The sequence below is a fragment of the Leguminivora glycinivorella genome, chromosome 23 (genome assembly GCF_023078275.1).
Source record: "Leguminivora glycinivorella isolate SPB_JAAS2020 chromosome 23, LegGlyc_1.1, whole genome shotgun sequence".
Classification (NCBI taxonomy): domain Eukaryota; kingdom Metazoa; phylum Arthropoda; class Insecta; order Lepidoptera; family Tortricidae; genus Leguminivora; species Leguminivora glycinivorella.
In genome coordinates, this window is record NC_062993.1 from 9,585,912 (window position 1) to 9,829,704 (window position 243,793).

The window sequence follows — 243,793 nt, forward strand, 5'->3', positions numbered from 1 at the left end:
GTGGCAACGCGCATGTGACACTGTTTGCGTTGCATGCGTTCATAGGTTACGGTGACCGCTTTCCATCAGGCGGACCGTATGCTTGTTTGCCACCGACGTAGTATAAAAAATAAAAAAAATGCTTCCTTTTTGCTGTGCACTTATACTTAACACAGCAAGGGGGAGTGTACAAGTTTCTAATGGGGTGGCAACGCGCATGTGACACTCTTTGAGTTGCAGGCGTCCATAGGTTACGGTGACCGCTTTCCATCAGGCGGACCGTATGCTTGTTTGCCACTGACGTAGTATTAAAAAAATGGTTTATTTCGTGCATGGTATAAATTATTTTATTTTAACTACTTGACTGTAGTAGTAGACCCTATTATAAATGGGAAAGTGTCCCCCCCCCCCCATTTGGTAGGAAATATTTGCTGCGATTGTGGCGTTGACCAAATACTCAGTTTCGCTACATAGCTGTAGAATCATCATCCTCCTTGCGTTATCCCGGCAGTAGCAACAATTTTTAAAGTAAAAATGGAAAAATTTCAAAATATGTAGTACCTATCGTTCCCAGACGTTTCTGCACGATAAAAGAAAACAAACGTAGCCGTAGAATGTTGGTTAAGCGACCTTGGACAGTAACGATCACCTTATAAAGACTTTACGTCTCCGCTTATCTACAGATCCGAAAGTCCATTAATCATGGCGGCGGACATCAATCGTCGCCATCTTTAAGATGGCGGCTGCGGAAATTGGGCACCGTGTCAGATCCGTCCCGTTTGAAATGCTTTTGATTGCATCATTATAATAAAGTATTCTTCATATGGATCTTAAATGAATGTGACCGCGTTTACAGATTATGTTGTTTTGCGTCACTGACTATCACTTTGCCGGACGATGATGGTTTCTCAGTTACTCGGCGCTGTCACTTTCCTTCCGCATCGAATTGTGGAAAAAGGAACGTTTGTTTCAAACAACGACCTTTTTGCTACTGCAATATACGGTTCATATTTCATATCGTATTTAGATCTAATAGTTGTCGTATCTTTAAGTTCGCATCAGGCCGCATTTATTTATTTAGGTATTTATTTACAAGAACGGTTTACACCAATTATACTGTGTGATCTGTCCATTTACTACTGAAGCCAGAGTTTCCATTAACTGAAGGAATGGAAAAAAGATTGCTTGCTTTGATGGTCTGCTACATCCCGTACCATAACCATACAAAATGAATTACTTATTGAATAGATTTTCTTAACAATGAGAATCTATGAAGAAACTTTGATTTCGGTATTCACGTTATAGAGAAAACGATTTCATATTTTTAACCACCACCCACATCTCAAGGAAGAGGGTTCTCAACTCGTCTGTATGTTTTTTTCTTAATGTTTGTTCCTCGATATCTCCGTCGTTACTGAACCGATTTTGAATTTAATTTTTTTGATTGAATGTAGATTGGTCCCATTTAACTGTTGTGAAATAGGCCACTGAAATCCTCAAACGGCAAGCTTTGTTTTATTTTATGCAAAATTGTACAAAAAATAACTAAGAATAATAATATACATGTTACTGTTGGAAGGCGAAATATGTGACGCGCTGTTATGTCCGTACGTAAACGGTCGTATGAGATGTATTTGCGCCATATTATTGCATAACTGTACAAAACCCATGGTACCCGTCAAACTCTGTTAAATGTCAATTTCGAATTTTGCGCCTTGCGAATCCGTCTCGCGCTTGACGATAAATAAATAAATAAATATTGGGGACACCTTACACAGATCAACTTAGCCCCAAACTAATAAGCAAAGCTTGTACTATGGGTGCTAGGCGACGATATACATACTTAAATAGATAAATACATACTTATATACATAGAAAACATCCATAACTCAGGAACAAATATCTGTGCTCATCACACAAACAAATGCCCTTACCGGGATTCGAACCCAGGACCGCGGCTCAGCAGGCAGGGTCACTGCCGACTGAGCCAGACCGGTCGATCCTTACGTCAATGTCATGTCACTTCACTTGTTTTGGCGGCTACTCTGTGACACATGTATTATGAGTGTATTTTTTACAAATTAATTTAATAATTAAACGGTACCTATCTCTAGTAAATTCGCTCGTTTAATTCATCAAACTCTGGTGCATCATCAACTTCCAACGTGTTTCCAAGGACGTACCAAAAATAGAATAGAACCACATTAATGAGTACATTGCTCCTTAAATCGGCCAATATATTACGATTGCTCAACCAGACCTAAATCTATTTATCCCAGTCCGAAGAAGCCATTAAACCAGATTTATATCCTCGTCATAAACATTATTTACTATCATTCATTATTCTTAGGCCATTCGTAATTATAAATGGCGGCCATATTGTTTTTCAGGTGATTTAGATAATATATAGAGGTGACGAAATGTTTCAAGCGGAAAGTGTTGGAAGATGGGCTATCAGGTCGCCACCTGGCGGCTACGAAGCGCCCTTCCGGCATCTATAGAACATTAGAGGTTGAAATGTTTTGACGTGAAACGTTAGGTGAACGTCTTTAAAAACCCGTAGTATAGTGGCCGGACCTAAAACCTGCACGGGAAGCATGGTCGCGCGATAGACGATAAAATATCAGGCCGTCCCTTTCGCACTTACAAATAGTGCGATAGGGACGGCCTGCTATTTTATCGTCTATCGCGGGACCATGCTTCCCGTGCAGATGTAACGAAAAGTGTTATAGCTCAATGGCTTATATCTCCGTAACTATAATACCTACATATATTTTACTATGACTGTATAGAGGAAAGTAGCCATTACTTGGAAATACATAATTTGCTGACATGGATGACACCGCTTTTGCTCTAAAAGCGTTCCATTCGGGGCCAAAAATGACTCCTATTTGTTGTATTTGTTTAACAATTACAAAAATAGTAAGTAGGTACCTACTGAGCCGAACCATAAAAAGGTATTGTTAGATAGATCTTGTGCTGTTTTATTGAAATATTATGAAAAACTAACACTTTAATTTAAAACAAGCTTTGAAGCGGAAAGTGTTGGAAGATGGGCTATCGGGTAACGTTTCCGGCACCTAATGGAACATCAGAGAGGTGACGAATTGAAGTCGAAATATTTTTATATTCATTTATAGACGATCAACCAAATCTTGGAACTAAAAAAGGCGCCAAATTCTATTTTGCTATGGGAATTAGACATTTACTTATTACATTTTCAATAATGTTTTAAGTGGTAGTATGGCTCGTCGATGATTCTGCCAACGACAAAAGTTTAGGAAAACATGCGTTTTATATGAAGATTTTAGATTATTTTAGTGCCATTATTTGCTTTTACAGAACGTAGCCATGAAACGTACACCTTTTTCATGTAAGTATGCTTACTCTTGGCCACAGACTAGCCAAAGGCAAAGACGTGGCCTACGATGGAGTGAGCTTGCCCAGAAGATGCCTGTTCACTCTTGATTTGAAGGTTGCCGGGTTATATGAGCTCGGAAATATAGCCGCCGGCAAGGAATTCCACTCCATGTATGTACACTGAGTTAAGAAATTGCATGGAAAAATTATTCATTGACAAATTCGCCATATTCTTAAGCAATAAATACCATAACAAAATGTACGATATCATTTAATGGCATATAGGTAAACCAATATTTCAGTTGGACCAATAAATTAAATCAAAAGTGAGTTAAAACAAACATTTTTGTTATAATTGAATCCACAAACCGCGCACTGTGCACTTTGTAAATTGTGGGCACATTTTGCGCGTACTCGGCCATGCATATTTCCGAGTAAATTATGAACATACATGATACAATTTTTATAACAGGCAATTTCAAAAACTACTTCACGATTGCGTAGGTGTAGGTACCATGTAACATCCGTTGGCTCGTTGGGTGGACGACATTCGAAAAACTGCGGGGCACTTCTGGATGAGATTAGCCCAGGACCGGGATAAGTGGCGTACACGAAGGGAGGCCTATTGTCAGCAGTGGGCGATTAATAGCTGAAATGATGATGATGATGGTGTTGAAACTCTTGGTTCTTGGTGTGCTAGGTTGCACAAAATTTACATAAATCGTGAAACGTCTGGTTGAGGTAACTAATGAGAGCTGGTGACTTCCTCGCACGACGTGCAATACATCGAGGAAATGTCGCTAGCATCATTGGTAAATAAATGGGTTACGATAGATGTCTAGATCTAGTGTCTAGTTTACCCTTCGCGTTCCTTCGGTTGAAAGGTCAGATGGCAATCGCTTTCGTAAATTCTAGTGCCTACGCCAAATCTTGGGCCCCAGGCTCCCATGAGCCGTGGCAAATGCCGGGATAACGCAAGGAGGATGATGATAGATATCTAGATACAGTTCCATTCACAGAATATCAACTTGCCAAACAACTGTTATAGCTAACAATTGATACGATATTTATATCCATAACTGAGTAATCTATAAGACCTATCCGAATATTGCTACGCTATTTTCACTCTCAAGTTTCCAATATTTAGCAGGAAAATCGCAAATAAAATGAAATGGATTTATGACCGTCTGTGCCTGAGGTTCATAAACGGTCGTCCATCATATTCCTGAATTCAGCGTAACGTCGGTTTTATTTGCAGAAAGCTTAGCGTGACATAATGTGACATAAAGATATACCTACTGATAAAGAGTGCTTTTGGGAAAACGATAAATCGGTACAGCGAGGCAAATATCAACTTTGGGACAATTGTAACCCATTGTTTCCATTATTACACTATGATGTTGAGTTCTACATGTATCCACTGAACGCGCCTACCATATATAACCGGTGGACACTCTATTTAATAATGCAAACATTGTAAAACATGGAAAAAATGGACCAGTTACATTTGGGTAAACACAGATTTTCTGGTCTTGACTCAGGAACAAATATCTGTGCTCATCACACAAATAAATACCCTTCCTGGGATTCGAACCCAGAACCGCGGCTTAGCAGGCAGGGTCACTACCGACTGAGCCAGACCGGTCGTCAAATGAGATTGGATAATGTGAAAAGGGACTTAAGTCCCCATCTCAACACGAGGTTTCATATTATCAGAATCATAGAATAAATTTGAAAACTGAAATGCAACATTCCAGCAATTCATTGGCATTTTCACAACTATCACAAAAGAATTCCTATGTCATTCACAATTAAACTATAAAACATGTGAAAGTTTCACAAACTTAACTACTTGTAAATAAAGTCTGTGCCATTTTATCGTGTTGTACAATCGAGAGGAATTCGGGCGCTAGTGTCATGTTCATTTATTTGAAGCTTTTAATTTTATTTCTGATTCTTGTTTTCTGTTAGGGGTCGTCCATAAATTACGTAACACCTTATTGGCGGAGCAGGGGGGGCAGAATGTTACATAGAAGGCGCAGGGGGGTAAAATTCAATATATTCAAACGCGAAACTTATATATACAGTATATAAATATTTTACTTAAAATATTTCACTTAAACTTGATTTGAAAGATTGTTTCATAAATTTAATATAAGTATAAAACCAAAATATCTGATTTATTTTCATTATTTTTAAATACATTTTAAATGGGTGACGTCACGTGACATCAAACATCACCAAAAATATGACAAGGAAAGGATAGAGAGCTCCTCCCTAAAAATGTTCTGAAAAGTGTGTGTCGTGATTTACGGATGGCCCCATATACTTCCGATGGTTTAAAAAAACTCGCCACAGATCCATTTTAAAAGAGACAAAAGGAAAGAAGACAATAGATGTCACTTGCAGTTGCAGCTCTTTCGCTTTATGTCCAATGGCTATAGGTGGGGTCGAGGAATTTGATTTTTGTACTACTTTGTACCATAGATTCAGAAGATCATACCAACCCATACATTAAAATTCGACCGCTAAGAACGCGCATACACTACACCACACATAGATGGCGCCACAAAAAATGCCTTGTTGCCATCGATTATTTTATAGATTGGCGTTAAGTGTCACTTTGGAGCCATAAATCTATGTCAAAAGTCAGACTTCTTTGTTTTGTAAGTATTTATGTATTTGTGTATAAAAAAATAGCCGAATGGCATTTCTCCGACGCGAAACGAAAACGAAACTTGGTCTGTCGCGCCAATACGCAAGAGCGATAGAGATAGATATCTCATGCGCGGATCCAGGAGCCTAGGCTGGCCATACAAATAGACCACGTGACCCCCCCCCCCCGGGCACGAAGCTGGATCTGCTTTGATATCTACTAGCGTTTCGTTTCGTGAGCGTTTGTGCCATTCGGCTACGCACCCTGAGGAGACAGTCCACAGCCAACGTCGGTTGTGATGGCTGTACAAACAAACAGCTGATCGGCATTCCTGCCGCATATATGCCTTGACTCTTGGGGTGGCCCAGCAGCTATCTCACTACGGTCTCATCTCCGCACGCATCTGAGGAGAGAGAGGGACGAAAGCTATAGCTAATGCTATTTAATTTGCTATGTAATTGCTATAGCTATGTCCCTTTCTCTGGACCTAAACTGAACGTCTTTAGTACTTATGGTTAAGTTGGTAACCCCCAGGTCTAGGTCCAGGTCGCCAAACGCTTGCTAAAAGAACAATGCGTGGAGTCCCTCCGCTTGGTCTTCCGCTCGGGTTTCACTTCTTAGTCTAAAGGCCTCCTCCAGCTCTAGCCATCTGTCTCTGGTTTTTGCCACAGTTGGCCAATCGGTGGTCACGTTTACATTTAGTTACGTCTATCTAAATATAAAACACACACATTCCAACCAACCATTCCACCATTCAAAACCATTCTGGGCATTCTGTTCTGTCACTGACTGAGTGAATAAGTCCATGGAATGAATGAGTATCGTTGAGCTGAGCGCAACGATGCTGACAGAATGTTACGCGTTGAGTGAGCGACATTTCACGCAACGTAACAATGACTGAGTGTTACGCTTACGCGCTGTCATGTCAGTTGGAAGTCGCATTACTTAGAAGTTTCACTTCAATAACACATGTCTCACTTATGAGCTTGTTTTCATTCGTTTATGACTAATTATATGAATGAAATATTCCTGACGTGCCGCCATATTTATAGAATCGGAAAAACAAAAATAATTATATGTATGTCTTTAAGATTTGAGGTTCGATTTCTCCAGGATCCCATCATCAGAACTGGGTTCTTTGTCGCCCGACAGTGACACATCGCCGTTCATTGCCTCAACAAGGAAATATTGACGCTGAGGAACAATGTGACTTATCAACCCAGAAATAGGCACAAGATTATCAATATCACTGTGGTGAAATATCCCCCTGAGCTCCGTGTTCCAGCGGAGTTCCACAACTGCAGATAAAAGCGTTCATGAGCTACGATTTTAGTATAATAGCCGCACGAATGATGTAAAATAAGCTAAAACCACTAGATTTATCCACAAAACTGCCAGAATTCTACACTATGACACTTCTGACACCTGAGCTCACCTAAATAAAACACCAAAGTTGACGAGCACCCTTATTCGACATGAAAAACTGACATAGCTTACTAGCTTAGGTACCTAACGTGTTGATCTTTCGTGAAAAATCCTGATTTGTCTAACTCGCCTGTCAAACATTAACTGTAAAAAAACTAGAGATTAGCATTCCTTCCTTCTTCCTCGTTCCCTCAATGCTGAGGATCGCGACCACAAGTAGCGTGTCTCCATTGAACGCGGTCAGCATAAGCCATGTGGACTGCACGATATAGGCTGCCGCCAGTCGACTTCTTCACACAGTCAGACCATCTCTTACGAGCCCCACCCCAAGCGCGTTTACCATTCATTCGCCCCAAGATGATACACTTCTCCATATTATTTATTTTTATATTAGCATTACACGGGTGACGAATGTGATAACCAAATTAAACTATTTATAGTATTATATACTGTAAGTACGAATAGGCGAGTAACCTACCCATGTAACATGGGGTAAGACTGAAGGGTTTTTCTTGCGGGGTAATATATAACGCTGCCCGTAGTACCTACTGCGTTATACGGAACATTTTTAGAAAAACCCTTCAACCCTTACCCAATGTTACCTCATCAACAAAACAGATTAACTTGACTGTACAGTTGATTGAATCAAAAATTGAACCAACATGTGATAAAATCAATAGTTGATTTTAAAAGACGCGAAATTTGATGGATAATGCATGTCGAATAAGGCCCCAGGCTCCGCTGCATTTGCAATTCAAATTCCATCAACAGACCAACGAAAACTACCTCCGAAATAGAATATGTTTTCTCTCTCACTCTGTACTTGAAGACTGAGGAGTGAGTGAGATGGGTGTAAAGTTTAGAATTTCGTTTGCCTAGGTGGTTAGGATTCAGTTAACACTGGCAAATCTTTTTACCTCAACGGGGTTGTGTGCGTTAAAGTAGCTGGGTCTAGAATTTTAATAAAGTTTACATACATACATACATACAATCACGCCTGTATCCCATGAAGGGGTTGGCAGAGCACATGAAACTACTCAAGTTTCAGTGCCACTCTTGGCAAATGAGCGGTTGACAGAAAACGAAACTGTGACATTGCAGTGACAGGTCGCCAGCCTCTCGTCTAAAGTAGTAGTAGTTAATAATGTTTACCTACTTTTGATGGACTAAGCAGGTATGCAAGTAGTGCCTGAAGTGTATCAGCTTAACATTTTTACATCGTAACCGAGTTCTAATAAGGTTTTATGTTAAGACGATGCAAAACAATATGTGGGTATTTATTCAAAGCCAAATAACAATTTGCAAAACGAAACATCTGATATTATTGAGAACTAAGCTTCTACAGCCTATCAGAAATGCAACTATTTTGTCTTTTGAACCGTAGCTGGTCCAAAATGTGTACATTTAAAACATTGAAATTGATACATTGAAATGATTACAAAACACGGAAAAACTAAAAAGCAAAAAATAATAAACCTTTGAATTCAGATTTCTTATCGTATTGCAATAATCTAAACATCCAAATTATAAACAAATCAATTATTTTTGTGGTCGGTACCAGACCTGGGTGGCTAGCCGAATGGCACAAACGCTCACGAAACGCTCACGAAACGAAGCGCTAGTAGATATCTATCTCTATCGCGCTTGCGTATTGGCGCGACAGAGCCAGCGGCGTATCGCTTTCGTTTGGCGTCGGAGAAATGCCATTCGGCTACGGGGCCTGTTCGTCGCCTTGCTATTGCCTGTTTGCCCCACCCAACCATACACAGGCTGGTACCGACTCCAAAAATAATTGATTTGTTTATAATTTGGATGTTTAGATTATTGCAATACGATAAGAAATCTGAATTCAAAGGTTTATTATTTTTTGCTTTTTAGTTTTTTCGTGTTTTGTAATGCGCTTATTTTTGAAGGCGGTTTTATTTTTTGTTAAAAAGTTAATTTATTTGTTGATTTTTAGTGGTTCCTAGTGATATTATATGTATCAGTCCGAATATATATACAGTAGTGAAAGAATTATCCTTTAACTCCTAACCATTGAGGAGTTGACCTTCCATCATCAGCTCAGCCACATAAAATTACTACCGTCAGGCGTAAATACTGGTGTACCTTTGAAAAATACACTAAAAAAAAACATTACATGTGCCTATAACATTTGAAGAGTTCCCTCGATTTCTCCAAGATCCCATCATCAGACCCTGACTTGGTGCCAATGGGACCATCTCGGGGTTATACCCGTTCGATCAAAAAAAAAATTTGAAAATCGGTCCACGATTCTCGGAGATATCGAGTAACATACATACAAAAAAAAAAAAAAACATTCAGTCGAATTGAGAACCTCCTCCTTTTTTGAAGTCGGTTAAAAATAGTAGATTATGGCTAGGGAGCAAATAGTGCGTAGACAAAAAAAAACTAAAACTGTCGTACCCAAGCCATGAAGCCATGTAGTAATTTTATAAATTATAAGTATTAGAACTGCACCTGCCAGAAGATCAGATTCGACAAATTTCATTAGTGCACAATATGTCACACTACACCGCGGCAGGTGACAAAAGCTTTGCCTTATTCCTGCATTTTCACTTTTCATCTCCTACCTAGTATTTAATACTTTTCACAAACTAGACCTGCTAAGTGATCGGATGCCTCTGACTACTAGTGCGCAAGTGTCATACTACACAGCGGCAGGTGACAAAGCCTTTGCCTTATTATGTTACCGCATTTTCACCATTCATTTCCTACGTATTTAATACTTTTCACAAACTAGCCCTGCTAGGTGATCTGATTCGACAGACTTCACTAGTGCACAATATATCACACCACACTGCGGCAGGTGACCAAAGTTTTGCCTTATTATTATTATTATTTTATATGTAGTTTTAATTGTTTATAACTTGTAAATAGCTACAACTAGTTTTAAGGTAATTTGTAACGCCCTAACAGGGTACCATGTACCAACTTATTGTATCTTTACCTGTATATGTAATGAACATGAATGCAATCAGTGATATGAATATGAATATTCATGCATTTTCACCTTTCATCCCCTACCTAGTATTTAATACTCTTCACAAACTAGACTTGCTAGGAGATCGCATTCGGCAGACTACACTATAAATACTTGCCTCAAAACTAAGTGGCCACTGATGTTATAGTACTATCCCTTTCTATTTCACTGGATCTCCATTACCATGAAAGAGATAGCAATATGATTTCAGTCGCATGTTAGTTTTGCAGCGAGTATAACAGAGTATTGCGCAATATGTCACACCACACCGCGGCAGGTGACAAAAGCTTTGACTTATTCCTGCATTTTCACATTTCATTTATTTGCTTTGACGGCTGAAATACTCGTTTGCGAGACTGGATTAAATTTCGGAGTTTAATCCGTTCAGCTTGGTTTTTAGCCCGCGACATACGATAATTCCGCGTATAGCCCATCAGAATTCAAACTATTTACGTATTATAATCGTTAAATGAATCAAATAATGATCAGAGTTTTCACTTTGTTTTGACATAATCCCTGATAAAAATCGCTTAATTTACGCTGTATGGAAGTAAGTTTTTTATGAGATGCCCTAATCAACAGAGGTCAGACACGGTGAGCTACTACTAGTTTATTCACATAATTTATAATAGGCAAATAGACCTCTGTTAACCACCACTATTACTTTCATTAAGAGCGTAACAAAACCAGCCCGTAACCAAACCAGATTTTTAAATCAGAATTGCCAGTGTGAACCTTTTGAGGAGAGATATTTGTACTATGTTTCTTATGTATTTAACTGATGGTAAGTGAACACCGTAGCCTCGCGGAATGTACACGAGCACTTCGACAATTTCATTCTTTATTTAAAACATTTTTTTTTTTAATAAGGTTTTTGCCAGGAAAAAAATAGAATATTTATAAGAGGTGGCTACAGTGAAGTCGTAAGATAAATGCCTCCATGACGACATGCGTATCTTCGGAGTCCATTAGCTTGCATATGGAAAAACTTTGCGAGTGATAAGTCAAGTCAAGTAAGTAAGCAAGTAAGTTGACGAAAGTTCTCACAAAATAGTGAAGATGCTTTAAGAAGGCTGTCTCCCTGATGGGATGTCCCTGGGCAAATAAAGTTTTTAAATCTTTGAATCTGTTTTTTTTAAACAATAATTAAATATACGGATGTACTCACGTTAATATTATACACAATATGCGACATGTTTCTATTCATTTAAGAGACTCATCACCAGGCACGAATGCTCGCGGCGGAATAATAATAGGAATTATTTGTCAACAAAGATTATTATTACCAATACCTTTTTTTTTAAAGAAAATATACAACAAACAATAGCTTTTATCAAGACTGAAACGAAAAAGAATAAGAATAATTGTAGATCTAATTTTTAGTGGTTCGTCTGAGCATTAATATTCGTTAAGTGCTTGAAATTTCACCCGAATTTCGAAAGCGGGGTGACTTTTAATCTTTCATGCGCTAGTCTATACTTCGTTTCTTTTAAGATTAGAATTATCTGTCAAACGGGTAAACAAAGAAGCAGTGGTCGTAGACCTTCCTTCTTCGATTTCGGCCGATACCACTGATTTCTTGGAACTTATGTACATAGTATTATAAGTTCCAAGAAATCAGTGGTATCGGCCGAAATCGAAGAAGGAAGGTCTACGACCACTGCTTCTTTGTTTACCCGTTTGACAGATAATTCTAATCTTAAAAGAAACGAAGTATAAGAGTTGGAGCATAATCAATTTAACGTATGACACAGCTTATTCTCGTGATTTTGAGCTCCCGCCTACCACTTCACTTTAAACTACTGCTACGTAAGTAACAAAATTAAAATTTTGAAAAAACCCCTGACCGCGACCTAGTGGACCGATTTTCATGAAACATGGCTAAGAACACTCCCGACTAACTCAGCTTTCAGACAAAAAAAACTAAATCAAAATCGGTTCATCCGTTCGGGAGCTACGATGCCACAGACAGACACACACAGACAGACAGACAAACAGACAGGCAGACAGACAGACAGACGGACAGACAGACAGACAGACAGACATACACACAGACAGACACGTCAAACTTATAACACCCCTTAGTTTTTGCGTCGGGGGTTAAAATACTTTCATTTCATTTTACAATAATTCAAAGATTTTGGAGTCAATTGTAATAACAAAATAGTTATTACTGAATGTGGATGCGCAGCTTCACGGTATGAGGTATATTCAAATGATAGACACGAGTAGTAGGTAAAGTAATGAATCCAATCAATCCCATTTATTGTATAAAGGTGTGCCTATATATATGTCGCAGTAAGATAGATAAAGCCGTTATATAGTTATAACCCTAGGGATATAATTATATGTCGTAACATAGTTAAACGAAAGCGATTAATTGCTATCTTACTAGGAATATAACTATAATACGTTACTAGTTTAGTGATATAATTATATGACTGGATTCAGTTTAGTGAAATTATTGTAGCCAGGATTACGGCGGTGCGGCGGAGGTATAGTTATAACCCTAGTTATATAATTATATCACTGGATTAAACTTAGTCTAGGGATATAATTATAATACGTCTCTAGTTAAGTAATATAGTTATATTACGTCGGTGAGAATGCCAAATCCGTTATGATTATATATCCGCTACAATTATACTACTGAACTTAATCCAGTAAATTATTTACTACTGAACTTAATCCAGTAAATTATTTACTGGATTAAGCTTACCCGCTACCACAAGGCAGTCGTTCGGCATCAGTTGTCGTTCACGTCACGGTTGAGTTTTCGTGCATAATTATTTATTGAATTTTCGCCACTTTTTCTGTGATATCGTTATGTTACGGCATATAATTATATCCCTAGGGTTATAACTATACCTCCGCCGCACGGCCGCACTCCTGCCTACTATCATTTCACTAAACTGAATCCAGTCATATAATTATATCACTAAACTAGTAACGTATTATAGTTATATTCCTAGTAAGATAGCAATTAATCGCTTTCGTTTAACTATGTTACGACATATAATTATATCCCTATAGGGTTATAACTATATAACGGCTTTATCTATCTTACTGCGACATATGTTTGGGTTGTCGCTGACCAAGCAATATGCGTTATGTCGCAGTAAACCATTGTGTTACTGCTAAACACGGAAAGTGGCTAATATGCCATTACACAATCATTAAACCAGATAATTTAGGTGTAGGTGTAGGTAATTTAGGTGTGTATAAAAATAAAGGAACTTGCAAGTAAATTTTTTTTAAATTCCTATTTTGTTACCAGGTTTTTTTTGATGAATTGGGATTTTAATAAACTAGTTTTATTTCGTCATTAAGGTTCTCTAGTATCTATATTTTCTTAATTGATTATCCTGTATATATCGACTTACTGCTAAATGCGGTAACAAAATAGGTTCAATAAAAATTTCCTTTTTACAAACTTTTTGAGAACTGCTGAGGTAGGTACCTATGTGTGTAGAATATTTCAGCGTAATTTTGCCATTTTGCTAAGCCTTCTATACTACACTTTTATTCTCCAAATGGACGCAAACTGCAATGTTAAGTCCAAGGGTAATCTTTTCAGGTCCCGTAGCCGAATGGCACTTCTCCGACGCGAAACGAAAACGAAACGCCGCGAAAGGTAGTCTGGCTCTGTCGCGCTAATACGCAAGAGCGATAGAGATAGATATCTACGAGCGTTTCGTTTCGTGAGCGTTTCGTGAGCATTTGTGCCATTCGGCTACGTACCCAGGTCGAAACTTCAAAGGCCAACGTTTCAATTTCTGTACCTTGTCGCTTTTAATCGTTTGACAATTTCGTATGACATTCAAACAAGACGTTAATATGACAAGGTATAGAAATCATCACTTATTTATGCCGGTGACTGTACACGTGCGAAAGGAAATTCGTTACTCCCTCGGTAGTGTTTCAATTTATCGCCACTCGTTTGGAATTTCCTCTCTTCCGTACTTGTATCCTAATGTACTATTTTCTACTTCTTAGGGCCAGTTGCACCAATGAAAATGGAGGGTTAACCCACCTCTTTATATAGAATTTGACAGATGACAGCCCACTAACCCTGAGTTAAGTCACAGTATACTAAAGTGTACTATCGTACAGTATGGCCACTCCCGCTCCCCGCTGAAAGTGGCGCTGGCGCCTATCCCCGCTCGGTTACCTCACAGTTACCGCCTGTCAAAAACGCGAACAGTCGACCTGTCAATATCTCACTCATACAAGCATGGTACGCGTTCACCTACACGAGCTTAGACTGTGTGCTAGGAACGCGCCTCTTTCATATATGTATTTGATCGCCAGTGTCCGAGATGTGGTTAAGTCGTTGGTGCAAGTGGGACTTACTGATCTATATGGCGACCCCTAAGTATTTAAGAGGGCTTTCGTGTTAAAAATAGTGAAATCGCAACCGAGCGCTCGATCATACCGTGTGTGGTATCAAATTAAAGGGCTTTGCGAGTAGTTTATAAATATATATCACATTATAGGACTTTTTCTATTTGGTCTAACAAAATATGAGAAAATGTCTAAAAGTGGTAATAATTGTACCGGTGAAGGCTCGTTTTCAAAAAATTGGCAAAAATCTATAATAGCAATTTATAATCACTAAGGCATAACAGCAATTTAAGTAAACGTTGCAGATTAATTTAGTACAAAACTTACTTCGATGTGATATAGATTTTCAAAGAAATTGTCACTTAATTTTAGGTAATTTCTGAAAAAAATTGAATTCGCCTTAGGCTAGTTTATTCTTTTTCAAAAACTTAAAATAAAAATCTAGTCTGAAATGATTGTGGTACAGGATATACGAATTATAAATTTACCCGTTTTAATATTCAAAATTGTCCAAATTTTACAAATAAGATCGACTGATTCAGCTCTATACGTGCGTTTTCCTAAACGTGCATTAGAGAAAAATTCATAATTAATTTAGTGAGTTAGTTTTCAAAAATCCAGTCTTATAAAAATCAAGATAATATGATGCTCTAACTGGAACTTGAATTAAATAAATCTATTGGATAACGGAAAGTGTAGTATTTCACCGACTAAAACTATCAATTTTACATTCTTTTGACGTTTTTTTTGAAAGCAGCCTTGCGTTTTATTTAAAACCGAACAGCCCGGCGGATCCCAACTTTCAACAATCAGAACTTTTCGTTTGCTTGTACTGCCCAAACTCAAAGTTGAAGGCTGAACGCTTAAAAACCCAGACACGACCTAGCAGGCTTGCGGCATCAGTAATGAGGGTAAATGCGCAAAAATGAAATAGATGACGCTGTAAAATATCTCTTAGTTATTCTAATGTCAGCTAAAATAACAGCGACATTTTTTTAATGGGAGTTGGGAGAGGACACTTAAAAATAATATTGTTTGTTTAAATAGTATAAGAAAAATTGCCATACCCTACCAGGGTGCCATGTGATCCCTTGTACCTATACCTATGTAAACACCTTGGTATACCATGGTTTGCAATAAATGCCTGTTTGGACTTTGGACGTCCACCGTAGTAAAGCCTGCGATACACTCTTGCGTATTGGCGCGACAGAGCCAGACTATCTTTCGCGGCGTTTCGTTTTCGTTTCGCGTCGTAGAAATGCCATTCGACTACGGGGCCTGCCAGCCGCTTACAAAAATGCAAAATACTTAGGTATTTTCAAAATACTTTTATTCAAATTTATAACCACAAAATTAAAATTTTGAAAAAACCCCGACCGCGACATAGTGGACCAATTGTCATGAAAGAGGCTGAGAACACTCCCGACTTCCCCCCGCTTCCCGCTTCCCGCTTTCAAACAAAGAAAACTAAATCAAAATTGTTTCATCCGTTCGGGAGCTACGATGCCACAGACAGACACACACACAGACAGACAGACAAACAGACAGACGGACGGACAGACAGACAGACAGACACGTCAAACTTATAACACCCCGTCGTTTTTGCGTGCGTTTTGAGTACTAAGATTAGAGTGGTCAAATTCAATTTCAAGGCGGTCCTTTCATACAATTTCGAAATGTGGCTTTTAATCCGTTCACGCTACGCTGCAAACATATCCAATACAATCCATATTGTGGCAAAAATAGAACCTTCTAGATCCATAACAAAATAACACATCAGATCCCCATTTAACGCCGGCCGGCAATAACAAAGTTGGACAAATCGGGAGCCCTGAGCGAGAAATGGGCACGCCTACACAGTTTATTGTATCTTAGAAATATGGGACGGGAAATGTTGGTCTTGTGTTTATTAAAGGCTAGTAAGAACCTTTTACGAACAGACAGACAGATTTAAATGTGCGAATCGACGTTAGGTAATGAGCGAAAAAATAAAGTCAGTAAGAGAAAGATACAAAACTCCTTTGTTCAATGGGGTTTGCACTCTTTGCAACATTTTTTTTTGCCTCCTTTTTCTATTGAAAAGATAACTGTACCAGACTACAATGAAATTTGAGCAACAAGTTTGGGTTTTACATTCATATTGTGGCAAACATGGAACCTTCTAGATCCTTGATCGACAAATCGGGAGCACTGAGCGTGAAACGGACGCCTACACGTTTATTGGAGGGGAAGGTTTGTTACGCCGTGTCTTGTGTGGGCGACGGTCGCACAACCGTCGCGCGACCGTCGCCGTCGCGTCTCATTCTTCCATATCGATAAGGTTTGATTTCGTATGCGTCGCATCGCCGTCGCGCGACCGTCGCCCACGCAAGCCACGGCGTTAGTCTTCTCTTTAGTAAAGGTTAAAGTTGCGACAGCGATTGGACACTATATTGGCGATTCCAGCTCTGTCTAGCTCGTAATGCAACACAACAATTTTTAGGATCGGCAGCACGATGCACGACGACGTCTCTTTGCGTATGCTACCACAGATAAGCTTAACGTGATTTTTAACAAACGTAAATAATCGAAAGGGATGGAGCTATGCATTAGAAAGAGACACTATTCGATTCCGCTGCTCACTTCGTGCACTTTACACGGAGTCTAGCCGCCACGAGCACTCTTGCCATGATGACGGGTCTCCGAAATGACTCGAAACCAACGAACTTGATGTATTTACGTGATTCCCGTATATTTAAATAGATTTACTTACATAACATAAATCTTAGTTATACAACCCGCATGTGAAATGGGTACAACTACCCTGTCGCGTTTATTGAGCAAAATTATGGGACGGAAAGGTTTCTTGGTTTTATATTTATTAAAGGTCAAAAGTAGACCCTTGTTACAAAAAGCCGCGAGCAAATGAGAAGCAAATTAAAACAGAATGTTAAGAATAAGACCCTATAATATACTCGTCTCACCTCTGGAATACCAAAAGGGGATATGCACTTTAGGCAGAGCATATTATTTAAAATTGCTGAAGTTCCAATGTCAATATTAACTTACCCCCTTATTTATAAACGCTCACTAAAGTTAACAAGCCGATAATAATCGTTTGTCCCTTTCTGTCACACCAATACGTCGGAAAGGGACAAACGATTTTTATCGGCATGTTCACTTTAGTGAAAGTTAATGAATTAGGGGGTTAGCATTTAAGGATTTAAAAGAAAACGTACATCACACGCCACAATTGACAACGTTTCAAAATTTTCAATGTCCCTAAATCGAAAACCATTTCAAGATATACGCTTGTAGATCACATAAATATATTTTTAAATTTTTTTCCGTATTTTTAGTATAAAAAAATCTTAAAAATATTTTAAAGGGGAAGTGACGTCAAATAGCAGTTGGGATGTCACTTGAGTTTGACAGTGACACTTATCACAGTTCGTAGCAAAGATATTAAAAATTTCATGGCTTAGTCTATGGTTCGTAGTCATTCACTGTCAACCAGTACAATGACACTTGACAGTCAGACATACCGGACTGTTTAAGCTGACTGTTAAATCTTTTTTTTTAGAAATGATTTTGTCGTTTTCTTAGGTGTATGAAACAACACATGTGACGTCATAAAGCTGTGTCTTGACATTTGTAACTTACGCTCTTTCTGCTCGAAGTAGTAATAAGAAGGGATTTTCTCATTAAAATAGCAGTTTTTGGAAAAATAAAAAATACGTGTATCTTTTAGTATTGAGTTCTTTCAAACCTAACAATAAAAAGTAGTAGGTACTCAAAAATATGAAATCTTGTCAATTGGACCCATCCCATGTCTCATAATCGTCTTCTAAGACACCTTTATCTCAATATCTGTAATACACGTATAATTACGTATAATTTCATCCAGTAATACACGTAATATCTGTGAATAACTAAATACGGGAAAAGCCGCAGGATACAAGCTAGTTCGCGCAGAAATCCTTTAAGTCCCGTGGCGTAATGTCGGTAAGCCGCAATTGGTTTCTCTCTATCTGAAGGTCAAGGATTGAGCGAGCATGATATTTCATAGGCCTATTTAATGTACGGAAAACTGCTTGGCCTCCGACACGAGTGTACGCCAATCATCCCGATCCTTAGCGACGTCCCTCCAATGCTTGGAGAACGCAGATCCGCTTCAACGGCATCACCCCAACGATATCTAATGGCCTCCGTCCTACTGGAGACCTAGGTGATAAATCATCCTCCATTCTTAAAACCTATTTAATGTAGTATGTAATGTAAAATGTAATGTATATGATAAAAGTTACAAAAATAAAAACTGTTAAATATTGATTGCACCGGGCCGGCCACGTCTATCGCATGCATCCGGATAGGTGGGCCGTGGGCCTAACATAGCCACCAAGTGGATGCCGACGAAGAAGCGTGGGCGGGGCAGGCCCAGGCAAAGGTGGCGGGACGACCTTGACGACTTCCTAAACAACTGGCCGGAAGTAACGGAAATCGGCAGTGGAACACTCCAAAAGTGTTGGAATGATTTGCCACCACCAGTACGTAATTCAAAACCGTGTCCACATTCAAAATTCATCTTCGCAAATTCATACTGGCTAAGCAGAAAAGCAACACTTAGGCAACCGTGCACACTCACACACATTTACATGTACATACATTACACACAAACATTCTAAGACTTTATATGTTATTTAATTTCTTAGTGTCGTCTAAATTGTACATAGTCCATTTACTTAGTGCCACCTAGTCCATCTTCTAGGCCTTACAGAAAACCAGCGTTGCAGAGTGTGCCATGTGGCGCATACCGTGACATCTAGCTGAGTAAGGACCATTTAGCGCAACTTATAATTTTTTGGTTTGTTTGGTTTTAGTTTTAGATAGTTATTGATATGTATTTTGTGCTAATAAATGCTTTTTCTTTCTTTCTTTCTTTCTTTCAATATAGGCTAAGAAAAAACAAATTGATACGGGCACAGTGCTAAAATGATTATAGGCAGTTTCTAAAATAAAAATGTGGTTCTGATTTACTTCGCCATCTTTGATGATGATGAAGACTCAAATGTAAATAAGCCGTGAATCGGTTTGACTCTCATTGTAGATCAAGGAGCAAGCGAGCATGATATGCTGGTTAGGGAAAATGCGGGAGAAAACGTCAATAAAATACAGTCAAGACACAGTATAAAAAAGAGTACTATCGTATAGTATGAGTATGACCACTTCCGCTCCCCGCTGAAAGTGGCGCCCACTCCCTCTCGGTTACCTCACAGTTACCGCCTGTCAAAAACGCGAACAGTCGACCTGTCATATGCCACTCATACAAGCATAGTACGCGTTCACCTACACGAGCTTACACTGTGAGCTAGGAACGCGCCTCTTTCATATATTTGATCGCCAGTGAACGAGGTGTGGTCAAGATGTTGTATGGGTTTCTTCTGCTGATGTTGCACGACTTCTATTTTATTGTCTGTCTGTCATTGTAAGTTACATTTTTAAGGTCACTATTATAACACGAATTATTGTGGTGGCATAGTGCTTGGATGTTGCCTATCACTGTCAATTTCAAAAACTTAAGTAGGTAAATCTATCTTGGACACCCCCAAATTTTTAATGCGTAAAATACAATATAGATATAATGCAGGAATGCATTTCAGAACGTCACTTTTATAAATATTCCAAAAACAATTGCTAATGGAAGATCAAATTAAGGATAACATGCCATACTGACATGAACCCTACCAAGCCAAACTCTAAGAAACGGCCGACCGTTTTCCACCGGTCTTCTCCGCCCTGTCTTCACCCCGTGCCACCCTGCGTAACGTTGATAAACCATTTGCCATTTATCAGGAACTAATACCTAAAAACGGGGTAGAAATTGGTTTTCAGGGCTTCGATGTGTAAAGTGAAAATCCGGTTTCTGTCCCATCTGCCCTACTTTTTGTGAAAAGCTTGTTTATCGATGGCATGGCGATTAAAAAAAATGGTACATATTTACTCTTTAAGACGATACGATACAGGTCAATTCTCCATACAAATGCTCTCGACTATTTCTATGTATAATATAACCGGTGGACACTCTATTAAATAATGCAAACATTGTAAAACATGGAAAAATTGGACCAGTTACATTTGGCCCCCAGTCGAGATTTGCACCGCTTCACCTTATGTCACGGTGTCGATTAGGGAATAGGGACCTCACATACAACCGAGCTTATCTTGATTTCCTCGTGAATATCGTCCCAGTCGACCTTGACAACGAAACAAATAACCGCAATCCAAATACCTTAGAGACCCTAAACCGTAACCTTTTACCCTCTCCCTACACTTAGCTTCATTTGGCCCCCAGCCAACCAAATATCACTCTTATATTTCTTATGAAGTTTGGGTTGAAATTCCGTTGAAAGTAAGTATTATTAACGGGGTGCAGAATCTTCGAACCTCTATAAAAATGGAGATAGGCAGCTGTTTATGTGTATTCATAAAATAACCTGAAACGGTTATTTTTGCTAACAATTTTACAGCGTCCAGTTTAGGAGGCGTAAAGTTTTGTTGTGTAAAATAAAAGTTGATGGGAAATTGAAGTTTAACCGCTTCAATGCTAAGAACTTTTGCTTTTTCATTGGAAAAAAATGAAGGGTAAACGTTACGATAGATTAGTTACAATTGTCTCCCAGTCGAGATTTGCCCCGCTCTACCTTATACTAGATTTTTCCCGCGGCTTCGCTCGCGTTAAGTTGGAAAATTGCGGAATGCTCCATACAAACTTCCACTCCCCAATCTCCCCATTTTAGGGAAGCGGAGGGTTAGAAAGAGCCGAATATTAGCCTATGTCACTCTCAATCAAGCTAATCACGGTCTACATCCCCGTCAATATGTATAATAAGTCTAATGAAAATAACCGTGAATCATTAAAACTCTTAATAAAAACATAATTTAATCTTAACCCATTTCCTTGTATTTCTAAAGCTTAAGACGAAGTTCTGAACTCTTTGTTGCTTTAACTAAAATAGAATTAAAAGGGCCTAAGCGCCATTACGTTAACAAAGTCTTAATGCATTTTGACATTAAGGCAATTGCAGTAACAATATTTACAACAAACTCAGAGCGAAGGCCACGAAATTTCGAATCCTATCTGTATCAGGGTTATATAATATTATTATGAAGTTGCCACGCTTTGGGAGTTAAGAGGTTGCCAACACAGATGTCATATATACCATAGATCAAGCAAACGTATCTACTTAGCGTGTCAAATGAACTCAGTGAAATCCACTGAGTTGTCCGTCTTTACTCGCAGCTTGCAGCTTTCGGGCGTCAATTTTTGTAAGTTGAAGTCAACCAAAACATAAAAAATGCCTCGTTACGTGATATTCAATTGCAACAACACAAAAATTATGAACAATCAAGAGCCTGAGACATATTTAAAATTACAGGCAAGAATCAACTTCAGTACAAAATTTGACACTTCATTTTAGGTAGGACGATCGGGACATTTTGCGCATTTTTAGACCACACTGTGTGGTATTCAAGGCTTTCTGTATCACCTAAAGTTGTGTAGAAAATAAATAAATTAATAGTTTAAAAAACACTATAAAACACGCTTTTATAAATGCACGTAAAAGCCAAAAATAAATTATGGATCGTTCAAGTTGTCTCTATTTGTGAGCTGAAGTTTAAAAACTATGTGCTTTTAATTATAATATTTGATTGTAAAAGCGTGGGGCGCTGGAACAGGAAAGACTTTTTGTATAACTTGCTGATAAATCAAATTATGCTATGTTACGGGAAGGAGGTTACACAGATTGACGCGCTAACTGGAGTTGCAGCATCACTAGTAGGTTCTACATTAAACAGTCAAATCAATTAAAACTCAGTGTTCAAAGTAGGTACCAGTTTGTCGAACTAGACAAAATATGCGCTAGTAGCGAGGAGAGACGACAGTCACCGACACTTAGAACGCCGCTTTTTTCCGGTAATCAAAGTACAAATGGGGACAGTGTCTATACAGTGACAGGATGCAGAGTTCTTGTTCGTGGACGAGATATCTTTGGTTCTCTTTGGTAACCCTTAGGCGGCATATGTAAACGTTATGTTCTTATGCAACTTCATTCGCCAGGAAGATCGGATTAGTATTTGTTTTCAAGAAAGTCTTTCCTGTTCCAGCGCCCCACGCTTTTACAATCAAATATTATAATTAAAAGCACATAGTTTTTAAACTTCAGCTCACAAATAGAGACAACTTGAACGATCCATAATTTATTTTTGGCTTTTACGTGCATTTATAAAAGCGTGTTTTATAGTGTTTTTTAAACTATTAATTTATTTTATACTTTTTAGTCATTAATAATGAAATACTTTTAACATTTATACATAAATTTATTTCAAGTAGGCGGATTTTACATGCCATTTGTGGCTTAACGTGTACTTATTGCTAATTGCTACTTAATAATAACTAGCGGCTACCTTCTTATTACGGTATTATCATAAAAATGTTTATACCTAGTAAGTTATCCGTAAAAGATAGACAATCTAAATATATAAAAGAAGAAGCTGACTGACTGACTGACTGACTGACTGACTGACATATCAACGCACAGCCGAAACCGCTGGTCCTAGAGATTTCAAATTTGGCACGTAGGTTCCTTATATAGTGTAGAGGAGCACTAAGAAAGGATTTTCCAAAATTCACCTCCTAAGGGGGTCAAATGGGGGTTCAAAGTTTGTATGGGGAAACAAGATTAGTTTGACTATTTTATTCGAAACTTCACAGGAAGATTCCTTAAGACATATGACTGAATACGTGTTTCAGGTTTTTTGAAAATTTAACCCCTAAAAGGGTGAAAAGGGGGTGATAAAGTAAAAAAATCAATATGGGTATCGTTTTTATGGTTTATCGGGTCGCTGATCACGATAAATACAACGTTTTTAAAATCTAACGAGGCGGAAGTGAAATAACTTCTCCCCTGTTGTGGTGCAATGGGGTTTAAATATCAAAAAAATATAATTATAAAAGAAGATATTGACTGACTGACTGACATATCGACACACAGCCGAAACCGCTGGTCCTAGAGATTTCAAATTTGGCACGTAGGTTCCTTATATAGTGTAGAGGAGCACTAAGAAAGGATTTTCCAAAATTCACCTCCTAAGGAGGTCAAATGGGGGTTCAAAGTTTGTATGGGGAAACAAGATTAGTTTGACTATTTTATTCGAAACTTCACAGGAAGATTCCTTAAGACATATGACTGAATACGTGTTTCAGGTTTTTTGAAAATTAACCCCTAAAAGGGTGAAAAGGGGGTGATAAAGTCAAAAAATCAATATGGGTATCGTTTTTATGGTTTATCGGGTCGCTGATCACGATAAATACAACGTTTTTTAAAATCTAACGAGGCGGAAGTGAAATACCTTCTCCCCTGTTGTGGTGCAATGGGGTTTAAATATATAAAAGAAGATATTGACTGACTGATTGACATATCGACACACAGCCGAAACCGCTGGTCCTAGAGATTTCAAATTTGGCACATAGGTTCCTTATATGGCGTAGAGGAGCACTAAGAAAGAATTTTTCAAAATTCTCCTCTTAAAAGGGTGAAATGGGGGTTCAAAGTTTGTATGGGGAAACAAGATTAGTTTGACTATTTTATTCGAAACTTCACAGGAGGATTCCTAAAGACATATGACTAAATACATGTTTCAGTTTTTTTGAAAATTTGACCCCTAAAGGGGTGCAAAGGGGGTAAAGTCAAAAACACAATATAGGTATCGTTTTTATGGTTTATCGGGTCGCTGATCACGATAAATACAACGATTTTTAAATCTAATGAGGTGGAAAAGAAATTTTCTCCCCTGTTATTGTGCAATGGGGTTAAAATATCCAAAATAGCCATAAGTATAGCTTTAGTTTTTATCTTTACTTCTGGTTCAAGAGATTTCAAATTGACACGGAAGTTCCTTAGAGGAGCACTAAGAAAGGATTTTTCAAAGTTCACCTCCTAGCATGATAATTTGACAGGGGCAAGGACAGGGACAGGGCCAGGGACAGGGACAGGGACAGGGACAGGGACAGGGACACGGACACGGACACGGACACGGACACGGACACGGACACGGACAGGGACAGGGACAGGGACAGGGACAGGGACAGGGACAGGGACAGGGACAGGGACAGGGACAGGGACAGGGACAGGGACAGGGACAGGGACAGGGACAGGGACAGGGACAGGGACAGGGACAGGGACAGGGACAGGGTCAGGGTCAGGGACAGGGACAGGACAGGAACGGGATAGGGTTAGGGATAGGGATAGGGATAGGGATAGGGATAGGGATAGGGATAGGGATTGGGATAGGGATAGGGATAGGGATAGGGATAGGGATATGGATAGGGATAGGCATAGGCATTGGGATTGGGATTGGGATTGGGATAGGGATAGGGATAGGGTTAGGGATAGGGATAGGGATAGGGATAGGGATTGGGATTGGGATTGGGATTGGGATTAGGATAGGGATAGGGATAGGGATAGGGATAGGGATAGGGATAGGGATAGGGATATGGATAGGGATAGGGTTAGGGATAGGCATTGGGATAGGGATAGGGATAGGGATAGGGATAGGGATAGGGATTGGGATTGGGAGAGGGATAGGGATATGGATAGGGATAGGGATAGGGATAGGGATATGGATAGGGATAGGGATAGGGATAGGGATAGGGATATGGATAGGGATAGGGATAGGGATCGGGATCGGGATCGGGATCGGGATCGGGATCGGGATCGGGATCGGGATCGGGATAGGGATAGGGATAGAAATAGGGATAAAAATAGGGGACGGGGACGGGGATAGGGATAGGGATAGGGATAGGGGAGGGACGGGGACAGGGACGGGACGGGGACGGGGACAAAGATAGAGATAGGGACGGGGATAAGAATAGGGATTGGGGTCGGAATAATCGGTCGGCAATCGATATTTAGGCAGTGTAAAATGCAGGTGGCCCAGTGGGAAGGTATTAGTAAGTAGGCATCGGCGAGTATCCTGCATCCGTAAACTATTACATTCAATGTGCTGTAAGAAGATCGTTGTTTGCTTGCCTTTTATATGTTTACGTTTGCAATAAGTATAAGCAAAATGGAAAAAATTGTAAGCGATAATGCAAGGAAGTACTTTTTACCCTACCGACCATAGCGTCAAGATACTGGCTATGTGGGTTGTATGAAGTTTCCCCAGTATAAATATTTATATAGGTAAAATACATACATATTCGCACCTACGCTGTGGTCGCTGTGTAACAATTCTACAATCATTGCAAGAATTTCTTTTAAAACAATATTAATATGTGTAAAGTACAGTCAGCCAAAACCGGACCGTACAGCAAATAGATCAGTTACAATGGCCCTCCAGTCGAGAATTGCCCCGCTTTACCTTAATCGAAATAATCGCGGACAGATGTACCTACAAAGAAACCTACGGATCCAAATGAAAATCTTATTTTTTGTAAACGTTTCAATAAGAATACTTTTATTACGCGGGCGAAGCCGCGGGTAAAAGCTAGTATAGACATGTGCCATCGCGGAATTTTTGAAGACATTAGAGAGACATACTTTCGCCATACATTGTTTTGAAGCTCTCAGCTAGTGGGATTTTGTTTGACTCGATTAGAAAATATTGTCACATTTCAACTAATTCAAACAAAATTTAAGTATTTCTTTTTTGCCGAGCCCCCCTTTATTTGCTCTTAAGGGTCACAGGAAAACGCTAACCCAACTTATTCTAAATACTACGTTGATCTTTCTTTCATGCGGGGGGCTTGGCCCCCCGAGCCCCCCTTTGTTTGCTCTGAAAGGTCACAAGAAAACCCTAAACCAACTTATTTTAAATACAACGTTGATCTTTCTTTCATGCGGGGGGCTTCGCCCCCCGAGCCCCCCTTTGTTTGCTCTTAAAGATCACAAGAAAACGCTAACACAACTTATTCTAAATACTACGTTGATCTTTCTTTCATGCGGGGGGCTTCGCCCCCCGAGCCCCCCTTTTCTTTACCCTTAAGGATCACAAGAAAACCTTAACCCAACCTATTCTAAATACTACGTTGTTCTTTCTTTCATGGCTTCGCCCCCCGAGCCCCCCTTTGCTTGCTCTGAAAGGTCACAAGAAAACGCTAACCCAACTTATTTTAAATACTACGTTAATCTTTCTTTTATGCGGGGGGCTTCGCCCCCCGAGCCCCCCTTTTCGTTACTCTTAAGGGTAACAGGAAAACCCTAATCCAACTTATTTTAAATACAACGTTTATCTTTCTTTTATGCGGGGGGCTTCGCCCCCCGAGCCCCCCTTTGTTTGCTCTTAAAGGTCACAAGAAAACGCTAACCCAACTTATCTTAAATACTACGTTGATCTTTCTTTCATGCGGGGGCTTCGCCCCCCGAGCCCCCCTTTGTTTGCTCTTAAAGGTCACAAGAAAACGCTAACCCAACTTATCTTAAATACTACGTTGATCTTTCTTTCATGCGGGGGCTTCGCCCCCGAGCCCCCTTTGTTTGCTCTTAAAGGTCACAAGAAAACGCTAACCCAACTTATTCTAAATACTACGTTGATCTTTCTTTCATGCGGGGGGCTTGACCCCCCGAGTCCCCCTTTGTTTGCTCTGAAAGGTCACAAGAAAACCCTAAACCAACTTATTTTAAATACAACGTTGATCTTTCTTTCATGCGGGAGGCTTCGCCCCCGAGCCCCCCTTTGTTTGCTCTTAAAGGTCACAAGAAAACGCTAACCCAACTTATTTTAAATACAACGTTGATCTTTCTTTTATGCGGGGGCTTCGCCCCCGAGCCCCCCTTTCGTTACTCTTAAGGGTAACAAGAAAACCCTAACCCAACTTATTTTAAATACAACGTTTATCTTTCTTTTATGCGGGGGCTTCGCCCCCGAGCCCCCTTTCTTTACCCTTAAGGATCACAAGAAAACCTTAACCCAACTTATTCTAAATACTACGTTGTTCTTTCTTTCATGCGGGGGCTTCGCCCCCGAGCCCCCCTTTGTTTGCTCTGAAAGGTCACAAGAAAACGCTAACCCAACTTATTTTAAATACTACGTTTATCTTCCTTTTATGCCCCGCTTCGCCCCCGGGCCCCCTTTTCTTTACCCTTAAGGATCACAAGAAAACCTTAACCCAACTTATTCTAAATACTACGTTGTTCTTTCTTTCATGCGGGGGCTTCGCCCCCGAGCCCCCTTTGTTTGCTCTGAAAGGTCACAAGAAAACCCTAACCCAACTTATTTTAAATACAACGTTTATCTTTCTTTTATGCCCGGCTTCGCCCCCCGAGCCCTCCTTTGTTTGCTCTTAAAGGTCACAAGAAAACGCTAACCCAACTAATCTTAAATACTACGTTGATCTTTCTTTCATGCGGGGGGCTTCGCCCCCCGAGCCCCCCTTTGTTTGCTCTTAAAGGTCACAAGAAAACGCTAACCCAACTTATCTTAAATACTACGTTGATCTTTCTTTCATGCGGGGGCTTCGCCCCCGAGCCCCCCTTTGTTTGCTCTTAAAGGTCACAAGAAAACGCTAACCCAACTTATCTTAAATACTACGTTGATCTTTCTTTCATGCGGGGGGCTTCGCCCCCGAGCCCCCCTTTGTTTGCTCTTAAAGGTCACAAGAAAACGCTAACCCAACTTATTCTAAATACTACGTTGATCTTTCTTTCATGCGGGGGGCTTGACCCCCCGAGTCCCCCTTTGTTTGCTCTGAAAGGTCACAAGAAAACCCTAAACCAACTTATTTTAAATACAACGTTGATCTTTCTTTCATGCGGGAGGCTTCGCCCCCCGAGCCCCCCTTTGTTTGCTCTTAAAGGTCACAAGAAAACGCTAACCCAACTTATTTTAAATACAACGTTGATCTTTCTTTTATGCGGGGGCTTCGCCCCCGAGCCCCCTTTTCGTTACTCTTAAGGGTAACAAGAAAACCCTAACCCAACTTATTTTAAATACAACGTTTATCTTTCTTTTATGCGGGGGCTTCGCCCCCGAGCCCCCTTTTTCTTTACCCTTAAGGATCACAAGAAAACCTTAACCCAACTTATTCTAAATACTACGTTGTTCTTTCTTTCATGCGGGGGCTTCGCCCCCGAGCCCCCTTTGTTTGCTCTGAAAGGTCACAAGAAAACGCTAACCCAACTTATTTTAAATACTACGTTTATCTTCCTTTTATGCCCCGCTTCGCCCCCCGGGCCCCCCTTTTCTTTACCCTTAAGGATCACAAGAAAACCTTAACCCAACTTATTCTAAATACTACGTTGTTCTTTCTTTCATGCGGGGGGCTTCGCCCCCCGAGCCCCCCTTTGTTTCCTCTGAAAGGTCACAAGAAAACCCTAACCCAACTTATTTTAAATACAACGTTTATCTTTCTTTTATGCCCGGCTTCGCCCCCCGAGCCCTCCTTTGTTTGCTCTTAAAGGTCACAAGAAAACGCTAACCCAACTAATCTTAAATACTACGTTGATCTTTCTTTCATGCGGGGGCTTCGCCCCCGAGCCCCCTTTGTTTGCTCTTAAAGGTCACAAGAAAACGCTAACCCAACTTATCTTAAATACTACGTTGATCTTTCTTTCATGCGGGGGACTTCGCCCCCCGAGCCCCCCTTTGTTTGCTCTTAAAGGTCACAAGAAAACGCTAACCCAACTTATTCTAAATACTACGTTGATCTTTCTTTCATGCGGGGGGCTTCGCCCAACGAGCCCCCCTTTTCTTTACTCTTAAGGATCACAAGAAAACCTTAACCCAACCTATTCTAAATACTACGTTGTTCTTTCTTTCATGCGGGGGACTTCGCCCCCCGAGCCCCCCTTTGTTTGCTCTTAAAGGTCACAAGAAAACGCTAACCCAACTTATTCTAAATACTACGTTGATCTTTCTTTCATGCGGGGGGCTTGACCCCCCGAGCCCCCCTTTGTTTGCTCTGAAAGGTCACAAGAAAACCCTAAACCAACTTATTTTAAATACAACGTTGATACGTTGATCTTTCTTTCATGCGGGGGGCTTCGCCCCCCGAGCCCCTTTTGTTTGCTCTGAAAGGTCACAAGAAAACGCTAACCCAACTTATTTTAAATACTATGTTAATCTTTATTTTATGCGGGGGCTTCGCCCCCGAGCCCCCTTTTCGTTACTCTTAAGGGTAACAAGAAAACCCTAACCCAACTTATTTTAAATACAACGTTTATCTTTCTTTTATGCGGGGGCTTCGCCCCCGAGCCCCTTTGTTTGCTCTTAAAGGTCACAAGAAAACGCTAACCCAACTTATTCTAAATACTACGTTGATCTTTCTTTCATGCGGGGGCTTGACCCCCGAGCCCCCCTTGTTTGCTCTGAAAGGTCACAAGAAAACCCTAAACCAACTTATTTTAAATACAACGTTGATACGTTGATCTTTCTTTCGTGCGGGGGGCTTCGCCCCCCGAGCCCCCTTTTGTTTGCTCTGAAAGGTCACAAGAAAACGCTAACCCAACTTATTTTAAATACTATGTTAATCTTTATTTTATGCGGGGGGCTTCGCCCCCCGAGCCCCCCCCCCTCCCCCCGCCCCCTTTTTCTGTTCATATCGTCCGGCACCATCATCAGGCCTTGAAACCTAATCGTAGTCATAGTTCATTACAAGGATTTTCTAAGAAGCCCAAAAACAGCTATGATACGATGTTCCATCATGTAGTTCCAGTTCAGCCCCCCGAGTCCCCCTTTGTTTGCTCTTAAAGGTCACAAGAAAACGCTAACCCAACTTATTCTAAATACTACGTTGATCTTTCTTTCATGCTTCCCCCCTCGAGCCCCCCCTCCCCCCGCCCCCCCTTTTTCTGTTCATATCGTCCGGCACCATCATCAGGCCTTGAAACCTAATCGTAGTCATAGTTCATTACAAGGCTTTTCTAAGAAGCCCAAAAACAGCTATGATACGATGTTCCATCATGTAGTTCCAGTTCATATCTTCCGGCTCCATCATCAGACCTTGAAACCTAATAAAAAGGTAATTATGGTAGTAGAAATTTTTAGTAATTACATTGTCAGAAATATTTTTCTTACGCTTTGCCTACGCGCAATTGCACATTAAGGCACACTTGCACCAACCACTAAACTCAAGGTTAGTGGGCTGTCATCTGTCAAATTCCATATAAAATGGTAGGTTAACCCTCCATTTTCGTTGGTGCAAGTGGCCCTTACTGGGCAAGTGTGATTAAAATAATATTTATACCACTTTACTTTCCTAGAAGATTCTGCAGGGTTAGCACATGATTATGTCATTAAGTAATACTGTTATAACCTAACCACAAAATTAAAATTTTGAAAAAACCCTCGACCGCGACATAGAGTTCCGATTTTCATGAACGTGGCTAAGAACACTCCCGACTAACTCAGCTTTCAAACAAAAAAAAACTAAATCTAAATCGGTTCATCCGTTCGGGAGCTACGATGCAACAGACAGATACACACACAGAAAGACAGACAAACAGACAGACAGACGACAAACAGATAACAGACAGACACCTCGTCGTTTTTGCGTCGGGGGTTAAAAAGAAGACGTGTGATCTATCTCGCGGTAATCATGTGCTAGGCCTACTGTAAGTAGGTACTGATTTTAACTATAAAACTCCCGTGAGACTCATACATATTTAAAAATATTTGGATGTTGCGTCCATGATCCGTAAGTCCCACTTGCCAAAATCTAACATGCCGCAGGGGGAGTTGAGGGCGCTGCGCGAGCTCCGCGAGAACTTGGACGTCTTGGTGTTGCCAGCTGACAAGGGCAATGCAACGGTTATTGTTGACACTCAGGCGTATGATAATAAAATTGCCGAGCTGCTAAGTGATGCGACAACATATAAAAAGGTTAATTATAATCCTACGGCGAGAGTGACGGCCAAAGTTAATAAGCTATTGCAGAATTTACCAGATAAATGTATGGCAACACGACTGCGTCCACATAACCCTACGTCGCCTAAAATTTATGGTTTGCCTAAAATTCATAAGCCTGATTGGCCACTAAGGCCGATAGTGAGTCAGATTGACTCGCCCACTTATAAGCTTGCCCGTCATATGTCGTCGATATTACAGGACTTCACGGGCAAGACCGCGAGTTACATACGAGATTCGAGGCACTTCATTAATTTGCTGAGGGATATTCAACTGTGTGAAGACGAACTTATGGTGAGCTTTGACGTAACATCATTGTTCACGAACGTACCAGTGGATGAGACTATTAAGATAATATCAGACCTTTTGGCTGCTACTGATTTACCTACTGTGTACTTGAACGCTATTGAGTTGTGTCTGAAATCTGGATATCTGATGTGGCATGGTGACTATTATCTTCAGGTTGATGGAGTGGCCATGGGTTCGCCGATAGCTCCCGTTGCTGCCAACATTTTTATGGAATGGCTAGAGGAAAAGTTATTAAATAGCTCGCCAATAGCACCAAAATGTTGGTGGCGGTATGTAGATGACGTGTTTGCGATTGTCTCAAGGGATTGCCTACATGAGTTCACAGCATACATCAACACCTTGCACGCTAAAGTCGAGTTCACGGTGGAGAGGGAGTTAGATGGGAAGTTGCCCTTTCTGGATGTATTGGTCATGCGAGATCCCAGGGGACGGTTACATACTACAGTGTATCGAAAACCAACTCACACTGACAGATACCTAAGGGCAGATTCACACCACCACCCGTCTCACTTGTCGTCTGTACCGAGAACATTGATCAACCGCGCCTTGAGTTTGTGTGATCCTCAGCACGTAAACCGGGAATTGAGTCATGTTAGGGGTGTTTTGGAAAGTAACGGTTACAACTGGAGGCATAGTAATCGAATTGCGAATGCATCCGCGCGACCACGACCACCGGCGGTGGAAAGGCTGCCCTTATACTTGCCGTACATCAAGGGAGTGACGGATAAGATCGGACACTTGTTACGCCGAAGATATAGCATCAAGACGATTTTCCGTCCTCACACGCAGCTCAGGAAATGGATGCGTTCGCCAAAAGACAAGGAGCCCTTAAATGTTCCCGGGGTATACAGGATCCCGTGTTCCTGTGGGAAGTCATACATTGGAGAGACCGGCCGGAACATCTCGACAAGGCTTTCTGAACACATACGTAGTATGAAGGGCCGGGACACCCACAGCTCTGCGGTGACAGAACACGTATTGGATTCGGACACGACGCACTATGTAAGATTTGATAGGGTAACCGTACTGGCGCGAGAAAAGTTCTTCGTTCAGCGGAAAATACGGGAAGCTATAGAAATTAGTCGTCATCCTAATTTCAATCGTGACAGTGGTTGGTCGGTGCCACCAAGTTGGAAAACAGTTCTAGGCACTACGTCGGTCCCCAGTGTAAACGCACCCTTAACAAGTGACGTAATAAGTGTTGTGTGCAATCCTGCTTTTGACAAAAGTAACATAGTGGGTAGCTCCGATCTCGCCACGGTGACGTCGCCCGCGCCGCCGACCCCCCCTGCGCCTGTCCTCAGCAGCCGCGCGCACCGAGCAAGCGCCCGCAGTATGCGTCGCGCTCTCGACATGTAAAGGCGGGGTGTTGCTACTCTTGAGAAAGGCTCTCGAAATTGAGCCGAAACATGTCGAACGCTATATCGACTTAATACGTGAGTAACCCGCTTAAAATATTTTTAAATAGGTACTGATTGTTTTCGAATTGCAGATTTACATTTTATTCCTTGCATCAAATTGGAACGTGCCGTTTGGACGGATGGCGGACTTAAGGAATTTACTTAGGGTCTACGGTAACCCCACTGCCACGCCAACACACCAAACCCCGTTATCAAAGTAGAGCATTCAGTAGGCCTGGCACATGATTGCCGCGGGAGTATGTCGCTGCGAGATAGATCACACGTCTTCTTCTAACTGTATTAATGACATAAGGACAGGTAACCCAGCAGGCGGGAGGCGGGGCGGGAGTAGCCTTCAAAGGCTTATGGTGATAAGAGATAAAGACTGACGAAACATTTGACGTGTCTCGCCCTCTAATTGGTCTTCAATAGGGATGACGACTACATAAAAAATGGCATTCTGTTTAGTCCGACAGTTAGGTCGTCCAAAAATACTGAACACATATTTCGCTTTCGCTTTTTCTAATTAATGAAAAAATACAAAGATATAGAGCATCAAAGTTCCGGAGTGAGGGCTTGTGACGTCAAAGTAAAAATTGTACCTAGGCGTGACGTCACGCGAAACTTCAACACACTGTACCGTCGTCATTTTTCGTTTACGAGAAAAAAATAAAAAATATTCTTTGATAATCTAATTGACAGACTAATTAGTTTCTTAGTCGTCTCGCCTATTTTTAACCCCCGACGCAAAAACGACGGGGTGTTATAAGTTTGACGTGTCTGTCTGTATGTATGTCTGTCTGTCTGTCTGTCTGTTTGTCTGTTTGTCTGTATGTCTGTCTGTCTGTATGTGTGTGTGTCTGTCTGTGGCATCGTAGCTCTCGAACGGATGAACCGATTTTGATTTAGTTTTTGTGTCTGAAAGCTGAGTTAGTCGGGAGTGTTCTTAGCCATGTTTCATAAAAATTGGTCCACTATGTCGCGGTCGGGGGTTTTTTTTTTAAAATTTTTATTTTAGTGCATTTGCAGAGCACCCAAATGAACGTTCGAAGACCTCGGCCGTTATTATAAGCAGTATAAGTTTGATGTACAGATTCAGTGTCTTTACTGGCCGCTCGGGACTCGTTAGGTAACGCGTCGGATACTTTTTAAACGTCTGGAGGTCAATACTCTTATTATAATATAAACTTATGGATGATGAAATTTTCATATTAAAAATTACTGTTGTTAAAAGCTACTAAACATTTTTAATAGATAACTAAAATATTATAGAATCCGCTACTTCTCCAAGCCTTAGTCCGTTTTCACATTATTCGATACGATATCGAATGTCGGAAAGATTTAAATATAAAAAAATCCAAGATGGCGCCCGTAATGTATAGGATTTCGGTCAGTAAAATGTTGATAATCTTCAATGATAAGAATATCCAGAGAGGAAACTTGGGACTATGTATCCAGAAGATCCTATAGTTCTTTTTTTAACAAGCTAAAGCAAAAACGCCTAATATACATAGCTACCCGTAGGTAAACAAGGAAAACACGCCTGAGTTTAATTCAATCTGTTCCCGCACGTGTGCGGAATAAACAAATAGAGAGGTCAAGTTCGAGCGCCTGTTCACGGGCAACTCGAGTCTCGAGGATTCCACGCAAATAGAAAGTTAGAAAATAGTTACTTTTTATACAAGGGTGCAAAGTTGTATTTGAACGCTGAGTGCGGAATTGAAAAGCGAGCAAGTAAAAAGATTCTATAGTTGAACCACGAGCGAAGCGAGTGGTTAGGGGATAGAATCCTGAACTTGACGAGTTTTTCAACAAATAATCATGATGCATGCAACTGCGTCGAAATATCGGGAGCTCGACCAAAATCAAAAAGGTAATCACGGTCTACATCCCGGTCAATATAAGTCTAACCAATCCAATCCACGTTAAACTTCCGTGAGACATATTCAAATAATTAATTGAAATACGGCAGCAGACTGCTCTGCGCCCCCTTCCCCCGTCCTATCAGCGCGCGCGCAGCGGGCGGAGCGGCGAGCGGCGCGTTCAGTTTGCGGAGTCTAGCCGTCGCGTGAACTCCTATACGCCTGAAGAGGGGCCTCCGAATTGGCCCGAAACATGTCGCAGCAATAGCGATATAATAACGTGAGTACAACCGTATTTCAATTAATCCAATCCAGTCTAATATAATCCATTGTTAGGTAATCGTAACCATAAATTACATATAACAAGATCATACCATCCCATACATTAAAATGCGACCGCCTACGAACGCGCTTACACTCCACCACACATAGATGGCGCCACAAAAAAATGCCTTGTTGCCACCGATTATTTGTAGATTGGCATTAAGTGTCGATTCCGAGCCGTAAATCTATGTCAAAACTGACACTTAACGCCATCTACAAGTATAATCGAAAGCTACAAGACAATTTTTTTTGTGGCGCCATCTATGTGTGGTGGAGTGTAAGCGCGGTCTTAGGCGGTCGCATTTTAATGTATGGGATGGTATGATCTTGTTATATTTAATCTATGTCGTAACATACATCTAAAACTAGAACTACAAGTAGACTGCCCAGTTTCCGAATACTCCTAAAAAGCAAATCAGCGTCGAGTTTAACCGCTCACATGAACTTTCCTGGAACCTCCGCCCGGCTGGGCGGAGTTTCTAGAAAGTTTACCTACATTCACCTTTATCTAATGGAGTAGGTATTCGTAATAAAGAGAGATAATTTGCTAATAAACGAGAAGTTTTCCATGTCAACCATTTCATGCAGGTTTCTGGCTTTGGCTTCGCACCCTTAAAATGCAATTTCCTTTTTATAATGAACGTAATTATAAGCACTTGTATGAAGTTCACATTCACCTTTATTTAATGGAGTAATTAGATAGGTACTCGTGTAAAATTTATTTAATTTGATATTAATTTGATAATGATTAAGATATGTTTGTTAATAGGTAATTGATATTTAATAAAATGATGTAATTGGGTGAATCAACTTTTCTTTGCCAACCGTATACTTCGATTAAATATGACAAGATATTTGAATTTAGTGTAATTAAATTATACTTATTATATTAAAGACAGATATACAAGCTACGCAATACAACATGGTTTTTCAGGATTTGATATTTTATCCTCGTAAGTCCCAGGCCAATTTTCCGATTTTGAATTTGGAACTTTCTTTTATTTCTATAAGGCCCACTTGCACAACCACTTAACTCAGGGTTAGTGGGCTGTCACCTGTCAAATTCCATATAAAACGAGGGTTAACCCTCCACTTTCGTTGGTGCAAGTGGCCCTAAGAGTTCAAAACTCGAATTTAATTTGTATTTGTATAAGTACGCGGGGACTAACTAGGTTATAACTTGGTTTCAAGCAGTGACATAGCTGTCCCTCACTTTTGTATGAAAATTGAAAATAGTGGCTCTTCCGCTGGGTCACATATTTTTGTTTTTTAATTTCTGCCTGATCTGGTATGTAAAATAAGGATCTTTATCCACGATGGGAAGGTTAAAACTCACAAAAGTAAAACTAGTAATAAATAATAAGGGCAATTATTGCAAAAAGCAAGAAAAAGTTGATTCACCCAATTCATAATCGTTTATTTAATGTAGCCATGGTATTTTAAAAAGGTGTTTAACCCTTAATTTGGGCAGAAAACACGAAAGGTGAGTTTACGCATTATCTTGGACAAATCAAATGACGGGTTAAAAAGCTAAATGAATACAAACAAAGGGTCCACCCTAAAATGGTGTAGTAATAACTAATTATTAGGTATCGTATTATTTTAGATGTGTGGCTGTGGCCTAAGTAAAGACACCTACTCGTATTTGTTAAAGAGTTATTGTGATTTAGTATATTTATTTACAGTTATTCAAATACACGATATCTTCATTTAATTCCATTGCATTCTTCATGCAATTTTTAAACAAGGATTCAACTATTCATACATTTTGTATGGAAATATATGGGTCGCGGCAGTTACACCGCACATATTTTTTGAGAATGACCGACTAAAGGCATCTCTGCTCCCCGTCGTCAAGTCATTGTTCCAAGGCGTTTTCCCGTTCAGCACTTAGCGAGATTGCGGCGGAACTAGCAAGCACGGGCTTTCGTTAACGTGTCCGACCTTCGGTAAAATCGGAAGAATACTGCTCGTCCGCTAAATGGCATTAAACATCAATAAGATTAACGTATTCAAACATCATCATCATCCTCCTTGCGTTATCCCGGCATTTGCCACGGCTCATGGGAGTCTGGGGTCCGCTTTGATTACGTAATCCCAAGATTTAGCGTAGGCACTAGGTTTTACGAAACGACTGCCATCTGACTTTCCAACCCGAAGGGTAAACTGGACCTTATTGGAATTAGTCCGGTTTCCTCACGATGTTTTCCTTCACCGAAAAGCGACTGGCAAATATCAAATGACATTTCGCACATAAATTCCGAAAAACTCATTGGTTCCGAACCCGCGACCTCCGGAACGAAAGTCGCACGTACTTACCGCTAGGATACCAGCGCTTATTTAGCGTATTCAAACATAATTTTTAAGAAAAAAAAAACCGCCTTCCTTTGGGGTTCTGGTGATAAATACTTTCAAATGTTGGATTATGTTATCAATTCGTCTGTATATTTTTTAATATTTGTTATTCGATATCTCCGTCATTTCTGAACCAATTTTGAAATCTGGATGATTCTGAAGTACTTACAGATGAGAATGATTATCAGAATGGAACTCTAACCAGGGGCGGCTCACTCTTCATCAGCAGTTCCACTGCACCAAATGTCACTGTTCTGGACGTAAGTGCATGCTGTTCTTATAAAAATACCAAAGTCACTATAAGTGTGCCGTTCAGATTTGAGGAGTTCCGTTCTGACTATCATCAGCAATTCCACTGCACCAAATATCACTGTTCTGGACGTAAGTGCATGCTGTTCTTATAAAAATACCAAAGTCACTATAAGTGTGCCGTTCAGATTTGAGGAGTTCCATTCTAACCATCATCAGGAGTTCCACTGCACCAAATGTCACTGTTCCGTACGTAAATGCATGCTGTTCCTTTAAAAACACAAAAATCACCATATGTATGCCTTTCAGATTTGAGGAGTTCCCTCGATTTCTCCAGGATCCCATCATCAGAACTGGGTTCTGAGAAAAATGGGACCAATCTGTATGCATATACATTAAAAAAAAAATTTTCAAAATCGGTCTAGTAACGACGGAGATATCGAGGAACAAACATTAAAAAAGAAGAAAAAAAAAAAACATACAGACGACTTGATAACCCCTTCCTTTGAGATTTGGAAGGCGGTTAATAAATAAACAATTTCCGACTTTCCAACTGATGCTGAAAGTTACAATTGCATATCTTATAATTACATCTGTCTGAACACAGGTGTAAAATATTAAAATAAGCACGGATGAATCATTGCGACTTCGGAGTGGTTTATATCCGACATGCAAAATGGCCACTCCAACACGCAAATAAACACGGGAAACAGGTAATAAGAATGCAGATATAGGGTTAATTAAAAAAAAAGGGAAGTTGCTCTCGTTTCGATGTTTTAACTAAATAATAATAAATAGGTTAGGCTAATAGGGACGACGACTACATTAAAAAAAGGCATTCTGCATAGTCCATCGCCGCCAGTTAGATCGTCTAAAAATACTGAACACGTATTTTTCGCTTCATCTTATTAATGAAAAAATACAAAGATACAGGGCATCAAATTTCCGGAGTGGGGGCTTGTGACGTCACTTTTAGGTAAAATTTGTACTTAGGCGTGACGTTACGCGAAACTTCAACGCACTGTACCGTCGTCATTTTTCGTTTACGAGAAAAAAGAAAATATAATTATATGTCCAACATTTTTTGATGATCTGACGGACTAAATAGTTTTTTTAGTCATATGTACATACATACATACATACAATCACGCCTGTATCCCATGACTATCCCTGGGGTAGGCAGAGCACATGAAACCACTCAAGTTTCCGTGCCACTCTTGGCAAATAAGGGGTTGAAAGAAAACAAAACTGTGACATTGCAGTGACAGGTTGCCAGCCTCTCGCCTACGCCACAATTTAACCCATATCCCACAGTCGCCTTCTACGACACCCACGGGAAGAAAGGGGGTGGTGAAATTCTTAACCCGTCACCACACGGGATACAGGGCGTTTATTTTTTTAGTCGTCTCGCCCATTATCCAGTCCATTCCTGTTGAAAAACCACCTCCACGCCTACGCCTATGACCTTAGTTCCCATCACAACACTAAAGTGCTGCACTGCAATAATCTTTGCACAGTGGTGGGGACCATCTTCCGGTTGTATCATATTTTGCACTCAGGAGTGGTATCCGCCATGTGTATCCCTTGCTTTTAGATTAAAATGTCTTAAAGGGCCTCTGGTTGGCTTCGGTCCCACGCACGCCTTCCAAATGCCCGGGCACTAATAGAGAATTTGTAACAAACATACAAATAATTAAAAAAAAGGTTAGTTTCACTTACATTAATATATGACCTCAACAAGGTCAGAGGAACTTAAACAAGTAACGATTTGGAAAGTTACAGGTAACATTTTTCTAAGAAACTTTCCGAGCCCTTGAGTCCAATCAACCCGAATTCATTACAAAGAATAGTACTTTGTCAAACTTGAATAATGGCCGAATACTTGTAGGTAATTTGTAACTTTTGTAAGAAAGTAATTTTAATTTAGGTCCGTAATTTAGTATGCAGGACGTGTTTAGTCAACTTTTAATTACGGTTGACCTCTTTAATATCCATTGAGGAATATTTTACTTTAAGTTTTTAAAAATTAAATGCCCTCAGTCCATTGGTGGAACTATTTTGCCAGTGTCAAGGTGATGTTACCTAGCTAATTGTTATTGATTTTGGTACGGTAAGTACGACAGTGTTCGGTAGTTGGCACTTTTGTAAGTTGATAGATAGATTTTACAAGGGCACGTGGACTATCGGCTGTTGACGACAAAAAAGTGGTTAAACGCGTTTCGAGATTAATTCTTCATTAGCTTCTCACGATAACATTAGTTTACTGCATAATAAGCTATCGATATTACACTTTAAACAACATTAATGAGCAAAAGAAGGAGAAATTACTCGTATTCACTACACGATACCGCTAAGATGGCGCTCGAACCGTTAAGAGGAAATATGTTTTTGGAGCGCGTTTCGATGAGAAATCATCATCCTCCTTGGGTTATCTCGGCATTTCCCACAGCTCATGGGAATTAATCCCAAGATTTGGCGTAGGCACTAGTTTTACGAAAGCGACTGATATCTGACCTTCCAACCCGGAGGAGGAGGAATTTTAGTGATTTCAAACTCATACAACATTTTCTGTTATCCTATCTGGTGACAGAAACGCACAATAGGTATACGTTTTTCCTAGTGTTACTCGTACATCTTTATAAATATATACATACATATAACACATACATATAATCACGCCTGTATCCCATAAAGGGGTAAGCAGAGCACATGAACTACTAAGTTTCAGTGCCACTCTTGGCAAAAAGGAGTTGAAAGAAATCTAAATTGTGACATTGCAGTGGCAGGTTGCCAGCCTCTCGCCTACGCCACAATTTAACCCCTATCCCACAGTCGACTTTTACGACACCCACGGGAACAAAGGGGGTGGTGAAATTCTTAACCCGTCACCACACGGGTATAAATATATTTTTTTGTGAAATATTATTAGAACCGAAGAAAGTTAACAAATGACTAACTTTTTCCTTCTCCGTGACTAATTGTTATATTCGTGCAATAAAATAATTCACACGTCATTCCACTGACGGTTTTTATAATGACTAAATCATTCCTAATGTCTTGTAACATCGTTTCGTAATGACGGTCTAAGGAAATGGCATTTTATATTTGTGTTAGGTTAGCAGGTTAATACGGTATTTTATTTTTATCTTTTCACCTGTAATGATGTTTATTTAGTTAGCTAATATGGGACAATGGACCGTAAGCAAATATGGATCAATATTTGTTAAATTTTTGTCTGCCATGATGGGTGTCACTACTCACTAATATATGTATACAAAAATTCTTATACAGTTTTAAGAAATATAAAAACCGTACCTACAGTGTTTAATTGTTATTTCCTTGATAATCAACGTCAGCCCGAAATAATACAATTCAATTATGGCCCAATTGTTGTCTGAAATAATAAAATAAAGTAAGTAAGTAAGTAAGTAAATATTCTTTTCCCCTCACTAGCTCGGAAACACGTGTTTTGTCCTTTAATACCAGCGGGTAAAAACGCATTTTATCCACTAGTGGGTAAAGTAGTTTGACCTTGAATAAAGTCAAATTAACTGCTTTAAAATTGATAAAATTAGGTGAATCTAGTAATAAAGATGATTTACCACCTGTGGAACTACTGGAAGCAGTGATAAACGCATTTTTTGCGTTGTAGTTTCCTCGCTGTAGTGAGGGGAAAAGTTTTGTGTTACACTCGGGTGCAAATGAATTTTACTTCTCGTGTGTTAAAAAACTCGCAAGTTCAGGATTCTATTCTCGAACCACTCGCTTCGCTCGTGGTTCAACTATAGAATCCTTTCACTTGCTCGTTTTTCAATTCCACACTCGGCGTTAAAATACAACTTTGCCCCCTTGTATAACAAATAACTATTATTGCACCACAAAAATAACAGATTACAAATAGCAGAATAACATTAAACATATAGGTAGCAACAGGCGGTCTTATCGCAAAAATTAAATTGAATACTTAATATATTACTGAATTATTAGAGTTATTGGGATTCCGTAACCCTTAAAGTTTAATATCCCTTCAGAAACCGTTTGCTTTTGCGGTTCACAGTAAACAGTGAATTCATAATCTGAGACAGATTAAGTCACTCGATCCTGACTCAGTCAGCTCGATTCAAACTTTAATTTATATCAAAAATTTGCTCTGGATGCGATATGCATCGGACGTTCATTAATGACGTATTTCCAAACAAAAACGACGCTTTCGACACTGAGTATATCTGTTCCAGAGCGTTTATAGTGTCCATTTTTAGGGTTATGTGGTCAACTAGGAACCCTTATAGTTTCGCCATGTCTGTCCGTCCGTCCGTGCGTCTGTCCGCGGATGATCTCAGTAACCGTTAGCACTAAGCTGAAATTTGGTACCAATATGTATATCATTCACACCGACAAAGTAAAAGTAAACTAAAAAGTGGAAAAAAATGTTTTATTAGGGTACCCCCCCTATACGTAAAGTGGGGAGTGATTTTTTTTTCATTTCAACCCTAACGTGTGATATATTGTTGTGTAGGTATTCAAAAATGAATAGGGGTTTACTAAAGTCATTTTTTGATTATGTTCATATTTTCGCAAATAATCGCTCCTAAAGTTAAAAAAATGTGTCCCCCCCTCTAACTGTTGAACCATAAGTTTAAAAATATGAAAAAAAATCACAAAACTAGAACTTTACAAAGACTTTCTAGGAAAAATATTTTGAACTTGATAGTTTGAACAGTTTTTGAAAAAAATACGGGAAACTACGGAACCCTACACTGAGCGTGGCCGGACACGCTCTTAGCCGGTTATTTAGGATTCCGTACGCAAAGGGTAAAACGCGGCCCTATTACTAAGACTCCATTGTGCGTCCGTCTAATATCTGTCCGTCTGCCAGTCTGTCTTTGTGAACATTATGCCTCTTTCTTGGATTTTCCATTCCGTTATACATAATGCGGCGGTTCTCTGTCAGGTCGGTCCTGCCGTCTTTTTGATACCCTTAAAACAAGTTTAGCCGACATGAGTAGCAAATTTAAAGCTAGCTTTATTAGCTTTTTTTATGCTTTTATATTTTTAGTTACTCAGTGCTTTGGTTTTTACCGTCATACTGTGTAACGTATTTGAAATAAAATAAATAAATATCGTACCCTTACATGAGCGAGTCTGACTTGCACTTGATCTGTTTTAGGATTCCGTAGTCAACTAGCAACCCTTATAGTTTCGCCATGTCTGTCTGTCCGTCCGTCCGCGGATAATCTCAGTGACCGTTAGCACTATAAAGCTGAAATTTGGTATCAATATGTATATATCAATCACTCCGACAAAGTAGTAAAATAAAATTGGAAAAAAATGTTTTGTTAGGTTACCCCCCTTACATGTAAAGTGGGGACTGATTTTTTTTTCATTCCAACCCCAACGTGTTATATATTGTTGGATAGGTATTTAAAAATCAACAAGGGTTTACTAAAATCGTTTTTTGATAATATTAATATTTTCGGAAATAATCGCTCCTAAAGGAAAATAAAGTGTCCCCCCCCTCTAACTTTTGAACCATATGTTTAAAAAATATGAAAAAAATCACAAAAGTAGAACTTTATAGAGACTTTCTAGGAAAATTATTTTGAACTTAATAGGTTCAGTACTTCTTGAGAAAAATATAGAAAATTACGGAACCCTACACTGAGCGTGACCCGACACGCTCTTGGCCGGTTTTTGAAATAAGTTGTAGTTCGAATGAGGCCGCAAGTAGCTCGCTCCTGAGTCGGTGTCTGGATGCGAGATCACGGACGCCTTTAATTACAGTCTCCGTAGAGATCTCTCATTATTGCTGTCAAATCTTCGTTAAGAGTCACACGACGCTGTCAAAAACTCCGCTGTCTCATGATTTTAAATAAATAAATAATAAATAAAATAAATAATAAATATTGGGGGACACCTTACACAGATCCACTTAGCCCCAAACTAAGCAAAGCTTATACTATGGGAGCTAAGCGACGATATACATACTTAAATAGATAAATACATATACATACGTATATATACATATATATACATTTGACGACCGGTCTGGCTCAGCCGGTAGTGACCCTGTCTGCTAAGCCGCGGTCCTGGGTTCGAATCCCGGTAAGGGCATTTATTTGTGTGATGAGCACTGATATTTGTTCCTGAGTCATGGATGTTTTCTACGTATAATAAATACCGACGAGAAATACCGACTGAGCCAGACCGGTCGTCAGAACCGACCGGGTCATTAAAACTAATAAAATCCATAGCACTTGTATTTGAATATAATAAAATAACAACTTAGTTGCATGTCTTGCAAAAATTCCAAGTATTTCCATAGACAACAATAACATAAACAAAATACAGCTCCTCTTAAGCCGAGTTCACAAAGCATGGCTGCCAAACATAAGGTCATTTGTAGACAAATGTATCGGATGCTTACAAAACGATCAGTTTCTTTGTGCCTTTTGGGTCGGCCGCTTGTCTGGGACGCTACCTGTGTAGATACCCTAGCTCTTTCTCATATTCCAAGCATCAAATTTGGTGCTGGTGCGGCTGCTTCCTCGGCTGTAGACCTCAGAGCCCGGGTCACATCTAGCGCCTCGCGAGCGTAGCGTCGGGCCAACTGTATGGCGAAGCCTGACGCCGCGTCATTTTCCATACAGTTGGCCCGACGCTACGCTCGTGAGACGCTATATGTGAGGGGGCCCTCAAACGTCGCAAGTAAATATGTCACAATATAGTTACATATTGTGGCGTTTGGAGTTGCACCTTGAGGTTGTGCCTGTGGGGGTCTGGCTCGCGTCGCCCCGCATATTATGTGCTTTTGGCGACTAGAGGGCTGGCCAATAATTCGCTCAGATCAGCGCGCTATGGAAGCGGGCTCGAATGACTCTTAATATAACTAAGATCGTGCTGATCCGTTTAGTCTTACTTAATGCTTTACGACAAAATAAGCTAGAAAATAAATTAATAGTATGTTTATGAATCCGATCTAAATTAAGTAGGTAAAAGGTGTATATGTAGTGAATGCAATTTAACAATTTATCATAATATATAGGTACAGTACAAATGGTGTTGCTTAACCGCACTAGTGGCATACAAAGTGGGCTAGCAAAGCAACACATGTCATTACGTCAAAATTTCCTTGTCTTTCAACTCCTTGCTTGCTAAAAATGGCACTGAAACTTGAGTAATATACTTCTACCCACTTTGTAAATAGCTGATATTTTGTTATGATCATTTATTTATCACTGCCTGCACGTTAGTTGTAAGATATATTGAAACATTGTGTTCTCAAGTAAGCAAATTTATGCAAAATTCTTTTTTTTTGAAATTATTTTTGGTTTTTTAAACCAACCCTTGCGTAATTTTTCGTGCTCTGCCTATCTCTTTTGGTAAAGCCTGGCCAGAAATCTATGACTATTGTCAGGATGGCGCTGTTACGACTATTCTGATGTATGGGGTGACAGTTCAGTTTAAGTATGAAGAAAATGTTCTAATGAAATTCCGCAAGATGGCGCGTAGTCATATACTTCTGGTCAGGGTACGCAGCCGAATGGCACAAACGCTCACGAAACGAAACGCTCGTAGATATCTATCTCTATCGCTCTTGCGTATTGGCGCGATAGAGCCAGACTATTACGTTTCGAGGCGTTTCGTTTTCTTTCGCGTCGCAGAAATGCCATTCGCCTACGGCATCAGGGTGTGTACCCGAATAGCACAAACGCTCACGAAACGAAACGCTCGTAGATATCTATCTCTGCTTCTGTCGCGCCAATACGCAAGAGCGATAGAGGTAGAGGTAGATAGCTACGAAAGAGATATTATCGTGAGCGTTTAGTTTATTCCGTTACGCACAGAGGTTTAATACATTGTGAGTTAAAAGCATCTGTAATCAGTGACTTTTTTTTTCAATTTATTTATTGCATAAAATGACCAGTAACCATATTTAACCTTACGTGCTAATTGGCATTATATTGTCTCGTCTTGTCTTGGGTCGCTGGAGTCTCAATTTATATTTTAAACTCACTTCCCTGCCCTGTAAGTCCTGTAACCAAGCACGTACGTAATTAATTTGTAGGAGCTCGCTAATTTGCAACTCCTAGTCGTTTCGGCCGCGCTCCTTAATTGAAATTAAAGCAATGCAATTAACCGTTGATTAAGTCCACGATCGAACCGGGTAATGTAATGAATTATGGCTACGCTACGTGATTTATAACCGAGTATAGGTTAGGGTTTCTATTATTACATCCATGCTTAGGCGGTCATCTTATAATATGACATTTAAATGCTATACTGAGCAATTTCATGTGGTGTACAGTCACCGGCATAAATATGTGATGATAAATTTCGATGAAAAAAGACGTTAATATGACAGGTATAAAAATCATCACATATTTATGCCGGTGACTTTACATGTATATTATGTCTTTAAATTGGTGGCTTACCTACAGATGTAAAGAGCGCTTGGCATCCGTTGGCTTGGGTGGACGAAATCCGGAAAATTGCGGGCCGCAACTGGGCATTTTCGCGAAAAAAGATTCAAAACCTTTTTTCCAAAATATGTAAATTTAATGTTTTTCCTACTCAAAATCACGAGCCCTTTCGATCCTATTAGGTAAAAAAAAGCGTCCCAAATTTAATTTTTCCACTTCGTTACCATTTTTCAAACACTTTTTTGTCCCTTGTTTTTTGTCCTGGATCGAAAGGGCTCGTGATTCTAAGTAAGAAAAACATAAAATTTACCTACCGTAGAAAAACATTTTCTGGTGTTCTCGCGAACATGCCCAACTCGATGAGACTAGCTCAGGATCGGGACAAGTGCCGTACTAGAAGAGAGGCCTATGCTCAGCAGCATACGCCAGGCAATTTGCCAATTTTTGAAAATAATTTGATGAAATTTCACGCGAACACTTCGGATAATTATTACTATCTTAGCAAATTTACTGCATGATCTGCTACCAACTTAGAAATATCCGTGGACACAGTAAATAAAATACTAGATAGTTTTCCAATGTATATTTGTGCGGCCGGCCGACCGCACAGGCAAACAAACTGAACCAAACTGACATGTTTACATTATGTGACATTGTCTAGATATTCTATTCAACCAGTAGAGTATATAGTGGTATACATACGAACTTCATAGTTAATAAACTTATAAGCTTACGTAAGTTTCAACAGATAAAGGGCTGATAATATGATGTGATGTCTTTGAGGCTACGCTGGTTGAGTGATTACTCGGATAGCAGTACGAGTAGGTACAGTCAGGAGAAGGTAATTGGATGATTTGTATGACCGCTCCGGGACCTAATCTCGCCTTTCACAAAAGGTTTCAAAGGGTAATCATTAAGCTCAATGGCTTACTATCGGCAGGTGACAAAGGTCTATTATAATTATAGAATAACCGTAATATAAACTATGTGTACATAGGTACACATAGTTTATATTACGGTATGTTCGGGTATTATTACAGTAAGAGAGTAATTTTCCACTTGTTCTAAGCCTAGTGACATCGATTGCAGAATGCAGACGTTACTGCTTGTCAAAAAGTGAAATAATTTAAGTAGGTACTAAAATCGAATTTAGTAGCTAACAGCCTGGCACAAGTTGTAGGACATTCTCATAATTTCCGCATACTAATTAATTAAATTAAAATTAATGGAAATCAATTAATCCAATTATTCCAATTAATTTTATTGAGAAAACTCTCATGCATGTTGCCACTAAAAAAAAAATGTTTATTTCAATAATTACAAATTAGGTACATGTTTGTTCTTAACTACTAATCTTAACTAAATGAGTGATAATTTATTGAGTCAAATACGTAACATTATTGGTGTCAATGATATAAAATGTAACATAAAATTAAATCTATACAAAATAAATAAGGTAGGTCCTACACTAAAACTAAAATATTCCTCCCTGAATCGTACCCGGCTCAAAAGTCCCCATTATTCCCGCTGCATTACCCCGCTGGACGGCAATGGAGACCTGTTGGACCAGATGCGACCCAGAACGAGGATGAGGAATCTTAACTAAGTAATAAAGATTTTTTGAGTCAAGGAGTCCTGCCTTTTATGACTAAATAATTATTACATGCATTTTACATTTCTTGAGGGTAAACTATTCAATTAATTGTACTAAGAACATTCTTTAAGATTAGGAATGTATTACGTAATGTTCTCAGCAGTTGATGATCGCTTCATTTGATATTTGATTTGCACACTGGCGTTGGTTACCAACTCATCAAATGCCATAGAATTTGACCCCAAAAGGCAATAAATGTGCGACTTGTGCGAGGAACAAAACTGAGAACTTTTCGTGAAAACATACGCAATTAAAAAACTTCTCGTTGGTGTATTAATTGCTATTAGCCCGATAGCTGGACCGTTTCTTTGGAATCCAGATAATTATGTGAATCCTTCCTCAATACAGTACGAATTCTAAAGCTTCAATAGCTTTCTAATAAAGTATCGGATTAACTCAAAAGCATTCAGCATTCAGATCGAAAGATCTATCGCGCTCAGGATGCCGGCGGGGAAATGTTTTCAATTAATTGTTTTGTGTCGCTGTTGAGACTTCTATAGCGAACTTGTGCCGTGATATTGATATGGAAACGGATTTAACCAAAAAATTAAATTCAATTCAATTCAATTCAAAATATCTTTATTCATGTAGGCCTAGTTACAAGCTCTTATGAATAGTTCATTACATATATATTATGATCTTAATCTAACCTAATTATCAGAGCAATTTATTGTTGTTAATTATTGTTCATAATAATATTGAGTCTATAACATACAATTTCATATAAAAATAATCGTTAAACAAAAAATATATAATTAGGTATATGTATATATAAAAATACATGTCTAGAATATTTCTAGGAAAAATCCAATGTCCAAAAAAAATACAATATTAATTTCATCAACAATAATAATAATAATAAAAAAAAAAAAAAAAAAAAAAAAAACCGCTGACACTGACGGACGTGTCTTTGGATAAATTTTCACAATTTTATTTATTTTTATAGTATTTTTATCGCCGTTCTTGGTTTTTGTGGTTCAGTTTATGTGTATTTCTTACGCTACATTAAAATCATGTACAATGAAGAACATCCAACGAATTACTATACTATCTAAATACACGGATATCAGCATGAACTGTCAAACGGCGATAAGTGCATTGTGAAATTTGTGAAAATGTTAACGAGGTCACGCACCAAAGCGGCACAAAGAAACGCACGCCCACCATCCCCGCCCGCCTCGTCCAGCTCCCCGTCCGCATCGTCGTCGGGCGACGAGTTCGCCACGGCGCCCGACACCGACGGGTCCAGCGACGAGAGCGGGCCGCTGCCGCCGCCGCCGCCACGACCACCTGCGCGACGAGGGCGGCCACCGCTGCCGGCACGCTTGGGGCCTGCGGGACATCCTGCCCCGCCCACGGCTCCCGCTGCCGGTGGTGTAGTGCGTCGCATGACATGGACTCGAGAAATAAACGAGAATGTCATGCGCGCCTATTACGGGGCCACAGAGGGGGGAACCCGGCTATCCGCGTACCGTTCGAGAATGCTGCCTCTGTTTCAGGCACTCGAGCCATCCACCACCGTATCGGAGCAGCGGCTATCGGATCAGGTGCGCGTCATTCAGCGGTCAAAGCGGTTGGATGACGCCACACTTGATCGGCTCCGCCAGGAGGCTCTCGCTACTCGCGCGGACCCTGCCTCGGGGCGGGATTTGCCCGCCATGTCGCCGGACCCGGTGCCCGAACCCGACCTGGCACCGGAGGCGCCGCGGGTTGATTCCGGTAACGACGGCGGGGACTTCGCGAGTCAGAGCGAGAGTGAGCCTGCCAATGAGCAACTGAGGAGGTCTTTGGAAGAGGCGATTACGCAGTATCGCTCCACAAGCAATCCTAGGCCACGATTACCACGTCTGCCCATGAATAGACGCAATCTAGCGCTAATAGGAGCCTTAAATGCTTTACTAGATCCATATATGCGGACTAGTAAAGATCTAGATGATACACACTCGATCATGTACTGCGGGGCCATCGCGGCGTGCCGTGTTGCTCGAGTCAAGTTTCCGGACGCTGACCGTGCAACTAGGACCGCCGAAGGTGTCCCTGCATGGCAAGTACGGATCGAGCGTCGTATCAACTCGTTTAGGACTCTCATTGCAAAGCTGATCTGCTTCAGAGGGGGTAATAATCGCCCCCGAGTAATGCGCTTTGTGAACCAGGCGTTCGCGGGGACGGACATCAGGCCCCGCGACTATTTGGCCAATGTCACAGAGCGCATCGACTTCCTGAAGCAGAAAGTCTATGCATGGGCAAGCCGTATTCGTCGCTACAGAAAGCGTGTGGACCGATTCCAGCAGAATCGTCTTTTTCAAAGCGACCAAAGGAAAGTATACCGAAGGTGGGAGGAAACCGACCCTCGTGTGTCTGACGTGCGGCTGCCGGATGCTACTGCCATGTCTGATTTCTGGCGTAGCATCTGGTCGGTGCCCGTCGAACACACGGAGGGTGAGTGGATGACCGTTGTCGAACGCGAGTGCGAGAGCATCGAGCCTATGGGGGCTATCACCATCAGCCCCGACGACGTAAGTTGTGCTACCCGTACGGCCCAGAACTGGAAAAGTCCTGGACCGGACGGATTGCACAACTTCTGGCTAAAATGGTTTCGATGCTCGCACTCGCGTTTGGCAACGCAATTTCAACAAGCCCTCGATCTTGGTTCTCTCCCACCTTCCCTAACAACTGGTGTTACTTTCCTGCTCTATAAGTCCGGTAGTACCACGGAAGCAAAAAACTACAGACCCATCACGTGCTTGCCTACACTTTACAAGCTCCTTACATCCATTTTGAGAGCAAAAATTAACGCGCATATTGTCGCTAACAACATTCTGGCTCCCGCTCAAAATGGATGTAGGGTTGGGTCCCGTGGTACTAAAGAGCTCCTCCTCATAGACATGACCATCTGCCAACAAGTTCGGCGGAACAAGGGGGCCATTTCGGCCGCTTGGATTGACTATAAGAAGGCCTATGATTCGGTGCCTCATTCATGGCTGAGAAGGGTATTGGAGCTGTATAAACTTGATGCAGCTTTAATATCCTTCCTGGCTGCATGTATGAGGCAGTGGACCACAGTCCTTCGTCAACCAGGAGGCAGGGATGGCCCCCTGGCCCGCAGGACTTCATAAGGATTGAGCGAGGAATATTCCAGGGTGACAGTTTGAGTCCATTATGGTTCTGCCTAGCTCTGAATCCCCTCAGCACGCTGCTGAAGGATTCTGGGCTAGGTTGCCGGCTTCGGAGAGAGGGTGAAATCATCTCTCACCTTCTGTACATGGACGATCTCAAACTATTTGCACCGAACACCCAAGACCTGATGGTGCTATTGAAAACCACAGAAGTTTTCAGTACCGCCATCAGAATGGAGTTTGGTGTCGATAAGTGTGCGGTCATGCATGTGCAGCGGGGGAGGTTGTAAATTCAGAAAATTTACAACTTTCTGAGACGATGTCGTTCAGATCTATCTCTGAATCAGAAACCTATAAGTACCTTGGTATGTCACAGTCGTTGGGTATTGAGGATGTTGGCATTAGACGGTCGGTGAAGGAGCGCTTTTTCAGTCGGCTGACAAAAGTCCTTAACAGTCTTTTGTCAGGAGGCAACAAAGTGCGCGCCTTTAACGCCTGGGTAATGCCTCTACTCATATACTCCTTTGGCATACTACGGTGGACCCAGACTGAGCTGGACGCACTGGATCGGAGGGTCCGCTCACTACTTACCACACACCGTATGTTACACCCGCGCTCGTCTGTTATGAGATTGTACATCCCACGGAAGTGCGGAGGTCGAGGCTTCCTAAACGCCAAAGATCTCCACAACCGTGAGGTGTACAATCTCATGAATTACTTCCTTAACAACGAGTGCGGGATGCATCGTGATGTGGTGGCAGTGGACGGAAACCTCACGCCGCTCTCCTTGGCGAAACAGAACTGGCGCAAACCTGTGGTACTAAGTACTGCGGACCGCAAGGCGGTATGGGAGAGCAAGCAGCTACACGGGCGGTTCTACAAGGCCCTCACGGGACCCGATGTAGATCTGCTCGCATCGGTGAACTGGTTACGATTCGGGGACCTCTTCGGAGAAACCGAGGGTTTTGCCTGTGCAATTGCGGACGAAGTTATGATGACGAACAACTACCGGAAATATATCCTGAAGGACGGTACGGTCGACATTTGTCGGGCATGCCGCCGTCCCGGAGAGTCACTCAGGCATATTATTTCCGGTTGTTCTCATCTTGCTAACGGCGAGTACTTGCACAGACATAATCTCGTAGCCAGGATTATTCACCAGCAACTTGCTCTTCAATACGGCCTTGTGGACCGCGAAGTACCGTACTACAAGTACTTACCTGCGCCAGTTCTCGAAAATGGTCGTGCCACGCTCTATTGGGATCGATCTATTATCACTGACAGGACTATTGTAGCCAATAAACCTGACATTGTGATAATAGATCGACTGCAACGCCGGGCAGTGCTCGTTGACATCACCATCCCCCATGATGAGAATCTCGTGAAAGCCGAGAAGGACAAGTCCAGTAAGTACCTAGACTTGGCTCACGAGATAACCGCCATGTGGGATGTTGAATCAACGATCATTGTTCCGATAGTCGTTTCAGCGAACGGTCTCATAGCGAAGAGTCTCGACCAACATCTTAAGAGACTCTCGCTAGGTGGCTGGATCAAGGGCCAGATGCAGAAGGCGGTGATCTTGGACACAGCACGGATAGTTCGACGGTTCCTCTCTCTGCAGCCCTAACCACCGGCAGCTTGGGCCCTGCCCCGCTGCTGGCGGCACCCTAGGTTAGGTTTTTTATAATGTGTTTATATGTGTTTTATATTGTTTTGTATGTGTTTTTGTATTTTACTTTTATATTCATATTATAAACAGCCTAGCCTAAGAAAGAAAATAAATAAAGAGAATAATAATAAAAAAAAAAAAAAAAAAAAAAAAACCGCTGACACTGACGGACGTGTCTTTGGATAAATTTTCACAATTTTATTTATTTTTATAGTATTTTTATCGCCGTTCTTGGTTTTTGTGGTTCAGTTTTTGTGTATTTTCCTACGCTATATTAAATCATGTATACTAACGAACATGCAACGAATGCAATCTAAATACACGGATATCAACATGGACTGTCAAACGGCGATAAGTGCATTGTGAAAATGTTAACAAGGTCACGCACCAAAGCGGCACAAGGAAACGCACGCCCACCATCCTCGCCCGCCTCGTCCAGCTCCCCGTCCGCATCGTCGTCGGGCGACGAGTTCGCCACGGCGCCCGACACCGACGGGTCCAGCGACGAGAGCGGGCCGCCGCCGCCGCCGCCACCACCTGCGCGACGAGGGCGGCCACCGCTGCCGGCACGCTTGGGGCCTGCGGGACATCCTGCCCCGCCCACGGCTCCCGCTACCGGTGGTGTAGTGCGTCGCATGACATGGACTCGACAAATAAACGAGAATGTCATGCGCGCCTATTACGGGGCCACAGAGGGGGGAACCCGGCTATCCGCGTACCGTTCTAGAATGCTGCCTCTGTTTCAGGCACTCGAGCCATCCACCACCGTATCGGAGCAGCGTCTATCGGATCAGGTGCGCGTCATTCAGCGGTCAAAGCGGTTGGATGACGCCACACTTGATCGGCTTCGCCAGGAGGCTCTCGCTGCTCGCGCGGACCCCGCCTCGGGGCGGGATTTGCCCGCCATGTCGCCGGACCCGGTGCCCGAACCCGACCTGGCACCGGAGGCGCCGCGGGTTGATTCCGGTAACGACGGCGGGGACTTCGCGAGTCAGAGCGTGAGTGAGCCTGCTAATGAGCAACTGAGGAGGTCTTTGGAAGAGGCGATTACGCAGTATCGCTCCACAAACAATCCTAGGCCACGATTACCACGTCTGCCTATGAATAGACGCAATCTAGCGTTAATGGGAGCCTTAAACGCTTTACTAGATCCATTTATACGGACTAGTAAAGATCTAGATGATACACACTCGATCATGTACTGCGGAGCCATTGCGGCGTGCCGTGTTGCTCGAGTCAAGTTTCCGGACGCTGACCGTGCAACTAGGACCGTCGGAGGTGTCCCTGCATGGCAAGTACGGATCGAGCGTCGTATCAACTCGTTTAGGACTCTCATTGCAAAGCTGATCTGCTTCAGAGGGGGTAATAATCGCCCCCGAGTAATGCGCTTTGTGAACCAGGCGTTCGCGGGGACGGACATCAGGCCCCGCGACTATTTGGCCAATGTCACAGAGCGCATCGACTTCCTGAAGCAGAAAGTCTATGCATGGGCAAGCCGTATTCGCCGCTACAGAAAGCGTGTGGACCGATTCCAGCAGAATCGTCTTTTTCAAAGCGACCAAAGGAAAGTATACCGAAGGTGGGAGGAAACCGACCCTCGTGTGTCTGACGTGCGGCTGCCGGATGCTACTGCCATGTCTAATTTCTGGCGTAGCATCTGGTCGGTGCCCGTCGAACACACGGAGGGTGAGTGGATGACCGTTGTCGAACGCGAGTGCGAGAACATCGAACCTATGGAGGCTATCACCATCAGCCCCGACGACGTAAGTTGTGCTACCCGTACGGCCCAGAACTGGAAAAGTCCTGGACCGGACGGATTGCACAACTTCTGGCTAAAATGGTTTCGATGCTCGCACTCGCGTTTGGCAACGCAATTTCAACAAGCCCTCGATCTTGGTTCTCTTCCACCTTCCCTAACAACTGGTGTTACTTTCCTGCTCTATAAGTCCGGTAGTACCACGGAAGCAAAAAACTACAGACCCATTACGTGCTTGCCTACACTTTACAAGCTCCTTACATCCATTTTGAGAGCAAAAATTAACGCGCATATTGTCGCTAACAACATTCTGGCTCCCGCTCAAAATGGATGTAGGGTTGGGTCCCGTGGTACTAAAGAGCTCCTCCTCATAGACATGACCATCTGCCAACAAGTTCGGCGGAACAAGGGGGCCATCTCGGCCGCTTGGATTGACTATAAGAAGGCCTATGATTCGGTGCCTCATTCATGGCTGAGAAGGGTATTGGAGCTGTATAAACTCGATGCAGCTTTAGTATCCTTCCTGGCTGCATGTATGAGGCAGTGGACCACAGTCCTTCGTCAACCAGGAGGCAGGGATGACCCTCCTGGCCCGCAGGACTTCATAAGGATTGAGCGAGGAATATTCCAGGGTGACAGTTTGAGTCCATTATGGTTCTGCCTAGCTCTGAATCCCCTCAGCACGCTGCTGAAGGATTCTGGGCTAGGTTGCCGGCTTCGGAGAGAGGGTGAAGTCATCTCTCACCTTCTGTACATGGACGATCTCAAACTATTTGCACCGAACACCCAAGACCTGATGGTGCTATTGAAAACCACAGAAGTTTTCAGTACCGCCATCAGAATGGAGTTTGGTGTCGATAAGTGTGCGGTCATGCATGTACAGCGGGGGGAGGTTGTAAATTCAGAAAATTTACAACTTTCTGAGACGATGTCGTTCAGATCTATCTCTGAATCAGAAACCTATAAGTACCTTGGTATGTCACAGTCGTTGGGTATTGAGGATGTTGGCATTAGACGGTCGGTGAAGGAGCACTTTTTCAGTCGGCTCACAAAAGTCCTTAACAGTCTTTTGTCAGGAGGCAACAAAGTGCGCGCCTTTAACGCCTGGGTAATGCCTCTACTCACATACTCCTTTGGCATACTACGGTGGACCCAGACTGAACTGGACGCCCTGGATCGGAGGGTCCGCTCACTGCTTACCACACATCGTATGTTACACCCGCGCTCGTCTGTTATGAGATTGTACATCCCACGGAAGTGCGGAGGTCGAGGCTTCCTAAACGCCAAAGATCTTCACAACCGTGAGGTGTACAATCTCAGGAATTACTTCCTTAACAACGAGTGTGGGATACATCGTGATGTGGTGGCAGTGGACGGAAACCTCACGCCGCTCTCCTTGGCGAAACAGAACTGGCGCAAACCTGTGGTACTAAGTACTGCGGACCGCAAGGCGGTATGGGAGAGCAAGCAGCTACACGGGCGGTTCTACAAGGCCCTCACGGGACCCGATGTAGATCTGCTCGCATCGGTGAACTGGTTACGATTCGGGGACCTCTTCGGAGAAACCGAGGGTTTTGCCTGTGCAATTGCGGACGAAGTTATGATGACGAACAACTACCGGAAATATATCCTGAAGGACGGTACGGTCGACATTTGTCGGGCATGCCGCCGTCCCGGAGAGTCACTCAGGCATATCATTTCCGGTTGTTCTCACCTAGCTAACGGCGAGTACTTGCACAGACATAATCTCGTAGCCAGGATCATTCACCAGCAACTTGCTCTTCAATACGGCCTTGTGGACCGCGAAGTACCGTACTACAAGTACTTACCTGCGCCAGTTCTCGAAAATGGTCGTGCCACGCTCTATTGGGATCGATCTATTATCACTGACAGGACTATTGTAGCCAATAAGCCTGACATTGTGATAATAGATCGACTGCAACGCCGGGCAGTGCTCGTTGACATCACCATCCCCCATGATGAGAATCTCGTGAAAGCCGAGAAGGACAAGTCCAGTAAGTACCTAGACTTGGCTCACGAGATAACCGCCATGTGGGATGTTGAATCAACGATCATTGTTCCGATAGTCGTTTCAGCGAACGGTCTCATAGCGAAGAGTCTCGACCAACATCTTAAGAGACTCTCGCTAGGTGGCTGGATCAAGGGCCAGATGCAGAAGGCGGTGATCTTAGACACAGCGCGGATAGTCCGACGGTTCCTCTCTCTGCAGCCCTAACCACCGGCAGCTTGGGCCCTGCCCCGCTGCTGGCGGCACCCTAGGTTAGGTTTTTTATAATATGTTTATATGTTTTTATATTGTTTTGTAAGTGTTTTTTTATTTTACTTTTATACTCATATTGTAAAAAACCTAGCATAAGAAAAAAGATAAATAAAGGAATAATAAACGTAAAAATAAGAAACCATTTCGAATAACAATTAATCCCACGTTGTTTTATCATTCATGTAGTCTTGTGTTGTATAATAAGCTTTGGAAATGAGTACACGCTTTACATGATTCTTAAATTTATTAATTGACAAGTCAGTAATATGATTCGGAAGTTTATTATAGAATCGAACACAATTACCCATGAATGATTTTTTAATTTTACAGAGCCGTGTGAAGGGCACCGCGAGTTTATGTTTATTTCTAGTATTTATATTATGTACATCACAGTTTTTCTTAAAATTACAAATGTTTTTATGTACATACATAATATTCTCATAAATATATTGACAATGCACTGTCATTATATTAATGTCCTTAAATTTATCTCTAAGTGAGTCTCTATGGTTCATTTTATATATTGCTCGAATAGCCCTCTTCTGCAGAATAAATATGGTATTTATCTCTGAAGCACTGCCCCAAAGTAAAATACCATATGACATAATGCTGTGAAAGTAACTAAAATAAACTAATCGAGCTGTTTTCACGTCTGTTAACTGACGGATCTTGCTCACTGCAAAAGCTGCAGAACTAAGTCTATTCGAGAGGTTAACAATATGGGGACCCCACTGAAGTTTAGAATCTAAAGTTATACCAAGAAAAACTGTACTATCTACCAGTTCTAATTCCTCATCCTTCACAACGACACTTGTTTGCTCATTCCTTACGTTACTATTAGTGACAAACTTAATACATTTAGTCTTTTTTTCATTTAATAATAAATTATTAGCATTGAACCAGTTCACTACTTTAGAGATAGCATTGTTTACATCACTGTGAGCTTGTTGCTGTCGTTTGAGTTTGAAAATAAGTGAGGTGTCGTCTGCAAACAATACTATATCATGGTGGGTCTTTACAAGGAATGGCAAGTCATTTATGTAGATAAGGAACAGAAAAGGCCCCAATATTGATCCCTGTGGTACACCCATAGAGACCAATGACCCAGTTGATCTCTGTCCATTGACATCTACCCTTTGTATTCTACCATTTAAGTAGGACTTGAGTAAATCTAGTGCTGATCCTCTGACTCCATAATAATGTAGTTTCCTGATCAATGTTTCATGACAAACACAGTCGAAGGCCTTAGATAAATCACAAAAGATACCTAAAGCATCTTGTGACTCCTCCCAGGCATCGAAAATATGCTTAATTAGCTCAACACCAGCATCGGTTGTCGAGCGACCCCGTGTGAAGCCAAATTGCTTATTATGCATTAAATTATTAACGTTAAAATGTCGTACTAATTGAGAAAGAACTAATTTTTCAAATATTTTACTGAAAGTTGGCAGCACAGATATTGGTCTAAAGTTAGTGGGGTCAGAGTGGCTGCCGGATTTAAATAAAGGAGTTATTTTGCTATGTTTCATTAGATCAGGAAACTCGCCGCAGTCAACACTGTTGTTGAATATAACTGCTAAGTCAGGCGCTACAATCTCAACTAAGGATTTTACGGCATGGACGGAGACCCCCCAGAGGTCACTAGTTTTTTTGACATTAATTGATTTAAATGCCTTTACTATATCTGAGGTACAAACATGTTCAAAATAAAGGACTCTACAACACTCAGGAACGTTTTCCTCTAATAATGTGACGGCAGATAAGGGTGATGAATTTAAATCCTTAGTTGTGAAAATTTTGAAAAAACCCCCGACCGCGACATAGTTATAGACCGATTTTCATGAACCATGGCTAAGGACACTCACAACTAACTCAGCTTTCAGAGAAAAAACTAAATCTAAATCGGTTCATCCGTTCGGGAGCTATGATGCCACAGACAGACAGACAAACAGACAGACAGACACATGAAACTTATAACACCCCGTCGTTTTTGGGTCGAGGGTTAAAAATACAATATATTCCGACGTTTCAAACAGTTTAGAGCGTTCGTGGTCACCGCTGTGTTCGAAACGTCGGGATGTATTGTAAATTAATTATACGCGATATAATCCATTACTTCATGTTTTCCATACAATTGTATTCCCCAATTTTCCGCTGGATATTTTGTGATGTCGAAATCCTTGTCACAATGAGGACAAACCTAATAAAACAGGCAGTAAAAGACGAGACATCAGATCATAACTTCTCGCATAACTAGCAATTTACAAGAATTGCGTAGTTGGTTACGGCGTTCAGGTAATAATGTAACTTACTAAATAAAAACAAACACGAAAGAAAAATCGACCAAGTCCAGTGGTGGCCGAACTGGCATCGAACCCGGGTCTTTAGCTTCGGCTAACGTCAATACTACTAGACCACCCGAAACAAAAATAATTTGCTATTTTCCCGTCTTAAAAGTTTATCCAACCTAAATTTAATATTCAAACTTTCACGATTATTTCACATAATTATTTTTAAAATCGGGACTTAAGGGGCTGAATTGCAACACCCAATTGCGCAAAGTTGATGTTACTTGCGCAGTTTTTTAAGACAAACTATTAGTTTTAGTAAGGCAAGTAAATTATATGTTATTATTCATTATATTTCAACGATCATAGCCGAACTCGATACACGATTTAATGAAATCGAATCGATAGAAAAAAAAAATGCAAAGATTGGTCTCTTGAGTTCGTCATTAAACGGTTCTATGTCGTTCAATTATTCACTTAGTTGTCTTTAATTAAAATTACAATAACAAAAATATACATATCTAAAACACTAACGAAACATATTGCACAAATATTGCATCTTTCTATTTTATTTTAATATTTTTCCGTACTTTTCGTACCTAGCCGCCTTCTTTTAGTGACATCGCGCTCTCACTTACTCCCATACGAATAGACAGTGTACGCTAGCGTCAAGGTCATTGGGTGTTGTCAGCGTCTTAATCGCGTATGACTACACTACATATTAAACTGACCTTTAACGTTTCAGGAACGGCGTTGTCCCCGTGGTCTCGGAGAATATGTAGTCATACGCGATAAAATCCCGATTTTAAAATAGTTATTTGTTATACAAGGGGGCAAAGTTGTATTTTAACGCCGAGTGTGGAATTGAAAAATGAGCAAGTGAAAGGATTCTATAGTTGAACCACGAGCGAAGCGAGTGGTTCGAGAATAGAATCCTGAACTTGCGAGTTTTTTAACACACGAGAAGTAAAATACATTTGCACCCGAGTGTAACACAAAACTTTTCTCCTCACTATAGCGAGGAAACTACAACGCAAAAAATGCGTTTATCACTGCTTCCAGTAGTTCCACAGGTGGTAAATCATCTTTATTACTAGATTCACGTACTTTTATAAATTTTAAAGCAGTTAATTTGACTTTATTCAAGGTCAAATTACTTTACCCACTAGTGGATAAAATGCGTTTTTACCCGCTGGTATTAAAGGACAAAACACGTGTTTCCGAGCTAGTGAGGGGAAAATAATTATGTAATATATATTGTCATTGGGCTTAGGACATTCTCAATGTCTTCATTTCTCTCCGTTGTTGATATTGCACGGTTTAAAAAGCTTTAAATACCTACTTTCCAAAACATAATTATACACAAGACAATTTCAGTGTAGCTGAGATTTTGTCATGATCACTATTTCTTAAAACGTCCTATTTAAACCATCAAAATACCAAAATAAAGATAAAAACCAAAGTTGGCCACCCAATAAACCAATAATTTGCGTTGACTTTTTACATCTCTGGTGTTTCGGGTGTCCATGGGCGGCGGTGATCGCTTACTATCAGGCTACCTGTCTGCTCGTTTGCCTCCTATCCCATAAAAAAAAGCATACGCTCTGTACAGTTGCTGAGTGCCTTTGTCGAAATTTTAAAGGGCCATTATGTACTGAAAAATGTCGTACGATACACGTGTGACCGGGTAATTCGTAACTCGATTAATAATTTATCGCCACTCGTTTCGCTTTCGACCTTCCTCTTTTCCGAACTTGTACCGTAAAGTACTATTTTCTTCTTCTCTCTAAAGGTATATTTAGTTTACCCGAGTGACGTTACCAAAGACATACGAGTATGTAACTCCGTATAGACGGATAAAGTCTAAGAAAAAAACGTACCATAGAGAAAAAGGTATGGTGGCCAAGATGGCGTTACACCTTTGGGGAACGCTCGGCTAGATGGCGCTAATATTAATATTTGACATTTTAACACATAATTATCAAGCTAAGAATATGAGCCAAATTGTCAAAACTGAGGTTCAAAAGTTTTAAGGTTGTGTCGAGAGATGGCAGTCTGTGGACTGTGATACACATTTCACTTTGACAGTAACTCTCTATAATACTCGATCCTCTTTGCTTGTTACTAAGTCACGTACCTACATGTAACATGTTCTACATATCAGAAATTGCGGCTAGAATAAAGCAAGGAACATACTACGCGGACGTCCGTCGTAAATCGACCGCGACCGCGACCGAACAGTGTGCACGGAACAAAACATCCAGCGAGCCAGATTTCGATCGGACGTCCGTGCGCTCAAGGCCACGTCCGCGTCCGTCGACCGATAGTTTGCACAGTTATGTGTAATGTCATTGTCCAGATTCCCGTCCGCGGTCGATTCACGACGGACGTCCGCGTAGTGTGTTCCTAGCTTCAGCAGCCGATATCCCTCAGGACGTAGGGTGGAACGTAGCCGCGATCAAGGGCAGAACTACTCCGATAGCTACTACATTATTTTGAAAACCAGTTAAAATAAGACATACTGTTGTAGGAGACGAGGAGGAGGAGGAGGGCATAGCGAATGATATTCCGCTTTGTGTGGTAGGGCACAGCACAGCGCATATCATCTCGCTCGAATCTAGAGCAGAGCCCAACTGGGGAAGTACCTCCGCCTTACAGAAGACCGCAGCCAAATACCACTAGACCCTACTCATAGTGTTGTGTTCCTGCGTGAGTAAGGCTGCCAGAGCTCAACTAGGGTGCGGTGTGCTGGTGACGGAAGGAACTAATTTGTACAGTCTATTGTCCTTTGAGTTCAATTTGATAGATTTTACTTTGATGTTTTATAGTTCTTATTTTCCTCGTGTTGTTGAGGTAAAATTTTGTGTTTAACTCGGTGGCAAAGTTTGTTTAACCTGTGACTTGAAAGTTGAAACCCTCGCTACGCTCGTGGTACAATATTGAAATATGTCGCTTGCTCGGGTATCAATATTGGCACGTGCGGTTAAACAAAAACTTTGCCCCCTTGTAAAACAAATAACTAAAGGTCTTGGTCTTTGAGCCAAGTAGGGAAAAAGTGGCGGGCGGGTGGTCTAGTGGTCAGGACGTTAGCCGCGTAAGCTGAAGACCCGGGTTCGATTCCTGGCTCGGCCACCAGTGGGCTTTCTTCTTTTTTTTATTCGTGTATGATATTTATTTCAGTTTATAATAGGCGAGACGACTAAAAAAAACTAATTAGTCCGTCAGTTAGACTATTTATATCAAAGAATTTTAGACACGTACTTTTTCTTTTTTCTCATAAACGAAAAATTACGGTACAGTGCGTTGAAGTTTCGTGTGACTTCACGCCTAGGTACAATTTTTTACTTAGAAGTGACGTCACAAGCCCCCTCTCCGGAACTTTGACGCTCTATATCTTTGTATTTTTTTATTAATTAGAAAAAGCGAAAAATATTTGTTGAGTATTTTTGAACGATCTGATTGACGGACTAAACACAAACAGAATGCCATTTTTTTATGTAGTCGTCATCCCTATTGGTATTTGAGCTTTTCTACTGCCATTCAATCTTTCCAAGAGTTTGTAGTAACTTACACTGGTTCACTGAGGCAGTGTTCTTCGGTTACCTTTGGAATAAAAGCTAGGTCGTCGCCCGCGCTGTTAACGCTGTAATCCATCCTTAGCTCTGAATCGGGAAAATACCGACCTGCGGGCCGATTTTTGAGTCTCACGCGTTCGAATTCAGAAAATTGTCGCTGAAAATAATAGGCAAGTCACCGTTTTCAACCGGTATTTTAGTGATAGTGAGAGTAGTGAGACTCAAAAATCGGCCCCCTGGTCATTTGAAATACAAAGAACGGCTGTGTAAACCTAGTGCAATATTATACTAGCCCCGATGCATATGTTTTCGTCTAAGACCATTTTTTGAGGTTCTCCTGTTTGTACGAAAATAATGTCTTTGTTCAAAAATCATTAATGTTTAATGCTAATAGGTACTAATCTAGTTTACTTTTTATGTAGTATTGATGGAGAAATCATGAATGAATTCATTGATAAATGCGCCATCCACTTTTGCAGCTGATAGTACAATAACTAAATCTAAATACAAGAAATAAATATCATTGATACTGAAAGGAAAAAAAATGTCGATTTTTATTTTACCTTTTATAGATGGGTATTACAATACATGCCAGATGTAGGTAAGGGGGCCCAAAGGAAGTGACTAAGTTCTGCTAATAAACTAAAAAGAAATCTTCAAGCCTATGCATGCAGAACTGCTATAGGAGAGGAGAACGGGATTAAGATATTTTTTTCAAGTAATTTTTTTTTTACATTTTACAATCAAATTAAACTATATTACTTATAGTACTTTTACAATTCTCATTACTGTGACTTGATATACCTAAATTTTAACTTCTGATTAGCAGAAACGTCTGCAATCGATGCCACTAGGCTTAGAATAAATTTAAAAGTGGAAAATACCTATATGTGTAAACGTTATTAGGATAATCAAAATATTTCTGTATTACTAGACGAACTATTTTGCATCGGGGCTAGTATAGGTACAGTCTGCATCAAAAGCAGCGGATCAAATAACCTTTCAGAAGTAACTTAGACTATTGTGTAAACGCCAACCAAAAGAAGACGTGTGTCTATACCGTGGTATAGGTACAGTCTGCTTCGGAAGTAGATAACAGATAAAATAAAAAAAGGGGGGACACCGCTTACACAGATCAACTAAGCAAAGTCTGTAGGTAGGGTAACCTCGCCTCATTCGGACACGCCTAACACGCCGCGTCGGTGACACGCCTAATTCGGTGAAACAACCAAAAATCGTCTTTCGCAATAGTGCTTCAGAGCTTGTATCACCGAATTATACGTGTCACCGAATGAGGCGAGTTTACCCTAATCCATCTTTAGCTCTGAATCGGGAAAATACCGACTTGGTCATTTGAGACGCAAAGCTGGGCGCCGGGTATGTAAACCTAGTGCAGTATTATAGGTACAGTTTGACTTGAGCTTAGTCAAATAGTCAGTTTAGTTTGACTGCACCTAGCGCGTTATGTAAAGCAACTTGATATTACTATTTTGAAGGAGATGCACGACGCACTTTCAGCCCTTTTGATCTCTAGCCATACTTGATTACTTATCATTATCACGAACATTTAGCTAACCATGTCATCGAGATATTCAATCTTCACTACATAATATAAAACAAAGTCGCTTTGTCTGTCCCTATGCCCCTATGTATCCTTAAATCTTTAAAACTACGCAACGGATTTTGATGCGGTTTTTTAATAGATTCTAGATTTAATAGATTAGATTCTAGAGGAAGGTTTACATGTAGGTATAGTACCCGTGCGAAGCCGGGGCGGGTGGCTAGTATTCTAATAAGACTTACCGTTTGCGCAAGTAGGTACACAAGATATAGGATTACACATGCTGGGCCGTAAATCAGGCTAGTTACACTTATTTACGGCCTAGGCCGGTAAGCACACATTGCTGAACAAATGCGCCTTATATTTGTTAAGCTTTAATTAAAGAGCTCTGTGACGATGCAATGTCAAATGTATTATTTTGTTTGCTTAATTCAGTTAAATGAAATTTTGTGGTTTTGTTTGTAGAAAATTGTATATGTATGTAAAATGTAAATAATTCGTAACATTACGAGCAAATCCAATGTAGGTTTTTAAATCAAGTCCGGACAATTTCAAACAATCAATCTAGGACGCGTCCTAGACTTGATTGTTTGATATTTATATTTATTTATTTGGACCGAAAAGAATATGACATAAGTATATAAAAACAGTAGAACAGGAAGCCAATTACAGGAACTCACTGGTAGTGACATTTTGGGTACCTAAAGTGGCATCTATCGCAACCACATGAACAAAACTGACGTACATATCAAATTATACACTAGTCAACATAATAAAGTTTGAACTATAAAATGAGATCAAACTGTCGTCCAAATTAACTTATACACTAATAATAAAAATTTGACCTATATAGAATTACCTTTTGTGGTTTTGTTTGAGAAAATCAAAATGTATGTAATCACGTAAATAATTCGTAACATTACGAGTAAATTAATGTAAGATTTTTGTAAATCAAGTAAGTAATATAAGTACCTGTCTATATGTTCCGCTGGTTAATCAAGTTGTAGAAAATTTACTCCTACAGTTATTGAATAATTTTAGAGCCCTAGGTTTTTTTACAAAGGGTACCGTCGGTTTTAGGGTACAAGGGGTAAAGTCGTTGTTTAACCTCACGTCCAAAGAGAAAGATTCCGATATTGCACCGCGAGCGTAGCGAGTGAATGTAAAAGTGGACTCCTGTAATGGACACAAACACCAGGAAAATACAAACTCTAAAACATCTATATTCATATTCATTTATTCATAAAATTAACAATTTTTAACATGTCAAATTATAAACTGAAATAGATACCATATACTAAACAAGAAGCGATCAAGCCCACTGGTGGCGAAGCCGGGAATCGAACCCGGGTCTCCAGCTATCGCGGCTGACGTGCTAAACCACTACACCACCCCGACCGCCAATAAAATAATTTGATTTGTTCCCTATGTCTAAAACATCAAATTGAATCTAATCCATCAATTTATTAAACATTTTTGTTTCAAGATCATCATTAAAGGTCAATTCATCCAGCAAGCTAGGGACATCAAGTTAAAATAATTAAAAATTACTTAGCACTCTTGTGGATAAAATGCAACTTTCCCACCCGTTTTAGAAGAATCATGAAAGCCTTTACCAGTTAGTGTGGCGAAAAAACATTATATCCCCATTTTAAGCGCACTTCGTTGACCGGCCGCAAAATTAATATGAATGGTAATTTCAAAGGCCCAAGATATATTTTGGCATTGTCCAGGCCGGACTGATTGAGAAAAACTGCCCTTACGTACAGTCAATCACACAGCTGTGAATACAAAGTGGCAAAAATATGTATACACATCTAACGCCGTGGCTTGCGTGGGCGACGGTCGCGCGATGGTCGCGCGACGGCGATGCGACGCATACGGAATCAAACCTTATCGATATGGAAGTATGAGACGCGACGGCGACGGTCGCGCGACCGTCGCCCACGCAAGACACGGCGTTAATGTACAGGCAATAAAGTTCTGTAGCATGCAAGAAAAAACTTAAAAACTTTTTACAAAACGTCAATTATTATGAGACTGAGTTACTACTACTTGAATGAGCATGTTAAATATGATTCACTAATTATTCATAAATATTAAACTATTACTTCTTGAAAACGTAAAGCCGCAGTAATTAAAATTTTATTTAATGTTAATTATAACAATTACCACATGTTTGAACTAAGTAAACTTAAGTTTACTAAAATTCTAAACTGATGTGTCTATTAGATATGAGTAGAACATTAAATTCACTATGTTCCGAGGTGGGCGTGAGTAGCTGCGACACAATTTATACTAATGCAGCTGATTACGAACAATTTTGTTATTATTAAATGTGTGTTATTATGTTCAATAATAGTTATTTGTTATACAAGGGGGCAAAGTTGTATTTCAACGCCCAGTGTGGAATTAAAAAACGAGCAAGTGAAAGGATTCTATAGTTGAACCACGAGCGAAGCGAGTGGTTCGAGAATAGAATCCTGAACTTGCGAGTTTTTTAACACACGAGAAGTAAAATACATTTGCACCCGAGTGTAACACAAAACTTTTCCCCTCACTATAGCGAGGAAACTACAACGCAAAAAATGCGTTTATCACTGCTTCCAGTAGTTCCACAGGTTTAAATCATCTTTATTACTAGTTTCACCTGCTTATATCAATTTTAAAGCAGTTAATTTGACTTTATTCAAGGTCAAATTACTTTACCCACTAGTGGATAAAATGCGTTTTTACCCGCTGGTATTAAAGGACAAAACACGTGTTTCCGAGCTAGTGAGGGGAAAAAATCTTTAAATGTATACATATTTTGGCACTTTGTCATTCACAGCTGTGTTGTTGACTGTACTAGGCTTAGAAATACGGCCTAGACGTCTGGGACAATGCTCTTGGGGCATTTTTGTGAAAATTTTTGGCAATTTCTTTTGGTATAGGCAATAAGTAGTTTAATAAATGTTTGGCTTTACGAAATGAGAAAATATGGCTTTGTCTGGCTATGTTTTCACATTTTTACACTGATAGGGTACATTGGGGTAATTTCAAAAGTCGTCTAATTTCGGAAGTCACATAAAAATCACAATTATTTCCATCATATCAAGATTCTCTTTTCGAAATTACCCGAGGATTTCTGTGCTTCGAAATTACCAATGCACTCTACACTTTTTGGTTGAAATTCCTAAATTATCATGAATAACTAAAATATGTATACTACAAATAAATACTATGTAGTCCACAGTGTCACATACCGATAAGCTATATCGCACTTGTGCTAAGGTTGTTTTTTTTCTCCTTTATCAACTATGCTTGGTGAATATATGTGAGTGTGTTTAGTAAAATGTCCCACTTTGTCGGTTACCATTAAGGCGAGATTTACTTGTATCTTTATATGAATAAATTGACAAAGCGGCTTTATAGCAATCGACAAAGTGGGACGTTTTCCCGTGCACACTCACATATAGTGTCTACTACGTGTACTCGATAATGCAAGCTATCTCCACTCTGTCCAGTAATGTTACTCACCCGACTGAGCTCCCGTCAAACTGCTTACCGAGTAAACTTGAGACTGCTGAAAGATGACTACCTGCTGCTGACTAAAACGTAGTACTTTTTGCCACAAAAACTCGAGAAGGCTTTCTTGGTTGATCAATAACGGATGAGGAAGTTGCATTTTATAAACATTTGGGAAAATTAAGTGTGTACACATTTTGATTAGCCTTCTTAGTTGAATTACATACAGTACTTTCTTCGGGTGGTGTGATGAAAAGTTGTGCGTCTAGAAGAGTCTCACACGTATTATTATCGACATTATTTAATTCATCTTCCAATGGTATGTAAATTATGTATCTATGTTTGGTAACTGTAATGTCTTTATCGGGAGTTGAACCCAGCACCATCGGCGTAAAAGGCAGGATAGTAGGCTAGAAAGGACATCAATATATTTGCCTTCATATACTTTTCGTTTTGACCTACTTTCATACAAACTGAAACAACGATCCTAAAGCACACAGATTATAATAGTTGAAGGTTTGCAGCAAATCTAGGACAGGCAAATCCGCCGCGCGAGGCAAATGACACGCGCGAGCGAGCGATTGTTTACAATTTAATGCTGGATATATTTTAATGTGATAGTTAGCAATTTAAATGTGGGGTATTAAAGGGTCTCGCTTAATATTCTGTCGTTAACGTGCTCATTTTCAGGGTAAAATTATATGTTCGTTTTCAGGGTAAAATTTTAGGCCCGTCCCGTTCTAGCGTGAAATCTTTGAAAACATACTCTGAAATCGTAGTAAGATGATTAGACGACTAGGTATATATCTACAAGGGTTTGGCAAAAAAGGGTTGTATTGAAATGAAACACCCATATCGGTATAAACAATATGTTTAATATACCATCACATGAAATAGGCAGTGTCATTTGTGTAATATAACATGGTATTGATATTGATACATACATATGTTCGGTAACTATATTATATTTTGAATATATATTTACGTTAAAGATCTTTTGCAACCCACGTTTATTTTTATTTCTAATACATATTACTTTTGGTTAAGATATGCTAAACATTTTCCAAATAACTTTTTTTTATAAAGGATAACAAGTTTCCTAAAAACTATTCATCAGTAAATTAAAATAAACTTGGACTTTACCACTTACATCGAATATTTATTTCTTTGGATATAATTTAAAAAATAAATGTAACACGTTTTAGTGTATTGCTAAAATAAAAATAAATATATTTAAATTTTTAAATAAAATAATATCAAATAATTGCGTAGGTATATAAAAAATAATGTAAGCTACTCCATCTATGAACATAGGGACCATAATTCAATATTTAAGCTAAGCAAAATAAAATATTTAATATTGTTTGCACATATATTTTTAGATTACGGTTCCGTCTTTTGCTAAATTTCTCTATTTGCTAAAATTTCACAATCACAACAACTCATAAAAACATTTCAGAAAAAGCTTTTCAAGCCAAAACTGTAATAAAATACATACACTTTTTTCATTGTCTATAAGTCTGTATAAATGCATTGTTTTACTTGGCACACTGCCAACACACCCTCTACTTAGGAATAGTCTTACTATTCTAGAAGATCCTATTTGTATACAATATTACATGTACATAAGCCCTTCTAAAATAAGGAGACGTAAACTTAATTTGCTTGACCACAACTTTTAGGAAACATAATTATGTGACGTCGTCTTCTTAGTTTACTTATTAATTCCAAAGGAAAATAGAAAACACCAGCCTTTGTAACAATTGTTATGTTATGTACTAGCCCCGATGCATATGTTTTCGTCTAGTCAGACCATTTTTTGAGGTTCTCCTGTTTGTACAAAAATAATGTCCTAGTTCAAAAATCATTAATGTTTAATGGTAATATTAATCTACTTATTTTTTATGGCAGTATTGTACAATAACTAAATCTAAATACAAGAAATATCATTGATGCTAAAAGGAAAAAAAAAAACGATTTTTATTTTATCTTTTATGGATGGGTATTACACTGCATACCAGATGTAAGGGGGCCCAAAGGAAGTAACTAAGTTCTGCTAATAAACTAAAAACAAATCTTCAAGCCTATGCATGCAGAACTGCTATAGGAGAGGAGAACGTGATTAAGACAACATTTTTAAGTTATTTTTTGTACAATATAAGTCACATGCAATTTTATTTTACAATGAAATTAAACTATATTATAGCACTTTTACAATTCTCATTACTGTGATGTGATATACCTACATGTGTAAACGTTATTAGAATAAACAAAATATTTCTGTATTACTAGACGAACTCTTTTGCATCGGGACTAGTAATAAAACATATGTAACGTCATGGTTGTCTATTGTTTGCCCGACAGTCATTTAACATAATATTCATTTGCCCGAATCTAACTTGCCTGAATTTCATTTGCCCGAATGATTTGTTTACCATAAAAATCATATGACATACTCGTTGTTTATCCGAATATTACCTTCCATAATCATACAATGCCATACTATTTGTTAGCCATATTATTAAGTGCGATAATATGGTTTCATAGAATATTCAAACGCCATAAGCAATTATTGCCATATTAATTGTTGCCCATATTATTACCTAACCTAGCCTACTTTCTGATAGCAGTTTCATTTTCCAGGGGTCACAGTTCTAACCTAACCTAACCTACTTTTCCAGCAGTTTCATTCTCCAGGGGTCACAGTTCTAACCTAACCTAACCTACTTTCTGATAGCAGTTTCATTTTCCAGGGGTCGCAGTTCTAACCTAACCTAACCTACTGTCTGATAGTATTTTCATTTTCCGGGGGGTCACAGTTCTAACCTAACCTAACCTACCTTTCAAGCAGTTTCCTTTTCCAGAGGTTCACAGTTCTAACCTAACCTAACCTACTTTCTGATAGCAGTTTCATTTTCCAGGGGTCACAGTTCTAACCTAACCTAACCTACTTTCTGATAGCAGTTTCATTCTCTAGTCCTTCTAATACCTATTATAGTAGTTTTCGATTCTGCCAAAGCACATTATGGAAATTGACTTTTCTGGACGCTAATTTGTATGACAAATTATGGTATGGAATGTGGTAATTACGGATTTCGATGATTCTGACAAATGACATTATGGAAACTGACTTTATGGGAAACAAAGTTTCTGGCACTAGATTAATATAGTAAACAATGATTATGGCATAAGATGTTATGAGAAACAATATTATGATTGTTGAATAGGATGGCAAATAAAATTATGGCAAATGAAATTCTGGCAAATGGGGGTATCCCAACGTCATACCATAATAAAATATACAAAAGAATATACCACTAGCTAACAACTTGTTTCATTTCATACGCCTAAATACCTATATTAGTAGTAGTTTTATTCTACTTCCCAGAATTCTGTTGGTGAAACTCTTTTGACAAACCTTTTCCCGATCAAAGTTAACATTTATTTCTAAATCTCTTTGTAATATTTCTCCTAAAATTAAATTATCAAATACATAATATTATAAAAACACATTTCTTACTAAAAGTTGTGATCTCAACTATACAAAACTAATTCCATCCTTACACAAAACTTTCTTTACTTTTAAAGTCGTATACAAATATATTCTTGTTCTCCCTATCTTGGACCGGCACGCAGACAAACCTATTCTTTCCTTCGCTTTTTTCTGTTACATCTAAAGTTATAGAATACACGTTATTTGTCTTAACATCTAGGTTCAATATTTGTATCTGTTTATTGTTCTCAGTGGCAGTATCTTCGTCTTGGCAGTTATGTTCATGTACTTCTACTTCTATTTTATTATCATTAAGTTCGTTCATGGCTGATATGAATTGCATGCTATTACGCCTTGTGTTTACAACATTGATAATCTCCCCTACTTTCAACTGCTGGACATTAGGCTCTGGTTCTTTTTTCTTTTTGTCTTTAATGACATTCTTTTGCGAGCTTGTTCTATTGCTATATCGCCTCCAGAAAGAATCAGAATTGTGTTGGCTGCTTGAGAATCCAGTTGAAGTAGTCGTGTTAAATGTATCTCTCCTTTGCATATTCTCTCTCAAGCTCCTCCCACAATTCATCAACTTGTTTATCCTCAACAGTTTGACGAACCCCTCTCTAAACTTCGATGACATTAAATTGTACAATATCGGGTTTATCGCGGAATTTAAATACAGCATTATTCTACAAAAATATAAAAGTATATAATACCCATCTATACCTAACGACATTATTGTCTCGGGTGGGAATACAATGATCCACAATGTGAGAGCTTTGAAAGGGAGTAAGCAAAGGAAGAAGGATAGGACGACAGTCCCAAGCATGAGGATGACTTGTTTCCTGTATCTGAGGACGTTGTTGGTGTTGTTGTTGTTTTTGGAGTTCTGAGCGATGATGACGGGGTTCTCCATGAGGTTTTTGGCGATGACGCTGTAAAGGACTAGCAGCACGCCGAGAGGGACGATAAAGAAGACGGCGATGGTGAGGATGAAGAAGAGAGCGGACCAGAAGGTGTCGGCCTGCGTGAGGCACACGGGGTTCTCGGAGCCGTCCTCGTAAACCTCGTAGGTGAAGGTCGCCACGCCGAGGATGGGGCTGCGAACATACAGAATCGAGTTAATCACTCTTGGCAACTTTATTCTCGAGGGCTTTATGTTAATCAGGAAATTATTCATAAGTCGATTTAGATTACAAGGAATTCCCAAAGGTACTTCAAATGCTGGCAAATTGTTGTGCTTATAATTACAGACTGATATATTTTATGCGTAAATAATCTTGTTATATTTTTTATCTCTTGTGAGACACAAATTTTTAATAAATAAAGTAAGACAAGTTATATCAAGAAAGTATGTTTAATTATTTCCATTAAAACCTTAAACTACGCTAACATTTCTAATTTTACCCAAAGTGTCTCTAATAGGCTACTTTATTCACAAAATTAAGTCTAGCTATCGTAGCCTCCGCAAAAACAAAATTATGGTAATTTCCCAGGATTCTTACTAAAACAAAGTTGTATCTTGGATTAATAATAAAGGTAGTTACATCTTTGTCAAACTGATGTAGTATTTCATTTCCACAGAAAGAGGCCTTGGAGGCTCAAAATTACATTTCTTTGGAATTATCTTTGCTCTCAAGGGACTTTGGTATTACATACGCGTAGAAAGAAATAATACGTAAGTGATGTTACCTTATTACTTCAGGGACTTTTTATGTAAGGAATGATGTATATTCGATAACGTTCATATTCTTTGCGAACGGGAAATAAGGGAATGAAAAAGCTTGTTGAATTACCAGTTGCTTTCCCAGTTTCCACCTTTCCTTAAAGAATTTGGAGTTGAGAAATTGTACTGTTTGTTTTGTTTTCGGAAATATTTTCATGATGGTATTTGGCTGACAATGAATAGAATAAAATACATTTATCTTGAGTATACATTAAATTTTTTTATTGTACAAACGACCAACTTAATGTACAAAAAGTGATCTTAATGCCATGAGGCATTGTCTACCAGACAACCTAAAGTATTTATTTATAAACTTAAGCTAACATAATTTTGTCTTCGTAACTTGAATGCAGGATAAAACACAGGCATACGCCTAATAAGTAGAAATCAAGAATATTATTATTGAAAACTATGAGAAAATCTGTTCAATGCGAAATTTAAAAAATGAAGCGAGTAAAGTTTGAGTAGTTTTTTGAGAAAGTACCTTTACGCCTTTTATAGAAACAAACAGCCATACATCGCATCGGAATTCAGTTAAGTGGCAGCCGCCATTGTCCGCGATAATTTACTGATATGATAACGTCCATTGTCCTCGGTAAAGCGCCCCCTTAAGATTAGTGGCGTGAATTGCGACCGAAGCCGAATACATGGCAGATACAGGTAAATAATAGAGACGATCAAGACTCCACATTGATGGAGAAGGCAACTTATGTTATAGACTTGAGTTTTAATGAGTTTGTGTGAGGAGGGGTGGTTATGGAGGATGCGTCCTGATACGTCCTTGCCCTTATACGACTACCAAGTACCAACTATAATAGGAATTTAATTATCTACAACACAAAAGCTTTAAATATTTGTAAGTATAAAACATTCAAAATCTCTTAGCCTTAGCAACAGCAACTATTAAAAAACTCAACATAATAATTTGAATATAAAGACTGATATTCAGTCTTTATATAATATTTGTCTCTTTAAATAAACAATGGATCCTGTACAGGACTCCCACACTGTAAAAACAGTATAATTCACAGTTTTCGGCTTATCCAACCTGGAGTCTGTGTAAAACGAAATAAGACTTAAATTTGCATAGCTATATTCTGGACTTAAGACGTATAGATTTTGTTAGTAAGCTGTATTTGTTTAAGGAATTTACATATCTCACACTTTATTGCGGTTTATACGCAAAGGTATTTAGTTCAAGTGTTAAAGGGCAGAATAAAACTGCCCAATTAAAGATTAAAAGGTACAGGGGGAAGCAGTGGCCCATATAACACTCTTGCGCAGTAAAACTAATAAACATCGCCATTCGCTCCTGTCCTGTGAGATCTGCGTGCGTAGCCAAATACACAAACGCTCACGAAACAAAACGCTCGTAGATATTTATCTCTATCGCTCTTAAGTATTGGCGCGACAGAGCCAGGCTACCTTTGCGTTTTGTTTTCGTTTAGCGTCGTAGAAATACCATTCGGATACGGGGCCTGATGCCATTCAGTCGCTCAAAGGTCACATTTGGCACTCTACTTAGGTAATCTAATATCTATATATGGAAAATATTTAGATCAGTCGAAATAATCCCTCCGTCAGAATTGTCGCCCTGTAGTTTTCACTATTTCATCATTGGCCACTGCATCCCTGACGGATGATTTTTGCAACGTCGTATCAGGAGCGATTGAGCCGACCAACGCATTTCCGCCTATGACTGTACAAGCCTATCGCTGCTCAACACTTCCTTGCCGCACAAGTCGCATATGTGATCATGTTGAGTATCTGAAGACGAAACAAGGTTTTTGGCTCGATGACGCTTATTTCTCCTATGTTTTAGGTTCTCAAACCACCTTTTGTCATGCTTCTTCACTCCCAGGCATAGGTCTCTACGCCACACTTAATATTTCTTGGGTCTTGAGTGTTGACATAATATACATATAGCATGATGTGCATGTGATCTTCTAAAAGCTTCCTAAATACAGTAAAGACATATGTAACTCCGTATAGACAGATAAAGTCTAAGAAAAAAACGTACTTCAGAACCATATAGAAAAAGGTACGGTGGCCTACCTCTAGATGGCGTTATACCTTTGGGGAACGCTCGGCTTTTTTTACTGTTTCATTTATAATACTTTAGCAGTTACAATTCATAACAAAAATGTTTTAAAAATCTGGGTCTAAATTGCATTTATAACATTCTTGTTGATGCTTAAATTTAACGTTAAATTCTTATCTGCTTAGGAAAAAAATCGTTCATATCATAACCAACTTAGTGTATAAAGGCCTAGGTATCAAAATTGCAAATGGAACTGCGACACACTAAAAACTCTTTATCAAAATACCTTTTGTCATAATATGCTCAAATGACTTATATGTCAAAATGAATTGCGAACGAATATTGAATGAATGGAGCCGCTACCAATATATAATAAGTATGTATGTATTAGATATTTCCAATTTATTCCATAAATAGAAATACCGCAATTTTACTTCTTCATTACATAAACTTTAAAAATACCCTACTGTATCATCTTTATCTTGGTCACTTGTACTCCGTTTATTACAATAAATGTATGTAATGTTTGTATGTGTAAATTTCCTGAAATAAATGTCATATCTTGTTGTCACAAAGAAAAATTTACAGGGCTTCCAAGAATCTCGAGCTGGAAAGATACAAATTAAAATATTTTCTATGAAAATAATTAAATTCGACAGCAGACCACCCAAAGGGGTAATCGGATTTATTTATTATAGGCATTTGTTTTAAATTAAATACCAGTGGCTCTGATCTGATAGTGGGATATTCTTTAAAATTTATTTTCAAAAGGAGATTTAATGTTGGTAATGCCATTCAAATAATTTTAGAAGTGTCTACGCGAGTGTTCAAATTTAATTATAGGATAGCACATATTGAAAGTACTGTAATATGGGTACAAAAGCCTACCTATTGAAATATAAAATACATAGCAAAAAGTATAGAAAGGACCTACGACTTTTTGACTTTTTATTTACACTACATACCGACCATACAACTGACTCTAATTAATCTTGGTTTTAAATAGTGTAAAATGTAGACCTAAGTGCGTTTTCACATTATCCGATCCGATATCGGATGTCGGACCGATACATTACAGGCGGAATCTTGGATTCTTCTATTGATATCCTTCCGACATCCGTTATCGGATCGGATAATGTGAGAACGGTCTAATAGCGACTCAATAGTTTTTGTTCCTTGACGGTCATTAATTTGAACTAATAAAATTATTTATTTAAATCTATACAATTACAACGAGTATTATAATGTATAATACATTCATTTTGTAATGAAATCCAAAGAAATAACTTATAGAAATATATTCTACCCTTTTTGCTTGTTTTCTGATTACTATTTAGCCAATTTTTCATTGAGTCATACCATGGATTTTCAATAGGGACTGAGCTCACACTTTTTTTGCCATACTAAATTGAACTTTATCACCGGTGCAGAAAGGCGTTCTTATCAGACTAGTAAAAGTGTGTCCACATGAGAGGGTCAAAGTTGGGGCTGGTGTCCCTCTCGCACGTGTGACCAGTGTTAAAGAGATTACTATAGTAGTAGTATTTTTACCTGTATGATAACTAAGTTTATAAACTTCTTAAATTATTTTTGTATTATATCGAGGCAAGGATATTAATACATTGTAACGAATTGGTAAGTCAGATGGCGCTAATATTAATATTTGACATTTTAACACATATCAAGCTAAGAATATGGGCCAAATTGTCAAAACTGTGGTTCAAAAGTTTTAAGCTTTTGTCGACAGATGGCAGTCTATGCACTGCGATTACACATTTTACTTTGACGGTAACTCTCTATAATACTTTAGCAGTGACGCTTGTTAATTTTTTTGTCCAAAAATGTTAATAAATCTATATTCACGAGCAGCAAAACTGGCATGGCATCATATTATTGTTATATTGCAGCAATTATCTTCAGCGGTGCTCATTCAGTCGTAAACGCTGAACGATTATGTCGCTAAGTGCGCTCGTTAACTCAATGTGTGACTGTACTCAAATACTTGGTAAACGCTTTGATATTGTGATACAATTATTAATTAAGTCATTATATTTAAAGCAGCAATTTCAAAGTTTTTGGCCATTAAGTACAGTCGCGTTCGTTTAAAACCATACACTGACGCGAAAAATAATATCTGAACCGACTTTTATACTAACTGTATTCACTTGTTTTCGGATAATTTATTCTAGTAAGTATTTGGATGGAAACGAACTTGAGTGTATTCTATTATACATCATTAATTATGTATTTTAATAGGTCTACCTAACTATACTAATTGAAAAAGTTTACACTCTCCTGTGAATTTTTAAAGAAGTTATCAAATAAGGTACTTACCATTTTTCAAACAAAACTAAAATATCTAAAATGCTACAAAAGAAATCAAACAATGTTATTAGTTTCATCAAGTTTATAATTATAACCAAAAAATGCTTTCATTTTTAGCTCCATATATTATGTTTTATAACAAATACCTAAATCTAATAATACTTTTAAAACGCTCGTCGAAAACCAGACGAATCATAAATTTTAATAGATCAAAGGCATTTTCAGTAACGATAAATATGATACCAATTTTATCATTACACATTTTGAATAATATTAGTATAAAACTGATATCATTTTCGTGAGTCCTCAGTTCGCGGTGGACCTAATTTTAAGCTACATTAAAGGATTTTACATTTTAAGTACTAATGAGGTTGTTATACCTTACTAAATTTAGTTACTAGCGAGAGGGTCGATTCAATACATGAGACATGATGGTGTTTCCACATACAAGATATACTCCTATTCAAGCACAAATGAGCTTTTACTCCAGACTAAGCCTATAAAGATCAAACTATCATCTATCAATCACACAAAACTCTCAGGGGACTCATAATCGACACTCTTCGACTTCACCACGCAGTCTACTTTAATATGCTTTACTCTTGTACTCTCACGATCTACACTCTTAGATTTAGCACTGTTTATTAACACACTACGTCGTAATGAACCTCGATAATCTAATTCTATGTCCGGCCGACTCACACTAACATCATCCACATCGCAACGATCTACTGTAGCCACCTCGACTACACTCCCCTCACTCCGCATCCTGTTTATCTCAGCCACCTTTGAACCGCACACCGGCTCCGATTGCTGCCTAATAAATCTCTTATTCAATAACCTATCAAAGAAACTAGCTTTAACTTTAACCGTGTCAGTTTTGTCTAAACTTCCTCTATGGAACAACTTCTTCAAACTATTAGTAGTCCGCGTCAAACTACTGCTGGTAGTTGACCCGGTCGTCCTGTTTTCCACGCTCGGATTCCTAACAGCCACCTTTTTGTAACAGATGCACACTTTGCAGAAACCTATTCTAAATTTGGACGACATTAGATTGTACAATATAGGGTTTATGGCTGAATTGATGTATAACATTATTCTAGAGAAGTAAAGGACGCTATACCAGGTTTCTGGGTTCATGCTTTCCGTCCATTCTGAGGGGGTGACTATAATCCATAAGATAAGGATTCTATAGGGCATGAGGCATAAGAAGAAGCATAAGACGACAGTGCCTAGCATGAGGATGACTTGTTTCCTGGCTCTGGCGTTGTAGGGGTCGACGGTTTTGTTCATGACGACCTTGGAGGCGGCGGTGATGAGGTTCTTGGCGATGACGCTGTAAAGGACGACGAGGATGACGAGGGGGAGGAAGTAGAGGAAGAGTATGACCATGAGGAAGAAGCTGATCTGCCAGGGAGTGCGCGCCGGCGTGGCGCAGCGCGCGTGCGCACCCTCCGCGCTCCAGTCCTCAGTGTGCTCCGCGATGCCCAGGATTGGACTGAAAAAGAAAATATAAATAAAGACTTCCGTAATACATTAAGGTCTAGGAGTTACTGAACATTTGAGTCTGATTTAACAATGTTTACATTTCATGGAAACAAATAATATAGTTTTGATTTGTGATTAATGTTGGATACCTTCACCATTGAAGAGCTTTGTCAATTTTTGTCTGGTTTTACATCGGTTTGTGAATTTAGATTTTAATAACTGTTTTTTTTTTACTCAAACGTACAGTACTCGTAGTACATTGATTTAAACTTTCACGATTATTACACATCATTATTTTTAAAATCGGGACTTAATCGCGTATAACTACATATTAAACTGACCTCCAACGTTTCAAGGACGGCGTTGTCCCCGTGGTCTCGGAGAAGACTGGCTTGAAATGACATCAACACCTTCTGACAGCCGCGCGAGTTTTTCGAACTACCCGCACTTGGTTTTGATTATCAACTTGAACTGTTTGCGCACTAGGGATGTTACTCTGTCGACATACAACACTGACGATATTCGATTTAACGACTGTCGATATTATTTTCGGCTTACACTTATTAATGACAGGATTCCATGTGGATGAGATCCTAAAACCTTCGTCCCGATTGAAATTGCGATGTTTTTTGATTTCAATGGCTTCACGCACTTTTCTACTGTAGAAATGGCGTTCCGTGGAAAGGACTTTAGGGTCATGTAGTTCGATCCAGTGGTTTGGCCCTGACTCTAACAAATGTTCAGCCACGGCAGACTTGTTGACCTGACGATTTTTCACAGCCGCGATGTGCTCCTTTACCCTTTCTTCTATGGTGCGCTTAGTTTCTCCAATGTAGGAGCTACCACAACTGCAATCAATTTTATAAACGCCAGGTGATTGAAACGGTATAACGTCCTTAGGTGATCTTAGGCTTCCTGCAACTTTGGATAATGGCGTGTACACCGTCTTTATAGAGTACTTTCCAAGTACTGTACCAACCTTATCCGTCACACCTTTAACATACGGCAGAAATGCCGGTTGTCTGGACACCTCAGGACGTTTCCCCCTTGCCTTCCGTCTAGGTTGCCACTTTTTATTCTTGTACCCGTTCCTTCTAAGCACCTCCTGAATATGTGACAACTCATCCTTCAAATATTCAGGGTCACACAGATCATACGCTCTATTCACCAGCGATGAGACAACTGACTGCAGGTGGCGCGGGTGGTGGTGAGAAAGGGCATTCAAATACCTGTCAGTGTGCGTAGGCTTTCTGTAAACAGTGTGAGTTAGGGTTCCGTCCACTCGACCAATCACTTTCACGTCTAAGAATGGCAAACTGCGCTGTGATTCTAATTCGTACGTAAACTTAGTCCTTGGATGAATAGAATTAAGATATTGGAGAAGTTGCTCCACCTCCTGCTTACCACCCTTCATAATACAGAAAACATCATCCACATATCGCTTCCACAACTTCACTGCCCAAGGCTGCAGATCTACACTGGCCTCGATATGCTCCATCCAGATGTTTGCCAGAACCGGTGCCACAGGACTACCCATGGCAACCCCATCAATCTGGAGGTAATGTTTTCCGCGATACAAAAAGTAGCTCCCTTCCAAGCAGTTCCTCAGCAGCACCATTATTGTCTCCGACATGCCACTATCGCTCAGTTTCCTTCTGACAACTTCTAGACATTCTTTAACGGGAACATTGGTGAAAAGTGACTCCACATCAAAACTCACCATTATCTCATCTGGTTCCAGCGTTACTTCTTTGAGGATGTCTATAAAGTGACGAGAGTCCTTCACGAAAGACGACGTACCTGAGCGGCTGCAACACATCCAACATGCTTTGCAAACTGCTAATAAAAAAAATTATTCGGACTGGACAAAGTGCAGTGTGAGTTGTACGAAGTACATTGTATGTGTAGTTCAGTGTTGTCACGCGAGGATTTCGATTTACTCGATCGCATTACCTACGAGCAAGCGGGTCGTATTTTTGAGTCTAGTAGTGATGTGCATAACAGAAAATATGATAGACTGCTTTATCGATATAGGAGAAACGTGAGTACGGGGAATATTCGCGATGACAAAACTACCACCACAGTTGTTAATTTATCGAGTGCTACTTTGGATGATGCAACTGTCAGTGTACTGGAGAAGGGGTTAAATTTTGCTATAACCCCTAAACGTATTCCTTATGAGACCGTGATCTGCGGTGTTGAGGAGGCCATAACGCGCAATAAGGTACCGTCGTGTGACGCGGAAGCGTTAAGACAGGATGTTGCCGTTATCCTGAGGAGAGCCAAACTGCCAAAGAGTAACACCACTACAGAGGAGAGGATAGCCCTTAGAAATCTGAAGAATAATGAAGATATCTTAGTACTAAAGGCTGACAAGGGGAATGCCACAGTAGTGATGGACACAGCGGCTTATGATGGTAAAATACGACACTTGCTGGATGACGATCTTGTGTACAAACCTGTTTCGTACAACCCTACTGCTAGGGTTACTCGTCGCATTAGGGCTGTCATCAGAGACTGCAGAGAGATTTTCGAGGAAGACGTTTTCAATCGTTTGTACAAACCGAAGATTGTGCTACCGCCTAAGTTGTATGGTTTGCCTAAAGTACATAAGACAAACGTGCCGTTGCGGCCTATCGTGAGTCAGATTTCTTCTCCCACTTACGATCTTGCAAAGCATGTTGGATCGGTGTTGCAGCCGCTTGTGGGTGGTACGTCGTCTTTCGTGAAGGACTCTCGTCACTTTATAGACATCCTCAAAGAAGTAACGCTGGAACCAGATGAGATAATGGTGAGTTTTGATGTGGAGTCACTTTTCACCAATGTTCCCGTTAAAGAATGTCTAGAAGTTGTCAGAAGGAAACTGAGCGATAGTGGCATGTCGGAGACAATAATGGTGCTGCTGAGGAACTGCTTGGAAGGGAGCTACTTTTTGTATCGCGGAAAACATTACCTCCAGATTGATGGGGTTGCCATGGGTAGTCCTGTGGCACCGGTTCTGGCAAACATCTGGATGGAGCATATCGAGGCCAGTGTAGATCTGCAGCCTTGGGCAGTGAAGTTGTGGAAGCGATATGTGGATGATGTTTTCTGTATTATGAAGGGTGGTAAGCAGGAGGTGGAGCAACTTCTCCAATATCTTAATTCTATTCATCCAAGGACTAAGTTTACGTACGAATTGGAATCACAGCGCAGTTTGCCATTCTTAGACGTGAAAGTGATTGGTCGAGTGGACGGAACCCTAACTCACACTGTTTACAGAAAGCCTACGCACACTGACAGGTATTTGAATGCCCTTTCTCACCACCACCCGCGCCACCTGCAGTCAGTTGTCTCATCGCTGGTGAATAGAGCGTATGATCTGTGTGACCCTGAATATTTGAAGGATGAGTTGTCACATATTCAGGAGGTGCTTAGAAGGAACGGGTACAAGAATAAAAAGTGGCAACCTAGACGGAAGGCAAGGGGGAAACGTCCTGAGGTGTCCAGACAACCGGCATTTCTGCCGTATGTTAAAGGTGTGACGGATAAGGTTGGTACAGTACTTGGAAAGTACTCTATAAAGACGGTGTACACGCCATTATCCAAAGTTGCAGGAAGCCTAAGATCACCTAAGGACGTTATACCGTTTCAATCACCTGGCGTTTATAAAATTGATTGCAGTTGTGGTAGCTCCTACATTGGAGAAACTAAGCGCACCATAGAAGAAAGGGTAAAGGAGCACATCGCGGCTGTGAAAAATCGTCAGGTCAACAAGTCTGCCGTGGCTGAACATTTGTTAGAGTCAGGGCCAAACCACTGGATCGAACTACATGACCCTAAAGTCCTTTCCACGGAACGCCATTTCTACAGTAGAAAAGTGCGTGAAGCCATTGAAATCAAAAAACATCGCAATTTCAATCGGGACGAAGGTTTTAGGATCTCATCCACATGGAATCCTGTCATTAATAAGTGTAAGCCGAAAATAATATCGACAGTCGTTAAATCGAATATCGTCAGTGTTGTATGTCGACAGAGTAACATCCCTAGTGCGCAAACAGTTCAAGTTGATAATCAAAACCAAGTGCGGGTAGTTCGAAAAACTCGCGCGGCTGTCAGAAGGTGTTGATGTCATTTCAAGCCAGTCTTCTCCGAGACCACGGGGACAACGCCGTCCTTGAAACGTTGGAGGTCAGTTTAATATGTAGTTATACGCGATTAAGTCCCGATTTTAAAAATAATGATGTGTAATAATCGTGAAAGTTTAAATCAGTGTTTTGCAAACCGGTACGGGCCGGAATTAGCAAACAAAATAAAACGTCTAGGGTATTTGCGTAAGAAACGTGTGCGAATAGTGACGTCGTTGGCATTTTTAATTAAGTGTCGCGATTCGGACTTGCTACCTACGTGTGTTAGGATAAAACCGCGTAGGGATATACCGTTTTCGGCAAATATCCTGAGGGCTGCCAGCATCCGCCTCTTGAAACTGCTAATAAAAAACAATTATTCGGACTTGGACAAAGTGCAGTGTGAGTTGTACGAAGTACATTGTATGTGTAGTTCAGTGTTGTCACGCGAGGATTTCGATTTACTCGATCGCATTACCTACGAGCAAGCGGGTCGTATTTTTGAGTCTAGTAGTGATGTGCATAACAGAAAATATGATAGACTGCTTTATCGATATAGGAGAAACGTGAGTACGGGGAATATTCGCGATGACAAAACTACCACCACAGTTGTTAATTTATCGAGTGCTACTTTGGATGATGCAACTGTCAGTGTACTGGAGAAGGGGTTGAATTTTGCTATAACCCCTAAACGTATTCCTTATGAGACCGTGATCTGCGGTGTTGAGGAGGCCATAACGCGCAATAAGGTACCGTCGTGTGACGCGGAAGCGTTAAGACAGGATGTTGCCGTTATCCTGAGGAGAGCCAAACTGCCAAAGAGTAACACCACTACAGAGGAGAGGATAGCCCTTAGAAATCTGAAGAATAATGAAGATATCTTAGTACTAAAGGCTGACAAGGGGAATGCCACAGTAGTGATGGACACAGCGGCTTATGATGGTAAAATACGACACTTGCTGGATGACGATCTTGTGTACAAACCTGTTTCGTACAACCCTACTGCTAGGGTTACTCGTCGCATTAGGGCTGTCATCAGAGACTGCAGAGAGATTTTCGAGGAAGACGTTTTCAATCGTTTGTACAAACCGAAGATTGTGCTACCGCCTAAGTTGTATGGTTTGCCTAAAGTACATAAGACAAACGTGCCGTTGCGGCCTATCGTGAGTCAGATTTCTTCTCCCACTTACGATCTTGCAAAGCATGTTGGATCGGTGTTGCAGCCGCTTGTGGGTGGTACGTCGTCTTTCGTGAAGGACTCTCGTCACTTTATAGACATCCTCAAAGAAGTAACGCTGGAACCAGATGAGATAATGGTGAGTTTTGATGTGGAGTCACTTTTCACCAATGTTCCCGTTAAAGAATGTCTAGAAGTTGTCAGAAGGAAACTGAGCGATAGTGGCATGTCGGAGACAATAATGGTGCTGCTGAGGAACTGCTTGGAAGGGAGCTACTTTTTGTATCGCGGAAAACATTACCTCCAGATTGATGGGGTTGCCATGGGTAGTCCTGTGGCACCGGTTCTGGCAAACATCTGGATGGAGCATATCGAGGCCAGTGTAGATCTGCAGCCTTGGGCAGTGAAGTTGTGGAAGCGATATGTGGATGATGTTTTCTGTATTATGAAGGGTGGTAAGCAGGAGGTGGAGCAACTTCTCCAATATCTTAATTCTATTCATCCAAGGACTAAGTTTACGTACGAATTGGAATCACAGCGCAGTTTGCCATTCTTAGACGTGAAAGTGATTGGTCGAGTGGACGGAACCCTAACTCACACTGTTTACAGAAAGCCTACGCACACTGACAGGTATTTGAATGCCCTTTCTCACCACCACCCGCGCCACCTGCAGTCAGTTGTCTCATCGCTGGTGAATAGAGCGTATGATCTGTGTGACCCTGAATATTTGAAGGATGAGTTGTCACATATTCAGGAGGTGCTTAGAAGGAACGGGTACAAGAATAAAAAGTGGCAACCTAGACGGAAGGCAAGGGGGAAACGTCCTGAGGTGTCCAGACAACCGGCATTTCTGCCGTATGTTAAAGGTGTGACGGATAAGGTTGGTACAGTACTTGGAAAGTACTCTATAAAGACGGTGTACACGCCATTATCCAAAGTTGCAGGAAGCCTAAGATCACCTAAGGACGTTATACCGTTTCAATCACCTGGCGTTTATAAAATTGATTGCAGTTGTGGTAGCTCCTACATTGGAGAAACTAAGCGCACCATAGAAGAAAGGGTAAAGGAGCACATCGCGGCTGTGAAAAATCGTCAGGTCAACAAGTCTGCCGTGGCTGAACATTTGTTAGAGTCAGGGCCAAACCACTGGATCGAACTACATGACCCTAAAGTCCTTTCCACGGAACGCCATTTCTACAGTAGAAAAGTGCGTGAAGCCATTGAAATCAAAAAACATCGCAATTTCAATCGGGACGAAGGTTTTAGGATCTCATCCACATGGAATCCTGTCATTAATAAGTGTAAGCCGAAAATAATATCGACAGTCGTTAAATCGAATATCGTCAGTGTTGTATGTCGACAGAGTAACATCCCTAGTGCGCAAACAGTTCAAGTTGATAATCAAAACCAAGTGCGGGTAGTTCGAAAAACTCGCGCGGCTGTCAGAAGGTGTTGATGTCATTTCAAGCCAGTCTTCTCCGAGACCACGGGGACAACGCCGTCCTTGAAACGTTGGAGGTCAGTTTAATATGTAGTTATACGCGATTAAGTCCCGATTTTAAAAAAGTACTCGTAGTACTCCTATAGACCCAGAATGCTTGAAGGAAAGTGCCAGCATAAGAATTTGCTGATATCAGCAAATTGGTTACTTGCACTTCAGGATGTTGCAACCAAGATAGAACCAAGCTTTAAGAACCATGCTCCGTGGTACATAATAGAAGTACATATTCTTATCTTGTGCAAGTACATTTAATGATGTTTTTATTTTGCTATAAGAAATAGGAATGTGTTCAAAGCCAGTGCTATCTTGTGAAGATGGTGATCACTTGACAGTTTCTACTAGTACAGAGTGGTCAGCAAATTAAATACTTAAGTGATATGTACAAAAATCTACAGGATTGTAATAAAATGTAAGTGTGCACGGGAAAACGTCCCACTTTGACGATTGCTATAAAGCCGCTTTGTCAGTTTATTCATATAAGGATACAAGTAAATCTCGCCTTAATGGTAACCGACAAAGTGGAACGTTTCACTAAACACACAAATGAGCAGGAAAATTCTGAAAAGAAACACGTTTGACATGAAATATCTAAAGCATATTTTAAAGATATCAGCAGTTCTCGAAAAGTTTGTACAAAAATTAACGAAGAAGTTAAATTTGTTTTTATTAATTCCTATTTTGTTATCAAGATTTTGTTGATGAATTGAAATTTTATTAAGTCATTAGGGTTTTCTAGTATCTATATTTTCTTAATTATAACAATTAACCTGTATATATCTTACGAAAGTCGACTTATATGTATTACTAAATGTTGGTAACAAAATAGGATCAATTAAAATTTGCTGACGTGGCTACGTACAAAGTTGCCGGGAACTGCTCATATGCAAACTTTACATGTTTAATAGCTAAAAAGTAGTTAGTCTGGGCATTTTCAGAATTTGGGACTACACAATTAGCGTAAGTTGTTAACGAAAATTAACTCACTGCCAGTTTTGTACGAGTATTTTCAATAGTAATATTGTTTGTTTAACACACAAACAATATTACTTAAATACTCGTTACTTAAACTTTAAGCTATAATCTACATTCAAAATGTGAAACACATTTGATGCTTAATTGTCGTCACAAAACTGACAGCGAGTTAAATTTTGTTAACAACTTACGCTAATTGGGGGCCCCAAATTCTGAAAATATAATTTCTTATCATTAAGTATAATTTAATATCACGTCAAACGCTTGGATAGAATAATATACAAGAGTAAGTCACATCGAAATTCAACGGAAGAATAAAAACCAGTTTAGGTACAGATAAAAAGTATAACCATAAAGTTCCTAGAAAAGCACATTGGAAAAGAAACAAGCAATTTGGTCGATGTCGACGCATCTTATTTGGATCAACTGGATACCTAGCAACGTCACAATCACTTACGCTTCAAAAGCGTATCGTAGCTAGCTCTATCTCGCTCTTCTGTAGGGGCGCGACAGAGCCAGACTGCGTTTCGTTCGCCATGTAGCGTTAACGGTTGTCTCTTCGGCTAGGTCGGATGATACGATCGCTTCATTCGTTCATTGAATGAATGGAGAATGGGCAATATTGCGACTGTTATGTTTAGTTTGGATATCAACTGGGCGAGTTTTTGTAAGTAGTTTTTTTAATATACATTTTTCTTACCTGAAATAATTTAAAACATGGCAAAATAAATGTTTCATTAAACTATTGCCCGTCAACGTTAAGAGTATTAAGTATTTACGTACATTTTGGTATCCTATTGAGTTTACGACATTTTAACAGCTTTTAATAGTTTGGATATTGACTGTTGACTCTTGAGTGGCGATAAACAGCCATTATAGCTACATTAAATTGTTTCTTAAGTACTTTAGCATGTAAGGTTACTTTTATGTTTTTGAGGCAATAAATAAATTGTTTTTTTTTTTTTTTTTTTAATGGGATAGGCGGCAAACGAGCAGACAGGTCGCCTGATGGTAAGCGATCACCGCCGCCCATGGACACCCGAAACAAGTAATAAATTAATAAACTTTATTCAATATTATTTTATAAACTATATGACAGCTGTGTATAAAACAATTGAATTCAATTACAGTTCGCATCGTTCTGGTCTAGAACCATAGACCCTTATATAGTTATATAGATACTTATTTTGAAATGTGAAGTGTATCTAATATTTTTTTAACGCTTTCGTGCTATAATTCCAATTTAAATTTAATCGCTCTATAATTACTCACAACAAACATTACATTGATGGCATTGTAACTTTTTATTGGTATTTATTTGTTTACCCAAACAGAAATTAATTATAATAACAGTCAAATATTCCATTGCCAACATTGCCCATTCTCATAACTGCGAAGTGTTTATTGTTCGAAAATTATACGGAAAACACATTTAGAAGTATAAAAGGCATATGTAACTTTACTCTATGAGGCCTTACCCCTTTTTGTATAAGCTTGAGTACTAGCCAACGTCACAATCGCTGACGCTTCGTAAGCGTAGGTATCGTAGCTAGCTCTCTCTATCGCTCGTTAGGCCCCGTAGTCGAATGGCATTTCTGAGACGCGAAACGCCGCAGTAATGTAGTCTGGCTCTGTCGTGCCAATACGCAAGAGCGATAGAGATAGATAGCTACGAAAGAGATATTATTTTGAGCGTTTCGTGGGCGTTTCTGCATTCAGCTACGTACAGTCAACCAATTAGAATCTAGGCCACTCTTGAACCCTGTCGTATTGACACCGTGCTTTATTTGCTATAGCAGTCACTTTGACTTTTATTGTGAAAGGGTTCTACAATGGCCTAGTATTCAGATTGGTTGACTGTACACAGGTGTAGGTACACAACCACTCCCGCAGGTCAGTAGTGGCGCGACAGAGCCAGACAGCGTTTCGCCTCGTAGCGTCAACGATTGTCACTTTGGCTAGGCCGGCTGATAATGACAATAAAATGATAGTTACACAGCTGTAAAAATAAATAGCTACGAATAAAGCTTAACGAGTGTGATGTACGGACAAACAAAGCGATGTACACGATAGCTGTCACATGTATTTACATGGAACATAGATATGGGATTGCTAGTCTTTATAGGCCTATGTAGTGATGTGCCGTTCCCGGCGGGAATATGCCCGGAAACGTGCCCGGGAATATTCCCCCTCAACGGAAATATAGGGGAATATTGACATATAGTATTTATCGGCTCGTACCAATGAGTTTTTCTGAACTTATGTGCGAAATGTCATTTGATATTTGCCAGTCGCTTTTCGGTGAAGGAAAACATCGTGAGGAAACCGGACTAATTCCAGTACGGCCTAGTTACCCTTCGGGTTGTAAGGTCAGATGGCAGTTGCTTCCGTAAAAACTAGTGCCTACGCCAAATCTTGGGATTAGTTGTCAAAGCGGACCCCAGGCTCCCATGAGCCATGGCAAATGCCGGGATAACGCAAGGATGATGATGACATATTTTAGTTTCTAGGATTACGTCAAAAATAGCTTTTTACACCGTTTAACAAGATCAGAGTAGACCGTGTAACTTATACTGAACCGTAAATTCCCTATACTCCCGGGCATATTCCCATTCTTCCCGGGAATATTTCCAAAGTTGCTGGAAATATTCCCCTGATCAAAATAAAACAAATTATACAAATGTAGCTCATGCAAGTGTCCCCCGCCGAACGCTCCGCTACAAGCGTCCACTCAAGCCTCACACGTAGTGTCTACAAAGACTAGCAATCCTGAGACATAATATATCGAAGCATTTACGAACCTTGTTCACAAAGGTATTGTTTTAGATGGTTTCCATGGTAAGCACTTGCCGTATTGGCATCCTGGCACCTTGGGAAGTAAATACCTCATCTTTTAGGCATTATACACGATAAAGGCATAAATATGGCAAATAAGCGCAAATTGAGCGCACGTCGAATTGGTTTTGACACGTTGAGTTTGAATAATTAATAAATTTACGGTTTTACTCACGTTATTATATCGCTATTGCTGCGATATGTCCACGGAGTTTAGCCGCGTGTGAACTCCTATATTATGCCTGAAGAGGGGCCTCAAATTGGCCCGAAACATATCGCATCAATAGCGATATAATAACGTGAATACAACCGTAGATTCATTAATTATTTGAATATATCTCACGAAAGTTTAACATGTATACGTTGAGTTTGCGTATTAATATTCTGGTTTTCATTTCATTTTAAAGAATTTTGAAGTGCATAGGGGAAACGGCATAATCTCTTTTAAATAGTAATTTGATATTCAATGTATACGGTCTTGCGCGAGAATCTATACATCTTGTACGAATTTAAGTACATATTGACTCGTGCGCGAGAACGTAACAGGGCATTTTCAGAATTTTAGACCCCCAACGGAAAAATTAACTACCTAACTCTAAGTTTTGTGACGATAGTTAAGCATGAAATTTCAATAAAAATTGTTTTCGTTTTAATTACATAAACTTTAAGCAATAATCTATATTCAGAATGTGAAAAAAAGTAAATTTTTAGACAGATTTTATGCTTAATTTGTCGTCACAAATCTGACAGCGAGAAATTAACTACCTAACTCTAAGTTTTGTGACGATAGTTAAGCATGAAATTTCAATAAAAATTATTTTCGTTTTTATTACATAAACTTTAAGCCATAATCTATAATCCAGAATGTGAAAAAAAGTAAATTTTTAGACAGATTTTATGCATAATTTTTGTTAACAACTTTCGCTAATTGGGGCCCCAAATTCTGAAAATGCCCAACTTATACAGACCGAACGCCACGTCAGTAGTCTATGAACTGTCAAAGTGTAAAAAAGGTACACATATACATTACATTATGCTAGTAATATTCGTGGAAGGAGAATTTGTTCCTCTACTTTTATAACCTAGTAAGAGCTAGCTGGATTAAGGGGATAACTAATCTGTATCAAATTTTCTAAAAAAAATGTAAGGTGTTACAAGAAATCTTGTGACGGTCTTCCCAAGTTTTATATGCTTGTCTTTCCCGCATTGACCTTTATATTATTCATCACATGAATCTCGCACATTATTCACTCTTCAATACTAATGTGTCATTATTAATTACAAGTAAAATGCGCGGCAGGTGCTCGTTGGACTCAGACCAGAAACTTGCACGCTCGAACACACGCGCGAACAATGATTTAAGTAAATCATCTTGTAGAGTGAGCTGCAAAATTGAAAATTATGAATGAATTCATTGATAAATTCGTCATGCACTTTTGCAGCTGATAGTAGGTACATTAATCAGAATACCCAAGATCCTAATACACATTGAAATAAAACGATCGATCAAACTTTGCAAAGTGACTTTTGAGGTCATAATGAACAACTTTTATTATGGGACCAATGCTGAAATCGCAAAAAAATATTTGCCTTTGTAAGAGCTCTGTCGACTCGGCTGGTGGACACCACAAGGGACCCGAGGGCTGGCGCGTATTTCTCGCAACGCATTGCCCTAGCAATACAGCGAGGAAACGCTGCCAGTGTAATTGGCACCATGCCGCAGGCGGAACAGCTGGAGGGGGTGTTTTTTAACCGTCGCCTCATATCTTTAAATATATATATTTAAATAATTTAATTTAAGTTGTTCTAATAATTGTGATATTTTATTTTGATATTTTGTTTGTTAGATTACTTATTTATTTATCGATGTAATTAGTGTTTAATTTTAGTGTATTATTCGTTTTTGTGTGTCATGTCTCAATTATTTTGTTCTTTGTTGTTTAAGTGTATTATGGATTATTAATCTGAAATAAATGAATTATTATTATTATTATTATATCTCAAGAAGGACGGTTATCAAGTCGTCTGTATGTTTTTTATTTTTTTTTATTTTTTATTTTTTATGTTTGTTCCTCCTCGATATCTCCGTCGTTACTTGACCGATTTTGAAATTTTTTTTTTTGATTGAATTTATATGCATACAGATTGGTCCCATTTTTCTCAGAACCCAGTTCTGATGATGGGATCCTGGAGAAATCGAGGGAACTCCTCGAATCTGAAAGGCATACATATGGTGATTTTTGTGTTTTTAAAGGAACAGCATGCATTTAGGTACGGAACAGTGACATTTGGTGCAGTGGAACTGCTGATGATGGCCAGAACGGAACTCTTCAAATCTGAACGGCACGCTTACAGTGACTTTGGTATTTTTATACGAACAGCATGCACTTTCGTCCAGAACAGTGACATTTGGTGCAGTGGAATTTCTGATGATGGTCAGAACCGAACTCCTCAAATCTGAACGGCACGCTTATAGTGACTTTGGTATTTTTATAAGAACAGCATGCACTTTCGTCCAGAACAGTGACATTTGGTGCAGTGGAACTGCTGATGATGGCCAGAACCAAACTCCTCAAATCTGAAAGGCACGCTTATAATGACTTTGCCATTTTTATAAGAACAGCATGCACTTTCGTCCAGAACAGTGACATTTGGTGCAGTGGAATTTCTGATGATGGTCAGAACCGAACTCCTCAAATCTGAACGGCACGCTTATAGTGACTTTGGTATTTTTATAAGAACAGCATGCACTTTCGTCCAGAACAGTGACATTTGGTGCAGTGGAACTGCTGATGATGGCCAGAACCAAACTCCTCAAACCTGCACGGCACACTCATAGTGACTTTGGTATTTTTGTAAGAAAAGCATGCATTTAAGTTCAGAACAGTGACATTTATTTAGTTATGTTTGTTAAGCATAAGTCTTGAAGTCAAACTTTGTCAAGCTTCGATTTCTTATAATATAATCGGATTCATGAGGAATTGAGGAAACTCCTCAAACCTTAACGTTATACGTATATTCATTTGTGTTGCCATCTAATAATGAAAGCATTAAAAGCAGTTTTAAAAAATACTTACACATTTCTACATAATCCAACATTCGCAAGTAGCTTTTACCAGAACCCAAAAGGCGATGGTTTTTTTTTCTTAAAAATTATTTTATGATTGAGTTGTTGTATTTTTTTTATTGTATAAGTTTTTTTGATAATTATATTTATAGTTTAAGTTAGTTTTAGTTTAATATTTATTATGTTTTAGTGTACTTTGTGTAATATAATATAAAATAAAATTAATAATTTGACTGTTTCATATTTACATTTCGAGTATTTCGACGTCATTATGCCGCTCATTTCTATGGAACAGCCAAGATGGGTTTAAGCTTTGTTTAAAATGCTCTGAAAACATAAATTATTTTATTGAATGCAGGAATAAAACGCATTGTCTCCGGGAATGTCCAATAGTCGTCCATACGTCTCGCATTCTAGGTGTTATGGAAGGCGCAATAACTGTCCGCTTCTCGTTCGCAATAAGAGATGGTGCCACCGTTCCGTTTAAATTTTTCCGAGTTCGAATAACTGGACGAAGTGCCATAGTGAGAAAATCAGGCGGGCAAGCACGGTATCGTGATATATCTTATCGCGTCAGTGCGTCCCTCAGTGGGCGCGACAACTCAGTGGATTTGACTGAGTTCGTTTGACACGCGTTTGCTTGATCTAATCAGCAGTTCTCGAAAAGTTTGTACAAAAATTAAGGAAAAAGTTAAATTTGTTTTTATTATTCCTATTTTGTTACCAAGATTTTTTTGATGAATTGAGATTTTAGTATAAGTTTTATTTCGTCATTAAGGTTCTCTAGTGTCTATATTTTCTTAATTATAACAATTATCCTGTATATATTTTACGAAAGTCGACTTATATTATTAAATGTTGGTAACAAAATAGGATCAATTAAAATTTGCTGACGTGGCTATGTACAAAGTTACCGGGAACTGCTCTAATCTAAATAGTATTTTTGCCCAAGCTGAAAAGGAGACGCTTCGTGGTTCATATTAAAATAGTAAATCAATTATTCCTGGAATGTATAAAATAATACCTAAGATAAAATACAAATTCTTACCTATTTCAAATTTGATAGCTGTAGATAAGATTGTACCTACCTATTATATTTAATTTTATTGAAATTGAAACAGCGCTGACTTTGCCAATAAATGAACATTTGAAACTTCAAATCCCTAGATACAGCAATAAACCAGACTATTTATGAGTCTTTTCATCCATAATACATACACATATTATAAACGGGAAAGTGCGTCTGTCTGTTTGTACGTCTTTCACGGCAAAACGGAGAGACGAACTGACGTGATTTTTTACGTGGAGACGGATAAAGGTATGGAGTGTGACATAGCTATGTCTATCCCTTCCATGTCCCATAGCCTAGGTTACTTTTTGTCTCTTTCTAACTCCCCACTTCCCTAAAATGGGGGGTGGAAGTTTGTATGGACCATTCCGCAAATTTAACGCAAGCGAAGTCGCGAGAAAAAACTAATGTTTTTACGACTTTCATAAACATGAGGTCAAACTCTGTTCTATACCAAATTTTAAGCTTCCAAAACTGAGTTTTATTGGTGAAGTAATAAAAGCAAAGATTCGCTTAAAGTGTGAAATATCGTCTGACTTCGGCTTTGTCTATTACGAACTTGTTTTGGCTCGTGCCAAAAATCATAAAATACACCTGAGATAACGATCTTTGCGACCATGACTGGTTGTTTATACGATATTTATTCCACTATTTATGTGGCTGAATTTTTCGTATGGTTTTTATTTAAAATCTACATACCTACTAGAAAAAAATCATGTTAAAAGCAGTCTCTCCTATTTCCACTTCACGATGAAGTAATAAATAAGCAAAGGCCCAGCAGAAGGCCACTCCAGCTATTTCAACCTATGCAAAAGCTGAAAATGTCAAAGTCAAATGCATACCATATGGCTATAAAAATATTTAATCATGTACCTGATGAGTTCAAAACCCTGCCAACATGCCAATTTGAAAAAAAAATGTATAAGTGGCTACTGCAAAAATGTTTTTACTCGGTACAAGAACTTTTTGAATGACTTTGCTGATTATGTTAACTATATTATATTACCGCTGCACTATATACAATAATTTTGGAATGTTTATATTGTGTTGATTATGATTAATGTTAATTTTATGCCATATTATCTTATTGCTGTATTCAATAATTTCAGAATGATTATTATGTTATGTTAGGTACTTAATTGATTATGTTAATTTTATGTTACATTATTTTCCCCTTCAACTTCATGTAAATAATTCTACGCCGTTGCATGCCGGCAGAATATGCTGTTCTAACACCTATTTTACTAACCAAAACTGTACCATATTCTCAGAAATAAATGATTATGATTATGATTATGAAGTACATACCTACCTAATTGTATTGTTAACGTCCCATGTGTGTAGCCATTTCTGTATCTTTTTCTGAGCTTGAGCGAGAGCAGTTCGAATATTAATTAAAAAAAAAAGGAAATTGATCATAAATTAAATGGCATTTTAGAGACGTTGTAATTTCTGAGTTTTGTGAAAGATATTGTAAACTAATTTAATATTATCTGGTTGAAACAGTTGAACCCGTTGATCATATATCATTATAAATTAAATTTTATAAATATTTTGATTGCAAAAAACAGATGTTTTGACCATAAAGTTCTTGCCAAACCCCAGTGTGCGCAGCCGAATGCCCAAACGGTACCATGCCATGTTGAGTTAACTGTAGTTTAACTGTACTTTAATATACCGATTTGTGAGAAACAGACGACACAATTATATTCTTTCAGACTCCCAAATGCAATACGTGTCTTATAAGGAAGTTAAAATTCCCCAAAACAATTGTAACAACTTAGAGCCACTTTTAGGAACACTTTCTATTTCCATGTCTTACAAAAACATTACACCCAACTTTGTTATATGTGACAGAAGGATCAAAGTTTAGTGCGTAGAAAGAAAATATATTCTAAAAGTTGTTGGCAGAGTAAACTTTTTAACCGACTTCAAAAAAGGAGGAGGTTCTCAATTCGACTGAATGTTTTTTTTTTTTTTTTTGTATGTATGTTACTCGATATCTCCGAGAATCGTGGACCGATTTTCAAAATTTTTTTTTTGATCGAACCGGTATAACCCCGAGATGGTCCCATTGGCACCAAGTCAGGGTCTGATGATGGGATCCTGAAGAAATCGAGGGAACTCTTCAAATGTTATAGGCACATGTAATGTTTTTAGTCTATTTTTCAAAGGTACACCAGTATTTACGTCTGATGGTAATAATTTTATGTGGCTGAGCTGATGATGGAAGGTCAACTCCTCAATGGTTAGGAGTTTAAGGATAATTCTTTCACTACTGTACATGTATTCGGACTGATACATATAATATCACTAGGAACCACTAAAAATCAACTGGGCTGATGATGGAAGGTCAACTCCTCAATGGTTAGGAGTTAAAGGATAATTCTTTCACTACTGTACATGTATTCGGACTGATACATATAATATCACTAGGAACCACTAAAAATCAACAAATAAATAAACTTTTTAACAAAAAATAAAACCGCCTTCAAAAATAAGCGCGTTACAAAACACGGAGAAACTAAAAAGCCAAAAATAATAAACCTTTCAATTCAGATTTCTTATCGTATTGCAATAAGCTAAACATCCAAATTATAAACAAATCAATTATTTTTGGAGTCGGTACCAGCCTGTGTATGGTTGGGCGGGGCAAACAGGCAATAGCAAGGCGACGAACAGGTCTGGTACCGACTACAAAAATAATTGATTTGTTTATAATTTGGATGTTTAGCTTATTGCAATACGATAAGAAATCTGAATTGAAAGGTTTATTATTTTTGGCTTTTTAGTTTCTCCGTGTTTTGTAACGCGCTTATTTTTGAAGGCGGTTTTATTTTTTGTTAAAAAGTTTTTTTATTAAATAATCCGGGATGTTTTCTACAAGTGTTATTTACGTGACTGAAACTAGTCTTAACATTTGAACCGGAGGGTTCTTTTTCGCATAGCAATTGACATGGAGATTTTACGATCAATTGAAACTTTGTTTCGTCGCTTAAGGTCAGGTTTTTTTAACAATGTTTTGTTATAATACCATACTTTGTTAACGGAGACTTTTTTTGAAAAATATAAATACCATACCAAGAGTACCGAGACGTTCGTTAGGTCGTGTCAAAACCATATATCCATACATAGTGTCAAAACCAATTCAAAAGCATACAGATGTAGTGCGAAAAGATTTGCCTTCGTATTGTTAAGGACAGCACGTACGAACGCGTCATGCTATTAGGCCGTTTTCACATTATCCGATCCGATATCGGATGTAGGAAGGATGTAAAATGTAAGATTTATGCGCTTCCAGGTCTTTATTTATGTATTTGATAGATCATTATTACTAAAAAACGATATAAAACGCAAAAATTGCTGATTTAATCCAGATGGCACTATCCTACGACAGTTTTTGTCCGAGGCACCATCGAACTGCCGATATCGGCAGGATGCTTCCGACATTTTTGGCATGCCGGACCCCCCGCCAGCTGTCGGCCGATAATATTTGTATGTGTACGTATATAATGTAGGTATACGTTTGTAGTAGTGTGCGTGACAAAAATGGCGTCTATTAAACAGTTGTTAATGATGAATTTCTGTTGAAAAAAAAAAAGATTGGTAATCATCGGTCCGAATTGCGGATACTATTTTTTTCATCTTTTAGTAGATATAGTTAAATGTAAAATTATTTATTTTAGCTGCCACTCTTGAGTATTTTTATGATCGTTATTTAAATTTTACAATAAAATATTTGAAATGTAGTGCGTATAATTATTAAATATAAAAAAAATTATGTGTAGCATGCAAGTAATGTGTCCGAGTGAATTGTTCGACTGATGGATGAAGATTATTGAGTGGATTTCAAACTAGCCCGGTTTCGTACTGATTTACCGGATGCCAGCCAATGCAATGGTAAACATTTAAAACTGCGTACTAATAATAATACTCTAGCCATCTTGGATGTCGCTTTTTGTGGGGGCCCATCTTGTGGGGACGAGTCACCGTCTGCCGGAAATAAAATTGGATACCGTTTTATTAGGCAGGCGTCCGGTTTTTTATCCATAGCCCAGTATTTAGTCCATCACTTTCATCAAAATAGACCAGTTCATTTTAGATTCCATTAACTCTCACTTACTTACTATACTTATTAATATTATAAATGGGAAAGTGTGTGTCTCTTTGTTTGTCCGTCTTTCACGGTAAAACGGAGTGACGAATTGACGTGATTTTTTAGGTGGAGATGGTTAAAGGGATGGAGAGTGATATAGGCTACTTTTTGTCTCTTTCAAACGCGAGCGAAGCCGCAGGCAAAAGCTAGTTTCATCTATTTGTTTTGAACGAACATGTGTAAGTCTGTGGTATTAATTCGATTTCCATTTAAACACAGTAAGTAAATATGTAGTTCTGAAATATTTAAATGTAGAAAAATCGAACAGCACATGGCGATACGATAGTATTAATTATCACACTGTGACATCGCCCTATCCATAAATATTTTTTTAAAAGGAAAGATATCCATAAATATTTTTTTAAGGGCCAACTGTGTTTCACTGCTGAACAAAGGCAATATATATGTATATTAAAAATATATTATGTAGTGTGAGAGTGTGACGCAAAGAATGGTATGTATTATCAATCTATTTTTATAAAACAATATATTACCGTCAAGATATTTCGGGTTAACAAATGAAACATTTCACATTCCCGCCCTATTTTTAACATTCGCGGAACTCACCGAAAACAACCGATGTCTCATACTAATGACACGATGACAGCATTCAACCTGTCTCGTGACATGTCTCGCGATTCAAGTTCATGCCAACAACAACAGCGTGCTAATCGGTGACTCCACTTATTACATTATTTTTAAACTGGTTTTTGATATGTTTGTTTTGGAATATTGAGCATAGGAAATTTGGGTGAAATATAAACGAGTTTCCTATTAAAATACGAATTTTTTTGGTCTCTTTTGACGGGAATAAAATGCAAAGGTATGTAAAATCACATAAAATAAATTAAGTAGGCTAATATTTTTTTGGTCTTCTTCGTTAGCTTACCCGTTTTTTGTCTAATAACTATCTCATAGATGTATATTGTCCTCCAATATTTATTTATTTTATTGTGTAAGGTTTTTAAGTAAAATGTATAAGCAACAAAAGTCAGATTAAGAAAAATTAAACGTGTCGATTGAATTGCAAGAGAAGAGTAGACGAATGTATGCAGCCCTATACTACTTACATTCTTGTCTTTTCGGATAAACATTGCATGCTAGGATAGCTATTGCATTGTATTAGGAGGTGCAAGCACCTACTGCTTACCCTTACGCCGTGGCTTGCGTAGGCGACGGTCGCACGATGGTCGCGCGACGGCGATGCGACGCATACGAAATCAAACCTTATCGATATGGAAGTATGAGACGCGACGGCGACGACGGTCGCGCGACCGTCGCCCACGCAAGACACGGCGTTAGAGTTGGTCAAAGACGCCTAGGCTTACAAACATAGCTGGGCATTAACTCGTTAATCCGTTAATCGTTAATTAACGAAGTTAACATTTCGATTAACGGATTAACTTTTAAGTTAACTTTAAAAAATGTTAACGGATTCGTTAACTTCCGTTAAATTTCATAGAGTCCGTTAATCGTTAATCCAGCACCCCAAGCGGCTCGCTGCGCCGCGAAAACCACGTTCTTACTACTGCTACTGTAAAAGCTCGTAGTACGGCAAAACCTAGGATTTATCGGTAAAAGCAGATCCGTCCGTTATAAACAGTCTAAATACCAATTGGCGATTTTAACTATAAAACTCCCGTGAGACTCATACATATTTAAAAATATTTTAAGCGGGTTACTCACGTATTAAGTCGATATAGCGTTCGACATGTTTCGGTTCAATTTCGAGAACCTTTCTCAAGAGTAGCGACCCCGCCTTTACATGTCGAGAGCGCGACGCATACTGTCGAAATTGAACCGAAACATGTCGAACGCTATATCGACTTAATACGTGAGTAACCCGCTTAAAATATTTTTAAATACCAATTGGTGACTTTGGATCACTTATTCGAGATCTTCTAAATCTTATTAGGCGTGCTAGATCGATCACTAACCTAGGAATAGAGTGCAATCATCAGGCATGACAGACAAATCGCGCAACCGACGCATCGAGTTAGAGTCCGGCGCGGGCCTTCGATTACTCTACGAAGTTATCGTGAGTTGTCATCTCAAATCTCAATCTGAAGAACCGACGCACCACGATCGCGACCGCATGAATGACCCAATAATTACCAATCCGAAGTAAAACGTAGGATTTAGCCAACCAACGGCGGTAAAAGCCCGAGGAGACCGTAATTATTACATTTTGGTTTTTTACCGATTGGCGTCACAGGTTTTAATGTACTTAGTAAATAGAAATACATAATACCTACAGTGGAGTCCTATTTTTATGACGTGTTAACGGATTATCGATTAACTTTAACTTCCGTTAAATCTACCGAAATGTATCGCTTTAACGATTAACGAAGTTAACTTTTTAAGTAACGGATTAACGATTATCGAAGTTAACTATTTGATTAACGGTGCCCAGCTATGCTTACAAATATGGGATACAGAAGAGAAATTTCGACGGCTTCCGCTATGACGGTTTGAATCCGGCCTTCGCCACTGGTGGTGTCCGTCATTTTTTTTTTTTTTTTTTTTTTTTATTAACCCTAATGTAATATGATCATTACATGGTAAGTCAGCATTTTACAATATTTTATAACATTTTACTATGTCAGTAAGTAAGCTTAGTATTAATCATAATAAATAATAATCTATTTACAAATTTCGTCAATTACATTATCATTCAATGATAAATATTCATTTATCGAATAGAAGGCATGGTTTTGGAAAAAGATTTTTACTGTGTTTTTAAATAAATTGAAAGGTAAATCGGTGACATTTGTGGGCAATTTATTAAAAAGCTTTATTTTTATAAAAATTCCCTGTTTTTGGCATTTTTTCAATTTAAGAAAGGGAAGTATTAGCTTGCTATTGTTCCTCGTATTATAATTGTGACAATCCGAACGCTTAAGTAAAGTATTTGATTTGTTATGAATGTCTAACACAGAGTTGTATATGTACAGTGATATGACCGTCATTATTTTAAGCTTCAAAAAGTAAGACCTCGCAGATGTGCGCCAATTTACCCCACATATTATTCTAATTGAGCGTTTTTGTAGAATCAGTACCCGATTTATATCTACAGCATTTCCCCAGATTGTAATTGCATAAGCAAGTAAACTTTGTACATGAGCATAGTAGTAGTTTTTCTTTAATATATGACATCTTATTTCAATTTTTAATTGCAAGACTCTTAAGTTTTCTGTTAATGGACCTACAGAGTGAAAAATAAATAAAACCAAAACTTGTTTCTTAAAAACTGTGAATCATGTCACGTATGCCATAACATGTCGTAGATTTAGAAGCTCACAGGCTCTTGAGCATGTCTAGGAGACACAGATCACTTACCGCTAATAAATATTGTTCCGGTGCTATACCAGCGCTTTTAATACAATTCTTTAATTGTTAATAAAAAATGAAGGGGGAATAACAAGGTCTGAACCTAAGACTCGATCAAGTCATCAAATTTTATGCTCAACTGACAGAAAACCACTCATCCCATCCCTTCTCTGTATAAAATCCTAAAACCCTATATGAAATTGCGATAATTATTGTGCGCTCAAAACGCTCACGATAATATCTCTTTCGTAGCTATCTATCTCTATCGATCTTGAGTATTGGCGCGACAGAGCCAGACTATATTTTTGCGGCGTTTTGGTGGCGATTGGTGTCGCGGGCCAGGTAAGTACATTTTACTATTGAGTGATGCTGGTCATTGTTACTATTTCCGAAGTAAGTACGAGTAAAAAGAACACCTACGTAGTCACAAAGTAGGTAGAAAATTTCATGAAGCGTAGTCTAACGTGGGTGTCTATGTTCAGAAACAACCCTTTCAAACATATGAGTTTCTCGTGGTTTATGAGTAGACACGTTTCGTTCACCTCGAGATGTACTCGATATCGAATTATCTATATAAGTATCGTGGTGCCATCGTATTCAAAGACACGTCGAAGTGGTTTGTGTTTCATAGGATCGGAGCTATTTTCGGATTTTCAATAGGTACTACTATTCCTACTTAGACAGATAGATTCCTACAGTCTACAAATATATGGAATAATTTATGTTATTAAATAAAATTATGGAATATTTTATTGAATAAATTTGATTTGTGCCTTAATGAACAAAAAAAAACTCACTTTAAGTACCTGTACAAATATTTGGTATGTCATATTATAATTTAGTATCTTGATTGATATTTATAATTCTATAAGTATATATGATATTTATAATTATATAATTATAAAAGTATTTATAATTATTAAAAAAAAAGTTTTTCGATGTGTCATGCTACTCAGTTACTCATACTTTAATTATATCAAATAATTGCGTTTTCACATTATTCGATCCGATATCGGATGTCGGAAGGATTTCAAAGGCAAAAATCAAAGATGGCGGCTTGAATGTATGAGATATCGGTCCTACATCCGATTCTATAATGTGAAAACGCACTAACGTTGACTGAAAAAACACACCGCACTATTTTTTCCATGTCTGTCGAATAGAGACCCTGCTGTTGTTTCGATCGAGTTTTCAATGTATGAACTTTATACGTGACTTGTTATACAATAAAACTTTATTGCCCAGCTTTACGGCTCAAGGGGGGGAAATGGAAATAAACACACGCTGTTACTATTTCAAATTTCACATTAAACTATACTAGCTTTTGCCCGTGGCTTCGCTCGCATTAAATTCGAAAATTGCGGAATCCGAATGCTGCATATAAACATCCATCTCCTATTTTAGGGAAGTGGAGGGTTAGAAAGAGACAAAAAGTAGCCTATGTCACTTTCCATCCCTTCAACTATCTCCTTTTAAAAAATCACGTCAATTCGTCGCTCCGTTTTGCCCTGGAAGACGGACAAACAAACAGACACAGTCACTTTCCCATTTAGTGGTATAATATTAAAAATAAAATATAGAATGGATAAAACTTTAACGGTGTGGAATTGAATTAACTCATATATCAAGTTTACATTTCATTTGAAAGAAAATACTAAAACGCATACTTTGCTGAAATAAAATAATTTATTATTCAAATGTGGGTAGGTATCAATAAAATGGACTATTTCCAGCAAAGTTACATTTGCGCTTGTGAAAATTGAAATTGGAAAATGAAAAAGTTGCAATCTGTTGAAATAGGGTTTAAGAAACGGCTTATGGGAGGTAAAGTTATGTTTGCTGAAGCGTGTGAGGAGTCATGCAAGTAACAGAGTTCTGGAGATGTAGATGCAGGGTTGTCACTGCAAAGTTAATTAAAATATTTTAAATTCACACTGACACTGAAACTTAGTAGTTCATGTGCTCTGCCTAACCCTTTGTGATATAGGCGTGATTATATGTATGTATGTAAAGTAAAGGTCTACTATTTAATATGCCTCCATTTATTGTTTAAATACATTAAATAGGTAGGTGTATATCGGTAGGTATCCATAAATTATATTCAGGCAAAAAAATACTAATGAGCGGATTGATTTCTTCGTCACCTCATTTCGTGGCCGACAAATCTGACAATTGAGTGACGACTGCTCATTATTTTTCCCCTCACTAGCTCGGAAACACGTGTTTTGTCCTTTAATACCAGCGGGTAAAAACGCATTTTATCCACTAGTGGGTAAAGTAATTTGACCTTGAATAAAGTCAAATTAACTGCTTTAAAATTGATAAAAGTAGGTGAATCTAGTAATAAAGATGATTTACCACCTGTGGAACTACTATTATAAGCAGTGATAAACGCATTTTTTGCGTTGTAGTTTCCTCACTATAGTGAGGGCAAAAGTTTTGTGTTACACTCGGGTGCAAATGTATTTTACTTCTCGTGTGTTAAAAAACTCGCAAGTTCAGGATTCTATTCTCGAACCACTCGCTTCGCTCGTGGTTCAACTATAGAATCCTTTCACTTGCTCGTTTTTCAATTTCACACTCGGCGTTAAAATACAACTTTGCCCCCTTGTATAACAAATAACTATTAAAGTTTTTGGTTAAAATTGAAGTATCTGATTCTAATAATATATCAGTTTTTTATTAAAAATTTGGTACTTAATCAAACATTATTACCTACCAGCAGCGGCTGGTCCATACAAGCCGATTCCCACCGGCTTGCCTAAAATTGATTACTAGTAAAGTACCTAATGTTAAGGTAGGTTTCTTTTTGCTTTGGTGTTGCCTAGCAGAAATTTTCACCAGCCGCCACTGTTACCTACTTAATATTCTTATTAATTATACTTTCATGTTTTTTTTTAAATAGGTAGGGTAGGTACTTACTACTTAATCCTAACCTTCCCTTCCCTAAACCTTACCTTCAAATCAAGAGTGAACAGGCATCTTATCGATAAGTATAAGGACAAAACAAACAAATGCCGCCACTGTTTGGTACCTATTTGATATAAGAAAGTCTAATTTTTATTTTATATTCTTATTAATTATACTTTCATTTGAGAATTTTCAATGACTGTTTGCAAATAGGTAGAGTCCTCTTCATGGTTTTTCAATTGGTACTTGCAGAATAAATGCTTTATATAATTAAAAAAAACTTTTTGAGCAACGTTCCGGATTGTCGTAAATTTTTGATGCAAGCAGGATGAGAGAAACAGATAAAAAAATTAGCCACTTGCTTTACGTCGAGTTTCTAGGACAAAATGTGAACCTTATTATGTGCCTTATTAAGCCTATGTCTTGTTTTAAGAAAAAAATATAATAGCAAATAAATACGGCTACTCAAAGTTGTCCTCATACTTAACGATACAGTCTTTATTTGCGATTTTTGGAAAGAGCATGTTTAATTGATTACTATAAACATGATTATTTATCTGGTGGTGCGGCCAATAATCATGGGCTCAAATCTCCTAAGGGATTAAAACCCAGCTATACATGATCTGATAAATCTTTTAAATAAATGCGCATTTTTAGTGCGTTTTCACACATTATCCGATCCGATATCGGATGTCGGACCGATATCCCATACATTACAGGCGCCATCTTGGATTTTTTCTATTGAAATCTTTCCGACATCCGATATCGGATCGGATAATGTGAAAACGGACTTAAGCAGAGCTTTTCTGTAATAATTTGTACAATATTTGTGTAATAGTTTTACAACTAAATAATAGAAATCCATACTAATATTGTAAATGGGAAAGTGTGTGTGTCTGTTTTTGTTTGTCCGTCTTTCACGGCAAAACGGAGCGACAAATTGATTAATTGATTTTTTAATTGGAAATAGTTCGAGGGATGGAGGGTGACATAGGCTACTTTTTGTCTCTTCCTAACCTTCCACTTCCGTAAAATGGGGGATCGAAGTGTATAAAGAGCATTTCGCAATTTTCCCGGCAACCTTCAAATCAAGAGTGAACAGGCATCTTCTGGGCGAGCTCACTCCATCGTGAGCCACGTCTTTGCCTTTGGCTAGTCTGTGGTCAAGAGTAAGCCCATTTATAATAATAAAAAAAAAAATGCGAGCGACGCCGCGGGCAAAAGCTAGTAGTAAATAAAGTTACATTGTCTATGATTTTGAGCATCATGTCCGTTTAAACATAATTATGAGTGGCAACCCTAGCCGCTGTAAAGGCTGAATTGGAAATGAACCCGAGGAGCTGACGCCGCGGAGTCTGAGAATGACGCTTTGAAAGTTTAAGAGGCATCCCTCACACGTAGCGCACCTACTGGGGGGGCGATTTTTGAATCTCGCATACGGGATTTTGTCACTAAAATACCGGTTGAAAACGGTGACTTGCTTATTATTTTCAGTGACAATTTTCTGAATTCGAACGCGTGAGACTCTTAAATCGGCCCGCTGTTCCCAAACCGTAGTGATGAGGGAACTTTTTATAACCAGGGGCGGCCCACTCCGCGATTCTATCGCCGCGCTACAAGTACGTGCTGGCGCGTGGCGGCGAGTTCGTGGCCCGTTCACTGGTGACGACCTTCGCGCGGTGCAATAGAATTCAATGTCGGCTGCTCGCGTGCGGTCCGTTTGCTAATGTAGGTAAGAATTTTGAATGGCGGCATTTTGTGAACATCAAAGGAGTGACCCTTCTGTACTTGTACTAGTTATATATTCTGTGTTATAACTCTAAAAGCTCCGCCACAAATGCGCGTTTTGAGAGCGTTAGCAGAGCGCAATGATAGCGGTACGCCGGACGAACGCTGGCGTTGCGCCCAGCGGACGCCGGCGGGAACTAACGAGCGCGGATTGCAAGCGGAATGCACGCGGATTACGAGCGGAACGCCAGCCTTCGTCCGGCGCACCGCTATCATTGCGTTCCGCTGACGCTCCGCTGACGCTCCGCTGACGCTCCGCTGACGCTACGCTATCAAAACGCTTTATGTGTGGCGGAGGCTTAAAGCTCTCGTGAGATTTAAACATATTTACAATTTAAAAAAAAATATTTTAAGCGGGTTACTCACGTATTAAGTCGATATTTTTAAATATGTATGAGTCTCACGGGAGTTTTATAGTTAAAATATTTACAATATTTAAAGCGGGTTAAGTTTTTCATCAAGTCAAAATAACGCTGACATGTTTCGATCGAATTCGCGGCGCGTACTCTTCGGTAGGTTCGGGGGGTCGTTACTCTTTAAAAAAGATCCTCGGAAATGGATCGAAACATGTCGAGCGTTATTCCGACTTGAATAAAATAATAATAATAAAAAAACGTTTATTCGGATCGTAGCTTATTCGTAGCTTAACACTACTACATATCTTCTACCAAACCACATTGTGGTTTGTCGAAGCTCCCATACGCTTACCAAACTACCCGCTTAAAATATTGTAAAGAAGTTTTTACAGTACAGTCGCCGTCAGATTTATGTATCCAGATATTCTTGTGCGCCCCGATCGCTCAGACATATCTGATGGTTTTCGTTAGAACACAAGCCTATCCTTCTTTCTTACTCTAAGATATGTCATCTTTCACACACCTCTCCTTTAAGATGCATGTAAACTCAGAACAGAAAACTCTATAATACATATCGAAACTAGGGAAGAACGTTCAAAATTGAATACAGGTGTGTACATATTTATGTAGCTGACCGAACCAAGTCATGCCAAGCTAATCTGGCAATCTTGCCGGTACAAGTATTATTTTTGTGACAGCACGGCAGTGAAATTGTGACATTTAAAGAGGAACTAACTTGTTCCGTCTATTGTCCTTTGAGTCGTCGGCAACCCGAACCCCCTAGGAGCTTGTACACTCCTTTTTGCTGTGTACTTAACACAGCAAAAGGGAGTGTACAAGTTTCTAATGGGGTGGCAACGCGCATGTGACACTGTTTGAGTTGCAGGCGTCCATAGGTTACGGTGACTGCTTTACATCAGGCGGGCCGTATGCTTGTTTGCCACCGACGTAGTATTAAAAAAAACCACCTTTGTACCCATGATATTACTGTGACGTGGAACTCTTGGAACATCACTAGACGGTTTACCAAGATGAAAGGCGCTTGCTATGGTAAATTAAAAGCCTGGGCAAAGAAACGGAGCGTTTATTAGGGGTTTCACTTTTTGTACCAAATTGTGGAAGAATAGGGATGACGACTACATTTAAAAAATGGTATTCTGTTAATTCCGTCACTTAGATCGTCCAAAATACTGAACACATATTTTTCGCTTTTTCTAATTAATGAAAAAATACAAAGATATAGAGCATCAAAATTCCGGAGTGGGGGCTTGTGATGTCACTTCTAAGTAAAAATTGTACCTAGGCGTGACGACGCGAAACTTCAGCGCACTGTACCGTCGTCATTTTTCGTTTACGAGAAAAAAGAAAAAAATACGTGTCTAATATTCTTTGATAATCTAATTGACGGACTACTTAATTAGTTTTTTTTAGTCGTCTCGCCTATTGTTTAAGAAGTCTGTGTTACAGGAATTAAATACGATGGTTTGGTTTGGATGTTAAATATTATTCTTTAACCCTTTAACAGCCAGCAGTGTCAAAAATACTGTTAACTTGTACACTAACTTGTTTCAATGGGGTGGCAACGCGCATCACTGTTTGAGTTGCAGGCGTCCACTGACCGCTTTACATCAGGCGGGCCGTATACTTGTTTGCCACCGACGTAGTATAAAAAAAAAACTTGTTCAAAAATCGGATGCTACTTTGATACCTATCATCTGCATACGCCTCATGTGGTTTGCCGACGGTCTATCCCCATTCTTGTCACTAACACTCGCTGGCAGTGAGCTGGCACCCTTCCAAACCCAGTTAGGATAATAAAGGGAATATGTAGAAAACATCGGATTCTTTTTACATGCTTTCTAGAGAATTTACTAAGTTTTAAAACCATTATTGACACGAATCGTCAACGTTTCAGCTTGGGCACAAATAGTTTTCAATATCTTGAATTCTTTACTGTTCCTCTGGACTGAAGGACTAGCAAATGTGAGCCAAATTCTCATTTGTTAGTCCTTCGTGTGTCATACACTATTTTGCATTATGCCTGGACGTACGTGGTACGTACGTACTTGGACGCGAGTCACTCTTTTCCGGGAAGCGAGGCGCGACTGAGGTTACGGGGGGCCAAGCCGGGTCGCCCAAGGTCACCTTGTAGATTTTGAAATATTTAAGTGGTGCAATCAAGGCACCGGTCCAATGATCGCAACCTTCTCCTACGTTAGGAGAATTATCCATTGTTTAAGACGATACGGTAGGGATCAATTCTCCATACAAACGCTCTCGACTATTTCCTCCCTGGTTTTTGAAGATAGCAATGATTTATTCAACACAGATTGTTATTATTTTTATCTGTGTCGGACCGTTTTGATTTTTTTGATATTCTGCTTTTTAAAGATTCTAGAGCCAATCAAAAATTTCCAAAAACGGCCTTTATCATTGTGGCGCAAAAAAAGGTGTGATACTCAAGATCGGTAACAATTAACCAAAAAAGCTAAACGGTCCGACATAGATTATTTCATTAATATTCAGATTCTCAAATTTCGTTCCGATTGATTAAGTTTTGTATGAAGAAAGAGTCGAGAGAGGAACCTCGATTTTAAAGATTATATATTAATATTATTATATTAATATCTTTTGACTGAGTTGTTCTTAATGGACAATTTTTTTTCGATAAATCTAGTTAATAACACTTGTATATTTAACTAAAATTCCCAAGTTGAAAGGGGGGCTCCTTTCCATTTTAGTATTTTCGCTACCGTATCCTCTTAAGGGTTTTATTACATTGCGGTATTTGATGGCTGTGCAAAATTGTATATAACCTCAACGGCCCGCAATGTAACTAAAATCGCATGCGAGTTCGCACGCCGTCTAAATCAGGCCTAAAAGAGCGTTCGGAACACGAACGACTGTATATAAATTTTCATAAGCAGTTTAGAAAATTAATTAATGAGCGATATTTTTTTGACGATTCAGATTTTCATATGAATTGTTGTCACAAAATTCTTGTCAGAGATTTCTTGTAAAATTAAAATGATGCATACAGTTAGTTAGTGTAAGTATTAGGTATATGTTACTCAACGAAGGCCGCATATATATCTGACATGGACATGGTCTTATATGAAGAGTCATAAGAGCGTGATGTCATATATTTTAGAGTATAAAATAAGCATACGTTTCATTTATAAATTCATGCCTCCCACTACCTACTACGAGAATTTATTGAACAATAATGGCTAGATCCATCAACTAGCCAATGAAATTGCAATTCACAAACTATGTGGCTTTTTGTTGCTTTCATTGTGTGCGTTGAATTTGCATCGACGCGGACTATTTGATGCCCGTTTGTATGACTTATTGCAGTTTAAATGGCGCACATCGCCTGTGGTCTACTGCCATTAATAATAACACTGCTGTGTATTAATAACACTTCAGAGAAACATAATATTAGTTAAAGTGTTTCTAGTATGTAAAGCAATGAATGATATATTGTACTTTTTGGTGTTTTGTTGTATTTATTTACGTCCTTAGCGTATTTGCATGTAAACATACGCAAGTAAGTAATAGTACATTACGATACAAGTGCGTAAAAAAGGAAGTTCGAAAAGAGAGGCGATAAATTAAAACACGACCGAAGGGATTGTTTTAAATCGACACGAGTTACGAATTTCCTTTTCGCACGTGTATCGTACGACGTTTTTCATGCCTTATGATTTTTTTTCTCTGTATTCTCCTCTCAAATGTACTGATACTGAAAAGTACACAGTGGTAACACTAGTGCGACAAGTGGTGGTTGTGCTAGGTCGAAACTTCGGAGGGCCATCGTACTGATAAACGTCGTACGATACACGTGCAAAAAGGAAATTCGTAACTTGTGTCGATTTAAAACACGGTCGTGTTTTAATTTACTCGTCGACAAAAACCTCTTTTTTACGCACTTGTTGCACAATATTTAACTATTGTTGCGATGTTATTTTTTCGGTATAAACAATAAATATGCACATGCTATCTGACACGCTCTTATAACTCTTGAAATAGGATTGTGTCAGGTATTTTTGTGCGATGTTATTGCCGGTATGCAATGCTTCTAAAGGTGCTATTACATGGGCAACACAATTGCCAGCAATTCACATACCATTGCCGCGTTTGCTCCTGTTAGTTGGTTGAACAAACGCGGCAATGGTATGTGAATTGCTGGCAATTGTGTAGCCCGTGTAAGCGGCAACCCACACTCAGGCGACGCATGTCTTAAGACGCGGAACGGGCGGACGGACGCGCCGACGTCCGTTCCGCGTCTAAACATATGCTTCGCCTGTGTGTCGATAGTCCCTAATAGCACCGTAAGTAATTAGGTATGCGAAAACTAGAAGTATCTTCTCGCTTAGAGCAAATGGGTAAATGCCACAATAAACCCGCACGAATTATTTCCTAGGCTCATGATTCGACAGTTTACTGCCACGCCGCCGCGGACATTAGCTGACCAAATATTTACCCCAGTAGTTTTATACGCCTATCGTAAACTCTAGATAAATAGTCCACGGCAATAAAACATCCGAAAATATGAGATTCTTGCCGCTGTCAATAACCCGGGCAGAAAATAAACATTTGACAGTATCTTGACTACATTTTCTGCTAAAAAGAGAAGGTCAAGTGGGACTGTTACGCCGTGGCTTGCGTGGGCGACGGTCGCGCGATGGTCGCGCGACGGCGATGCGACGCATACGAAATTAAACCTTATCGACATGGAAGTATGAGACGCGACGGCGACGGTCGCGCGACCGTCGCCCACGCAAGACACGGCGGTAAACAAAAGCAGACAAATGCGAACTCGGGATAAATACTACTACATAGAACAAAGAGTTACCTACTGATAATTATTTTTTTACAAGAATATATTACGAAAGGTAGGTAAATTCGAAATGTAGTAAGTTTTATGGAGTTAAAAAATATAAATTATATTATACACTGTGACTGCGTTGCTGAGTTTCAGAACAAACAGTTAGAAGTTATTTTAGTAATTCTATTAGTTCAAGGTTCGAGTTTTTTGTTTAACATTGATCTTGAATCAAATGCATGTTTAAATAAACATTGGTATGTTTGTTCTAAATTAGCTTATCCTTTACATAAGTTAACTACAAATATTAATAGAGAAATAATCTAGTTTTCCTTAGATTTAATTATAATTTAGAATTATTTTAAGGTGTGTTATAATCAGATACCCATTGCTGTATCATGAGCAAAAATCATCTTCTTGAAAGCTTAATTAATATTTAACGATAAATTAGTCTATTTATAAAATCTTTTTGAACGCATGACATTTTAAATTAACCTAGTCCATTTAATCGTCTGTCATCTCCTAGTCAATTAAAATAAACAAATTAATTTTAAAACGTCATAACGTCATTAACGAAATAAAAAGCCTTTTACGTGGCCTGCGCGGAGCGGCTCACAGATGGCGTCACCTATAGCTTGTACTAGTATAGTCAGTATTGACTAGCCACTGTTATTTCAACTAGTCATGTAGTAATGATCAGATTGACCAGCATGGAAGGACGTCTCATCACCGTCGGAGCTAAAAAGGGTATAAATAATATTAGTAAACCTAGTAAAAAGAGCTACGAAGAACCAAACTAGAGCGCAAATGAAGGTAGTCCTGGTTTTCGTAGAGAAGTAGCCTGCCCGGAGCGGCTCACAGATGGCGTAGTAGCGCTCAAAGCTGATAGCTAGTATAGTCAGTATTGACTAGCTACTATTATTTCCACTAGGCCTGTAGTAATACCCAACATGGAAGGATGTCTCATCAGCGCCAGAACTAAGGGTATAATATTAATATACCTAGTAAACAGACCCGCGAAGAACCAAACCAGAGCGCACATGAAAGTAGTCCTGGTTTTTGTACAGAAGTAGCCTGCCCGGAGCGGCTCACACATGGCATAGTGGCGCTCAAAGCTGATATAGCTAGTATAGTCAGTATTGACTAGCCACTGTTATTTTCACTAGTAATGTTAATGGTCAGTATGGAAGGATGTTTCTTCACCGTCGGAGCTATACGGGGTAATACTAGTATACCTAGTAAACAGAGCCGCGAAAAACCAAGCCAAGGCGCGAATACACACGTAGCCTGCTCGAAGCGGCTCACAGATGGCATAGTAGCGCTCGAAACCGATAGCTAGTATGGCCAGTATTAGGCAGTTACTTCTAGCTCCAATAATCTAGTAATGGTCAGAGAGGATGTTACGCCAGCTCCAAGGCTGAAATTATTAATATTTGTATACCTAGTAAACAGAGCCGCGAAGAACCAAGCAAGAGCGCAGATCAGCGTGGCCCTAGTCTTGGTACACACGTAGCCTGCCCGGAGCGGCTCACAGATGGCGTAATAGCGCTCGAAGCTGATGGCCAGGATGGTCAGCACGGAGGCGTGAGCTACCGTCAACTCCACGAAGGGGACGGCTAGGCCTGTGGACAATATAACATAATTAATAATGAAAAGTAATAAACAGCTTAAAGGCATACATTTCTTAAGAGATGTGAATTTAAAGCAAAGACATATATAACTCCACCTAGACAAATAAAGTCTAAGAAAAAAACGTACCTCAGTACCATACAGAAAAAGGTACGGTGGCCTAGATGGCGTTACACCTTTGGGGGACGCTCAGCTAGATGGCGCTAATATTAATATTTGACATTTTAACACATCAAGCTAAGAATATGGGCCAAATTGTCAAAACTGAGGTTCAAAAGTTTTAAGCCTGTGTCAAGAGATGGAAGTCTATGCACACATTACACATTTAAACATTTTACTTCTTGACAGTAACTCTCTATGTATAATACTCGATCCTCTTTGATTTAAAGTTAATATTAGAATCTCTGCTAGACACTCTGCTTAACCTAACCACAAATTTAAAATTTTGAAAAAACCCCCGACCTCGACATAGTAGACCGATTTTCATGAAACATGGCTAAGAACACTCCCGACTAACTCAGCTTTCAGACAAAAAACACTGAATCTAAATCGGTTCATCCGTTCGGGAGCTACGATGCCACAGACAGACACACACACAAACAGACAGACAGACAGATAGACAAACACACAGACAGACACGTCAAACTTATAACATCGCTTCGTTTTTGCGTCGGGGGTTAAAAATATGACTTTTTGTAAACACTCATATTATTTTATTTTATATTTTTCCAGTTTTCTCATATCGAATAAAGCCCCAGTGCTTTCCTGAGGAAATGCAGGCAAAGGAAGTAAGCCGCAAAAATGGGGCATTGACAATTCGCCAAGTTATGCGAGATTACTGAATGTATGTGAATTAGGTTACCAGGCTAGCAGTTTTCAAACTTAAAATCTCTTATGATTTTATTTATGTGAATTCGCATTTTTAGGTTCCGTAGTCAACTAGGAACCCTTATAGTTTCGCCATGTCTGTCTGTCCGTCCGTCCGTCCGTCCGTCCGCGGATAATCTCAGTAACCGTTAGCACTAGAAAGCTGAAATTTGGTACCAATATGTATATCAATCACGCCGACAAAATGCAAAAATAAAAAATGGGAAAAAATGTTTTATTAGGGTACCCCCCATACATGTAAAGTGGGGGCTGATTTTTTTTTCATTCGAACCCCAACGTGTGATATATTGTTGGATAGGTATTTAAAAATGAATAAGGGTTTACTAAGATCGTTTTTTGATAATATTAATATTTTCGGAAATAATTGCTCCTAAAGGAAAAAAAAGGTGCGTCCCCCCCCTCTAACTTTTGAACCATATGTTCAAAAAATATGAAAAAAATCACAAAAGTAGAACTTTATAAAGACTTTCTAAGAAAATTGTTTTGAACTTGATAGGTTCAGTAGTTTTTGAGAAAAATACGGAAAACTACGGAACCCTACACTGAGCGTGGCCCGACACGCTCTTGGCCGGTTTTTAAGCGTACCTACACTGAGAGAAAAACAAACAGTTTTCATGTTCGTTCAACAAGTTTTTTGGTTCAAATAGCGTTTACGTGCTCTTTGATTCAAACAAAAAGTTAGATTTTGTTAAGTGTAAACTAGTACATTCTACAAGTTACTTGTCATTTGAATCAACAATATATTTGAATCAACCAGTCGATTTTATAAAAACAACATGACACATATTGTTTTAAACATAATTATGTTTGGCTGATTCAATCAAATATCTTTTAACAAGTTTGACCTTGTTGTTCGAACAAATTCGACTTGTACCATCAATATTGTGATTTCAGCAATTCCCGTTAAGTTTGTACATTTGGATCACGTCTCCGATTTGGATAAAAATTGGTAGGCTGATAGAGTCCATGATGCTGAGCAAGATCCATTAGGTTTCCCAAAATGTCCTAGGCTGATTGACTTTCCTTTTTTGTTACCGAAAATGTATAGAAATTTGGTAACAAAAAAGGAAGGTTTTATACAAACTACATAGGACATTTTGGGAAACCTAGTGGATCTTGCTCAGCATCATGGACTCTATCAGCCTACCAATTTTTATCAAAATCGGAGACGTGATCCAAATGTACAAACTAAACGGGAATTTCTCATTTAGTGCGTTTACTAATACTTTTGATTCAAACGGATAAACCCGCAACAAGTCGAACTAGTCAAATTCACAATGAAAATTTCTATCAGTGTATGTTTTAACTAGCTTTTTCCCGCGGCGTCGCCCGCGTACTAATCTAATCTTGTTTTTCCATACAAACTTTGGACCCCCATTCCAGGAGGTGAATTTTGAAAAATCTTTTCTTAGTGCTCCTCTATACCTTATAAAGAACCTACGTGTCAATTTTAGAATCTATAGGACCAGCGGTTTCAGCTGTGCGTTGATATGTCAGACAGTCAGTCAGTCTGTTTCTTCTTTTATTTTATATATTTAGATAGATAAGCATCTAGGAACAGATATCGATTTAATAAATGATAACGGTTTCGGTTTCATTTTGTCATGAGCTTGACGATCATTCACGATGATGAGTACACTAATGCCAAATGAAATGAAAACGAGTGAGATTCGCTCCAATAACCAACAGAACCGTCAAGTATCAAAACCAGTTCGATTCGAAACCATTCCTAATTGTTATAATAAGATTCGATAGTCGATTGGGACAACATTGTCGTGATTTTTATAACCTTTAAAAGGAATATTTTTCTGAATGTTATCGTTTTTCAATCCGAACCGCGACCGATATTTAAATTTATGCACGACCTTGTATTAATAGCCCAGTTTCTCTAATATTTCTCTATAGAGGTCTGTGTATAAATTATGGTTTGACTTTTATAATAATAATAAAGGCTTTTCAGCATAAGCAACTTCATTTTTAGAAAATAATAACTAGATCACAGTTAGCGACTTAGCGCAGATACATAGTTAATTTTTGTTAAAAGTGCATCTCTTTTTTTGAACGCTCATTGTAATAATTACTTACATTATATTCTTAACGTAGATAAAATGTAAAAATAATAGGTGACCGAAGAGCTGGCGACTTCCTCGCACAACGTATCAGCTTTGCGATACAGCGAGAAAATGTGGCCTGTATCCTTGGTATCCTGCCTCAAGGGCCTATTTTAGACATTAGCTAGCTTTTCAGTTTAGTTTTAGTTTCTTATATAATTATGTAAATATATTTAAAAAATAATAGTAGGTACCTAACCTTAAGACTTTTATTCTGTTACACCCTTATCATGGTCCATGTCATGTATGTGTAATATGGTATGCAAATAATTATCTTACCTTATCTTAAATTGAGTTTTCTTATATCAGATAAAATAGGTTTCACTCCCCGTAGCTATAAATGTATAAGGACAAAACCTAAAGTCCCTGATTAATTTCCCCCCGAATTTAAGCAAAAAGCAGGAAACTTTCTGGATCCTAAATTGGGCTGGCACCTCGAATAATGGCTGCCTGAATATTCATCTTACTTTCCTCTTATTCGCTTCTTAGATTTCTTTCAGTCAAATTTTGTTTTAGATAACTCTTTCATATAATATATTATACTTTTCGTTATGATGTTGCAAACATTTGTGACTTTCTTAAGCAAAAGGTGCCAATTTGTCGCTTGAAATAAGGATGCTTTGATAGGTTTTCCTATAAAGATATGAACACCATACATGGAAAGCATTAAAATATGAAAAAGAAGCAAAATGAAGGCTTAAATATCAGCCGTGCAGCCTTGGTTTAAAAACAATCCCTAGTCTGTTTATGGGGTTCGAACCCGCGACCTTCGAAACTAAAGTTACCGCTAGGCTACCAGGGCTTAGTAGATATCTATCTCTATCGCGCTTGCGTATTGGCGCGACAGAGCCAGCGGCGTATCGCTTTCGTTTGGCGTCGGAGAAATGCCATTCGGCTACGGGGCCTGGGCTTCTTTCTTGCACTGCATGGCGGGCGCTTGCTCGGTGCGCGCAGTATGCGTCGCGCTCTCGACATGTAAAGGCGGGGTCGCTACTCTTGAGAAAGGTTCTCGAAATTGAACCGAAACATGTCGAACGCTATATCGACTTAATACGTGAGTAACCCGCTTAAAATATTTTTAAATATGTATGAGTCTCACGGGAGTTTTATAGTTAAAACTGCATAAAATATTTTAAGTATAGGAAACTAGCCTATTAAAGTCCGTGAATGTACCTTATACATAGAGGCAGAGACCACATGAAGGTAGTTATTCATATCCAAACAGATCGTTATCTTGAACAAGGTACAAAATTTGCATTCCGTCAGCTGGTGACAAATTTAAACATCGAAACTAGTTAGAAACTAACAAAGTAATTAATATTACTTCAAACATACATAAACTCACGCCTGTATTCTAATTAACACAAGTCAAATTATATTCTATTGAAAACATTTTAACTTGTGCTATCTTACAGTAGTCACACCATTATATATATAAATTAAAACCGAAATAAATTACACATATGAAAGAAAAAGTGACCAAGGCCTCCAGTCCTTGCCCAGTCAGGGCGCTACGAGTCCTTGTATAGATTACTCATATGAGAGATAATTTCGACCTCAGCAGCTGTGACCTGGGTGGCCGAGCGGAAAATAGGCATCTGCCGCGATTGCAGGGTACGCTGGTTCGATTCCAGCCTCAGGCACTCCAGTGCCCAGGCCTTGGTCACTTTTTCTTTCATATGTGTAATTTATTTCGGTTTTAATTCACGCCTGTATTCCCAAAAGGGGTTGGTTTTCATACAATACTAAACTGTCACCCCATACATCAGAATGGCAGCGCCCTCTTGACAATAGTCATATGTGGGCAATTTTTTTCAAAGTTGTCTACCCCACTTTGGAACAAGGGTATTTTTTACGCGATTAATACTCAGAATCGCGAGCTCTTTCGATCCTGATAGGAGAAAAAAAATGTCCCAAGATTTCCATACATTTTTTCAAACCTTTCATTCCGTTACCGCCATACAAAATGTATGAAAAAATGGTAACGGAATGGGAAAAACCTTGGGACACTTCTTTTCTCCTATTAGAATTGAAAGAGCTCGCGATTCTGAGTGGAAACCACGTAAAAAAATCCAAATCCAAAAAAAGTGGGGTGGACAACTTTGAAAAAAATGGCCCATGTTTCTGGGCAGGCTTTACCACTCTTAGCAATGAAGGTTGTTGGTTGTGAGCGACCGGTTGTGGGATTAATTATAACCCAAAAATATTGGCATCATAGGTTGGGTTACCACCCTCTTGGTCGTCTATAAATCACTTACCTACCATGAGAACCTTTGTCTAATCCCACCCCATACGTTAGCCATATGATATGACTGACACACCACAACCTCAGGCTTGCCTGAAAGTTGGTAAGCAATATTCGAGACACGATAGTTGCTTGTTTTGACTCTGAGCCAACTCACAACTTGGATAAACATTTTAGTTGTCGTCGGTTTTACTGTTACAGACTATAGGAATGAGACAGAGTAACATCTTATCTTCTTCTTCTTAGCTTTTCCTGTCACTTGGACATGGTTCATGACAGCCTAGTGTCCACTTTGTCAAATAATCCCAGGATCTGGCGTAGATACTAGTTTTAAGGCCATCTGATCTGACCTTCCAACCCAGAGGGTAAACTAGTATTCGTGGACACGTGGGTGACATGTGGTTTATTTTTATATTGAATCTTTTCTAAAATACAATGTACAATAGGCGAACTTAATGCCATAAGGCATTCTCTACCAGTAAACTTTTGTGCAAAGCAGAAAAGATCAAAATATTGTAGCATGTACTTCCACTTGTTTTCTTGCTTCCTTACTTATGTTTGGTTTGCGAAAAAATACCTGATAATTACCTAATTATACTTAAACGTTAAAGAAATTATCGGTCAAAAATGTATGACGTTCAAAATGCGTTACCACTTCTATCACAGAATACATAATAGTACAAGACTACAAGTACAGAAGGCTCACTAGGTACCTTTGATATTCACACAATGCCGCCAATCTAAATTCATACCTACATAACAAACGGACCACACGCGAGTAGCCGACATTGAATTCTATTGCGCGGCGCGAAGGTCGTCACCAGTGAATGGGCCGCGAACTCGCGGACCAGGCATATACTTGTAGCGCGGCGATAGAATCGCGGAGAGAGCCGACCCTGCTTCTATTGAGAAAATCGAGTAAATTCCTATCTATTATTACTGCGGCTCGCCTAGAAGTTACATGATCCAGAGTTTCATAAAGCGGTTACTCTGACTTGTTTATTACTCATATGTCGTTGCTAGATTTTCAATAGCTAGTTTTAAAGTCAGACGGAAAAGCCAACAAAATGCAGTGCTTGGTTTTTATATTTTAAGGCCGAAGTATTTATTTCAAGTTTTGTATTCCACTGTTTTCTATTTGTTGTACAACTCAAAGGGTTTTAGTAAATAACAAATTTATTATGGAAAATTGCACACACACGCGGTTACTTATTACGCCGTGTCTTGCGTGGGCGACGGTCGCGCGACCGTCGCCATCGCATCGTGTGGCATCGTCTACTTCCATATCGATAAGGTTTGATTTCATATGCGTCGCATCGCCGTCGCGCGACCATCGCGCGACCGTCGCCCACGCAAGCCACGGCGTTACAGGGTGGCAAAAAATGCGTTGACAAACGTTTGTATAATTATTTTGCTGTTCTTACACGATTGTCCTACAAATTAAAATGTGAACTTTATATATCTTCCTTTGTATCTTCCTTTGGCTTTGAAGAAGAAGTAGGTACAAAAGCAAATATTAGTAAAAAAAATTAACGATATAACGCTGCACCTCTAATATGACTTTCGTCTAACTTATTAGACGTTAAAATATCCTGAGGAATAAATATCTCATCACACAAATAAATGCCCTGAGCCCGTTTATTGATTACTAAAATTAGGATATATTTTTTTTTAAAGGACCTTATATATATCGTTGTATTTGTATATTATAAATATCGTTGTCTGAGTACCCACAATACAAGCTTCTTGAGCTTACCGTGGGGCTCAGTCAGTCTGTGTAAGAATGTCCTATAATATTTATTTATTTATTTAATTTATAAGTACCTAGTTTTAAGTTAGTTGAATTTACGTAAGTAGGCTAAAACGTATCGAGCTTAAGAATCTGGAAAAAATGTCTTTACACAATTGGTCTACATTGCAAACCTTGCGAAATTGGCATGAATGCTGTACGTTCCTAACTTTACAGCTAAGGCGCTCTCTTTCTAACTGTATGAAGTCAATAGAACCAGAACTATTTGACAGTCTCTAGTGAAAACTCAATACTTTACGTGAGTAATCATTGACAGTCACTAGCGTAAAAGTAAACCACCAATTCACTGTGATGTGTCATTACTGTCAAATTATATAACAATCCCACAACATTTTCTCGATTATATTTGCAATTTTAAATACAATTATGACTAATATGTATTAATTTATAATATTACGTGAAATTCAAGAACAGCTTAAATGTAGCAGTTAGTCAGTAGTTCGATAAAAAGATAAACCAGTGATGAAACCAGTGTTTGATACTTTTACAAAGGTAATGAGTTATATTTATTCATCATTTTGTACTGTTTAGCTACAGTTGAGATGATTATATTGGTTGCTTTCAGAAAAAGAAGATATTATTGAAAACAATATTTCCATGCCAGCCGTATGGTGGTATTCAGCAAACCCAACGTAGAAGATTGTTCAAATTGATAATGATTGAGGCAGTTAAGAATCAACTGATTACCTACAGCAGCAGGCAGTACCAATTCATGGGCATGTTAGTTCCTCAATGCACAATACTTGTACCTGTTGTCACCATAACACCATATCTCGTGGGTATATATTAGAAGTGAACCAATGGAAAAAACTTCAAAAAAATCATTCTATTACTGAAATAAAGTATCTCATTCTGTGACTTTGTTTATTTTGTAATATTCTTGAGTAACAGGCTAAGTATTTAATAAATTGATGTGAAACGAAAACTAAAAACCTAAAATTCAGCGTTTTCGTACATATCAAACATCAATTACAACGATATCGACATAGGTAACGACAAAGTCTAAGGTAAGGTATAGAACTTTTGAAGGCGATAAGCCATTATGCGGTGTATATGAAGATTATAATTTGATACAAAAGTGAGTAGAAAAAGCATTTTGAAACAAGTAAAAATTGTATCTAATTTTTTGGCAGGGCACGTAGCCAAATGCACAAACGATTATGATTAACATCGTTATCGTAGCTTAGCTATCTCTATCACTTTTCCGTATTGACATGACAGAGCTAGACTGAATTTCGATCGGCGTTTAGCGCATAGATTTAAAGTCCATGGTTCAGCGTCAACGATTGATATTTCAGCTAAGTCCTAGTGTCAAAGTTGACAAAGCTAATTTTTTTTTTAATTTATTGGGAGCATTGGCAACTTGGCAATCAGCACAAACATATAATATTTAATACAACATACAACAGAAGAAACAATTACAGGAATAACAATTACTTTGTTAATCATAAAAGTAATATTGCACATATTGAAATGCTAAACTTATGACTATTTAGTAACTACACAATACAATGTTTTATGAATGAAAAGAAGTATTTTTGAACAATTACAAATTATTTACAAAGCGCCAATAGTGTGCATAATAAATTCATAAATTATAGGGTCTATGCCTACAGCCTTCAAGTTCATTTCCCGGTTCTTTGCTTGGCGGAAAATCCCAACAAACCCTAATAGGGATAGGGGTAGGGTTAGGGATAGGGATAGCGGTAATCGGTCGGCAATCGGTAATTGTAAGCGATAATGCGAGAAACTACTTTTTACCCACCGACAATAGTGCCCAGATACGGAGCTATGTGAGTTCTGTTGTACAATATGTAATTTCCTCAGTGTATATAGAATACATACCTACTCGTACCTACTACCTATGCTGTGGTTGCTGTGTAACATTTGTACAACCACTGCAAGCATTTCTTTTTTAAAAACAATAGTAATATGAGTAATTGAAAAAAACGCAGACAAACGTCTGCATAGAAACCTACGGATCCAAATGAAAATTTTATTATTTGTATATGTTTGAATAAGAATTATTTTAGTACGCGAGCGAAACCGCGGGCAAAAGCTAATTCTATATAAGATGCTATGTACCCTTTTTCTGTAAAAAATATTTGTATTTCTTTACTACTCAAGAACATCACAAATAAACAAAGTCAATTAATGAAATACTTTATTTTAGTAACAGTATTATTTTTTGGAGTTGAGGTTTTTTCCTTTATTGGAGCACTTCTATACATACACCTGTGATGATCATGGCCAATAATACCATTAAGTGCATCGCGGAACAAAAACACCTATAAATTGGTACTGCTCCCCTCTGCTGCCCTAAGGTTTTGAGTAGCTTAACTGCCAGAGTGCCACAGTATTAATATCAATTGAACCATCTTCCATGTTGACTGAATACCATACGGGTTTGTTCGGAAATATTGATTTCAATCATAGCTTCCGTCATCTTTCTGAAACCAAAAACTGCTTTGAGCATTATAATCATCTCAATTGTAAATAGTACAATATGATGGCCAAAAATAACTCATTACCTTATTTGATTTGTTCACTGGTTTATCTTTTTATTCAATTTTAGCTAATCTTGAATTTCACGTAATATTATAAATTAATGCAATATGTTAGTCTATCTGTGAGATCCTGTAATTGGCTTTCTGAATCATATCTTGTTGTATACTGCTAGTTTTATAGCTGTTGGTTCTCCATAACATAAATAAATAAATAATTTTATTTAAAACTGCAAATATAATTGTGAAAATTCCGTGTGATTTTTGTATAACTTGACAGAAATGTCACGTCAGAATGACTTTGCCTATGGTTTGAGGCGTACTACCGAATACCGAAGTTATCGACATGTGGACATGTGTCTCTTTTACTCTTATCAGTATAAAGTGAAAGAGGAAGAATCCCTCAGTGCGTATGTTTCGAAATTTGCAGTAGACCCTATATTGACAGATTTCGATAGGTAAATTACATTTACATATGATTTTAGTTCCATCGCGTAAACACCAGAGGCGTAGCATTCGCCTATAGTTCTTTCTCCGTTTATTGATAAACTTAGAAAGGGATAGAAGCAGCTTCTTTGGCGTGAAGTTAGGCACAATATATTGTAAACAAACGTAAACTCACTTACTTTCTGAGTAAAGTAATACGGCTCTCACTTGGGCAGCCCATGGTAACGGTACTGTTGAAATATCCATGGTGAATGTAGAATTATACAATATATATAGGCCCAAAAATATTTTCGCTAACTTCGATATTTTGGTTTATTTCAACATTTCACTACTTATTCTTTGTCAACGTAATTTTGGGCTACACTGTAGTACAAATAATCACATACATTTTACATAGGTTCATGACATTTTCGATTGGGTAAGAGCATTTTCACATTATCCGATCCGATATCGCCTCAGATGTAGGATAGATATCGGTTCTATATTCGATGTCGGATCGGATAATGTAAAAACGCACTAACTTTTTTTTATAAATGGCTTAAGTAGGTACTCTTAGCCACAGACAAAAGACGTGGCCTACGATTGAGTGAGCTCGCCCAGAAGATTTTTTTTTTTTACACAGATGATTTCAGAAGATGCCTGCGTGCGTTCCCGAATGTACAAACGCTCACGAAACGAACGAACGAAGCGCTCGTAGATATCTATCTGTTCTCTATCGCTCTTGCATATTCGCGCGAAAGAGCCAGACTACCTTTCGCTGCGTATCGTTTTCGTTTCGCGTCGTAAAAATGCCATTCGGCTACGGGACCTGTGCCGGGTTAAACGATTAAATATATCAGCGATTCTATAACATGAAAACTCATGGTAAATGTACTGTATTGTGTACAGCTAGACAATCGTAGGTAGATGCGGCATGCGGGTCTAATTTACGACCAAAATAATTATCTTGACTTCCATTGAAAGTGCGGTTTTTTCGTCAGCTGTGCCGAAACACCACAATTTATGGAAATGGGCTCGTTTACTACGAAACTGTGAATGTTAGAGATAATAACAGGTGTGTATATAAGTACATACCTACAGTCAGAAATAAATATATTGTAGCGCTTTTTGGGCATTTTCGCGAGAACAATCACCAAAAATATTTTTTCTAATGTAGGTAAATTTTATGTTTTTCGTACGCAGAATAACGAGCCCTTTCGATCAAGGACAAAAAACAAGGGACAAAAATATATGGTCCCAAAATGTTCTATTATTTTTCATACTTTCCACTTTGTAACCGCTGTACAAAGTGTTTGGAAAATAGTAACGAAGTGGAAAAAAATAATTTAGGACGCTTTTTTCTGCCTAGTAGGAACGAAAGGGCTCGTGATTCTGAGTAGGTAAAACATTAAATTTACCTATATTAGAAAAAAAAATTTTTTTGAATCTTTTTTCGTGAAAATGCCCTTTCGTACCTAATGAAATATGTTAGTATGGGTTATAGGTATTAGGGGTCAACTGAGGTCATTATTGTTAGTAAATAGTTACAAAATAAATAAATCCTACGTGGTTTGTTTTCTACACTTTAATAACCTAAGACTGTATCGTTAAATATGGAGACAACTTTGAGTAGCCGTATTTATTTGCTATTATATTTTTTTCTTATAAGAAGACATGGGCTTAATAAGGCACATAATAAGGTACGCATTTTGTCCTAGAAACTCGACGTAAAGCATGTGGTTTAGACAGCATTGACTTAATCCTCCCTAGTACCAATTACGATTTCGGACAAATGCTACTAGAAAATTCACAAAGTGCGTACAAGACGACACAATTGCGAAAAAAAATTGTACAGTGCGAACCTCATCGACACATAATCCACAAAGCAGAATATCTAGACATAGTCTAGCCACTGTTATTTAAAAAAAATAAAGTTCATGATCTGTGTATGGCGGCCATTTAGAGAATGTGGCATGGTGCTTACGCTAACTCCGACTTTGATGTCGAATTTAACTATCATACACTGTTTATATCGATCTGGTTTAGGCACTGTTCAAACACCATGAATGTCTATTAGACATTGGCCTATGCCTAATTTTTTTTATCTATTTCTCTCATCCTGCTTGTATCAAAAATTTACGGCAAACCGGAACGTTGCTCAAAAATGCGTTTTTTTAATTATATAAATTCACCGCATTTATTCTGCAAGTACCCAATTGAACAACCATGAAGAGGACTCTTAAAATAGTACATTACATCAGAGGCCGGGAAAATGAGGATTTCCGGCCAAGTGGGTATATACGGCCGAGCGAGCGTGCGAGCGAGGCCGGATAGGGATACGAGGCCGGGAATCCGTTTTCACGCCGAGGCATGTATAGTGCTTTTCTCAAACATACAATGAAATTAAAAAAAATGCTCTAAAGGACAATATTTTATAAAAAAAAGTTACTTTGCAGGCCTAGGCCTGAAAAATAATATGAAATCCCTTTACAGTCCTCTCTAGTTGTTGCGCCCAAAAAGCGATACTTCCCAGCCCATTTTAAGGAACGTAAAGACAATATTTCATTGCATGTTTGAGAAAAAAATATTTTGGCAGCATATTAACCTTTGTTTGTCGAAATCGTACAAAAAGTCTTTGAGATATTCTCAAATTAAGCCAGATTAGGGGTTGTCCGAAATGTATTTGCTAGACCTTAATGAAAGTACCATAAAGTCCCTAAAATAAAAAAAATATCAGACCTTCTTATATCAAATAGTACTTACCAATACCTTCAGATCATACTCTCGGACCATAATACTACAAAATTATGCACATGTCAACATTTAGACGAGGTTTGTTGTGTCCCTATAATTAACGATACAGTCCTTATAATGTATATCAATATCATTACACTAATACATAACTATAGGTACATTAATTAATTGAAGGAGCATAGGAGTGAAACTAAATAAATTAAATAATAAATGCTTTATGGCTGGCTATCATTTGGTAGTTCGAAAATCAGAGTTGATTGACCTGTCAGTCTAATAGTTCTACACAATCGTTACTTTGACTGTAGCTACTTTGAGTCAAAGGAATTCAAATAAGTGTTAAGGAACTTTATCAAAGACCTCTATCATTTTATATGGAAATTATGCTGCCCCGTGATTAGATGCAATGAGAGAGCGCACTAAATATCAGGCCCCGTAGCCGAATGGCATTTCTGCGACGCGAAACGAAATCTAAACGCCGCAGAAAGGTAGTCTGGCTTTGTCGCGCCAATACGCAAGAGCGATAGAGATAGATAGCTACGAAAGAGATATTATCGTGAGCGTTTCGTGAGCGTTTGTGCATTCGGCTACGCACACTGTTGATAGCACGGTGTGGCACGGTCCCGTGATAAACGATAAAACGTCAGGCCGTCCTATTCGAATCGTCAACAAATAGTGCGAAAAAGATGGCCTGACGTTTTATCGTTTATCACGCGACCACGCTAGCCTGTCTGAACAATTGAAGATCTTTGGTCTAGTATTAGTACTTGTTGACTTACATTCAATTTATAATAACGTACAGCGGGGCAAGTCTCGACTGGGGGGCAAATGTAACTGGTCCATTTTTCCATGTTTTACAATGTTTGCATTATTAAATAGTGTCCACCGGTTATACAGAGTGGGGCCTGTAACAAAGGCGAATAATTGAACTCTAGGCTATTCTCCTTATACTGATCAACATTTGTTCGGCGACTTTTAAAAATAACTTGTATTTTGATTTTTATCACCTTTGAAAGTTTTTTCTAAGAGGTAATGTATTGCGAATACTGTTAAGTCTAAAGTGTGACAAACAACGTCAATGACAACAATAATGGCGTACATTGAAGCTAATATTTATTTTGTATGAAAAATTAAAAATTTAAAGACTTTATAATTTTTAAAAGTCACTGAACAAATGTTGATCAGTATAAGGAGAATAGCCTACAGTTCAATTCTTCGCCTTTGTTACAGGCCCCCCTCTGGGTGTACCCTTGTTTCGCCGACAAACTTTTCATCGAATATCATTTCATCGACAACAAATCATCGAAAGTTTAGTTCGAGTAAAATTGTTTCGAGTAATTTTGTTTCAACTACTATTTATTTGAAATTTTCTTAGTTATTATAAATATTGGGTTGGTAAGAAAGTAATGAGCGATCGATTGAATTCCACATAAAATTTTTGAGAGAGTTCTAGAGATCTTCTATGGTCGAAAGTATATAAAGGGCGAGTCGCACAGTTTCTCGTCAGTCATTCACTAGCTGTCGCCGAGCTAATATAAGGAAGAAAATGGACGAATTAAAAGTGCATGTAAGGCATTGCTTACTATATGAATTTCAGTCTGGCCATTCAGCCGCCGAAGCAGTGCGTAATATATGTCAGCGTGTTGCTCCTGAAGTTGTGTCTGAGGCCACGGCGAAACGATGGTTCCAGCGGTTTCGTAGTGGCGACTTTTCATTATCAGATCAACCTAAGTCTGGTCGACCGGTGAAGATTGATGTAGCCAAATTAAAAACCTTAATTGAAGGAGATCCGAGGCTAACGAGTCGTACTCTTGCTACCGAGTTAGGCTGCTCTCATGTCACCATAGAAACACATTTACACGAGTTGGGAAAAACTACAAATACAGTGTTTGGATACCGCATGAACTTGATAGAGATCAACTAAACCGCCGTGCCGATATCTGCATACAACTTCTGTCTTTTCGCCGCACATTCAACTGGTTGGACCATATTATCACTGGAGATGAAAAATGGGTCTTATATATAAATCACACACGCAAACGTCAGTGGCTAGCTCCAAACGAAAAAGGAATAGAGGCACCAAAAACAGAGCCTCACCCGAAAAAAGTTATGCTGTCCGTTTGGTGGGATATTCATGGTATTATTCACTGGGAACTCCTACCAAGTGGAATGACTGTTACCGCATCAGTATACTGTAATCAGCTTGAAAATTTAAACCAAAAAATCTGTCAGAATCGTCCACAGCATGCTAAAGTTTTTTCTTACACGACAATGCTCGCCCACACATTGCAAAAGTGACTCGGCTAAAGCTATTGGAGCTAGGTTGGAAAGTGATACCTCATCCACCGTACTCTCCAGACTTGGCACCTACGGATTACGCATTGTTCAGATCGCTAAGCAATGCCTTGAATGAAAAAAAGTTCGATGATCAAGCCCATCTACGACAGTACATAGCTGAGTTTTTTGAATCTAAACCTAAGAACTTCTTCGCCGATGCTATTCATTCTTTACCAGAACGATGGAGACAAGTAGTAGATAACGAAGGCCGTTATATTTTTGATAAATGATTAAAATAATAAATTAAATAAAAATTACAATATTGGTTATGATTCGCTCATTACTTTCTTACCAACCCAATACTATTCAACGAATATTGTTTCATCGCTGATTCGTTTCAAAGTACTTCAAATAGCAGCACTACAAAACATCGCAATTCATTTATTCGACGTATTATTACAATACTTTCTCATTTGTCGTACTACACGTTAATAGATGTTTCTATTCTAGGAAACTTCAAATTGTCGATTTTATCGTGGCACATCACATATTTACGTCCATAATTAAACTATGACCATTGGCTTAAATCCTAGAGTAGGTTTAGGTTAGGTTATAACTGTGACCACACACAAAAACGACCAGCTTACAGAGTAGGTTTAGGTTAGGTTAGAACTGTGATCACACAGAAACAAACGGCTTACCGAGTAGGTTTAGGTTAGGTTAGAACTGCGACCTACACTACAACCAATGGCTTTTAAATTAGGTTTAGGTTAGGTTAGAACTGTGACCACACACAAAAACGACCAGCTTACAGAGTAGGTTTAGGTTAGGTTAGAACTGCGACACACTACAACCAATGGCTTTTAAATTAGGTTTAGGTTAGGTTAGAACTGTGACCACACACAAAAACGACCAGCTTACCGAGTAGGTTTGGGTTAGGTTAGAACTGTGACCAAACAAACAGTTTACAAATTGTATAATTTTAGAAAGAAACATAATTGAAATAATATTATGCGTGAATTGTATTTAATGTAAAACAAAATGAAATGAAAAAACACGAAATGAAATATCACGATATAAAGTATACTCGGAATAAGTTATCTACGAAATAAAAGTTTACGGTTTGATTTTACTTGTGTCGATTGTTCTATGATATGAACTGTCGATGAAATGAAATTATTTGAAACGTTGTCTTTGAAATAATATTCGAACAAGTGTCTGTCGGCGATTCAAGGGTAAACCCCCACTCTGTATATGGTAGGCGTGTTCAGTGGATACATGTAGAACTCAACATCATAGTGTAGGTAATAACGGAAAAAATGGATTAGTTACAATTGCCCCCCAGTCGAGATTTGCCCCGCTGTACCTTAATATGTTAGTTCATTTGAATAAATTAATATAAAACCCAGTATGCAAACACCGTTTTGTCGCAAGTATTTTAGTGAAAAACACCCCATGCTGCATGCACAGAATCAAATTTTTAAATCCACTCGGAAAACCTACATAAACAAGTCTATTTATGTAATTTATGATTTCAATCAAAATTTTATACCGAAATGTCAAAATGATGGAAACGTGGGTATCCAACGTGATTTAGCATCCCATAACACATTCGAATTTTGATTCGATTCCGACGGTATAATTACAAGAGATTCGTTAATAAATCAATCTCTAGCAAACGGTGCGTCCCGTTTTCTACACTTTGAAGTCACGGCTGTTAGAATTGTGCTGAACCATGTTGAATTAATAACATTAATTGGGGCTATTTTGGGATGATTTCGTAATGTGTGAAACGACAATGGTTGTTGTATTTCTTTGGCTTGTAAACTGTCTTTTTTTTCACTACAGAGGCAATGAAATATAACCTAACCACAAAATTAAAATTTTGAAAAAACCCCCGACCGCGACATAGTAGACCGATTTTCATGAAACATGGCTAAGAACACTCCCGACTAACTCAGCTTTCAAAAAAAAAACTAAATCGGTATCGGTTCATCCGTTCTGGAGCTACGATCCCACATAGACAGACAGACAGACAAACAGACAGACAGACGTCAAACTTATAACACCCCGTCGTTTTTGCGTCGGGGGTTAAAAATGGAACAAAGAATAGGATTTAGGTACTTATTTAATTTCTAATAAATCATAATACGAGCCAGTTTGAACGTGACTGGTTGATTTGCACAGATCATATTTCTGCAAATTTCCATTTTAGAGTTCCATATGAAAAATTACCATAAACATAACCCATGTAATTCGTCATAGTGGCCTGTCTGCACTAAGAAATTAGAGTCTCAATCAGTTATAAAATATCAGTTTTAAGGATCAGCTACTTAACTGGAAAAAAAAATATTTTCTGTAAAAAAAAAAAACCAAAGCGGTTTTTTACACTAAAGTACATATGAACATTCATACAATCACGCCTGTGTCCCATGAAGGGGTAGGAAGAGCACATGAAACTACTCAAGTTTCAGTGCCACTCTTGGCAAATAAGGGCTTGGCAAATAACACTAAAGTAGTCTACAGAAAAAAAAACCAAAGCGGTTTTTTCTATTCATAATTTTCTAAACTTTTAATTGATATTGTTCTGCGCAAAAATTCGCTAATTAATAATTGGTTAACTGAATTCTTTGCAAAATCAGTTTCTTAGAAATAATGTAGCAATAAAATTGTTCATCAACTACGTAAGCCTAAAACTTAAATTATACCTACTATAAATAATTTTAGGCAAATATTTAAACAATAATACTTCTCAGAACTGTGTAAATGGTAAATTACAGTCACCTACAATAGTTTAAGTATATACCAATCATTTTGAAAAAAAAATTGACACGATCTTATTTGTATAGTCATATCATATAGCCATAGAGCTTCGAAGTTTGCTAAATATGTAACACAATCTTTAAAAAAAAAAAAAATATTGACATAAAATAAATATAGACATTCTAAGACAGATTGACTGAGGCCTACGGTAAGCTCAAGAAGGCTTATGTTGTGGGTACTCAAACGACGATATATATAATATATAAATACTTATATACATAGAAAACATCCATGACTCAGGAACAAATATATGTGCCAAAAGGAGGGTGCAAGAAGTACAAATTGGTATGCCTTCTGGCATCAAATCGGCCATTTCTACTGTTGTATATTTTGTGCAAAAAGTTTAAATAAAAAGAAAAAAATAATAAGATTATGGTCCGACATTACAAAATCACTCTAACTATACAGGTTGAGCGTACAGTAAGTAGCATTAAATTAGCGGATATATATGTGAGCTAAGGAAGAACTTTGGAATCCGGTTACTTCAGAACTCGTTAAAGTAAAATGCTTCTTAAACTTTTAAACATGGCGGCGAGCCACTTACACTCTGAGCTTTCATGTCATGACATGAAATGTCTCAATGAAATGTCAATAAATAGCTTTATATACGACTAGCTTTTTCCCGCGGCTTCGCTCGCGTTAGAAAGAGACAAAAAGTAGCCTATGTCACTATCTATCCCTTCAACTATCTCCACTTAAAAATCACGACAATTCGTAGCTCCGTTTTGCCGTGAAGGACGGACAAACAAACAGACACACACACTTTCCCATTTATAATATGTATTAGTATGGATATGGATTGACATATGTCACTTATATCAGTGTAATCAAGGTGCATTGTTAATCCACGAATAGATGACGTGCTAGCGTTATACTTAGGTACTTGTGTATTTCATACATGCAATTAATTTTTCCCCTCACTAGCTCGGAAACACGTGTTTTGTCCTTTAATACCAGCGGGTAAAAACGCATTTTATCCACTAGTGGGTAAAGTAATTTGACCTTGAATATAATCAAATTAACTGCTTTAAAATTGATAAAAGTAGGTGAATCTAGTAATAAAGATGATTTACCACCTGTAGAACTACTGGAAGCAGTGATAAACGCATTTTTTGCGTTGTAGTTTCCTCGCTATAGTGAGGGGAAAAGTTTTGTGTTACACTCGGGTGCAAATGTATTTAACTTCTCGTGTGTTAAAAAACTCGCAAGTTCAGGATTCTATTCTCGAACCACTCGCTTCGCTCGTGGTTCAACTATAGACTCCTTTCACTTGCTCGTTTTTCAATTCCACACTCGGCGTTAAAATACAACTTTGCCCCCTTGTATAACAAATAACTATTCCCACTTCCCCCACCGCAAAATATAATAAAAACCAACCATCAAAAATACAAAATTCGACATGTACCTAATAAATTTCGCCTCTTTACGGGGCATTCTCAGATTGTCCGCAAAAAAACACCCGATTCTACCTCTATAGAAAATAGACCTCTTGTAGTGTCTAAAACAACAGTTAACTGTTTCAGTACGGATGATGTTTTTTTACGCACTAGTGCGAGAAGTGATTCATTTCTAGTCAGTTCGAAACTTCGGAGGGCTATCTGTACTGAAAAATTTCGTACGATACACGTGCGAAAAGGAAATTCGTTACTCATGTCGATTTAAAACACTCCCTTCGGTCGTGTTTTAATTTATGGCCACTCGTTTCCAACTTCCTTTTTTCCGCACTTGTATCGTAATGTACTATATTATTGTTTGAATAACGTAACAGCTGGCAAATAAAATAGATAGGTACATTATGTACTATATCTACTGCCATATTCAAACAATACTTCTAAGATTTGAGTAAGATCTAACTGCGATAATGATACCGATCTGACATTTCCAAAACGGAGATTATTACCACATTCGATACATTCTTACCTTATATCTGACGATTAAACAAAATGGTCCGGCATCCGTGCGTCATATAAACGCGTAATATTACACTTTTGAATCCGACTGTACTAAAATCCAGTGACTTCCTTCCATTCTGATTTATCTCTCGCTTTAACGCTAAGCTAGCTACAATTATGCCATCCACAGACGAACGGGGAAAGAGAACGCGTGTCTTTGGTTTAAAGTGCACTTTAGTTTGAAGCCAGTGAACAACATCATAAAAAAGTTCACAGAAGATTGTAATGGTCAGAGTAACAGCTTATTACAAGTGAAGGCAGTAATATTGTCAAGTGGTAACGATGACAATGTAAAAAAAGTACCTGTGGTAAGAAATAAGAGTATAATTACATTTTTCTTTTTTAGGCAGTCACACTGCTACATACAAATAATAAACAGAAGCAATTAGCAATCACCAAAGAAAACGTGATCTCGGCCTCGCCACCAATGGAACCACTAATTCAGTTTTTAAAATTATGATTTTTTTTATTTTAACGCCTATCTGTTCAAGACATTGCCGTCCAAACTAAGCATAAAATGATGAATTAAAATATTAATTAGATAATTTAAAGTAATATAATATGACGCTAGGAACCAGAACTAAGAGTAGTATGTATGTACTTTATTTAGCATATGTCGAAACTTAAAAAGGCCATATCTACTATAAAATGTTGTACGATACACGTGCAAAAAAGTAATTTGTAACTCATGACGATTTAAAATATTCCCCTCAGTCATGTGATCTTTGCAAAGTAAACTCAAACTGAGTCAAGCGAATCGAATATTTCAGTGTCAGACTCGTGTTATCTGTAAGTCCGTTTTCACATTATCCGATCCGATATCGGATGTCAGATGTATTGAAATCAATGGAAAAAATCCAAGATGGCGCCTGTAATGTATGGGATATCGGTCCTACATCCGATATTGGATCGGATAATATGAAAATGTATTAAAGTTAATAATTTAGTACAAAGCTGTTACTCTGTCCAATTTAATATCGGTAACTCTTCGCAGAATATTTATTTCAGTTCTTCAGCACATTATAGCGATTACTTGCTTTGACTTTTACGTCTCTCGTGCAGTAAAACTGACATTACTGCCGTCAAGCGAATATAGCGCTTAATTAATTGAATTAAAGTCTTTATTGCGTGCCAGCTTGTATTTACGGTGTATAATTAGGGCGAGTTGTGGTTTCCTTGTAGGGATTGGAATCCGGTCTGGGGGATCCGGTAATCCTACCGGGTTTATACCGGATCCGGTAAAATAAAAAGATACACATAATCCCAACAGGTTATGGGCTTAGACAATGTAAAGACGACGAATGGAAGGTGTGAGTTAGGCAAGGTACGAATGGAAAAATTGTAAATATGAATATACACAATATACCTACACATACATATACATGCAATCATGTCCACAGACATACAACCCATAAATGGGTAGGCAGAACACATAAAACTACTAAATTGGCCAAATAAGGGGTTGAAAGAAAACGAAACATACGAATATAAAAAACTTAGTTACATTTTCCAATTTGGTTTTGCAGATTGACGTTAAAATGTTAAAAAAAATCCGTAAGATGTATTTTATTATTAAAAAAATCATCATAAAAATATAAGAATAATGAGAAAAATCGGTAATTTATTTATATTTGATATCCCTACAGTAGGCTACAGGAACGCGGAGATAGACTACCCGTCCTTATGTCATTAATACAGTTAGAAGAAGACGTGGCATCTATCTCGCGGCGACATACTCCCGCGGCCATCATGTGCTAGGCCTACAGGAACCGGATACGGTCCGGCCGGATTCTGTCTGTAATCCGGTTTGCAATCCCTACTATGTTGTTAATGTGATTTGAGCTTTAATGGTGGGTAATAAGGTGTATTTTATTTGTAAGATGTATTTGTTTCGTGGGAGTCGACATGTGGCGCGAATGGTCACCTATTAAGCTTTGTAATTTGGGTGGCGTGAGTTACAGCGGTTTCATAAGCGGAGCGGATAGTTAAAAAAATGGCAAATAATGATAAAAATATTTAGCATTGTAATTTTACAAGACATTGATATAAATGATAGTTAAATCTATTAGCGAATTAACAGTTTTTCATATTTTCCTAAAAAGTTTCAAAGATGAAAATTAGATATTGCATTTTATTAAAATTCACGTTAAAATAATAACTCGGTGTCATCATGTCATAATGCAGTACATTGTCTAACGAGATAATACTTAAATGTAAGTAAAAATCAAGCATTGTATAGGAAAGGAAATTTGAACTTTAAAATTTCATGTCATGACTCACTTACTTCTCCCTCTTATTTACCCGAGATATGTGACTATTTTCCTAGTTCGGGCGCACGCAACACTGCACGTAATATAAGCGAAACGCATAAATGTAACATTACCAATAAGGTTTTTTTCAATAAATTATTCTATCTATTATTACTTTTCTTGATATATAAACAAACCGAAGAAAATGAACTTATTTTATCAAGACTTTAGAACAGGATGTTCCTAACTTGATAGGAATGCTAACGCGACACAGCTTCGCCTCTTGGCATAAGTAAAATTAATGAAAACTTTGTTAGATTCTGACTCTCTAGAAGATTGCTAGCCACAGTTTGAGAAATGCTGCATTGGAATATAAAGAAAATGTGCCACATTAAAAAAAAACTCAACGATTTGAAAAGCTTAAATATCGCTTAGAGTGAGGCCAAAACCTTTCCCTAGGCAGGCACATCAGTAACTGACAAATAAAATATAGGCTCGTTGAAAAGCGATTTGTCGCGTCGTTACAAACAGAACAATGCGCTATTAGCGTTTAGACGCTCCGCCGATCGCCGATCGCAGCTTTAGTTCCAAACTAGGTCTAATTTGTTGTTAGCGATAAAAAGTACCTTATTAGTCGGAACTGGATGAAATTAACTCTACATTTTAAAGATGTAAAATCGGGTAACTCACGTAATCGATGATCGCTGATCGCGAGCTGCGGGCCGCAGTCTGCGTCGGGATACCATCGTCATCGAAAATGCTCCTCATTACGGAGCGAAACGTGTCGAGCGATCTTCGACAATTTACATGACCCGACCCGACCTACCTACCTGCCTGATTTTACATGTTCAATAATCATGTCAGTGTCTCACGGTAGTTTTATTATTAAAATAATTGCGGGGAAATTTGATAATTAATGTTAAATGTAAATAAATTACGATACAGCAAGGAAATGTGGTACAAAGTGCAAAGCTTCATGAGCCTATCATAAGATATTAAAGAGTGGGCCTATCAAGAGTGAACAGGCATCTTCTGGGCGAGCTCAGTCCATCGTAGGCCACGTCTTTGCCTTCGGCTAGTCTGTGGTCAAGAGTAAGCCCATTTATAATAAATAAATAAAAAATATTAGCTAACTTTTAAGTTTAGTCTTAGTTTCTTATATAATTATGTAAATAGGTATGTTAATGTATAATATAATAAAGATTTAAGAAATAATAAATTCATCTCTCTCGCTATTCCGTAATCCTGCAAAGGATACATACATATAGGAGATGCAAGCACTAATTGTTCGCCCTTAGAGTTGGTCAAAAAGGCGCCTAACCTTATCAGAGATAACATACACTAAAGAAATTTCGGCGGGTACCACGGCGGGCGTGTGTTCTAGTGGTGAAGACGTTAGCCGCGTAAGCTGAAGACACGGGTCCGATTCCCGGCTCGGCCACCAGTGGGCCTTGCCGTTTTTTCTTTCATGTACGATATCTATTTCAATTTATAAATAACTAGCTTTTACCCGCGGCTTCGCCCGCGTAATAAAAGTATTCTTATTGAAACGTTTACAAAAAATAAGATTTTCATTTGGATCCGTAGGTTTCTTTGTAGGTACATCTGTCCGCGATTATTTAGATTAAGGTAAAGCGGGGCAATTCTCGACTGGGGGGCCATTGTAACTGATCTATTTGCTGTACGGTCAGCCAAGAAAGTGGTATCCCACTTTTCGACTCTATTGATCGAAAAGTGGTAAACCACTTTTTTGGCTGACTGTACCTTACACATATTACTATTGTTTTAAAAGAAATTCTTGCAATGATTGTAGAATTGTTACACAGCGACCACAGCGTAGGTAGTAGGTACGAATATGTATGTATTTTACCTATATGTATAAATATTTATACTGGGGAAACTTCATACAACCCACATAGCCAGTATCTCGACGCTATGGTCGGTAGGGTAAAAAGTACTTCCTTGCATTATCGCTTACAATTTTTTCCATTTTGCTTATACTTATTGCAAATGTAAACATATAAAAGGCAAGCAAACAACGATCTTCTTACAGCACATTGAATGTAATAGTTATTACGGATGCAGGATACTCGCCGATGCCTACTTACTAATCCCTTCCCACTGAGCCACCTGCATTTTACACTGCCTAGATATCGATTGCCGACCGATTATTCCGACCCCAATCCCTATTCTTATCCCCGTCCCTATCTCTATCCTTGTCCCCGTCCCCGTCCCCGTCCCCGTCCCCGTCCCCGTCCCCGTCCCCGTCCCTGTCCCCGTCCCTCCCCTATCCCTATCCCCGTCCCCGTCCCCTACTCCTATCCCTATTTCTATCCCTAACCCTATCTCTATCCCTATCCCTATCCCTATTATCCCTATCCCTATTATCCCTATCCCTATCCCTATCCCTATCCCTTGCCCTATCCCTATCCCTATCCCGATCCCTATCCCTATTATCCCTATCCCTATCCCTGTCCCTGTCCCTGTCCCTGTCCCTGTCCCTGTCCCTGTCCCTGTCCCTGTCCCTGTCCCTGTCCCTGTCCCTGTCCCTGTCCCTGTCCCTGTCCCTGTCCCTGTCCCTGTCCCTAACCCTATCCCGTTCCCGTCCCCGTCCCTGTCCCTGTCCCTGTCCCTGTCCTTGCCCCTGTCAAATTATCATGCTAGGAGGTGAACTTTGAAAAATCCTTTCTTAGTGCTCCTCTAAGGAACTTCCGTGTCAATTTGAAATCTCTTGAACCAGAAGTAAAGATGAAAACTAAAGCTATACTTATGGCTATTTTGGATATTTTAACCCCATTGCACAACAACATCAGGGGAGAAAATCTCTTTTCCACGTCATTAGATTTTAAAATCGTTGTATTTATTGTGATCAGCGACCTGATAAACCATAAAAACGATACCCATATTGTGTTTTAGACTTTACCCCCTTTGCACCCCTTTAGGGGTCAAATTTTCAAAAAACCTGAAACATGTATTTAGTCATATGTCTTTAGGAATCCTCCTGTGAAGTTTCGAATAAAATAGTCAAACTAATCTTGTTTCCCCATACAAACTTTGAACCCCCATTTCACCCTTTTAAGAGGAGAATTTTGTAAAATCCTTTCTTAGTGCTCCTCTACACCATATAAGGAACCTATGTGCCAAATTTGAAAGCTCTAGGACCAGCGGTTTCGGCTGTGTATTGATATATTATGTCAGTTAGTCAGTCAGTCAGTTTCTTCTTTTACATATTTTTTGATATTTAAACCCCATTGCACTACAACAGGGGAGAAGGTATTTCACTTTCGCCTCGTTAGATTTTAAAAACGTTGTATTTATCGTGATCAGCGACCCAATAAACCGTAAAAACGATACCCATATTAGTTTTTTGACTTTATCACCCCCTTTTCACCCTTTTAAGGGTTAAATTTTCAAAAAACCTGAAACACGTCTTTAGTCATATGTTTTAGGATCCCTTCTGTGAAGTTTCGAATAAAACAGTGAAACTAACATTGTTTCCCCATACAAACTTTGAACCCCCATTTGACCCCCTTGGGAGGCGAATTTTGAAAAATCCTTTCTTAGTGCTCCTCTACACTATATAAGGAACCTACGTGCCAAATTTGACATCTCTAGGACCAGCGGTTTCGGCTGTGCGTTGATATGTCAGTCAGTCAGTCAATATCTTCTTTTATATATTTTTTTGATATTTAAACCCCATTGCACCACAACAGGGGAGAAGGTATTTCACTTCCGCCTCGTTAGATTTTATAAACGTTGTATTTATCGTGATCAGCGACCCGATAAACCATAAAAACGATACCCATATTGATTTTTTGACTTTATCACCCCCTTTTCACCATTTTAGGAGTTAAATTTTCAAAAAACCTGAAACACGTATTCAGTCATATGTCTTAAGGAGCCTTCCTGTGAAGTTTCGAATAAAATAGGCAAACTAATCTTGTTTCCCCATACAAACTTTGAACCCCCATTTGACCCCCTTAGGAGGTGAATTTTGAAAATTCCTTTCTTAGTGCTCCTCTACACTATATAAGGAACCTACGTGCCAAATTTGAAATCTTTAGAACCAGCGGTTTCGGCTGTGCGTTGATATGTCAGTCAGTCAGTCAGTTAGTCAGTCAGTCAGCTTCTTCTTTTATATATTTAGATAGATTGCCCATTAGGTTTATTAAGACAGTCCTCAATTTGTCCTTATCAAGTCAGTGTAGAGTTTGACGTTTCTCGGATTATTTCTTCTTTTTCACAGCTAATCTTCTCCAAAATCACGTTTTAGTGAAAAACTTATGAAATTAGGACTTAATTTATGGCCTCCAAACATTGAACAGTTTGTTTGTAAACAGGTTTAGTTACTTATTAAGTTATTATAAACGTACGATAACATACTCATTATGTTCGAACCCATTAGGTAAACACACATTACCGTATAATTATCGCCAAAATACATGATATTGAATAATAATAATCTCAAAAAATCTTTTTTAGGGTTCCGTAGTCAACTAGGAACCCTTATAGTTTCGCCATGTCTGTCTGTCCGTCCGTCCGTCCGTCCGTCCGTCCGTCTGTCCGTCCGTCCGTCCGTCCGTCCGTCCGTCCGCGGATAATCTCAGTAACCGTTTGCACTAGAAAGCTGAAATTTGGTACCAATATGTATATTAATCACGCCAACAAAGTGCGAAAATAAAAAATGGAAAAAAATGTTTTTTTAGGGTACCACCCCTACATGTAAAGTGGGGGCTGATATTTTTTTTCATTCCAACCCCAACGTGTGATATATTGTTGGATAGGTATTTAAAAATGAGTAAGGGTTTACTAAGATCGTTTTTTGAAAATATTAATATTTTCGGAAATAATCGCTCCTAAAGGAAAAAAAAGTGCGTCCCCCCCCTCTAACTTTTGAACCATATGTTTAAAAAATCACAAAAGTAGAACTTTATAAACACTTTCTAGGAAAATTGTTATGAACTTGATAGGTTCAGTAGTTTTTGAGAAAAATACGGAAAACTACGGAACCCTACACTGAGCGTGGCACGACACGCTCTTGGCCGGTTTTTTATTATTATCTTATGAACAGTTAGGCACAACATTATTAAAATCAATCACCCTATACTTATCTTTTATCAATATAATCACTTATTACTTGTTATCAATATGTGGACATTAGTATGCGAAGTGCATTAAGATTTTGGTTACTTTCAATATTTTGATAATAATAACGGCTTCATATTTCTTACAATCAGGTCTTCCAACACAAAAATTCTTTGATTCAAAAACCGACTACCTACTTAAACGACTATACAATTAACTCAGTTACGGATCATACACAGTGAAATAACTAAAAAGGACCGTTCAAACTTTGCGTAATGACTTTTGAGGGCATACTGAACTAGATTTACTACGGGACTAATTTATTTATTTATTTATTTACGTAAGAAATGCTGAAAACGCAAAAAAAATTGGCTGTTTCATATATTTGGACTGTCACCGGCTTAGGACCGCGTGCGTCGGGCTTTGCCCGACAATTTAAGTTAGAGGGTTCAGTAGGCGCCCGGCTTAGTACCGCGTGCGTCGGGCTTCAGGCGCCCGGCTTAGGACCGCGTGCATCGGGCTTCGTCGGGCGAAGCCCGATGCACGCAGTCCTAAGCTGGGCGCCTACCGCCTACTAATGCTGAAAATGCAAAAAAAATTGGCTGTTTCATACATTTCGACTGTCATGATCATGATACAGCTAATTTATATGGAACATCCAATTTTTTTTCGTGATATCAGCATTGGTCCAATAACAAAAGTTATGACCCCATTATGACCTCAAAAGTCACCATGCAAAGTTTGAACGGTCCTTTAAAAGGCGATTCTCAGCGCGGTAACGGATTAGGAATTTCACCACCCCTTTCCTCCCATAAGGTATTGTAGAAGTCGACTGTGGGATATGGGTTCAATAGTGGTGTGGGCTAGCAACCTGTCACTGCAATATCATAATTTCGTTTTTTTCAACCCCTCAATTGCTAAGACTGGCATTGAACTCTGAGCAGTTCCATGTGCTCTGCCTACTACCAGTATATATAGGCGTGAGTTTGTGTATGTATAACGATCAAGGTCATTATCATTACACATAATTCTTCTGGATTTTGTTACTATCACATCTACCTACAGAATATGAAGAGCCAGTTGTCACAAAAAAATGCCAAAGGTGTAATTTAATTACTATGTATATGATAACGTGTTAAAAAATCACACGTTTATTCATACTTATTACATTTGAACCCACTACTTACTTAATCAATTTAATTTCACATAATCTTATACTTATGACATTTCGGGTGGTCACAACAAAATCATAAATACGTTTTAATCACGGTCACGCTACCAAACTAAAATCAACTTTACTCTTTCCAAATTAAAAGCTTTATCGTATAACATTCTCAAGCTTCGATTTGCAGAGAGGCCTAACGCGAAGACCGAAGTTAAAAAATCGCGGGTATCTTCTGAGTTACTCGAATAGGGCTAGTTTCCTAGTCAAATCAGCTACTTTTTAGGGTTCCGTATTCAACTAGGAACCCTTATAGTTTCGCAATGTCTGTCTGTCCGTCCGTCCGTCCGTCCGTCCGTCTGCGGATAATCTCAGTAACCGTTATCTCAGTCTCAGTAACAGTAATCAATCACGCCAACAAAGTGCAAAAATAAAAAATGGAAAAAAATGTTTTATTAGGGTACCCCCCGTACATGTAAAGTGGGGGCGGATTTTTTTTTTCATTCCAACCCGTGTTGTATATTGTTGGATAGGTATTTAAAAATTAATAAGGGTTTACTAAGATCGTTTTTTGATAATATTAAAAGTGGGTCCGCCCTCTAACTTTTGAACCATTTGACGACCGGTCTGGCGCAGTCGGTAGTGACCCTGCCTGCTACGCCGCGGTCCCGGGTTCGAATCCCGGTAAGGGCATTTATTTGTGTGATGAGCACAGATATTTGTTCCTGAGTCATGGATGTTTTCTATGTATATAAGTATGTATATATTATATATATCGTTGTCTGAGTACAACACAAGCCTTCTTGAGCTTACCGTGGGCCTCAGTCAATCTGTGTAAGAAAGAATGTCCTATAATATTTACATATTTATATATAAAAAAAATATGTTTAAAAAATATAAAAAAAATCACAAAAGTAGAACTTTATAAACACTTTCTAGGAAAATTGTTTTGAACTTGATATGTTTAGTAGTTTTTGAGAAAAATAAGGAAAACTACGGAACCCTACACTGAGCGTGGCCCGACACGCTCTTGGCCGGTTTTATGAACTGTCGAAACGATTTGCTAATATGGAATTACTTACTATGAAATACTGAGGAGTGACGTCACGGTCAATTCATTTACTTTATATCTTTCTCTTTGACTTATTAAATATAAATTATGTTTTCATCACACTCGCACATTAAATGTGCTATTGCACGCTGGCGGAGCGTGAGTTATAGAAAAATCGTTCTCCCTAGGGAGTTAGAAATTTCTAGTACTGTATTGAACTCTTTTTTACCTTTTTGCATATTTTTTATAATGCAAGTGTGATAAAAAACGTTGTGTGTAACTCGGGAAGTATGAATATTACTAACAATACCAACTCGAGTATTTAAATTAACTTACTCTCGTTAGTAATATTCAACTTCCTCCCCTTGTTGCACAATGTACTATTAAACATAACTACTGCCTATATTTTTCTTTGAATTAGGTTGTGCTTTATTTCTTGCACTCCATTAAATATTTTATTTTAAGTATAGGAAAGTAGCGCCTAAGATGATCGCCGATGATAATCGATTTTCCTCTTTTCTTCACTATGGGATTTTTTTTTGAAAATTTTAGGCATATATTTTAATCGATAAAAATAATATAAAATAAATGCCCCCTGCGCTATAAATTTATTTTATATTATTTTTATCGATTAGGAGAACAAACAGAGTTAAATGCACATAATTTTGTATAAAAACTAACTTAAGTATATGGTAAACATGCATTTACCTCCACAGCAGTTCTCACCGAAAATACATTGATACATTGAGTTTACGTAGAAAATTATACGCGTTAACTATTATGTTATAGTTAAACATTTTAAACAATTATGTTATTGTTTGGCAAGTAGCCGAATAGATTTGATAAATTTTCGAATTTTCACTTTAGTGAAAATTAGAAGCATTAAAGAGATTGATTTTGCGCTCATGTTTACAAAAAAATGCCTAAAAGGAGGTAAAACCAAGATGAAAATACACCGCATGTAACAATGCACCGTGTAAAAATACTTATCCAAATTAATATTATAAATGGGAAAGAGTGCGTTTCTGTTTGTTTGTCCGTCTTTCACGGCGAAACAGAGCGACTAATTGACGTGATATTTTAAGTGGAGATAGTTGAAGGGATGGAGAGTGACTGGCTACTTTTTGTCTCTTTCTAAACCCGCACTTCCCAAAAATGGGAGCAGGAAGTTTTTATGGAGCATTCCGGAATTTACGAATTTAACGCGAGCGAAGCCGCGGGCAAAAACTAGTATCCAATAAAGTCAAAAAATATAAAGAGGGAAATAAAAAGTACAGGTTGGCGAAAAGGAATAGAATATACTACGTAGGGGCGCCATTGTCTATGTAAACCGTTTCGCATGTGGCAACTAAATATTGTATGAGAAAAGGTCACTTGTATGAGAAAAGGTTACTTTTGTGTGAGAAAAGGTCACTTTTGTATGAGAAAAGGTCACTTTTGTATGAGAAAAGGTCACTGTATGAGAAAAGTACGTAAATGTCACTTGTATGCGAACTGTAATACGGTTTCAGTTCGGTCGTCACCTTTCATAATTCACCTTTCATCATGAACGGAGTAAAAGATAAAAATTCCCGATTTCAAATATTTCGATTCGATATACGCGGTAGGTCCCCTAACGTTTATTAAGACGGCGATGTGGGAGTCGCCATACATTTCATCCTAAATGAAGATTACTTTTTAATGATATGGCGGAACGCGGTTTGTCATTTGGGATTTTGTGCGAACGAATTATATTAAGAACTAGCTTTTACCCGCGGCTTCGCCCGCGTAATAAAAGTATTCATTAAGATTTTCATTTGGATCCGTAGGTTTCTCTGTAGGTATATTTATCTGCGATTATTTCGATTGCACATAATACTTTTGCTTGCAATGATTGTAGAAATATTACACATCGACCACAGCGTAGGTAATTCTATATACGCTGGGGAAACCTTTATAAACATCCCACATAGCCCGTATTTCGACACTATGATCGGTGGGTAAAAAGTACTTTTTTCTATTATCCTTTACAATTTTTTACATTTTGCTTATACTTATCGCAAACGTAATCTTCAAGCAAGCAAACAACGATCGTCTTAGAGCACATTGATTGTAAGAGACCGCCGACCGATTATCCGTATCCCTCTAAAGATACCCATATTATCCGTATCCGTATCCGTATCCCTATCTCTATCCCTATCCCTATCGCTATCGCTAACGCTATCGCTAACGCTATCGCTATCGCTATCGCTATCACTATCCCTATCGCTATCCCTATCGCTATCCCTATCGCTATCCCTATCGATATCCCTATCGATATCCCTATCGATATCCCTATCGCTATCCCTATCCCTATCCCTATCCCTATCCCTATCCATATCCCTTATCAAGATAACACTTTAAGTTCTCGCGCTTTGTACACATATTTAAAGTCACATACAGGTCGAACGCGATTAATTAACATTATTTTTACCTTTTTTCCCAACGTTTCGGCCAGGTTGCACTGGCCGTGGTCGCGGAAGACTGACGTCCCAGCAAAATGTCACCGGAGACGTAAACAACACAAAACTACCCGATATTAATTTATATAAATGTTCGGGGTAGACAAATAAATATAATCTACCCGCTTTTAGTTAATGTTTATTTCCCACCGCACGACACACAAAAAAAAAAAGAAAAAAGGTAAAAATAATGTTAATTAATCGCGTTCGACCTTATCAAGATGTTTAATGATTTCTTATCAAGTGCTAAAATATAAAGTTTCATGGTTTTATCTTTTAAAATTAAGAAATCCCATACAAACTTTCAACCTCTTTTTCAACCCCTTCATCCCTTTTTTTCGAAATAAAAAGTAGCCTATGTTCTGTCTCAGGGTCTAAAGATTGTCTGTTCCAAATTTCATCAAAATCGGTTGCGTGGTTTAAGCGGGAAAGCGTAACAGACAGACAGACAGACAGACAGACAGACAGACAGAGTTACTTTCGCATTTATAATATTAGTATGGATAGTATGGATTAGTATGGATAGTATGGATAGTATGGATGGATAGGTAGATGAGTGATTGGATAGATGCGTGATTTGGCATCAAACAGAATACTAGGTAGTTTTTCTATTGGGTATGGTCAATACCGATGTTAAAGAGAAAACTATTGTTAACATTTGTTTTACTGAAAGAAAACATTAATTCGATTTAATTTTAACTGCATTGCTAACTGATTGACCCTCACCAACTGCTACATTTAATTAGGGGCGGCTCACTCCGCGATTCTATCGTCGCGTTACAAGTACATGCCGGCGGCCGCGAGTTCGCGGCCCGATCACTAGTGCAATGCGCGGTGCAATAGAATTCAATGTCGGCTGCTCGCGTGCGGTCCGTTTGCTAATGTAGGTAATAATTTTGAATGGCGGCATTTTGTGAACATCAAAGGAGTGAGTGAGCCTTTAATTAAAAAAAAAAAACTGTAATGCGCTTACTTTTTTTGTAATTTTGATAATTACATATACTACTATACGACTGAAAATAGTGTTTGTGTGTGTGTGGGTGTGCGTATGTGTGATAGAGAGAGAGAGAGAGAGAGAGAGAGAGAGAGAGAGAGAGAGAGAGAGAGAGAGAGAGAGAGAGAGAGAGAGAGAGAGAGAGAGAGAGAGAGAGAGAGAGAGAGAGAGAGAGAGAGAGAGAGAGAGAGAGAGAGAGATAGTGGGTGAGTGAGTGTGTCTGTGTATAATACATTTATGACTTTTTATTTTATTTTGTGAGTGAGTGAGTGAGTGTGCGTGTGTGTCTGTGTCTACTCACACAGCTCGCGCCCCAGCACCCAGGACTCGGCTCGCGAGTTCACCTCCACCAGCACTGTAGGCGTGCACACCAGCAGCACCATCAGGTCAGCAATACTCAGGTTCACCAGAAAGATATTCGTCGAGTTCCTCATATCCTTCGTCTTCAGTATCACTATGGGCACCATGACATTCCCTATGACCCCCAGACACATGATCACTATGCAGAAGGTCATGGAGGTGACCTTTATGTAATAGGGTATTTCTGCATACTCGGTATAGTTCGATAGGTCTGTGAACGTGTCGTTGCCATGGTGTAGTGAAACCATGGAGATCACATTGTTGGGTTAGGTTATGAGGGCATGGTACCTGGAAAAGAAAAAAAGGCGTTAATTTAAAAATATAGGTATACATAATATTTATTTTGTAAAATTTATTAACAAACTTATAGACCCAAATGTGTGATTTTTTTTATAATTTTCTAATTAAAATTAAACCTTTAAAATTATCTTTTTAGTACAGATGGTGTTTTTTGCCCGCACTAGTGCACAAAGTGATTAATTTTTTTTTTGTCACGTCGAAATTTCAAAGGGCTAAAGTATTTGTACTAAAAAACGTCGCGTTCGAAACGGAAATTCGTAACTCGTGTCGATTTAGAACACTCCCTTCGATCGTGTTTCAAACTTCCTCTTTTTCTTTGTATTGTAATGTACAGGTACTAACACTAACACATAGCCCAACAGAAAACCTATTACTTGAATAAGTCCTTATTTATAAAATATACATAGCTTACATATGATTTCAAAATACCATTCTCCAAAGGTATTTTAACTTTAAATTCATATTATTAAATAAATCAAGATAAAGTGGAATCCATTCATCACACCTTTTGACATAATGATAAAAGCCTTTTATTTCGTTACTGTGAGTACAATACACAGTCCCATATTTGATATTTTAAACCTAAATTAAATTAACTCCGTAATCAGTTACAAGCCCGCGTCTAATAACCTTTTATTAGTATGACTTCCAACTCGTTTTGTTGCAAAATAAATGACACTGAATAACATTTCGCGAAGAAATAATACAATCGCTGTCTTAAAGAAGTAGATTACTTAATAACTACTTTCTTCGATACCACGTATTGAGTGTAACATCATCCGGATAATAACCGGTAATCCCTTGGTGATTGCACTTTACAAGCCAATACCGTTTCAATAAGCCTGCGTCTCCCGAGAGACACCGGTAACCCGGCTCGACCGGATTGACCGGACTCGTGGCGCCCCAATTTTGTGATAACCAACTTTTAATAACCGGATTAACCGGGTGTAATAGCCTCATCGGCCCGCGTATTAGTTTTATGACTTTCTTAATACGAACCTAATTGTGGACGAATAGATTACCTACACGACGACACATACGCGACGACATAATGTTAGATAACAGAGTGAAAGCAAAAACATCTGAGGGATTACCATGAAACTCAAAAAATACATACATAACGTCTGTATTAACAAAAGGGGTAGGCAGAGCATACGAATCCACTTATACTCCATTACGAATTGAACGGAATAAACGTAAACAAACTGCTGTCACTGTCAAAGTAACACGTGCAGCTCAAGTCAGGGGTTCTCAAAGTAAGGGCCGACGGAAAAACAAATAACTTGTAACCAGTTATTGACGATTAAGTGTGTCATTAATTTTAGTAACTAAGGGCACATATTAATAATAAGTTACTAACGTAACTAAGGGGTTCAATAAAACAAAATACTGATATTGAAGTGACGGGTTGCTAAACCCATCGCCCACACCAAAACTGAACCCATATCCCATACTTTTACGACACCTACAACACTACGTTTCTATGTAATGAAAAAGGGTAGTGAAGTTTTTAAGTTTCTTAGCCCGTTACCCACGCGGGCAAGCAAACAAAAATAAACATTTTGCTAATGGCCTCTAACTTTCTTTTTCTGAAAAGATGACTATTTTATCTTTTGGCCATTCTAAAGAAAATGCCATCCATTTTGTCGAATGGAATCTCTAAGTAATGTCGGCCATAAATCCTCCAGGCATTCTCTGCCAGTCAACCAAGGAGCCTTGATCTTATTCGCAAAGTAAATTCCGATAAGTCTGTTACAGACCGAGGTCAGCTCAATAACCCTTAGGAATGCTAATTAAAACTAGATCTAAGACTCAGATCTAGACACTAGAGTGTAGCTCATCGCGCTAGTCTTTTAGGGTTGAAGTTTTACAAGCTAAAAGGTCGTGAACTCAAAGCACTAGCATTTTTATATATTAACTTATTACTACTTTTATTTTATTTACTAACTATTATTTTATTTATTAACAAAAATTTATTTATTTATCAACAAAATTTTATTTGATATTTTATTTATTCTAAATATTCTTAATGTAATGTGTTTGATTCAATTAACTTGTAGTATCAATTTTAATTTAATTTGGATTTTAATGTAATAATTTTTAATGTATTTCAACCATTTTCTTGTTAGTTGTTTGTCTTTTTTAATGTTTGCATGTTAATATATAGAAATTTAATGTAATTGGTATCTGTATACCCAATTTCAAAATTGTACTTTGTATGCCTATCGGCGAAGCATAGCGCTCTGACTGAATTTTGTACCAACATTGTTACCTATGTTTACAAACAAATAAATCGTTTAAATCGTTTAAAGAATGTGCATCCGAGGCACACGCCACCGCTTCAAGGCCATCACCCGATGGCTCGGCTTTGACGACGGTGCTGCCCTCCCACATATAGACTAGATATTATAAACAAATATTTTATAGATACATATGTTATATAAGTTTTTCTGTGTACATTGGTCTTATAATAAATTACGGTTTTTATTTATAAAAAAAAAGTTACTTAACAAAAATCAATACAAAGGATCTATATTCTATACACCATGTATACTAAATAACTTAAAGCACTGTGTGCGTAGCCGAATGCACAAGTGCACGAGCGAATCGTGAACGAATCGTGAGCGAATCGTGAGCGAATCGTGAACGACTCGTGAACGAATCGTGAACGAATCGTGAGTGAATCGTGAACGAATCGTGAACAAATCGTGAGCGAATCGTGAACGGATCATGAGCGAATTGTGAACGAATCGTGAGCGAATCATGAAGCGTTTGGGCATTCGGCTACGCACACTGGTCCCACCAAAAGCGAGTAAGCTACTAGCTATCGGCTATAGAAACGAACAAAAGATAGACGCTCCCGTGTAAATGAAAGAGACGCAATGATAGCGCGAGCGAGGTATAGTTGGTATAGTGTGAATTTTCTGAGATGAAGTTTTCGGTTTAGCCGTAATCTGTTAAACAAAGGCCTTTGTTTTTATTATTCACGGTGGCTAGCTCCCGTTTAAACGGCACGTGCTATAGTTTCAGTGTAGTTAAAAAGCAACTATCATGATAGTAATAAGGTTCAAATCCATAAAAAGACCTTTCGGAGATAACACGTTTTGTCATCTTCAAAAAAGTTACCTGCATACTGCAAACTGTTTAATAAATTTGAACCTTATTGCTATCATGATAGTTGCTTTTTAACTACACTGAGACTTTAGCACGTGCTGTGGAAACGGGAGCTAGCCGCCGGGAATAATAGAAACAAAGGCCTTTGTTTAACAGATTACGGCTAAAGCGAAAAGTTCATCTCAGAAAATTCATACTATAGCCGAGCTATGAACTATAAAACGCTCGCCCTCTCTTTTATTTATAAGGAAGCGATTTTCTTTTGTTCATTTCTATAGCCAATAGCTCTAGCCTGCGTTAGTGTCCTGCATACTGCTGTTTAATAAATTTAATTTAGCCTCCCCTCTATCTTCCTCCACTCGACCCTATCACTCGCATTTCCCCACCAGTTGGGATAAAAATTTTCCAGGTCGTCGCACCATCTCCTTTTTGGTCTGCCTGTACCTCTACCTACACCATCTATCGCCCTCTCTTTTATTTACACGAAAGCGATTTTCTTTTGTTCATTTCTATAGCCAATAGCTCATAGCTTTTGGTGGGTCCATTGCCTAAAGCTGAAGCAATTATAGGGCTGACCAGAAATATATGTGTTAAGCGCCATCTTGCGGAATTTCATTAGAACTATTTTCTTCATACTAAACAACTGTCACCACATACATCAGAATAACAGCGCCCTCTAGACAGTAGTTATGTATGGTCAATTGGTCAGGCTTTACGAGCGAATCTATTTAAGTATCCACCTTTTTCCTGTGTGGTGACGGGTTAAATTTCATGTGCTCTGCCTACCCCTTTTGGGATACAGGCGTGATTGTACGTATGTACGTTTTTTCAAAAGTATATCAGTGATATTTTTGATAAATTTTATGTTATTTCCACTCAGAATCACTAGCTTTTTTAATACTAATAGGTAAAAATACTTTTTTACCTATTAGTATCTTATATGTTATTTTTCCTATTTTCCATTCGTTTATATGGGGCTAAAAGAGGAAAGTATCTAACAAAAATGTATGGACATTCTGGACAGATTTTTTTCCTATCGAAAGTGATAACGCATTCTGAGTAGAACTGACCTAAAAATATTAAAAAATACAAAAAACGGAAACGTTCTTATTAGGATAACAAACCACCAAGACGAGTTTTAGTGATTCAACCGCGCACCAAAAAACAGCTCACATTCAACCGAGAAATCAAGTTTCCACTATGATAAATTGATAATTTTATGGCAAAAAAATGAAACCAACTTTGATTTCAAAATTACACAGTAATCAAATAAAAAGGAACACTTTAAAATCTGCCCCGCCACAAAACATAATGTTCTCGTATAATTTGAGAAAATAGCACAAAAGGGTAGTTTTGTTTTTCACCCCTCTATCCCTCACGTGACCCAAATAGCAACAAGAAATGTAATTCTCGTGGCATCCAGTTGCAATTACAATCCCAATTAACTGCGGTCTCGTAAAACACAGGCATCATGTCACCCCCGTCACTGAGACGGGAACGCGAACGGTAGCCTTACCATGACTTTTTTGAGTTAAAAAATACGTTACGTTTTCAGTGAGAGTTACGGAAAATGTATGGAAAAACTGAACAGCGCTCCAAGCGGAAACGCTCACGTACTAAAATTTTCATCGGTACCATAAGTTATTAACGTGTTTACTCCGAGTTTTCAATACGTTCCTAACTTTACAGCTAAGGCGCTCTCTTTCTGATTGTATGAAGTCAATAGAACCAGAACTATTTGACAGTCTCTAGTGAAAACTCAATACTTTACGTGAGTAATCATTGACAGTCACTAGCGTAAAAGTAAACCACCAATTCACTGTGATGTGTCATTACTGTCAAATTATATAACAATCCCGCAACATTTTCTCGATTATATTTGCAATTTTAAATACAATTATGACTAATATGTATTAATTTATAATATTACGTGAAATTCAAGAACAGCTTAAATGTAGCAGTTAGTCAGTAGTTCGATAAAAAGATAAACCAGTGATGAAACGAGTGTTTGATACTTTTACAAAGGTAATGAGTTATATTTATTCATCATTTTGTACTGTTTAGCTACAGTTGAGATGATTATATTGGTTGCTTTCAGAAAAAGAAGATATTATTGAAAACAATATTTCCATGCCAGCCGTATGGTATTCAGCAAACCCAACGTAGAAGATTGTTCAAATTGATAATGATTGAGGCAGTTAAGAATCAACTGATTACCTACAGCAGCAGGCAGTACCAATTTTATTCATGGGCATGTTAGTTCCTCAATGCACAATACTTGTACCTGTAGTCACCATAACACCATATCTCGTGGGTATATATTAGAAGTGAACCAAAGGAAAAAACTTCAAAAAAATTATCCTATTACTGAAATAAAGTATCTCATTCTGTGACTTTGTTTATTTTGTAATATTCTTGAGTAACAGGCTAAGTATTTAATAAATTGATGTGAAACGAAAACTAAAAACCTAAAATTCAGCGTTTTCGTACAATACAAACATCAATTACAACGACATCGACATAGATAACGACAAAGTCTAAGGTAAGGTATAGAACTTTCGAAGGCGATAAGCCATTATGGGGTGTATATGAAGATTATAATTTGATACAAAAGTGAGTAGAAAAAGCATTTTGAAACAAGTAAAAATTGTATCTAATTTTTTGGCAGGGCACGTAGCCAAATGCACAAACGATTATGATTAACATCGTTATCGTAGCTTAGCTATCTCTATCACTTTTCCGTATTGACATGACAGAGCTAGACTGAATTTCGATCGGCGTTTAGCGCATAGATTGAAAGTCCATGGTTCAGCGTCAACGATTGACATTTCAGCTAAGTCCTAGTGTCAAAGTTGACAAAGCTAATTTTTTTTTTAAATTTATTGGGAGCATTGGCAACTTGGCAATCAGCACAAACATACAATATTTAATACAACATACAGCAGAAGAAACAATTACAGGAATAACAATTACTTTGTTAATCATAAAAGTAATATTGCACATATTGAAATGCTAAACTTATGACTATTTAGTAACTACACAATACAATGTTTTATGAATGAAAAGAAGTATTTTTGAACAATTACAAATTATTTACAAAGCGCCAATAGTGTGGTGTGCATAATAAATTCATAAATTATAGGGTTTATGCCTACAGCCTTCAAGTTCATTTCCCGGTTCTTTGCTTGGCGGAAAATCCCAACAAACCCTAATAGGGATAGGGATAGGGTTAGGGATAGGGATAGGGGTAATCGGTCGGCAATCTGTAATTGTAAGCAATAATGCGAGAAAGTACTTTTTACCTACCTACAATAGTGCCCAGATACGGAGCTATGTGAGTTCTGTTGTACAATATGTAATTTCCTCAGTGTATATAGAATACATACCTACTCGTACCTACTACCTACGCTGTGGTTGCTGTGTAACATTTGTATAATCACTGTAAGCATTTCTTTTTTAAAAACAATAGTAATATGAGTAATTGAAAAAAACGCAGACAAACGTCTGCATAGAAACCTACGGATCCAAATGAAAATTTTATTATTTGTATATGTTTGAATAAGAATTCTTTTAGTACGCGAGCGAAACCGCGGGCAAAAGCTAATTCTATATAAGATGCTATGTACCCTTTTTCTGTAAAAAATATTTCTATTTCTTTACTACTCAAGAACATCACAAATAAACAAAGTCAATTAATGAAATACTTTATTTTAGTAACAGGATTATTTTTTGGAGTTGAGGTTTTTTCCTTTATTGGAGCACTTCTATACATATACCTGTGATGATCATGGCCAATAATACCATTAAGTGCATCGCGGAACAAAAACACCTATAAATTGGTACTGCTCCCCTCTGCTGCCCTAAGGTTTTGAGTAGCGTAACTGCCAGAGTGCCACAGTATTAATATCAATTGAACCATCTTCCATGTTGACTGAATACCATACGGGTTTGTTCGGAAATATTGATTTCAATCATAGCTTCCGTCATCTTTCTGAAACCAAAAACTGCTTTGAGCATTATAATCATCTCAATTGTAAATAGTACAATATGATGGCCAAAAATAACTCATTACCTTATTTGATTTGTTCACTGGTTTATCTTTTTATTAAATTTTAGCTAATCTCGAATTTCACGTAATATTATAAATTAATGCAATATGTTAGTCATAATTTTATTTAAAACTGCAAATATAATTGTGAAAATTCCGTGTGATTTTTGTATAACTTGACAGAAATGTCACGTCAGAATGACTTTGCCTATGGTTTGAGGCATACTACCGAATACCGAAGTTATCGACATGTGGACATGAGTCTCTTTTACTCTTATCAGTATAAAGTGAAAGAGGAAGAATCCCTCAGTGCGTATGTTTCGAAATTTGCAGTAGACCCTATATTGACAGATTTCGATAGGTAAATTACATTTACTTATGATTTTAGTTCCATCGCGTAAACACCAGAGGCGTAGCATTCGCCTATAGTTCTTTCTCCGTTTATTGATAAACTTAGAAAGGGATAGAAGCAGCTTCTTTGGCGTGAAGTTAGGCACAATATATTGTAAACAAACGTAAACTCACTTACTTTCTGAGTAAAGTAATACGGCTCTCACTTGGGCAGCCCATGGTAACGGTACAGTCTACTATGGGTTTTATAGAGGTATGTAAATGTCAACTAGAAATAATCATAGAAGTCTTGGAAGAATGCCCGTTGATAATGAAATTATTTGGAAATAATGTACCTAAACGTCATTTCGAAAAGCATACAGCTTGAATATCTTCTTTTTTTATTTTATTTAATTTCAATTTATTTATTGCATAGAATTAACACTTTTCAATTATCTGATCCGATATCGTTTGGAAGGATTTTAAAGGCAAATGTATGGGATATCGGTCCTACATCCGATATCGGATCGGACGTGCTAAATTGCCATTATATTTCTTAATATCTAACATGCATTAAACAATAACAAGTGCAGTGAAATGATTATTATAAATAGGTAAAGGTATTAAATTTAATTCAATGGACATTGCAAGATAATAAAATAATAAAATCTGACACAGAGCATATTTAAACGTTGACTTGACATAGGTAAATAAATGTCTCTGTAGTACGGAACTACGGAACAGACTGTATTATTAGTAATATTTCACTTTTTGTGATAGATAGCAAACGAGCAGAGGTACCGCCTGATGGGAAGCAGTCATCGCCGCCTATGGACAAAGGAGCCACTAATGGCTTTAAGAACCCTAAATGCCTGCTTTTTAAAAAGCCCCGAATAACGCAAGGGAAACACCTCAGAAGGTATCTCATTTCACAACTTGCATGTTTTGGGAGCCAATTTTTGAATGTCCACCATTCGATTTGGTGAATTTGGTTTGATAATATCTCCACTACTAACGATTTAAATTCTACCAACGAGTAGTCATTACCACTTTTAAAATGATTTAAAATGATTACTCGTCCATTTTCAAGAATAGCATTTCGTCGATATCCACAGACTTTCAAACTCAATATTCAAAAAGCGGTCTCCTGGGCAAAAACGAGCGAGAGGCTTTCCTTTCATTTTAGAGGTACATAATTTAGTTTCTAAATAATCTAGAATGTCACAAACAAAAGTCAGGATAATGAATAATGCGATTGTTTTCTAGCGTGTAGTCAGAGAAGGCTAGGAAAATAAACATTTTACTTCTGAATCAAATATCATGTTCTACAAAAATATCTCTTTCCGCGCTACAAACGACCAAACAATTTATCGCGACATCGACAAATATCCAGTATACATTGGACTACAGATTCATTTTATAACCTACTACCTGATAGTGATGTAAAAGGCGCTGGTTTAATTTAGGTAGTTTATTCACAGAAAATCAGAAGCAGAATGAATATAAAATCAAAAGTCAAAAGTAAAAAAGAACATAGGTATAAAAAACAATAAAATTCAAATATATAAAAAAGTAAATCCTTCCAAAAAGGTGCGTCGTCGACATTTCCCCCTTTTTTTATTAAAGAGGGAGCTTCACCAGCTTCCGCAGGGGCCGCCGCAAAGTGCCTCCCGCAGTGTGTACATCCGCAACTCTAATGACCCCGTCAGGACCAGGGAAGACTGCTGTTACGCGCCCACGGGGCCAGGAACCTCTGGGAGTATTGCCGTCCGCAATGAGCACCAGGTCACCAACTGCCATCTGTGGAACTTCACCTCGACCACGTCTGGGTGTTAAGGTCGGAAGGTATTCCTTTAGCCAACGGCGCCAAAAATACTCCGATAATCTGACGGCCTTACGCCAGCTAGATCGCGACAGTAAATCCGTTTCAGTTGATGTCGTTGGTATTGGACGTCCCGATGAAGAACCCAGCAGGAAGTGCATGGGCGTCAGGGACTCTTCGCTTTGAGGGTCCACGGAAACGTGAGTGAGCGGCCGAGAATTTACCAGGGCCTCCGCCTCAGCCAGCAGGGTTCTCAGCACCTCATCCGTTGGAGCTCGTTCGGTCAGGGTAACCTTGAGTGCTGCCTTCACGCTCTTCACCAGCCTTTCCCAGCTTCCACCCATGAAAGGTGCCGACGGCGGGATGAATCTCCAGTTGATCTTCTGCGTAGCAGCGAACTGTGGCGTAGCATCGTCATATAAACGTCGAAGTTCACGGCTAGCGCCGACGAATGCAGTCCCATTATCTGACCACAGCTCTGATGGGGTACCTCTTCGAGCGATGAATCGGCGGAGGCTCATAATAGCAGAGTCAGTTGACAAACTGTCCACCACTTCCAGGTGGACCGCACGAACTACGAGGCAGGTGTAAAGGGCGACGTATCTTTTTTCACGCCTTCGACCAACGGAGACTTGTACTGGGCCGAAGTAATCCAGCCCTGTAAATGAGAATGGCCGTTTGTGATGCCCAAGGCGAGCTTCTGGAAGATCTCCCGTCACGGGTTGAAACTGCTTAGCCCGGCGTATTCGGCAAAATAGACAGTTGTAGGCAATGTTGCGGACGGTACTTCTCAAGGACAGAAGGTGATAATCTTGTCGCATCTCGTTAACTACGGTCTCTGTGTTCCCGTGGGCAGCCTTGCGATGATGATGCTCGACAAGCAGGCGCACAGCTGGATCTTTGCCATCTAGCACAATGGGGTTTTTCATTTCGTCACGGACGCACGACGCTGCTCCTATACGGCCGGACAAACGCATAAGTCCGTCGTCTCCCATTGTCACCGAAAGCTTCGATAAACGGCTGGTGCGTGGCAAGAGCTGGGCGGGATGGCTATCTAGGCTGGCCATCTCCTCAGGAAATGTGTTCAACTGCGACTGGCGTAGAATGTGAACCTCTGCAAGACGTAGGTCTGCGGCGGTCAGTGCCGTGACAGAGTCGCGCACAGAGCGCGGGGTGGGGGTGGCAAACTGTTGCCATTGGTTGGACGGCTGAAACACAAAGGTACACACACCCCCCTCCAAGTGGACTAAATTGTTGACATTAAGACCCCTTCTAGATAAGCAATGGATTCTAAGTAATGTCAGGTACTTATGAGCTATGGCTGTTGTCCGTACCAGTTTCAACCAAGAACTGAATCGCTTAGGATCGGCCGAAACTGGCTGGCGCCTTTGAACGTCACTAATGAGGTGAACTAAATCAGGGCGCGCTGCACGTTTGCTCTCTTCTTCCATGCCTGGATACTCTGGGGAGCTGGGCTCACTGGGCCATTCTGAAGAGAGCAAAAATTCAGGACCCGATATCCAACGCGATTCTGAGGATAACGTCACTCGTTTCATGCGGGTAGCATCATCCGCAACGTTAAGTTGACTTGGCACCCATCGCCATTCATTAACGTCCGTTATCTCCATAATCTCAGCAACTCTATGTGAAACGAAAGGCTTAAATAAGCGCGCCTCGCTTCTGAGCCATCCTAAAACAGTCATGGAATCGCACCAAAATATACGATTTACGGGCTTCAATCTGTGTGCTTCGCAAATCGTAGAAGCGAGACGAGCTGCAATCAAAGCGCCTTGTAGCTCTAAACGATTTATAGAAATTTGCTTCAAAGGAGCTACCCGAACCTTACTACAAATAAGCGCTAGCTTCACATGTCCGTTTTGTAAAATAAACCGCCAATATGCAACCGCAGCGTAAGCTGACTCGCTTGCGTCACAAAACAAATGAAGCTCGCACTTATCAATTGGACATTCGCTAAGGCAGTAACAGCGTGGGATCTGTAAACCAGAGATTGAAAACAAATCCTCAAACCAGAGTCTCCACGCTGCGCTGTCACTTTGCGATAACTCTTGATCCCAATCGATGCCCTGACGCCACGCATTTTGAAACATGATGCGACCCGTAATCACTACTGGTGCCAGAATACCGAGAGGGTCAAAAACCCGCATTACGTGTGCCAACACTTCTCGTTTGGTGAGCTTATTTGGCAACATACATTCTCCCTTAATTCCAATATTAAACCCGATTGTATCGGAAACTGGTTGCCAGATAAGCCCAAGTGTCCGCACAGGTGTAGTGAGTCGACCAAGATCAACATCTACGTCGTTGCTAGCTACAGGGACGTCGGCCAAGCTCTCTTTTGGCAGCAAACGTAGCGCAGAGGGATTGTTTGATGTCCAAGCACGCATCTCGAAGCCAGCATTTCTATGGATGTCGTTGATCTCGACGGCAAGTTTTGCGGCCTCGTCAACGTCATTTAAACTGATTATACAATCATCCATATAGTGATCAGCTATAATGGCTCGAGCTGCGTCTGGAAAACGCTCCTGCCATTCCACTGCGTTCTTATTTTTGATATAGATGGCAGTGAAAGGGCTGGAGGCGGCACCGAAAATCATCGATGACATACGATATGTCATGATGGGGTCTTTGGGCGAGTCGCGCCACAAAAACCTTTGTGCATCGCGATCCTCTGCTCGGATCTTCACCTGGGGAAACATTTCGCGGATGTCGCCAGTCAGGGCGACTTTCCCCTCTCTGAACCGGAGCAGGATTCCGAGCAGAGGCTGCAACAAATCGGGACCTTTCAGTAGGAGCGAATTTAGTGAAACACCGTGACTTTTAGCTGCAGCATCGTGTACGACTCTCAGCTTATTTGGTTTATTAGGATTAGTTACGCCGAAATGTGGTAACACCCAAACTGGCAACTTGGCGCTGGGCTCTGATGAACACAGTTCAGCGTAACCTTTCCGCAACATGTCGTGAATATTTTCTCGATAACGAGCGGCATACTGAAAGTCACGGGCCATTTTCTTTTCGAGACTAAGAAACCTAGACAAGGCTAGCTTGCTACTGTCAGGCACAGATAAATTGTCCGACTTCCAAAGTAAACCGACTTCAAAATGTCCGTTTGGCAGGCGATGCGCGGTACGGTCTAGAATTTGGACAGCGCGTTCGTCATCGGTGCTGCGTGCTTCTCGTTTCGAAATGCCAATTGAGTCTAAATTATACTGCTCCCGAATCAATTGCTCTAAAACAGCACGATCGCTGACATCTGCGACAGCGGGCTCGCTGACAAGTGCGTGATTGACAGATTCGACTGAAGCGGTTTTGCTGCAACCGAAGGCAAATAAGACCCACCCTAATTCGGTTTTGATAGCGACCGGTTCTGTCTTAGTACCCTCGCGTATAGCCCTAGGAATGCTAAGATACCAATGATCGAGACCGACAATGATCGATGGTTGTATGTTGCCATAACAGAACTCATCCGCGATATCTGAGAGATAAGGATATTTAAGCACGCTAGACCTATAGGGAGTTTGAGACGCGAGACCTAAACCCTTCATCGCGCGCGCTTTACTGATAATGTGCGTATCCTTACCATGGCGGCCTTTAATTTCGAAGTCGACATATTGCACAGACGGGATACCCCCATTTGCCAGAATTTCATTTGCCATAATTTTAATTGCCATCCTATTCAACAATCATAATATTGTTTCTCATAACATCTTATGCCATAATCATTGTTTACTATATTAATCTAGTGCCAGAAACTTTGTTTCCCATAAAGTCAGTTTCCATAATGTCATTTGTCAGAATCATCGAAATCCGTAATTACCACATTCCATACCATCATTTGTCATACAAATTAGCATCCAGAAAAGTCAATTTCCATAATGTGCTTTGGCAGAATCGAAAACTACTATAATAGGTACTAGAAGGACTAGAGAATGAAACTGCTATCAGAAAGTAGGTTAGGTTAGGTTAGAACTGTGACCCCCTGGAAAATGAAACTGCTATCAGAAAGTAGGTTAGGTTAGGTTAGAACTGTGAACCTCTGGAAAAGGAAACTGCTTGAAAAGTAGTTTAGGTTAGGTTAGAACTGTGACCCCCCGGAAAATGAAAATACTATCAGACAGTAGGTTAGGTTAGGTTAGAACTGCGACCCCCTGGAAATTTGAAAGGTCGCTCACACGCGAAATTGTCCAAACTCTAGGGAACATTTTATCGTATTGACATAGTTGTTAGAGCTATTTTCCTTTATCAGAACTATTTGTCTTAAAATAGAACATCTAATATATCGGAGCATATTGCAGTTACAGTAAAACAGAGACACAGTTTCTCATAACTTATAAATCAGTCGAATTTTAAATAATATTTGTTGTGCATTTTATGTTACCGCGGGGGACGTTCTAATAATAGTTCCTGTTGCACAGATATTACTTTTCGATATAGTGGTAATATATCATTTAGTAAATATGTATGTTACAAATGTTACAATGGACCAATATGATATTTTTTTTGTTTAGTTCTGTTATTTCGAAGTATGTAAGTGAATATAATATTTCTATAGTACCTATATTATTATGTATTATAATTTTAAGATGCCTAAACAGGCTAATCGAATTATTTAGATACAAAGGTCGACATCTCTAGAAGAATCCTCAAAACTGGTACCTATAATTATAATTGAGTCAAATAAATAAAGATTCGGATCTAGCGGCTCTGGCGCCATCTCGGAAAATCTTGGAAAAAGTACATCGTTTAAAAAAATAATATTCTCTATAATAATAAATGATCCAGGTCAAAGTTAAAGCTTATTAAATTCCTCACGATCACAATTTCATACGAGAATGCATGTAGAATTGTAGATATCAGAAAAGCGATTGAGGATAAATAATAAGTACCTAAAAACCTACTTATGCTCGAAATAACTGAATAACCCAACTTGGAGACAAAGTCGGCTCTTGTACATATGACAGACTCACCCTACACTGAGAGAAAATACAACCAGTTTTCATGTTCGTTCAACAAGTTTTTTGGTTAAAATAGCGCCTACGTGCTCTTTGGTTCAAACAACAAGCTACTTGTCATTTGAATCGGCAATGTATTTGAATCAACAAGTCGATTTTATAAAAACAACCTGACACATATTGTTTTAAACATACGTTTGGCTGATTCAAACGGATAAACCGCAACAAGTCGAACTTGTTAAATTCACAATGCAAATTTCTCTCAGTGTAGAAGTATAATCCTCTTTATTTCTTTGAAGTCTTAAGCTAGCTAGGCTATTTATAATACGAATTTAAGAGTAAGTATATCTTTCCCATCACGTAACAATGGTCTTCCGGACCTTTGGCCCCTTTGGGAGGCGTGCGCGGGGCTGAAGCCAACGCGTAGAGGCCCTTTTGACACTTTAATGAAATGTAAGGGGAGAGCGGATGTTGCCCGTAATCACGGGACACACGCTGAGGCAACACCCGCCAAGCCCAAGGGTGTAAAGAACTATTTTATGTGAGAGTTGGGTAATGGCATCTAAAATGAACTAGGCTATTGGATGAAAGTGATGGACTAAATAAAGTAGGTATGTATTATTAAGATGTACGCTCATAAACTACATACCTAATACGTACAGTCGTGGACTTTAATTGCTGATACTACTGTGAGATGTCCAGTATAAAATGAGCTAGAAGTGGATCAACAATTAAAGTCCGTGACTGTACGTACATGTTTTGAATCATTCACGGTTGTTTTTTTAGACTTGTAATAATGAGTGATTAACTTTTTTATATTCGAGCTCCCAATGTTTCGACACAGTTAAGCAGCAGAACATTGTAGAAATAATATCTGCGTTGAGCTTAATCTATCATCCTAGCATACATAACAGAACTATTGTTTAATAGTTAAACTAATCAGAAGCGGTTAGAACTTGTCAATTCGTGATAAACACGCAAACATTGCAGTTAATCAGAAGTTCGTGATAACGATCAGGGTACGTAGCCAAATGCACAAACGCTCACGATTATATCGTTTTCGTAGCTATCTATCTCTATCGCTCTTCAGTATTCGCGCGACAGAGCCAGACTGCGTTCCGATCGGCATCTAGCGTCAACGATTGTCAGTCGGTTAGGCCGGTAGGAGTAGCCAAGTGGCCAATCGCTAACGCTGCCGAACGGTATTATGCCACTGTCTGACCAACTAAGGGTGTAACTACATCTAGCCCGATCACATCAATTCGCATCTTATGTGTAAGAAATCGCTTACGCGTCGGAAAGCCGAACGCATGCAAAATAATTTTGTAATTATTACGATTGCATGTTCCATCTAACGAGCTTGTTCATACTAACGAGGGATTTCCCTTACATAATATGCGATGGATGTGGTTACACCCTAACTGTAGGTACAAAACCGCCTTCAAAAATAAGCGCGTTACAAAACACGGAGAAACTAAAAAGCCAAAAATAATAAACCTTTCAATTCAGATTTCTTATCGTATTGCAATAAGCTAAACATCCAAATTATAAACAAATCAATTATTTTTGTAGTCGGTACCAGACCTGTTCGTCGCCTTGCTATTGCCTGTTTGCCCCACCCAACCATACACAGGCTGTTAAAATTTTTGAAAATCGGTCCACGATTTTCGGAGATATCGAATAACATACATACATACAAAAAAAAAAAAAAAAAAAAAAAAAAAAAAAAAAACATTCAGTCGAATTGAGAACCTCCTCCTTTTTTGAAGTCGGTTAAAAAGTAACGAAGTATCGTTAGCGGATGGTCTAATGATTGTGCACGTTCAAATCGATCTGTGTAATCTAATAACTAATCTGGACGAGGGATAGGTTGCGTGACATAGAGGAGGTAGGGCATAGCGAATGATTTTCCGCTTTGTGTGGTAGGGCACAGCATAGCGGATATCGTCTCGCTCGAATCTAGAGCAGAGCCCAACCGGGGAAGTACCTCCGCCTTACAGAAGACCGCAGCCAAATAGCACTAGACCCTACTCATAGTGTTGTGTTCCTGCCGGTGAGTAAGGCTGCCAGAGCTCAACGAGGGTGCGGGGTGCTGACGACGGGAGGACTTACGGAACTAATTTGTTCCGTCTATTGTCCTTTGAGTCTTGGGCAACCCGGACCCTCCTTTGAACTTGTACACTCCTTTTTGCTGTGTACTTATACTTAACACAGCAAAAGGGATTGTACAATTTTCTAATGGGGTAGCAACGCGCATGTGACACTTTTTGAGTAGCAGGCGTCCATAGGTTACGATGACCACTTTCCATCAGGCGGACCGTATGCTTGTTTGCCACCGACGTAGTATATAAAAAAAAATATCGCTCGTCAGTGTTAGCGAACGTTTATACACCTTGTTTATGCGCCCTAGGCTTTAGTCGACTGGTCTCGCAGAATAACAGAATTAATAGTGTTTAGTCAACAATGTTCATTGAACAATTAGTTTGCAACTATAGCGCTGTCATTTATCCTCGGAAGTTGGTACCTAAGTTATTATTGGTCAGCTTCGGACAGTTTGTCGACTTAAATTTAAAAGTGGAAAATCTCTGCCTTGGATGAGACTTGAACTCACGGCCTCTGGATCGATACTCCAGCGCTCTGCCAACTGAGCCACCAAGACTTCAACCAAGCCAGCGAAATTTTCCTCTGCTAAGGTCAATGGGATCCATAGCGACATCTACCGTAAGAGTGTTAAACTTCTTAAACGGCAACCGGAGTTCCAAGTCATATTGGAAATTCACCAGTTAACTTTTGCAGTTAAGCTAACTTTTGAACCATACGTTTTAAAAATCTGAAAAAAATCACAAAAGTAGAACTTTATAAACACTTTCTAGGAAAATTGTTTTGAACTTGATAGGTTCAGTAGTTTTCGAGAAAAATACGAAAAACTACGAAACCCTACACTGACGCTCTTGGCCGTTTTAAAAAAAAAATTGAGGTACCTACGGATGAAAAAGATACATTTTTCAAAACGCACTAGAGGGTATTTCTCAGGAATCAAAAATATGTTGTTGTGTGTGAGTTATGGATTATATTGAGCTTTTTTTAAATGCCTAGGTATCTAAAGTAGATAGGTATTTTAACAGCTTATGTTTCGTTGGGTATAACAGATACGTTTTTTCCTTAGGTATTCCATCTGGGTCTTCCCTATAGACTAATACGAACGATACAGAATATAATTTACCAACTCAATCAACACATCTAGAGTAATCTGACAAGTTTTCGACGGGATACATTTGGTTTCTCCAGTTATTTCCCTCGGGTTTAACGAGGTAACTTTAAAATTACTAGATCATCGCAATTTCTCCCGGTCATCAAATTAATGGTTTCATCACTCTGCATTGATTTATAGTCATCTTAAACTATTAAGTTTAAAAGAAGTGGCCCGCCGAGTTTCTTGCCGGTCCCATAGTGGATACCCCCTCCAACTGAGGGGGGACTGAAATCTTCTCGAGGCTGAGGCGTAGGGTTAGAGCCGGCGTACCTTTATTTGACATTCATATGCGCATTGTAATATGTCTACTTGAAAAATAAACAATAGTTCATTTTAATTTTAATTATGTTAGTTATTTCATTGAATGAAGGCCATATCCAGCATCAATATCCTGATCATAGGGAAGTTCAATGGTTAGGTACCTATTACTTAACACCTTCGCTACGGCAATAAGTTAACTACGCAATCAACCGTACGTGCATCGGGTCGAATAGATCCAAAGTCGAATCGAACGTATTCTCTATATTTTTTTTCTCCCTCTTCGTCTGAGGTCTTTCGATCTCGGTCATATTAGTCATATCACAGAATATATAATAGTACAAGTACAGAATACTCACTCCTTTGATGATCACAAAATGCCGCCATTCAAAATTCTTACCTACATTAGCAAACGGACCGCACGCGAGCAGCCGACATTGAATTCTATTGCACCGCGCGAACGTCGTCACCAGTGAACGGGCCGCGAACTCGCGGCCGCCGGCATGTACTTGTAGCGCGGTGATAGAATCGCGGAGTGAGCCGCTTTTTTTCCAGAGGCAAATATTTTTTGTAAAAGTAACATGTTTATCTGAAAATTATGTTATTTATGTTAATATCACTTAGATAAATGTACCCAGGACCTTGTAAAAAACTACATTTAAACTTATCTAAGGACTTCAATTTTGTAAGCATTTAAAAAAAAGTTAGAGGGGGGGGACGCACTTTTTTTCCTTTAGGGGCGATTATTTAATACTAATTATCAAAGGTTTAAATTATATGGTTTAGTGGAGCACGGGGGCCATTTAAACGCAGTTTCGGTCGCAGACATCCAATTTGCATTTAGATAAACTCTTAACTATGTGCTTCCTCTGGACGAGAAAGATTCCTTAAACTTTTTTATACTTGTCTTAAAGCTTGTGTTTTATCTACAATAGAAAAAATAATGAACACATGTTGTATGCTTAAGATAGATTTATAACCAAACCAACTTCCACTCATCATTCATCCACAACATCCATTTAATGTCCGGTGATGTATTATTTTTTAACCTTACTTACCGCAACGCAACGGTAATGTAGTTGCTATACCTCAAAAGTAGGATTTAGTATCACCTATTTTAGTACCTACCTCCATAACGTTGAATTTAAGCACTATAAAATCTACCTAAAATTGGTGAAATAATTCATTCACAGTTTAGAATCTTGGTTATTTACGCCGCCACAACACGGCATTACTTACTACGTAAAAGGGAAGTCGATTCTGCTTTAAGATTTAGACTTGGTTTAATACTTAAGCCGTGTCACAAGACATCTCACGCAGAGTCGCAGACCAATAATGGCCAAAAAGATCTGCGTACGTAGCCGAATGGCACAAACGCTCACGAAACGCTCACGTAACGAAACGCTCGTAGATATCTATCTCTATTGCTCTTGCGTATTGGCGCGACGGAGCCAGACTATCTTTCGTGGCGTTTCGTTTCGCGTCGGAGAAATGCCATTCAGCTACGGCACCAGGCACCGTAGCCGAATGGCATTTCTGCGTCGCGAAACGCCACCGAAACGCCGCCGCAGAAAGGTAGTCTGGCTCTGTCGCGCCAATACGCAAGAGCGATAGAGATAGATAGCTACGAAAGAGATATTTGTGCATTCGGCTACGCACACTGATGTCAATCATGCTTTTATGGTAGGTACGGTGGATGATATATGATATCCTGATTTACCTATCTGATTTCATTTCTTCGATACCAATCATCATCGAGTATGATGGCGGTAAAATCGGTCAGTAAATTAGTCTGATTACCGTTTTGGCCACCGGTTCCGGTTTTTTCCAAACAAATTTGTGTTCCGGACAATGAGAGGCGTGCGCGGAGCCAAAGACAACTCGTAGACGACCTTTGGACACTAATGAAATGTGGTACTAAAGTGTAACAGCATAGTTGGTGTTAAAGAGGCACAGTGTGCAGGCAGATTAAAATGGTGACGAATTGAACTCGGTCTACCATATTGCACGCCTGCATGCAAGTTGAATATGAATGAAAAACTTAGACCTACCTTGTTACCATATTCAAGCAAATAAAGATATTTCATATTTCCGAGCGAATAAATATGACAAATGACATGGCGAGTTAGATAAAACGAGCAGATGTCTTATTACAGGAATAAAGACAAAAACTACATCAAATTGTATAAACGGAATCGACTACATAGATGTTTTCAACTTAGCATTATAATGGAATTGCTATTTAATCAGATTAAAATTACCCTTAAATTAGAAACACGAGGCATTAAGATTATTCTATGTTTATTATAGAAATATTCTACCTTTAGCGACGCTAATTATGTGTCATATCTCATAACTAGATATTTGCGTGTTATGTCTCAATTTCTTTCGTTTGAACGCAGGTGTTTTGACAAAAATTCGAAAGATAATGATGTCTTTTAAAATTTGACTACACGTTGATCGACAAAACATAATAAAAAAAATATGATAATTTTACGGTCTTGCGATATAAATATGGTGGTTACTTTTAACGATTTTAGCCATAGAATGCTCTTGCTGTGAATGTTGTTACATGAAATAACTCTATGACATTTTTTGTGGCAAGTGTAGTGTAGTGTATGCGCGTTATTAGGCGGTCGCATTTGTAATGTATGGGATGGTATGATCTCTTATACTGAATCTATGATATCAGTCACAAATGTCACAATACATGTCATAGCACGCCTAACGAAGACATTTAACTGTCCGTCGGCGGAAATAATTCGTGTATAGGCGAATTTTGGCATAGTTGTAGGGAATGGTGTTCTAATCCACATACTCAAAGTACTGATGGGTAGGGGAGGAGCTAACGGGTGGAGGGGGGTGTAAAGGTCCCTTTTTTTAGTTTTTCGCGAATAACTCTTAAACTGTGGCACATAGAAAGAAATGTTCTGAAACACAAGTAATCTTCATAAAATTCTCTACAAAAAAGTCTTATACACTTTTTATCTGGGACCAATCGTTCACGAGATATGGAAGGGAAAAGATGGACAATAAAGGAATAAACTCATTTGTTTATGAACAATACGTTTATTCTTATAGAGACGCGGTAGCGTTTCAAGTAACAAAAGTAGCAAGCAGCACCGTGTGTAATATTACACGAACCGTTTGGAGCCACATTTGACCCCCTTCTAACTCAAAAACTATATCACATAAACGTGTTATAATGCAACGTAAAAAGAAACCAACGCGCGTAGTAAAAGTATGAGCTATAAGCGCTCCTCAATAAGCCCGGTACTAGCAGCCCGCATTAGTGCGTTTTCACATTATCCGATCCGATATCGGATGTCGGAAGGATTTCAAAGGCAAAAATCCAAGACGGCGCCTTAAATGTACGGGATATCGGTCCTACTTCCGATATCGGATAGGATAATGTGAAAACGCACTTACCCCCCGCGCGCGCGCAGCCCTTTATAAGCCACCGCGCGGCCGGCGCTCGCTCATCCCAGTCGTCCTCAAAACGTCGACGTAAGACCGCCCCACAAGGATGGGGCGCGACCAGATATAGCCCTCACAGCGCCCAGCGCGGAAGGGGCTACTCACACCCCAGCAGGGGTGTTGAACGACGTTACAGCAGCGCTCGCTCAGTTTGTCTCGCTCAGCGATCCGATTACATTGTAGCTGACTTGACAAGCAAAGCATCACGACCGCCCAGTTTTGCTTTGATGGGATAAATTCATAAATAAAATTCCTAACTATCTTCCGTCTCTACTTCGATGGGAGCTCCGTTAGTGCATGCTCCCGAGCATACACCACAGACACTGGAGTAGGTAATTCCTGCTTTTCGGCAGCCGCATCGCACCTCACACCCAGTCTTGCATCGGCAAAATATAGTTTTGAGAATGGAGTCAGGTGCCACTGGGTCGTTGGTTGTCACTGGCTTTAATATGCCATCGCCTCTTCTAGTTCATACCCATTCAGTAGGTGGTAAATAAATTGGACGTTAAATACAAAAATATTTGTACGCCTTTTTTTTCGGATTCAATAAGTAAAATTTTCCTAAAATAGAAGTAAGTTTAGCACGTGCATTCAATATTCAAGCAGGCGTACAAATATTTTGTATTGAAGAATGAATAAAAATATTTTGTAAATAGGTGTGAGTAGCCCTTTCCGCGCTGGGCGCTGTGAGGGCTGTATCTGGTCGCGCCCCATCCTTGTGGGGCGGTCTTACGTCGACGTTTTGAGGACGACTGGGATGAGCGAGCGCTGGCCGCGCGGTGGCTTATAAAGGGCTGCGCGCGCGCGCGGAGTAAGTGCGTTTTCACATTACCCGATCCGATATCGGAAGTAGGACCGATATCCCGTACATTTAAGGCGCCGTCTTGGATTTTTGCCTTTGAAATCCTTCCGACATCCGATATCGGATCGGATAATGTGAAAACGCACTAAAGCGGGCTGCTAGTACCGGGCTTATTGAGGAGCGCTTATAGCTCATACTTTTACTACGCGCGTTGGTTTCTTTTTACGTTGCATTATAACACGTTTATGTGATATAGTTTTTGAGTTAGAAGGGGGTCAAATGTGGCTCCAAACGGTTCGTGTAATATTACACACGGTGCTGCTTGCTACTTTTGTTACTTGAACCTGGCTTGACACGCTACCGCGTCTCTATAAGAATAAACGTATTGTTCATAAACAAATGAGTTTATTCCTTTATTGTCCATCTTTTCCCTTCCGTATCTCATGAACGATTGGTCCCAGATAAAAAGTGTATAAGACTTTTTTGTAGAGAATTTTATGAAGATTACTTGTGTTTCAGAACATTTCTTGCTATGTGCCACAGTTTAAGAGTTATTCGCGAAAAACTAAAAAAAGGGACCTTTACACCCCCCTCCACCCATTAGCTCCTCCCCTACCCATCAGTACTTTGAGTATGTGGATTAGAACACCATTCCCTACAACTATGCCAAAATTTGCCTATACACGAATTATTTCCCGCGAGATAGGCTTCATTGAGTGTGCTATCATACCAATATCAATGTAAGTTCGAACCGTCCTGTAGAATGAAAACATTAAGCCGACTACACTCAAGAAGCAAAGAAAAAAGCAGATTAAGAATGAAAAGAAATCCCTTGCAGCACAATTACAGTCAGTTACTTTTCATTAAATAAACTGCTGACCTAGCCAAAGTGATAATCGTTGACGCTAGATGGCGGTCGAAACGCAGGCTGGCTCAGTCGCGCCACTACAGAGGAGCGATAGAGAGATAGCTACGATACGATTACGAAGCGAAAGGTAAGGTACCTTGCTATAATATCCCAAGTGTCCGAGGGACGTGTTTATGTAACAAGTAACAAGTTTGAAAATTAAAATGAAATTGAATCATCTCTGCGCCTTCGCTAAAATTAAGGCAAAAGGCATTAAATGAAGGCTTTAGATACAAAAATACGTCAAAAAAACAAAAATGTTTGAATGTGGAGTAATGCCATCCACCTGAAGGTTATCGATTTTAGATATAGTTTTAAGTCTTCATGTTATAATATAGATCGTAACAGAAAATATGTATTAAATGCCATCCACCTGAAGGTGATCGATTTTATATATAGTTTTAAGTCTTCATGTTATAGATTGTATTATTTGTGGTCATGGTTCGTTAATATTTCTTGTATGTGGGTAGTTTGACCACGAACGCTGTAAAGAGTTCGAAATGTCGGGATGAATTATAAATTCATTATACGCGATTTAATCCGTTTCCATAGTTTTATTTCATGTGTAACTATCGCGGTAACCGAAGACAATATTATATTTTTCTATTCTTTCTCTTTTATAAAATGACGGTCAAATTTTCACTAATTCTAAAGTTGATTTTTAACATATAAACAGTAACACAGATGGTTCTGCGAAGTAAAACTTGATTAAATTAGCGTCAGTTTTGCACTTTCGATACGATTAAGACGTCACCCTCCATTATCTGACGTCATTCGTTATAATAAGCACGTCAAACCCGTGAAGTAGTAAATCGTCAAAACTGTCAACATGTGCTGGGTTTTTATTGAATGACGTCATCCACATAACGGTTTACTTTTCAGGAACTTTGATGTGTAACATAAAATGTGATCCTTAATTGATTAGGAAATAATATTCATAGCTAATTAATAATAATAACGATATAAATGTTTTTCAGTACAGATGGTGCTTTTTTTACGCACTAGTGCGAGAAGTGGTTCATTATATACCAGTTAGAAACTTCGGAGAGCCATCTGTACTGAAAACATATAAATCGTCGACGATACACGTGCCTGAAAAAGGCGAGTGTGTGCCGTTCGTATTAGTATCGCTGGTAAATCATTTATAGTGTGTAGCGTGTACATGCCGACGGACAAAGTGGCTAACTTAGTGGATTTCACAGACTGCCTATCACTGGTGAGTGCAATTATAAATAACGAGGACGTTGAATTAGCGTATATTTTGGGTGATCTTAACGCGCACCCTAATGAACTTTTCTATACGGAGATGATGGACTTTTGTTGCGAGCAGGACTGGGCGTGTGCGGATATTGACTTGTTGGGATTAACCTCGGGAACCTATACTTTTATTAGTGAGGCAAATGGGTCTAAAAGGTGGTTAGACCACGTCCTAACTACAAAGCGCGCTATGAGAACTGTTAGTAATATTAGCATTCAATATGACGTTCTGTGGTCTGATCATTTTCCTCTTTGTATAGACTGTAACCTAGATATAGGAAAAGTTAGCACGTATAGTTGTAACGACAAACCGATGACTGACAGAGTGAGATGGGGAGAGAGGAAGCCTGAACAAATTAGGTTATATACTCAGATTTGTCAGAAGAGTCTTTCTAGCATTGATTTTCCGTGTGAGTTTAGGAAATGTTGTAATAGTCACTGTTATGAGGCTGGACATAAAAAACTGATTGATGAGTTATATGTAGGTATAACTAGTATTTTATGCGATGCCGCCACCAAGACATATTCGCAAAAACGATCGCATAAAAGGAAAACTGTTATTGGTTGGAATGTTCATGTAAGCGAGGCTCACAGGGACGCCCGGGAGAAGTTCAGGTTGTGGAATTGGTATGGGAGACCAGAGTCAGGATATTATTATGATGAGATGCAGAGAAGCCGTGGTATTTTTAAAGCAAAGCTAAAATGGTGTCAAAAACATGCTGACCAGATTAAGATGGACATTCTTGCATCTCATCATTCTAAGCGTGACTTTCGAGGGTTCTGGAAAGCCACGAGGAATCTGAACAGTAAACCGGGCCTTCCTGCGAGTATTGAGGGCATTAGTGACCATAGTCGTATAGCCAGTCTTTTTAAAAAACATTTTACTGTATCATCACCCTTAAAATTGATGTGTTCAGTACCGAAGGATGAGCTGAGTGATCAGGAGATTGAAATTAGATTTACAGCGAAAGATGTTGCAGCGGTTTTAAAATCTATGTCGCGTGGGAAATCTCCTGGACACGATGGCCTAAGTATTGAACACCTCAGGAATGCAGGCCCTCACTTGCCGAGAGTACTCGCTTTGTTGTATAACCTCTGCGTTAGTCACGCGTATTTACCTGAGGCAATGATGAGGACTGTGGTAGTACCAATTGTCAAGGATAAGGGTGGTGATGTAAGTGACGTAAGTAACTATAGGCCGATCTCGCTAGCGACAGTGATAGCGAAAGTGCTGGACAGTCTTCTTGGTATACAATTAGACAAGTACCTTGACATACATCAAAACCAATTTGGCTTCAGGCCTGGACTCTCTACAGAAACTGTCATATTGTGTCTTAAGGAGACTGTCAAGCATTATACGGCGAGAGGCACTAACATTTATGCATGTTTCCTCGACTTATCGAAGGCGTTTGACCTCGTCAACTACGACATTCTCTGGCGGAAGTTAGAAAACACTAAAATGCCGACTGAACTTTGTAGAGTGTTTAAATATTGGTACCTTAACCAGAGGAACGTAGTACGGTGGTCGAGCGCCTATTCGGAGTCTTACAGGTTGGAGTGCGGGGTTAGGCAGGGCGGGGTGACATCGCCTAAGCTCTTTAACCTGTATGTCAACGCACTTATAGAGGAGCTCAGCAGCACTAATATCGGATGCCACATTGGCGATACCTGTCTGAATAACATAAGCTATGCAGATGATATGGTGCTGCTGAGCGCCTCTCCTTGTGGTCTGGCGAAGCTGATAAATCTGTGTGAGAAATACCACTTAGCCACGGTTTGTCATATAACGTTAAGAAAAGTGAGTGCATGGTCTTTCAAGTCAGAGGAAAAGAACTACCACCAGTACCGCCTATTAAGTTAAACGGAGTTTCTCTTAATAGAGTGGATCGTTTTAAATATCTTGGGCACATAGTAACCTCTGACTTGAAGGACGATGCTGACATTGAGAGAGAACGGAGAGCGTTGTGTGTTAGAGCGAATATGGTGGCCCGCAGATTTGTTAGTTGCTCCATTGAGGTTAAAAAGACTCTTTTTAGAGCATTTTGCACTACCTTTTACACTGCTAGTCTGTGGGCGTGCTATACGCAGAAACAATACAACGCTCTTCGTATTCAGTATAACAACGCCTTTAGGGTGTTGATGGGACTACCTCGTTTTTGTAGTGCATCGGGGATGTTCGCGGACGCCAGGGTAGATTGTTTCTACACTACAATGAGGAAACGCTGTACATCCCTGGTGCGCAGAGTGCGGGCTAGTTCCAGCAGCATCTTAAGGGCGTTGGCGGAGAGATTTGACTGCCAGTATCTGAACCATTGTCACATGATTCACATGCTGGTAGCAAAGTCCACCGGACTGTTGTAAATTTAATTAAGATAATTAAGTTAATTATTAAGTATGATAATTATAATTTAGCTCTTAGTGTATTTTAATTTAATTAATTTAATGTATTTTAATTTTAATAATATAATTATGATCCTATGTTGGTCGCAAAATAAATAAATGAAATGAAATGAAAAAATAACTCGTGTCGATTTAAAACACTCCATCCAAACTTCTTTTTTTCGCACTTGTATCGTAATGTACTATAATTATATACATAATTACATACATACCGATTACACACATATCCCCTTATTCATAAACGTACTCTAAAGTTATCAAGCCGATAAAGTTCGTTTGTCCTTTTCCATCACACCAATACATCGGAAAGGGACAAATGATTTTTATCGGTTTGATAACTTTAGAGTACGTTTATGAATACGGGGATAGTGACTAAAGGATTCTGTCACTATAAATAAGTAGGTACCCATGTTTTCTTGCGGTCAAACTTAAAGTAATTCTTAAAAGTGACATTTTAAAACTGTACTTTAATAGATCGCGTGCAGTCCAGGGGGCTACCATGACGTGCTAAAGACGTTCAGTTTAGGTTGAGAGAGAGGGACACAGCTATAGCAGTTACATAGCTCCGTCCCTCTCTCTCAACCTAAACTGAACGGCTTTAGCACGTCATGGTAACCCCCCAGGTCCCGTAGCCGAATGGCATTTCTGCGACGCGAAACGAAAACGAAACGCCGCGAAAGGTAGTCTGGCTCTGTCGCGCAAATACGCAAGAGCGATAGAGATAGATATCTACGAGCGTTTCGTTTCGTGAGCGTTTCCATTCGTGAGCGTTTTGCCATTCGGCTAATAAATAACATATTTAAATAAATAAATAAATAAATAAATAAATATTGGGGACACCTTACACAGATCAACTTAGCCCCAAACTAAGCAAAGCTTGTACTATGGGTGCTAAGCGACGATATAACATACCTAAATAGATAAATACATACTTATATACATAGAAAACATCCATAACTCAGGAACAAATATCTGTCTTCATCACACAAATAAATGCCCTTACCAGGATTCGAACCCAGGACCGCGGCTTAGCAGGCAGGGCCACTACCGACTGAGCCAGACCGGACATCGTACTGTTTATGTACGAGTTAACGAGTCTGCGAATTAAAATGAAATTGAATCAACTCGCGCCGGCGACGCCGTTCAAATTAAGAGGACGCTTCTTTAGACTTTATGGCTGATGACGTAGTTGCTATTGTTTTTATAACAAGGAAATATAGAGGAAGTTTTCTAGTTGACTGTTTATTTATTAATATGGACGGCGTACAAGTAAAAAATAATTACTCTTAATTAATAACAATAACAGAATATATAATAGTTAGATACTATAACTAAATTATTCGCCCGTATGATTAATTTTAAAGTAAAAGATTACTTTTAAAGCGAACGTTGTTTAAAATTACTGCCTTGGGTGAGACCTGGGTAAGCCGCAGGATCATATTATTAAATACCAACAGTGGCTCTTCTACCTGATTGCGATTATATAACTAGCCCATTTTGAAAAAAACTGAAAACAAATAAAGCTTATCAAGCGAGAATTGGTTGAAAAATGCAACCCGTAAGTCCTGTAACCTAGATAACGTGAACATAATCTTTTATTTCTAAGTTGAAAGGTAGAGGAACGAAAAAGTTTTTGCTTCCAATCAAGTCAAAAATACACTCAATACTTGTAACAAAATAGCGAATATAATGTATAACCTAAACATACATACAACATACATATCCCATAAAGGGGTTGGCAGAACACATGAAACTACTAAAGCTTCAGTGCCACTCTTGGCAAATAAGGGGTTGAAAGAAAACGAAACTGTGACATTGCAGTGACAGGTTGCCAGCCTCTCGCCTACGCCACAATTTAACACATACCTACCTGTGTGGTGGCGGGTTAAGAATTTCACCACCCCCTTTCTTCCCGTGGGTGTCGTAGAAGGCGACTATGGTATAACCTAAATTACTTTAATAAACTTTATTTATATAAATAAACGTAGCAAAAGCTAAATAATTAATGTCTCGGCAGTCCCTTAACGCCAAATAAGTACAAGATTCATTTTATTGTATTCGTGACATGATATACAAAAACAATGGTCTCTGCATCGAGATAGTCATCTAGATTGTTTTGTCTGTCCGTACAGGTCTTAGATTTACGCATATGTTACTCATAAAATGATATGATGTTATCCCATACAAGGGACAATAATTCTCAAATCGCCCGCCCTTTTGAGATAAAATTTGACTACGTCCTAAGCAATGCCCAACGCACCGTGACAAGGCTTCCCCACAAAATGGGCCGATGACAAAACAAATTTTGAAGCTGATTGCGATAGACATTGGATTCAATCAGTATGGTAAATACTCAGGGTGAGACGTCTTATCATCATCCTCCTTGCCTTGCCATATCACGGCATTTGCCACGGCACATGGGAGCCTGGAGTCCGCATTGACAACTAATGGTGAGACGTCTATTGGCTGATAATCATGATGATAACTATCATGTGGTGTACCTGCCAGCAGCGGCTGGTCCATACAAGCCGATTCCCACCGGCTTGCCTAAAATTGATTACTAGTAAAGTACCTAATGTTAAGGTAGGTGTATTTTTGCTCAGTGTTGCCTAGCAAAAATTTTCACCAGCCGCCACTGCTACCTGCCTAGATGACAGGCACCCGTGAACTGTGGCACGGAATAAAGCACGAAATATAGATGAGCTCCAAAAAAAGTTTTGAAATGCATATCGGACCACGCATAATGAAGGGTTCCGTAAATAACTCAAAATATTCTCAACCGATAACAGACAAATTATTTTTTGGAAGAAGTATTCTTTAAAAGATGTATCTTCTCTTTTTCATATTTCTAAATTGGTCATTCAAAAGATACAATGGAGCGAGGGCAACATAATTCTACAAACTTTCAGCATTTTGTCTGAAAACATTAAGTTTATGAAAATGTATAAATAAACCCGAATTTAATTGTATTTTTCGTATCGATTGCTGTATAACCTAGACACACAATAAAAATTTTGAAAAAAAAAACCCGACATACTGGATCGATTATCATGAAACATGGCTAAGAACACTCCTGAATAATTCAGCTTTCAAAGAAAAAAAATTAAATGTAAATCGGTTCATCCGTTTGGGAGCTATGGCCAAACACATAAACATACAGACACGTCAAACTTATAACACCCCGTCGTTTTTGCGTCGGGGGTTAAAAATGGACTCTCTTGACTGAGGGGGTAACTACATAGTTAGGTGCACAATAGTGCACGTAACCATACCTATGTATCCTTGCAACTCGCGTTTACAGCCAGAAACGGTGTAACGTCTCATTAAATATGAAACTGCGTCTAAGCCTTCAAAGGAATGCATGCGGAAAATACTTACTTAATACCTACACAGGAATATCACAGCTAGTGATGGGAAGTTATCAGAAATTTCACGGAAATATTCAACGTAAAAGTAACAGCTCAAAAAGGAAAACCGAAAAAAGGTGGATAGACTATGTGAGAGATGACATAACTACCTATAACAAAAACGTCAGATAAAAAAGATATCGAAGCGCTGGTGGCCTAGCGGTAAGAGCGTGCGACTTTCGACCCGGAGGTCGAGGGTCTGAGCCCGGCTCGTACCAATGAGTTTTTCTGAACTTATGTATGAAATGTCATTTGATATTTGCCAGTCGCTTCTCGGTGAAGGAAAACATCGTGAGGAAACCGAACTAATTCCAGTAATTCCAAAAACTAGTGCCTATGCCAAATCTTGGCAAAGCTAGTTACCGTGGCAAATTCGCAAGGTTGATGAAGGTCAGATGGCATAACTTTATTTACATCATATTTACATAATTATATAAGCTTTCTAGCTAAAAAATAGGCTTGAGTGCTTTATTGCACCATATGCCAAATCTTGGGATTGATTGTCAAAGCGGACCCCAGGCTCCCGACTTGAGCCGTGGCAAATGCCGTTTCAAAATTTCGGCATAACGCATCTTGGTCCGTTGGAGGTGAGGAATGATGATCCCACACTAACATTCGTCCCATACTCCAAGGGACCAAGAACTCCATCAGGATATCGAAGAAAAGAGATTCTAATGCATTAAGCGACCCTCGAAAAACGTAAATTCACCTAACAACTCAATTCATATCTAAATTAGTACCTCATCATCATCATTTCAACCGTATTCGCCCACTGCTGAGCATAGGCCTGCCTTCGTGTACGTCACTTAACCCGGTCCTGGCTAGTCTCATCCAGAGGTGCCCCGCAGTTTTTCGAACGTCCTCCACTCAACTTCTAACATCCGAAAGTAGTACTAGCAGTACTTAAATACTACTTACTACTACTGAGTGCTGTCAAAACTTTCGCAACTAATTACTCATTTGCCATACAGAAAAAAGAAAGATAGGACCTTCAAATGATCTTCTCAAAGACTGGCATCTATTAGCGGTAAGAATTATATGAAATTTCCGGGAACTTTCCAAATATTATAAAATATGTGGAGATTGAACATCACTATTTTCAGCCCACGTCTTTGCTTCGCGACTTTCATACGAGTTTTCCAATTTGTAACGAGTTGTATGTAAGTTTAGTTGGTCATTAGTTAAACAGTTAAAAAAATGTTTCAAAGAAAGATCTTCATAAATTTTTTTTTCTGTATTTGGGAAACAAAAATAATACAAAAAGTTAAACATAGTTAATAAGTCATGAGCCAAAACAGTTTCCACTTATAAACTAACACATAATTCCTTTGCTCTGAAAATACCTATTTAGAAAGTTGTACTTACTTATAATTATTTTTTCAAAAGAAAATTAGGATTGCATGTTTGCACAACCTGTAAGTAAACATTTTAAGACCTTCGATTTGAATCCATTGATATTATGATAGTTTTGAAGCCTATTATATTAACAGCTTCGTCTTTAAACAAAATATTAGCTAATAATTCCTTCACAGCTCATTGTTTCTGTGATATTTGGCATCAAAGTTGACAATTTAGGGTTAAAAACTTTTTTTGGTCATAACTTTTTTTTAATTACTTTAAAATTATAAGCTCTTTTGAATTTTTAGAAAAGTCGAAGGTTTCAATTTTATGTATGTAACACCTTTCAGTAAAATAAATTTTCGATGTAAGTGTTTTTTTAGACCATGTAATAAAAAAATCATAAAAAATAATAACATATTTTTAAATTAAAGGAAAAATGGATTCTTACGGTTAGATGTTTGCTATAACGCCACCCTAAGGCGGTTGAGAATTGAGGGAAGGCATGGATAAATTCGCACACATCCAGCAGGCCTCCGTGGCGCAGTTGGTAAGCGCGATGGCCCCGGCAAGTCCAAAGGTCGCAGGTTCGAGTCCTGCCGGAGGTGTGAATTTTTCCATTTTTCCTTTAATTTAAAAATATGTAATATCGCTCGCAGACGTTTCTGCATGATAAAAAACAAAAAATAATAATTTATTTTTTCAAAATATGGCTCTTACGAATAGAGATAAAAGATTGAAGAACCGATGGCCGTTGGTCTTATAATTCTATCTGTAGTTCAAACTTATGAGTTTCAACTCAAAACTTGTCAAAAATCGATGAAAACCGTGTGGAGCCCCTTAACTAGATCTGTTACTCGGCCTGCATGAAACGATGTGGATGATTGATAAAAACCTTATGTCCCATTACGGACCTCAAAGAACCTATATCAATAAGTACTTTTCCTTGTAATCTTCAGCGCTATGTGCCTGAAGAAGTAAACAGAGGGACAGCATATCTTTCATATTTATAGTTACTTATTGGCAATATCAATCAATCAAAATATTTCAACAGAAGTTAGCATTACTATTATTCAATATTAACTTGGCTAATATTTTCCATGCTATCACATTAGATACCTGTAACGAAAACAGTCACTTTTTTAACGCCCGACGCAAAAACGACGGGGTGTTATAAGTTTGACGCGTCTGCCTGTGTGTGTGTATGTGTCTGTCTGTCTGTCTGTCTGTCTGTCTATCTGTGTGTGTGTCTGTCTGTGGCATGGTAGCTCTCGAATAGATGAACCGATTTTGATTTAGTTTATTCTGTCTGAAAGCTGAGTTAGTCGGGAGTGTTCTTAGCCATGTTTCATGAAAATCGGTCCACTATGTCGCGGTCGGTCTAAAAGCTGAGTTAGTCGGGAGTATTCTTAGCCATGTTTCATGAAAATCGGTCCACTATGTCGCGGTCGGAAGTTTTTCAACATTTTAATTTTGTGGGTGTTTTGGAAATAACACAGTCTAAGTCCCCCTTTAATACGCTCTTAACGTCAAACACGAAGTCACAAACTGCCCTCAAGTCAATCTCAGGTCTTGTAAGTACAAATTTCAACGACCAGATTTAAAATTCTAAGACACACAGGGTTCACCCGGAAACTTTTTAATATCGTCACAGAGACGCAAGATGTCGAGTAATTGCCATGCCCGGGACTAGCGGGGACTTATTAGATTCTATCGAATTTTGCGGAAAAATGTGGAGCAAAATGTATTTTAATTTCCCTTGTTGACTTTAGTATCGAATGAATAAGATTATTAAATGCACTGATGATATTGTTGAAAGGATTTTGCGGTATGAAAGTTTTTTGTTTTCTGATATCGATTTTCTGAGCTAACATCATTGCTGCTCGGAGCTGCATTTATTTTATTTTTTTATAAGATGTAGCTATTAGGAAATTTGATTACCAGACATAAATTTGTTATGCATGCCAGCTGCTGTAAAATATGCATGTCTTAAAAAGTCCACCTTGTGTACCATATTTTATACAAATTTATAGATATTTGATATACCTAATTACCTACTTACTTCAAAGGTCAACAAGACGAAGTGTTAAATTCAACATTCATAACTTCATATTAATGATTTAATTTCATTTAATAGCTAATTTTCATGCAGCGTTATAAACAACTTAAGTAACGATTCTACATTATTGCGAACAAACGCACATACATACAAACAGACGCGGCGAGGGACCTAAATTAATAAGGTGTAGAAAATCGAGGAACACGCGCCAATATGTTCGTTGTCCTATAGATGAACATACATACATACATACAATCACGCCTGTATCCCATAAACGGGTAGGCAGAGCACATGAAACCACTAAAGCTTCAGTACCACTCCCGGCAAACAATGGGTTGAAAGAAAACGAAACTGTGACATTGCTGTGATAGATTGCCTCTCACCTACGCCACAATATAACCCATGAACATAAGTTTTGTAAAATAAAAAGGAGTCGTTTTACTAACTCCGTCGGAGTCAAACTAGAGCAATCGGATTATCTGATGAAAATTGTTTTCCGTTCAGTTTTACTAGCAGCTAGCCTCATCAATTTGGCTCAGGAGTTTGGAGATTATGCTACTATTTGGTTTAGAGTATGTTCTACATTGTAGACTATGTGGCGGGACGCTGGTTGCAAACTTGTCGTGTCTTTCAGAGAAGTCAGTATACTGAGAGAAAATACAACCAGTTTTCATGTTCGTTCAACAAGTTTTTTGGTTAAAATAGCGCCTACGTGCTCTTTGGTTCAAACAACAAGCTACTTGTCATTTGAATCGGCAATATATTTGAATCAACAAGTCGATTTTATAAAAACAACCTGACACATATTGTTTTAAACATACGTTTGGTTGATTCAAACGGATAAACCGCAACAAGTCGAACTTGTTAAATTCACAATGCAAATTTCTCTCAGTGATATTTCAAGAGGAGTACGTACTAGCCTTTACTTATAGGGTACGCGAGCCACGTAAAGGCACACCAGAGAGTGGAACAGCTCCACACACTCTTTCTTGAAATTGTCTGTTCCAGAACACGCAGTCACTGTGGCCGAAATCGGCCATGACAGCATCATCATCAGTCTTTATTTAAAATGTTTATTACCTACTACTGAAGTATTCGTAGTACTTACATGATTTTTAATGGCCTGTTTTACGGTGAAATTTTCTTGCGAAATTTTGTGTTCCACGGCGTATTTCTGTTTTGTTAGTATGTCCTGTTAGTATGTCCTACTGCTGGGCAAACTAACTAACTTATGACTCTGCGATCCAAAGAGAATTCTGGCCTCCAAAACGAGACCACGCCACTTATCCCAATCCTGCCTAATAGTGCCAATTAATTATCAATGCCTGGGCAAAGGCCTATCTTATTTAATATCCCTATACTGAGCAAGGTCCTGTAATCCTTTTTTGGAACACAAGCGTGAAATTTTTTTTTTTTTATACTACGTCGGTGGCAAACAAGTATACGGCCCGCCTGATGTAAAGCGGTCACCGTAACCTATGGACGCCTGCAACTCAAACAGTGTCACATGCGCGTTGCCACCCCATTAGAAACTTGTACATTCCCTTTTGCTGTGTTAAGTACACAGCAAAAAGAGTGTACAAGTTCCAAGGAGGGTTCGGGTTGCCGACGACTCAAAGAACAATAAACGGAACAAGTTAGTTCCGTAAGTCCTCCCGTCATCAGCACACCGCACCCTCGTTGAGCTCTGGCAACCTTACTCACCGACAGGAACACAACACTATGAGTAGGGTCTAGTGCTATTTGGCTGCGGTCTTCTGTAAGGCGGAGGTACTACCCCAGTTAGGCTCTGCTCTAGATTCGAGCGAGACGATATCCGCTGTGCTGTGCCCTACCACACAAAGCGGAATATCATTCGCTATGCCCTACCTCCTATTTGATGAACTTAGGCAACTATGAAAACGGAAGTGACGTTTCTTAAATATTTCAACATGGAAAGTGGCACATCAGTAGGCATATGCACTTATCTTCATTGGCACGATCTCATCAAACACTCGAAAATTCGTGTCATTCAACAACACAGAAGAGTCGAAAACTAACCTTACTAACTATATACGATTTCTACTAATTTAGCATTTCGACAATGATGAGGCACACTCAAAGGTTATGGCAGATGGCGCAACCTCATTAGTCCATTGCATAGATAAAGAATTTCATACGTGAGAGTGAGAAGAAGATATTTTTCTCTCTCACAGTATATGAATGACAGTGACATGCCTAGACCACGCCTAGACACTTGCACAGGCGCCGCCTGGCGGATAAAATGTCAGTGTGCCTCCTCACTGGATTCAAATGACGAGTAACTTGTAGAATGCACTAGTTACACTTAACAAAATCTAACTGTTGTTTGAACCAAAGAGCACATATGTGCTATTTTAACCAAAAAAATTGTTGAAAGAACATGAAAACTGGTTGTTTTTTCTCTCAGTGTAGTAGCTCTCCTCTAAAAAGCGGGAAACCAGCAGCAGAAGTTAACACTGGTTACCCCGCAAACTAGACTCGCCGCCACCTTGCAATACGCGTAGATAGCCAAATACTCCAAATTCAATATGGCGTCAATATATCGAGCGTGGACAGTAATGGGTTGCTGACGCCATAAAGTCTTATCGTAATATATATGCGGGCGTTATTGCTACATTTTTCACATTAACAGCTAGGAGGAAAATTAAAATAAATAGAGAACCCTGAACTAGCCAGGGTGGCTAGCCGAATGGCACAATCGCTCACGAAACGCTCACGAAACGAAGCGCTAGTAGATATAGATCTATCTCTATCGCGCTTGCGTATTGGCGCGACAGAGCCAGCGGCGTATCGCTTTCGTTTGGCGTCGGAGAAATGCCATTCGGCTACGGGGCCTGGTGTATTTATATTTTAGAAGAGTTTAGCACGTCTAAGAAACTTTTTGACATTTTAATATACCTTAAGTGATGGAAATCATTTTACGATTTCTATTTTAACATTTTAATATACGATACGAGCGAGTTACGTAACTTATTAAAAAAAATCAAAAATAGAAAGGCTTTTTTCTATATAAGTAATAATAATAGGCCTTTGCATCTATAACAGATGATTCAAGCAGCATCCTTGCGACACTTACGTTCGTGGCTGTATAACCCAATTCGAGAGAAATAATATGACGTATGTATATCAGCTATTTACAGCTGCAGTCGCGTCACTTCAGTTCGTTCGTAGTGCGCGTGCCGCGGCCGCTGCAGGACACCATATCGCGAGATTCGCGAGCGCAGACTTCTGGCCGAAAGGTGTGGTTTTTCGGCGGTTCCGGGGCAACCTGCCGAACTCTACACCAGGGCAAACGACGCAACGGAGCCACGCTGTTACGTCATCGCCCAAATAATTGTTTTTCAGTACAGATGGTGTTTTTTTTACGCACTAGTGCGAGAAGTGGTTCATTATAAACTTCGGAGGGCCATCTGTACTGAAAAACGTCGTACGATACACGTGCGAAAAGGAAATTCGTAACTAAAACAAACTAATAGTTATTTGTTATACAAGGGGGCAAAATTGTATTTTAACGCCAAGTGTGGAATTGAAAACGAGCAAGTGAAAGGATTCTATAGTTGAACCACGAGCGAAGCGAGTGGTTCGAGAATAGAGTCCTGAACTTGCGAGTTTTTTAACACACGAGAAGTAAAATACATTTGCACCCGAGTGTAACACAAAACTTTTCCCCTCACTATAGCCAGGACAGGAAACTACAACGCAAAAAATGCGTTTATCACTGCTTCCAGTAGTTCCACGGGTGGTAAATAATCTTTATTACTAGATTCACCTACTTTTATCAATTTTAAAGCAATTAATTTGACTTTATTCAAGGTCAAATTACTTTACCCACTAGTGGATAAAATGCGTTTTTACCCGCTGGTATTAAAGGACAAAACACGTGTTTCCAAGCTAGTGAGGGGAAAAGTAAATAAAACATCAAATCTATCAATCTAATCAATATTTATGATTCAAAATCATCATTTCCACGTAAATTATACCAGTCAGCTCAAGACATCAAGTTAAAATTTGTATGAAATTAGTTTGCACTCTTGTGGATAAAATGCAATTTTTCTAACTGTTTTCGAATAGCAAAGTACCTGAGCCTTTGCCAGTTGGTGTGGTGAAAATGTGTTTTACTAATGAATAATATCGTTAGTGTCCACGGACGTGTATCTAGTACTTTTTGCTTTATACTTTAAAAAAATCTTATACCTATTACCTATAATAATAAAGACAAGCGAGCAATTTGGAGGAAACGTCTGGCAAGTCGGTAACAAGGGTCGGCGCGGCCACAAATTACTCTCGGGCATTAAGCCCGCACCGCACTGTTGCTAACTATAACTAAACGTTATCATAAACTATTCTACCACGATATCAAGACATATATTGAGGATTAGACAAAGCAATTTCAGTAAATTAAGTGACCTAAGAATTTATTAAGAAAGTGAATCACATTGTATGTCGTTAGTAATTGAAAAACCTGTCAAACTCAGTTGAACCAGGGGCGGCTCACTCCGCGATCCTATCGCCGCGCTACAAGTACATCCTGGCGGCCGCGAGTTCGCGGCCTACTCAGGAGTGGCGCGCATTCTCACGGAATGCACGTTCGCACTTTCTATTGTTACTTTACGTCGCGAGGTTTTTTAAGCGATGTCCGCGGGTGGAATGGCTAATAATACTTAGTTAAATAGACATATTGAATAAAATAAATACCAAAAGACATTCTTAATTAAGTCCCACGGAAAAGTTCAATAAGGCTTGTGATGTTGGAACCTTGAACAAAAATATATAAATACAGCGTATATACCTTGAAAGTACTCAAGACTTGAATATAATAGTATAACATTTAATGTGAGTATTAATTAGTTTGGATCCATTGGTAACCCTATCACCGGACGCCGCGCACGTGCGGCTCGTTTCTTTGTAAGAATGTTGTAGGTATTTAAAAAGGCGGCATTTCGGAAACATCAAAGCAGTGGGCCTTCTGTACTTGTACTGTTCCGTTCTTAACGTTTAGTTTTACAATAATAATTCATATTCCGCGCGCTTCCAACCATTTATCGATGCACTGCCAAACCGTAGTTCGCAGGGATGCGAATTTTGAAATGCTAGCCAATGAGGATCGCCTAAACTGTACTTAGGCGCATGCGCGTGGATACCGTCTGCAGCGCCTCTGTCGGCGTTTGAGAGAACACCGCGACGCCGCGAGCGATCACATCGACCGCCATTGAATAAAATCGAAATATTATGTTTTAATCGTTGAATTTCCATATTTGTGTGTTTATATCGTGATTATTGTGCGTGACAAGGCCTGAGACTGTTTATCGTACCACCGGCCGGTGTGTGAAGGAGAAGGGGTGAACGTGAAAGAACCAGCCACGCTGAGGAGCCATATTGCAGCTGAAGGTTAGTCCAGTGCATGATATCCTTGTTGGCCAGGTTTCTCAATTAGTATCGTTTGTTACCGGCGAGTATACATATTTATGCTCGATCCAGACAGTTACGAATTGGCATTGCATCATATTTTCGAAAACCGCGTCAATTTGTAACATCTTTTTGGTGCCGAAACCAGGGAACGCCCTTTGATCCTCATTCACAATCGTCCAACCAACTACCAATTTTACTTCGTAATATTTCTTCCATTGTCGTTAATCCTCGTTTAATATCCTTTTCTACCGTGTAAACGAATTGCAACGTCAATTTATCGCGTAATTACGAAGTTAAAATCAGAGTCTTTGTGCCATCTTTGTCTCGACCTACCGCATACCGTACCGATAGATAATATTATATTCGCAAATTCATTCATTCAAACTTTACCGAAATAATACCTATTCGTTTCAATCCATTTGACAAAATTAGTTACCGTTTTTATTATAAATAACTGAATTTCTAAGAAATCGAACCATATTTCTTAAAAACCTACAAGTTGCAACGGGTACTTCGCACAGCTGTTCGAGGTAACCACGTAAGCTGATCCCTCGCCCGCTGAATAGTGTACGGCGGCACGGGTTATATTCGCGTTTTCCTATACGCAGGTGTTCACGTAGGCATAACATTTGTAACTCGTTCATTTATTTTGACCGCTCGACTTATCGTATTAAAAAATTGTCATTGTTTTATAATTTGCAAACCTTACGCCATCGTATACCTATTTCGAATCGGAATAAATAGAACCTTTCAATTTTTTAATTTTAGAAAATTCAAATCGTTCGAATTAATTACCGTGGTATTAAAGTTAAATTTTATACTGAACCTTCCTTCATTTTATTTTCTATTGACTATTCCGAATATCCCTGACCGTATCGAGTGCTACTTGAGTTCTATTTTGTATAAATTGACTAAGTTGATATATTTCACCACATTAATTCCGCGAACTTGGGGTGCCCATTTTAATAGTTGCCGCGTTATAAAAACATCGAAGTTGGTTTTATTTGTGCTATCACTTTTAACGTATAGTGTTTTTAAATACAAGCTTGTTGTTCAAGTAGGCATTACTTACGTATTAGTAAACATTGTTTTATAACTTTAACAATGTCTTACCTAACAAGGCGTAAATCAAAATCGAACGTAGGTAAAAAATGTACTGATGAGACTTACACTGTTAAAAACTTACCAAGTTTGCGGCGTAAACGAACTATGGCGTATAATCGTATAGCGAAGGCTTTAGAGATAGGTATTTTAGCCAATACCGACGATTCACAAGTCGAGTTATTTCTTTCGTATTGTCAGGAAATAAAAAATATTTCTGACAGTTTTCAAGAATCTCACCTTATCATTTCGGATCTATTGGGGGATGATGCCGACGAAGGTGAGAATGAGATTCAAGAACGTTTTGATGAAGCGTACTTTAAGGTGGTTGCCATGCAGCGTAAATTTTTACCGTGCTCGTCTCAACAACCGGATATTTCGAGACAGGACACAACAACGGGTTCGCATAGTAGTAACATGCGACTACCAAAGATTTCGCTACCGACCTTTTCGGGTACTATTAAGGAGTGGCCCGAGTTCATCGCCACTTATAATGCGCTTATTCATGAATCTACTCTTTTGAGTGAAATTGAGAAATTTCATTATTTAGTGTCCGTTTTACGCGGTGACGCTTTATCGTTAATTAAGACGTTTCCGGTTTCAAATGAACATTATTTGAGTGCATACAATGCGCTTAAAGCTCGTTATGAGGATAAACGCGACTTAGCTTTTACGTGTTGGCGGGACATTTTAGATGTCAGTTTTAAAATAGGTAACGCTCAAGATTTTCGACACGCGCTAGATACTATCGATGAAAATCTAACTATTTTAAAACAGTTGAAATTACCGACGGAACATTGGGACTTTGTCCTATGTTATAACATTCTTGCGAAGTTAGATACTAAGTTGCGACGCGAGTTTGAGGAAAAACACGCCGACGTGGAAATGCCTCAATATAAACAAATAAGGGCATTTTTACACTCGAAATGCGAAGCTATGTGGCACGATACGCATTTTACCGCCGTTACTTCTAAAACCGCGAGTTCTTCTAAAGAGGCAACGGGAACCGTTCAGAAACCGAAGCGACATAACGTCACGCATACCCTGCTCTCACCTACCGTTAATGCAACCCCCCATGCGAAGGGTGAGAAACAAGAGGTGAAACCGAAAGTTTCGGGAACTCCGAAAGTTGTCCGAAAATGTTCCTTCTGTGATGAGGATCATCACATATCAGCCTGTAAGGCTTTTTTAGCTAAATCGGTAGATGAACGCATGGCTGTCACTACAGAGAGAAAGTGGTGCTACAACTGTCTTAACGCATCTCATTCAGTCAGACAGTGCACATCGATTTTCTCTTGTCAGAAATGCAAGCGGAAGCATCACACTCTGTTACACCGAGAGGAAGTTGCCAGCCATCTTGAACCTTCGGGTGGAAAACCTAGCCCAGTCGTGTTACTGGCTAAGGAACCGCGGACTTCGTCGAACTCACTTTTAAACACGACCGTGCTACTGGCAACCGCGCTTGTCCAAATTCGTGATGCTTCGGGCAAGTTTCATACCTTCCGGGCGTTATTCGATACCGGAAGTCAAAACAATTTCCTTACTACGCACGCAGCTCAACGGCTACAGCTGGAGCCTACCGTGACTAGTGAGGGGCCAAGCGTCCTTGGTGGAGCACCCGCATCGGTGACTGGCCAGGTCACCTGTGATATAGGCTCCAAGGACACCGTACATTTCCGTCTGGATATGTTTGTCGCACCGCACATTTGTGCAGATCAGCCAATTGGAAGACTCAATACGAGTGGATTGGGCAACGTCAAAACATTACCGTTAGCAGATCCTGGTTTTGACATTCCTGGTCCAATTGATGTCTTGCTCGCTGCCGACGTCTTTGCTGAGGCACTTCTCGACCAACGTGTGAAACGCTGCGTCAATAAACCGCGTGCTCTCAACTCAGTCTTCGGATGGCTGATTGTCGGAAGAACCCGACTAGCTTCGTCATCCTTATTGAGTGTGCCACCACCCAATATGGATGAAAACCTGAACAATATCGTTCAACGCTTCTGGGAAATCGATACCGTTCCACATTCTTCCCGATTAACCCCAGATGAACGGCTCTGTGAAGACAGCTTCACAAATGAGCATTACCGTGACGAGACTGGTAGGTACGTCGTCTCCCTCCCTTTCAAAGATAACGCTGAGCCTTTGTTTGAAGGCTCTCGGGAGATAGCGTTACGACGCTTCCATGCTATCGAAAAGCGCCTGTCTCGTGATCCAGACTTGAAACAACAATATGTTGATTTCATGACCGACTACATCGAGAGTGGTCACATGACTTTGGTGCCTGCTAAGCACATGGGTCAAGGGAAGTATTACGTGCCGCATCATTGCATTTTGCGCCCTGAGAGCGCCGCAACGAAGCTGCGCGTCGTTTTTGACGCGTCAGCTAAAGATGCGCATTCCAAATCCCTGAACGACACGCAATTAACAGGTCCAAAGTTACAATCCAACATTGCGGAGATTCTTCTTCATTACCGGGAGCACGAAGTGGTCTTTATGGCTGACGTGCGCCAAATGTACCGTCAAATTAACGTTGCTCCGCAACACCGGGATTACCAGCGTATTCTCTGGCGAGCTCACCCAGATGAGCCTCTTCAGGAATATATTTTAAACACCGTAACGTACGGGGTCTCCTCGGCTCCGTTTCTTGCTTGCCGAACGATCCAGCAATTGGCCAACGATGAAGGGCACAAGTACCCAAAGGCCAAAACCGTTCTAGCTTCCGATATTTATGTCGACGACGTTGTTACCGGAAGTTCTTCGCTGGATGATGCTCGTGACATCAAGTCACAAGTTATCGATCTTTTCAAGCTCGGCTGTTTTGAGCTTAGAAAATGGGTAAGCAATCAACCCGAACTTCTAAGGGACTTGCCCTCAGAAATGTGTCTTTCGGAAGCCATCGCATTTACCGAAGCCGAAGACACTACCGTTAAGGTTCTTGGCCTTAAATGGGAACCCGCTTCAGATTCGTTCGTTTTTAACGTTCAACCTTCCAATCAACAGTGTACCAAACGAACGATTCTAAGCGAGGTCGCCAGAATCTTTGACCCTTTGGGTTTCTTGTCTCCTCTGACAATCCAAGCCAAAGCCTTAATCCAAAAACTTTGGATTCTTGGCACATCATGGGATGAAACTCCACCTCCGGAAATTGTCTCCCAGTGGAACAACTTCTCCCAGCAGCTCCCTCAAATTAGGGACCTGAAAATTCCTCGCAAGCTCACCATAAAAGGTGCTCAAACGTATCAGCTGCACGGGTTTTGCGACAGTTCGGAGGTAGCGTATGGCGCCGTCATATATCTCCGTGTCACCGATTCGGACGGTTCCGTTCACGTCTATCTCGTGTGCGCAAAGGCGAAGGTTTGTCCACTCCGTAAACAATCTTTGCCTCGGTTGGAACTGTGCGCAGCAGTGCTGCTTGCTGACCTCATCAAGTTCGTCAAGGACACGCTACGGTTGCCTATTGACGAAACTTACCTTTGGTGTGATTCAACCGTTACCTTGGCTTGGTTGCGTGCTCCGTCCTCGCGTTGCGTGACATTCGTCGCCAATCGTGTTAGCCACGTGCAGGACATCGTTCCTACCGCCTGCTGGAGACACGTTCCCTCTGGAACGAATCCCGCAGATATCTGTTCACGTGGGCAGCTGCCACATGAACTTTTGACCAATACGCTATGGTGGGCGGGTCCAGAGTGGCTTTCCCAACCACCGTCTGAATGGCCAACAGATCTATCGAAGGATCGTAACAACGACAACGTTGTACTTTCCGAGCAGCGTCGAGTAACTCTGGTAACAAGCCAAACCGAACCTATCAAGCAACCGTCAATCATCGATCAGCTGTTAGAGAGGTACTCGTCCTTGGACAAAGTCTGTCGCATTCTGGCTTGCGTTCGTAGGTTTTGCACCAACGCGCGTGGCAACGCTTCTCGATCTGAAAGCCTGTTCATAACAGACACCGAGCGCCATCGGGCGCTACTCGAAATCGTTAAGCATTTCCAAAATCGTCATTTTTCCGATGAGATATCGAAACTTAAATTGCGGAAACAGTTACCTCGTAGTCTTCGCAAACTGAATCCGTTTCTCGACGACCAAGGTATACTCAGGGTGGGCGGACGACTTGCGCGCTCCGGATTAGAATTTGAGCATAAGCATCCCGCTCTATTGCCTAGAAAATGTGTACTTACGACACGCGTAATCGAATCGGTGCATCGGAAATGCTTCCATCCGGGTTTAAATACGACTCACTACTTGGTCCTGCAGCAATTCTGGAAACGATGGAAAAATGAGTACCTACATGCTTTAACTCAGCGGGAAAAATGGACCAAAGACTCGACACCGTTAACCGTAAACTCACTCGTACTTATTAAAGACGACAACCGACCTCCTCTTCATTGGCCGTTGGGACGAGTTGTGTCTCTCCATAACGGACCTGACGGAGTAGTTCGGGTGGCTACCGTTAGAACCGCGAAGGATAACTTAGTTAAAAGGCCCCTGGTCAAACTATGTCCTCTTCCATCCGAATAATCACTCCCAACAACGCTCCTAGTTTTAAGATTAGCTTAATAAATCGTAGTCTAATAGTAATGTAACGTCCCTTTTTTATTCGGGAAAATCCCATTGGTATTTTGGTGGGCGGAATGTTCCGTTCTTAACGTTTAGTTTTACAATAATAATTCATATTCCGCGCGCTTCCAACCATTTATCGATGCACTGCCAAACCGTAGTTCGCAGGGATGCGAATTTTGAAATGCTAGCCAATGAGGATCGCCTAAACTGTACTTAGGCGCATGCGCGTGGATACCGTCTGCAGCGCCTCTGTCGGCGTTTGAGAGAACACCGCGACGCCGCGAGCGATCACATCGACCGCCATTGAATAAAATCGAAATATTATGTTTTAATCGTTGAATTTCCATATTTGTGTGTTTATATCGTGATTATTGTGCGTGACAAGGCCTGAGACTGTTTATCGTACCACCGGCCGGTGTGTGAAGGAGAAGGGGTGAACGTGAAAGAACCAGCCACGCTGAGGAGCCATATTGCAGCTGAAGGTTAGTCCAGTGCATGATATCCTTGTTGGCCAGGTTTCTCAATTAGTATCGTTTGTTACCGGCGAGTATACATATTTATGCTCGATCCAGACAGTTACGAATTGGCATTGCATCATATTTTCGAAAACCGCGTCAATTTGTAACATGTACTATTATATATTCTGTGGTTGAACGCATGAAAGTTACGTGTGCAATTTTTATTGTGTCCCGAACATGCCTATGTACAAAGTTAGGGATACCTAGGGACAAATGTCACGACACGACACGTGTCACCAGCTACAGTCGGTTCATCTTTACTTGTCCTATCATGTAAACAAACGAAACGTCAAATATGATCGATGATTAATATTGATCATTCCTAACGATAAGTTGTCATCCCAACATTGCGACTCATAGACAATCTAGACTTCGTAATGTCAGGAGTTTTTGATGTCATCCGTTCGTAATTACAACTATTGATGAAAATCGTTTTAGAAATGATATTTTTCAGTGGTTTTTTGATTGATTTCAATACTGTGTGAGTTTATTTAAGTGTATAATAACATTTTTAGTGATGGTTAATGTGCAATTCCAGAGAAAAGTGAGATAATGTTTTCCAGCAGTGTTTGTTTACATGATTGGACAAGTAAGGTTGAACTGAGTGTATTTAAGACAATACAGGAGGGTCAATTCTCCATACAAACGCTCTCGACTATTTCCTCCCTGGTTTTTGAAGATAGAGCAATGATTTTTTCAACCCAGATTATTATAATTTTTATCTGTGTCGCACCGTTTTGATTTTTTGATATTCTTATTTTTAAAGACGCTAGAGCCCATCAAAAATTTCCAAAAATGGTGTTATTGATTATGGCGTAAAAAAAGGTGTGGTATTCAGAATTTGTGACAATTAGCCAAGAAACCAAACTGTCCAACACAGATTATTACATTGTTATTCAGATTCTCAAATTTCGTTACGATTGATTAAGTTTTGAAGGAGGAAACAGTCGAGAGCGGAACCTCGATTTTAAAGATTTTTTCGCAATATCTTTTAACTGAATTGTTCTTAATGGACAATTTTTTTTCGATAAATCTAGTTAATAACACTAGTATATTAAACTAGAATTCCCAAATTGAAAGGGGGGCTCCTTTCGATTTTAGCATTTTCGCTCCTGTAGCGTCTTAAGCAGTCTTCTTTTATACGATGGAGGCAAACGAGGAGACAACTCGCCTGATGGTAAGCGATCAGTATGGTGAGGGCAAAGGGAAAGTTCGTTGCCGGCCTTTAAGATGGGTACGCTCTTTTCTTGAAGGTTTGAAAGTCGTATCGGTCGCATGAACTGCATTTTGAAAATTCATTTCTTATGAGACCGTACGAGTAATTTGAAGCTAAGTATTTCACTTCGTTTACTAACCCTTAAAAGTAACAGAAAGTATCGATCTAGTTATAAAGCGGTGTTCACACGCCAGACTCGGTTAATAGCTCCGCTAAGTGCGTTCTCATGTTGTGTTGCCCTACGGACAAAAAACTTGCGTTATGACTTCTGTATTATTTGTGATTGTTTATTTGGCAAATGTATTAAATGTTTGTTGTTTCTGAAAATATGATGGGAGATGAATCGATTTAGCTTATGTAGACGACATAAAATCGCATTTTATGCTCTAGAGCATAAAGTAAAATTTTCTTCTAAGACTAAAGGTAATCGGTCTCATCACTCTCATCAGCTAAACAGTTAAAACATTTGCAAAATTCTACAGAAATAAAATTGTGTAGATGACATAACTTGTTATATTATTTTATTTTTGATACAATATATTGATTTTTAAAATTCCGTATTTTCTGTCATTAAATTTAGTAAATCACATAAAATAGGAGTCTATTATCATTCAAAAATATTTGACTGGCAGGAAACCAAGCATCTGAAACTCTAACCATATTATATTAAAAATTAAAAAATAAAATAAAAAGTTAGTTGGCGGGTATTGGTTATGTACACTTATTATGTTCTTTCGCTTCACTACAATTTCGTGGTGTAAATTGCCGTGAAAAACATAATTATTTCCTCGCAATCGAAATGAAAAGCAGAGTGCACAGTCAACCAATTGGAATCCTAGGTCACTCTACAACCATGTCAAAATGACAATCATTAAGAGATTTCTTACAATCTGATTTATAACGTCACTATGACATAGTTCTACAGTGGCATAGGGTTCAAATTGGTTAACTGTACAAGGGCATAAATGTCCAAATGGGTCACCCTTGTACAATCTACTAATTATGCAATACTGCACCCAAATTGCTAAAAAAATTACGACGATGTCTAGTTATAAGAACACGGTACCAGCTTGTCAGTGTCCAAATTGATGTTTAAAAAAAGTATTCAGTAAACATATTGTTCGGGATGTTTGGGATGTAGACCGCGTGATCTCTATACATACAACTTCGAAGCAAAACTATTTATGTCGATATCTAGTATTAGTTATGGTTACCAACTGATCTAGGCTAGACCATAATTAATTAAAGGTATCGAACAAGGGTCTATTGTGCGCGCTAATTACTGTTAGCCAATCAATGGTCAGTTTGTACGTATGTATGTAGGTACGGATGGCTTGGACACTGACGATCAAATATATGAAAGAGGCGCGTTCCTACCACACAGTCTAAGCTCGTGTAGGTGAACACGTGCTATGCTTGTATGAATGAGATATGACAGGTCGACTGGTCGCGTTTTTGACAGGCGGTAACTGTGAGGTAACCGAGACTTTCAGCGAGGATCGGGAATGGCCATACCGTACGATAGTACTCTTTATTATACTGTGCTCATAGTCAACATTTTCAGTCTTGTTGAACAGGAAATGAACTGCGAAGTATCACTGTCAGGCGAAAATAACTGTCACTATTGTGAAATAGGCCACAGAAGTACGGGATCTTTCAAATGTCCTTGTAGTCGAAATTGCTCGCCTGAAGTTTACGCGTCAATTACTAAAGGCACAAATACCAAAACAACTTGGCTAAACGAGTTTCACGAAGAATGTAACTTAGATAAATCGAGTTTGCTCTGTGTTTTTGTTTTGGAGGTCATTTTTAACCCCCGACGCAAAAACGACGGGGTGTTATAAGTTTGACGTGTCTGTCTGTCTGTCTGTTTGTCTGTCTGTGTGTGTGTGTCTGTCTGTGGCATCGTAGCTCCCGAACGGATGAACCGATTTAGATTTAGTTTTTTTTTTGTCTGAAAGCTGAGTTAATCGGGAGTGTTCTTAGCCATGTTTCATGAAAATCGGTCTACTATGTCGCGGTCGGGGGTTTAATCAAAATTTTAATTTTTTATTTTAACTGTGGGAGATTATACACGGTGTATATTTTACTATTCAGACCAAATGAAAGGTTGATCGGAAGTTAATAGTTATGGTAACTACTTCAATGATTTTCTAAATTCTTACTAGTAAATACAGACACCATCAATAGCCAAAACACCAAAAGTATAATATAACATATTGAATACATACCTACATACAATCACGCCTGTATCCCATAAGGGGTAGGTAAACTATTCTCACTGCCACTCTTGAAGGCGTTGCAAGAAAACGGCAATTGTGACATTGCAGTGATATTTAGGCTGCCAACATCTCGTCTAACGCCGCAATTTATATATCTTGCCAAATACCCTAAGTGCGTTCCGATATCGGATGTCGGACTGATATCCCATACATTACAGGCGCCATCTTGGATTTTCTCCACATCCGATATCGGGATTTGAAATCCTTCCGATATCGTGTAAGAGTAATTATTTATTAATGCCTTATATTTTGATTTATCTTACTGTTATTTATGATGAAAGTATTAAAGAATATCAATTGACTCATACTAGTCACTGGTTTCCGCCATGTTGCATTGTTATAAAAATGGCGGACATACAGTGACGGTGCCCAGTTCGAGTACAGACGAGTTGTAGTAAAGAAGTCTTGAATTATTTATTGTAAATTGGTTGTTAATATGTTTGTTATAAGCGAATAAAGTAAAGTGATGGTACAAGTAATAGTTTTCATCATCAACCCGGTAATGTCCCCAACAGGTCAGAAATGGGACGAAACAAGAATCGGTAAAGATTTTTGCCACGCCACACGAACGTAAGGTTTTCTTTCCTTTGTTTTTTTTTTTTTTGTGGAAGTACCATTATCTTACTTTACCAAACGTGCACTGAAATTGTTATGGTAAGTGAGACATTTATTTTTCTTTCTTTGGCGTTGAAGAACTGGTTTGATAATCTACCGTCATGACTATATTGCAAAATCTGATGGAATAAAATAATTGTGGTAAATTATATCAATAGATCAATAATACGCATAAAACAAAAGTATAATTATTGATAAAACGTGCAGTAGTCAATCACTTCTCATTATTTCTTAACATTATTGTTTTAAAAAAAAAGAAGGTGTCATCATTACATTTACTTACCCTCAGTACTGTGTATGATTAAAAGTTATAACGATTTCTTATTTTTATGAATCCAAAATGGAACACAACTTGTTCAGAAAATTGCATATTATTTTACACATTAAGCGCTACGATATGCTGCACCGGTCAATTTGTGACAGTATGTCTTTAAGAAATCGTGGAGTTATGAGTAAACTGGCACTTTGTCAATAGGAATAAACTCTTGATTAAACGATTTTTCCTTTGTATTAGCAATGCCTCGAGTTGTTAAAAACGGCTAACAAAATTTTGCTTCAAATTCACATCTCGGTTTTTGAAAAGTGGTGACATTTATTATACCAGTAAGAAAATAATCATGGGTCAAATACTTGTTACTTAATTATGATACATATTCGAACTTATCAGATTATACAGATCTGGAATACAATTTAAAATAAATATTTAATTATATAAGCTGTGTAAAAATATGTAATCATAAAATATTCTAATATTGCAATTTCTTGAGTCACGGGACACAATATTGGTAAAAAAAATATGTATACATATGACATGTTGATTTTAGTTCAAATTGAAAATTATAATACAGGGTTACTTGATATTTGATGCGTTAAGTACGATATTGATCATAGTATTTTTAATGTATACAAAAGTCATTTCCTTCTGACACGTGGCATAATGCCGGACCGTGCCCAAATCCTGGACTAAGTTTTTAAATACTTTGTGTGAATCGAATCCATTCCATTAATCGTTAAATCGAAGTTGTGTCACTGTCATTCAATTCTGTCACTGAATTTAAAATTTAATGAAATTAACTTTATTGTATTAAAATGCCGGATTGTATATCCATCTGTTTTAATAATGTGACTTCTTATTGTAAAAAGGAAGTCTTAAGCTTAACCGTAACTAGAAAATTAAAGTTTTGCTATGTTTAATCTGATTGGCAAGAACATGATTGAATGTTACCATATAACGTTTATTTCCAATCAAACTAAGTTCTAAATCTTCATCTGTGAAGCATATGTTGTACGTCAAGTCGTTTTAAAAAACATGTTTATCGTTATAGCAGTGGTATCGTTACAGCAGTTGTCAATCTATAACAACAATCTAATAATATGATCGTTATCATTTTTTTTTTAAAGTTTGGTCACCTCTGGTTGTTCGTGAAATAATTTTCGGATATACGAGTAGTAACTTGTTATAAAACAAAAATGTTTTTCCTTATATGATCAATCATCATTAGTATAAATCTCAAATATTTTAACTGTGTTATAGATTTTACAAAGTTTAATTCCATGAAAATTGAAGTGCTTGGTCTCCTCTTGCTTGTTGACGGCAGGCAAAAGGTTACATTTATTATTACTATTCTACAATGGCCAGTGATGGCGCAAGTATCTGATCAATGTATATCAAATCATTCTTCGTATATTACCATGATGATCATGGGTATGTATTCGATGGGAAATCGACAACTAATGTATAATGCTGTGAATTTAATCAATGATATCATTGTTTGTTTCTGAAATAACACTAATTCAATATTAATTGCAATGATGATTTATATATTGCAATGGTGATAATTCAGGCAAATGAGATGACATCACTTCACAATTGTAGTCAGATGTCGAGTCAGATGTCGAGTCAGATGTAGAGTCAGATGTAGAGTCAGATGTAGAGTCAGATGTAGAGTCAGATGTAGAGTCAGATGTAGAGTCAGATGTAGAGTCAGATGTAGAGTCAGATGTAGAGTCAGATGTAGAGTCAGATGTAGAGTCAGATGTAGAGTCAGATGTAGAGTCAGATGTAGAGTCAGATGTAGAGTCAGATGTAGAGTCAGATGTAGAGTCAGATGTAGAGTCAGATGTAGAGTCAGATGTAGAGTCAGATGTAGAGTCAGATGTAGAGTCAGATGTAGAGTCAGATGTAGAGTCAGATGTAGAGTCAGATGTAGAGTCAGATGTAGAGTCAGATGTAGAGTCAGATGTAGAGTCAGATGTAGAGTCAGATGTAGAGTCAGATGTAGAGTCAGATGTAGAGTCAGATGTAGAGTCAGTCATTATCAAGAGTTATATTAATAGGTGTATTAATCATGTCGGTCAATATGTAGAGTTGGTCAAAATCATGTAAAAGAACGGTCAATATGTAGAGTTGGTAATACTCATGTAACAGAACGGTCAATATGTCGAGTTGGTCATAATCATGTAACAGAACGGTCAATATGTCGAGTTGGTCATAATCATGTAAAAGAACGGTCAATATGTAAGTTGGTCATAATCATGTAAAAGAACGGTTAATATGTAGAGTTGGTCATGATCATGTAATAAGTAATAACGCGTGAATAATAAAATTCGTCCGTAGTTACAGTACACTTTTTGTACGTTTGACTATTTTGATCACAGTACAAGGTATAATATGTAGATTTGGTCATAACTCATAATCATGTAATAAGTAGTAACGCGTGAATAATAAAATATTTTGATCGTAGTACAAGGTATACAATTAAGGCTACTATGGTACTTATTGGTAGATATCAACAAGGAGGATACCTATGGCACAATGTAACATGTATCTTATGGAATCAATGTTTGATGTACGTGGACGGACGTGTTAGTGTAAAGCACGTGGATGAACGTGCGAGTCTTTTAAGCGCGTGGATGGACGTGCGAGTATTTTAAGCGCGTGGATGAACGTGCGACTTTTGAAGCGTGTAGATGTACGTGCGAAGCTTTTAATTTTAATACACGTTGGTGAACGTGCTAACGTTTAATTTTAATCTTAATAAATAATACATTAAACAATAATATAAGTAGTAGAATTCATACTGATATAAGCAATCGATTCAAAATAATCAACCAAAAATAATATTCTAATATTTCATTACACGCCTTACGTTAACAATCGGGATATGTAGTTGGGAAAGCTTAAATAAAATGTTAGTCAATTACAGATAATTTGAGGCGCAATGCCATGTTCATGAGTGCTTTTATTATTTGAGTTAAAAAATTTACTATGTTCATAAATACCTACAAAAGCATCTTAAAAAAAAAATTGTTTTATCAATGACATTATGAGAGTATATGCGTTATGTGATTTTAGTAACACGGAAAACCAACCTATTGTTAGACGGACACGTAATCTCGCTTGCCCGTATTATATAAAAATGATTACCTTAATGATATGATAGATCATTTTGTCGACTTCCAATGAAAAAAAGATCTTCGTAAATTCGATATTATTCAAGGCGATATCATGTAATATTTAATTAAAAAAATAAAGGGTAACTATATATAATATTAATTGAACACAAGTACATCGCTATAATGCATGCATAAATTCTGGTCTCATGGCTTATAATATATATGCAGTTCTTGGTTTTTCTTCAGAAAGCTTAAATCGCTCAAACTACATTGCGATGATGTTTCATAAAGCGGTTATTAATTAGTTTTATTCACATTATACCGCGAATATCGCTGCATTAGATAAGTTTTGATTTATTTATTTCATTAATATAAAAGTACACTTCAATCTTTAATAATTTATATTATGATCGACAATGTCAAACATTACAATTATGGCGACTTTTTGATTGGTTAAGTAGTACAGTAATTACATTTTTCTCTTTTGGCTACCCGTATCTAGTTCTTTATGTGTAATATAACCTTGGGTGCTCATTCTCAAAAATAAAGTAACAAAGAACATTATGTTTTAAATTATTATGCTCGAATCAGAAGTAACAATAAATTTGAATAACACACGCAACTTATACTTATTACTTAGCATAATTTGTTGGTGATATATTTGGTACATACTAAAAGTCAAGTACATATACCTCGTATCGGTTATGAAGAGACCTATCCAAGTATCTGTTATGACTCTTTGCAAGACAAATATTCTGCGATATACTTACATTCGTTAAGAATAATATAAAAGGTTCAATGTATAAACCCATTTCATAGATATCAGGAATAAAACTAAAATGTAGAAACCCAACATAATATTCATTGTCTAAATTCGCAATAGCCTTTCATGGAAAATAAAGTTATATTCATATTCATATTTATTTATATTGCACATATACATTACACGTCAGAAACATAAACATTCATTATAACTAAGTAATTCTTATTACTCTAAGAATTAAATTATAAAATTTATAAATGTGTTCTATATAATTTAAATACATTATCGCGCTAAATATTACATTTCAAGGAATTCATTGATGTCATAGAAGGCATTATCAATAAGCCATTTTTTTAATATACTTGATGTATATGTGGATAGACCTCTTGATAATTATATGAAAACCCCACAGCTTGTAAGCAGTACGAATAATGATTATTCATATACCTTATCTATGTCATTGCAGCCACATTGCTTGTGTATATAATATCTAACGGCTGTCGCTATAATAAATAGCAATTCGAATAGCAATAGAAACATGTGACAATCATATTAACTTGTTGACAAAAATGAATCTCAAAAGTTCTTTGACAAAACCTTATTTTTACTATAATCAGAAATACAGATCAATTTAATTCCACTTATATGGGCCTATAACCTAAATAAAATAACTTGGAATTAACTTACATTAATTATATCCCCAATATATAAAGAAGTTTTCTATTTCGACATACTATTGCATCAATCTTAACTAGAACCTAAAAAAAGTAATAATGATAACAGAATAAAAAAAAATAAAGACTTACACCGTGCACCATAGTCGTGTATTTGCGATGGTGCTTAAATAGTTGTTTAATATAATATGTATAATACGTTACAAATGGTAAATAAATAATTAGGCACGATATTTCATTAATGACGGGTTATTTGAGTATTTAAAGATTCTGCAGATGTGCATACTGCATAAATCAGAAAAATCTTAAATATAATTACTCAGTATAGCGATATATTAATAAGTGACGACAATAATTTATTTAATCATAACGACTATCAATACATTGTGACTTATTAAATTGATTACCGAACCATAATAATTTTACCATAATTTCGAAGACAGTCGAAATTTTATGTTTCTAAAGAAAGTGTTGCAAGTTTCAGATCAAGGACCCAGGAGCGTCCAGGTGAAAGGGCCAGGGTCTGGTATTCATTTACCACCCAGGAGTGCCCAGGTGAGAGGGTCGGGGTGTAGATTCACTTCCGACCCAGGAGTGCCCAGGAGAGAGGGTCAGGGTATATTCATATTCATATTCTTTATTCAGTATTGATTATACATTGTCAGGTTTTACATTCACATATTTATATACAATTTACAAAAATATTTATCTAGTTTAAGTATAATTTAATTTATTGTACATTTTCTCATTGGAATTAAAGATTATAATTATTATTTACAAAAAGTGACATATAATTCTATTTTATTCGTATTATATTATGATAATTTATGATATTGATTGCATAGTAGGTATATAAAGATACCTCTGTTTCGATCGTCGACTGAGTCCTTAAATGCTGGCATGGTATGCGAGCTTGCGTCTGGCGGCGCAATATCCGGCGTCCGTGATGAGCAGCTGCGGCAGCAGGCTGACAGAGCTTGGGTGGCCCATGATGCTATTGCCCCGTAGCGGCACGGGAATTCCGTTCAATCATGTGATGAGGTGGTGATATCATAAAATCGTGTAAATATGTTCTTTTTGCTTATGTTTCGCGAGTGAAGTGTGCAGTGAAGTGTTGCATTGTTTACTGAAATATGTTTATAACTTGTGAATGCCTTCTAATTAATTTAATCATCATAATTTAATTGGATGTAATGAATTCAATTGGATGTAATGAATTTAATTAAATGTAATGAATTTAATTGGATCTCAATAATTTAATTGTATCGAAGTAAATCTTATTCATATATTTATTTTTCACAGGCCTATGTCTGATTAATGCTCTTTCTTTACACTTGATAAGGTTTATAGAAATATTTAAAAATCCATTTTTAGTATACATAAGTTATAGTTTTATTATAATTGAGAATTACTCTTCCATAAATAAATAATATTTTGCTAATATCAGTCTTACAGCATATCGTAATTATGTGGTAAAGGTATCGGTATGAAGTGTTATATGTTTTGTATTTCTATTGTTTAAGAATTATTTCAAATGTCTTGTATTGGCTGGTATTGTCTTTCTTTTGAATTATTTCACATTAAGCTTTGGCGAAGGGTCTCGCCTCGAACAGGATGGCCGAGCTGTAAGAGTAATTATTTATTAATGCCTTATATTTTGATTTATCTTACTGTTATTTATGATGAAAGTATTAAAGAATATCAATTGACTCATACTAGTCACTGGTTTCCGCCATGTTGCATTGTTATAAAAATGGCGGACATACAGTGACGGTGCCCAGTTCGAGTACAGACGAGTTGTAGTAAAGAAGTCTTGAATTATTTATTGTAAATTGGTTGTTAATATGTTTGTTATAAGCGAATAAAGTAAAGTGATGGTACAAGTAATAGTTTTCATCATCAACCCGGTAATGTCCCCAACACTCTTATTTATTAAGTATGAAGTTGGTTTTTTGTACGGAATAGGATAGATATGGGGAAAACGCGTTTTTCTTGTTGGTGCAAGATAATCGGTAGTGTGTTGGTAATATCGGATAAGAAAGTGCGATTCGGTGTTCAGTGTGTAGGGTTTATTGCAAGTGCATTTTTTGCTATTGTGCAATGAAGTATATCTAGTTGCAGTTAAGCTTGGGTACGTAGCCGAATGGCGAGTGTATAGGCTTTTTCCCCGAAATCGTTAATTCCGCGTAGCAAAATTTGCATTCGCGTTTTTCCCCATTTTTTTATTCTTCTATGCGCAGGTGCCACTATTCGTATAAATCTTCAACGCATTAATTTCTAATCCTTTTTTTGGCTAGTCGTATTTTTATCCGTGCGTTTTATTTTCTAATGCGCATAGTTTCTATACGTATATTTTGCCTATAGAATAAGTTCTCAATTTTATTTTTTCACATGCTGCCACCATGCCATCTTCATAATCTCACCGTCACAACCGTCAAAACCACCATATATCGTTACCAGATACTAGGATAAAATCAATTCAAGTATCACTTTTATTAGTAGGGTAAATGCACCAGTGCCCATCCATGCAGCAGTGGTCAGCCATTTTTGCATATTTCAGGCTGTAATTATTAATTTTTTTGGCTGATCAAGTCAAAATTAGATAAAATCATAGATTGATTAAATGGTAATTGTAAAATATCTCAATATTTAAAATTGTTCAAACATTAAGCACAAACGAAATTCAAAGAGGTACTTACTGTCTTCTGACATGAAACATTATGTGAACGCCATTTTTATTACAATGTCAGGGTAGTTGCACCATTAGATGACCGACACCCAGAAGAGGACCGATGGGTCTAAAAATATAAATAATTAATTCACGAATTATTTTACGCACCCGGGAGTATTTTTCTTAAACGCAGCAACTGATCGCCGAAGCTGAAATTTAAATTCCCAGACAAATGAGCCATGCACACGTCTGTGAGCGGTCGTCGAGTTTGTTCTTCACGCTGTCATATTTTGTATGGATTTCTTATTAAGAAAAGACCTTCAAAATTTAAGCTTTTTAATTCGTAAAAAATCGAATATTACATTTATTGACACAGTTTACTTCCGTATATATTCTTGACTAATGTCTCTATTGTTAACATTATTAATAATAAGGTTGGAGTCTCCACTCCCGTGCAAATAAAAGAAACACGGCTATTTTTAACCGACTTCAAAAAAGGAGGAGGTTCTCAATTCGACTGAATGAACTCGATATCTCCGAGAATCGTGGATCGATTTTCAAAATTTTTTTTTTTGATCGAACGGGTATAATCCCGAGATGGTCCCATTGGGACCAAGTCAGGGTCTGATGATGGGATCTTGGAGAAATCGAGGGAACTCTTCAAATGTTATAGGCACATGTAAGGTTTTTAGTGTATTTTTCAAAGGTACACCAGTATTTACGCCTGACGGTAGTAATTTTATGTGGCTGAGCTGATGATGGAAGGTCAACTCCTCAATGGTTAGGAGTTAAAGGATAATTCTTTCACTACTGTACATATATTCAGACTGATACATATAATATCACTGGGAACCACTAAAAATCAACAAATAAATAAACTTTTTAACAAAAAATAAAACCGCCTTCAAAAATAAGCGCGTTACAAAACACGGAGAAACTAAAAAGCCAAAAATAATAAACCTTTGAATTCAGATTTCTTATCGTATTGCAATAATCTAAACATCCAAATTATAAACAAATCAATTATTTTTGAAGGCGGGGCCAGCCTGCGTATGGTTGGGAGGGGCAAACAGGTCTGGTACCGACTTCAAAAATAATTGATTTGTTTATAATTTGAATGTTTAGATTATTGCTATACGATAAGAAATCTGAATTCAAAGGTTTATTATTTTTGGCTTTTTAGTTTCTCCGTGTTTTGTAACGCGCTTATTTTTGAAGGCGGTTTTATTTTGATAGCTCACCGCTGGGCGAGTAACTATGAACATCGCCGTGTCTCTTTTATTTACACGGGAGTGATTATCTTTTGTTTGTTCTTATAGCCCGATAGCTCATAGCTTACTAGCTCGTGGTGGGACCAGTGCCTGAACCAAGAAATTATAATTTGGCAGATAACATTTTAGCAAAAATCATGTGCGGTGAAATCACCAAAAGATAAACAGGTAAGCGAATTTCCTAATTTTTCTAATTTTTTTCTACATGATATAACTCATTCTTAACAATTTTTTTTTATGTGATACCGCATTGAATTGAATTTAGGATAAGCTACTTTCGGGTCTCGTGTTATGATTCAGTAATTTTATAAAAATGATTATATCTAAAAAGGGGTCAAAATTCCCAGTAGTTGAACAACGTGCCCTATCTCTGAACGGTTTGACCCCGATAGATAAACCAGGATAAAGTCAGAATAATGTGCCCAATACTTGAACGATGTAACTCCAATAGATGAACAGACGGGGACAAAAGTAGCATTTGTGGGAAACAGTTCAACTTTTCGCCTATTGTAAATGCATTGGTATTAATATAAAATGGTCTTACATTATTTAAAAACAGCACGCGTTAATTAAAAAATATATAAATATTCTAAAAATTAAAGAGTTCATTTTTGCAGCCACTACCTAAAACTTGAACGAATTAATTTAGTTGGTTCATGTTCTGGACACAACACTAATGAATTGAACGAACTAATTTGACGCAAAATTCATTTACTGGAATCCTAAAAGAACGCAACCCAAAAGATGAACCAGAAAATTTTCCTAGTTCACATTTTGGGTATAGATTGTTTAGTTGAACAATCCCGTTTTCATACAAATTAAAACTTAAATAAATCCTTACCATATAAAAAAAGTTCCGTTCATCTTATGGTTAAAAAATCAACGACTAACAAACAATCAATTTGATGTAAAAATAGTACATCTATCTATTTTATTCAATTTTATAATACCATTTTAAAAAACGAGCCTTTGTCCAAAAGTTGACCGTCGTTCATCTTTTGGCACGAACGTACAATATTGGTAAACCTTAAGTATTATTAATAATGTTAACAATAGAGACATTAGTCAAGAATATATACGGAAGGAAACTGTGTCAATAAATGTAATATTCGATTTTTTACGAATTAAAAAGCTTAAATTTTGAAGGTCTTTTCTTAATAAGAAATCCATACAAAATATGACAGCGTGAAGAACAAACTCGACGACCGCTCACAGACGTGTGCATGGCTCATTTGTCTGGGAATTTAAATTTCAGCTTCGGCGATCAGTTGCTGCGTTTAACCCTTAGAGTCGCAACATTTTTTTTTAATGTAAAGCAGTTTTTAAATGTTTTTTTAGATTTATTATAGTGACAAAGTAAGTGTAAAAAATACAAAAAAAAATCTATAACTTGTAAATACCTAAATAATCTACGTATAGAATAATATACGTTGTCAACAACTCAACAAAAAACCATCCTGGGTATATGTATACTATTCTAAGCAATACTATACTTCCTATGCAATGCGATGGTAAGTAACAAAGCAGTTTCTTGTCTTCGCGTAGCACAAATGCACATCACATTTCGTGCATTTTCTACTTGCCTGACCGTTCATAACGGATTTTTTCAGGCGGTCATTTTGTTTCTTTATATTAGCCAGTTTATAAGTGACGTCGTCTCAGAAGCCATGCGTTATTGATACACGTAACTATATCAATAATTTGAGAAAAATATTTAAGGTTGTACTTAAATATTTTTTCTCAAATTATTGATAACGCATGGAAATTAATTTCGGTACTATACAATGCTATCAGCTTAGCTGTGAGATCCACCCCTCCCGTGGCGATTGTAATGAATGACGAACAGTTTGTCCTTTAGTACCGTTTCGTGACTAAAACTTGGTAACCGGGAAACGGGAAAAAAATCCCACTTCGTAACTGGCTTCAAATTAGGACTTTCCCGTTACCGATTTGTAACCACGTTTGGTAACCAGCTTCGAAACGGGAAAAAGCATCCCGTGTTGAAACTGGTTACAAAATGAGACTAAATCATTACCGATTCTTATAGCCATGGTTGGTAACGAGCTTCCAAACGGGAAAAAAATGGTTACAAAATGAGACTTTATTACCGTCATGAATACCTACATGATTTATTAAAATAATGCTGACATTGAGTAATTTTTTAGGGTTTCTTAGTCAACTAGGTTGACTAAGGAACCCTTATAGTTCGCTCTGTTCGTCTGTCCGTATCTACACCGTCTTAGCTTTTATTTGGTAGAAATTCCGATCAGTACCTAACTCGGGCCCAATACGTAACCAGCTACAAATAGGGAATTCTATATTCCCGTTCTGTAGCCAGTTAGAAAACTTAGTAACCAAACGGTACCACGCTGGCCCAGTTCGTAACCGGCTACAAACCGGGAATCTTGATTTCCATTTTGTAGCCTACGCGAATAGGCAAATTCCCATAAAATGATGGGCTCTTTGTATTGAGGACATTAAAATGCAGTTTTGCCTAGATTTGCAATTAAACATAGGTATTAATAAGTCTAATAACACTATAAACAGTTTTAAAGTTATTTAGAGTGGTAGTCGCAACGTATAGTATGCCATACGGAACAAATCAGACTTCATTCACAGGAGTGTTGGCAACGTATAGTATACTAAACCGTGTTGGAAATATGACAATAAAACGTAACTACAATATATCCGACACAAAAATATTGCATTGAAAGATAGGTTATTATCATTCCCATAAAGGGCACTGCTTTCTTTGGTTGAATTCTAAGAAATTTTATTAAATTATGTTAATTTACCTTATGACTCCGCAAAGATTTTCTCATGGTCGCACAATTCGTCCAATTGTGTTATTATCGAGCACTAATACACGTCAAGGTATTTTAATGCAAATTCTACCCACCTTTATAAATTGTACTACAAAAGTCATTCCTCTTTAAACATTGGCGCAGTACCCTATTTATTTTTTTATTTGTTTTGTATAGCATGATATACAAAGTGACTCTAAGGGTTAAGAAAAATACTCCCGGGTGCGTAAAATAATTCGTGAATTAATTATTTATATTTTTAGACCCATCGGTCCTCTTCTGGGTGTCGGTCATCTAATGGTGCAACTACCCTGACATTGTAATAAAAATGGCGTTCACATAATGTTTCATGTCAGAAGACAGTAAGTACCTCTTTGAATTTCGTTTGTGCTTAATGTTTGAACAATTTTAAATATTGAGATATTTTACAATTACCATTTAATCAATCTATGATTTTATCTAATTTTGACTTGATCAGCCAAAAAAATTAATAATTACAGCCTGAAATATGCAAAAATGGCTGACCACTGCTGCATGGATGGGCACTGGTGCATTTACCCTACTAATAAAAGTGATACTTGAATTGATTTTATCCTAGTATCTGGTTACGATATATGGTGGTTTTGACGGTTGTGACGGTGAGATTATGAAGATGGCATGGTGGCAGCATGTGAAAAAATAAAATTGAGAACTTATTCTATAGGCAAAATATACGTATAGAAACTATGCGCATTAGAAAATAAAACGCACGGATAAAAATACGACTAGCCAAAAAAAAGGATTAGAAATTAATGCGTTGAAGATTTATACGAATAGTGGCACCTGCGCATAGAAGAATAAAAAAATGGGGAAAAACGCGAATGCAAATTTTGCTACGCGGAATTAACGATTTCGGGGAAAAAGCCTATACACTCCGAATGGCACAAACGCTCACGAAACAAAACGCTCGTAGATATATACCTTTATCGCTCTTGCGTATTGGCGCGACAGAGCCAGACTACCTTTCGCGGCGTTTCGTTTTCGTTTCGCGTCGAAGAAATGCCATTCGGCTACGGCACCCGGCCAGAAATATGACGTAGGGGAAGATTGTGATCATTGGACCAGCGCTTTGATTGGACCACTTAAATATTTCTAAATCTAATCGTGCTAGATGGAATCCACTAAGGTATAAGGTGACCTTAGGCCTCACCTTGGGCCACCCCATAACCTCAGTCGCGCCTCGCTTCCCGGAAAAGAGTGACGCGTCCAAATGTGTTTCGAGCGCTGTTGAAGTTAAATTACGCGAAAGAATAAAATCACGAAAGTATAAATACATTGACAATTGAATTTGATGATGATGAAATTTAAAACAACAGTCTCCAGGCATACTACGCTACGCGCCATGTTGCGGAATTTCATTAGAACTATTTTTTTCATACTGTACCTGACGTACCTGTACCTACTGATCTGTCACCTATACATCATCAGAATTAGAGCCCATTTAGACGGTACGGGAACTCGCATACGAGTTTTATTACATTGCAGCATTTGATGACTGTGCTGAATTATAATTATGTAGGGTAAACTCGCATCATTCGGTGACACGCCTAATTCGGTGATACAAGCTTTGAAGCACTATTCCGAAAGACGATTTTTGGTTGTTTCACCGAATTAGGCGTGTCACCCTAACCTCAACAGCCCGAAATGTGACTAAAATCGCGTGCGAGTTCGCACGCCGTCTACATCAGGCGTAACAGAGCCCTCTTGACAATATCCATGTATTTCTGGTCAGGCTTTAGGTACAGTCAGACAAAAAAGTAGTTTATCACTTTTCAACGTAACGTGTTTCAATAGAGTCGAAAAGCGGTAAACCACTTTCTTGGCTGACTGTACATAGTTTTAAAAATATGAAGTGGTTAGTTACTGATAGATTGATAAATGATAAGCTACAGTCGTAGCGCTACGGCGTAGTAAATAATATGTGACGGACTTGGTCGAAGATATCTCTTGACTGCCAGAACCGCGTCGTATCGCTATCTCATTCGCATTTTTCGAATTGGGCTGGGACCACAGAACACCGGGACACGAAGTCATAAAATTTAAGTAGGTATGTTTACTATGTTTATTTAATATTGGAAATTTTATTTAAAGCTGCATTTTGCATATATATTTTGACTTTGACTAAATAAGGGCACTGTGAAGTTAGGTTAAATAAGTGATACCTACGTGCGTAGCTGAAAACACAAACGCTCACGAAACGAAACGCTCGTAGATATCTATCTCTATCGCTCTTGCGTATTGGCGCGACAGAGCCAGACTACCTTTCGCGGCGTTTCGTTTTCGTTTCGCGTCGTAGAAATGCCATTCGTATATACGTGCTTATACCTAGTGACAGGTCATGACGTCGATCTCGATGGATGGGTAAAGTTAAATCGACTCATTTATACCGTCGTCGGAAGCTATTAGGGTTGCCAGATAGAAAGCATACAATTAAAGACATATCGTCACTACTTTGAATAAATCTCGTATCTCATGCTGCTCCTCAAAGTTAAAACGCCGTAAGTTTATATGCATTCCATACATACTTACTACAATTTTCTTTTCATTGGCAGACGAAGATACAAGTTTTTTAGGGTTCCGTGTAGTCAACTAGTTAGGGTTCCGTAGTCAACTAGGAACCCTTATAGTTTCGCCATGTCTGTCTGTCTGTCCGTCCGTCCGTCCGTCCGTCCGTCCGTCCGTCCGTCCGTCCGTCCGCGGATAATCTCAGCAACCGTTAGCACTAGAAAGCTGAAATTTGGTACCAATATGTATATCAATTACGCTGACAAAGTGCAAAAATAAAAAATGGAAAAAAATGTTTTATTAGGGAACCCCCCATACATGTAAGGTGGGGGCTGATATTTTTTTTTATTCGAACCCCAACGTGTGATATATTGTTGGATAGGTATTTAAAAATGAATAAGGGTGGTTTACTAAGATCGTTTTTTGATAATACGAGTATTAATATATTCGGAAATAATCGCTCCTAAAGGAAAAATAAGTGCGTCCCCCCCCCCCCTCTAACTTTTGAACCACATGTTAAAAAATATGAAAAAAATCACAAAAGTAGAACTTTATAAAAAATTTCTAGGAAAATTATTTTGAACTTGATAGGTTCAGTAGTTTTTGAGAAAAATACGGAAAACTACGGAACTCTACACTGAGCGTGGCCCGACACGCTCTTGGCCGGTTTTTTAAAAGTAGTGATGATATACAATAACTGCGTATAGACGGATACAGTCTAAGAAAAAAACGTAGCTCCGAACTATCTACAAAATGTACCCGGTTTTCCCACAATGTTTTTCTTCACCCAAAATCGATTGGCAATTGACTAATAATGGTTCGAACATTTAGGACCTAACTTCCTTAAAATTCATTGGTAGGCTACATAGAATTAACAAAATTTAAAAATTCATTCAAAGGTCTAATGTAAAGGTATAAGGTAGGTATGATTTTTTTTTTTCAAATTACATTCTTACTCGCGACTCATGCTTACACATAGGTATACATATATATTATGTAGGTACCTACTAGTAATGTTTCATTCTCTTCTAAGTTGCTGTGTATAGTCACCATATTGTTTCCTGAATTGAGGTGTGCAATTAAGATTATTTAACTGTATTGTATAATTATGTATTACGTTTCGGCATAGATTAAAATATAAGAAGATCATACCACTCCATGCATTAAAATGCGACCGCCTGAGAACGCGCATACACTACACCACACATAGATGGCGCCACAAAAATGTTAAGACTTAAGTGTCACTTTCGAACCATAAATATATGTCAAAAGTGACACTTAACGCCATCTACAAGTATAATCGAAAGCTACAAGACATTTTTTGTGGCGCCATCTATGTATCGTGTAGTGTATGCGCATGAGCGTTCTTAGGCGGTCGCATTTTAATTTTTAATGTATGGGATGGTATGATCTCCTTATATTTAATGAATAAATTTTTTTATTGAAACTTACATCACATGACAATTATATTATAATAAAATAAAAATAAAAATTAAATTAAACTAAATAAATCTAAAATTAAACTAAAGTAAATCTAAACACGGCCCCTGTGGCATAGTACCGAAGACGCTGGCAGCATTTCCTCGCTGGATTGTCAAGCTAATACGCTGAGCGAGGAAGCTGCCAGCTCTTCGGTCGCCGGTGGCGTCTCTTAGTCTCTTCGATAAGTCCTTGAAGAGACTCAGAGCGCCAGGGTGGCCAGCCGAATGGCACAAACGCTCACGAAACGAAGCGCTAGTAGATATCTATCTCTATCGCGCTTGCGTATTGGCGCGACAGAGCCAGCGGCGTATCGCTTTCGTTTGGCGTCGGAGAAATGCCATTCGGCTACGGGGCCTGGGTCCCACGGACCAAGGGTCTCGACGCCGATATTTAATCTATGGTGTCGGTGACAACCCTATGGGTGCGACGCGTTACTATTTCTCGCTATAAATATGCGACTGTTTCTTATTCTGCTCGGGTGCTATCAAAGGGTTCGTGCTATTTTCATCTACATACTCGTATAAACACAAGTATTGTATAATATGTCTGTATAATAAGGAACCTATAAGTACTAATAAAAATAGCATAACAATTTTTTTGAATTTGCAATTTCCAATTTATACATTTAGTAATGTATACCGATCTAAGGAAGTTATTAGTTTTACAAGGGAGCAAAGTTGTTGTTTAACCGCACGTGCTAATTTGATACCCGAGCAAGCGAAATATTCCAATGTTCAAAAAGTGGAATCTTGAGCGTTGCGAGGATTTCAAGGCGCGAAGGTTAAACAAACTTTGCCACCGAGTGAAACACAACATTTTTCACCCCACCAACACGAACAAAATACTGGCTATAAAACATCAAACTAAATGGTGTGGCCTAGGGGTTCATGGCGTTAGCCCGGATTGCTAAAGACGCCGGTTCGAATACGGCCTTCGCCACTGGTGGTGTCCGTCATTTTTTTTTAAATATATGACATCTTATTACGATTTTTAAATCAAATCCATTAATTTATTAGATAATATGTATGATTCAAAATAGGTAATCATTTTTAAGTAAATTCTTGTATATGAATTTACTTTGCACTCTTGTGGATACAATGCGATTTTGCTATCTGTTTTCGAAGAACAAAGAGAGCATTTACCAGTTGGTGTGGTGAAAAACAAATTTATCTCTATCGCTATAAAAACAATCTCTCATCGCTCCAGATACGACACCATAAATCTACACAATTTTAGTTTCTTTCCTATTGACTCCTACGTACTCTTCTTTGTCCTACCCTTATCCCAGTCTATCTGGGGTCGGGTTTTCCCGTACATTTGCGCCAAAGAATTCTATTTCGGGTGGTCTGTGGGCTAATGTTTTGTCTATGGATCTCTCTCTGCACGTTAGACCACCAAGTAGAAGGCGGTCTACCACTTCCCTTCGGTTGTTCTGGGAGATTAAGGACCCTCTTTATGGGATGGGTTTGATCACTCCTATTGACTCCTACGTACGCAGTGAAACAATTCACTAAACACTGTTTTTTTTATGAAATAGGCAGCAAACGAGCAGACGAGCCGCCTGATGGGAAGCAGTCATCGCCGCCCATGGACATAAGCAACATCAGGGGAGCCACTTATGCGTTGCCGACCTTTGAGAACCCTAAATACCTGCTTCTTGAAGAACCCCATGTCATAGCGCAAGGGGAACACCTCAGAAGGTAAGCTCATTCCACAACTTGCATGTTCTAGGCAAAAACGTGCGAGAGGCCCGTTTGTTGTTGTAATTATGCATAGTAAATGACTAAATAAATATTTGTACCCTTACCGGATTTAAACGGGACCAGCGTCTTCAGAGGCGCGATCACTACACATAAGGCCAAACTGGTATTTATATCAATTGAATGAAACCATCACATGATCATTATCAACTGTATTCTTTAGTATGTAATGCCTGAACATTCGGTTAATATAATAATTATGGTGATGACAAGAGTTTTTGAAACATTTACGCACAGTGTGCGAGAAATCAGCAAACAGGAAAAACAGCGAATAAATGATACAGTGGGAGTAGCAAAAGAAATAAATTACGAATGAATGGCGCGTCACACAAGCCAAAAGTCATCTCTACACAACTCTAAACAGACTTACGGCGTTTTGACTATACAATAGCTACTGCAATGTTTTTCACTAGTCAGTTATCGCTGTACATTAACGCTCTTTGAAGATCCACATCTAAGACTTTTGAGGTTATAAATATGTGAACATTTTATATTGAACAGATATTAGTGGGTTGATGATTTTTACATGATAACATGCGTTCTGGTCGCGGAGAAAATTATGCTATTGAAGAATTTATGGGTTTTATGTGAATGTAAAATTAGGTTGATGTTTATGATTTAGTATCTCACTATTTGAAAATGTTTTCATTGCATGTATCATACATTATTAAATTCGCTAAATATGACAAGTCGTTATACATACAGACTACAGTTAAATATATAGGTACTGTGAAATAGTGACAAACAAAACAATCGTGTACATAATCATTTTTCAAAGACCTTTTGCTGCAAGTTTCAAGTTAACTTCTCTTTTTTACATAATGCAGTAAAAAGCTATTGGTTTAGAAGTTTTAGGCCACTTGAATACATACTAAAGCAAAACTAAACACCATCTGCTATGTTTAATATCCAAACTAATCTCGGCTCCTTCGAGCCACAACTTCGCTTCGACATGTTTTATTATAACGGGACGGAACGGAACAACCTCACATGAAGAATGTAATAAACGTATGATGTCAGATAAGACGTAGGTATTATATAAGAATGAGGAAATCTGTGAAAAGAAAAGTGTGGGTAAGGTACGGACCCAATCATGGACAGTTTAAGATAAAATTTTGCCTATTTTTGATATTTCACTGACACGTGTAAAAATTCTACCGCTAAGCGTGTTAACATTTGAATGTCCTATCCTTCTTTTACATTTCAAGCATATTGCTGAATAGATACTTCTATTGGTTTCTTCATAGTTAACCAAAGACATATATAACTCCGTATAGACAGATAAAGTCTAAGAAAAAAACGTACCTCAGTACCAAACAGAAAAAAGTATGGTGGCCTAGATGTCATTACACCTTTGGGGTACGCTCAGCTAGATGGCGAGTGACAGTGTACTGTAAGAGAGTCGGCCTATCAGTGGAGAGCATCCAAACATTTAAACAACGCTTTGAATCAATATTTTTTTATATTTTAGGAGCTAAGTACAACCGTTCACTCTCAATCGCTGCTTCTATATGAATGCCCCATTGAAGTGTCTGTTTTCCTTGACGTTCTTATACTGTTCCAATTTTAAATCAGGGACTGCCAGTCAGCGACCATGACTGCTGTAAAAGGTTTCATTCTGAATGCGAAACCTCTTACATATCCCTCCCCCTTATGTTAGAAGCAGCCATTGTTCACAATACTACACCCTATCCTATCCTATTCTACCCTAACTACCGGTTGGCCCTACCTAAGCCAGGCCCCCCTACACACAAAAAAAAAAAAAAAATCTCCTAACACCCAATAGTGACAGCCTCATTCAAGGTAGCCAACATCTAACGCTCTTTGCGTGGTTGCCTAGTCCACGGTTGAGACCGCCATAATTTGGATAGTTGGACTATAGCCAAGGTCCTCGCAAATTAGTCAGATATGGACTATGGTTAGGAAAACCAATGGCAAAAACCTAACCCCTGCCCATCGACTAAACCCTTTTATTTTGAACTTTCTGACAGCTAATTGTCTGTGGCCATGACTAGATGACATTGACATGACAGCTGTTAGCAAATTCACCTAACTTCAAGTAAAAAAACAAGGCAAAACGTTTATTTCACATGAAAAAACATAATAAATTTTGAAGATGCCGATTCTTGTTGGCGGTGGCGTTGAAGTGGGGGCTTCTCATGGCCGCCAATCTTCCCGCCGCGCCGGTTGCGAAGTGAAGTGGAGCCCGAACGGCTCATGAAGATTGCTGCAGCTGCAGTGCGCTGCACGTTGGTGATGACGACGAAGTGGGGGTTGCATATGACCGCCAGCCATCTCGCCACACCGTGAACAGCTGGATCAACTGGTCATCTAGTCGGCCTTGTCTTGATACATGTAAAAGAAATGTGTATGAACATTGTTCTTTGTAGTCAGGAAATTATAAGGGTGTTGTGACGTATTACTCTATAACTTTAAACAATTATATCTATTTATTAAATATTTACAGTTTGGGGTGTGTTTTATTCCACAGTTTACATATTTTCATATAACTTAACCTTATTGGTAGCTATAGGAAAACATTATGGAATAAATAAGCCTATCAAATAGTTTTTATTCTAATATAAACATTGCATAAATAATATGTATAGTATTCTACATGTTATATATTGCGCCAAAATAATTAGTTCTATGTGGTTTTTTACAAATAATTATCCTTTTTAACATTAGGGATAGGCAAATGACATTTTCTGTCACAAGTCGTTTTTCCTTTGAAATAATGTACATTTTAGTTCACTAATCACAATTATTCCGTAAGTTCTACAATATAATGTATAATTAAAAGATTGAAACTAAATTTACATTGCCTATCTAATGTAACCTACATATCTAGGAAGATTTACTGCATATGTGTATGATTAAGTATATAGGTATGATGGAGCTGATGTTCACGCAATTTGCGTCGACGCCCATGGTCACCGAAGAGGAGTCGTAGAGTTTCTTGAACAACACAATCTTGATCGCCCGTTGCTCTGTTGAATGTCTCGCATTCCATTTTTACGTCACTTCTGCACAGCTATATTCTAACTATGGAATGGGTGATAATGAGTATTAAATAATAAGAAGTATATCACCCGGGATAGCTCTATGTAGTGGCGACGATGGTCACTTTGTTTTCCTTCTTCTTAAAGCGCGTTTGGCTTATCGCTTGGCATGCGCTTCTTCGCGCTATGAGGTCGGGGTTCGTTGTCTGAAAACTCTGAAACCGAAACTAGGGGAAACTTTCAGACGTTAGTGCCTCCACCATGTAAGAGAGTCGGCCTATCAGTGGAGAGCATCCAAACATTTAAACAACGCTTTGAATCAATATTTTTTTATATTTTAGGAGCTAAGTACAACCGTTCACTCTCAATCGCTGCTTCTATATGAATGCCCCATTGAAGTGTCTGTTTTCCTTGACGTTCTTATACTGTTCCAATTTTAAATCAGGGACTGCCAGTCAGCGACCATGACTGCTGTAAAAGGTTTCATTCTGAATGCGAAACCTCTTACAGTACACGTAATAAGGGCGATAAATGAAACCAGGTATATAATTCAATATTGTTATCATTAATTAAGAGGTGTTTTTGAGTTACTCGTAAGTTTCAGCCCATAATTAATTTTTAAAAAAATTCCCAGCAGCAATGTACTGTAAACGTGGTTGCGATGACAATCAATGACAACTGTCAACGAGCGTTTAACGCGAGTGTGTTTGCATTACGTTGCGGGCCGAATTAATTTGTATGGTTAAAAAAAATATTTCAATTTTAAGTAAAAGTTATCTAATTCCATTTTTAGGGTTCCGTACCTCAAAGAGGAGAAACGGAACCCTTATAGGATCACTCGTGTGTCTGTCTGTCCCTCTGTTACAGCCGATTTCTCCGAAACTACTGGACCGATTTACTTGAAATTTGGTACACATATGTAAACCTGTGGCCCAAAGACGGACATGTAATTTAATTAAATGAAATTTAATCATAGGGGTCACTTTTGGGGGGTAAACTTGAAAATTAAAAATCAAAGTTATTAAAACTATATTATGTTATATATGAAATAAAAGAGCATTTTATGAGCATTTGAAATATATTTTTTTTTAATTTTTAATTTTGGTACTTTAGAAGTAATTTAAGAAAATAGACAAAAAATGACCATTCCCCCCCCCTTATCTCCGAAACTACTTAGCGTAAAATTTTCAAAAAAATACACGAGATAGCCCTCTACCTGTAGATTACAGGAAAACCTATTAGAAATCTACAGTCAAGCGTAAGTCGGACTTACGAGAAAAAAACTCAAATTAAGATTTTCACTCACTGACGCTGCAAGCAGTTAAACGTCTTAAAATTTTGTAAGCGTGATGGACAGGTAGAAAGAAATTCATTTCTGTCTTTTTCTTTTTAGAAATTTTTCAATTTTTTTTTTTCATTTGCCAAAATGACTTAAGTTCCTACTAAAAAGGAGGCGCTTAAGACCGTTTGTAAGTGGACTGAGCAAAATTTTGTTCAAATCGGTCCAAAAAAAGGTCTCTGTTGACGAAAACATAGAATTTGTGGCAACGACAGCCCAAATCTGAAGTCCATTTTGCTCTATCTCTTATCGTTTCCGAGATATATACGTAAAGTCTTGAAAGTGCGAAAAGTAACTTTGCCATCACAGTCGTTCAGGCGCTCATGAGTTCTTTGTATGGAAAAGTCGAAAACCGACTCGCACTTGACCAATGTTCATAGAACGTGTTGTGGTTTTTTACGCGGGTCCGCGACTGACGACGTTCGAATGTTTTGTTCGGAAATGTTTGAGGGTGGTTTCTTTGAAACGTCCCCGGTGGCGGGTGGTTCGACGGGCGAAGGTCACACGCCGCACGCGACGGTCTGTATTCGTTTTGTACAATAGCAACGGACGGCGGGTGGCGTCTTGATATGGAAAATGACTGACTTCACTAAAGATAATGATGAACTCATTGAGGTAATACTAGAGAGGACACTGCGAGCAAAACGTTTGCGCTGCAAAAATAAGTCCATTGGACTTATGTTTCTGCCTGCACACAAATAAAATTTAAAAATGCCTTCCTGCGCAACAAGATGCTGTTTAAGCCATACGAGAAAATCGAATAAAACTGACGTGTCACATTTCATCGGTTAGTATACACGCTATGTTAATCGATCTTTATTTAAGTAATTATTTCAATGAAGGGACGCGCTCCTCAAACGCGAAGCTATCGCTGCCATTTTGTTGAACGAAATCATAGATTAATCGCATCATAATCGCACAGACTTGACATATAGGTAATGAAGTATAGTAATTGTGATTATATTCTGTTTGTAATATACGAGTATAAAAGAGAAATGTTAAATTTATTTCACGTTATACTTATGAATACTACACAGTTCTAACACGAGTTGTAATCGATATTTTCATACAATAATAACCTATGATTTTCTTCAAGGGCAATTAAAGTAGGTATATGAAAAAAATCAATAATGTATTTTTGTTTCACTTAGTAGAACTTAAACATAGCACAATGTATGATAGTGCTAAAATTAAACTGCTTACCCCCTTATTCATAAACGTTCACTAAAGTTATCAAGCCGATAAAGTTCGTTTGTCCCTTTCTATCACACCAATACGCCGAAAAGGGACAAACGAACTTTATCGGCTTGATAACTTTAGTGTGCGTTTATGAATAAGGGGGTTAGTATTTTACAAAAAATATAAAAAAAGGTCTACACTAAGAGTGTCGCGTCTAGGTGGTCATTGGTCAAGTCTTAGGCCGTTTTCACATTATCCGATCCGATATCGGATGTCGGAAGGATTTCAATAGAAAAAATCCAAGATGGCGCCTGTAATGTATGGGATATCAGTCCGACATCCGATATCGGATCGGATAATGTGAAAACGCACTTACTCTATGACACGGTACCTCCCCACGCATGCGCCGCGCGCTGCCGGCCGGAGCACAGACTTTGTTTGGGGTGTGATTTCTAGTATGTTAGTAATAGTACATAGTAATTCAATGGATGAATTGTACTTCTGTGAACTGTTTTCGATATACTTAATCGAATATATGATGTAAATTTTTATTTACTACAATGAAAGTGTTTGAGTACCAAGTTAAAAATTTCACTTTCTTTTTGCCGGTTTCATACAAAAATATCGTTTGACTGTCTCTTTTTTTGGGTAATATCAATATTTATATGGAAACGGATTAAGTCGCGTATAATCTTCTTCCTCTAAGAATTACAATGTAAGTATTTTTGCATTCATTTTGATCAGAGCACAACACAACAGTTCAAAAATCAGTCTACCAGAGCTTCTGAGTTCCGTCGCCGACGACGGGTGACCAAGGGTCAGAAAACCCACGCACCCGCGACCGACAGCGTGTGGCACAGCGGCACATGCGGCTCACATCCAAACATTCCAAACGCCGCCGGGCGCGTGTGACGGGCCAGAGAAACCAGGGCCTTAGGGCTAGGTGATTATCGCCGCGCCGCAGAGGACGCGCTGAGGGGGGGGGGGGGGCGGTGCCTACAGCAGTTGTAGTTGTATGCATACCTAGCTCACGCACACAGACGCGCCCGCTGGCGCCGCCAGGGGCGGCTCACTCCGCTATCCTATCGCCGCGCTACATACAAGTATATCCCGGCGGCCGCGAGCTGTGGCCGCGAGTTCGCGGCCTACTCAGGGGTGGCGCACATTCTCACGGAATGCACGTTCGCACTTTCTATTGTTACTTTACGTCGCGAGGTTTTTTAAGCGATGTCCGCGGGTGGAATGGCTAATAATACTTAATTAAATAGACATATTGAATAAAATAAATACCAAAAGATATTCTTATACAGATCTACTACTGATTAAGTCCCACGGAAAAGTTCAATAAGGCTTGTGATGTTGGAACCTTGAACAAAAATATATAAATACAGCGTATATACCTAGAAAGTACTCAAGACTTGAATATAATAATATAACATTTAATGTGAGTATTAATTCGTTTGGATCCATTGGTAACCCTATCACCGGACGCCGCGCACGTGCGGCTCGTTTCTTTGTAAGAATGTTGTAGGTATTTAAAAAGGCGACATTTCGGAAACATCAAAGCAGTGGGCCTTCTTTACTTGTGCTATTATATATTCTGTGGCGCCGCGCCGGTGTCCACGTGCGCTCTCTGCAGTGTGCGCTGCCGCTGCCACGAAACGTTTACCTACTCCGTGTAATACTGATAAAAGAAAGTATTGACATGAATTCACACGTTTCGGAAATGACTGTAGGTATTTTAAATATTTTAGCACAATATGTTTTTTGCCTCTTATTGCCTATTATACAATATAGGTATACATATAATACCTACTATGGCAACTCTATCACAGCGCAGAATATGCAGAAGCCACATGGTGGTCTGCGACAGAAACTCAATAGACATTTTCAGAGTTTTTAAAATAAGTACCTAAGTAGGTACGTGAAGTAACATGGTAAATTAAAAAAATATCATTAGATACTTATTGCGAAGGTGTAAACAATTTCCTTCGTTTTGCCACATATCAATAATTACCTATCTATATTAAATTAATTAATCCGTATACATTACATTTTTACAGTACGGTAATACTCACCCCGTTATTCATAAACGTACACTAAGTTATCAAGCCGATAAAGTTCGGTTGTCCCTTTCCGACGTATTGGTGTGATAGAAAGGGACAAACGAACTTTATCGGCTGGATAACTTTAGTGTACGAAATTTTACATAAAACACCTACTTTAAAATAAAATAAAAAATGTTGAATTTGGTTAACATTATAATAAAAGACCTCACGCAAGCTGTGCTAATTAGTTCGCGAATTCGTCGAGAGGTGGCGCTAAACACAATTATGCTCATTAGAGAACCTATACTTCTAGCCTAGCCCAGTCTTTAGACTTATGTGAGTAACGTAAAAGTACCTAATAGTTTTGTAGGTACGGAACCCTCGGTGGGCGAGTCCGACTCGCACTTGGCCGGTTTTTTTATGTCCTATACTCACCACCGTTAAGAGGTTCGCCCGTATTAGGTTTACACCCTGTACATTAAGTTGACTTGACCATTACGCTCCGACAGAAAAAGAAATAAAATGCAATGCCGCAAAAAGTTTAGATAAGGAACTAAACAAACTCTCTAGTGCCCAAACTGTGGCTTAGCCAAAGTTTCTCAAACGCAGACGAAGACAAGTGTTCGGGCACATCAAAGCGCTGGATCACCGCCAAATGTCGCATTCATAATGTGGTGCAAGTAGTAAGCGGAGAGCGATGTGCTTTTTTCAACTAAAGATTTTATTGATAAAAGAAAAACAGGTAAGTAAAAGGCCTTGAATAATTCTCTGTCAGTAAACATTTACAAAAAACGTAAACAGAGTTTGCCGCAAACACCTTTTAAATCTAAAAAAAAAGCAAATATAGGTTATAAGTGTCCTGCATTCATTTGCTGCTATGCTCAATTTGATAAGTATTTGAAAGGCAACTTACAATACTTACATGTTTTAAAAGTAACTACTTATACAAAGATTCCTTGAAAAGCCAACAATATTATAGTCCAACAATTGTTGTTATTGTGGCGAACGTCCAAAATATGTACATAAGCGTTTTCCTGTAAGGATTTCTAATTTTTATAGCAACTTACATTTTAAGTTTACTTTTTACCACTCATTTTACCAAGACACGTCCTTTCAGTCTTATTCAAAATCCGATATAAGATTGGACGCTATTTATTAAGGTCTTAGGCCTAATTTAGACGGCGTGCGAACTCGCAGGCGATTTTATTTACATTGCGGGCTGTTGAGGTCACACAAAATTTTGCACAGTCATCAAATACCGCAATGTAATAAAACACGTATGCGAGTTCTCGTACCGTCTAAATGGGCCCTTAGTCTTCCGCGACGGGTCACAATGACCAAGGTCTAATATTCCGCTTCCTCTCTTGAATTGCATCACCACAGTAAACTAGCGACCACACGCGATCTAATCTCTGTCCAACGAACCGTACTCCTCAATGAAAACATATTTAGCCAACAATGACTGAAACCTTGATTAGCTGGAGACACTTCTTAAAACAGATTTTGTTATTAATAGGTTTCATTTTACGCGTCCTAATTTTTGACAGTTGGCTATTGAAAAGAAATTTGGTTTGTGGAACAGCCGGCCGGAATTGAGAGGCAGAAATCTGTATCTGTCGCGCCACTACAGAAAAGCGAAAAGAGAACTAGCTAAGATAACGATATAATCGTAAGTTTTTCTTTTGTGCATTTGGCTACGTACCCTGATGAAGAAAGACATCACACGTCGGTGGCAAACAGGTATACGGCCGGCCTGATGGAAAGCGGTCACCGCAACCTATGCCTGCAACTCAAGAGGTTTACCATTAAGGTAACAACAGGTATTGGTAGGAAGTAAAAGGAGAGGAAAACCAGAGGAAAGGTGGATGGATCGTGTGTGAGATGGTATGAATCGAAAGCAAGATAATGATGAGATGAGGGATTATAGATATATATTACCTATGGTTATGTTAAGGTGGTTCGGGCATGTAGAGAGGATGAATGAGAGGAGATTAACGAAGAAAGTACATGAAAAAAGAGTGGAAGGGTCAGTTGGAAATGGAAGACCTAGGCGAACTTTTCTCGACCAAATCGGGGAAATATTGCAAAAAGGCCAGGTCAGAAGTACTCGAAACCGACGAGCGTGTACGAGGAACGGTATAAAAGTGTGTGAAGCGAAAGTGGTTTGTCAGGATCGTAGTAAATGGAAATCCGTGATCTCTGCCTACCCCTCTGGGAAACAGGCGTGATTTTATGTATGTATTATAGAAGAGGAAGATAGGCGTGATTGTATGTAAGTATTAGAGAAGATAGCTCGGTCAACTCGGACTCCTGATTCGCTGTGATTGCTGTGAAACTTCGGTTTTGTAGGAAGTAATTCTGGCCCTGTAGTCGAATGGCATTTCTGTGTCGCGAAACGCCACCGAAACGCTGCAGAAAGGTAATCTGGCTCTGTCGTGCCAATACGCAAGAGCGATAGAGATAGATAGCTACGAAAGAGATAGTTGCTGCGTTTAGTTTTATCTTTGCGCTGCGTTCACTATGTCACAGGTCCGCGTCGTACAGCTGCGTTCGTGACCAACAAAATGGTCCCGACGGAAGACCAGCGCTGACCCTCGGGTTAGCATTTTATGCTGAGTCGGGACCATTTCGTGGTAACTTATATGTTTAATTTCTTTTATTTGCTGTTTCTGTTTTCTTACTTGTGTATTTTGTAGTTATCACGAATTGATTGATTGATTGATATTATCGTGAGCGTTTGTGCAGGCTACGCACACTGGTGCAGTCTGAATTTGAATTCTACCTTTAGTTATAAACTGTCGTTTTATACAGGATTTATCATGCACTTATTTATGAACATAAATCCTGTATACATGAATAATAAGTACCGAGACAATAAATTCAGTATTTGCAAGCTTCTGTTTATTACAACAGGTAAAATAAATATCAAAACTAGATTGAAATCTTTAAATTAAAGTGACTGTGTATGAATAAATATACTCGTAGGAAAAACTTGCGAAAATAGGTGTACTTACAAATAAAATAGGACGTTTCGTGAACCAACGATCAGAAGTTTTAAAGAATATCCTTGATTTAGAGCACACCTTGGACAATGGCGATCAAATATATGAAAGGGGCGCGTCCCTACGCAGACAGTCTAAGCACGTGTAGGCTAACGCGTGCCATGCTTGTATGAGTGAGATAAGACAGGTCGACTGGTCGTATTTTTGACAGGCAGTAACTGTGAAGTAACCGAGAGCGGGTGGACGGCACTTTCAGCGGGGAGCGGGAGTGGCCATACTGTACGATAGTACTCTTTATTATAGGTACCTACATCGGGACAAATCTCGACTGGGAGGCAAATGTAACTGGTCCATTTTTTCCATGTTTTACAATGTTTACATTATTAAATAGAGTGTCCACCGGTTATATATGGCAAGCGTGTTCAGTGGATACATGTAGAACTCGACATCATAGTGTAATAATGGAAAAAATGGATTAGTTACAATGGCCCCCCAGACGAGACTTGCCCCGCTATATCTGGTATATGTACCTACTTACTGTGGTTTAAAGGGTGGAAATAGGTCAAATTTAATATACTAAGCCCATTACCTAAGCCCCAAGTCTCTGCTTCAATAGCTAGTAATTACAAAGCAAAGATATTATGACTTGAAAGGGAGTTATTTTAGGAGTCAATCATCTAGGCAAATTTAGAACAATAGTTATTTGTATTTAGCATAGATTAATTCAATAGTGTTGAATTTCAATTTAAAAAATTTAAATTTTCAATTTATAAAGTTATATTTTTAGAACACTATTTTTAGTAATAGGATTATATAGACTAAGACTAATAATAAACCCTAGTGTTTTCGTAGACGTGGGTTTATTTCAAATAGAGGTCGTGGGTTCGAATCTTGCCTTTTAAAATAACAAATTAATTACGTTGATTACGTGGAGCTTTTGTCAATGAATGAATGATAATCCCGTATTCCTTAAAATTATACTCATAGTGTTTTTTTATATAAGTCTATATCTAAGATCAATACATGAATACACTACGGAAAATAGTATTAAGCGACTCGATTTGAACATTTTAAGAAGTATAAAAGGGATGATTTTAGTTGCGGAATATAATTTTTGACATTTATCGATCGGTATTGCAAAGTAATGTTCTTTCAGAAGCATTATCCGAATAGTACCGAAAGGTCTAGTCATCGCTTGCAGTATTCGATCAGCGATCAGTAAACTGTCACTCGGTTTAATCCATTTCATTCATTCAATCACTTATTCGTTCATTCGTTCAATCACTCATTAATTCATTCAAGCACTCATTCATTAATTTAATCATTCATTCATTCAATTACTCATTCCTTAAATTAAGCACACATTCATTCATTCGTTCATTCATTCCTTCCTTCAATAATTAATTCATTAATTCATTGGGTATTTTAGGATGCAACGGTAAACCTATTTCTATTATCCCCGAATACATTTCCTAGTGCTATTAACAGCATAATATGCTACTTAAATCCATAAATATTACTTGTAGGTCGTCTAGACAGTCTCAATGGAGCGACTGGCGTCTTCCAGAACGGTGTATCGGTAATTTGGCAGTTATATCGGCGATCCATCATCTATATTAGCTGTATGATCAATTCCATTCCACCTGTTTGTGGAGCCTGATTATCGTGGATAAAGCGATATCGGTTACAGGAATGGCATATATATTCAAAGTATTTAAAGTGAATTAGGTAGGTACAGTCAACCAATTGGAAGCCTAGGCCACTCTACAACTATGTCAAAATGACAAGCAGTAAGAGATTTCTTACAATCTGATTTATAACGTCAGTATGACATAGTTCTACAGTGGCCTAGGGTTGACTGTACCTAATAAATGAGCCAAAAATAAAATCGATAGGTACTTATACAGAGTGTAACAAAAATGGTGGTGATCCGTTTAAGGGCGTACTCAGTATCGTATTCTTATCAAAAAATTTTTTTGCGAAAAAAAATTTTAATCCTGCTTTTTCCTGATGAGAATACGATACTGAACTTAGTGAAATAATAAAAAAATACTTTGAAAAATCATCTTAAACAATAGACTACTTGACCCTTTTTTTAAAGTCTGTCGAAACGAAATAAAATATTACCATATTTTATTATGACTTGAAACCAGCAAAAAAATATTTTTAAAGTATACTTTTACGTAATCAGGCGAAAACATTACAGTCATGTTAATCTATACGAAAACAACATTTTCTGACTTTTTAAGTAGGAAAGCATAAAGTTCAATATGTCAGTGATTGTTTTGACATGCAGTAAGGTTCCAATTCAATAACGTCACTACATCGCTGACAGCGTTTTCGGTGGCCAAAATAAATAAAAAATTACACACAATTGTAATCGAAAATAAGCAGTCATCATACACTTTTAATACCCAAAATCTATAAATATTGTTTTTTTTTTATGTCAAATACTACAGAAGACAATCATTTATTGTGCCAAATTCGATATGAGTTTTAGGGGTCTATATTAATTCGCATAACTGAATACTCCTAATATGAATTGGCATACCGTTTATTACGCATAACGTTTAATACGCATATCATTATTTCGCATAACAGATTTCGTATAATGCTAATGCGCATAATGTAAATTGTTATAACGATAAATTGGTATAAGTATAATAAGCATAACTTTGTTTCGTAGAATGTTTAAATGGCATACAAGAAAATTATATTTTCACCACACTAACGGGTAACGGCTTACTTTTCTGTTCGAAAACAGATAGGAAAATTGCATTTTATCCACAAGAGTGCAAAATAATTTCATACAAATTTTAACTTGATGTCTTAGCTAGCTGATAGAATTTTACCTATAAATGATGATTTTGAATCATAAATATTGAAGTAATCGATGGATTTGATTTAGTTTGATGTTTTATAGCCAGTATTTTGTTCATGTTGGGGTGGTGAAAATTTTGGTTTTCAAACTCGGTGGCAATGTTTAACGTGCCGTACGAAGGTTAATGTGCCTTGAAACCCTCGCAACGTTCAAGATTCCACTTTTTGAACCACTCGCTACGCTCGCGGTTCAATATTGGAATCTTCCGCTTGCTCGTGTATCAGTATTGGCACGTGCGATCTGCGAAAATCTGAACGATGAAATAATATTACCTATTTAAATACTATCCATTTTCAATTTCTTTAGTAAGGTACAGTGGGGCAAATCTAGACTAAAAGGCAATTGTAACTAATCCATTTTTTAAATTATTACACTATTTCCATTATTCCATGTACCCACTGAACACGCATACAACATAACTGGTAGACACTCTATTTTCTGAAAAACACTTAGTAATGTATAAATAAAATAAACACTCCTTAACTCAAATAATCTTTTTAATTTAAGATTAGCACATAAGTTCGTAAATGCATGTATGTTTCTTAAAAATAAACAGTTTTTTTTAATAATGCAAACATTGTAAAACATGGAAGAAATTGACCAGTTACATTTGCCCCCCACTCGAGATTTGCCCCGCTGTACCTTACTTACCCCTATTTTTTTCATGCTTAATAAGTGAGACAGTATAAAATTAAACACTCAAAATCGAGCGCTCGAAATTTAAAAATCAGCCCCTGATTGATCCAATCGCTTGCTCCATACAGTTAGTAAGTATGGCAATTCATTTTAGAATAATTTAAGTTATACGAAATAATAGTATGCAAATTTCAATTATGCAGATTCATTGTTATGCGAAATAAGAATTATGCATTTTTAATATTATGCTTATTCAATGTTATGAACAATTATGTTATGCCAAATCTGTTATGCGAATTCTAATTATGCGAATTAATGATAGGCGAAATAGAGGGCACCCGAGTTTTAGCCTATTTAAATCTGAGACTGTAAGTTCCTACAAACATGCATTGAATAACTACAGAACAAAAGCTAAAACTATTTAACAAAGTGATTAAAGCAAAGTTGGAGTGAATATATTACCGCCAGAAACGGTGGAGAGGCCGATTCAAATAAAAAAAAATATATTTTCACTCATCCTTGAAGTTACATATGTCGCATCTCATGCAACAATATTACCATAAGCGTTTGCCCATTTGGCTACATACCAGTGGCGGATGGTGAGTATTTCTGCTATAGGCAACACCAAAGCAAAAAGAAACCTATCTTAACGTTAGGTACTTTACTATCATCATTCATTCTCTTGCCCTTATTCCAGTCACTTGGGGTCGGCGCAGCATGTCTTTCTCTTCCATACATCTCTGTCACTCGTCATCTCATCATTAACTTGTTTTAGTTCCATATCATGTCTCACACAGTCCATCCACCTCTTCTTCGGTTTTCCCCTCCCGATACTTCCACCACCTTCCACCACGTTAGGTACTTTACTAGTAATCAATTTTAGGCAAGCCGGTGGGAATCGGCTTGTATAGACCAGCCGCAGCTGCTACGTACCCAGAGAAGCCTATCGCGAAATGAAATTGTGATAGAAAGGCAGATAATAAAATCGCGTTCCATGGTCAGAAACCGTTTGGCAGCTCTTTGGAAGTCTTCAATAGCTAAAGAAAGACTTACATTTTTTTTAATGAGGGTCCACACTTATAAAATATTTAAGTCGAAGGACCAGGGGGGTTACCACGTACTAAAGACGTTCAGTTTAGGTTGAGAGAAAGGGACACAGCTATAGCAGTTACATAGCTCCGTCCCCGTCTCTCAGCCTAAACTGAACGACTTTAGCACGTCATGGTAACCCCCCAGGAACAACTAAAACATATTGCAGTTCTTTGAGATTTATAAAACAAGGACTTGTCATAACTATTCATTAAACACAACATTTATCTACCCCCGTTTCCTGGCCAAGGCGATAGACTAGGTAACATCGAAACCCTGACATATTTTTGAATCGGAATTGGAGTTTTGAATGAACTCTAGCTGTAATTTACAATTCTTACGGCTGCGTTGTAGTCAAACTAGCACCATTTTAGTATTTACTTAAGTACATTTCAATTTCATATTACAAGCAGTGGCAGTGGGTGAAAATTGTTTTAGTAATAGGGTTAAGCGAGGTCAAAACCCGACATCATGTTTTTGAATACATCGCTTGGCTATAGTAGAAGCGCTGGTGGCCTAGCGGTAAGAGCGTGCGACTTTCGATCCGGAGGTCGCGGGTTCGAACCCGGCTCGTACCAATGAGTTTCTCTGAACTTATATACGAAATGTCATTTGATATTTGCCTGTTGCTTTTCGGTGAAGGAAAACATCGTGAGGAAACCGGACTAATTCTAATAAGGCCTAGTTACCCTTCGGGTTGGAAGGTCAGATGGCAGTCGCTTTCGTAAAAAACTAGTGCCTACGCCAAATCTTGGGATTACTTGTCAAAGCGGACCCCAGGCTAACATGAGCCGTGGCAAATGCCAGGATAACGCAAGGAGGATGTTGCTTGGCTATAGTTTAAATCGCTGGACACGATGGGTTGCGGGTTCGACTCCCGATTGGTGAACTTGGTCGTCTTTACACTTGGATGCTGATACGCAATAATGTTTTATTTCACATGAGTTTTGCAATAAAATGTCAACTTAGGGTCAATTATTAGGGTATATATTTTTTTGGTTTGTTCTTTTTCAAGTTGTCACTCTACTATATAATTATATACCTACTACTAATACTGCTATAAATGTCCTTTTTCTTTGGTGCATGAAATCTAAATATTTATCTTTATAGTAATTATAGACGGTGTTAATGTTATTTTTAAATGTAGATGAATTTAAATTTTAGTCAAGATAAAATCGTTGTTTATTGACTTTCTCAGAAGAGTTATAAAATTTGCCTATATTTATTAAATTAATAAAATACAATACGAAATAAATCTGAAACATTCCTCTTTCCACGACTCTAAATTAGTAACTACCCGCTGAAAACCATTGACATCTCCACTGATTGGTATTTTGGCAGCACTGGCACATTTTCCCACCATTACAATAACAATCTTAAACGGTTCATAATACGTTTCAAAATTTGTACGCAAATTATCCGCATCGCCTGTTCGCAAAACAAACCAAAAACAACTTTAATACACAATATAATACTGTTCTTATTTGATTTTTAAAACAATTTGTTGAATAATTACACATGTCAACAAGTTGACATAACCGTCCGAATTAAAAAGGCACTATGCGAGTTTAAATTTCGAATGTGTTTAAGACTTTTCGATTTATCCGGGTAAATGAACAGTCAGAAAGTCGGAAGTGGCGGCAGAACTAATTAGTAACGTTTCTTATCGGATTACAAGTATTTTTATTCTGTTCCTGCTCGATTTCTTGCCTGACAACGTTGACACCTCTGTGCGTCACTGAACTGACATCCCTTCATGATACAATCGTATTCTGAATTCTTTTTTTATTTCTGTCAGTTTAAAAAGTGAATCCCTGTATGATGAGCATTAAATGAATGAATATTATTTGAACGAGGAAAACTTCATTATTATTATTTTTTCGAAAAAATATTTGTTGTGCGTACATTTTATTTTATAGTGGATGCCGACGAAAAAGCATGGGCGGGGCAGGCCCAGGCAAAGATGGCGGGACGACCTTGACGACTTCCTAAATAACTGGCCGGAAGTAACGGAGAATCGTTTTTGCGGTGGGACACCTGTTAAGAAAAAAAAACATTTTATACAGGATGCTTAGCCAAAATAATAATCGTTTGCGGTGTACCTGTTGAACGAAACTTTGCCGTCTGTTGTCGCACTAATATTGAGCAGTAAAGGTATTTAGAGAGATTAACACTTGCTTTGCTACAGAGATATTTTTTTAAAACACCTTGGCTAGCTCTGAACCATGTCATGTGTTCTGCCTACCCTTGCGATTTATGGGATACAGACGTGATTGTCTGTATGTATGTATGTATAACGATCTTTTCATGTGTTCTGCCTACCCCTTTATGGGATACAGACGTGATAGTCTGTATGTATGTATGTATTAAAGCCTATACACATCAGTATTCCTAGACAACTCTAACAGCTTGTATAAAACAGTTAAACGGCGCAACATGTCTGAAACACTTCGTTCTAGAATCTAGATTTAAAAATAGCAAGAAAGAAACGTCAAATTTACAATCAAAAGGGTCTATCTCCAACAACGAGGTAATGCAAAAATCAACTACATATAAGGTTCGATAAGATTCAAATTCCTAGAAAAACAAGTGAAAGCTATTTGTGGTTAGGTCTTGAATAGTGTTCAGGATCGTTCACTTGTTATAGTTACTGAACTACTGTCAATTTGTTGTTCTTGTAGTTTGAACTTCGAACTTTAATTGAATGGACAACCTGAACAAAGATTTCATAAGGCATGCATATTCAAATATTTAAAAATTTTTTTTTAGTTGTATTGATTAATCCAAACTATATACAAAAAAAAAACACTCTGTAAAAAACCTTGTTTAAGGAACCTAAAAATACTAACAGCGTTTCGCTTTCAGAAAACAAAATAAAGGTAAAGCGAAGATAATAACATTAGCATATAATCTCCATTACAGAATCAACGCAAAAACTCCAAATACTAAATATCTTTATATCCGAGTCTGATTATAATAATTTAATAAGGTTTTTGTGACTTTAAGAGATTTCAGGCATTGTATTTAGGTATAGGTTCACGACTTTCACGAGATCAGCCTAACGCGAGCCGACAACGGAGTATAGTTTGCATAAAGATCTGATTTCTAAGTGTCAGTGACACCTAGTCAACAAAAGAATTCACTATTCAAGTATTTAAATCAAAGACATATGTACGGTGACCTAGATGGTGATACACCTTTGGGGGACGCTCGGCTAGATGGTGCTAATTAATATTTGACATTTTAACACATATCAAACTAAGAATATGGGCCAAATTGTCAAAACTGAGGTTCAAAAGTTTTAAGCTTGTGTCGAGAGATGGCAGTCTATGCACTGTGATTAGTGTGATTACATATTTTACTTTCACAGTAACTCTCTATAATACTCGATCCTCTTTGATTTAAATATACGGATGCACTCACGTTAATCATTTACATTAAATATTTGAATATGTCTCACGAAATTTTAACATCAACAACTTTAGTATTGTCCATGAAATGGTATCGGAAACAGACTAAGGTACAGCGGGACTAATCTCGACTGGGGGCCAAATGTAACTGGTCTATTTTTTCCATGTTTTACAATGTTTGCATTATTAAATAGAGTTTTCACCGGTTATAATATATATATATAATATATGGTAGGCCCCCAGTCGAGATTGGCCCCGCTGTACCTTACATGAATTTTAATACGTTTACTCAATATCCAGAATGGAAGACGACAATCATTGTATGGAGAAGTGAACAGCGCTCCATTAAGGTATGACAGAACAATGGCATCCGACGGTGAGCGTCAGGACCCCTGGACCACTACAGATATTTGATGTTTAGTATATACTAAAATTTAGTACCTATTTGATACTATTTGGTACCTGAGTACATATATTTGGTACCTTCACTGATATCGAAAAATCGAGCGAATAAAGTGGCCAGACATTCTGACGTCAGGATGTCTGGACCATTTTTGGTTTACATAGTTCTAGACAACACTACTAATTGATATCTTAGTCAATATTTACTACCTATTCGGTACCTGTCAATATATTTTTTTCAAATTTTTTTGGCGTACCAGAAAAAAGTTATGATGGAATTTTTTCGATATCAGTGGAGGTACCAAATATATGTACTCAGGTACCAAATAGTATCAAATAGGTACTAAATTTTAGTATGTACTAAACATCAAATATCTGTAGTGGTCCAGGGGTCCTGACGCTCACATCCGACGCATCCGACCGTCTTCATTCGCCAGCCCTTATCCCAGTCAAGCGCGGATCTAGCTTCGTGCCGGGGGGGCGTCACGTGGTAAAGGCCCGGGGCCCCAGGGGGAGGTCACGTGGTCTATTTGTATGGCCAACTTAGGCTCCAGGGGGGGGTTCATGACCCCCATGACCCCCCCCCCTGGATCCGCGCATGATCCCAGTAATTTAGGATCGACAGTATCGGCACAGCATGTCCTTCTGTTCCATACCTCTCTATCGACCGTCATCTCATGATTCACTTGTTTCTTATCGGTTTGTGCCAAGAGTGATACAAAAACTTGAGTAACTAGTTTACTACCCACCCCTTTATGAGATACAGGCGTAATTGTATGTTGACTTTGGCTACACGAAAGTGCGTACGTTCATCAATCCGCTCCGTCACCGAATTCTTTTCCGATCAATCCGCGAATTCTTTTCCGAAAGTTATTTCAAGATCGGAATTGACTTACTTTTCTATATTTACGCCCCTACCGGTCTTGAGAGGGGGCACTGACACACATTGTACGACATTCCGACTTTTAATATCGTATGATGATTTGATATCAATTCAACAATTTCCTATGTCCTAACAAAATTAATTAACAATTATTAATTAATTAGTTAACAAAATTAATTAACTAAATAATTAGTTTTTTTATTAATTAATATTTCTATGTCCTAACTTGTCTTATGTACAGTAAAGTGTTTACATACATACATATATACAATCAATCAATTTCGGCCGTATACTGACATCAGAATGTCAGGTAGGTACAATGTGAATCCAAGGTCACTGTAGAACCTGTTTTTTTTTATATACCACGTCGGTGGCAAACAGGTGTACGGTCCGCCCGATGGAAAGCGGTCACCGTAACCTACCCAATTACCCATCCCATTTCATAACCAGGTAAGCAAAGAAGAAAAAATATTCTTCGTAGAAAACTGCAAAAAATAATGGTTTAAGTACTACGAAGAAATAAGAATCTTATTTCATAACCCAGTTAGCTAAGAAGAATTATTTTTCCTCATACAAAACAAGTTATCAAACTTGGCTATCTACCTACGAGGAACAAGGGTAAATTCAATGTCGGCTGCTCGCGTGCGATCCGTTTGTTAATGTAATATTTAATGTAGCAGTTAATGTAGTATTGTAGTAATTCTTACAATTATGAAAGGCGGCATTTTGTGAACATCAAAGCAGTAAGCCTTCTGTACTTGTACTATTATATATTCTGTGGCTAAATGCAAAAATGCTTACGGTAATATCTGTCTCTGTCTCTACCGCTCTTCCATAATTATTGGCTCGACAGACTGCATCGGTGTCTAGCGTCAACAATTGTCATTTCGGCTAGACCTGCCTAGGTCAAGTAAATCTACAAATATCAGATCAATATAAAAAGTTTATATTTCGAATGCCGCTCTAAGACAGTGGTCAATGGCCATGCGCTGTGACAGCGATTAGTATCAATTCTCACAATTGGGCAGATTTACGGTGCATCACCATGTGAGGCAACTTCCTAAGGACAAGATTGGATAAACGGGACCGTTTTAGAGTTGTGGAGCCTTTAATTGGTCTAAAAACAAGTAAAATTTAAGTAGACGGGCTTTTTTTTTCAAAGTTGTCTCCCACTTCTTTTGGATTTCGAAATTTTGATGTGGCTTCCACTAATAGTCATATTCCCTGATATCAAAGGTTGTAGTTTCTTCAATGCAAATAACAACACCGATAGCCCATGGGGTGACAGTTCAGTTTAGTATGACGAAAATAGTTCTAATGAAATTCCGCAACATGGCGCCTAGTCATATATTTGTGGTCAGGCTTTATATTCCCTGCTGAAACTAACTTTGATATTCATTTCGCAAACGTGCTTTGAATGTCTGTATAACTGTAATCTTTGTTTTCAATAAATTAAAAAAATATATATATATTCAAAGAAAATTTGAAAAAAGGCTCCAGTGTCCAGAGCTGGAATCGAACCAGCGTCCACTGTTTACCTACACAGCTCGCCCATGCCGTCACGGAGACAATGGTCGAATTTTCCAAGTAAGCAAGTATTCAAGATTGAATAGACTTTTTTGGTTTTTGAAGATAGAGCAATAAACATTGTTATTATTTTTATCTGTCATCCTAAAGACTGCATCGGCACTTTCCATCAGGTGAGATTGCGGTCAAATGGTTTACCTGTTCCTCTTAAAAAAAAAAAAGCGATATCATCGCGAGCGCTTAAAGATTTGACGTCTCAATCCCTTCTGTCTTTGCGTCCCGTCTTGAGCCTCTAAATTTGAGAACCTTTGATAAATTCAAAGGTTGCAATTTATTTGAATTTATGTACTTCCCAAAAGCTAGTGCTTAGTAACCGTCACGTTCCTTTATAGATCTAAAGAGACTTCGGCTCGATTCGAACTTTAATACATTCACCGCTGAGGTAAGGTCGTAGCCAATAACATGGATTTCCCCGTATGTAGCGAAAATAGGTCGTAGAGGCAAAGTAACAGCGTGTTGTGAACGCACTGAATGGATTAAGATGCGTCAAAAATTAGCTTAAGATTCCATGATGAAAATTTCTTCAAACAAAAATAGTATTTTATGGATGGGATAATATGTCTGCCATATCCTACGTATACAGAGCTAATATTTGAGGTTTAAAGTTCGAATCGGGCCAACAGATTGAAGCACATTAGGTCCCGCGATATCTTGGAGCAATAAGTCCCAAAGCTCCCACATTTGTCACTTTCCGATAAAGTCGTCTACAGACGACATAACTACGTGACTTAACGCCGAAAATACGTGGGACGAATAATATATTTTAAATATTCACAAAACATAAAATATCGTGTGAATGTACAGTAATAATAAATTAAGCATATGAGAGATAATTTCAGTCACGTGTTAAAAGTTCTAATTGTAAGCCTATTTGAATAAAGAATATTTTGATTGATTTTTGATTTCGATTAATTGGTTGCTTACAACTTACAACTGTGACCTGGGTGACCGGGAGGATACAGGCACTTGCCGCGATTGCAGAGTACGCTGGTTCGATTCCAGCCTCAGGCACTGGAGGCCTTGGTTTTTTCTTTCATGTATAATTTATTTCAGTTTTAATTAAGTATTAATAGGAAAACAGGAAAAAAACTTCTTCCTGTTTTATTTCGCATAGCTTTGTCTTATCAATAATAGCGCATAAAAAGGCTGCAAAATATACACGCTCTTTTGGCTCTAGAAATATGATTACGTCAGTTATTTTTCCGTCCTTCTTTTTGTGCGATGTTATTGCCGACGACTATACACTTATACATATAATGTCAAAGTTAATACATACATACATACAATCACGCCATCCTGTATCCCATAAAGGCGTAGGCAGAGCACATGAACTACGCAAGTTTCAGTGCCACTCTTGGCAAAAAGGGGCTGACAAAAAACGAAATTGTGACATGCAGTGACAGGTGGCCAGCCTCTCGCCTACGCCACAATTTAACCCATATCCCACAGTTGACTTCTAAGACACCTACACACTTAATATAAAAGTTAATATACACTTTTAATCCTTTATTTATATAATTATTATCCTTTTCGCACATAATCCACAAACTATCTTTTAAATAAGTAATACGAGTAAATCCTCGTAATTTTGCGCCCTTTCTAAGCCCGATTATGCTCGTTGAGATAATCTACGCCTTACTGGCTCATTTAGGGTCGCCATTCCAGGTCCTTTCATTTAAAGACTGTACCTTTACCTAGAGGGCCTACCACGAACTCCACAATATAAATAATGGAATGCGCTAGACTTATATTGACCGAGATATCGACCGTGATTACCTTTTTGATTTTTGTCGAGCTCCCGATATTTCGACGCAGTTGCACGCATCATGATCACGGAAAACTGACGAAGGCGGGAGGATATCAAAGTTGCGTAGACAGCGCGCGATCTACCCTCCAAATCAAAAAGGTAATCACGTGTGTATATCCCGGTCAATATAAATCTATAGAAAATAACCGTGAATCATTCAAAACTCTTAATGGAATGCGCTCCCACCATCGGTGTTCCCAGAAAAATACGACCTCGATCTTTTTAAAGCAAGAGTGTATAGGATTCCTGAATCAAGAGTGAACAGGCATCTTCTGGGCGAGCTCACTCCATCGTAGGCCACGTCTTTGCCTTTGGCTAGTCTGTGGCCAAGAGTACGCCCATTTATAATTAAAAAAAAAAAAATCGGCGAGCTCCATCTTAGACTCTGTCTTCATTTTTCACCAGCCCTTCCACCCAGCACAACTTGCGTTGTCGCGCGCGAGTCTGTACATCAAGCGCGACTTCAAGTATGGACTCGCGCGCGAGAAGGTAAGTTGTGCTAGAGGTGCAGGTACGACTATTAGGGTCAATTGCCGATCAGTCCATAATAAAAAAAAACCTAACGAAAAAATATTGTCTTCGGTTACCGTGACAATATAATTATTTAAATTTTGTAAAAATCCCCGACATAATGAACCGATTTCCATCAAACATGGCTAAAGAACACTCCAGAGGAATTCCGATTTGAAACAAAAAAGCTAAATCAGTTCGGGAGCTACGATGCCACAGACAGATATACGCGTCAAATTTATAAGTTATAACACCCCGTCGTTTTGCGTCGGGGGTTAAAAATAGTTAGATTACATACCTAGGCCAGTAAAGTAAGAAATCTCTCAGCACACATGTAAAAATGATGGCCGAGGCGGAGTCGAGGTCAACAAACATATTTATTGACTATGGTGTTTATACTATCTTCTATCTATGTCATTTGATATTTGCCAGTCGCTTTTCGGTGAAGGAAAACATCTTGAGGAAACCGGAATAATTCCAATAAGGCCTAGTTACCCTTCGGGTTGGAAGATCAGATGGCAGTCGCTTTCGTAAAAACTAGTGCCTACGCCAAATCTTGGGATTAGTTGTCAAAGCGGACCCCAGGCTCCCATGAGCCGTGGCAAATGCCGGGATAACGCGAGGAGGATGATGGTGTGTATACTATCTTGTGTTAAAACGGAATTTTTTGACACAAGTATAGTATCATTCAGATTGACATTGTGCGATGTGTAAATGGCCTTATGTAGAGCTTTTAAGATGAACATAATAACTATCAAAAATACTGAAATACAGTGTCATCTTATTGTCATTTCTGCCCTTTAACAAAAAACCCGAAACGAAATACTTTTACAAGCGAATCTTAAAGATAAGTAACAAACTAGAACATTATCTAAGTAATAATACTACGTTTAGGAATTATTTAAGCAAATCCACGGCAAAGAAAATTCTCGAAAGATAGAACTGAATTGAGTACGATAATAGTTTTGGATAAGCACACCATTTTGTTAAGTGAACTTACAACTTTAAGACAGGGGTTCTCAACCTTTTTTGTAGTATAGTTCCCGTTACAATTTTATGGGACTTGGTAAATTCAAAGGATAGTGGTCGTCCCTTTTCATACAAAGTCCTCACATTATAATGTGGATTTTAAATATAAAATTTCTACACAAGTATCATGGAGAAAAATTTAAATTTACTCTTGCATAAAAACACATTTTTTCGACAAATTTCAAGACACTCGTTGGTCGTTTAGTATGAGCATTTTTGTGACATTCTAATGGTAAAGGTACCACATTATCTCTTAAGCGCAAGGACGCTCTAACAGTTGATCCTATACCTTTATTATGAAAAAAATGTCACATTTATTACCATACAACGTTTTTTATTATTAGTCATAAGAAAAAATCCGAATCAACCCACACTTTAGTATTTCCTAGTTAAAGCTAACACTTCCGTCGGCTAATTGCAAAACTTTGACAGCGATGTCGATTCGATTAATTAAAAACTAAACTATTTTACGTAAAGTATGCTAGACTGTTGATAAACGGGAAAGCGCCTCTTTCTGCCGAGGTATTTTTGCCAGGAATCTTAACCGATTTTTTAAACCTCCGAAACTGACCAATATTTTGGATAATTTGGGGCGTTTTAAGTAGGACTTATTAAATTGTCCCATTAAGAGAAAAAAAAAACAACAAACATAACGAAAAATATACCGGTATTTTAGTATGGAGTAAAGTAAAAACCGATTTCCGATCCCTGTTTTGAAGATATCTTCAAAAAGCAACATTACACAACATTACAGGGGTCTATATTAAAAGTAAGAAGGGAAATAAATAAAGTAAGACCATAATTAAAACATACACACAATTCGCAACGATATTGTAATGTCCTATTGAAAAAAAATCCTGAAAAGATTTACGCAAAGTTACGCATTTACCTCAGTCGACCTGAGGTAAAATGAGTTAACTTAAGGTTTTAAGGCAACTTCATTTCAGAGGCAATTACTTTTTCCACACTGTATAACAATATAAGCCAATAACGAAGACACACGGCGTACCGACCGGACATATGGGGTGAAACAATAGAAATACGTGCCTAATCGTGATAAATTACGGGTATTTTTATCCGAGTATTTATTACCTTGTAAGGGGATGAAAATCCGTAGAGGGGTGGGGCGTGCGCGAGAGCGTAGTGAAAGGCGGCGTGTAGCAGACTTAGGCGTTTATTCCCAGTCGGCACTATGCTAAGTACTTAAACTAGGTATCAAAGGCCGTACAGCGTCCTTGAGGACAACAGTCGAGCGCTAAGGGAGCGACGATAGATTTAGTCAAATGGTCCACCAAAGTCCCGATACGGTACATGAGGTGTGCACGAATTGACTCCTAACTATTTCTCAAATTAAACATTGTTCAGTGGATGAGGTCGTTATCCCAGGAAAAAACTTAATAGCGACAACTAACTTTGAAATGCGCCACAGCACAGCGACATCTATTGAGCTTTGTGTGTAACAGACAAGTTGATCTTAGTACCAACATTGGTGTTTGTTTTTTACATGTTTGACTACTTATTTACAATCTTTACATTTACTAGTTACTTCAGCAAAATATACAAGTTACGGGAACGGTGTTCCATGATTTAAATATTTAAACATCGAAGTTCAATATCACAATATTGATACCCGTGGCGCCATCTGTTGACGGACGGCCAAACTAACAATTTGACGAATTTTATCTAAGAGTTACGTATTGACTTGATTACTATAAAATTCTAGGCACCCGTTAACACATGTTGCACTAGGTTTTAGAATTTTAAGTCTACGGGAACACTTAAATATTTGCTAAGTTCACTCGGAAAACCAGTACCGGTGGCGCCATCTAGTAGCGGCCGGTTAAACTAAGCTTGTTTGCACTGAGTTTATACGTTTTTGGTAAATGTTCGCGTTACAACCTGTTATTTTGGTCTGATTGGGTAGAATAGGCGCGACTATAGCTGCACCGACGGCATGGCCGCGCGATAAACGTTAAAACATCAACACGGGAAGCATGGTCGCGCGATAGACGATAAAATATCAGGCCGTCCCTATCGCACTTACAGATAGTGCGATAAAAAAAAATAATTTAAAATTTAATCTGTTTATTTCTAAGAAACGTGCATGCATTTATAATATACTTAACTGCTAATCTTAAATTGAAAAGATTATTTGAGTTAAGGAGTCTAGTTACATATGAATTGTTCTTTATTGATAGGGACGGCCTGCTATTTTATCGTCTATCGCGCGACCATGCTTCCCGTGCAGGCCGTACCTATCGCACTTACAAACAGGGTGGAAGGGACGGCCTGTACGGGAAGCATGGTCGCGCGATAGACGATAAAATAGCAGGCCGTCCCTATCGCACTATTTGTAAGTGCGATAGAGACGGCCTGATATTTTATCGTCTATCGCGCGACCATGTTCCCGTGCTGATGTTATACTCGTAGCACATCAGGCCGCGAGTCCGCGACCATTAGGGCATGCAGAACCGAGGCGGTTCCAAGAATTTAAATTTTATATTTAGGTTCTAAGTGGGACTAGAACCGGGAGTCCCGGTTCTTTCCTGGTTCTTAGTATTTTTATTGTTCCATAACAAAAAGTGAGAAAAGGAACACTTATAGCGCGATCCTCTGATTCTTTTAAAATATTGTTATGATTTATTATTTTCTTAATCATTGGTATTATAAATAGATTCAAAGAATACCTTTTGGAAAACCAAACTTTTAATTTATTAATGGAAATCTTAATATAGGTAGCACATATAAAAAACCGGCTTCCATCGGGGAGTCTGGTGATAAATGCGAATTGCGAAAGTTTGATTATGTAGAAATGTATTTTTCGTTGAATAAAACAATCACGTACTTAGGAATAGTAAAAATGTTTAGTTAAATAGACGAAGATACATAGATGGCATACCGACCGGAAATTTGGGGCGAATCAATAGAAATACGCGCGTAATCGTGATAAATTACAGGTATTTTTATCCGAGTATTTATTATCTGTTATTTTGGTCTGATTGAAAGTAGGATAGATAGGCGCGACATTCAGCTGATTTATTTTGACATTGTTATGACTTATTGATCTTATTATTTGCTAATTCATTCGTAGTATTAAAAGATTATAAAAAATAAATCTCTTTCAATGGATTATACCCCTTTTCTCCGCCTACGCTAAAGGTTACGTCTAAATTAAGTTTTTCTTTAGTACCTAATTACCTATTCTGTTAAATAAAATGCATGTTAAAATTATAAAACGACCTAATAATAAAATTAACAATATTTACAATTTTTGCCCAAGAAAGTAGCTATTATTTATTTGTGTGATGAGTACAGATATTTGTTCCCGAGTCATGGATGTTTTCTATGTACATAAGTATGTATTTATATATTTAAGTATGTAATATCTGGGCGACCGAGCTTCGCTTGGTTCTATTTTATTATATCACGATAGCGTTAGATAAAAAAAAAACTTTATAAATACAAAAAAAACTTAATTACTCGCCGGGATTTGAAACCCTGACACCTGCGATCTGTCTGTGAACATTAGACCGACCTCGTACGACTGAGCTACGCGGAGCCGATGCGCGGTCGGCGAAATTAACGACCATATTTTACGTTTACTAACGCGAAATAAAACGCATGAAAACTCGAAAATTCGCGTTTTCCGGGATCTAAGGCTACGCTAGATCGATTTTTCACCCCCGAAAAACCCCACATAACAACTTTCAGCGAAATCGTTAGAGCGGTTTCCGAGATCGTCGGTATATATACATAATATAAATAAATAAATATACAAGAATTGCTCGTTTAAAGGTATGAAATATCGTCGCTTAGCACTCATAGTACAAGCTTTGCTTAGTTTGGGGCTAAGTTGATGTGTGTAAGGCGTCCCCCAATATTTATTTATTTATTTATTAAGGGAAAGGGCGGCCTGTTGTAAATATGACATTTTCAATGAATTTGAAACTTTGATATGATAATAAGCGCCATCCATGTGGATGTGGAGTTAATTATTTATTATTTTTCCTTTAACATGTATAGCTAGACTGTAAGTGTTAAGGAATAATAAAAAAATAAATAATAAAAAATGTGGAGTTAATTATGTATTATTTAAGATTAAATTGGTTTTAAATCGACTTACTGCAAATAGTTCACTTTATGGCATGCATTATAAATAATTCGGGTAAATGACTATTATAATTCTTAAATTGGTTTAACCTAAGCTAACACATCAAAAAAGTCCTATTTTTGCATGTCTTCTGTTTCATTTGTATTTTAAAGTGACGTTAAGACGATACAGGAGAGATCAATTCTCCATACAAACGTTCTCGACTATTTCCTCCCTGGTTTTTGAAGATAGAGCAATGATTTTTTCAGCACAGATATGTTATTATTTTTATCTGTGTCGGACCGTTTTGATTTTTTTTTTCATGTTTTTATTTTTAAAGACGCTAGAGCCCATCAAACATTTCCAAAAACGGCCTTATTGATTACGGGGCAGAAAAAGATGTGGTACCTATTCAAATTTGGTAACAATCAGCCAAAAAAATAAACAGCCCGACACAGATTATTTCAATGTTATTCAGATTCTCAAATTTCGTTACGATTGATTAAGTTTTGAAAAGGGAAACGGTCGGTTTTTTCGCAATATCTTTTAACTGAGTTGTTCTGAATGGACAATTTTTTTCGATAAATTTAGTTAATAACACTAGTATATTTAACTAAAATTCTAAAATTAAAAGGGGGGCTCCTTTCTATTTTAGCATTTTCGCTCCTGTAGCGTCTTTATCAAAACTTTTCTATTTTAGAAAAGATATATGTCTGTTTAGATTTCTTATTCTATAAAAATACACAACAAAGCAATTTTATGGCATCATTAATGTCATTAGGTTTTGTTTCGAACGTCTGTTAGGTTTGTTGGCGGCAAAAATAAATTATCTACACATAAAAATGTAGTCAAACAGGTCATATAAAATTTTTCGCAAGTGTTTTATCTTTTAGCATTAGGTAGGTACTTTATTTTGTTTTGTTACATAATATTAATAAACAAATAAAAAATCTTTATTTGTTCCACACATACCTACTTAAAACATGAATAAGAAACAATTGGCGATAAAAAAGATAAAAAAAATTACTTAAAAGAAATATGTGGGCCCCTTTCGGGTAAAAGCTTTACATAATATTACTACCGTTATAATCATATATCAAACGTACTGTTTTTAAAATTCACTTTTTGGTTTCGGTACCTTATTTTATGGACATAAAATATCAATAAATATATTTTATAAACACTGTGGTAAATAAGATTGTACATTTTGGTAAATAAGATCAAAAATTTGCATTGATTATCGCCCACAGAAGTTTCTGCTTAATAAACAATAAATTTAATTAATAATGATACTGTCTAAAGTATCTAGGTCGATCGATCGGTACATTCGGTACCTATAATTTTTTTTATATGGGCCTGGCGGCCCAGTTTTTTAGTATAAAATAAACATTTGTTACTGAATATTCATTCATCATTAATTACTACTTAGCTCAATAATAATTAAGGAGCTGGCCGGTTCCAAGACGTTGCCAAAAACCCAACGAGCCACTGAAAGACTAATTGAAATACATGAATTGCAGGAGACAAATGGCGGTCACACTTTAATCAGCTAACGAATTGATAAATATATCCCAATAGCCCACTTAACTGACCGAAATTTCAATTATTGTCAACGAAAATAAAAAAGTTCAAAGAAATCTACGATGGCTACTTACGCGGTGAATTTCGCCACACTCCGGCGTACCGTCTTAAAAAACACATTAACACATATAGTACAATGTAGTAAACACTTATTTACACGATTCAAAAATAATTCACTCCGTTATAATACTTCGTAACTTTTACGCGCGAAAGTTTCGTAGCGAGCGGCGTGAGCTATCAGCACGTGTGATCTCAGCGCGGGTCGCGCGAATACTGACAATGACAGCCTGAAAAATGTTTTCCGAACGTTTCAAATTTTCATATTTCGAACACGCACTGCGAGGGCGGGAAAGCCGCGTTGGTACAGGCTACTTGCCTCCTAGTCAAATCAACTTCTTTTTAAAAACTGTCAAAACGAATTTGAATGACTTGCTAATATGGAATTTATATGAAATCGAATCGAGATTAATTCACAGAAATCGCGAAGCGTCTGGTTGAGGTAACTGGTGACCGAAGAGCTGGCGACTTCCTCGCTCAACGTATCAGCAT

At 38.5% G+C, this 243,793-nt stretch overlaps 2 protein-coding genes and 1 non-coding gene across 4 annotated transcripts; all 3 read right to left on the bottom strand.

The window, feature by feature from the left end:
* Positions 1 to 65,793: 65,793 nt before the first annotated feature.
* Trnas-cga lies at positions 65,794 to 65,867 on the bottom strand. Its single transcript has one exon. It is a non-coding gene; the product is annotated as a tRNA-Ser (tRNA).
* A 5,392-nt stretch (positions 65,868 to 71,259) lies between these two features.
* On the bottom strand, positions 71,260 to 243,497 carry LOC125238479 (thyrotropin-releasing hormone receptor-like). 2 transcript variants are annotated; one of them, XM_048145841.1, is made up of 5 exons: positions 243,319 to 243,497; positions 145,879 to 146,225; positions 112,582 to 112,762; positions 78,681 to 79,055; positions 71,260 to 72,565 (listed from the first exon to the last, which is right to left on the bottom strand). In XM_048145841.1, exons 2-5 carry the CDS (start codon positions 146,183 to 146,185, stop codon positions 71,536 to 71,538), a joined length of 1,893 nt encoding a protein of 630 aa, XP_048001798.1. In that variant the 5' UTR covers positions 146,186 to 146,225; positions 243,319 to 243,497; the 3' UTR covers positions 71,260 to 71,535. The 2 variants fall into 2 exon arrangements, with proteins under 2 accessions (XP_048001798.1, XP_048001799.1); XM_048145842.1 differs by lacking the exon at positions 78,681 to 79,055.
* Positions 155,350 to 156,546, bottom strand: LOC125238211. The gene has a single exon (XM_048145485.1). It carries the CDS (start codon positions 156,544 to 156,546, stop codon positions 155,350 to 155,352), a length of 1,197 nt encoding a protein of 398 aa, XP_048001442.1.
* Positions 243,498 to 243,793: the final 296 nt, after the last annotated feature.

Excerpts from the sequence above, each read along its gene's own strand:
- LOC125238211 (XM_048145485.1), bottom strand. The coding sequence starts at position 156,546 with ATGGGAGACGACGGACTTATGCGTTTGTCCGGCCGTATAGGAGCAGCG.
- LOC125238479 (XM_048145841.1), bottom strand. The coding sequence starts at position 146,185 with ATGGTTTCACTACACCATGGCAACGACACGTTCACAGACCTATCGAAC. Across the intron at positions 112,763-145,878 it reads GGTGCTGGGGCGCGAGCTGT|GCCTAGCCGTCCCCTTCGTG; the intron begins GTGAGTAGACAC and ends TATTGTCCACAG. Across the intron at positions 72,566-78,680 it reads AGCATGAACCCAGAAACCTG|CCCCATCCTCGGCGTGGCGA; the intron begins GTATAGCGTCCT and ends GTATGTTCGCAG.